At 37.1% G+C, this 243,793-nt stretch overlaps 8 protein-coding genes and 1 long non-coding RNA gene across 15 annotated transcripts in view; 6 read left to right on the plus strand and 3 right to left on the minus strand.

The window, feature by feature from the left end:
* LOC121317480 (solute carrier family 35 member F6-like) overlaps positions 1-14,885 on the plus strand; it is an 18,564-nt gene extending 3,679 nt beyond the window's left edge. Inside the window, exons 2-6 of the mRNA XM_041253466.1 lie at positions 9,333-9,405; positions 10,736-10,907; positions 12,356-12,571; positions 13,642-13,752; positions 14,262-14,885. Coding sequence (XP_041109400.1) covers positions 9,333-9,405; positions 10,736-10,907; positions 12,356-12,571; positions 13,642-13,752; positions 14,262-14,734 — 1,045 coding nt within the window. The 3' untranslated portion in view covers positions 14,735-14,885. The remainder of the gene's footprint in view (positions 1-9,332; positions 9,406-10,735; positions 10,908-12,355; positions 12,572-13,641; positions 13,753-14,261) is intronic.
* Positions 14,886-23,648: 8,763 nt separating this feature from the next.
* Positions 23,649-31,462, minus strand: LOC121317482 (clusterin-like). 2 transcript variants are annotated; one of them, XM_041253468.1, is made up of 10 exons: positions 31,354-31,456; positions 29,268-29,361; positions 28,884-29,011; positions 28,463-28,611; positions 27,835-28,005; positions 27,191-27,614; positions 26,668-26,808; positions 25,188-25,414; positions 24,365-24,540; positions 23,649-23,883 (listed from the first exon to the last, which is right to left on the minus strand). In XM_041253468.1, the coding sequence occupies exons 3-10, from the start codon at positions 28,969-28,971 to the stop codon at positions 23,871-23,873; spliced, it is 1,389 nt and encodes a 462-aa protein (XP_041109402.1). In that variant the 5' UTR covers positions 28,972-29,011; positions 29,268-29,361; positions 31,354-31,456; the 3' UTR covers positions 23,649-23,870. The 2 variants fall into 2 exon arrangements, with proteins under 2 accessions (XP_041109402.1, XP_041109401.1); XM_041253467.1 differs by lacking the exon at positions 29,268-29,361 and having other exon boundaries at positions 31,354-31,462.
* Positions 31,463-48,119: 16,657 nt separating this feature from the next.
* LOC121317483 (scavenger receptor class A member 3-like) lies at positions 48,120-67,024 on the plus strand. 2 transcript variants are annotated; one of them, XM_041253469.1, is made up of 7 exons: positions 48,120-48,311; positions 48,454-48,577; positions 56,385-56,441; positions 61,317-61,436; positions 61,922-62,020; positions 62,915-63,958; positions 64,359-67,024. In XM_041253469.1, the coding sequence occupies exons 2-7, from the start codon at positions 48,571-48,573 to the stop codon at positions 64,778-64,780; spliced, it is 1,749 nt and encodes a 582-aa protein (XP_041109403.1). In that variant the 5' UTR covers positions 48,120-48,311; positions 48,454-48,570; the 3' UTR covers positions 64,781-67,024. The 2 variants fall into 2 exon arrangements, with proteins under 2 accessions (XP_041109403.1, XP_041109404.1); XM_041253470.1 differs by having other exon boundaries at positions 56,385-56,429.
* Positions 67,025-68,471: 1,447 nt separating this feature from the next.
* On the plus strand, positions 68,472-76,917 carry LOC121316613. Its single transcript, XR_005950429.1, has 3 exons — positions 68,472-68,622; positions 75,472-75,699; positions 76,767-76,917. It is a non-coding gene; the product is annotated as an uncharacterized LOC121316613 (long non-coding RNA).
* A 19,813-nt stretch (positions 76,918-96,730) lies between these two features.
* Positions 96,731-110,396, plus strand: LOC121317728 (cytosolic carboxypeptidase 3-like). Its single transcript, XM_041253875.1, has 15 exons — positions 96,731-96,894; positions 97,750-97,904; positions 98,106-98,263; positions 98,758-98,944; positions 99,082-99,215; positions 99,709-99,782; positions 103,350-103,464; positions 103,718-103,858; positions 104,250-104,395; positions 104,951-105,049; positions 105,218-105,360; positions 105,888-105,961; positions 106,731-106,870; positions 107,300-107,444; positions 108,279-110,396. The coding sequence occupies exons 1-15, from the start codon at positions 96,737-96,739 to the stop codon at positions 108,438-108,440; spliced, it is 2,031 nt and encodes a 676-aa protein (XP_041109809.1). The 5' UTR covers positions 96,731-96,736; the 3' UTR covers positions 108,441-110,396.
* A 4,012-nt stretch (positions 110,397-114,408) lies between these two features.
* LOC121317729 (coiled-coil domain-containing protein 25-like) lies at positions 114,409-122,108 on the minus strand. Its single transcript, XM_041253876.1, has 9 exons — positions 121,992-122,108; positions 121,074-121,121; positions 120,897-120,936; positions 119,240-119,249; positions 118,759-118,834; positions 118,494-118,597; positions 117,059-117,261; positions 116,924-116,969; positions 114,409-114,956 (listed from the first exon to the last, which is right to left on the minus strand). The coding sequence occupies exons 1-9, from the start codon at positions 122,014-122,016 to the stop codon at positions 114,927-114,929; spliced, it is 582 nt and encodes a 193-aa protein (XP_041109810.1). The 5' UTR covers positions 122,017-122,108; the 3' UTR covers positions 114,409-114,926.
* Positions 122,109-122,512: 404 nt separating this feature from the next.
* On the plus strand, positions 122,513-129,519 carry esco2 (establishment of sister chromatid cohesion N-acetyltransferase 2). The gene is made up of 11 exons (XM_041253472.1): positions 122,513-122,640; positions 123,356-123,415; positions 123,716-124,739; positions 125,135-125,216; positions 125,307-125,367; positions 125,686-125,836; positions 126,573-126,704; positions 127,151-127,240; positions 127,537-127,680; positions 128,743-128,927; positions 129,315-129,519. Exons 2-11 carry the CDS (start codon positions 123,375-123,377, stop codon positions 129,445-129,447), a joined length of 2,043 nt encoding a protein of 680 aa, XP_041109406.1. The 5' UTR covers positions 122,513-122,640; positions 123,356-123,374; the 3' UTR covers positions 129,448-129,519.
* A 12,527-nt stretch (positions 129,520-142,046) lies between these two features.
* Positions 142,047-209,250, minus strand: LOC121317485 (scavenger receptor class A member 5-like). Of its 2 annotated transcripts, none has more exons than XM_041253473.1 (9): positions 208,840-209,250; positions 206,093-206,223; positions 198,711-198,839; positions 172,479-173,153; positions 163,977-164,057; positions 162,627-162,725; positions 160,745-160,798; positions 149,802-149,993; positions 142,047-142,960 (listed from the first exon to the last, which is right to left on the minus strand). In XM_041253473.1, the coding sequence occupies exons 2-9, from the start codon at positions 206,211-206,213 to the stop codon at positions 142,827-142,829; spliced, it is 1,485 nt and encodes a 494-aa protein (XP_041109407.1). In that variant the 5' UTR covers positions 206,214-206,223; positions 208,840-209,250; the 3' UTR covers positions 142,047-142,826. The 2 variants fall into 2 exon arrangements, with proteins under 2 accessions (XP_041109407.1, XP_041109408.1); XM_041253474.1 differs by having other exon boundaries at positions 206,093-206,220; positions 208,840-208,892.
* Positions 209,251-212,787: 3,537 nt separating this feature from the next.
* On the plus strand, positions 212,788-224,139 carry LOC121317486 (sterile alpha motif domain-containing protein 12-like). 4 transcript variants are annotated; one of them, XM_041253478.1, is made up of 5 exons: positions 212,788-212,872; positions 216,792-216,859; positions 221,123-221,258; positions 221,451-221,591; positions 222,772-224,139. In XM_041253478.1, the coding sequence occupies exons 2-5, from the start codon at positions 216,830-216,832 to the stop codon at positions 222,789-222,791; spliced, it is 327 nt and encodes a 108-aa protein (XP_041109412.1). In that variant the 5' UTR covers positions 212,788-212,872; positions 216,792-216,829; the 3' UTR covers positions 222,792-224,139. The 4 variants fall into 4 exon arrangements, with proteins under 4 accessions (XP_041109412.1, XP_041109409.1, XP_041109411.1 ...); XM_041253475.1 differs by lacking the exon at positions 222,772-224,139 and having other exon boundaries at positions 221,451-222,741; XM_041253477.1 differs by lacking the exon at positions 222,772-224,139 and having other exon boundaries at positions 212,850-212,872; positions 216,795-216,859; positions 221,451-222,741.
* Positions 224,140-243,793: the final 19,654 nt, after the last annotated feature.

The following is a 243,793-nucleotide window of genomic DNA, read 5'->3' on the forward strand; positions in this document are numbered from 1 at the left end:
GGAGAAATGTTATTTTCTTTAGTGCTGTGAAACTAACTGAGTATTCTTACAACCATTGCTTTACATTAATTTGAAGGCCCATTAGCTCTGTGTAAAAAGTTTAAAATGGCAAGTGATGTGAGGTATTATTAACACAACATCAACAAAGCGATGCTTCAGATTTGGCAAGTGAGTCAGAATCCGGGGTAAAGTCGTCAGGTAAAGAAAAGCGATCTACTTTTGTACTGGTTTTGCCTGAAATAAACACATGAAAAAGTGTCTAATTTTAAGTTTTAACACCCTCTGCTTTGTAGTTAATAGAGTGGAACAAAATAAAGCCTTCACAAGCTATTCTGGAATATTACAATTTTACATCTAGTTTTAGCATAAATAGTATTGGAAATCGCTTTAATTTCATTAGCTTTTGCTGGGAATTGTGCAGCATGTAATTGGAACAGGACAGTGAAAGTATTTTTTTGTATTCATTTAATTGAAACATGTTAGGAATGTACTTTAGCATAGGTATTGTATTAAGTCATGTGATTGATTAACAACAACACTAAAACTGAACTAGGACAGCTGTTCTCAAACTGGGGTCAAAATACTTGTGTAATATATATATATATATATATATATATATATATATATATATATATATATATATGCTGCATGAGCTTTTTGCAAGCTCAGTGACTTAAGGCAACATTATGTTAATACAAGAACTAGCAGTACGTTGCTGGAAGCATGACAGGGCAAGGGATGACAGACGTGCAAATCTATTTTCCCTGTAGTTATTATGGGTGCATGTTCTGCACTAGGGCTGACCCAGCAGCAGCGCGGGAAAGGTGCGCACTGGACTCGGAATATAAATATTTAGTGAAATCTGTGCTCCACAAGCTACTTTGGAGATTGGCGGGAGTTTCTGTCCGATTTATTGTGTGTTTTGGTGCATACCTCCTTTTATTTTCTATCCCATCCTACCCAGTATCTGTCTGTTCCTTCTTTGCCAGCAATAACATTTCGCTACAGTATTTTAAAATGGACCGTTTTCTGAAGGGTGGCACTGCAAGCAAAATAATGACTGAAAACAAGGATCCAATCAGCAGCAAAAAACCAAGAACCCGAAAGTATGATAAAAAAATATTTGGAATATAGTTTTTCCTTGTTTTGGCTCCGAAGAGGAGCCATGGCTACATTGTGTGGTGTTTGGTGAAGGAGAGTTTAAAACCATCAAAAATGCTGTTACACCTACAGACAAAGTATGGTTCTGTTCAAGGGAAATCTATTGATTTCTTTCAGCGAAAGTTGACAGAGCTAAGGGGCCAGACAAAACCACTCATGTTGGCGACTACAACTAACGAAAAGGCTCTCTGTGCATATTTTACTATGTCACACTGGATAGCCCAAACTGGTAAACCCCACAATATTGGAGAAACTTTTTTTCTATCGTGCGGCAAGCAGGTGGTTTTGATTATGATGGGACAAAGTGCTGCCAGCCAGCTTGATTCGTTGCCCTTGTCTAATGACAGTGGTGCCTGGCGTACTCACAGTATGAATATTGACCTGTATGAGCAAGTGATTGTCAAGGTAAAGCAAAGTATTTTTCTTTGCTATTCAATTGGCTGAAACGATGTGTTGGGTGCTGCTCAGATGCTGACCTACATTAGATTTGAAGATGACGGGAACTCTGCTCTTTTGGATGGCTTTGTCTCTGATGTTGGCTTGGAATGACGATGCTTGTGCCATGACAGGAAAAAACAGCGGGTTAGTCACCAGAGTGCAGACTCTTGCACCACAAACCATTTGGACTCACTGCATGATGCAAAGACAAGCAGTTGTTGCAAAAAAACCCAAAACATCCATTCTGAAACAAGTTCTTGACGAAGCTGTTCGTATTGCCAACTTTATGAAGTCTTATCCAACAAATGCCATCCTGTTTAAATGTTTGTGTGATGAGTTGGGAGCAGAGCACTGTCAGCTACTTTACCACACAGAAGTTTGCTGGCTGTCGCAGGGCAAGGTGTGCAGTCGTTTGTTTGAGCTCAGAGAGGAAGTGAGAGTATTTCTTTCCGACAACGATTTTCTGCTGGCCGAAAAGCTTGTAGATGCTAATGGCTTGCTTTGCTAGCTTACCTGGTAGATTTTTTAGATTGCTTGAATATACTTAACGTGTCACTCCAAGGACGAGATACATCTGTCCTGATTCTCATTGAAAAAATCGAAAGCTGAATGAAAAAGCTGGCTTTGTGGTATGATCGCGTAAATTGTGGTAGTTTGGCAGCATTTTGTTTGTTAAATAACTTTTTTGATGAGCGCATGTGGCAGGCTGGTGAGTGGATAGAGGCCCAGAGACAGTCTGGAGTTCAAAAAAATAACTATTTTATTATAAACACAAAAATGAAAGGGCACAAGGGCCAAAACAAAGCAATTTAAACACAAAATAAACAAAATAAAGCAAAAATACTCTCACAAAAATAAAGGTTTCCAGGCTGGGCAATGCCTTCACTGGACTCAAAACATTCAAAAATCACAAACACCAAAACACCAACCTGCTTCCTCAGCTCCCTCCTCCTAAATGAAAAGCAGAGGCCTCCTTTTATGTCAGGTGGCTGGGCGCTGATTGATCGTTAAACTAATCTAATCAACCCCAGCCACCTGAACACAATGAACCAAGGCAGGTAGGGGAATTTAACCCCATCCCTGCCAATTTCTAAAGAGCAGAGCTGTGCTCTGCCACAGCGCACCTTTTCAAGAGTGACTTGCACAATCCATTATCACCAGCCACCTAGAAAACCTTCAGCTATAGTTTCGAGAGTACTTCCCTGAAAAGCATCAGAAAGCAGAGGGGTGGATTAGAAACCCGTTAATTGCTAATTTGTCACTTATAGCAGAAGAAGCACTGATGGACCTTTCTTGTGACAAGACACTGAAGGTCAGATTTTCTCGGCAACCTCTTGCTGACTTTAGGATTTCTGTGTGATAAGAATACCCAGAGCTATCATCTGCAGCTCTGAAAGCGCTCATGCCTTTCCCATCTACCTACCTTTGTGAATTAGGTTTTTACTAAAAACACAAGTACAGGACCCGGCTCACTGTTGATGATCTTCACCTTTACCTCAGCCACACGGAGCCCCGTTTAAAGCATTTTTGTTCATCCATGCAAGCTGACCCCTCCAATTAGGTAAGCAGTGTAATTAACAAAAAAAAAAAAGTATTATTTTTTATTCTTTTGTCTGTAAAAATAAACAGTGGCTATATTTTAGTTTTGTTGATATTGCCTTGTAATCCATGTTTTACTAACTGTTCTGCAGTAATACAGGGCAGTGAGGTCGCAAAGTAGTGTCAAAGTAGGTCGCAGTGCCACGAAGTTTGAGAACCTCTTGCAACATGTTTTCATGGATACTGGCACTTTATCTCTGAAGAATGAGAATATGTATACATTTTTTTATCTTACTGTGTGCGCAAAGTTATGTTATAATGTATTTTATTATCTATCTATTCGATGCGTGCCTGCCTTATTCAAGTACATAACAAATGTTAAATAAAACATATTTAGTAAGACCTTGGGGTGAATTCTGAGTTCTGTCGTTTAATTCTCTGTTTGTCTACTTGGTATATAGAAGAATGGACACTTATGAATGCATATCCCACTCGGATAGTGGATTTGATGTATCAGAAAACAATGATGTCTACACAGAACATGAGTAATCTGTTCCACTACCTCTCGTGACCTGACACACCACTGCTGTATCAGCAGTTTACACACAAGATAATGACAGACTGACTCAGTTTTAAAAGTATTGTAGATTTAGTATAAACCTATCTCTGTCAATGGCATGTGACTTGGCTGAGTTTCAAATGTACTGTGTGTTGCGGTTTTGTGATTATACTTTACCTAAGGTCTCAATTGTATGCTGTGTGTTTTTTGAGACTTGGTAGTTTCCTGCTCCAGTAAAAAGTAACACATACAGTTTTAGGAAAGGGAGATAAGTGTCTAACTAACCTGCTTAATTTTTTTGATGATGCAACATCGACAATGGATAATTGCAAAGCACATGACATGGTTTATTTAGAGTTTCAGAAAGATTTTGATAGTCTTGCATAAAAGATTAATTCTCAAACTGAATGCAGTAGGGATTCAAGGAAATGCATGCACATGGAATATGGAGTTGTTAACATGTAGAAAACAGAAAGTACTGATTAGAGGAGAAACCTAAAAATGGAACGAGGTATCCAGTAGAGTACCACAGCGATCAGTATTAGGTTCTCTGCTATTCCTAATCTACAGTAATGACATAGATTCTGGCAAACACTGTTGCAGCAACAAAGGTCATTCAAAATGATCTAGACAACATTCAAAACTGGGCAGACATATGGCTAATGACATTTAGAGAAAAGTGAAAGTTAATGCATGCATTATAAATACCACATGGGAGATACTGAAATTGAAGAAGGAAGCTATGAAAAAGATCAAGGAGTTTATGTTGACTCAGAAATGTCTTCATCTAGACAATGTGGGTTAGCTATAAAAAAGGCCTACAAATGCTTGGATATATACTGAAAAGTGCTGAATTTAAATCAAGTGAAATAATGTTAAAACTTTACAATGCATTAGTAAGACCTCATCTAGAGATTGTGTTCAGTTCTGGTCGCCTCGCTACAAAAAGGATATTGCTGCTCTAGAAAGCTTGCAACCAGTTTAAAAGGCACATCATATGCAAACAGGCTAAATAATAGAATCTGTTCAGTCTTGAACAAAGAAGACTATGCGTCGATCTGATTCAAGCATTCAAAAAGGGTTGACAATGTCGACCCAAGGGAGTTATTCGACCTGAAAAAAGAAACAAGGACCAGGGGTCAAAAATGGAGATTAGACAAAGGGGCATTCAGAACAGAAAATAGGAGGCACTTTTTTACACAGACAATTGTGGGAGTCTGGAATCAACTCCCCAGTAATGTTGTTTAAGCTGACACCCTGGGATCCTTCAAGAGGCTGCTTGACGAGATCATCAATAAGCTACTAACAACCAAACGAGCAAGATGGGCCGAATGACTTCCTCTCGTTTGTAAACTTTCATATGTTCTTATGTTCTTGCTGCAGTACAAAGACACTTGTAATGTATATCGTATGAGTTTGAAAAGGTGCAGATTAAGACACACCACATTCATGAAAATGTTTTATGAAAATTCAAATATATGAAAATAATCACTTAATTACAGGACTTTTTCTTTAAATTTTTTTTTCTGGATTAGGAGTACACTTCTCTCTAATATCCTGTATCTTAACAGCTGTGCATAACAAATTGGATTTCATGTACTGTACAAATGTACATGCGTGTACTCTTCACATTCATGTAGATTCAAAACGTGTTTGATTACTGGAGGCCTATTTACCATTACGCACATTTTTCAGTTCTACTGTCCTCCACCCCGCACAGTTTTAGCATGTAGTACAGTAGTCCTACTATGGAATATAGCAGTATATCCATGGGTGTAGTGGCTTTTGCTATGAAGTAGTCTGGACAGGCAAAGCGTTACTTTTATGCTACAGTAAACTCAAAGCTTCAATAAAGGCATCAGGTTTTGATATCTTGTTTCATGTCTATGGAAAGTAGCCATTCAGCTGACAAGCAGTTTAGCTACAAATAACAAATTTAACAGGCAAAAGTCTAAACAAGCTTGCATGGTTTCCCAAATTGTGGTATGATATTACAGCATATTTTATCTTTAGAGTACCTTTTGAAGAAGCATGGTCGATCTAGGTGACAGACGCAAGTACACAATGCGCATACACAATGCCCTGGAAGCAGCAACGTTCTCATGACCTCCCTTTCATCTGTTCAGGCTTTCAAGATGGCCTGGTTGTTACGGAAACTTCCATCCAAGCTTCTCTAGATTGAATCATTGGCCAAAGTGTTGATTAGTGCAAATGTTTCTTCATCGCGCAACGCAATCCCTGCAGCAATCTAGCTAATGGTGTGTCTCAATCAACAGAAATCTGGCTAAACAAAATAAAATGAAATGTCTCGCAAGTTCTTTGGGGAAGTGAAACCTTCACGCAGGTGTGGCTGTTTATTACTTGGTCCACTTACGAATGCCCATCATGCATATTGTCTCGCTCGACCCAGATCAAAGTGTGTCAATCCACATCCTGAGGTGGGTCGCTGCCGAACCGGGTCGAGCTAGGGCAGGGGTACAAAATTACATTCTCTGGCAGGCCAGATAAGGCAATGTCCAAACCTTGGGGGCCACAGGGTGCTCAAGATGTGAGTACTGGTGGGGGGTTGTTTAAATGGTCATGAAAAGCTGACTATCAAATCATACTTTACATACAGTAATAGAACTTTACAACACTACACTTGCACCAATCAACTAATGCATGTCAGAAATAACTGCAATGATACAATGTCAGATCACCATTTAATAATAAAAATTAAAAGCAAATGTATTTTTCCTGATATTTTTCTGACAGTATTCAAACGACATCTTGCAAACAAATAATTATACAAATCCCGCTGTAATGCTATTAAAGTTAACTAATGAAAACACGTCAATTAGTGATGGCTTTATTTATGTTATTATATTAAGCACCTGATTAAAAGTGTAGCACGGTGTCTAAATATGCATGTTCTTATTCCAATGTGTTTAAATGTAAATGAAAAGTTTCTAAATTAAATACATAGCATGACAGTAAACAGAGGGAAAATAAACTTAAGTTCGTATCCAACATGCCATCTTTGAGAGGCGTGCCGTAGGTGGATTTCTTACTGTTGCCAAACAGGTTTTTTTTTAAGTCCAAATAAAAGATCTTTGGCAGGCTCGGTTTCTTCTGCCAATTTCCTGTGCCTGAACACTTACTGGTGGCCACATTGTTATTTTTCCTAAAAATACTTATTATATGAAAAATACTTATTATATGAAAAATAAAGAAAATATAGACATATGCACTTATGGTTTTTCATCTATTTCTATAATAAACTGCTTTCACTTGCATGTTCAAATTATATGCTATTTCCAGCTAAAACTAGCGAAATTAAAGCGATTTCCAATATTATTTATCCTAAAACTATATGTAAAACTGATATTCCAGATTAGGTTGTGAAGGCTTTATTTTGCTCCACTGAATTAACTGTAAATCAGATTATGTTAAAACTTAAAATTATAGTTTCATGCATGTATTTCAGGCAGAACCAGTATAAAAGTAGACATCGCTTTTTTTTCTTTTTATCCCTGCCATTGTAGTTTCTTCACAGTGAACAAAGTGGCAAATGACACATTCACATAAAGTGTTAGAGTTTTTTTTTTTTTTTTTTTTGTTAAAGCTGTACACGTAAGTGAAAATTGTCAAATTTAACTTAAATAATCCCTTCAAGAAATAAATGTGGAAAAGGGGGCGTTGCACAAAGAAAAAACGCCATTTTGATTTTCGTTTATTACTCTCCTCTTAACAGAAAATAGGATCACAACAAAACAAAACGTTGATCACTACGTAACATTTCCCTTGCTAGTTTGGCCCGTGTCTGGAAAGTGTGAAGCATTTTCGAGTGATTGCATTACCTGCATCTGTTCCCCCCGATTCTGACTATCTTGCCAAATCTGAAGCATCACTTTGTTGATGTTGTGTTAATAATACCTCACATCACTTGCCATTTTAGACAGGGGACGTGGATTTCTGCCTTTGAATTAATGTGCAGTAGTGTTTGTAAGAATCCTCATATAGTTTATGCGCACCAAAGAAAATGATATTACTCCACATTTTCATATCGCACTAACACTAAGCTAAATGGGCGGAGATTTGTGACTCATGCCAAAATCAAATCTCATTGGAATGAAAGCTGGTCAATCAGCTGACTTGTTCCTTATTAGGTTGCCCAAAAAATAAACAAATAAACAAATAAATAAATAAATGCTTGTTAGGGGACACGAATACCCTGTAGATGGGGGCGGCATTACAATCTTGCATATCAGCAATTTCAGCTTTTGTAGTGAAGGACAGCTGTCACTCGACAGGCCAAAAGGAAGGCCCTGAGCTAGGGTTGACCCGGGTATGTGGTTTACCTCTACACAGGATTGTGACCCGGGTGCCAGAACCCTGGTCGGGACCTGGGTAAGAGGGCCAGTGTGAAAGGGGCTTAATATTTTGCTTGATGGAATAATTTCAGTTATCTTGGTTACTTAAAACAATGAATTTCTATGCCTCATACTAAATTGGTGACATTGCAGACAGATTCAGCATTTTGAAACTGGAATATCTTCCCTTTTGATTGTTTTGTATTCCTGACTATGTCCAGGTTTTAAATACAAAAAGCTAAACTAATCAGTCGTGCTCTACAGTATGCTTTTTTCCAATAAAGTGGTTATTCTTGTCTGCAAACTTTACATGTCTACTGCAGCAGCAATATAAAACATTATTTCATTTACAAAATCTGACGGGAATGGATTGATTTAACCTACATCTTTTAAAATATCAAATGTAATGTAGAACTGACATTTTTCAGTTTTTAACACAACTTTCACATTTATTACAGAAATTTTACAGAAAAATTAGAACTGGAGGGCAGTTTTGTGCAGCATATAGAACCTGACTTACCTTCCATGCAGAAAATCAATTTATAGACTTTATAGTTTTCTGATCAAACAACAGAAGACATGACGGCTGTTCTGTCAGCATATAGTTTGTACTTCAGGCAATTCTGTCAAAAGTGTTTTTTCTTTTTCTTTTTTTTTCCCACTGATATGAAAGATGTTGTTAAAGAGGTTTGTGTAAATTGTTTTGGTATGCAAAAAAGCTATTCAGTAGAAATGAGAACACAAAAATGTTGTTATACAGTAACACTGCAAGTTTAAGATCCAAAAGCAAAATGTTGATTTATTATGCACAGTACTGTGGTTGATTTTACATTTCAACACAGTTATATTGTTTTTTTTTTTATTTTTTATATGCTTTAACATTCAGTTATACAGGGAGACTGATTTAAATTATGTATCCATTGAAAATATGTTCCCACTGTCTCTAAAGATCTTCAATAAATGGTCTTAGAATTGTCCAAGCATGTTTGAACTACACCCACGGGTATTATTGTAGTAGAGAATGTGAGTCTGGCATGTTCAGTCTAGTTGTGTAGTGCAAAACATGGAGTTCATGTTCGCACCTGTGAGCTACAAGCTCTCTTTTGTGAAAATAAAGAGATGCTTGTTCTTGTTTTTAACAATTCAACTCAGTGATGTCAAGGTGGGACACTTATCAGTCATACAAATCAAGTTCTAATAGTTTCTTCAGACAACACTATTGATTTTTGTTTACCATATATTTGTATCAATTCCTTAAGTATTTTTTTTTTTTTTTTATCTAGGTGGGCAGATAACTTCTCTGCACCAGGATGCAAAGGATCTGCAGAACACTCCTTCTCGCACCCTTTCCTTCAGGTAAATACATGCTGTGCTAATGATGTCAACCTGACACTTGACTTATCTGGAAAAGTTAATCTTATGTTGGACTGAAGTAGTCCTTCAGTTTCTTACTGTATACAGTGTGGAAAGGTAAAAGTAGGAGGATACTGTGCATGCTGGGTAAAATTCTGCATCTATTTCTAAAATTGTAACATAGATGTGGTGACTATGACAATCGTGTTTATGTTTTAAAGTACCCAATATTATTTGGTTGAAAATGGCAATATCCATTCTATTTTATGTATCATTGTGTGAACCCTGCGGGCCCCCAGATCCCCCTTGTAAATGAGATGGTGCATCTCCAGGAGTTTCGTCCTGGACATATATATAAATTGAAGGCTGGTGTTCATCAAAAGACAGCACTGGATCTAAAATAAGAAATACAATTCTAGCATTAGAGGCAGAGCTAAGGAAGTTGCCATCAAAGGGAACTGAAAAAGAAAGAAGCAGTTTCAAAGAGAAGTGGTGGGGCAACAAGCAGGACCTGTTTTGCTTTAGTTTAATCAAGCAAGAGGATAAGGCACAGACTAAAAAAAACAACTTCCATTGCATTACTGTAGTTTTTATGTAGCAATCTACTGTAAATACTATTGTCATATCCCCTGAGCAATGTGGATACAATGATCATTTTAAAATGATTATTCATTAGAAAATGTATTAGAACATTCTTAGCAGCCCTACACTGGCTTCCTGTACAGTTCAGGGTTGATTTTAAGGCCCTGCTTATAACTTATTAAGCATTTAATGGTTTGTCTTATTTAAACAATCTTTTAACCCCATATGTTCCTAGATGGCCCCATATGTTCTTTAAGGGAAGCACCAGCTGTTGCAGCTTTTAAAAAAAATATTTTTATAATCTATCTTATTTCTCCTAAAGTGATTGTTTTTCTTTCTCTCGGCTTTGTTTCTTTTATTGCCTTATGTTTTGACTGTTTTATTGTATTCTCTGCTTTTTATTTCTTATTGTTACTCCTTTTATAGCTGGCAATATACTATCTTGTCCATGTAAAGCGCTTTGCGACAATTTATTGCGAAAGGTGCTATATTAAATAAAGATTGATTGATTGATAGAAAATAACTAAAACACATTCAGATATTACATAGGTATTCATATATTATTCAGATTTTGGTCCTTTGTGAAGTTCTGTATGGATTTGAAGACATTATTTAAATTGACACCTAATAAAAGAACTTTAAACTAACAACTTTCTGAGTAGACTTATCACCCCAAATGGTTTCCTGCGGTCTGTGTCATACGAATCATGCCCAGCCCTAGCGCCGCTGTCACCTGTCTTGTTTCCTACAGGCGGTGGGCATGTTTCTTGGGGAACTCAGCTGCCTGGTGCTGTTCCACATTCTCATCTGTCATGACAGAAGGAGCCCAGAACCAAAGATGAACCCAGGCCAGACCTTTAACCCACTCTTCTTCTTCCCGCCAGCCATGTGCGACATGACAGCCACCTCCATCATGTATGTTGGTATGTAGTTTTAATATTATTAATATTATTATTATTATTATTAGGGCTATCGTTGTTTAAGAGCACAAATAGAAAAGCACAACCATATTACTTGCTACATTTTTTTGAGTAAAATAATCCAGCAGTCACATGCAGACATCTAGTGTTGGTAAGTATTATTACAGGTTACATGATACTGTAAAACAGTCGTGTGACTGTGATTCACAACTGGCAATCACTGATTCAAAATGTGAGAAATGTCAATGCTACAGAAATCAAATTGTATTGTACTTTGTGTTGTGCCACTGCTCCAAAAAGTATAAGAAAGGTATGCTTTGTACAGACACTAGCCTTGACATTGAAAGAAAATCTAATAATGTGTGAAACCAGGTTAACAATGCAATCATTTAACATGATTACAAGGTAGAGGTAATTATATAATAATAATAATAAAATAATAATAATAATAATAATAATAATAATAATAATACTTTGATATAGCACCCTTTACACCAAGGTGTCTCAGGGTGCTGCACAATATGAAAAAACTAAATCAGGAACATAGTAATAACAATAATAATAAAACAAAACAAACAGTCAATTAAAAAAATACATTCAAAACAGGTAAAATACAAATACAAACCAATCCCTTAGATCATAAAAACAATAATTACAAAAACATTAAAAGTTTTAAGAACAAGTCCATAGGATCCCTGTAAAAAAGCTGCCGAGAACAAATGTGTCTAAAGAGTGGATTTAAAATTCAACACTGATGTGGAGTCTCAACTGCAGCCGGGCAGAGAGTTCCAGAGAGAAGGGGCAACGCAGCTAAAACTATGACCACCTAGAGTAACACATCTTGGAAACAAATGCTTTAAAAGTCCAGAGCTTGATGATCTAAGCTGTCTTCTAGTGATGTAAGGGCTGAGAGGGTCCACAATGTAGCTAGGACCCTGACCATGCAAAGTCTTGTATGTCAGCAACAGATTCTTGAAGGCAACACGAGAATGAACAGGAAGTCAGTTCAAACGAATAAGGACCGGGATGATGTGTTCTGTCCGTCTAGTACCTGTCAAGACCCTTCCCACTGCATTTTGCACCATCTGAAGATGATTCAGAGAACGCGTAGGAAGACCAGCAAAAAGAGCATTGCTGTAATCCAATCAAAAGGTTACAAAAGATCCCATTACCAACAGCTCAGTTTTGGTTGCATTTAATTTCAGGAAACTTATTAGACATCCAAGCTTGTACATCTGCCAGACAAGCAGATAAAACTGCTTCAGTGTTGGAATTCATTTAAAAATAAATCTTGAGTGTCATCTGCATAATAATGGGATGGGACTCATATAAACATTACAGGAAGTGATTAAACAGCAGTTTTGGTGTAGAATCTTATTGTTTGTTTGTGTGTTTGCTTGTTTGTTTGTTTATTGTAGATTGACAATAATCCAAAATATTATTTCTTTCAGCTCTCAACATGACCAGTGCCTCAAGTTTCCAGATGCTGCGGGGAGCAGTGATTGTCTTCACTGGGTTGTTATCCGTGGCATTCCTGGGGCGGAAGCTGATGGCCAGCCAATGGATCGGAATCTTTATCACCATCACTGGTCTGCTGGTGGTCGGCCTGGCAGACTTTGTAAGTGGAGAAAAAGATGAAAAACACAAGCTCAGTGAAGTCATTACAGGTACAGGTTTATGCAGTGTATTTTACAATTCCTTCGGTGCAGTGGGCCCAATACACAAAGCCTTAGCTATAGAGAGCCTTTTTTAAAGGTCTGTTTTGACTGATTAGTTTTGTATGCATGTAGCTTTTCTTTTCTAGATCTGTTAAAGAAACAAACATCAATTTCACGAATACCACATTTTATTTATGAAAACACACTCATTAACAGTTTTCTCTGTTCTTGGAAAGATAGGATAATGTTGGATTCCTTGCTGGAACTGGAAACAACAACCCTGACACACCTACTGGTGCTAATATATCGTAATCCAAGCTGGCATCCTCACTTTCTTTAGTGTTATATAAAACTCCTTGAGATACTGCCTTCATACTTTGTACACATATGTATTTAAGTCAAGTTCGATTGTAGCTCATCCACCACATTGTCAAGCCTCATACTCAGCAACCATTTGAGGTAGTGACAGAAACCATGCATGCTTCATTTGTTGGTGATCATAACATTGCCCTGTAATATGGCAGCCATATTGAATTAATCTGACCTTTTGAAGTTTCATTTCTATATTACTTCATGTTTACTAACCATTATGTCTGAAATAACCATTGGATTATGCTACCGGGGATACTGTTTTTATTCACAAAAACTCCCCTTTTTTAGTTATCATGATTTAACTCCTATTGAAATGAGAACATTAATTAGGTAATAGTGACAATTAATGAAGATTCTCAGTCTAAGTTGGTATTTGTCTTATTTGCATCCCAACCTTATAAACACACGTTATTAGGTTATAAACACTTTTGATAGCCATTTTTTCTAATAAATAAATAAATAAATAAAACTAATAAACTCCCGAAAATGTGTTAGTATCGAGAGTTTTAAAGGGAGCCAATTTGTCTTAATGTGGCATTAATGATATAATTAATTTTGTGAATAATGTGAATAAGAAATCAATGACGTGACACTTACTTAACACTAAGACAAACTGAAATATAAATTTTAAGAAGGAAAAACCTTTTTATATTATACCGGTATTGAAATCCTTCATGAGGTACATATGTTTCTCATTTGACATGCAGGTGACCTCCTTATTATAATGGCACAGATCATAGCTGCTGTCCAAATGGTCCTGGAGGAGAAATTTGTTTACAAGCATGACGTCCATCCTCTGCGGGCCGTGGGCACAGAAGGTACAGTGACAATGTTGTTTTAGACATTATACATGAACTTGGGTATTGCTGGGTTCAGTTCAAGTTATGGAACTTTTGGACAGTAAAAGTAAGAAGCATATTAGCTTGAACGAATAAGATTAGCCCAGCCTAATAGTTTTATTTTCAAGTAGGGTCAGAGTGGGGCAAACAACAGGTTAATGGTTACAATCTGATCTATCTCATGTCATTTTTAGACATGATTCTGAGGGCTCTATTAAGGCTACTAGGATTTATTATTATTATTATTATTATTATTATTATTATTATTATTATTATTATTATATTATTATTATTATTATTATTTTTGTTATTATTATTATTATTATTTTAAAGAGTTTTAAAACATTTTAGTGATGCTGTGCTAACATTAAAACTGTTGTATTGTGTTTGAGAGTTTGTGATTTACCAGATGCACTGTAATAAAATGAGCTAAACACAAAGTTATACTTCTAAAAGTGCTAATGATTTTCCTCTGTGTTGTCTCTCAGGTTTATTTGGCTTTGTCATCCTGTCGCTCCTGCTCATCCCCATGTACTACATTCCCGCGGGTCACTTCGGCAACAACCCCAGGCAGGTCCTGGAAGATTCCTTGGACGCTTTCTGCCAGATCGGCAACCAGCCCATGATCATCCTGGCTCTGCTGGGCAACATCATCAGCATTGCCTTCTTCAACTTTGCAGGGATCAGCGTCACCAAGGAGATGAGTGCCACCACGCGCATGGTGCTGGACAGCCTGCGCACTGTGGTCATCTGGGCAGTGAGCCTGGCTGTGGGCTGGGAGAGGTTTAATGGGCTGCAGGTCCTGGGCTTCATAATTCTGCTTTTAGGTGCCGCTCTGTACAATGGACTCCACAAGCCTGTGATGGAAAAGATCCCCTGCTGCGCTCGGTTCCTGGACCAGAGCTCAGAGGAAGAGGGGCTCCTGTCAGGAAGCACAGCTTCTGTTAATGAGGACAGCTAATTTTGTACTTACAGAAATATATTTTTAAAGGTGGTGAGGTGTTTTATGTCATTATTTCAACTGAAGTGTTTTATGGTTCATTTTATTACTAAATAGTTTTTTTTTTTGTTGAATAAAACGTCATATTACCCACTTACATATCAATTTAAAATTAACACTCCGGACACATTTTCTGTATAGAAATTAAATTATTACAAGAATTCTTACCCACAGACTTCCGTCATTATGCAATTTTGAATTTTTATGAAACTAAAAGGATTAGCTCCATCGCTAATAATTTTATTCTCAGAAATGAAACTGACACTTTCCAACAAAAACAAATGCAACATTTTCTAGCTTTGGTGATGGATTGAAATAAAACTCATGCTCAGTTGACGTTAAAAGAAGGAACCTGTAGAGTCAATGCATTTAAAATAATGTGGACTCATTAGTAATTAACATCGATGTAGCCTAGTTCTGTCTTCCAATTGAGTATCCTAATGCAAGTAAGAAGTGTATAGTCCCATGCAAAAAAAAAAGTGTCCTATTATTTTGTTGTTATTGAGTATTCACTACACCTTCATAAATACACCAGTGCAATAATATTTACGTATCTTTATATTTTGCTAACTACATGCTAGATAATGATGAAAAGTACCAGCATATCACAACATGACACTTTAGCTAACTCAGAGACCTTTAAGCTCAAGTGTTGTAATGCCTCTTGTGAGGTTAAAATAGTATTTATAGGGCACGTACATAGTCTAAATAGCATGCAATGTATACAAAGTTTTAAAAGTGACAGATTAACCTTTCCGCTCTGGGTTTGAGATCTGACTGACATAACTTGACTTTCGGCTTGTGTATCAGGACAAATATCCTCCAAAAGTATACTGTATTATCCCTTTCTAAACAGCTGGGAGTGAAAGGTCGGTAAGCATTCTTGGCTATGTAATCTATGTAGTGCTTTCCGATAATGCTGTACTTTAAATCATGAAATATACAGTAATCGAAACCGAAACCTAAGATACTGAACTGCTGCACCTCATAATAAAAGGTATCTGTATTGGCCTTGGCTTTAGTGAAATGCCTTTTGATTGGAGAGTCATCTGTGATGTTATCCAATTAATATTTCACTGTAGTTAATATTTTGTTAGTTTATTTTGGGTTTATAAACATTTTGGACGATTTAGTATGATTTCTGGTAGGCTTGTACTTGTGATCGCCAAATCTCCTGTCTAGCTTTCTGTCTATCTAACTTTCATTTTGAAAGTATATAAAACCATCCCTGATTGGTTGTTGGAGCCTTTGAAGATTTCAGTCATTTGGTAGGCATCTAATGGCTTAAAATGGGCATATATGAACAATTTCTAGCACCACCATAGCGGAAGGCTATCATCTTTTTTCTAAGATGGAGAGCATAAAGATGAGCATACATATCAATATTTTAGATTAAAGTAATTGATAAACAGAAAATCCACTTTTTATTTGACAACTGTATAACTGTTACTGTTTTAGTATACTGTTTTAGTATGCTGCAATTCACATTGTTTTGCGACACTGACCCAGTTAGCTATTTAGACCTCCAGGGTTGATGACAAGGCTGCGCTTTTTACTTCATCTTAGTGGCTTGCTAGTTTTGTTATTGACAAAGCTCTAAATAGCCTGATACCTGCTATACTGTATCTGCGTCATGTGCTGTCTGTTTAAAAGTGCTACACTACAATACAATACAGTGTAGTTTGGCTCAAGTTGGCTTTGGGAAACGGGGGTAACTGGCAGACTAGATTATTGAGAGTTGCAGAAGAGCTGTGGGAGTGGTAGGGATGGTGTATCGGCTCTATAATGATTGATTTAGCCCTACACATTTTCTTTTTTTTAGCCCTATGCAGTCAATTTCCTATTTTTGAATGAGTGTCTGTGTGTATAATACACAATTTTCTAGCACTGTATTTGATTACTACATTATTTAAAGTACCCAGATTAGTACCTCCTACAGTACATTATTGCAAAAATAATGAACCGATAAACTTGAACTCACTGACTCTTAATCATACGGCATACAGGTAATCCACAACCACCTGGGAACAAGTGGATGAATTGCATCTTGTAACTTTTTTACACAGTTTTGTTTAACTTGTGTCCACATCTGTAATATAATGATAATAATCTGTGATCATGAATGTTCTTATCAAGATTCATCATCTTTGGATAAGCAGGTCTGTATATCAGGTAAAAATATGACGGGCATATGCCCAAACAGGCCTATGTGTTGATTGTTCATTATTTACAGTTGGTAGTGTGAGTAGGGTATTGTTTTCTGATCAGGTGTAGAAGAAAATACCAATAAAATATAAACACCTGTAACAACTTTGTAAACCTATAAATCAAATTGATGCATTCACAAAAAAAGTAATAGAATACCCACGTACACCCCAAGTACATGTACAGGAACTTTTGTCAAAAGGTTCTATTGATGGTTACATTGAAATAAGGCTGATGAGGTTTTACAAGTTGTTATGATTTTTTTTTTTTTATTATTTACATTATATTTTTATATTTTATATATTGTTCTCTATTTTAACTGTATTATAAAGTACATGTCATAAGTCAGAGCCCATCACCAAATTTTCGAATTGTAAAACACAAATTAGTACTGTCTTGAATGAAATCTTTTTTTTCATTAATTCTACGCTAATTCTGACAGTCATTCTGCGTTCATTGAGAGTGGAATACTGTAGCTACCAGTCTCTGCTCTAACCGAGGAGTTTAAATGTGCCAAGGTCCGACTGGAAATAACATTAGTAGATTCACGCGACAAATGCATAAGGGAGGCAGCACCTGTGTTGAAAACTGGAAGAAAGTGGGTGGCAAAGAAAGCCGAGGAAGATGCTAAGGCTTCCCTTAGAATCGGTGATATTATGGGGTAAGTTCAGAATGGAAGAGGGGGTCTCGGTCTCAGTTCAGTTCCTCCGATATGGCACAAGGCAACCCCAGCTCAATGGAGGAAGCTGGTAGTCAGCGAGGTGCAAAAGCAGGAGGAGAGGATGAGGCGTGTAAAGGCCGTTTCTCAGGCCAAGCAGGGAGAATGGATGAGATGGGAGAGTGTGGAACAACGCAAGATCGGCTGACAAGACCTATGGACAATGGAACAGCAGGATCAGTTTCCTCATCAGATCAACGTATGATGTTCTCCCATCACCACAGAACCTAAATCTTTGGGTGGGAGTGGATCACTCATGTCCTTTGTGTTCATCACCTGCAACATTAAGGCACATTTTGACAGGATGTAAGGTGGGTCTTAGCCAAGAGCGGTTTACTTGACACAATGACCAGGTGCTGCCATATTTGGCCTTAGCATTGGAAGACAAGCATAACCTTACCAATAAGCTGCCACTAGTTCCATCAATGCTTTACACACAAAAGACAATATTCCTCCACCCAGGAGAACAACCACCAAGAAAAGGTGTTAAAACCAAGCCTTGTCCAGGACAACTAGAAGCTGCTAGAGACTGAAAAATGCTTGCAGATGTTGGTGAACGGCTTATTTTTCCACCTGAGATTGCCACCACTAACCTTCGACCAGATATTGTCTTGTGGTCTGGATCAGCACGCCTTGTTCATCTGGTAGAGTTAACAGTGTCATGGGGGATGCTGTGGATGAGACGTATGAGAGGAAGAAACTTCGGTATGCTCAACTAGCTGCTGAAGCTGAACAGTGAGGATGGAGAGTCAGAGTTTACCCAGTGGAGGCGGGTTGTCGAGGATTTGTGGCACACTCTACAACCCGGTTTCTTAGAGATGTTGGGTTCAGTGGCCAAGAGTTGCGTTGCACAATAAAGAACTTATCTGAAGCAGCACAAAGGAGCAGCAACTTGCTGGGGTTGAGATGAAGAGATTCTGGATGGGGATCTCAAGCACAATAGAAAAGAAAGCAACGCTGATGTACAGGTAAGTAAGCTGGGCTGAGCTGAGTGGGGGATTGAGGAGAGTGATGCTGGGACACCAGAATCACTGTTGAGCCCTCTTGAGGTGTCGCGGGCTTGTCAACGAAACACTGAGGATGGAAGGTGCCCACTTGAAGACCCCAGAGATGTACCTTGCTTAGCTCAATCCAGACCGTTGTCATGCTGATGCGCTGGGGAGACCGCACTGGGTTGATCCCCGGAGCCAGCATCACAGCCGTTGTGTGTGCTGATGCGCTGTGGAGGCAAAATAAGCTGATCCCTAGAGCCAGACAGAAGGATATCTACATCATCAGATGGAAAGCAACGCAAATGGATAGAGATGCAGATGGATCACATTAGTTTACAGTAAAGCTACGTCTTAGTTGGTGCTTATCTTGGAGAGAGCCGAGTTCAAATCGGCATGAAGTTTAACATCTAATCACATATAATGGAAATCAAATCAAAGCTGTTTTCAAAATGGCCACTCTAGTGCACTGAGGTATAAGGATTGTTGCGCACATTGTCAAAGAGGTAACATGGCAATAACGATCCATGAATGATGTGGTACAGAACAGAAAAGTCAGAGCAGATCTCAAACTCCAGTGCGCTGGAGCAGACATTTTGAAACAGACTTTAAAGTTACAAGTGTAAAATGTTGACAGAATGTTAACAATGAAAAGAAAAAATGACAGCTACGATATTTAAACAGTTGTAGCAACACGTGGGCAATGCTAAATTTTTCGGAACCCCGCTACTTATTCTTAAGGAATTGTTGTAAACTGTTTTATTCTATTTTGTAGACACAAATAAAACTGGTGAAAAACTCTTTCTTTTTCGTGAACCAAATTTCTAGTTAGTTATAAATCACTATGATACCCAATGTGTTTGGACTGGTTATTAGAGTGCTGTGCTGTTATACATTTATATTATATTTCTTGATTAAACAGTTAGTTGTACTTCAACTATGTTTCTGTTGGCTTGGGTTTAATCAAAGGGTGTTATACTGAAGACAGTCTGCTCTGTGTATTTAAATGTAAACATTATTAATCAACATGATAGGTGCAAACACTGATGAAGCCCAGTTTCTTACTTTAACAAGAGAAGATGTGAATGAGTTGATGCCAGGACTGCCTAGTTTTCAAGCAAGGAAAAAAAAAAAAAGAATCTCTTGAAAAAGAATGTTAAGGTTGGTATGTACCTTGAGTCTATTTCATGTATAACAGTTGTTTGATTCAATGCAGTATGTGTTACCTTGTGATTAGAGATATAGGCAGGTATCTTTAACCTTCTGTACCGTTTGCTTCCAAGATCTAGATCACGTAGTTTAGTCAGTCATTTCCCTGACTGGCCTGCATTTTGTTAGCAGGTGGTATTTCTATACAGTACTTGTCGGTTGCTTAAAAATCTGTTGTTACAGTTACATGACTATCATGTCATCAAAATTCTATCCAAATACAATTATTGATAATAATTAAGCCTGTGTAGGTAGGTACGATTTCTTTATTATCCATGGGTGTACAATGGTTAAGAGCTGACTTTAAATAACTTGCAACATTATTGAATGGATGAATATAAAAATAATACAGTGAGTGGGTACTATTTGTGTGAAATAGGAAAGATATTTAAGAGTTTAGTTTTAGGCTTAATAGCAGAGTGAATCTTTTCACTGAGAGGCTTCTATAAATGGAGGGGATAAATAAATAAAAAGTAAAAGTCCCAAGACCACACCCAGTGCCTGGCTTTATGGTGTGAAAAGGTTTGATAAACAAATCCTGTTTTACAGAGTTCAGGAAGCAATATTTGTGTACATTCTGGAAAAGTACAACAACTGCTCCATGGAAATGAAGATTTGAGGAAAGGTAAAAGCAATTATAAATTAAAGTGATCATATTAACCGCTTGACTGGCACTGAATGCATCACATTAATCCTCCTTGAAGAATTCCAAAGATAGGACGTTCTGCTCTCCTTTAAATGTAATTGTGCAAGGGTTACATTTGAGGTCGTTCTCTCCTGTCACTTCAGCTCTAGCAGGGATGTTGAAAGTAAACAAACTTTTCTGATCGTTGAAAAACATCAAGCAGCCTGAACTTACAGGAGATAATGACGATGATCACTGTCACACAATGGTGCACACAGGGGAATCACTTTGACCATTAGAGTCACTGTATATATTATTAATCCAGCATAAACCAGTGAAAAATAAATCACTTTTAGCTCTTAAAGGAAAAAACAATATAACAGGTGGCGTTTCAGGGGTTAAAGTGTTTAAGCTGATAAAGTCACACAAATGGTGGAATATATTTACACAGATAGTTTAACCATGCATTACAATTGTCCTCTACATTTATCACTGTTGCCTGTGTGATACCAATTCACAGTGTTGCAGCTAGATCGATTGACTGCAGTTGTGTCACTAATTGAAATGCAGGTTATTTATTTATTTTTTTTTTAATAGATCCTCTTGCTTCTGGGAGTGCTGTGAAAAATGTTTATCAGATTCTCACAGACATGGAAGTAGATTTTCAGAAATGTTTAGGTGCACTTCAGCAGCAGATTCAAGTTGTTGCTACATTTTATTATCAAAGGAAGAGGGGAGATAATACTGATTTAAAACAAGATAAAGGCAGTCAAACTGATCTCCCTACCAATATCCCAGATGAATACAAGAAGCATGAAGAGTTTCCTGCACAGCCTAATCACCCTCTCATGCAAGGTATTTTTTCTAGAAGACATTGGTGCCATGGTTTGATTCAAGGAAGTCCATGGGCCAAAGTAATGATTTAGGTTGCATAATAAGTACTGGTGGTGCATAAAAAGCACAGTAAAGATGCTCTACAAGGAATTCTGGTTTATTTTAATTTTTTTAAAGCTATGCAGCACTTGAATTTGTGTAGATTCCCGTGAGGCACCTTTTTTGAAAGCGCCTTTTGTAAAAGTGCTAATACCTCTTGGGGACTTTGACCTGTGACCTGAAGTGCCATATTGTGGTCATATGACTTTTTGGTCTTGGGATGATAAAAAAATAAAAATAAAATTGAGATACTGGCTACATACTTGGTACACAGGTGTTTACTTTGATTGATTCATGGGTATCAAATAATAGACAAATAAACCCTTTCGGTGCAGTATCTTGGAAAGCGGCCACTACAGTGTTAAAGCCTGATCCTGTATCTCAGAAACAGTTGGATAGTTTTAAAGGTTCATGCTAAATGTGTTGGTGACCATGACATTGACCTAAGTGGCTGTCACATTAGGGTCATCTGATGTTTTATAAAGTTTCTGCTGCATAGCGACACTACACTGTTTCACTGCCAATTGTTTTAAAATATGATCTCTCATCAATAATACAGATCATACACTGAGATCTTTTTTTTTTAATTTTGTTATTTTTTCATTTCCAGTTCTTAAACTTGAAACCCTTGGGGCAGAGATTACATTTCTGGACAAACTCTCAGAATCTCAGGAGCATGGGAGTAGCCCTTCAGAAGCAAGCCTGTGATTATAATTCTGATAAGGTGCTTTTACTCTTTTGCCCTATTATTTCTCAGATTGACACTGATATTGATGCAGTTATCCAGAACATTTCACGTAAGTAAAACTCCTTGTTTAGAATTTAATAATATGATATATTTATATAGCACCTTTCATGGTGGACCACCATCATAAAGCATTTTACAGATGTAGGCTGTGAACTGTACATTATATGCAGAGTCACTTACAATAGGATATTGATTTAACATCTAATCCGATGGCGCACAGGGAGGTTAAGTGACTTACTCAGGGTCACACAATGAGTCAGTCAGTGGCAGAGGTGGGATTAGTTACAAGCCCTGGACTTTAGCCAATGGACCACTATAATCTTTGATGTATACAAGTGGATCATTTGTGTAGGACATGTATATCATTTTTACTTGTTAGTGTTTGCTATAGTATTTGCTAAGTGATGTAACTGGTTTGTTTTTACATTGAAATGTATATTGTTTTTAAGTAATATTTAACATCATAGAGCCTTATTGAGTTTATTTCCCCCTCCAATAGCTTATAAAAAGGTAATCCTGGTAGTCATGCACCACACTCGCAAAAAAGTATAATCTGAGAGCAGCAGACTGGTCAACAAGAGCAACGTGCTTGAAACAGCGGACTGCCTCTGTGAAACTGATAGATTCTATCATTGTGATGCAAATGCAAAGGCAGACGCATCTGTCATCTCTGCTTTACTCAGGTACCAGAAGACTAAGTAGGATCTACATACAAATCATCTGAATTGCAGTACATCTGAAATGAAAGCGTGGTCCAGTGCTGATTACTATTTTCCTTGAGCAAGTTAGAATGCAGTTTGGTGACAGTTGTCAGTAACAGCAATAGCTGAATGTTGACAAAATAATTTTTTGGGGTGTGGTTTTCTTCTTTAGATTTGCCATAGAAATCATAATTGTGACTGTACTCAAAGTATCACAACACTGGATATAATGTAATTCCACGATTAGTATGCAAGTACACATATCATAAAGCCTATGCGATACATTTATAGTCTAATGATTTTGTAAACATGATTCATAAGTATGCTCTGAAGCCAGTATCGAATGTCAAGTTTCTTGAGAGAACAGAAATACAATGGAATACAAAATCAAATTAAGATTAACTGTGTGATAAAAACTGTATGCCCCAATCCTTCTTTTAAGAATGAGGTCGCCAGAAGGCCATATTATTCTGTATTTAGGCAAAATGTTTTTTATGTACTAACCTTGTGATATGACAAGTGTTCATGCAACTTTTTTTCTTCTGTCCTGGAAGTATACAGAAATATATAAGTTGATCGTAGTTCTGTGAGTAAACATCATGCAGTCCTTTACTTTTGAGCTGAGAGTGTGAGATTCCCCCAATGTGTAAACAAGTTGGTAAACGTGCTGCACATATGAAGGATGTCCTGAAAACATGAAGTTTAGGTTGTGAGACACGTAAGTGCCAAAAAATAAGGAAACAGAGAGAGGCTTATGTTATGTTTTATTGCCATGAAAGCATTTATAATTTTGTTTGCTGTGCAATCCATTACTATGTTAGTGTGGAAGAGGATTTATTGTCTACATGTACAGTGCAATAGTTCTAGTCCCACAGCAGTAGTTCAGCAGCAATGCAATGTACACTTTTTCTTGTAGTTGCAAGTATAGTTATATGGCTTTTAAGGTAGTCCCACATAACAAGCACTCTGTTACTTAACCAATCTGAAAGAAAACAAAAACAATAAAACCATCAGGGGCAATGCTGTAAAACCACCTTTAAATAATTTGCCCTTGCTAGCTGTTAAAAATGTAGCTTTGTCCCAGGGTCCTATTACAGCTGCATGTGATTGATTTATTTGTTTTTACCTTTTAAAGATACAGTATCATAATATTAAAAAGTTTTTGTGCTGTCTTTTGCTATTCTCTCATTTTCCCATTTCTGAGAGATCCGTCTCCTGCTGGGTTACCTTCGTGAATCTTTTGTGTATTTTTAATTTAGGCCTTTATATGTATTCATCCTTCTAATGAGAAATTGAAATTGGGAACCATGACTAAACTACATAACCACTTTTGCATTGTAGGAGAGAACACTGTTTTAACTTCACAGGTTGTAGCCTTGTATGGAGAACGTCCAGGTCTGTGGAATGACTGGATGATTCAGTCGCTGCATACAGAAACAGCTGTGGGCCCCTCATACACTCACATAGTATTCTGTTTGTAGCGCTCCAGAGCCTCCTCTGCCACTACCTCTGAGAATTTGGTATCGTCCCAAGGGATATCACCAGGTACTGTGAAGGTCATTGGAGGGGAGTCAAACAGCTGAACTGAAACAGTGGTGTCTCCAGGGTTATCTGGGTTCTGGCTACCTCTTGAGATCACCTACAGAAATTAGTGAAAAGTTTTAAGTTAGGAGTTAAAGAAAAAAAAAAAACTTATTGCCAATTATTGTTATTGTTATTATTATTATTATTATTATTATTATTATTATTATTATTATTATTATTATTATTATTATGTGGTGAACTTTTAATTTCCCTGTAACTTCACCAGTTACTTCAAAATACTATATCATCTTTTCAAAGCAAATTCAATTTCTGATTCACAACATTAAAAGTTCCTACCAATATTCAAATTTAAAGTTTTAACTGAGGAAGACAGAGAGATTTGTCGCAAATATAAATAACTATACTGTAGTAAGATACCCTTAAAAATAAATAACAAGCTACATTCATTTACTGTAAAATTACTTCTAAGAAGTCTGTGAAAGATAAGAAATTCATGCATTTCTATTTCATTTTTCTATTTAATTTCATTATGCTATTATAGCACCTAAAGGTATCTAAATATAAGTCACGTACCCACTGTAATAAAACAATACTGCCCAAAGCCTAAATTACAGTAACTTGCGTTTGCTTCCATCCTTTAACTGTACCAAATATTTAACCCTATTCTTAAAAATAATTTTAATTTCAAAATTTGGTAAATCAATGTGTTTTTAATACATTATCTCAGAATTAATTGCTCACAGTTTTAATCTGGAAGAATCCATCTGGCCTCTTGGTGGCATTAATGAGTGTAGACACCCATCCAAACTGTTTGTTGAGGGTGTCCATCAAGCTGGATGTATTCAACATTTCCTGCTGGAATTTCTTCAGCAGCTCGTCATATTCTTTTGTGAACCTCTCAGACATGGCCAGGGCTTTCTCAAACTCTTCCTTGAGGGGGCCTTCTAGTGGCCTTTTCCCAGAGCAATCTGAAAGAAAGATGTGTGCAACAGTTTAGAGGTGAAGGCTAAAAGAATGATATACCATATATGATGTATGAACTCTATAATCACTTGACTATACCTCCATGTGACATTCTGATGATGCAAGCTCTGTTATCTATGTAAATTAGTAGCATTTATAATAATCAAATGAGCTGGAGACACATGCATAATTCATATCAAAATTGGCACTGGCCCTGACTATTCATAATCGAGTGGTAACCTATCTGTGTAGTGGGTAACTTCTGAGAGGAAAGATAGTGCCAGAAAGGAGTGTGATTTCTTTGAAAAGTAGCCTACTTTTAGAAAAACACACAAATGTAATATATGAAGAAGAGAAAGTCCTTGATTTTCTACGCATTATATAGCCTTAACTATCTACTGTGGTATTGCAGTTGTATTGCTAATTATCTGTTGTTCAAATGGATTTTCACGGTACTTTTAGCCTGTGTTAATCAGTTTGTAAACACTGTGTGTTGTCTGTACAGAACTACAGATAATGTGCTTGTCAGCTATTATATGGCAAGTATGTAATTTACCTGTGGCTTCACTGTGTGTGTAGAACTGGCAAGCTAATTTCCCATTCATGGAATGAACAGTAGCTTAAATATGGTATAGCTTTCCACACATCTTCCTACTCATTTTATGTTTTATATTTGGGATATTCTGCTTGGTAAAATTGTTAAACGCTGGTGCAGTGAATATTTTCTTAATTTGCAGGTTGCTGCTTTCACTTGCGGTACTGAATGTTAATAATAGATTTATTGAGCTTTTGTTACAAGCATTATAATGTACTGTATGTACTGTAGACACATGTGAGTGGCATGAAGGATATTGAATTGAATTATAACTGCATTAATTTGCTCTTTTTTAGGTACTGTGCTACCAAATAAAAAAGTGGACCAAACTTTGCACTTGAGAAAACGCATTAAAAAAATCGGTCCATTGTCTCCAGCTATATTGTAAACCAGGACAGCATGGCCTGCCTAGCAAGTTTCTGATGATAAAAGACACCTGTTTTAATACTCTACTATACCATGTGAATCAGATATATGTTGCCACTATTGGAGGTATCAAAAAGGCAACAATGTGGAAAGGTCTAAAGACCTTTTCTGTGATCTTATATATTTAAATTGTGCGTCCATCAAATGATATTCTCAAAAACACTTTTAGTTTTTTGTTTTATTATTATTAGTACTCTGTATTGCTATACTTCTTGCTGGGTCCTAAAAGTACATTACCAATGAGCAATATCTCTTTGCATTTTTCACACTCTTCCTTGAGTTTGAGACACCCTGCGGAATTGCGTCGAATTTCACGGCATTTCATGCGGTCTCCTCTATTTTGTCCGGATGCAATGACATCTTCATTGACATTTCCATCTAGACAAAAGGAAGTAAAATAAAATAAAAGATAGAGTCCAAAAACATTTTTAGATCTCAGGTTGAGAACCACTGCTTTTTTTCACTCACTCGGGGTTGTGTTTGAGAGTGAAACGTGCACCTATATATACACAGTTGTGCCGGGATTCAATTACTAATTCATTATTTATTTGAATCCCATCATGTGAACTAATTTGTGCACTCCCCATGCTCACATACTAATACACATTTTATCTGCAGGTGAAGTGATTGTGCAATTCTCATGCCTAAATGCATATTATAACACTCATGCTACATAGCCCAATTTATGACATTAAACACAAAATACGCATAGGGCCAGGGGCACCCCGCCACAGTTGGGTAAGAAAAAACTAAGAGTTACCTGTTGGAGAAGATGGCATTGCGTCATATTGACCCTCTCTTTCCATGTATTGGTTGGCCGAGTCAAACATTCTCTGGGCCATGTGAAACATTGGCTGAAACAAGCCATGAAAACCATGCTGGAATGTGGGAAACCTGGAGTTGGGGAGATTCATTCTGATAGGTGGGCGGTCCTCCTCATTGAGAAAAGATGGCATCTGGGGAAAGTCGCTGAAGAATGGGCGGTGAAAGGAGGAGTGCATCTGATCAAAGACCTTCATACTGTCTTGAAAGATCGCGTCCACCCCGTCAGCAACTTCAGAGTAGTGTTCTTCAAGGTCTTCAAATCTCCTGTCTTGTTCTTTGTCTTCCTCCAGGAGGGAGTCCATCCTTTCACCATTGATCCAAATAGACATAGGGGAGGTCCTATTGAGCAATTCTTCAAGCTAAGGAATACAAAATAGAAAGATTTTGTTTTGCTGATGTTAGGTATGTGCTAAACTATCTGCAGTATATTTAGGATGCTACCCTATAGGTTTGTGGATAGCGTGGATAATGTCCTGTACTATTTGTGGCCATTGAGACATTCTAGGAAATCAAAACTTAATAAGATTGCAAGTGATAAACCTCCTACAGTTAAAATAAATAAAAATACAATACACTTACTTGTCTCCCCACCATGCCGGAGCCACTGCTGCAGGTCCTCGAATAAAACTTGATGCATGTGTTTTTCAGGCATGGTTTACACTCCTCCCACAAGGCCTGCATTGTTTCGTTGCACATTTCCTGTTCAGCATTTAGTTTTGACTCCATTTCCTGGGCATTCTTTAGAGCGTCCTAGGAGCAAAACAGAATAGGTCACAAAGGACTTTGCAACTGAATGCAGGCTAGAGCTAAATCGCCAAGTATTCTTTTTGTGGATTCTAAAACACTTGGGGGGCTAGATGGCACAGCTGACTAATTCAGCAGTGTCTAGTGTCTTTTACATATTGGTTTTAATCCTACTCAGTTCACATCTTAAGTTTCCCCCAATGGATATTAATCCACATCAAACCACCGCACAGTTCAGAACAATTCAAGAGAATTGACAGTCTCTGCTGTAATTGGTTACAGCAAATAAAATAATGTTTATTATTGTCGTTCATTCCCATCTACAATACAGCTCTCAAAAAACATCTGTTGTCACGGTGCCATTGCCTCTCACTTTATATCCTCAAGCTAACAATTACTAAGCAATAAGCATCAATAAAAAGGGAGTTTTATGTAAATCTCAAATCAGCTGGTAGTTACAAACCTCCTTCATCTTTTTGGTTTTCTCTAATATATTTAAATACTCCTTGTGCTCTTCTCCAGACTTTTCCATCAGGTTCTTCATCTGCTTGACTCCATTGATGGCGTTTTCAATGTGTTTGTCTAAATACTTCTCTCCCATCAGGGATATTTCTGTAAAATTGAATTTATTATGTAGTTGCTTCACAGGTAAAATTAATAAGTAACATTTAAAATAATTTGTTCCACTGTTATGTTCAGATCTTACCAGCACCATCTTACTATCTGGGATCTTATTATGCAAACACATAACCATGAGCTGTATTACTGATGACTGTTAAGAAAAGTAATTTTTTTCAATCCTGTAGAAAATATTTAATATAGTACAGATTTATAACTGATAATTTACTGAACAGCCTACCAGCAAAACCATATTTGGTACTTACGTTTAAGATCCTCTGGCGAAAGTCTATTCTGACATTCACTCAAAGAATAGAGCAGGCACACAACCAGGAACGACACGGCTACCCTCATCTTCCTAGCCGTTTAAAGAAACACAACAACTGGAATTGGTCTGAAAGACAATGTTAATTTTCAAAAACGTAAGTTAAAAAAGATCTGTATTAATAACTGTGAACCATTTCCAGTTAATGTTAAATATAGTATAAACACATTGTATTGCATATCAGAGTTAATGACTGTACATGGAGCAGGGTCAAGAAAAGGGCAAGAGAAGATAATAATAGCATTGAAAATGCTGATTAATAGGAATTAGGAATTAGGAACCCAAACACATTACCATGTGGCAGCTTGCCAGCACTGTGTTGTACCTGAGTAAGGATTCAAACGGGCCAATGTGCATTTCTCGGAAATCTCGACCTTCAGATATTACACCATGCTAGACCATTGCTCTCATTCTACCTTCTGCAATACAATAGATGCAGTTTGTTTGAAATTAAGTTGCATAGTTACTTCAATTATTTTACAAATATTTTTCACTTATTTTGTTCCCAGTTACAAATCTGCAGTGTTTTTTTTCCTCTGCTACGCTGTATTGTTGATTTTCAGAAAAACAAGTAGGAAAAGCACTGTACATTTGATTATTTAAAAAAAAAAAAAAAAAAAAAATGTATTCTACTAATAAGGCTGAAAAAACGAGCTCCCAAAAGTTGCATGTGAGTTGTCTATGGCCATCCTCAGGAGCTTGTGAAGCATTCTTTATATAACCAAAACAATATATGGAAAATAAAGTATATTTAACCTAAACTGAACATCTGCATTCTGAGCATTACTTTCCTTAGCTTTTCGTGTGCTCAAAGCATTGTTTGGAACAATGCAATTTGCCCAGTCATCCTGTCCCTGGATTCAAATGAATGCAAACTGCATTCCAAAATGGTTCACACTGTAGCATATGAAAAAAACTGTATTCATTGTTTGAACTCTCAAAAATTGTGGTATAAACAGCTGGTTTGCTGTTCACATTCATCATCTCAGTAAAACCCATATCAAAATATCTGAGCTTACAAAGCTTCTAATTCTGTCCAGCTTGAAAAGCTCAAAACATATCAAGACTAATATTGAAAGCTAATATGTTTACAGTGCTTTTTTTTGGAATACATCTGTATTTGGTTTTAAGTCTGACAGACAGGCAAGGTCAGAATATTATAAGTGGGTTAACAGTTGTGCTACTTGTGCTACATTGTATATATTATATATATATATATATATAATCTATATATATATATATATATATATATATATATATATATATATATATCTAACATTGCACGAAACATTAGATACATTTCCAAACCTCCGTCGTAAAGAGTAGTTTATTGGACACAGTTCTGAAAGGTCTTCGTTAAACTGTGAACATACTCCAGAAAGCAGAGGCTGTCAGCATGAACTTTCACATAACTTGCACAATATGCTCAGGGCACTGAAATTCATCACGTAACCAGAACTCTGAGCCATCATGTGTTCGCAATGCAGAACTAGCAATGTGGCAGTTATTGATTGTCTTCTTGTTTTCTTTTCTTTCCTTTTTTTCTGCATAGCTATTTAAATCCTGAAGGTACTAAATATCCTATTACCAGTACAGCAAATGCAGTAACACAAAGTGAGCACTAGAGAGTCAGGATGAGTATACACATTATTTTGCTTAAACAAGATAAAACGACATTATATTGGCAGTTAGCTATGAAAAAATGTAAATCTTTAAACTTTATTTTATGTGCCACATTTTAAAAATAGTTAACGTTAATAGTTGATGTGCCACTCCTATGCGGGGCTTGTTTTTATTAAAAAAAAACAAAAAAAACCCAACAGAATAATTGCTCAGATATGGCCACTGCTGTGTAATCTTTGATCTAAATATTAAATAAGGGTGCCTCAGAACCATTGCTTATCTCACAACCTGTATTTCTAACAGTGTAACAGCAGATATGCAGTATATTTTAACACAATGTACAGAAAGGTAATTGGTTTTTCTTTAGTTACATTTGATGTGCAATAAGTTTAACTAGAACAAGTAAGCCAGCGGTGGCTTTAGATGACTGTAATAACTGGTTATATAGTATAATCATTTTCACATTTAAAATGCAGCAATCAAACAAGCCTTCTGTTATACAAGTATGACAATACTGCAGCACTGCAATATTAAGAATGATGAAATCAGCAATAGAATTCTACAAAGTAGTACTGATTAAAAAGGATACAGTATAATTAAATTACAGGCTATTTAGGGTTATATTTGATTGTGTGTCTGTAATTTTACAGATAAAAGCATCAACATTGCTAATTTAACATCAACATTATTATTATTTTATTTTATTTTTTTAAATGTTACTTTCAGGATATTTAAACCCATAATTAATATTAATAAATATGAATGAAGAAGATATTTGGTCTACTCACCCTCTTAATTGGTTGCTTCTCCCAGTGGAAGCACTGAATAGAGGATGTGCTATTGCACGTATTTATACCTAACAGTGAGGCTTGATGCTGGAGAGAGTCGCCCCTGGAGAATGCTCTTTGTGCTTTTGGATTTTTCTAGAAGTTGTGTCGTTGTCTGTGATGACTCTGTGCTACTCTTAATTCTCCCCAGTAGTGGGCAATGTTATACCGCAAATATCAGGTAAAATATACCACTACAATAGCGACAGAAGGAGGAAGAAAACAAAGGACAGCTCATTTATTTTAGCCCTCATTACTGTAGATGCTGTCAGGAGATATTTTCAGTTAAGGTTTAAAGACAGTTTCACAGTTTACTCATATTACATTTTTATCTTTAACCTGTTGAATGCAGTATATGTTGCTCAAGCTTCAATGCCATTTGTAATGTTTAACCCTTCCATTCCGGGTTTTCATTTCATCAAGCTGCACCCGAACATTTTTTGCTGCATAGGGCACCTTTCTTGGGCAGTTGAATCAAGCAAAACAAATCCAGACATTGAGAAACTGCATGAAATTAGGATTCATATTTTAATATTTTAATGGATTTAATGACCTTTCTTCTATTATAGAATGTAATACTATTCATATATACTATGGTAAAGTCATGGTACACTTATATTTACAATGTATAGTTACTGTATATTAGGGTACATTTTGTACTTAGACATTTTTGTACTGTCTTGGATGACAGTGCATTAAAAAAAAAAACTCCCTGAAGGGCGCAATGCCACAGCAGCTCTCTGCAGCAAATCATTCCGCAGTGCCAAGGTCAAAATGCCACTTGGAAGGAGACTTTGAAATATATCTGCTTTATCATAGTCATTCAAGGTTTATTGCACACAGCACATCCTGATGTATTCTCTCTAAGTTGTGTTTTCATTTGTAGTATGTGTGTACAGATGTGATCAATGTTTTTAAATGTACTCTTTAGTACAAGCTGACATTTCAAGGGAGGCTCTCACTCTATGGCACTCCCCCTACTATTACAGTATTTACCACAATTCTGATTCTTGATTCCAATTCCAGTGTGGTTGATTCTGGTACCGAAATATACAGATATTACTATATGCTGTTAAATGTAATATAGTCGAATAGCACTGTATGCAGTAATATATTTCTCTAAACTATTTAAAAAAAAGTTAATTATCTGCTTCAAACTATAAGATCTTATAACTCAGGCTATGAAGCTAAACAAAAGAGGTGAGTTTTCAAGGGCTGCAGTATGACAATAATAATAAAGAACAGCAGATGGCAGTGTTTCATATCATTGCAATGTTTTCTGTTATATAGTAATACACTTCCCATCCCACTGTCTAACATCTGATCACAACACAATACTTTTTGCGCTAAATACGTTTTTCCAGCTGGGCCAACATTTTCTTCTTTAGACTATGGACAATAGATTTATTTTTTCAAAACATGATTAACATGATTACTGAGCTAATCAAACTCTGTGTTGGCCCTATGCGCCTGTGACTGACGTCCTCATAGAGAAATAATGGGGTTTTCAATCTTGTTCCTATTATTATTATTATTATTATTATTATTATTATTATTATTATTATTATTATAATAATAATAATAATAATAATAATAATAATAATAATAACACCGTGTAACAATTTATTTATTTATTTTTTTGGTTCCTGGGTTGTAAGGTTATTTCCTAATTGCTTATGCCTACTTTGCTTTTGTGACCAGGATAGTGACATTTTGAAATTTACCTATTTTCTAGAACAATCCAGATAGATTCAGTGCTGAGTAAACTTGGAGTAACTTCTAGAACTTTCTAGAACTTTCCAGTAATATAAATAGTAGTATAAATACAGGGGCCTTAAGCCCACCAGTTCAGTTTAGTTCCAGCTGCCTAAGTGGATACATATCAGCATTTTTCTGAGATGGCATCAAGAGGCTGCAATGGTAGCATTCCTGATAGGTCTCCAAGGCGGTTTTACCAAGTTTCCCTGCTATCTTTGCCTTTGGACAGCAGGGACACCAAGGCGCACTACCACAGGCGGGACTGGCCACAGCGGACCGAGTTCTCTGTGGGGAGGAACAACGTCAAGTGGGAGCCACTGGTGGACCCCCGGAAGGTGCTGATGCCACCACTGCACATCAAATTGGGCCTTATGAAACAATTTGTCAGAGCTCTAGATAAGGAGTCAGCAGCCTTCAAGTACCTTCAAGACTTCTTCCCTAAGCTGTCTGAAGCAAAGGTCAAAGCCGTTGTCTTCGTCGGACCACAGATAAAGAAGATCCTGGAGTGCAATGAATTCCCGAAGAAGCTCACTAGTAAGGAGAAAGCGGCTTGGAACAGCTTTGTCGCAGTGGTTCGGGGCTTCCTGGGCAATCACAAGGCCGAAAACTATGTGGAGCTGGTTGAGACTCTGGTGAAGAACTACGGCACAATGGGCTGAAGGATGTCCCTCAAAGTCCATATCCTTGATGCTCATCTTGATAAATTCAAGGAGAACATGGGATCGTACTCGGAGCTTCCACCAGGATATACTGGACTTTGAACGCTGCTACCAAGGACAGTATAACGAGAACATGATGGGAGACTACATTTGGGGGCTGATTCGTGAAAGTGGTTTACAGTATAATCGTAAATCCCGAAAAACTACTCACTTCTAAATCTTTTGTAGCCATTTTTGTATTACTTTAGTATAAATACATGTTAATTTGGATTCCTATGTTGTTTTGTTCTGGCTTTAGTGAACGAAAAGACCGTTTTCTCATTGGAAATAAGTACATTTCAAAATATCATTGTCCTGATCACAAAAGCAAAGTTTGTGGGGAATAATAGCCATTTTCTATACTTTTGAAGCATAAGGAATTAGTTAATAACACTTACTACCCAGGAACAAAAATTGTGTTACATAATGTAATTAGTCATTTAGCAACTTTTCTCCAAAACAACTCACAGAGACTAGGGGGTGCAATATGCATCAACAATTACAATTATAGTCACTTAAAATAGGACCTCGATTTTACATCTCATCCAAATATACATTTAAACATGTTTTAAAAGAAATGTTTTACAAACACTGTATTTACAATGACAAGCGCCTGTGGTTCTTAGAGCCCTGCCTTGAATGAACTCCAATACTGTCTCCTGCTCCTCAGCTGAACTGTACTTATTTCTACTTGTCCTTAGCTTTTGTTTCTTGTTTCATTTTAACTAAATCATATGAGTTCTATATCCCATTTCAGATGCCCACACATGGCAGATAAGCTGTTAAACATGAAGATATTATACTTAAACCTGCAATTGCATTATCTGATGAGGGAAAAAGGTCACAAATTGAAAACCAATGCACACTGATCACGTTCACAAACTCTAAATTCATCCCAAGTAGTAGATGATGTAAGAATCATAAACAAGTTGCTGTGGATGATTTATGATTAAAGTAATCTCAAATTTCTCAATTTCAATTGCAAGTACTGTTTTCATTTCCTGATTCTTTTTCTTTCTTTTTCGAACATCATTATGCACGGTACTCTCACAAGCCTCATTCAGACTTCATCCCCCTGGTCTTATGAGTATGAATCAGCACGATGAGTATAATAAAAAAAAATCAAAACCCATTACCTTTACAATGCAAGAAATACAGATGTGGGTTCATGTCAAATATTTTATGACCAACACACATAGAAAAACCAAGAATGTATTTATATTTTGTCTTCAAGAATCCATTTCCTTCCCATCACAAACTGATATTTGGTAGTTGGTGTTTCGCACATCAATGGTCATGCATTGCTATCTGATTTTTCTTTGATTACAAGCTAGGAATGTTGTTTCTGTAAAACATTTAATATGCTTTCTCAGGGTAATGAGGACTTCCATTCTTCTAAATAAGAAGCAAGAAGTTAGTGGTGGGGGTTAATCGCCTTAAATGTTCTGTGCCATATTTTGATTGTCTGTCTGATGTTGGGGGTAGTAATAATGACAGCATCAAAAACAATAATACAGTCCATTAAAAAATGAGAAAATCACAAGATGCTGCAACCAATACAGCTCATAATGTATATTCTCTCACGTTCTCTCAACTGTGGCACCACCATTATAGCAAGACCATTCACCTCTGTGACCAGAAACATCTGTCATGAAAAGTGTAAATTAGTTGTCTTTGTTATGAAATCTTGACTGAGCCTCTACATCGTCTATGCAAGTCTTAACATTGATCTACAGCACTCCCTATTCATCTGTGGCCCAATTGTTTTTCTTTTTTTTTTAGAAACTTTTACATTTTTGTTGGGGGGGATGGGGTGCACTACACTTCATTTAATGAAAACAATAAAACATTACACAAGGTTTGGCACCTGAACAGAGATGCACTAGTGAAAAAAAGTTCCCTGTGATGTGGCATACTGACCCAACATATTTCCCAGAGAACCAAGCAGAAACTAATTCCTGTAACAGAAGTCTGTTTAAATAACATACCTGTAAATTTTATTTTCATTGTTTCCTGACAGCTTTTTACACTTGTAACTTTAAAGTCCATTTCAACCCCCTCTTTTCAAAATGTCTGCTCTGGTGCACTGATATTGTTAGGATTATTGCCCACTGTGGCAGGGCAGAAGCCCTGCTGCTATAAATAGTATGTGTGTGAATGTAAGGTTGGCAGGGATGGGGTTAAATCTGTCCCTGACAGCAGTCACAGGCCTTTCCTGTAAACTGTAATTGGTGCTAACTGGGGAGTGGTCACTTGTATAAAGGAACCAGGAACAAAAGGAGCTTGGGGTGAGTGTTTCAGTGCTCTGAGTCTCTTGGGGTACAGCCCACTTCTAACTCCACATGTGACAGGATAGCATTACGGCCCAAGCTGTTACCGGCAGGAAAATGACCCAGAGACAGAAAGCTGCAGTTTAACCTCTGGTGCACATGTTTATTAAACAAAAAACAAACACAGAGTAAACTGGCACAAGGGCCAAAACAAAGATTCAAACAAAACAAAACTACAGGCTGGGCATTCACCTTCACTATAAAGTTTGCACAACATTACAAAAATCACAGCACAAACTCCTCTAACAAACAAACAAATGATTTCTGGTCCCTTTATACACGTGGCCACTCCCCATTTAGCACCAATTACTTAATTGGGGAATGGCCACACCTGTGATTGCTGTCAGGGACAGATTTAACCCCATCCCTGCCAACCTTACCCCCCCCCCCCCCACACACACACACACACTACTTACAGCAGCAAGGCTTCTTACCCTGCCACACTCACATTGTCAAAGAGGTTACACAACAATAAAAATCCATGATGTAGTACGGAACAGATTTATAAGACAGATCTCAAACCCCAGTGCACTAGAGTCGACATTTGAAATGATTTTTAAAATAGACTTTAAAGTTGAAAGTGCAAAGCGTTGTCAGTATGTAAACAATGAAAATATTAGTTGGTTTGTCTTAGATTTAAAATAAAATGTGTTTATTGAAAGATCAAGCATTAATAAATAATGGCAGCTGTAGTAAGAACATATTTATTTTACTTAGTTAATAGCAAAAGTGGTTGCCAAGGCAATGAATCCCTTTACTGTGGAAAGCCAGCAGGCACAAATTTCACCAAAATGGAGCCAAACCTAAGATGTTGTCTGTCTTCCTGCATGAGTCTCTTGAGCAAATTTTCTGAACGGAATGGTTTTTCATACCTCACCATAATTCATTTTTATATCTTCCTTCATAGGAACATCTACAGTCATAAAATATGTCAAGATCTAAGCTACTAGTATAAGGGTTCAAGTTTCTTTGAACATATAATTTACCTTAATATTATTTTCTATATAGGTTACCCGTATCTTTGTATTTTTGAGAGATATGTCAATATACATTGAAACATGATGTACATTTTTTATACATATATCATGTTTTTAGGTATTGTAACATTTTTATACTGGGATTGGTCACATCTTTTCGTATTGCTTATTTTCTGAATATTAAAAATGAATGAAAATAATTCAAACATAAAGAAAGAGTTAACATTTTGTGATTTGAGTCCATAGGCATCCAAAGGTAAACTAGTAAAGGGTCAATAAAGGCGAAATAAATGTCCTTGTGTGTGTTTTTGTGTCATATATACTTTAATAAGGGGGGGTTAACATCTGCAACAGATTTGTGACACATTGCAGTGCTGAGAGAGAGTGAGGGAAGCATTTCCACAGGGGATTTTGACCACATTGAAATCTGAATACTTCACAAGGTTATAAATCCTCCTGTTCAAATCACTGCTAAAAGTTCAGGTTTTTATTGCATTATAGGATTTGCCAATGAGGATCCATGAAGAAACTTTCAAGAATGTCCCATATGGGGAATATGATGGTCCAGGACCCTATCTTAGATACTCTTCTGTTTGAATGTGGTGGTCCAGGACCTTATCATAGATACTCTTCTGTTTGAATGTGGTGGTCCAGGACCCTACCTTAGATACTCTTCTATTTGAATGTGGTGGTCCAGGACCTTATCTTAGATACTCTTCTGTTTGAATGTGGTGGTCCAGGACCCTATCTTAGATACTCTTCTGTTTGAATGTGGTGGTCCAGGACCCTATCTTAGATAGACCTATAAAATAATTTGATCTATTACACTTACAGAATGTCTAGCACCAGCAGCACCAACATTAAGCAATATCTTGCCTAATAAGGGTCTGCGAAATCAAATGTTAGCCATCTGCATTTCAAAAGGGAAAATGCTAAGAGCTGCATGTTGTAAATCTAGTAAAAACACTGTTTCTTCTGTGCAAAGGTACTTTATTGCAACTGTTATGACTTAACATGTAACTGTTATGCAACTGTTGTGACTTAACATGTACATTCACAAAAGTTGTCTCTGCTTTACAGCCAGCTTCGTTCAGCTACTCACCTTGTGTGCTCACAACAAGATTTTATATAACCTCGGTTAAGTACATGTGCCAGTCACTCAATAACTAACATAAATGCAATTAGTAGAAGATCCCACACTGTACAAGTGCGCAGCGATCCCTGCTTTTCTGTTTTTGTGCCTAGCTAGGCTACAATACAACACTGCAAAACCTGGGTTTATAATAGAGGGAAACAGAAAATTGAAGGTGAGACATTACATTGTAATGTACAGTATGCAATAACGTGTTAAATGGTGTTATATGGTGTTAAAGGTGCATGTTTCATAATGATTTCAAGTTTTTAAAACGTTGCTGCCTTTTAAGCCCATTTAGAAAATGTTCTGCTTTAGTATTAAAACAAAAACATCATGCGGCTCTCTTTAAATTACTCTTTTTCTATTCCTGTAATACAGCATACATAACCTCTTTCTGTGCAGGTAGCAGTAGTAGCAGTAGTTTGGCACACAGTGATAAACTGTAAAGTTAAGCAGGTTTCAAGGGGGAGATGGGGGGGAGTTGTCTCCCTATCTAACAGCTACATCGCATTTAAAGTCAGCATGTTTACTTTCTGATAAAGTACAGTGCATGAAAGGATAAACAATTCAAATAATGCAGTAAGCAGACACCTATCAATTATATTGTATAAACTTGAGTGTGGATGTGAGACCTTGCATCTTTAAATCAGAGCCCAGGGTACAGTAGGTTCTTGTTATTATGTTTGTTTATTTTGTCAAATTGGCTACCAGAAAGTGCATGATATCATAAAGTTCTGATTCTGAGTATGTGGGCAGATCATATTAATTCTGGCATTTTTAAATACTCCAGAGAGAGAGAGAGGGATTTACATGGCATACTAGACAACTAATGTGCTTTCAGTACAGAAAATCTGCCTATCGACCTTGCTTTATAGGAAAATTCACTGGAGTGGAGCAAGCACTCTGTGGAGATGGAACCTTGGGAACTGAGAATAGAAGTGAGAAGTGCTTTGTGACTTAAGAAGGAGTACATGATTTTCCACTTGGCTCGCAGAGGTGAGACTGAACTTATCAGCCTCCAATCATTACTTCCTCCAAGAGAACCTAGAGGGGAGAGAACAGAAAAATGTAAGGCAGAGTTATGATAGATTTGGCCAGGGAATAATTTACAATTATCATGCCAACTGCCAAAACAATTAACCAATAATACAATTAAATAAACGTGCAATTAAATAAAATAAATTTCCTGTACCATTAAAGGAAAAACAGCCCCACAGAAGGATATTACCACCTCCATGCTTGAGAGTAGGTATGATGTTCTTTTCTTTGTACACCTCATCAGACTTTCTCCAAACTTAATGACTATCAGCTGAAAATAGACCAAAATGGACCAAACAGCTCATCACTCCACAAAACCTTTTGCCAGAACTCATATCCATCATTCAATTCAGCTTCATGAAAATAAATAATTTTCTGCCTAAAGTCTTCAGATATATCTTTACTTTTTTCCCATATTGACTTATTGTTAATGACAGCATTACATGGGGTATGTAAACTTTTGACTACAACTGTACACACACACACACACACACACACACACACACACACACACACACATATATATATATATATATATATATATATATATATATATATATATATATATATATATATGGGCTAACCACTTGATGATTAACATTTTTGATTGGTTAATTTATGGGCATTAGTTGATTAACCAGTAGATGAATTGATAGATTCATCTGTGTACATTTTTAATAAAGGTAACAATCTTATAGAGGTTGTGATGCATACTAGTGATACTTACAAAATCAATTGACTCTAAAAAAAAAAATAAGCCCAATGGGATTTTGGTCTTTTTAAAACCATTTTTTAAAAATTTTAGTAAATATTACCTTACAAAAAATACTTTTCCGTCCTATGACCCTAATAAAACTGATTTATGGACCTGATAACTCAGTCACACAAGCCCCAAGGGCTAGAGCAGCACAGTTATGCATACTGTTTAACCACTCTGGGGTAACCCCTTGTGAGGCGAGAGTGTATTAAATGGAATGTCCAGACAGTAATTTATGTGTACAGAAATAAAATAATTTATTTTTATTTTCTATACACAACAAAAGGATTAAATAACAAACGAAAAACAAAATGGTGTGAGGGAAGGAGTGCAGGGGTGGAATCCCAAAACAAACTGTGATGACTCGTCTTTAATTTGTCTTCGTGGTGACCATACATAAACAAAAAAAAGACAAAAGAAATGTTAGTATTTCAAAAAATCCCGCTGCACAAAACCAGTCTCTCCCTTCACCCGTTACTCCTCCTATTTTACTTTCGGACCAACCCCGAACACAGTAGTACGTTCCCTTTAGTATGTAATGTCCCGCCTCTGTAGTCAGTGGAACACCAATCCCCAACCGACACGTGTCCTTCTCCTTCACTTGACTCCAGTGGCTGGAATTTACATACTCGTACTTCCGCCCCTCACCAAGGTGCCGCCCCTCAAAAAGATGACTTTTGCCATGGTCACGAGATCTTGGTAAGGGAAGTCCCGAGTTGGTTTGATGCCATCTACTGTCGGGAGGCTGAATCACAGACCGAAACCCCTTTGACTCATCACATATCCCACCCCTCAGAGTGGAGCCGAAGGAACACTCGGAAACCTCTAACCCTTCCCTTTTACCTCCCTCCCGGGAAAAAAAATCAGCATTTTGATGTAACTTACCCGCACGATACCTTATTTGAAAGGCGAAGGGTTGGAGCGCCAGGTACCACCGCGTAATCCTAGCGTTTGAATCCTTCATCGTGTCTAACCACTTTAAAGAAGCGTGATCTGTGATGAGTACAAAGGGTCGTCCCAGAAGATAGTATTTTAAAGATTCCACTGCCCATTTCACTGCCAGGCATTCTTTCTCCACTACCGAATACCTCTGTTCTCTGGGCAGTAACTTCCGACTGATGTATAGTATCGGGTGTTCTACACCATCTCTCTCCTGGGACAGAACCGCCCCCAGACCAGTCTGCGATGCATCTGTCTGCAGGACGAACTCTCGGCTGAAATCCGGGCTTATTAATGCTGGGGCCTGACTCAAATTAGTTTTAATAGATTCAAAGGCTGTCTGACACTCTGCACTCCACTTAATTTTATTTGGAGCGTTCTTTTTAGTGAGATCAGTGAGAGGGGCGGCTATAGTGGAAAAGTGTGGAATAAAGCGGCGGTAATAACCAGCCAACCCTAACAGTGATCTCACCTGGGTTTTCGTGGTAGGTACCGGTGAATCCAACAAAGCCTGGACTTTTGAAACCAACGGTTTCACTCTACCCTTACCCATTATGAAACCTAAATATTTAGTTTCTTCTTTTCCAATAGCGCACTTTGCCATGTTCGCTGTGAGCCCCGCCCTCCTCAGAGACTGTAAGACGGCTTCTAATCTAGTCAAATGTTCTCTCCAGGAAGAACTATAAATGACTACATCATCGATATACGCAGCTGCATACTCTCGATGAGGTTGTAAAACCCTGTCCATTAGTCTCTGAAAAGTAGCAGGCGCTCCATGAAGTCCGAACGGCATAGTACAAAATTGAAAAAGACCCTCTGGGGTTGAAAATGCCGTTTTCTCACGAGAGGCTTTCGTTAATGGAATTTGCCAATATCCTTTCGTCAGATCCAGAGTTGAAATAAACCGAGCTTGCCCCAGTTTGTCTAAGAGTTCATCTACTCGAGGCATGGGATATGCATCAAACTTGGAGATAGCATTCACCCTCCTAAAATCGATACATAATCGTAGTGACCCATCTGGCTTGTCTATTGGTACTATTGGGCTACACCACTCACTTCGGGAAGGTTCAATTACCCCAAGTTTCAACATACACTCCACCTCCCTTCGAACAGAATCTCTCCGACTCTCTGGAATGCGATACGGTCTCTGTCTAACTCTTAGACCTGGCGGAGTGATAATAGCATGTTCGATCAAATGCGTTCTTCCAGGCACGTTAGAAAACACATCACTGAACATTTTAATTAGATTGCTTACCTCTTCACGCTGATCAGGAGTTAATTGTTCCCCCATCGGGACCTCAATTGCTGACTCTGACTCAATTGAGGGTCCAAAATCCTCTCCCTCCTGTACAGGAGATATAAAATGGACTTCCCGTTCTTTCCACGGTTTCAGGAGATTAACATGATAAATTTGACTTTCTTTCCGACGCCCAGGCTGTCGGATCTCATAATTGACTTTACCAATTGCTCGAATAACCTGAAAGGGACCCTGCCATTTAGCAAACAACTTAGATTCCGATGAGGGCAACAATAACAACACTTTATCTCCAGGTCGAAAGTTCCGAATTCTTGCATTTTTATTGTAGCTTTGTTGCTGCTTCTGCTGTGCCGCTTTGAGATTGTCATGTGCCAATCGACCGACTAATTCTAAGCGATCGCGTAACTGCAACACGTATTTTACTACATTTTTAGACTCCTTTGACTGTTCTTCCCAGCCTTCTCTTATGAGATCCAAGATACCCCGCGGCTGCCGACCGTACAAGAGCTCAAACGGGGAAAACCCCGTTGAGGATTGTGGTACCTCGCGAACTGCAAAGAGCAAGTAGGGAAGCAGTTTAGCCCAATTGCGTTTTTCTTGATCTACAAAGCGGCGCAACATATTTTTCAAAGTCTGATTAAATCGTTCAACAAGCCCATCCGTTTGTGGATGAAAAACTGAGGTTCTAATTGAACGAATTTTCAATAATTTATATAGTTGCTGAATACAGTCTGACATAAAATTAGTGCCCTGATCAGTGAGAATTTCTTTCGGGATTCCCACCCTAGAGAATATTTTTACCAATTCATTCGCTACAGCTACTGCATTCATAGAGCGTAAGGGAACAGCTTCTGGATATCTCGTTGCGTAGTCCACTACTACTAAAATATACCGATATCCTGACTCTGTTCCCTCCAGAGGGCCTACTAAATCTACACCAATCCTTTCAAACGGTACCCCAATAATTGGAAGTGGAACCAGAGGTGCGGGGCGAACTGACTTAGGGGCAGCTAATTGACATTCAGGACACTCCGATACATACTTCCGCACAAGACCATAAACCCCAGGCCAAAAAAACCGGGCCAGAATTCGTTCCTGAGTCTTTTCAGTTCCCAAATGACCTGAAAATGGAATGTCATGCGCCAATCTCATGACTTCTGACTGAAAAGGCCTAGGAACCAATAACTGTTTTACGAGCTGTCCCGTCCCGGGAGCCCGGGTTATTCTATATAATAAGTGCCCAGATACAGAAAAATGCGGAAATACCACCGGTTGTCCTTCCTGCATATCCTTCCCCTCGATATATCTAACCCGTTTCCAAGCATACTGTAACGTGGGATCATTTTGTTGTTCATATCCCAAGTCAATATCTCGGTCCCAATGGTTAGGTACACAGAGAGGAGTGTCTTTTATTACATGACCTTCCACCTCAGTAACCTCGCAGCCCCGGTTACACTGAATACCTACTCCCTTTCCTTGCCGTTTCAGCGATTGGTTTACTTTTGTGTCAGACCCCTCCCCTTGTCGTCTCAGAGTTCCCTCATATTTTTCCACCCGACGCTCTCTTTTTGTTTTTCTTGGGCGGATTTTAGGGTTAAACAGGTCGGATTGCAACGGAAAAATCTCGCCAATTGTTTTCTCCTGTTGCTTTAATTGTCCCCTGGTAGAAACTAAGACCATTTCCCGACCTAAAATACGATCAAAAAACGGCCAGTCTCTTCCCAGGAGAACAGGGTATGGTAAACATTGCGCTACAGCCACTTTAACGCAAGCTGAATAATCACCTACAATAAGTCTAACTTTAGTGGTGGGATAAACCCGAGTTTCTCCATGAATACAGGAGATAGCCACTTTACCCTGTGGCTCCCAGGCTACCCCATCCAAGAGAGCTTGCCGAATCAATGTTTGTGCACACCCAGAGTCCGCAAATGCGTAAGTACTCTTTCCCCCGACCTGTACTCTTAACTGATAAGGGCCCTCCCGACATTCCCCAGTGTTCCTACCTGTTACTGCTGACCAGGATCTTGTCGCCAGGTCCACCTTTATTACTGGACAATTCCTGGCAATGTGTCCAGGCTCATTACATTGGTAGCACACTTGGTTAGGAGGCATCAACGGAGTTAATCTGTCCTGCGAGTCCGCGACCGGCAGGTTAGGGGGATTCTCTCTCGCCCAGGATGGGGCTAACCTCGACCTCCATGGTCTGAAGGTCCGGTTACCCCCTCTGGGCTTCATTGGTTGGTTGGTCCGAGTTAGTTTAGGGGCAGGAGTGGGGTCTGACCCGGCACCTTCGTTTGCGTCTTCGTAGGCCTCCGCCAGGAGGAGGGCATCCTCGAGAGTGGTAGGTCTATTCCTCTTAATCCACTCTCGATTCCCTGGCGGTAGTATAGACGCAAACTGTTCTATAACTATTTTCTGCACCAGTTCTTGGGGTGTATGTTCTTCTGGCCGCAGCCACCGGGTGCACTGATCTAAAAGATATTGTCCCGCAACCCGGGGCCGCATCCCCTTGGACAGCTGGTATTCCCGAAAACGGCGCCGGTATGTTTCCTCCGTGATCCCGAGGCGTGAGAGAATGGCTTCTTTAACTTTAACATAGTCCCCTGCATTCGTGGCCGTCAGGGCTCGATACGCTGCCTGAGCTTCCCCTGTCAGGCAGGGTGCCAATTTCATGGCCCAGTGTTCCCTAGGCCACTCTGCAGCCTCTGCCACTCTCTCAAAAGTAATCAAGAAAGCCTCGGGATCATCTTCCGAGGTCATCTTCTGAAGATTAGGCTGAGCTGCAAACATCCGGGCAACCGCTCTCTCTGATGTTGATATTGATAGTTTTTCTACCAGCTGTCCCAAGAACTGGGCGAGCTGTTCCAGGTGCCGTGTCTCTCTCTCCTCTCGCTTCTCCTCCTGCTCCCTAAACATTGTCAAAACTGTAGCTGGATCCATCCCACTTCTGACACCACGTGTGAGGCGAGAGTGTATTAAATGGAATGTCCAGACAGTAATTTATGTGTACAGAAATAAAATAATTTATTTTTATTTTCTATACACAACAAAAGGATTAAATAACAAACGAAAAACAAAATGGTGTGAGGGAAGGAGTGCAGGGGTGGAATCCCAAAACAAACTGTGATGACTCGTCTTTAATTTGTCTTCGTGGTGACCATACATAAACAAAAAAAAGACAAAAGAAATGTTAGTATTTCAAAAAATACCCGCTGCACAAAACCAGTCTCTCCCTTCACCCGTTACTCCTCCTACTTTACTTTCGGACCAACCCCGAACACAGTAGTACGTTCCCTTTAGTATGTAATGTCCCGCCTCTGTAGTCAGTGGAACACCAATCCCCAACCGACACGTGTCCTTCTCCTTCACTTGACTCCAGTGGCTGGAATTTACATACTCGTACTTCCGCCCCTCACCAAGGTGCCGCCCCTCAAAAGATGACTTTTGCCATGGTCACGAGATCTTGGTAAGGGAAGTCCCGAGTTGGTTTGATGCCATCTACTGTCGGGAGGCTGAATCACAGACCGAAACCCCTTTGACTCATTACACCCCTAAACAGCAAAATTATTAGCAATGCACAAACAGGGAAACAAAAAACACTCAGAGGGTCGGCATCATATCAAGTGGTGACTGAGATTAAAAAAACAGACAAGTTGCCGACCCCTGCTCAGAGGTTTATAACTAAATCAGCAGTGTATTATGTTGGCCAGGATAAATGCGTCACGCTGGTGAATTTTACCACAGCGTTCACCACAGCACTGTTTACAGTGCATGCAACTCATTTTGCAGACACACTGTGGCAGAGCAAAGCTCTGCCCTTTATAAATTGGCAGGGATGGGGTTAAATTCCCCTACCTGCCTGGGTTTATTATGTTCAGGTGGCTGGGGTTGATAAGTTGATTAGCATAATTAACAATCAGTCAGCGCCCAGCCACTGATAAAAGGAGGCCTCTGCTTCCTATTGAGAGGAGGGAGCTGAGGAAGCAAGTTGGTGTTTGTGATTGCTGGTTTTTGGTTTTGTGAATTTTCTTTTCCAGTGAAGGCATTGCCCAGCCTGGAAATCCTTGTTTTTGTAAATTTTGTTATTTGTTTAAATATCTTTATTGCTCTTGTGCCCTTTTATTTTGAGTTTGTTTATAAATTAAAGTATTATTTTTTTGAACTGCAGTCTGTCTCTGGGCCTCTATCCACTTGTCAGCCTGTCACACACGTGTTTAAATCAACGTAGATAAACATTACAGTTCCAGATATGTATATACATCCATAGCACACTATCAGCAATCCTTGTACAAAACAAGAACAACAATTATGATTTTTACACAACTTTAACCCCTTTTTTTATGAGCTTAAACCCAGTGTCCTAACACTTTGAGAAGCAAGAGCACACACTTTTTCTTCTTCTTCTTCTTGGTTGTTGGTGCATGCCATCTAAACAGAGATGATGAGCACCCTCTACCTTTATATATGTATATATTTATTTTTTCCCTTGTATTCTCCCATGTCCATATAGTTTTTATAAATTTGACTATACATTTCTCTTTCCATTAGTTTTTCTCTCCCTTCTACCTTAAAAATATTATTTACTGTTGTTGCTTTAATTTATATTTCCCTTAATTTTCTGTTTAGTATGTTTCTTTGCTGAATATATGTTCCATTGTTTATTGTCCTCCACAATTGCTTCTCATGACTCCCAATCCTGTATAAATGATAATTTAATGTTGTATGTGCTAACCTTAGTCTATTAGTATTAGTTTCTTCATCCCTGTTTTTCCCTTTCCCAATATGTTTGTATTCCCCTACTTTTGAGTAATTTTTGCACATTTCAAATCAGCACTTCCTCAAATAACAGCACACATTTCTCTCTCTACCCAGAATGCACAAATACATTGTAAAAAAATCCAAATAAACAAACAATTAAACTGTGATCAACTCTTTAATTGATTAATCGGTCCAATATATATTTCAGGATATCATGATTTCCAATTCTTTATTTTTTCCATGTCCTCAATGAGCACTGTTTATTTGTGTTGATATCTTATGCCATTAAAATTATCATTGAACATTGTAGTAAACACTGTACATGGCATTTTCCCAATATTGTTCCATTATTATTATGGTAAGACCACCCTTATAAAAGTTTCCCATAGTAAAAGCATAGCAAAGTGTAATAAGAGTTAAAGCACGGTAAAGCATAAGCATTGTAAATTATAGCATAAATTAAAACATATAACAAAAAACAAACAAACAAAAAAACAAAAAAAACTTTGGTAAATGCATAGTACAACAAAGTGAAAAAGCATAGGAAAACTGCAAAAATATTGTACTAAACTTTTATAAGGGCAAATACAAAGCAATTTTGTCAAGGAAAATATTAACACAATGGTGTTATTAATTACAGTGTAATATATAAATAACTTCTGTTATATGCTCCCTGGTTTTGAAAGTGATTTTCGTGGCTCTAGACAAGTATGCAGAGCATGTTAGAGTTGTGTCTAAGTTGAAGTACTTCTGTCAGGTTCTGGTATGGAAAGAGTTAAAGCTGAACCTGGAAAACTAAAAAGACACAATGACAGGACAGTGGTCAGAAATCCCACACTGGGACAGGGTGACATTCATGTATCAGGGGTGCCCCAATCCTTGTGATCTTTTTATGTGAGGTAAATTTTATATTTTATTTCCCCCCTTTGGACCTGAGCATTTGTTAACAATTACTCATCCAAACTGCTGAGTTGCTGCTGCACATACGTTTTGGGTCATGTTTCTCTTAGCTAGCGATACGCTCCAACTAAGGTTTTTTTTTTTTTTTCTTTAGCAGTCTTGTGAGCATGTCTGGTTTGAACAACACTGTAGAATATATGAGTAACATGTAGCCTGCTGAAATCTTTCTTAGTGGTTTCATAGAGGAAGTTTAAATAGGCTACAGATCAAGCAGAGAGTTAGTGGTGAAAGCTGCCTTGAGATTCAGTGGGGATGCCTTTACTGCAGTTGTTACTAGGGGTACAGATATCTCTACCAGAGAAATCAGTTGGGTAAGGTTTTCTGCTTGCCTTACAACTCCCTGGACTTGTTCTACAAGCCATTCCTTAAGGGATAGCTTAGAAAAGTACACTTTATGGCTCATAGCTTTGGGACATAGTCACTTAACTGCTCTGCATATGCCTTCTGTTGCAGGAAACTATTTGGCACTAAAACAGACCCTTTAAAGAAGGGGGATTTGTTCTGAGAAGCACTTGAGGAGCGAAGCGTTACTTGACAACCTGCTCACTAAAAGTGGTAATCAGCACAATCATGAAAGGTAAGTGATTTGTCTTTTTCTGGTCTTTTTTCAGTGTGGGTAATTGTTTTTGATTTCCACAGAGTGAAATAACTGAGTTTAAAACCTTTAAATACACAGACACACACAGACAACTTCCTGAAGAAATAAAGGGTACCAGGTCCAGGAAAAACTTCAGCTCAGTTTTCTTTGGATTTCTGAAATCCTTTTCCTGCTTTGATTTAAAGTAACGTATTTCTTGACTTCACGATTACACCAAACAGACTTTTGTTTTGCTTTTCTTAAGAGGGCTAATGCAACCCAGATTCTGATACTAAAGGAAAATATTGAGACTGCTTTAAGTCCAGCATAGGGGCTAAAAATAAGACTGCACTTAAAGTATTATAGAAAACATTGTGCCATTTAGAGCATTTGAGCGACAGTAATAAGCAAGGTGGATTTTGGAGACATGCCATTCATATCACAAGATGATGAGGATATGTAATCCCAAAACTCCTTTTATGTTATTGTTATATTAAGACAATATTAACATACTGAATAGTTGACTTTTGTTTCAGTGTTTGCTTGTAAAATATACTCTACCTTAATTTCATTAACTATGGGTAAAGCAGATTTTTTTTTTCTACCAATAGGATAGCATTATGTGGTGATTTATATTATGATAAAGACTAATATACAAGCAATAGCAGGATGGTAAAATTATAAAACCTGCTGGTCAACAGGTGTGTGTGTCATTCCAGCTGAAACAAAGCCAGTTTCCTACAGAATGGGGGTATTTTTTTCTGAAAGCCACTGAGATTTGGTTGCCTGGACAAACATTACTTTTTGTCGACTCAAGTATTTTTCTGTAGCAGTTAGCTCATATGTCAGTTTTAAACATCAGTTATGAAGTGTGTGCGTGGATACTTTATGTGACTCACCCGTGACAGTTTACTTAGATTATATATTAGGGAAGCAATGTTTGTTAAGAGTATCAAAGAAAGCAAGTATATTCCATTAGTGGCAGCAGCTTTAAATACTGCTGTTATTTTTTAATTAAACAGCACTGTATTAAGATCCAGTGTCATTTCCAGAGTGGCTCACTTGGTGAAAGCAAAGCCTTGTGGTGTGCAGGGTGTCATGCAGTCAGGTGAGAGCAGATTTGGTTCCTGGCTGTGCAAAGTCGGCGGACTTCGCTGGTGATTCCGGTGGGAGAGTCGCATTGCCTTCTGCTCCTGGCGAAGGCAGAACTGGCAGGGATTGTTTCTCCTCATAGCGCTACGGCAGACCCTACTGGCTAGGTGCCTGTTGAGCTAAGGAGGTCATCTGCAGCACTGGCTTTTATTCTCCAGAGGCCGGTAGCTCGCTGACATCCACTCTAGACTTTCTGGGTGTAGAAGAGGAAGCTGGCTTGGTCATGGGACTAAAATTCACAAATAGTTGAACAAACTACTCCTAACCAGTTCTGTAGTTATTTTTATATTAAATATTTAGGATCATATCCAAACAGGCAACTTTTATTAGCATAGTCTGATAGTTGGGGCTGATAGTTCACGGCCAGCTCCCACTAGTGCATCAGACTCCTAAGCCTCAACCACATGAACAATCATACTCAGTTATAGTATATTGCAAAGAGAGTTCAGGGTAGTTCAGGGTAACTAAACAATTGCTCATGAATCCCTTTGAACTTGCTTACTGTTGCCATTATTCCTCATGATTTTCTGTGTCTGAAAGTGCATTATTGAGAGAAGTAAGACTGCATTATTAGGGACTTCTTCAACACCAATGATCTATGAATACCTGCATCTTATGAGCTTTAAGCTTTTCAACACTAGTGTGTAGGTAAGAACAATGTTTATACACCTCATCTGACTTATAAAAGCTGTACCATAAACAAGGCACATACTGATTTATTTTTCCAATTTGTCAATGCAATACAGCACATTTAGGACATAAAAACACATATTTCTGATGTTCAGGTACCACAGGAGGTGTTGATGACATCCCCACAGTGTTTAAATAGTAAAGATGCATGTCAGCATGTTCCGTCACTGTGATGGCCCTTTAATTAATAAATGAAGTGCATATTCTTCCTGTGCACTGCTTTTGGGTTTCTTTATCATGATGATTGTTGTTGTTTTGGAAATGAACAGCTGTGCTTTGGCTGCAAATAAAAAAAATAGTAGGTTTTTAAATAGTTAGTGTCTGTTTTTATATGAACATTAAAGCAGGGAAATGATGCAACACTTTAACAGTGTAAAACTAAAACTGATGTGTTTGTTTTATAATGTAACTGGAGTAAGGGGAGCAAAATATTACCTGCTCTGCCGATTTAGCACAATTGGGATAAAATAGCATTATCTCTGTGTCTCTATTATTACTATAGCATGTTCTTTATACAAGCTGCCCACATAACTTTGGCTCATTGTCAAGGTGGTCCTATTTCATTGAGTTGGATCATTTCTATATATCCCCGAAAGGTTGCATGATTTACTCTCTCTTATTTTTACAGCTTAATTAAAATACAAAGAGTCTTTTTAGACTGATGTTCCAACTCAGTGGGGAACCATGTGGTTAACTCTACATTATAGTTCTCTCAGTGTGCATTCCGAGATCAAGTTATTTAAATGACACAACATTTTTGATGAGGATACAATACATGCAGCACAGTACATGCCAGATCTGAAATGTAAACCATAATGAAGATTTTGTGCTGACCCTCACATTGCATTTCCTTTGAAAATAACCACTTTTAGTTAAAAAATATAGAGTAAAAAAAAATACAATGAACAAAACAATGGAGGAGGATCCACAAGGAATAACAAGTATCAGGACTTTGTTTTTACTGGAAAATGTAATGGTTCAACTGCATGAGAGACACGTGAATAAACATAAGAGTTCCTGGGATTGCTAGTTGATGGAACTGCGGCTGAGGTCATCTTAGTGTTGTCCTGGTGAGCAGTTTGTGTGTGTCTATGAAAACAGTCATGCCCTGTTTCTCTTTACAGTTTGCTAAACTGATAATTATAGTGTTTAAGAGCCAATTGAACAGTAACCTTTTCCATAAAAAATACATGTTTTTTTGCTACTAAACAACAATATGCAACATTTTTGTGTAGCATATTTTTTGGGTGCCTAGGAATATTGCTATTCACATTTTATAAAATAGGTTACGCAAAAAAAAGACCAATGTAGAGAGAAAGTTTTGCTTTTATTAACTGTATGAGTAAGGTATAAAAATGAATGTGAAGTCACAGCAAGACCACACACACAGGCTTGATTTGTATGATTTGATACCACCAAATTAATATAAAATAACTAAACAAAATAAATGTTGTTAATCCAAGGAAAACAGCAGAGTTATTCACATGGTTTGATGTGACTTCTCTAACCAAGGCACAGTTATGAACTGAAAGAAATTGAAAGATTAGGAGCTCAGTGGAATATCTATCGCTGAATTTCTGTAGATTTAAGCCTGAAATCTTGTTTGATAAAGTAATGTGAAAAATAAATCTGATAACAAATCTGATGGCCATTAGCCAATGTGAACCCTCAGAGAGGATTAGGTCTTGACTGTTAAATCATGTCTGAAGATGATCTAATTAATCTAATTAATCATGTAGTTGTTTATTCATACATTGTGTCATGATTTAAAATATTGTACAGCAGAAACTAACATTGCATGTTTTAACAATGAATAGCAGCAGTGTTAATATTTAATAGATAAACCACATTTATTTTGTAGAGCTAGCAGAGCTGTTATTAGTTCACTGCATTACATATGCAAGATGTTATTTCCTTTTCCTGTTTCCAAGTCAAATACCTAATCAACAGTCTCAAATATGAATTATCCACTGGTCTCTGCCACCCGTCTTCATTATCATTCATCTGTAACAACCTTCGCACAGCTACCACCGAGCCCCAGATCGTCTCCTCCCTTAAGGAGGTTTCGACAAGGGTTTCTTGGTAGGGTCATTTCCTGCCCAACCCCCCTCCTCAATATCAGATTAACTCAATAGGAGTTGCTACCCGCAACATCTCTTGGAAAAAATGACTAATTATAGATCTGTCTACCCCAAAAGGCTGTTCCATCAGCAGCGTTAATGCAATGATCCAGCAAGACAAGTTCTCACTTCATTATATCACTCATTCAGACACCATTAAATCCATCAAGCAGGCAGGTCAAGGAGCATGGCTAGCCAAAGCAGATATTTCGGGTTCAGGGTGATGCCCATGCACCCCTCCCTCCCTCTGTCACTTATTCGGTGTCTACTGGAACAGAGGATTCTATTTCGCCACCCAGCTCACCTTTGGTTGCCACAGCAGTCCGAAGATCTTCAATACCCTCACCGAAGTGCTATGTTGGATCCTGCTAAACTCCTATCACGTTTCTTTTCTCCTCTACCTTCTCGACGACTTCCTTCTCATCAACCTTCCTTTGTATCCCCCACGCCCAAGCCATAAAAGCACTCCACTCGCTCTTCTCTTCATTCGGCGTCCCACTCTCCACTGAAAAAACCATCTGCCCAGTCACATCTCTAGAGTTCGAAGCACGCCTCCCACCTTCAAAACTGGATTGCATCCGCTCCCTCATCAATGCCTTTTGGTCGTCACGGTCCATCTCAAAGCGGAACCTGCTCTCTATGCTAGGCCACTGCAATTATGCCCTCTGCATTATCTCTCAAGGCACAACATAGGATATAAAAATGTGATCCACTCTGCAGCGACATCTGCTGCAAGAGCCGGACTCAGCCAACATGCCATCAAAGTCCTCGGTTGCTGAGCATCATCAGCAGTTGACCTCTACGTCAGAATCTCCCCAGCAGACATTGTAATTGCCCAACAGTCCCTAGCTAGCTTGCCCAGAATGGGTGTGACCTCTCTGCCTGGTCCACCAGAGGTTTCCTTCTAAAAAAAGGGGTTTTCCCTCTCCATAGTGCGGACGGCTTTCCTTTAGGTCATCACTACTAACCTCTCTTTGTATTGTTTGTTTTTCCCCACTTAAGTCTATGTTGTGCAGTGGCTGCAGTCTTTTCGATCCTCATAGCTGGAGGTTCTGCATCGGGCCAGTGGGGACCCCCGGCCACACTCTATCCTGTCGCAGCTTACGTGCTTTCCCTACTCTAATTTCTAGAGACTCCCTTTCCTTCTCAGCTGTCGATGCGAAGTCTGTATCACAGTCCTTTAATCTCTTACTAATCTCTCTACTTCTTTCTTTCTAGCTCCAGGACTCCTGTAAGCTCCATTCCACGATCCTGAGTCCCTCTAACTTTTTTCTTTCAAGGCTATCCTTCGGAGGCCCGTTCGGTCCTGGTGGGTAGCTCTGTGCCCAAGTCGCTCAGCTGCAGTGGCTCTCTGAGTGTCGGGTCCTCTTTCCCTTCAATTCCTTATGGGTAGCTCCGTTCCCAAGCTGCCATGTAAGCGGCTCTTCGCAGAGTAGGGGATTCTATCTGTGTTTTCGGGTCTTGGACCATCCTTCGGCTATAAGGTTCTCCATCGCCGAGAGCAAGACTCCTGTTCTATCCCTTTATCTCCCTTCAAGTATCTTGGCGCTCCCCGAGCTGTCATGAAGAATTGCATTTGCTACTCACCATTGCCCTGTGAAATGCTTTTAAAATATATAGTAAATATATTGAGAAATATATAATTCATATGAAAAAAATATGTGATGTATACATTTGAAATATGAAATGTAATATATGTACTCATGTATGGCACGTAATAAGAACCATACTGTAGCTAAGCAGGACACTTAAAATCACCTTTAACTCTTTTTTATAACGCCAGAGGTGTTATTTGGCAAAGATTGCCAACAGCATTGACTCACCGCTCACTAACACAAGCACACACACAGGCAACTCCCCAGGCTTTCAGACGCACACACCTGTCAGGGTGATTTTCGCTGATTAATAACAAATTACAGAAATACACCCAAATGAACAATACACATGTAAAAATAACTTATGTGTATACTGTTATTTGAATCTGTCATTTAAATGGTCTGACTATTGCAGTTGTATGTGTGACATGCTATATAAATGCATTGTGCTTTGTTCTTTTTTTCTGCTATGTACTGTACAATGCTTTGCGATACTCTTGTATAAAAAGCGCTATATAAATGCAATAAATAAATACAATAAATATCTCAGAGACTGTTTATGACTGAGTGATCTATTAAGGCATGCACCCAATGATGGTGCCGTCACTTATTAAGATTACACGCTGCTCAAGTTGTACCATTTCTCTGGACAACCACCAGCGCCTTCAACATCCACAAGCTGCATGTTCATCAAAGGAGAGTATACAGCTGTAGAACTTGTCTGGGTTCACCCAGTTTAAGATTGGAATGGCATTTGTTTTTTAACTTACCTAAGGAGGCACTCATTTGGATGTAGTTAGTCATCTGGTTTATTTTTGAGTTAGCATGAAATACCACCTCAGACTCTAATGTGCCTATTAACAAATCTCTGAGCTTGTTTTCATAGGTGGACAAATATTGCAAAACAGATGTGAAATGAGAACAGAACTTTTTTTTTTTTTAAGCAGATAATCTTGAAACCCTGAAGGCTTTGAAAATATAACGTCTTTTATCACTATAATAGGTTCCACCCCTAGTTACATACATTGTGGAAGGGCAGAGGGTCTGCATAGTTAGAAATATGTGTTTTTGTGGCTGTCTGCCATCCTGGCTCAGGAGTGCAGGGACAGATTGTAGCCAAGATGGTGTGGAATGTGGCCAGGCGTTAATTGATTTACTGATTGTCAATTTACCCCTGGCCACAAACTCTATAAAGAACAAAGAAATGTTTGTTTGTGCTGTGGCAGCAGAGAAGGGAGATAGTTAAGAAGAGATCGTTCAGTTAAGGCGTTGCCAGGCTTGAACAGTGTTTAGTGTAGAGAGAAGACTGGGAGCAGCAGGCGGTGCTCCCGATTTATGCACTGAGATAGCTATAGCTTGGGTGCTCTTTTAAAGTATTTTTGTTTGGATTTGTTTGTTTAAAACTTTTATTTACTCCTGCTGTTAAATAAGTGTGCCAAAGTGCTGAAGAGCAGTCTGATGCCTCTGCGTCCGCTATTCTTGCTGCTGACCAGCCTTGACTGTAACACTACGCCATTGTGATATATATATATATATATATATATATATATATATATATATATATATGTTTGCTTGCAAACGAACGTTTCACAAAGGTTCACCCTAACTACGGCTATGGATATGGGATATCGATTTATTTCGTTTTTTGTGGATCATGTCACAAAACATTCCAAAGTCGTGCCACTCTGTACAGTAACTGCACAGTCAGTTTCCAGTGAAGTCATTAAACTTTTTTCTGCATAGGCATTCCAAAGGAGATTCTCACTGATCAGGTAACGTCATTCATGGCTAAATATTTGCGGGTTACTTAAAGTTCACTCTATCAGAACATCAGAGCCAAGACAGGGAACTATCGATTCGGCTGGAACTCACAGACTCACCAAAACCCAGGATTATTATAATGGGACTTTATTATTTTGTTTTGTAATTATGACTTTGTGGAAATCTATTTTTGTTGGTGTTAACCGCAACAGTGTACCCAAATAAAACGCTGTTGAACTTGAATTCTATTGGACTGGTGTCTCCTTTTCTATACACACTTTTTACCACACCCTTGGACCTCCCACACCTGAGAAATGAAAACATCTTCATATGTTTTCTTGGAAATCATCTAATACAATGAACCAGTTTTGTCATACCGCAGAAATTCACCTGCAAAGAAATAAAAGGTTATTTTTATTAGCATTATGGAGTACAATCTGTCCTTGAGGAATAGAAGAATTAATTGTGGATCAATTCCTTATCTTTCAGAGGAAGATCCGACTGGAGAAGAGGAAGAGATGCATTCCTTTAATTGTGAGCAAACTGGTTTGTAACAATCATATTTTTTTCTAAAGCAATTTGAATGCTATATTTAGAGAGCAGATGCATGTTTCTAGTCATATCTATCACACCAGTAGGTAATCCCAGTGGAATTTATGGTAATATCCTTTTTTTATGTTTACAAGAAACACTTCTTTTACAATTAGAAACCAGTCCTTGAGGGGTCCCAGTGGCTCAGTGCAGGGTGCTGGGTGAGTTATGTGATCAGTAGCTTTTAGGTTCAAATCATAGTCATGCTGAGTTGTCATTGTTGGCTTGGGGGCCCACAGGGAGCACTGCATTGGCAAGGTTGGGAAATCAATTAGACTAGCTAGTCAAATGGTGCTAGAACATCTATATTCAAGTACAGGCCAGAGTTATATTTCAAAGAGGATGTTAGAACTGTATATTTATCCGTGCTGCACACACCTACTGTAGAAACACAGGCCTGGGATTTTCCAGTCAGCCAACATAACAGCAGCTCTAGCTAGCCCGGACCAATTTTAACATTTCTCAAACTCTGACAGGTCTGTTACCCATGGCCACTACTCAATACAGAACAGGATACAATGGTTTGCAGAAGTATTTACCCCCTACCAATAATGTCGCATTTTGTTGAATTACGACTAATTCATGCAGTTTTTCAAACAAACTTTTTTTTATTCAAAGCTATACTTGTTAAACTGAACACTGTTATATGAGGAGGAGGTTAAATGTCAACAAAACTTGCAAAGAAAATGTACAAAATGAGATTTACTGGTTGCATAAGTATTCAGCCCCTTAAGTCAGTACTTGATAGAAGCACCTTTTGCAGCAATTACTGCTATGAGTCTTTTTGGATAGATCTCTACTAGCTTTGTACAGTAGGGTGGTGAAATTTTTGCACATTCTTCAGGGGAAAATTGCTCCAGTTCTGATAAGTTTGTTGGGGATCGTCGATGAACTGCAATCTTCAAGTATCGCTATACATTTTTTATTGGATTCAAGTCAGGACTTTGACTGGGCCACTCAAGAACATTAATTCTCTTCTTGTTCAACCACTCCGGTGTAGCTTTGGCTTTGTACTTCAGGTCACTGTTCTGCTGAAATATGAATTTCCTCCCCAGTTTCAGAGTCTTGGCTGACTCAAACAGGTTTTCCTCAAGGATTCATCTGTACTTTGCACCATCCATTCTCCCCTCTATCCTGACAAACTTCCCAGTCGCTGGTGAAGAGAAGCATCCCCATAACATGATGCTGCCACCATCATGCTTGACAGTTGGGATGGTGTTGACTGGCTGATGTGGAGTGTTGGGTTTGCGCCAGATGTAACGCTTGGAAATTAGACCGAAAAGTTTAATTTTTGTCTCGTCTGACCACAAAAACTTTTTCCACATGTCTGCAGTATCATCTACTTTTTTTTGCTTTTTCGCAAAATCCATACGTGCTTTAAGATGAGGCTTTTTGAGTAATGGCTTCTTTCTTGCCACCCGATCATACAGGCCATCTTTATGTAGGGACCAGCTTATTGTTGATGTGTGAACACTGACTCCCATCTCAGACACAGAACTTTACAGATCTATCAAGGTCATTGTTGGCTGGGTAGGGTCTGGGTGGTATGATGCATCTTCCACTTCTTAATGATGGACTTCACTGTGCTGAGAGGGATAATCAGCGCCTTTGACATTTTCTTGTAACCTTCTCCTGCTCTGTGCCTCTCTACCACTTTATCCCTGACTTGTTTCGAAAGCGCCTTGGTCTTCATGGTTGCTTTGTTGGATCACTATGTGAGTTGCAGCTTGAAAGTCTTTATATACCTGAGGGAAATGATCTACAAATTAAACCACTTTGAGTACACACAGGCTGAAACCATTTCACTAATTTTGTGACCTTTCAAACAAATCATTTGCACCTGAGCTGATTTAGGGCCGCAGTAACAAAGGGGTTGAATACTTATGCAACTGAGAATAATCTGTTCTTCTCTGTAAATCTTAGTTATTTATATTCTATATTATCAATGTGGAGTAGTTTGTGTAGATTCTATATGTAAAGTCTAATTTGAAAGCATCGTGGAGTACGCTCAGGTGCCAACAAAATGTGAAAACTTTGCAGGGGGGTGAATATTTCTGCAAACCACTGTATGTTATAAGAGCACACTTGCACCCTTTCCACAGGAAACAGTGTAACCTACATCACTGACTGTTACATATATGCAAATGGGAATGTGTGGGTCACTTGTGTGCTTGTTATGTTTGAGTTTTTTTGATGTAGAAAAGATTTCATTAGTAAAGGCCGTGTGACAGGATGGCTTGGTGGGGTGACGTCACCAGACCAGGAAAAAGACTTGCGAAGTACTGCAGGGTGAGACGCAAATTGGCTCGTTTTTATAAAATTAAACACTAAACACAAAACAAAAGGCACATTGGCCAAAACAAATAATAAACATAGACAAATAAAACAAGTATGGGCCGGAATACAACCAGCCGGATAGCAATTGTTTTACCTTATTGATCTCTCTCTCTCTCTCTCTCTCTCTCTCTCTCTCTCTCTCTCTCTCTCTCTCTCTCTCTCTCTCTCTCTTGTTCCTCCTAACTGGAACAACCCCCTTCCAGCTCATAGCTGCTGTTTATATTGCCATATATGTTGAAATACACTAAGAGAAGACACCCATAATTTCCACATGTTTATGAATGTGTATCAGTCTTGATCATAGTTTTGTCAACAGCAATTTAAATAGTTTGATAGATCTGGCAATTTTGAAGTCTGTTGCATTGCGTCTGTGTCGCTTCAGCTTGTGTATGGTCATGTCACTGGGAAGGTATCTGGTATGTAACGGCCTTAAGTGTGGAACTTCATTTGCCCTTTAGAGGTATTCAAGTAAGCATGGGAACCGGGAAAGCATGTGTAATTCTAGAGCCACTGTTTTACCAGATCTTGGGGAGTAATCATAAAATGTAGGAGAGAAAGAGGTGGCCAGTGCTTAACTGATCCAAAAGAAAATAGAGAAAGACTTACATTCAAGCACAACACTTACATTTGTTTTAAAATATACTGTAATTGGTTTATTTTTGCTTTATATTATGTTTAATTCAAGTAAATGTGAAAGCTGAAAAAAAATAGAGTACTTGTTTAAAGGTAAGGCAGATCATAAACACTGAACTGTAATAGTGTTGGCTGCTCTACAAGAAGTTAGGTAAGACACTCCAACTACGTGTGTGTGAACGGGAGAGAATGAATTCAAACTACAAATCTACCTCCCCACCTGGAAGGCTGATAGTTCACCGTCACAGGGATGGGCAGGGTCGATGGTAGGATGGAACCAGAAGTCAGCCATTTATGGTAAAAGGGCATAGCTGTAAGACTGCTGAAAAACTAAATTGTGATCAGCTGTGGGGCTCATGGCGAGTGGCACTGTACTGCTCACGAGGAGGAGTTTAGTAGTACAAAGGGGAGCAGCTACGTGAGTACAGCCCCTTACGCTGACACGCTAGCAGACCAGAGCGCTGTTGTTGTTTTTGCGTGAGCAGATGAAGACGAATGCGGGCGCTGAGCTGTGGAGCCAGCACTACCACCCAGAGCACCAGCACTGTCACTACAAACTGTTAACATCGGGTACTAGCACCCTGTTTATTTTTTTATTATTGTTTTGGACTGCAAGACCATTGTTTGATCTCTGATACCATTGCTGGTAGAGGGGATAGTTCTTTAATAAATTAGATAATTATTGTAAATACACTCTCTTCGTGGACATTGCTATCCTTACCACATAACTCACATCCTGACACCAAGCTAAACTCTGAGAGGCATATTTTCCATTCTGTTAGAGTGACATTCGGTTTACAGCAAATACCATAATTAACAGTGAAATTCAGCCTAGTCAAATGTTACATTTTACAGTAAATGAGACATAACCTTGTCAGTTCTGCTGGTATTTACTGTAGCATAACTACCTAACATGGTGAGCTGAGAGCCAACACAACCAGGTCTACCAGCTTTCAATCAAGTTTCAAACAAAAGGAAGCACTGATGGGAGCTTGTGGCAGAGTGGTTTGTTGTATACAGGTACAGGAGTGATACAGTGCGTGAAAGAAGCAGACAGAGATAATTGTAATCCAGTTTTAGAAATGATTTATTTTGTATTTCCAGGTCTGGAGACCAAACAATAGTTCCCCGGCAGTACGCACCAATTGTACAGCACAGGGTATATAACAAGAACAGACAGTCCCAAATAATAAACAAATATCCATCCCACAATAATACAAACACAGTCACCAGTCCTGGGTGCGTGCAGTAGTGCTCGTGGCGGGTGATACAGGTTTATATTTGTGACAAAGGTGCAGTGTTGTCCGGTTTCATGCTGGCCCCTGGTGACAGCTCCGGAACTGTGTGGTAACACACAAGACAAGATGAGACAATTACAAACAAACAAAACACAACACTCATGATTTCAGTTTTTGATACAGTTTTACTGTCCTTCTGGTTCTTACTCACTACAAACCAATGCGAAGGAGCAGATTATGATTCTCAGTCCCTCTTTTATGCTGTCACACATGACCCCTTGGTAAATGAGTGCAGCTGCTTTTACAATCAGAGGCTGCTATGTCGTTTCCCTTCCGGGTCAATACGTTCTTGCAATGGAGTCTCGCCTTCTTTCAGACTGACCGACTTCCTGACGTGGGGAAAGAACTATCAGACCAGCCCATCCAAAGAACTCTGTTTCAGCTGCTTAGCACCTCACAGGTCGGGAGAGAGATTTACAACCAAGATTCATTGTATTTCTGTCAAAGCGCCTCATTCAAAAACCAAAAAAATAATTACAAATTAAAATAACAGCACCTAAAACCTCAATGCATTATGTTTGAAAAGGACATGTAATAAGACAATTCTCTATTGCGTTCATAGGGAGGACAAGAGGTGGCTGCATACAATGCCAGCATATCCAGTCTCTCCAGCTGGCTGTTAAGGTGTTATATGGCTTCTTTGCTTTTCTTATTATTGCTGTTGCAGTTCTTGCATCTTTAGGTAAGTCATTTCTGCAACAATCCGTTCATTTGAAATGCTAAAATATAGATCTGGTTGATTTGGATCTATGTTTCTGTCAAATCAAAAAAATGCTGTTTATTTGATACCATTGATAGTGAAACATTCAGCTCTAGTTTGCATCTTTACATCTTTTTTGCAAATCTTATCAAGTATGTTATGCTTCAAAAAGCTATCTCTACAACCTAAATCCCAGTACACTATACTGTAGCAAAGGCATATTAAATCAAAATAACAGTTTTATGGACAAATTGTAATAATTGTATGTAAATGAAACCAAAATAAATGTAAAAAAAGTGATATGGTGTTAATCATTCTTGCCAGAAGAGATTGATTTGTATTTAGGATCAATAGGAATTCTGAATTAAGATGCCATTGCTTATGTTGTATCAGATGTTCATTAGAAAACATTACATTTTTAAAATAATGCTGTGATTATAAACCTTTTCTCATTTCTGTTTTACAAGTATTCAGGAAAGTCGACTCTTTATCAGAAGACCTCAACACAACCGAATCTCTTTATGACAAAAAAATCACTACAGTTCAGGAAAGCATTAAAGGACTGGGTAGGGTCTTACTTTTCATTATTTAATTTTTTTTGCGTCAGTAATTCTTGTGTTAATGTGCAAAAACCTTCCCTAGTCTGCTTTTAGTTTAAATTAGAATTGCATGCAAAAGCATTTTTTAACTTTTTTTTTTTTTTTTACAAGACAAGAAAGCTGCATGTTTAAGTGTTATCGTGCACGTTTAATAAACAAAACAAACATTAAACTGCTCTTATCTGTAATGTGATACTATGTACTGTAATATTTTATAATATAATATTTTGTAACAACTGTAAGTCACCCTGGATAAGGGCATCTGCTAATAAATAAAAAAATAAATACTACTACTAATAATAATAATAATAATAATAATAATAATAATAATAATAATAATAATAATAAAAACACACATTAACAAAACAAAACAGCACAAGGGCCAAAACAAAACATTTATACAAAACTCACGGACACACACAGTAACATACACAGTAACACAGTAACACGACACATGGACCGCCACCTTTTATCACCAACAATAACGCCAAAACTCATACCTGTGATCACCCTTTGTAAACAACTGTGGCTGGAGCCTAATTAATCATTTATTCAATTTTCGGCTCCAGCCATATTCCCACGTGTTTTTGCAGAGACGAATTGAACCCCCTCCCTGCCACCCAATATTCCTACACCTGTGCACCAGCAGGGTTTTCACCCTGCCACACCATTTCAAATACTATACTGGTAAGCTCTCTGTATAAGATGTAAATGAAAGTTTTCAGATTTTAAACACTCTTTAATCGTACTTATCCCAGATGACTTGTGATGAAATGTAAATGAAAGCATTAGTTGTAGAAAGAAAAAAACAGCACTAAAACTTAAAATAAATAAAAAAAAACTGTTTATCCTTCTGTTTAGATCACAAATCTTCCAGTAACTGCACAGACTGTCATGACGTCACCCAGTTTGGACAGGAGATTAAAAAGCTACAAGGAGAGTTCGAAGAGATTCAAAAAATGATTTTGGTTCAAGAACAGTCCCTGGACCAAGCAGCCAAGACTCAGCAAAGTCTCACTTATTCAAACAACAAATTTGCTCGTGACATCCAAAATTATTCATTATCTATTAAGCTGATCAACCAATCTTTGGAAAGATACTTGGAGCAAGTTCATGGTTGGCAGATCGTTATAACTGAAACTGATGAATCAATGAAGTCATTGGTCCAGGACCAATATGATTTACGAGCCGCAGTTCAACAAATCAATTCTACAGTTGGGCTGAGCTCTTCATGGATCAATGGCATTCAGAGGAAGACAGATGAAGAAACGTTGGTTTTACAAAAAATCGTGACAGAATGGCAGAATTACAGCAAAATACTGGGCGCTATAAGGTACTCCTCTGGCAAGACAAATGATATGGTAAGAAGTATTCAGAATGGCATTTCAACCACACTGCAAAGCATCAGTCTCAACTCTGACACCATGCATGACCTTGTTTTGCAAGTGATGAACTTGCAGATGCAGCTTGATAACATCTCTTCCTTTTTGGACGAGCACGAGGAAAACATGCAAGACTTCCATTACCATTCCAAATACTATGTAAACAGAACTAGCGAGAGGTTTGAAACACTTGAGGGCAGAATGACCTCCCATGAAATGGAAATAAGCACCATATTCGCCAATATCAATGCCACGGATAACCATGTGCACAGAATGCTGAAGTACATTGATGATGTGAGAGTGTCCTGTGCTGCTGGGCTGAGCACCCATGGACAGGAACTACAGTATCTAAATAATACAATCCATCTGATGATCTACACAGCAGATTTGTTGAGACAAAGGTACAGCCTGTTGAACGTAAGACTAGATTTTGAGATAAAGAATCTATCAATGGTTATGGAAGAAATGAAACTGGTGGACATAAAGCATGGACAGATAATCAAGAACTTCACCATTTTAAAAGGTGAGACACGTAAGGATTATGTTACAGGCATAACTTCACAATAGCTAGCTACACGCACTATAAATATAATAGATGTTTTAAAAAGACAACATAAGCATTCACACTGGTTATGGATTTTGACATTTTCGAAGTATAGTAAATGTAACGAATTGCAGGTGACCTGTGTAGTTTAATACCTTCTTAAGTATCCCATGAAACCAACCTCAAAGAGCAAATTCTCAGTAAATTTAATGACGGGTCTCATTACATTACGACATCCCTGCAAATGTGTGTGTTATTTATAAAAAATAAAATGATAAAAACCTCTTGAAAATAGAAATATTGGTGCAGTTATTTGTTTTTGTTTTCATTTTGTTGCACTTTTTTAAAGAATTGTATCATTCATATTATTCATTTGCAGGTTTGCCAGGGCCACCAGGTCCAAAAGGAAATAAAGGAGAAGCTGGACCCAAGGGGCCTGTTGGATTTACAGGACGTAAAGGGGATGTGGGGCCTTCAGGACCCCGTGGGCCACAGGGCCAAAGAGGCTACCTTGGTCCACCAGGTCCCCCAGGAGAAGCTGGTCCTCCAGGGATTAAAGGCAGTCCAGGCATCAAAGGAGTAAAAGGATCTTTAGGACAACCAGGTGCAACAGGAGAAAGCGGACAAAAGGGTGACATGGGACCACCAGGTCATGATGGACTGCCTGGTTCAAGAGGACCACCAGGGATACAGGGACAGACAGGACTGCCAGGAATTCATGGACTTCCAGGTCCCAAAGGACAGCAAGGTCCCCCTGGACCACCCGGGCCTCCCGGGCCCCCAGGAACCCCTGCTCAATGAACAATAAAACATGGAATTAAAACTTACAACAATGGAGGACACCTTCCATTATGTTAATATGAGAAGGGAAACAAGAAATACTGAAAGCCATCTGTCAAATAAAACTATAATATAACTACTAACCATGGAACACTGAATTTTAGAATTACAAAGTGGGAGAAAGAAACTAAGGAATAACCCATTATGACATATTGTTTTGATAAAGAAAAAGGTAATAATAGCTTGTTTATCTTAAACCTGTATTGACTAAATCAGGTCATGTTACTTATATACAGTATCGTTACACAAAAAATTAAAAAAAAAAAAATCCCCCAAATAAATCAGTACTAGTATTGGATTTTAGGTCTAGAACTGTACATTTTACTGTAACATTTGTTTTAAAAAGCTGTCATGCCTCATGTCTTTTATCCGTAGAAAAATGACACTGTTTTTTCATAAGAATGGCAAGACTAACAATATTTTAGCTTAAATATTTGTAAGTCTCGCGCAAACTGCTAGTAATATCAAAAGATACACCACAACATGTTTAACATACCGTAGTAAGCACATCATAGGAACGTTCGACATAAAAAGTTAATCTACAAAAAGTTTGATCTCATCATAACTTTAATTTCTGCAATTTCTGCCTACTTTTAAGATGGTAATGTAAGAGTTTTATGTCTAACTTTGAAAGACCACTTAAACACTTTATAGTTGTTTGCTTCTCATTTTGTACCAAAAACATTGAAAGTAGAAGGTAATTAGAGACAGTAAAATGCCCCATGAAGTCAAGAGAGAATGCATTGACTATCACATGATTAAAATACTTAGTGGACATACTGTATGAGATCTGTGAACCACAATAGATTTTGGAAAAAAAAGTATCCTTCATATAGAGATACCAATACATTACTCTGAGCTCCCCAGTAAAGTAAAACAAATGCAAAATCTAATCATCTAGTTTCTAGGTGGTTACGTACGCTTGTTTAACATTGCTAACATCCTTTTACGAATGTAAAAGTCCAGCATTAAGGGATTGCTGATTAACTATTATTCTCATCTTCTAACAGCATACAAAGTATACAGTGAGTGAGCTAAATACTCAGAGCAGGTACTCTGAATAAATGTAGTTATCGAGGAAGTTACCTTTATATTGCTTGACCAAAGATGCCATTTTATAATCAAGTAACAAACACATTTCAACCACCTTTAAAATTAATTGAATTACATAAACAAAAAGGTAGAGAATTATTTCAAGAGTCTATGTAAAAATCTCAGGTACCATACTTGGAACGCCTCTTGAATCCGAGTATGAAGGGCAGTGATTAGGGTCGTGTCAGAAAGTGGGCGTGCTTGGGTGCACAGGCTCTTTTTAGAAATAATGTTTTTGAGATAGTAAAACATCTCTGCATCATGCTTGACTGCTCCAGCAACACAATTCCCCTATCTTTAGTATAAGTATAAAGCTTTTACATTTCAACATTTAATATTAAGCTCTGGGTATATTCTGAAAATGCTAAGAGGAAAAGGGAGAACATTCACAAATCCAGTGAAAGGCTGGGCTGAGCTACCTAAATCAGACCAGTACTTTCACAGACTTGGTCCACTAGTCACAGCCCTGTACAATAAGTCATCCTTTGTTCTGGATAATGCTCATCAATATTCAATTGACTATGTTAATCTTTTACCTTGAAGGTAGCTCTCACTATACAAGTGAATTGCTTGTTAAACCTACCCATTAGGTAATGTAATGCTTTTTGCACTTATTGCGTTCTTTCTTCCTGAGACACATTTTGTTTTGTAAGATTTTTATTCTTCCATTTTTTACAACTATTGTGCAAAGTATCATAGGTAAATTGAACTTTTTTTTTTTTATTAAACTAAAAAAAAAACATACTACTGCAGAATATTGTAAGAATATACTGTATGCTGTCCCTGTATCTATGCAACTGGCTTGCATAACTTAGTAATAAAGGCATTTAAACCTAAAAATGTTTATTTTTCTGATTGTGGTATTGTATTATTTTCACTGGCTTTATTGCAGTGTATTCCAAATGCATGAACAATATAACAAAAAATCATGACCCATTAGAGATATCTTGAATGTGTCAATTACAAGCTCTACATAGAGCTTTTACATTGAAGCCCATTTTGCATTGCCACTGTGAAATGCAACACACAGGCCATATTGTGATTTATAACAGTCACCATTGTTTTCCGTTGCCAAAACCTAACGTGGTGATTGGCTTTTATTGTTCTAAACTAAAATGCCAATAATAAATAAAAATAAATAAAACAAGACCACTGAAGCAGTTTTTCTTGCATGCTCTTTAGATTAGTTAATTGACATTGTATTTGCCAATAGAAAGAACAGAATGCGCGGTTTGTTAATTTTACTACTTTATTTAGTCAGAGGACCAAAAAAATTCAAAACCTTCACAGCGGCTGGCAAGTCAGTGAAACACAGTAAAGGTATCTGATACCTAACATTAAACAAAGTTTTTGAAAACATTGTGAAATGCAAGAATTCACTTCTTCTCACCTTTTACCCTTTACAGGCGGAAGAAAGGAGACAGTTAGTCACAGGCAGTTAATAAATCTCATGCGAGCGGGAAGGTTGGTTTTGAGCATATGGATACATTTTGCCAGCTATAAAGGACTTAAATAGCTTAAAGAAGGTTCTGTAGCACAATCTGGAATGCAACCTGACAGCATCTTTGTTGATACTCTAGGTAAAGAATTGTTGTTTTCCCATGATACTTTTGGAAAATTCCTGATCATTTTTAAGAAAAAAATTCTATGTTGTTTTTCAATAAAAATGGTCACTTAAGTCACTCTGCTTGATTATATAACTTTAGACTTTTCTTGATTTTCCTCCACGGCCATTTCCTGATAGCTTTACTTACAGAACAGTCCGACATGTTTACAAGAATCCATATACCGAATGCAGATCATGCTCCCTCCAACAATGCTGCTCGTTTTCTGTTCCTGTAATAGACACTCATTTTAATCAGAGCACCAGGACAGTTGCTTGCAGTTAAACACAAGAATAAGCACCAAAGCCCCTTCAGCAATAGTTGTGATTTATGAATACTAATACCCTGGGATGCAATTTTAATTAGAGCACCGCTTTTAAAAAACAACATGGGACAAAAGTGATGATTCATTGTGTGTGACGATTTATAGGGATAAGGAAGGACAGTGTGTCATAATTCAAATGCAATCCTAAGGGTAAACCTTATTTACTAATACAATCTTGTATTACAGATTAGCCATGGTCATTGCTTTTAACATAGTGAAATATCTCTGACCAGCCCTAATGGTCAGCTTACAATGCAAACTCCCAGACTTATCTTGTACCCTTTGGGAAATTTGCATCCACTTTAATCGGCATTGCTGTAACAAGAAGCCACTGTCTGTTACTTTATCTGTACAGAACACAGACACTGAGTGTTTTATCTCACACAAGTTATGTTCAACAAAGTGTCGCTATGGCAACTTGTGCCAGGTCTCTTATTTTACCCTCCCGAACACTGCCGCATTCTTCCTCTTCTGATGAGCCAAGAAGTTTCTTTTTAGTTTTTTTTTTTTTTTTTTTTTAAGTTTGCTGTTGCCTCATTATGGAAAAGAATGTTATGCAGGCTTGCCAACAAATCAGTTTTAATACACTGAACATCTTGTAGCAGTCAAGCAGTTAATGAATAAACTTCAGAGATACTCTGGCAGGTTAAAATGCTCTGATGTTCCACATGATAAGAACATCTACCACCAAAGGAGTTGGTGAAAATCAATCAGTGATGGATGAAACTAGAGTCTCATGGGGAGTCAAGACTATCTTAGTTGATCAAGCAGAAGAGTACTAGGTAAGATGTATGTATTGCTTTTGATCTTTAGTTTCTTTTTTTAGACTGTTAATGCAAGTTGCCAGATACTGTTAACTGCTAAAAATGTTGGTGGAATTTTAAATACAAAGCATTACTTTATATTGATTTTTTCACAGGGTTGATTGAGATTACGAATAACAGTAATTGCAGTACAATATACTCTTTTGATTAGCAGTGTGCCATTGTGTTGCATTTTGGTCTGGTGGAAACAGCAAATAACTGTCTGTGATTCGGCTTTCAACACATTAATACCACCAACAACAACAACAATAAACAAAAAAACTATAGTGGACTTCTCTTCTTCAGCATATAGTATTTCTAGTATAGTGAATGTATTGCTTTCTTAATCAGAACATGTCCTTGATGCATATTCATTAAATTATTAGATCGGTTTAAATGCTTTTGAGTTTTAAGTACACAGTTTATAAGGCCTCCCGGCACAGTTCATTTACTTTAGCAAGGTTGGATGTAAATGTTAAAACTCGTATTACAATGTAAAAAAGGGATCAGTGAACTGGCTTCCGGAGGTCAAATAACTATTTTCACTGGCTGTTCCAGATTCTGTAAGAAATAAAGAAAGAAATGTTTTCTACATGTGAACACGGGAGCAGGGCATTTACTGCTGTGCACATAGCAAAAGAAACTAAAGGTGTAAAAAGAAAATTCACTACCAGCATGATTAACAATAAAATACCATATTCCTGAATTTAAATAACACCCATCTTGTCAAATACATACTGTAGGGAAATGTTGTCTAAATTAAGGTCAAGTTGGGGTCCCCAAGTGGCTCACTTGGTAACAGCAAGGCTGTGTGTTGTGCAGGGTGTCATACAATCAGAGGAGTGCAGGTTGGCTGTGCGAAGTCACTGGTATTCAATGGGGATTATACATGGAGCATCGCATTAATTCTAGCATTCCTGTGTGTTAGGCACTGTCATTTACAGTTTTTAAAATTAAATGCATTTATGTTTTTCTTACTAAGTTTGTGAAAAAAAGCAACTATTTATCTACAAAATTGGTATGGCCCAGACAACTTTCACATATGGTATACATTATTTTTGAGTACTAAACACAGCCAAAAATAGCTAAAATCTAAATTGGACAATAAAAGATTGTCCAATTCAGGTCTTGTTGGTTGGCTTTGATTATTGTTTGAATGGTAGACTTCCAGGGAACAATTGGTTCTCCTGTAAAAGCACTATTCATTTCAGAAAATGCACAAGCAAGTTGTTAGAGCACACCATGTAGTTACGAGATACTAAATCCAGATCCTGTCAGATTGGAGGGTAATGTAAAAAATAGACCCTGAAGCAGATGTATTTTAAAAATCCAGTTGGCATTGCTTCTATTAAGGTTTTCCTTCATTATTCTCGGTTTTCGTTTCAACCGACGGTGGTGGTCTGTGGTTCCTGACCAGTAATTAATACAATTACAGACACATTTCCTCATGGCTTGGAGGAGATATTGTTTCTTGAGAACTTTGCTTCTGTGGTTGTTTTTATGTTTTTTGGGGATATGTTATTTTCATATTAATTCAAAACAGACTAAAACTTCTAAGATTTAAGCTATGTCTACCAACATTTTCTTTTGGCTTAGAATGCCACATGCCTGGGGCAAGGATATGAAATAGAGAGATGGAGTTGAATGTTTCAAATAGAGAGGTGTAGGATAAATGGAGGAAGATAAATAGCAGACTTGGCGGGCAGGATTCAGAGACAGTTTGTATAGTTTCAAATATATTCTGGACAAAGAAAATCTCAATTTGTGTCACATGAAGAAAAAAAACAATGTTAGGTCCATTACTTCAACCAGTGATAACTTGGATCACAGGATTAGAGGATGTTGGCTGATTTTGACCACAGAACTCATCTGTAAATGAAGTCTGTGATATTAAAAGGGTCCACAAATAAGTCAGATTTCAAATTGGTCTTATTAGACCGCAAAGAAAAAGTCAAAAAGCAGCTGATAGGAAAAAGCATTATGGCAGCAGTCATAACATATTTCTTATGAGAGTGCAGGCTTGTGATGGGGTTACAAGCCTGCCCTTGTGCATGCTAATGTATGTTTTACATTATTTTGTATTTGTAGTATTATTATTTAAAGGTACTGTCTTTGTTTGAACCTTGTTTTGTTCTTAATTATTTTACAGCATGGATGGGGTTAAAATCTGCAGAATGTGGTCACGGGATAAACTAGGGAATTGTTAGCCAGTTAATCCCTCGGCCACAATTTAAAAACAAGCAGCTTTGGCTGAACGGGGTTAGTGTGTCAGAGGCTGAATGGAGTTGTGAGTAGGAGAGAAAACCTAAGAGAATTAACAATTGCTATGAGTGCTGGGTATATACCAGCACAATACTTTTCTGTTGTGTTCCATCTCTGTTTTGTCTGTTTATTTTGGCCACTGTGCCATTTTGTGAAGTGTTTCTGCTTTGTTTAAACCCTTTATTTATAATCAAAATGTGCACATCAGCACTTACATACCCCAGTACTGTGTCTGTAACCTCCCTGGTCTGATGTCACCTGCAAGTCACCTTGCCACAAGGCTCCTAAATTTCCTGATCAGCCCAAGAACAGAGGAAGTGTTAGGAAGAAGGAAGAGTATTTAGGGTCCTCATTACCCTTTCTGATCTTCCTGAGAATGAAATTATAGCTTGATATCGGTTATTTCATTATGTACAATTGTTTGTATTTGTTGTTGTAACAGGGAGAGATCTGTGCTGACTCTGCTGGCGTGTTCACGGGCTGCAGGAAGAGGGCGGCAGTCGCCCAACAGCCGCCTGTGAGTCATGGCAATGACACGGGGAGGTGGGAAAGGGTGTGTGTGGACTTTCCCCCTCTCTGAATGGCTGGGAGGCGGGTCTTGGGTGATTGTTGGTCCTATAAAATAACGCTCTGTTGTTTCCTCAGGTCTGCCCACTTAGACGCACCAAGAGTGCGGAAGCTTTGGTTCAGGACCGGGAATCAGCCGGGAGAAAATAAATTCACAGCGAGAAAGAGAGAGAGCGGGGAACCCTTGGGCAGACCCCGGCGTATTGTAAAAGAGCAGGCTAGATAGCCGACAGAGTAGGACGGTGATCCGGGTTGTGCGGGTAGCGGCGACCAGGATAACGCTGCCGAGTGCAGCACCTTTTATTTGTAGTTTTATTACTGTTTTATTTTCCCTTGTTCTTTTCGCCTTCTGTTTTCATTATTATTTCTTTGAGCACCTGCGAGTGCATTTGCCGTTCGTGTACCAGCTGTGGTATATCCGTGGTGCTGTCTATCATCGTTGATAGGCAGCCCACGGTCAACAGTGCCCTCTGCCGGAGAGAAATAAGAACCGGTCTAAAATAAAACTGGGCACCTGTGTGGTGTTTCCAAATACACCTGTCTGTCTCCTGGTCAGTGAATTACCCACACCCCTTCCACAGTTGTATAATAAACTTGTTTCATTAAGTTATCCTTTCCATTATGTATATTTGATTTTACCTATCTATAATAATAATATAATGTAAAGTCAAGACACTTAGTCAACACAGGTTATAGCCTCTCCAGGTGAACTACCTGGGCTTTAGTTGGTTAAAACCTGTACATTTGATTTAAAGCACAGGTTAGTCCATTTTGAACTATCATTTCTGCCTCTCCAAATGACCTTCCTATTGTTCAATTGAGGCAGTCAATTTGGAAGGGAGATTAATCTGTTAATCTGTGCTACCGATAGTCCATTTTGAGCACTGATGCAGCACATTTAAGCATTTAAATGTGGCAGCTTACGGTGTGCCTCATTAATTTTGGGCCAGTTAATACATTCGGGACGGGGTAAAATACGTGCCGTGGCACAGAACTGCTTTACACTTCACCAAATTTAGCGCTGCATCTGTCAATCTTGATACATGTTCCCCTCTGTCTCCCGGCCCCCAAACTCTAAACAACACACACTACAGCACTACTTCACAATCCAGAAATTCAGAAACTCATTTTTTAGTTCATTATTTGCCTCATGCCTTCCTCTACATGCTATGAAAATAGTTTTTGTTCTTTTTACTGACCTATATACATGCAATTAAAAATTGTAGAGCTATTAAAAAGAAATTTAAATCTTCTGTTAAATCTGAGAAACATCTCAGCTCCCCACAAGCAAACAGGAATTCCTTTCATGATTGGATGCAAACATAAGAAAGTGAACCACACTTTCATACCAGGGTCAAAAACCATAGCTCATAAAATGTTATTGTACCAAAATTGTCTCCTTCAGATCCCATGGCTTTTAATGACCCATGTGGTAAACTACATAGCTAACAGATTTTGTAATACTTTCTATCCTTATAGTTTTTCGAACTGAAATTCTTTTTTTTTTTTTTTTTTTTTTTTTTTAACAACTGCCATATGTATATTTATAAATTGTTGGCACACATCATTACAGTGAAACATTGCAATTGTGTTTTTTATGCGTCAGTGTTTGCAGATTCAAATCAGACATGACATGGTGAAATTAATAAGGTTTAATACACTACACCTAGACTAAGGAATAACCTACAGATCACTGCCAAAATAAATGTATAAGCACTGTTCCTATTACAAATCACTGTGTCACATTCCCTTTTCCACCAAGGTACAATTATTTTTCTCTTCACCATTCCAATCATTGGAATAGATTTAACAGCTACTTCCACCAGTATCTCTATTACCTTTTCATTAAATTGATCTATATCATTATCAATGCATCCATTATTAATTTGCACTTTACACTTTAAATCTCTCCCAATCTGCTTTTTAATTTATTTTTTCCCCTACTAACTTCATTAAACTGAATACTTCTATTAATAGTAATAAAAAATGGGAAATGGTCACTCCCCAACAGGCACTCATCATGTACCGCCCATTCACAATTTAATGCTAAACTATTGGATAACAAAGGCCTTGGCTTTGCAGGGTTAACTGATTATCAATTGTTCAATTGACACCTGGCCACCTGCTGCACATTCCATTTCAATTAGGCAGTGAGGAAAGCCTAACCTCCCAGCCCTGCCATATCTATCACACTTTTAAATGATATAAACTAAACACATTTTCTTTACAAACCACCACCAAATATTATTTACAGGGCCAGGCCTTAGCCCTGCCACAGGGCCAGGCCTTAGCCCTGCCACAGGGCCAGTTAACAACGAGATAGCATGCTGCGCTTTGTCAACATTGTTCATATTCTTAAAATAAATTATACAAAATGCGCAATGCAAGTATATTTAAAGCATGGCACTGGTTTATAACAAACTTGAAAATGTCATTCCACTTTGTCTCATTTTATAATAACAAAGCGTGTAACTTTTTGGCTGTCATTTTCACTGAAACTCCAAGTAATAAAAAAATTAGCAATAAATGACTTGGAATCAGTAATTGGCCTGATTTTGTTTTGTTCCATGAGGATTAATACCATATTCAAAAGAAGTAGAAAATCCATATGCTTGTACTTCTTGTACAATATCTCAGAAAGTCGTTGTGTCACGTTGCCCTGTTTAAGGGAACAGTGGCGGAGGAGGAGAAAGATGGCCCGCGGTGCAGGACCTTACTGGGGGACCTTATGTTATCATACTATATATATAGAACATGCCAAGTCAAGTGTTGAGTATTTAACAATATTTTATCCTTAGAATGTTAGCATGTATGAAACAGTATATGACTACATATACAGGATGAATCGTATAACTGCAAAAGACTGCTCAGCAGTACCCCAAAACCTTCCATGAAGTGGGAATCTGTTTTCCCATATTGAGAGACCACTAGACTAAAGTACAAGTGGTCGCGGAGTTTGAAAAAGAGATGTCAACGAAACATAAAACACTGGTTCATACTGGCCCCCATGCAATATGGAAGAGCCCTAGCGCCATTAAAAAAAAAACAAAATAAAAAAAAAAACCTTGCCTTTCAAAACACAAAACGTCAAAACAATCTTATTTTCTTAAAATTTCCAATGAATCTCCAGGAATGTTAAAAATGATAGGGTTATTGTAGTTTGCTGGCTTTTTCTGCTGAGTCTTTCTCTTCCACAGTAATTCTTGTTTCTGTTCCATTATTGTTCCATTCTTTTCACCCAAAGTATGTAAAGGGGCCATTCAAATTTGCTGCATAATGCAAAATAACTTTCCAACATGCATAAAAAAGCACATGCAAGCGTGTGTGAAAAAAAAAAAACGTACTATGATTCTGTGTTTAATGCATTAAATGTTGATAGCAAAACATACACAAAACTACCATGCCTGTGTGCAATATTAGGATAGATTTTATGCTTCTAATATTGCATAGCAATCTAAAAGTATGCTCCATAGAATTTGGGCTGATGCAGAGGAAGGAACCTTTGGAGTTCATTCTATGAATTCCATTATGAAACCAGGTCAAGTTGCTGGCTGGCAGTATCCAGGAATTAATATAGCTTAATCTAAAAATGAATTATTAGTTCCCCTGCAATGCACATACTGCAGTTAAATAAAATAATTTCCATTGAGTTGTTTAATCTGTATTATTGTTTAAATTACTTTATTGTTTAGATTGTTTCAAATCTGTAGGTATAATTATTGTATCAACCAAATGAAGAAACAACAGAACACACACACACGCACATGCAAACACACACGCACACGCAAACACACATGCACATGCAAACACACACACACACACACAAACAGTTCAGTGATGGTACAGGAGTAGCTAAACACCAGAATTAGCCAGAGACATGAAGCTCCTACTTTAGAAACTTTAACGATGGCAGTCTTACAACGTTCATGCAATTTTGACATTTCAAAAAAATGAACCACCACAAGAAATGTTTTTCATCTTGCTCTTTTTCTTCTTTAGATTTTCTCGATTTTTCTGCAGAATATTTTTCCACCAGAGACTAAACAATGAATACTGTTTGGCCGAAACCTTTGAACACTAATGAAGGCCACCTCCAACTTATCCTAACATCATACACTCATATAGGAGACCCTGAATCTGTGTTTATACCAACAAACATCCCCAGGGTTGAAGATGGATTATCCGACAGTGAGGAGGAGCAGTTCCAAAGAAAAACACTATTTAAAGGTAAGGAATGAATGAATGTTGTAACACTGTGGTACAGAGCTCCTCGGTTGTGTGTTTGATCCAGACAATATCAAGTAGACACTTGGGGAGCATTCAAAGCCAAAACCTGCACCCCACCAATACCAAATTCAAGACTGACATGGAACATGAATAGTTTTGATATTGGAAATTAACCCTGAAAATAAATCAGGCAGAAGTCTGAATACTGGACTGTATGCTCACTCCTCACACCTATTAAGATACTCAACTGCATATCAATCAACTCACTAAGCTTGACTTCTGATGCCTTACAATTGATAGGCAACATTTGTTAGAGGTTTCAGCCTCTAATGGAGGAATGGGTTATTATTACCTGGGTGTGATATACTTATATCACAGATATATTCTGCAAGGTTGTCCAGCTGGCAACAGAAAAAAGATGGAACTAAATAGAAAAACATCTAAAATTTCTGCTAATAAAAAGCATGTTTCCAAATGGTGATTGACTCCCTTATTCATGTTTATTCAACTTCATTTTTATGTTATTTTTAAGTTGTTCCACTATTTGCATTAGGACAGGACTGGGCAGGAGTTTTAGATAGTTTTTTTTTGTATATTTAACTAAACAGCTAAATAAACATCTCTGGAAAATAAGTGTCTAAAAACATTTAACTGTTGGAGCTCTGGTTTTCAACAATATTCCTACTTAACAGGGCAGAACAAACACACAATTGAGTCATACAGTAACTCTTGGTCATTGTCTAACAAATAGAACTTGTGGACTCCTACTGAATTCGTTGCATTTGGCTAATTTACACCAATGGTTTGTCCTCATATTTTTGTCCTTAAGTGTACCAAAACAGTTGCAAGCCCCGTTGAAAATAATAGAATCAGCCTTCTCTGTTTAAAAGAACTAAAAGTATGGTAGGTGGGTAAGTGATTTAATGTTAAAAGTAGAAAGATCTGGACTTCATCATAATACCTGTACTTCATTACGCGGTCTGCCCTGGCTGTAAAAAACAGACATATGGCACATTTTAGAACTGTATGAGCTAATGGCTGTTTCTTTTCTTTCTGTCTCTTTGCAGATGCAACTACAGTAAGGAAAACAGTTTCAGCTGGCAGTCATGCCTCAGAGGCCAGGCCTTGTATGATGTTGTGGTCTCAGCACCATGCACCCCACCCTAAGCTGGCACATCAGGGTGAACTTTGCTCGGAGGCCAAGACAAACACACTCATCTTAAAAGCAGGTGAATTCCCTTTAGCAGTTGCACAGAGCTGTTAATTGAGCAGTGACTGACTCAGCCTAATAGTGGAGTAGAATGCATTGGAGGTGGGGCTAAACAAGATGAGTATACAGTTGTTTAATTTGATAATTAACACCTATAACTTTGAAGTTGTAAAGAACAGTAAGTTATGCTGATGAATCTCAAATAATACTTTCAATAACTGATGAATTAGATGAAAAGTACCATCCTATGCATTTATTCTTTAATACACACTGAACTAGCACTTGTGTCTGTTGCAAACATAAGTAAGAAAAAAGTAACTGATTACAGCAACTACAAAAAAAAAATACCAAAACTTGTCATATTATTCTTGCTGGTGAAGGAGATACTTGTGTTCCCACAGCTTTGCCTATATGTGCTGGGTCAATCAGCCCTGGATAGTTATACAGTATATGGTTCCCATCCCCTTAAAGGAGTATCAGTATAAACCCTGAACTAATTAGGATCAGATTTGTCCAAAAGCAGGTTGCTAGGAGGTTCCCCAGTTAATCGCAGTTTAAATGTGCCGAAGATATCACATCCATCAATTACACAATCACTGGGTATAAAATCTCCTTAGTGTCTCCTAAATAATAGATTATTTGAGAAGTTCTTCCTGGTTTTATTCTACACCTTATCTGGGTCTGGCATCAGTGTTTTTAGTGAAGGTGATGACCTTTATGTGAACTGTGTTACTTTTCAGTAAATTAAAAAACATTGAACCATCTAACATTCATTTTAAATATGCATATGCTGCACATATGAAGAGCAAACACATGTAGCTATGCTGACATATTATTGACTTCAACAAAAATGTACTCTGGTATTGAAAGCTCCATTGTAGTGTTTAAAGATGTGCCTCTGAAAAATGAGTTGACGTTTTTTATGTTCTCAAGGAGTTTGAAAAGTCGCTCAGATAAGATGTTTTTAATCAATATTAATTGAACTCTATGAGGATCTCTTAATAAACAACTATGGAAGCGATGTTCTTGAAAATATCCTTGCCACCTTAAGGTGCTGACATTTCAGTTTTCAACCTGAGACTTAAAAATAAGAGAGGGCAGTGTGCTTACACTCTCCTGAAAAACACAATGTTCGCCAAAATACATTATACCAGATGTTCAGCAGCTGGCAAGTGCCAGATTCTACTTCTCCAGGAGGGATACATTTCATGCATGTATTTTCTCACTCTTATAAAACATTTGTTCTAACTAAAGATTATAAAACCTTTATGTTATTGATTATATACATTTGCAACGAAGGCATTATATACTTATCTTGGTTTTATATTACCTATTAAATTGAGTTTTAAAGCTAGTGAAACTTTTCTCCACAATAAATAGGCTACTTATCCATGCATAAACTATTTCTTTATGGGTCAGATACAAAGTCTAAATATGCATTATGATTGATAAACCACAAGAGAATTAATCACATATACCCTAACAGTCTATAAAATTATTATGCTTTAGCATAATTTTGTATTTGAAGTTACTGTGATTCTATATGTTGGGTGCAAGTGTGTGCTCTAAGTTGGATTCAGACTGCTTTTGTTATAATGTGTTAAACTGTGATTCAAAAAATAATACCATACTATTCTTTCTTGAAGGGATTTTGACCAACTCACTTGAGTCAGTGCTTTGACTATTTAAGCACTTGAACCTAGCAACAACAACTACAAAAAAAACCCCAAAAAAACATCCAGAAGTCTAGATTGGGTAATTGTGGTGTATATATATATATATATATATATATATATATTATATATATATATTATATATATATATATATATATATATATATACTTCACTCTGTTTCCGCTATCCGGTCAGTGCTTTCAAGGTTTAACGAGATAAAAAAACAAACAAAAAATTTCCTTCAAGTTGCCACTTGTGAAGGAAAATTTAAGGTCGAACCCGTCCTAAATCCTCTACGTTCATACTCTGATTGGTCATTTGCACCACAAAAACTGCCATTAAGGTGAACAACAGACCATAGTTAGTAAATTTCGTAGTCAAGAACATCTACTTTCGACAAAATTAATTATCGTGACAAAAAATTTTCGGTAGACTGGTAAAGTATCTATACGGGCTGGGAAAGGTTTGTGCCACAAAGCAATCAACTAATGCCTCGACTCCATTTACCTGCTCAAAACAGTTTGGGTTAAAAAATTATTTGTTTCTTAATAGTCCGCTTAAGTTATAAGTGTCTGAAGCAAGCACTTGAATCTGGTGAGGGATCATTTTGTTTATTTACATCATATTTTATATACATATATACACACACAGTGTATGTATATGTATGCAGTAAGGCCTGGCTGCGTCCGTATACATTGAATATACGGACTCCTCGGGGCGTTGTGAGAAGTCTGTATATTCAATGTATATGGACGCCCTAAAGGGCCTTATTGCATTTATAATCCAGGTAAAACAGTGGATTTAAAAAAAAAAAGCATAAATCATGATTAAGGCAATAATTATTAGTGTTTCTTATTAAATATCCTTACGCCAAATAAAGTAGTCCCTTATATAACTTTGAACTACACACTAAGTAAAATTAATTCAACTAAAACGTGTAAAAGAAAGTAATTCATTTTTTTGATAGTGTGCACATTGCTATTGAAAAAATACACCAGGGGGTGGAGTTGAGACCGCACTGAGTTTTTTTTTCTTCCTGTCAGGGCAGACATTGATCAGAACAGACGTCAGAAATAAAAATAAATTTAACAACGTCTCGGGTTTCAGTCATTGGTTCAAGGTCTGTATCAGAGAGGGGTGCACAATGTGCACAAGTGTCTTTTTGTGTTTTTCTTTAGCATTTACAAACTGCTAAAAAGACATTATTTGAAGTGACAAAGTCGGGGTGAATGACAAAAAGACACCACCCTTTTTTTGTATTTTTTCTGTTTTGCTATCTTCCAGTTCATTTAATTGTTCTTCATCCAAATCAGCATGTCTACTTACTACTTTGGGATTTTCTGCAGGTAATTGGTTACTCAGTTTCATAGTTACAGCTGGACAAGTGTAAGTGAGTGTAAGCAAGATGGCTACCGATACATAGTTTAAATTCTGTGAGGAAGCACAGTGATATAAAATATGTAACAAGGCTCCCACTGTCTGTATCCATCCAATATATGGACAGATGGAACCTTTCTCGACCAATCACATTGCTTGTTTCACGTTCCACTATGAGTCCTGGATTATAACTAGGGCTTCTGTTTTTTGGGTTTTATTACTTGCATTTTTCGGTGCTTATTTTTAGCTATTTTCGAGTTTTATGTAAATCGTTTTTTTTTTCGGGGCTTTCGTTTTTGATATGCTGTATGAAAGAGTGTTTTCGGTTACTTTCCAAAATGCTTGAATGTTTTTTTTTTCTGTCAACGAAATTCCTATGGTCACGGACATATTCTTCAGGGGTTTGTGTGTAGGCATTTTTGTACCTTTCGCCACAATTCTGTTTTAAATCCTCCGTATCTTAACTGTAATACAGCTTTAAATCCTGCTAACGAGCCATTATCCTGATTATTGTTTCTCTTCAATAGAAATATAGGAATCTGTCACTCAATAGTTGGGGTGGGTTTAAAGTATTCGGAACGAATCAATGATAGATCCAAGTCAGGAAGGTGGAGCATTGCCCAGCAGCACTGGGAAATGTATTTTTTTTTGTGTTAAATTTTAATTTTTAATGAGAAAATCATAAAGTCAAACGTGAACTGATTAACAATTTCCACAGTTTTTCTGTTTTTTTGGCTGTCCACCGATTTCATTTTTTTTGTATCGGGGGTATTTTATCGGGTTTTATCGGTTAAAAACGAAAATCAGAAGCCCTAATTATAACGAACTTCTCAGGGGGTGGAGGCCCTCGAATTTGTCTCGTGACGCACAACGCCTCGAGGCATCTGTATATTTGATGTATACAGACACCCTGCCGGGTCTTATCGCATACATATATATATATATATATATAGTGATCCACTAGTGAGCGATCGCTATAGCGATTGACTAAAATTATTTTATTGAAAAGAGATCCCTCTCAATAATGCAATTTCCATGAATTAACTGTGGATAAAGCACCATGTAATCAATGCTATATTTTTTACAGAAAAAATCCCCAAAAAAACAAGGTAACATTCCAACTTGTGGATCATTTTAATTAGCAGTTTTTAAATTATAAAGCCTAGCTAAATGACGGTCGGGATTTCAGTTCAAAGTGACAGATAAGCAAACCAAATGCGAGAAGGAGAGCAGGTCAGGTGAGGGGGAGAGGGAAAGGGCTACATTAGGAAATATAACCACATAATAGGCCTAATATTTATAGTTATAAAATGAATTCTGAATAAGATGTCTGTGTGATAAAGTGTCAGTGCAGCTTTTCTTCAGTTCAGACATTGTATCAAAGGGAGAGACAGAAACGAATTTAGACTAAGTTGTTTACAGTTTGAACAACACCGGTACTGAATTTATACTGTAGAAATATTGCATGAATCACTAGTATAGGGAATTGGGGTCATGCTGTAGGAGCTGTATATCTGAGGCACGTTATAATCGAGAGCCTTATAGCGAGGGAGCACTATATATAGCTTTGATTTTTAAAGCACTTTCGCGCACTTTTATTCCAACAAATAAATCAAACAAACAAACACCTAGCTCCCATTGAGCACTAACTAAACATATGCAGGTCCCTGACTAACACGCAGGACAGCTAAGCTGTTTACCTGACATATAATTCAACAACAAAACACTACTACAAATTTATATAAAACCAAATGTAGGTTTTACACAGACCTTACAACTTCCAGTCAGGCTCTTTACTCCACAACCTCAACAGCACTGAACAAACTGGCTGCTTTCCTTAAATACCCTGCACCTGGCTCCAATTTACAATGATAGCCAGGCGCATGGGATAATTAACAATAAAACAATTAACACAATTAATACAGTTAAACAAACAAATTAAACAAAAGCAATTAAATCAAACAAAACGTGCATTTTCACATGTTTTTAGGCAGGAAGGAATCTGACCCTTCCCCTGCCACCTTACAATATATATATATATATATATATATATATATATATATATATATATATATATATATATATATATATTAGCTCAAAGAGCCAGCTGCCCTTATATATACATATCCCATTAATTAAAATTCACAGCACCTAAACTTAACGCCCATTATATTTGTTCTTACTCATTCTGTATTTATTCTAACACCAGCTTCAATTAAGTAGATGATTAAGACTGTGGTTCCACTTGCATCAGAGGGCCGACTTGCAGTTGAGTTTCTGTATTCCTGGTCAGCCAACCCAGTAAATCTTGTTGTAAATCTGACCGGCCAAATCAGTTAATTTATTTATTCGTTCAATATTTGTTGACCTTTCTTCTTTCTTTGGTTGATCACAATTTAAATCAAATTCTGGGGTGCTGTGGTTGAATATCCTTGGGATCTCTCCACTCTTCTGACTTTGCTTCTTAGATGTTGATAGCACCGTCCTTTTTTCTGGAACAAAGACCAGCTTCTCACTTAATTAGAATAATTATCTTGCCAACATCAGATCTTGAGAACCAGGTGCATCCATACTTACTGTTACTTCTCTGTTACTTATTCAGTGGCCTATTCCAGGCTCAGGAATTCAGGAGGGCCTGTCTTCTCCCACTACTTATCACATGTTACTATGGAGACCAAGGGCTTATATCTTTCCAAGCGACACGGTTACAAACTCTTCAAATGTATTTCTGGTGCTAGATCATTACAGCAAAGTTTAACCCTTTAAATAATCTTATGTTCCTACATTAAGGTACATAGAATCACTCTATCTGTTTGTCACACTAATGGTTCTACATAGCTAGAGAACCATTTATCCAGTTACAGTGTGACGTAGTGAACTGTATGATGAAAACTAAATGTTTTAGCAAGTTATTAAAAGAAAGCAAATCTCAAGGCTTGTATGTAGGAGCCCTATCCTTCTGTTTGTTACACTTAAGTCACACATCTGTATTTGTGTGCTGCCTTTTGTCCCTGGAGTTCTGGAAATTAGACCAGAATTTTGCCCGTGGAGTTTTGGAAATTAGACCAGAATTTTGCTTGGAAAGCAAATTTTGGATGCATTTAACTGCCAAATTACCAAGATGGATTCTAATGTAGAGTGTTTTAAGAGATTTTTGTTATTAATCATGTTTAAAAGCTGAAATGTAAAAATACAATAACAAATAAAATACAAATGACAATAAAAAATATGAATATAGAGCATTGTATCTCATCTGCAAATCCATCGTTGTTTTATGATTATGGTTTTGTGGACTCTGAATTGTTTATTGTAGAATAGTATACTAAATCATAGCATTGAACAACTGAGTTTAGTATTACTCATTATACCACACAATATTTCATTTGCCAATTAAATATATGTATGCTAACAACCTAGGGTACCGATATCATAATTATGGTCTACCGTACTTTTAATAAATTATAAGTCAGCAGTGCAAATTAAACAACCAGAACCTGTCTGCCAGAATTTGTATCTATACTGTAGTTGTTTTTCTTTTCTGCATGCAAACAACATACTTCAGTTCCTATCTTCAGTGTTCAAGCATTCAAAACTATTGATGATTCACAAAGGCCCCAATTTACAAAATCTGTATTCCATTTTCAAGAAGGGAAAACACATCAGTAAGAAACTATTTACATAGCCTTTAGCAATTTTCTTTTTCTTTAAATGGCACATATTTTATGTTGTCCAATTGCTGTCAGCAGTCAGCTTCACTGTCAGATGTCTGTTTATTCATGAGCTGGCTTTTTAGTCTGCATAGCAACTGCAGCTTTTTGTGCTGCTTAGTGACAGGCTGCTAAGCAACACAGAGTTACACATTACATTTTTCCTGTAACTACAAGGACAGCTTTTTGTACCAGAAAGGTGTGTTAGTGAATTAAAACTTACCCACCCCAATCCAAATGAACAGAAATGTTTGTTAATTAAGGTTGTAAGTTAAAAAGGCACACTACAGTACAGGCACATTTTCAGTAATAATTTGTACATAGCACCTCTTGGCCATTTAAATATTTTAAAAGACTTTGAATAAAGAATGATGAAATAAATAAGAGAATAGCAGCCTTCATGCAGCAATGAAAAACATCCCATCCCTAAAAGCTTAATGTTATTGAGCTGAGTCACATGTGGTCTGCTGTGCAAGGAAACCAGAGTTAAGGGAGATGGGACATGGGGGGTGAATAAAGACCAGATGTGAATTAGGGAAAGGGGAAGGGGTATGAAATGTTAAGACAGCTGCTGTGGGTTTTGAGGATTGAAATGTCAGATAGTTTTTTTTTTTTTTTATTTTATTTTTATTGAAAATGCAAACAGAAAATAAAACGTGTTTTCTTTTCACTGGAGTGTCTTAGCTATGCTTGCTTTCAAACAAGTCTCTCTGACACACAACCATTATTTAACAATACAGTATTTCATGAAAACAAATACATGCATCTTAATATATGTCATTAAAAACACTTGGCCTGGTGAAATCCTTCTGCTGGCTGTTTTTGATTAAAGTTTTGAGTAAAGCCCAACAAACAGCGCCTGCACGCTTTGGTACAGTAATGCTTTAGTTTAGGTGGCACAACTAGTTTACTGTTAATACATTCTCTTTGGGGTTTGTTAATGGTTAGTCACATATTGTAGCCTACTTGTAAACTGCAGTACAGTTGAACACCATTTCAGTGATGACAACTTGGATGAGATGGAGTCGGCAATCCCTAACTAATGACTTTATTTTAATTGTTTATAAATATATTACTGTTAACAAAATGCAAACAAAAATGATTTGGCAGAGGAGCATCATATATAAGCCCCCCCCCGACACCAAACCAAACCTAAAAAAGGAAAAAATCTCCAGGAGCTCTAGACTTTCAGTTGCTTCCCCTCCAGGCCTAAAACAACAAAAAATTATACATATTAGGGCATCATATAGCAAAATGCAGTTTGTTTTGTTTTTCTTTCAATATATACAAAGGCTGTGGTAGGGTTGGATGCTGGAATAAAGAGCTTCTTTAGGATGTTGGTTCCAGATGTTGTTGGACAAAGAGAATGTCATTAACAGCAGAAGAGCCGTGGTTATACTCATACCTAAAACCGGCACCGGCAATCAGTATGAGGGTTTGTGGCAGGATAGCATAGGTGCAGAGGCTTTTACCAATGGACACTCAGAAGCAGAGGTGGAAGGTTTAAGCTAATGTGCATATTTATTATAATCAAAGAGCACAAAATAAAACAAAGCACCTAGCTCTTTCATGACCACTAACTAACACTTGGCACATAAAGGTTCTTAACTATAACACAGGCAGATAAGCTGCTTACTGTTACCACAAAACACATTTATTCCACAAAATATATTTTCATATCATCTAAAAAAACAGTAGCCAGGTCTCTACACACATACAGACCCAGGCCCAGGCCCAGACCCGAGCCCGAGCCCGAGCCCAGAACAAAGAAAAACCTTTGCAGTGCCCTTAAATACCTGGCCTGATAAGAATCAGGTGAACTAACCCAGCCAATTGCTGACCAGCTAGGGAGTGTAGCCTGCTGGGAAATGTAGTTTTTGTCCTGTGCAGCCATCTTAGCTCCCAGGACTACATTTATTTAAAAGGCGGAGCTCCTGCTCTGCCACACAGTTACATTTTAAATATCAATATTAAAATGAAAGACAAACTATCTAATACAAAATGCAAAAGTTTTATTCAAGCACATCATATCAAATATCTGCACAACCAAAAAGCTGTATTTAAATGAACAATTAAACATAAAGGGGTTTATTTTCTAACTTACCACATATAAAGCACTACTTCAAAAAATGAAAAACTATAATAAAATTATCATTTCAAGTCAAGAAACTAGTATGTAAACGGGGAAATATGTACATACAGAACTGTAAAAATTCTCTTGCATGTGTGTCACTCGGTGCAGCACAGAATCCAGGTTGAGCTGCTGCAGCCTGCTGCCTTGCAGTTTTCTGGTCAAAATGTTTCTGTTGAAGCGCTGTGGCTAGCTTCAAGATGAAATCTCTCCTATCAACTTCAAAACAAATAATGTAATGGTGATGCCATTTTTATTAAAACATTTTAAATTTCATTTTTATTTTTATTTCATGTTACTTCATTTTATTTAGCTTTTAACTGCATTGGAATATTATATAGCACACATCCCATGGGGCATGATTCATTTTGTCTAACATTTACCCTGCCTTATGCAGTCATAAGTAGTGGAACATTGCCCACATACTTGCACTGACTAAAACCATTTACAGGTTTTAAAAAATGGTACAGTATTTTAAACATTAATGCAGCTATGAGTACATTTCTGTTTCAAATCTGCCACATGCTGTCAGCTTTTGTGTTTTTGTCCGAAGTTTACAACAGTCAGTGCCGGGAGGCCAGCTCTGGGGCTTGTTTTCATCCAGAGACACTAGGAGAGTTTCCAAATCTGACATGTGCACGGATGTTGTTGTCTGCGCTGGAGAGGTGTGGCTGAAGTCAAAGCCAGCAAAATGTGAGCTGTTTTATCAGGTGCTCCCTGCTGCTCCTGCAATGAACTGTAAAATACTTTATAAAAGTCCTTGCCTTTTACTTTTTAATCCAATGTCTTTTCAGTCTGGTTAAGCATTTGCCAAATTTAGTTTGTTGAACAGTTTCCTTTTCCTGATTTCTTTTAATTGTAACAGTATATGATAAAGCCTAGACTGAGCATCTTCTAAATAGAAAACTGGGTATGTTAGTATAGCAGAATATGAGAAGCCATAACATATTGGATGCTGATGTTGTCAGGCCTTAGACGCAAGAGGATCAGAGCGTTGTCATCTTTCTGTTTCAGTATCTGAGAAGCGTAGGTTGCAGTGCTAGTGTTTTATAATCCAATTGATTTATTCCCAGGAGTGACCTAGACATCTTCTATGTAAGGGTCAGCTTCAGAGCATTTACCATTTTCATTTGTAAATGAGCCCTGTTCAAGCGGTAAATTCACATAAACATTTTTTATATTCAAACTTTATAACAAAATAACACCACTCAATATCTATTGTATTCGACAATTCCACTGGGCAGACAACAAATATAACTGAACTACCAAGAATATGTCATTCTGAAGAGAGAAGCTGTGTGCTTCAGTGCAGAAAGGCCCTGGGTGCTCTGGGAAAAGGCCCCTGCCGGGTTTTACTATGCAATCTTGCTCATTTCCAAGGTGTACTTTTTGTTATCTTACCAAACACTCTAATATTTTTTTTTTTGTGTGTGCAAATGCAACTTGAAAGTGATCTTTGCTCCCTCATTAGAGATATTATGTGTTCACATAAACAAATATGCATAGAACTACCTATGCTGTAAAGTGTTACCATATTTTTTTTGTAATTACAACGTGCACCCTTTTACAAATTAATTGTGCTTAATGTGCTTATCATATACAGGGCATGTGTTCGATATTGTATACTAGAGGTATGCTTTATGAGGTACAGCTGGGTCTTAACAGTTATGCTTGTTGTATACTACATGCACATTATACACAGGGTCATGTTATATTTTAGACAAAGTGACAGTTTTCAAAGTTTAAAATATTGTTCATTGCAAGGAGTATGTAAGGTATCTCTTTACTTGTGTTCCTTGTGCTGTCTATTTTGATGTTCTACTTGCATGTTTTGGTCTCATAGCAACAGCCACACAGATGCTGATTTTGCTGTTGATTTATGGTGGCTGAGGCTCCTCAGTGTAAGTTTTCTAAATTATTGTTCACTTTTCTATTGCACTTATGCAGGTAAATGGTGTTAAAATATCTAGATGTTAATTCATACAATAATGAGACACATTTTGAGACAAAATAAAGATTTGGTGTAGCCTTCAAAGACATGTTATAATAACTTTGTTACTGGTCTTTGTCTAATTAGTAGATTTGAAAGCCATTATTTTGCTGTTTGTAAGAACTGATATGGTCAATTTGGCAAGAAAAGTAAATATGGGTACAGCGACCTCTGGTGGTGGAAATTTGTGCCCCAAAGCAACCCACAAAAATGATTTCCATTAAATGCAGTGACAAGGCAGTTATTTAAAATGTGGAGACTTTGGTCACTCAAAGGCTTGAATCCCATCTGGCACTGCTGTAGGAAACGTCATTAATGGTTTGATTGTTGGTGTCCAGCAATGGTTGGAAATGCACTAGTTTTGTAATAGTTACATCTTGTTTTTAAAAAATCGAGTTCAAGGCACAGACATAATTGAAATAAAAATGCATTCAGTATATAGAGCAGAGAATAGAAGCTGACAATGGTTAAAAACCACAGGGTTTTCTTATTTTAGTGTGCATTTAATACACATTTTTACCATAGTAACCCTTTTAAATTAAGTGTTAAGATCTATATCTTATTAGACACAGGGTTAGGGTTGTATGAGGAAACAAAATGCAAGCAGCACGAACTGTGGTGAATGAAAATGCATTTGAGAAACGTTGCGCTAGTGGACTGTGTGAGTGGATGGAATGCATCCACGTTGCATGAAAAGTAGATTAAATAAATCCCAGTACCCAGTACCAGTATCAAAATGAGTCTTGGTACAGAGTATCAGTGAGTACCGGCAGAATTTCATCACTGCTTGTAATTCTTCTAAACAGTAAACTTCATGTTTTTTAAACATCCGAACAAGTACATTGAGCACTCAATGTTATAAATAACACAACACGATTGTTCTATTTTACTAATAGCTTAACCACTATGATGTTTTGTTTTTTGTTTGATTGTTTTTTAACTCTACTAGATTGCAGCATTTAAATGTCAGTTTCATGTATTAAAAATGCTGTACCACTTATTTGCTAATTTACAAAAAATGTAAATAACACCTTAAATTTAAAATAGTAGTGTGTGTTGCCAGAGGCTCTCTTGGCAGCCATTTCTTGCTTTCTTTGTAACCAATAGAAGATCAGCTTCTTCCACAGCTAGCCAATCAGAAGTGATAGGGGTGGGATGTACCACTTTTGTTGGTGTAGGTGCTAGACCGCCGTAATTCAGTTTTCAGAAACTTGCATGGCTCTCTACAAATATACCCAGAGTGTCTTTCTAGCAACAGAACGAACACAGGACAAGTGCATGCATAAAAACTGCTTATACGACAGACAAGGTATAATGGCAAAACTTGTCCGTCACACAAATCTTGTTGCCTTGGGCATCGAGGCCGATACAAATTACACACCCTTGCTGCTGATACTGTACTTGTCTTACTATTACGCCTGTAGTGTATAGTAAAATGCAAAGGATTTATGTGTTTAGATGATTTTGTTTAGAATGCGTTTATCTTTATGTGGACAGGTTGGCTTGGTGGTGATGTCAGACCAGGAAGAGATACACCCAAGTACTGCAGAATGAAGCTCTGTGTGCATATTTATTAAATAAAACAAATTAATTCATTGCACAAACAAAACACCAAACACTACAAAAACAAAATGGCATGGTGGCCAGAATAAACAGACAAACACTTCTTAACAAATATCGTGCTGGTGTAAATATTTCTTTATATTTTCAGTTCTTGTTCTTGTTCCTCCTCTGAACAACCCAACTCCGGTCAACAAAAGCTGCTTGTTTTTATATCATGGTTGAGGGATTAATTGGCCATCAATTACCTAGTTTATTTTTTGACCACATTCTGCATGGGTTTCTCATATGCGTGGTCCATAGCCAATCTGTCAATAAATCACTAGCTGCTGACCATGCATTCTCACGAGATGAGACAAGAAACAAACATCATCTTTGCCAAACTACATTGAATTATAAAAAAAAAAAAAAAAAAAAAAAAACAAACCATTGCATTTAAATACTACTACTACTACTACTACTACTACATAATAATAATAATAATAATAATAATAATAAACACAGGGGCAGGGGTACCCCGTCACATTTTAATTTTAGTCTCGAAATACATATTTGAAAATGACATCAGTTGTCTGAGGCTACAGTGGCTTACAAAAGTTACAACCTGGAATCAAAATGGATTTTCTGGGGGTTTGTATCATTTGATTTACACAACATGCCTACCACTTTGAAGATGCAAAATATTTTTTATTGTGAAACAAACAAGAAATAAGACAAAAAAACAGAAAACTTGAGCGTGCATAAGTATTCCCCCCCCCCCCCAAAGTCAATACTTTGTAGAGCCACCTTTTGCAGCAATTACAGCTGCAAGTCTCTTGGGGTATGTATCTATAAGCTTGGCACATCTAGCCACTGGGATGTTTGTCCATTCTTCAAGGCAAAACTGCTCCAGCTACTTCAAGTTGGATGGGTTCTGCTGGTGTACAGCAATCTTTAAGTCATACCACAGATTCTCAATTGGATTGAGGTCTGGGCTTTGACTAGGCCATTCCAAGACATTTAAATGTTTCCCCTTAAACCACTCGAGTGTTGCTTTAGCAGTATGCTTAGGGTCATTGTCCTGCTGGAAGGTGAACCTCCATCCCAGTCTCAAATCTCTGGAAGACTGAAACAGATTTCCCTCAAGAATTTCCCTGTATTTAGCGCCATCCATCATTCCTTCAATTCTGACCAGTTTCCCAGTCCCTGCTGATTAAAAACATCCCCACAGCATGATGAGAGGTGTTGGGTTTGCGCCAGACATAACGTTTTCCTTGATGGCCAAAAAGCTCAATTTTAGTCTCATCTGACCAGAGTACCTTCTTCCATATGTTTGGGGAGTCCCACATGCCTTTTGGCAAACACCAAACATGTTTGCTTATTTTTTTCTTTAAGCAATGGCTTTTTTCTGGCCACTCTTCTGTAAAGCCCAGCTCTGTGGAGTGTACGGCTTAAAGTGGTCCTATGGACAGATACTCCAATCTCCGCTGTGGAGCTTTGCAGCTCCTTCAGGGTTATCTTTGGTCTCTTTGTTGCCTCTCTGATTAATGCCCTCCTTGCCTGGTCTGTGAGTTTTGGTGGGCGGCCCTCTCTTGCCAGGTTTGTTGTGGTGCCATATTCTTTCCATTTTTTAATAATGGCTTTAATGGTGTTCTGTGGGATGTTCAAAGTTTCGGATATTTTTTTATAACCCAACCCTGATCTGTACTTCTCCACAACTTTGCCCCTGACCTGTTTGGAGAGCTCCTTGGTCTTCATGGTGCCGCTTGCTTGGTGGTGACCCTTGCTTAGTGGTGTTGCAGACTCTGGAGCTTTTCAGAACAGGTGTATATATACTGAGATCATGTGACAGATCATGTGACACTTAGATTGCACACAGGTGGACTTTATTTAACTAAATATGTGATTTCTGAAGGTAATTGGTTGCACCAGATCTTATTTAGAGGCTTAATAGCAAAGGGGGTGAATACATATGCACGCACCACTTTTCCGTTATTTATTTTTTAGAATTTTTTGAAACAAGTAATTTTTTTCATTTCACTTCACCAATATGGACTATTTTGTGTATGTCTATTACATAAAATCCAAATAAAAATCAATTTTAATTCCCGGTTGTAAGGCAACAAAATAGGAAAAATGCCAAGTGGGGTCAATACTTTCGCAAGCCACTGTAGATATAATGTATATTTCAAACAATATTTCAATGAAAAGTAGGTCTAATAGCAGAACTGAAAGTAGTATTGCCCCCCCCCCCCCCAATGCTTTTTGGAAAGAATGGCAAGTGTGACCAGAAATGGGGCATGGCTAGGGTTTCGCTTCTTTTGAGCTTGATTTGAATAACATGGTCTCTATTTTTCTTTAAGAAATCTGACAACCCTGTCCTACCACATCATGGATTGTGGGCAATAATCCTTACCCTATCAGTGCATAGAGCGACCATTTTGTAAAGGGCTTTGAAGTGTAAAAACTTGTCAGGATGTTAACAATGAAAAGAAAAAATACAGGTAGGTTATTTAAACAATTGCAGCAACATGTGGGGACGTGTAATGCTGTATTTTTCAGAACCCAGCTACTTACTCTTTAAAGATGATTAATATCATTTTTTTTTTCTTGAACAATGCAAAGCAACATTGAACAGGCTGGCTGGTGGTTACATCAGGCCAGGAATTGCAAGACACAGACAGGACTGGTGAATGCGTCCGCTGTTGTGCCGGCTTATTATAATTAAAAGGTTTAAATAAAACAAAACACTTATACATAAAACAAATGGCACATTGTCCAAAATAAATAGACAGACAAAACAGTGGTCTAACCTCAAACAATTATCGTGCTGAACTGTTTCAGCACGAGTAGCAATTGTTGTCGTTGTTGTTGTTCTTCTTTCTCCTCCTCTCTCCTGTTCTCCACTGTGAACACCCAACCCACGATCACTCTATCTATACACCTGTGCCTTAAATAATCATTTAATCATATATTCAATTCACGGCTCCAGCCACATTCCCATGTGTTTTTGCAGGGAGGATTAAACTCCCTGTGACTGGTCCACACACATCCTTGTGCTCATATAAAAATACACACTTTAAATCACCCATGCTGCATGACCCATACTCTGTGCACCCATACACACCACATAAATCACAAAAATACACACAGTGGTGTGGCACCCTGCCACATCCTGTTACAAAACACTGTTGTATCATTGGTATGAGACCTCTTTTGCAGGAAGAGGTCCATTGAGCTCATGTGCAAGCCATATTAGTTATATCAGATCAAAACCTTTCCAAAGATAGCATACTTGGTTCTGTTTGCTTTTGTTGGACAGCCCAGCTGGACAGTCACTGCTGGAAGGTCTCTGCCAGAACATCCTCCTTGTTAATATGAAGACCTCTGTTACTATTCATGTCTGCTGCACAGTTTACATCATGCTAGCTGTGTGTGTGTGTGTGTGTGTGTGGTCCTGTTAGACCTGCCAAACCAATTTATATGTTACTGCTATGGAAAACCACCATGGGCATTCAAGCCACATCTGTGGGCTGTTGACAACATGGCAAAGTTTGGATTTGCTCAAACAATTCTCCAAATTACAAACTGTAATGTCAAGGTTGGCAGTTATGGGAAAAAATATGTTGTGGAGACCAACTCCGCCTCCCAACAAACATTTGAGATGATAAATTTCCACAGTGCTATTTACTGTGCTTTACTATTCCTGCACTGTGATTTCAGCTGTCTTTACTAAACTTTGCTAGGCTTTTACCATGGTGTACAGCAGTAAACTTTTATACATTTTCTGAATGTTTAACTCTTTGTTTCTTTACCTTTTCTTTTCTTTGTATATATTATAAGCTTTATAGATGTTTTTACATCACAAAAAGCTCTGGAACACATGTTATCTTACCTAATTAAGACAATAATTAAGTAGCTGAGAGTTCAGTTGAAACCAAAACCAGAAGACCCTGTAGCGAGTATGTAGAGCAGTAGGCAATGAAACCCTCCAGGAATCCTGGTGTCTAGTCCTCATTAGGAGTCTCCTCACTCGCTATTACTGGTGTTTAATTTCATCAAAAAAAGGCAGTCCATGGCAGGAATCCTTGAAGTCTGAACTAGAGATGGAACTGGAGGAAAAAAAACAGGCTGCCCTCCACAAACCACCAAGAAGAAAACACAAGAGAGTCAAGAAGCCAGCTGACAAACAAGTGCCCAAAGGACAGCTCAAGGCTTTGCAGGAAACACAGACAACTGATGACCTGAGCGCCAGCTTCCTACCTCTAATGTCAAGGAGCACTTGGAGACGTAATGCAGCGAATGAATTTCAATTGTACTACCAGGTTAACAAAGAGCGAAGATCCGGTCTGCAGGAACTAGACTGCTGCTCCAGTAAATTATCAGGTACACTGACGTATAGATATGTGGTAGAATCTGTCAGTCTACATTACAGAGGTGTATTCTAGCAACAACAACATTAACGGATTGTATTGCATAGCTTTTATTTAAAATATTCAGGTAGTGAAGGTGATATTGAGCTAAATATAACTACTTCAAGGAGAGGGGCAGGGTTTAATATCTGGAATGCGATATGTGTAAAATTGGTGAATAACACATACAATACACCCAGATTAATTAAAAACAACCAAAATCTTCAAAATGTTCATGCTTTCAGTGGCACATCAAGAAATACAACAAATGTATGCATCTATGTATCAAGGTGTACTGTTTCAATTGTAGGAGGCGACCGCCTGGATACAAGTGCTTCTGAAGGTATGGAGCCTAAAAGGTCATTGACATCCACTGAGCCGTCTGCAAAAGCCAGAAAGAAGCTAAAGCACTTGAAGTAAGAAATGAAACATTAATTATTAGCAAGCCTAACCTTATATATGTTGTTCTTTTTAACATATCCCAGGATTTGTGTACATTGTTATTGTCTACAACTTCCCCAAGAGTGTATAGATTTTCTTCCCAAGTAAGTAGCTTTGAATGGCATTTTAATATATTTTTTATATTTACCTCAGAAGTCAGTTATCATTAACATTTTCTTTAAAATTTACCTAGCTTTAAGCTTGTTTTGAGCTTTTCTTGAAAATTCTACATGTCGGGTCAAACTTTTTAGTTACAAATAAACCATTGACAATGTGACCTTTCAGCACAGCCAGTCCTAATTAAACTGTCTATACAAATATAGGGCAGGTGACTTTTTAAATTACATTTGAAGCTACTTTTTCATTAAACATGTTTTAATTCTATTTCAAAAGCATTCCTTTACTTCTGGTATTAGTTACTGTTTGCTAGAAACAAAACCGTTCTAAAATTTGCCTATATAAAGCTACATTAAATTAGGGTCCTGGGCTGTGTACAAAACTAACATTTTAAAAAAATGTAAATTATTACGTCAGTGTTTTCCCTAGTGAAGGATGATGCCATCTAGTGGTTGATCTTTATACAAATTGAAACAGGAATTGTTGCAGTGTTATTTATATATTTTTAACTATTACTTGATCTATATTAGTCTGTTATGTATCTCATTATTAAAAGCAATCAAACAGATGTCCTCATTCTTGTAAAATGGATATCCTGCCAGTAAAGGGTCTGTCCCTGACAACACTGGTGTGCTGCAAATTAAATCCTGTATGTGTTCTGATGTAATATGTAAAAATGCATTTCACTGGTGCATGTTAGTTTTAGCCACGATGCACAAGAAAGAAGACTTGACACACTTGTATAAAGTTAATGATTAAGCAATGATGATCATTTTGTACTATTTAATTTTAATAGCCTATCTCTAGCACCAACCCTGACCTTAACTTAATCATTATTAACAGTTATTACTGTGTAACAGATTCAGTTGGAGGTGACTACTAATGCAATTATTGCCCTGTTAATAAGAAATATGACCAGCATATCCATTATAGGCTGTATTGGAGAGAAATGTAAACTTTTATTTTCAGAAAATACTCCAAAGAAGCTGGTTTCACAGAATGTGTTTGTGAGAAAGGAAAAAGAAAACTAAAAGACCTGGGAAATGGATTCTTTCGCTACAAAAATAGGATTGCTGTAAGCAGGTATATGTGGTGGAAATATTTCCTTTATTTTGTATACATCCCATTTCCAAAACAATCCCTCTGTTCTCTTTTATGTGGATCCGCATGGATATCCTGCTTTATTAATTCTTCTACATTATAGAAATTACAAGAAATGTATTTATTTTAACAATCTTTTTGGAAACTATGTGCAATTGAAATAAGAATAAGCTGTGTATTAAGTCCTTTATAAGGGCATTCATATTTAACATCATGATTAAATTAAAAAAAAAAATAAGAAAATTGTCTCTAGCCTGTACTCCATTTTAACATTTTTACTCCAGCTGCCAAAAGTACTATATTATGCTGGCATACCTTGAAAGCAGCTTTAATGTTCCCTTCCAAATAAATCTATTAGTGAGTCTTTTTTTTAATGACAACTTTCCTCTGTGCCAAGGTAGATTAAGCAGGGAGAAAAGACAGAACTGCGCATGTCTTTCTGGGCCTTGCAGTAGTTAAGTGCTTCATCTTGAATGGCTTCTTCATTAAATCTCTTAGGGTTTTAATTGGTTTGAAGGGGCGATGTTTCTTTGTGACTCATTTTGTTATAACCCACATTCTAATACTCCATGTCAACTGCTGGCCCACACTGGCTGGCTCTTATGCAAGACATTGACTAAAAGTCAGCCAATGGGTGCTCCATGTTGTGTTCATCTCGTTATAGACGTGGACCATTTTGGCCAGTAGGATTCAGACAACTTTGTCCAACACCAGTTCATATAATAATTTGCCCAGATGCTGAAGCATTGTGGTCAAAAGACACACAAGGTAATACAATGGAAATGCTTCCGTTTTTATTTATTGTGCTTTGCATAGTCGTTACATATATTTGTGCTTGCTCTTTTTTGCAATAGAATTGCTATTAAATACTGCATGTATTATTTTACAGCTGGTGTGTATTACACATGGTCCTTGTTTGCCCTTTGGAGTTAATAGATCTTCTATGAATCTTAATATTCTTCGTCACACTGTTCTCAGCCTAACTCAGCTTGTCAAAGGTGTTTCTTGAGAGGTTTTAGAAAAATATCCAATTTAAATAGCATTTAAATCTATAACACTATTTGCTTAGTCGTATTGTTTTATTCTGTGATACAGTTTGTGATTTTTTTCAGACTACAGTCTTACTATTAAAATCTGTGGGACCCTATTTTGAAGTGCAAGGCAAATAAAAATTTCTCAGAGGCATTAAATAATTTTAACTAGCAAGAAACTGTGCAAAACAATAATTTATGTATTTTCACTGCTGATCAGAAGTTTTTAAGTTTACATACATAATTTGTAAGGAAAATATTCCGTACTGTATAATGCAAACCTCTTTGTACAGGTCTTGACTGTAAGATGGGGATTATGAGTCACCCATGGAGACGAAAAGTTTTGGTGTTTGATTCAGAGAAATATACAAAGAATCCACTTTGTCAAATGCCAGAAGCCTCTGCTCCTAGCCTGCAGTTTGAGTCGAGGTTTGAATCTGGGAATTTGCGACAGGCTAAGAGAACGTATGTACAGTATTATGACATTTGAAATCTTTGAAAATGTTCTCTCTCTCTCTCTCTCTCTCTCTCTCTCTCTCTCTCTCTCTCTCTCTCTCTCTCTCTCTCTCTCTCTCATTGAGTAGCACATAAATAACATAATTCAGACTTTCATTTCAAAGTAAAAAATGCAGTATGCTACCCCATCAGATATAACTTTGTTCTAGTACATGTAGTGACATGCAATGTAAATAGGAGATGACAGGGTATGAAAAGTATAATGATAAGGGGTTAATCTAGTATGTTAATATCGTGACTGAAGTAAAAGTATACAGAGTTGATTCGTTTAAAATACATGTAAGAGTATGTTTTATGATCTAAACTGTGGAAGATCATAATAATGGCTATTTTATTGTACAGTATGTACTGTATTTGTAATCTGGATAAATGTAATTCCAACAGTGACATTTTCTCAAAAAACTGATCCAGATAAAAGTAATCTTGATCACAAAATCCAGATCACTTTGATCCAGAGTACAAGTTTTGAAAAACCAGCCATAGAAGGTTCCCCGTTCAATCTCAGCTCAGCCACTGACACTGTGTATGACTCTAAGCAAGTCACTTAACCTTCATGTGCGCTGTCCTTCGGAGATGTAAAAACCAAGGTCCTATTGTAAGTTCACCTCCTAGTCTCTTTAAGTCACTTTGGATAAAGTGTCTGCTAAATGACTCATTATTATTATTATAATAATAATAATAATAATAATAATATAATAATAATAATAATAATAATAATAATAATAATAATAATAATGTGTGTCAGTACTACCCAAAACAGGATATAGGTTTTACACTTCCCTTTCTTTCTCTCCCTCTCCCCAGTGGTGAATTTGAATATGAACTTCTGCTCAAAACAGACCTGTTTACCAACAAGCACACTCAGTGGTATTACTTCCAGGTAAAAAATGCTGTCCCTGAGGTCACCTATAAATTCAGGATTATCAACTTGCTGAAAAGAGACAGCCTATACAACCATGGTGAGGACCTTCATGTAGCCTTGTGCCATGCATCTTTACATGGCTAACTTTTAAAACAGTTACCCAAATAAAATTTGAAACTGAGCAAAATTGGCCAGGTTTACTCAGGTTCTACCTGTGAGAGATGTTTTCTGGAAATTCACAGCTTGTTGCCAGTATCAAATTCTTTCATATACACACATCTTTTTCTCTGTGTTAAAGGAATGAAGCCCCTGGTGTATTCAGAAAGGGGTGCCAAGGAAGGGCAGGTTGGCTGGTTTCGATCAGGGCACCATATTGTCTACAAACCATGGAACAACCCATCACACAACATCCTCCTCCTCCCCTTTGTTCAATACTACTGTCTAGAGTTTCTTATTGTAAGTATTACCAGAAATAATAAAACATGACAGCTGCCGAAACCGATAACTCAATCATTATGATTCAGCTCTCTACAGCAAGTAAGCCATGATCCATGATATTAATGGGGCTAATTTGCCATTTGGAGAGACAGCTGCTTGAATTTCTGTTGATTGCTGCTCTCCATGAAGACTAAGAAAAGCTAACAGCGTTGTGCAGAGCAGAACACATGCAAGCAGCCTTTCTAAGTGTGGATGTTCCCACAGCATTTAGCATGGTGATTTGACAACCTGCCCTACATGTTCCCATATCTCATTTACATTCTTGAGAACTCGCAAACCACTTTTTAAAAAAGACACCTGCTGAATGAAGATAGAAACAGTCTGACAAACCCATCCACACCTTCTGTCGTTTCTGGTCAACTTCAGGGAACATGTGAGCTCCCAGAGCGCTGAGGAAGATGTGCCTTTTTTGAAGGACAGTAAACTGTATAGATTCCTGTTTCCATTTCCAGGAATTTAGCCATGCTGAGGATACATATTACCTGGCTCACAGTTATCCGTATCACTTTTCCACTCTTCTCTCACACTTGAATGGAATCATAGAGGACCCACGGCGCTCTGCATATGTAAAGAAGGAGGCTCTGTGCAAGACCCTCGCTAGAAATACTTGTTTTCTACTGACAGTCACAGATTTTGAAGGTCAGTTGTAGAAGCCTTTCCATTTTTGTGCTGTTGCGAAGTTCAGTTTGCACCGTTTGTTTGTGAAAGGAAAATTAAACTTCTCATGTTATAAAATACAGACAAATGTAATCTGTATGAACACTTTGTGTGTCCAGTGAATACGGTGGAGAGCTGTTCCAATAAGCTTGGGGTGGTGCTGACAGCGAGAGTCCACCCAGGAGAGACCCCGTCCAGCTGGGTAATGAAAGGAGTCTTGGATTTCCTGACATCCGAGGAACCCCTCGCCCAGGTGCCAAATTAACATTGTCATTCCGAAATAATTGTGACTGTTTGTGAAAATCAATGTCAAATTGGAAACAACTTGTGAATAAAAGTAAAATATAAATATGACTCCAAATATAAATCAAGTCTACTTTTTGGTTGAAAATGTGTAAGAATGGAGCAGTTTGCCATTACATTTTACTCATGCCAAATGCAGCACTTTATTAACCGGTTTAGAATTACATCGTTTTTTTATTTTCTACTTCACACTCTGTCAGTTCTGTTTGAAGTCAATCTATATATATAAACATTAATTAGACTGAACATAGATTAAACAGCATGTGGGACAGCCCAAACAGTGTTCCTTGAGGGCAAGCCCCAAATACCATAGTTCCACTGATCTGATGTAGCAGGAAAAAAATTATATCAACCCTAAACACATTATACTGACCCAAGGTATGGAACATCTTATGGTCATTTTTTTCATGTGACAAAATAATAATAATACTTTGCTTTGCCAGGAACTAAGAAGGAGATTTGTTTTCAAACTGGTTCCCATGCTGAATCCAGATGGTGTAATAGTGGGAAACTACAGGTAAACACTATAGATGGTTCATACTGTATAGGAAAATAACTTGCTAGTGTTTTTGATTTTAAAAGCAGTGACTTTTGGCAGTCTATGTATCCACATATATCTAGACTGCCAAAAGTACAGTGCCTTGAAAAAGTATTCAGCCCCCATTCCTTTTTTCACATTTAAGAGTCTCACAGCCTGGGATTTTGATGCATTAGATTGGGAATTTTTATTTGTGAGTCACACATTGATCTTCACTCCCACCCCCCCCCCAAAAAAAGAAAAGAAAATAGTAAACAATAAAATAATAAAAATTAAAAAAATGAAATGTCATCGTTTTTTAAGTATTCATCCCCCTGGGTCAATACTTGGTTGAACCACCTCTGGCAGCTATTACAGCCAGTAGTCTTTTCGGAGAAGTCTCTGTTAACTTTGCACACCGTGATGGAGCAATATTTGTCCATTCTTCCTTGTAAAATTGCTCAAGCTGTGTCAAGTTAGTTGGGGAAAGGTGATGGACAGCAATTTTGAGGTCTTGCCACAGATTTTCGATGGGATTAGGTCAGGACTTTGACTGGGCCACTCAAGGACATCTGTTTTCTTCATTTTAAGCCACTCCAGTGTTGCTCTGGCAGTGTGCTTTGGATCGTTCTCCTGTTTAGACAAACTTCTTCTGCAGTTTGAGTTTTTTGGCAGAGGGGCACAGGTTTTTTATCCAGGATTTCTCTGTATTGTGTGCCATTCATCCTCCCATCAATCCTGACAATATTGCCTGAAAAAAATCCCCATAACATGATGCTACCACCGCCATGCCTTATGGTGGGGATGGTGTTACATGGCTGGTGTGCAGTGTTTGATTTGAGCCACGCATACCGCTTAGCGTTCAGGCCAAAAAGTTCCACTTTAGTCTCATCAGACCACAAAACGTTCTTCCACGTAACTGCAGTATCTTCTAGGTGACGTTTTGCGAACTCTTTGCGAGCAAGGATATGGGTTTTTTTTCAGCCAGGGCTTCTTCCTTGTCACTTTCCCATAAAGGCCCTTTTAGTGGAATGCTTGGAGGTTGTTGATACCTGAACATCGTCGTCCATCGCAGCCACTGACTTCTGTAACTCATTCAGAGTCACAGTTTGCCTCACAGTAGCTTCCCTAAGCTACTTGTCCGGCAACTAAGTTTATAGGGGCGGCGTGATCTAGGCAATGTGGTGGTAGTTTTGTATTTTTCCCACTTCTGTACAATGGACTGCACTGAGCTCCGAGGGATGTTCAATGCCTTTCAAATGGTTTTGTACTCTTCCCCAGATTTGTGCTTCTCTATAATTGCATCCCTGACTTGCTTAGAATGCTCTTTCGTCTTAATTTTGATTCTTTCTTTTGAAAATCTCTACCATACTGTGGGACCATACAAAGAGAATGGAATTTATCCTCGCAGATTAATTTGAAGCAGATGATCCACTAATTTCGTACACAGGTGGAGTCCATCAACAAATTGTGTGACTTGTATATATAATATATTCCACCTGAGCAAATTTAGGCTTGCAATTACAAAAGGTATGAATACTTTTTTAATCTGATAATTTCCATTTTTCATTTTTACTAAATTGTTGAAAGCTTTTGGAATTTTTCTTTTGATTTGACATAGTGCTCAAGGCTTTGTAGATCAATGGGAAAAAATCCTAATTTAATCTATTTCAAATTCTGAATCTGAGACTCTTAAATGTGAAAAATGGGATGGGGGCTGAATACTTTTTCAAGGCACTGTATATATATATATATATATATATATATATATATATATATATATATATATATATATATATATAAAATACATGTAGCAATTGATGTCAGAAAGCTTTCTCAACCATAAAGTATTGGATTGTCAAATAATTCTTTTTCAGCACCGTCCCTTTAGCTGTTCTATTAAATTACAGAATTTAGAAAGTAAAGTGATTACTGCAGTTCTATTGCCACATTAAAAGCCAAAGAGTCCAAATTGGTGAAGTGAAATGAAAAAAAATAACTTGTTTCAAAAAATTCTAAAAAATAAATAACGGAAAAGTGGTGCGTGCATATGTATTCACCCCCTTTGCTATTAAGCCTCTAAATAAGATCTGGTGCAACCAATTACCTTCAGAAGTCACATAATTAGTTAAATAAAGTCCACCTGTGTGCAATCTAAGTGTCACATGATCTGTCACATGATCTCAGTATATATACACCTGTTCTGAAAGGCCCCAGAGTCTGCAACATCACTAAGCAAGGGGCACCAACAAGCAAGCGGCACCATGAAGACCAAGGAGCTCTCCAAACAGGTCAGGGACAAAGTTGTGGAGATGTACAGATCAGGGTTGAAACTTTGAACCTCCCACAGAGCACCATTAAAGCCATTATTAAAAAATGGAAAGAATATGGCACCACAACAAACCTGGCAAGAGAGGGCCGCCCACCAAAACTCATAGACCAGGCAAGGAGGGCATTAATCAGAGAGGCAACAAAGAGACCAAAGATAACCTTGAAGGAGCTGCAAAGCTCCACAGCGGAGATTGGAGTATCTGTCCATAGGACCACTTTAAGCCGTACACTCCACAGAGCTGGGCTTTACAGAAGAGTGGCCAGAAAACAGCCATTGCTTAAAGAAAAAAATAAACAAACACGTTTGGTGTTTGCCAAAAGGTGTGTGGGAGACTCCCCAAACATATGGAAGAAGGTACTCTGGTCAGATGAGACTAAAATTGAGCTTTTTGGCCATCAAGGAAAACGTTATGTCTGGCGCAAACCCAACACCTCTCATCATGCTGTGGGGATGTTTTAAATCAGCAGGGACTGGGAAACTGGTCAGAATTGAAGGAATGATGGATGGCGCTAAATACAGGGAAATTCTTGAGGGAAATCTGTTTCAGTCTTCCAGAGATTTGAGACTGGGATGGAGGTTCACCTTCCAGCAGGACAATGACCCTAAGCATACTGCTAAAGCAACACTCGAGTGGTTTAAGGGGAAACATTTAAATGTCTTGGAATGGCCTAGTCAAAGCCCAGACCTCAATCCAATTGAGAATCTGTGGTATGACTTAAAGATTGTTGTACACCAGCGGAACCCATCCAACTTGAAGTAGCTGGAGCAGTTTTGCCTTGAAGAATGGGCAAAAATCCCAGTGGCTAGATGTGCCAAGCTTATAGATACATACCCCAAGAGACTTGCAGCTGTAATTGCTGCAAAAGGTGGCTCTACAAAGTATTGACTTTGGAGGGGTGAATACTTATGCACACTCAAGTTTTCTGTTTTTTTGTCTTATTTCTTGTTTGTTTCACAATAAAAAAATATTTTGCATCTTCAAAGTGGTAGGCATGTTGTATAAATGAAATGATACAAACCCCCAAAAAATCCATTTTAATTCCAGGTTGTAAGGCAACAAAATAGGAAAAATGCCAAGGGGGGTCTTTCACAAGCCACTGTGGTTCACAGCCTACCTCTGTAAAGTGCTTTGTGATGGTGGTCAACTATGAAAGGCGTTGTATAAAAATAAAGATGTTATTTTAATTGTATTATTATTGTCACATAGTGAATAACATTTTCTTGTGAATTTGTAGGTGTTCCCTGGCTGCCCAAGACTTAAATAGAAACTACCATCACCCCGAAAGAAAAGTGGCCCCCACTGTCTGGCACACAATAAAAATGATAGAGGAGTTTCAGAAAGACCACAGTGTGAGTACTTCAAGTGTATATGTGATTCTTTCCCATTGCTACTTTCACCCATACTACATGTTTTAACATATAATAACATCAATAATAAGGATATTTAAATATTTTCTGAAACTGTGACACCAGTATATTTGCATGCATATTGTATATTATACATCACTGGGTTTTAGCTTTTAAAGATGTTCAAATGTGTCAGCTCTTGAAAATATTGCATCAACATGTACCAGTCTATTGACCTAGCATGCCTTCTTTGTAGATACTCTTGTATTGTGACTTACATGGCCACAGTCGGAAGCCTCATGTCTTCATGTATGGATGTAACCAGGCGTCTACAGAGTCCTCCTCAGTTTCCTCTTATCTCTGGGAAAGGATTTTCCCATTTCTGGTATCCCAGAAGGTAAAACATGTCAAACTTTTCAAATAATTATTAATTGTAATGCATTGCCCAATTACTGCATAGGCCTCAAAACTTTCCCTTCCAATGCGTTCTGGAATGAGCCCGGATAGGCAGTCGCTAGCATTATGTCAGTAATTATGGGAAACAGATTGTGCACAAAGCACGCAAGAGATAATCCTCCCCTTCTTCTTATGATGCCTGCAGTCATTCTGAACATTTCTAAGTTCTGTTACTCCTCTATCAAGACTGTTCTCAACCTGCTTTCTTGACACTGTCACAGAACAATGATTTGAACAGTCTAACCTGGAACATTTCGGAATGATTGCAAACATTAAAAAGGTAGGATGATGAGCAACGACCAACCGGCATCCCTGTTTTGTCCTGCTTTGAGGATCCCCATTGCTTTGACTGGAAAAGCTGCAGGTTCCACGTCAAGAGGAGCAAGGAATCGACAGGCCGTGTTGTGATGTACAGACGACTGGGTATCCACAACTCCTTCACAATGGAAGTTTCTTTCTCTGGGACATTCAAAACAGAGTAAGAGTAGCTACAATAAACACCTCTTCAGGGAACTCTTTCAACACACTAATACAAACCGTGAAATATAGGTTTGTGATAAACCATACCACAAAATTATTTTAGGAACTGAGAAAGAGCAACATGAAAGCATTATGAACTATCTGAACTCAAATTAAACCAAAGCCAGTGTTGGGGTTAGGGGGTAAAATTAATCTGTTTTTACTAAAGACAATATACCGAATTACTTTGAATTAACACTGTAGTTTTTATTTTAAATTGCTAAAAACTCAAGAGCAGCTGTGATTCAAAGTAATATGGGAAGTGAATTACACTTATATTGAATTTTCGCCTGTAGGTGCCAATGAATGCAAAAACTTAACTCATTAACTTTTACTTTGTAATACATTTAAAGTATGAACTATAGGATTTAATACAAAAATGTTGGAGTTTGAACCGTTTACCATACATAAAGCAACGTTGGATTTCCTATGATTTTTTTTTTTTTTTCAATGAAACTGTACAACGTGATGATAATTAAACGATGCCCCCTCTACCATGTTTTGATTTGCACAGCTCTGGCCCCCGCCACTTCAACATTAGAGACTACTTACTGATGGGAAGGCATCTATGTGAAAGCATCCTGGATTATGCCAATCTAAAGGGTGATCCCATGTAAGTGTGGTTATTCACAATTGTGTTAAAAACATTCATAGATGGCCTTGAAGCGCTACATTATTATTATTATTATTATTTATTATTATTATTATTATTATTATTATTATTATTATTATGAAGTGATGATACATCAGTAAAACATTTTTGTGATTTTTTTCCTCCCAGAAAGCTAAATGAACTGATCCTACAGATGTCTCATTCAGTAGCACAGCAAATTTCAAGCAACAGAAAAAGAAGCTCACACTCAACAGCTTCAACATCCACAAGAATGACCGTTGAAGATCCTGGATACACTGAAAACACTGAAGGTGCAGTTAGTCGCTGAAGCTGATAGGATACCAATGATATGACTGAAGGTTTTTGTAAAAATACCTTTGGTATACCACTATAATGCCAGTGTATTTCTCTGAAGTCAGTACTGGTATTATTTGTAGAAAACAGTGTTACAGCAATGGCAACAGAATGGGTTTGGAACAGTGACCAAGGTACAGTACTTTAATGGATTGGTTCATTATATTGTGATACCATTTGCACGTCATATTATGAACATGTTAACACTGTGGAACCATTCTACCAACAGTATGCTTCAGCTGACCCTTAGTATAAAACTCCTGCTTTGCTACTGAAGATCATTTGGTAAGGGGATTGCAGCCAATAATATTAGCATACAACTGTGTAGGGATGAGCATAGAACTAACCATGAATGTGCCCTTTTATAGCATACATGATATATATTTTTTATATTGTCATGTAGTCAGTAACAAGAACAGTTTATTTTAAATGTATTCAATTTCTAATTATAAAAACCTAAAATGCAAGTTATTTTTTGGGGTAGGATGTACTGATACAGATGACACATCTGAGGACTTGAGTACCTTGGTTAACAAAGACAAAGTTTTTGTCCCAAAGGTAAATCTTCTTTGTTTCTCACAAAATGGTGGTTGCAATACGTGTGACATTTCTGTTGGTTAGATCAGTCCATTGATATGTGTCACATGGTAACATCTCATTAGTGTTACTTAATGGACTTGGGCATTTAATGTTAATGTTCATGGAAAAGATCAGACTTTGGTAACAGAATGATACACTTAGTCTATAGTTTAATACTCAAATGAATTGAAATTACTGGATGGATTCTATAGTAGGAAGTGGTCTTGCAGGTTAGTTTCCTGAATTCAACAGGGCATTTTAATTAACTTTTTTTTCACAAATCTGACACTGTAGTTACCTTAAGACTTTCTTAGTCTGCCACATTTGTCACTTTTGACTCCTAAAAACATACATGATTGATATTTAGGTTATCCCTTTTACTGTCAACTGAATTCAGTGGATTGATTTTCACCAGCACTTCATTACTGATGTAGTTGAACCCTAACTGCAGGGAGACTTCTTATGGGGGGTGGATTATCTGCATGCCTTCACATCCTTCAGTTGATCTAAATAGTGGTGGATGTGCTGTTTTAAAGACAGAAATACACTAGAGACTAAGATGCCTTGTTCGATGTTTGATTTTCATAGCTTAAACAAAGGGCCATGTTACAATGCAATGGTGTAATCAGAAGCAGTGTTTACATCAAAAATATAATAGTTTAGTAATACAAGTTTAGACCTAAGAGGATGACCTTATGGGGGAAAAAGCTAACTAACTGAATTAAGCATGCTAACCATTTTTCAACAGGATTCAGAAACATTCCCAGTGCTTCAAAATCCAGATGTTGACTTCATAGCTCTTGAAGAACAGGTTCCACCAGAGTCACTGCAGAGATGTTTAGAACATCTGAAACAACTGACAATTGTTGAGGCCGCACAGGAGTCTTAGTATGTCATTCTTTTTCATTCTATACGTTGGTGCGTTTGAGTTGAGTTGCGGGGTCAGCCCTTTGTTTTCACACTTTGCCTTCACCCTTGTTACACACCACATTCCAAATGATATAAAGGTAATGAGATATTTCCTTGTCATGTTTTAAAATAAACACACACACACATTATGGTAAATGTTTCTGCATTTAACTTTCACCTTCAAAAGATCTCTATCAGACATCAGCTGCATTTTCAGTGTGCTACAATTGAGCCTCAAACTGATGAAGAGATCTCTCAGTGGCTGGCTTCTAATCATGGCAGGCAATATTAACCTAATGACAATTTGGAGTAAAGAGCTATCTGAAAATGTGCTCTTATTCTTTGGCATAAAAACTAGTGTCAGAAATAATGAAATGTGACTTTATCGTTATGCTTTTCTTTTTAAAGCTCAAGTGAGGATAGTGACAGCGAGTCGGAACCAGCAACCAAATGTTATCCACCAAATGAAAAGACAGTAATGAGGCAAACAACTGTTTGTGCTGATCTTCCAATATTCACATTTTCAAAAGTACAATGCTCTCACAATAAACGGGTAAGTACTGCAGTTTCAGCTCATGCTGGCTTAAATATAAAGTACTACAATTTAATGCATGATATACTTGAATTCAGCTGTTGCAACTTAATGCATGATGTACTTGAAGTCAGCTGTTAAGAGTGAGGGTTTCAAGATTCTAGAGTTGCAAGGGCATCCACTGTAGGGTATTAAACCAGCAATCTAACTAGTGAGCAACAATCCATGTGAGGTGCGCAATCTGGGCATCAATATATCTCAGTATGAGGCCCTGCCTTGTGTTATGCCGTGTGGTATTGCTTACATGACCACTGTGCATGAACCTGATTGGCTGGGATGAATGCTGGGGCTTATAATGGATAGCTATAATATAGTATTTAACAAGTGCAACCAAATGGCACACCTGAATGCTTTTAAAGCCTCTAGTATTGAAGATGCTTAATGTAATTATACTGCTAAAAAGCACAACACTATTTTGAAATAAAATAAAAACAGGAGCACCATCGTGGACTTGACACCGGGTGGTAGTATGGCATGATGTATTCAGAAGCAGTGTGCCAAAACAGTTGTATGGTTGGTTCACAAACCATATGGGAGTTTATAATCATGAGACAGTTTTACGTAGTGGTTATTATAGAATCGTAACAATTGGTTACCAAAAAGTTATATTGCATTTATTAATATAAAAACAACTACATTACAATCCATTAATATGTTTGGGTACAAAATAGTATATCAAACCCTACAACAGTGTTGTGGCATTGGCGGGGGGCGTTATCAGGCTTACATGGAAGTTTGTTTAACTCTATCTGTGTTAAATGCTTTGATTTTACAACTTTTTTGTCTGGTTACTAGAATACCAAGAGAGCTGCACAGGTATACCCACTGTTTGTGAACCGTTATGCCAATCGCAGCAATGGAGGAATCCCTATCTACTCACAGGAACGTCTACTGGAAAGAGCTAAGGCAAGCGTACAGATACTGTGCTGTTCAAATCAACAGTGTATGCATGTGTAACAGGGTGGAGGCTGGAAGCAACACTGCAAACAAGTGTCCTAACTCCCTATGCAAGAGCCAGACCCATCTGTATTCATGGTTATAGAGATTTTAACATCCTCTCCTCTCACAGATAGCAGACAGAATCCATAATGTATTACAAAACAATTCTTCAAATAATGATGCAGATGCTGGAATCTGCACTACTATGCACCATCACTGTTACCAGGGTGGCATGACTCGATGTGGTATTGCTTCTTCAGCTGGGCCATGGTTACACCAGCAGTTGGTAACACAGTAACTTACACAAAAAACAATTACAAAAAAGAAAAAAGCGAGAAAACAAAATTGTGATCGTGTTTGGTCCTGTGCACTTTCTCTATATAAAAAGGTCCTGTGCCCGAAACTGACTGACTACATTTTACTTTTGCGAGTTCAACAGTCCTGCAAATGTGTTATTTCTTTTCTTTACTGTGATGTCTGTCCAGGTAAAGTGCCCTCTAATAAACCTACTTGCCCTGGCTGGAGAGCAAATGAGCTGGCTCTCAGCTTCTCTTATATAGATCTGTCCAGGCTCAAATTGGCAATAAATCAACCAGAAACCCAGTGGCAGGACACAGTCCCTGCAAAGAACCCAACAGCCTGGACAAAATACATGTGTTCTTTTTTACTTAATTTTACCTTTCACTCAACAGAAGAAGGAAGAAATTAAAACCAAGCAACAAGAACAACATACCTCTAACGTTGAGGTATGTGTCTGCATAGCTATTGGACTACTATTGAGCTGCACTGAATTGGGATATTCTGAAGTTTTAAAATACAATATTCTTTACAAATAGAGTAACATAAGATTAATATACAGAAAGGCTGAACTGTGTTAACTAGGCTGACTGCTTATCTTCAAATCAACTACAGAACTTAGAAGCCAGTGAAATGAAAAATTAAGATTTGGAGTTGTTTTCACAGATGTAAACTTACATTTTAGTACGGACATCTCTCCTGCAGGTACGTGGTTACTCATACTTTTTATTTGTAATCACATAGCACTAGGTATCCAGCAGTTTATCCAAAGTGGAAATGAACATTACTCTAAGTTTCCTGGGGTTAAGTATGCAAAAGTAATCAAAATAAATTGCTGATGTTTCGCACAAGGACAACATAACTTGACATTTGTGCTATGGCATGAATACCATAGCCTGCTGGTGAATCTTAGTAAATTATTAGTGAATATAACAACACTCCAGCACTCCAGTTCTGCACCCTTGTTACAGTTATTGTATTTTCTTTGTAATTTAGTGAAATCAGTGTTAAACTATTTGTTTTTTTTTTTCAATTACAGTTGCAAAATGGCCCTCTGAGGCACCTGTCAATGGAAAGCTGGACTCTCCCAGACATATACTCCGTAACTAATAAATGTACAGGGGACAATAGGAAATGTCTGCCATCACTTTCCCTACACCAGGACAACCATACAAATACCTGTAAGAAGTCTCCACCAAACAATACTGTTTTTTTTTAAATGCACAAAATCGGATACAAAACATTGGAGGTATTTACACGTTCCCTTTCTAGTGGAATGACACCCATTCGGTAATGTTTTTTGACAGCATGACAACTACTTGTTATTGTTTATATTCAAATCCATCATTTATTCTTACACCATGTTATGGTGTTCTATATATTGTGACTTTTTTTCTTCTATCTTTAAATCTGTATTAATTCTAATTAACATTAGTAACCAGCAATGCTGGCTCTGAGGATCAGCTTTGATTTGGCCTCCCAAACGCATAAGCATGCATAACTTTTGAATTAATTTGATTTGTTTATTTAAATGTTATATATTTATTGGAGTTAATTAGTTCATTCTTTTCTGTTGTGTCCCGCTAGCATAATTGTTTTCAGACTATTTATCCATTTACTTTTCTTATTACTCTATGTCCCATTGTCTAATTTTAGCTGTTCTAATATTACAAACTTTACATCATTGATGTCATGTCCTAGATGGTGAAGTGCTGTACTATTGGTTCATTATTTTATTTTTCTAATTAATGAAAGGTGGTTCTGAATTATTTTATATAAAGTTGTTCCAGTCTCTCTAACATTTTATTTCATCCCATTTTTCACAGGCTATTCCATAATTGCTATTTTTACAGTAGGTATTAGTTTTTAGTGGATATGTGTTGTTCTTATGTTTAATTATGTTTTTACTGTTGTCCATGTATTTGTAGAACCTATTATGTCAATTATTCTTATGTTTACTGTGCACTAAAATATCACCTAAATTAGCTTCTCTTTTGAATGCTACAACTGGGGCCTTAAGAAAAACAATTTTTCTGAATGATGTAGAATCTGCAAGTGTTTCCAAACTATCTTAGAAATTAGGCAAAAGTTTAGACTAGGTCATTGCTAATTGGACTCTTTTTGACCTTTTCATCTTTATTTTTTATAATCTAGTAGACCATCTCTTTTTAGTTTATCCACTTAACTCTGTCTAGTTTTTAATACATTTCTTTGTTTTACATAGTCACTTTCTTTTCAGCATATTCTTTGAGCAGAGGACATGTGTGCATGTCAGTAGGTTTACAGAAGAGGTCAGTCTCAATTGAACCTTCAAGTTATTACATATTATTGAGTTTGGCTGTTCCTCACCCAGTTTATAAAAATTATATTATTTTCTTGTCCATCGAAGGTCCACCTTAATATTACTGTGTATTTCATTTGCCATTTTATTAAACTGGAAAAGATATTATTCTCCATGTGCTCAAACCCCAAAAATACAATCTACAAACCGAATGTATCCTAAAGGTTCTCTTTCCGATTTTCTAAGTAATTGTTCTTCCCATTTCCCCATCTACGTACTAGCAAAATGCATTCCTAATTTAGATCATATTGCTGTAACATCGTTTTGTTTGGAATTCTTATCAACAAATGTAAAACTACTGTTTTCTAAAAGTATGTTGATCATGTTCAACACTTCGGCTGTTGGTATTGATTTATCTAGTGCTTTTTGACAGGCTTCTGAAGTTTCTTTACAAGGGACACTTGGGTACAACAATTGTACACCCTTGCAAAATAAAACTGTTTTCTCAGGAAGGTTGTGCATTAGTGATTAAAAAAAATATATAAAAAAAATAAAATAAAAAAGTGTTGTATCCTTAACATAGCTTGGCAATTTCTCAACATGTGACCCATGTTGTTTTTCTGCCATTTCAGCTATTTATGTGTGTTGGATTATCAATCATGCTGACTATCATTCACACAGGGGGATTTTATATACAATTTTTTTTTTTTTTTTTATTAAGAAATTAAATTTTAACTTTCTGGTTTTCAGCATTTGTCTTAAATTGACTTATCTGCCTTTATTTCTTTTTTTTTTTTAAAGGACACAAAAAGGGTGTGTGTATGTATATGTGTGTGTGTGTGTGTATATATATATATATATATACAGTGCCTTGCAAAAGTATTCAGACCCTTGACCAATTCTCTCATATTACTGAATTACAAATGGTACATTGAAATTTCGTTCTGTTTGATGTTTTATTTTAAAACACTTAAACTCAAATTCAGTTATTGTAAAGTGACATTGGTTTTACGTTGGGAAATATTTTTAAGCAAAATAAAAAAAATATCTTGCTTGCATAAGTATTCAACCCCCACACATTAACATTTGTTAGAGCCACCTTTCACTGCAATAACAGCTTTAAGTCTTTTGGGGTAAGTATGTACCAGCTTTGCACACAGTGTCAGAGTGATTTTGGCAGATTTGCTCCAGGTTGTTCAGGTTGGTTGGACGATGCTTGTGGACTGCAATTTTCAAATAGTGCCACAGATTCTCAATGGGATTGAGATCAGGACTTTGACTGGACCACTGTAGGACATTCACCTTTTTGTTCTTCAGCCACTCCAATGTTGCTTTGGCCTTGTGCTTGGGATCATTGTCCTGCTGAAAGGTAAATTTCCTCCCAAGCTTCAGTTTTTTAGCGTCCTGAAGCAGATTCTCGAAGTATTTTCCTGTATTTTGCTCCATCCATTCTTCCTTCAATTGTAACAAGATGCCTCTGCTGATGAGAAGCATCCCCACAGCATGATGCTGCCACCACATACTTCACTGTACGGGATGGTGTGTCTTGAGGCACGGGCAGTGTTAGGTTTGCGCCACACATAACGCTTTGAGTTTTGGCTAAAAAGCTCTATCTTGGTCTCATCTGACTACAAAACCTTTTCCCACATCGCAGCTGGGTCACTCTCATGCTTTCTGGCAAACTCCAGACGTGCTTTCAGATGGTACTTTTTGAGTAACGGCTTCTTTCTTGCCACCCTCCCATACAGGCCAGTGTTATGCAGACCTCTTGATATGGTTGACTGGTGCACCATTACTCCACTCCCAGCCACTGAACTCTGTATCTCCTTCAAAGTGATTGTTGGCCTCTCTGTGGCTTCTCTCACAAGTCTCTTTCTTGTTTCAGCGCGGAGTTTTGAAGGGAGGCCTTTTCTTGACAGTGCCTGGGTGGTGTGATGCAGCTTCCACTTCCTGATTATTGATCCAACTGTGCTCACTGGGATACCCAAACACTTAGATATTATTTTGTACCCTTTCCCTAATCTATGCATTTGTACTACTTTATCTCTAACTTCTGTAGAATGCTCTTTGGTCTTCATTTTCCTTCAGATTCACAGCCTTACCAATGATCCTTCAACAGTGGGGTTTTTATCCAGAAAATGTGACAGGAACTTTAATGGTTCACAGGTGGAGGCCAATGGTAAGGTAATTGTGTCCTTGTTAGGGCAATTTCTTTCATCGGTGCAAACTGGGACCTTCCACAGCACAGGGGTTGAATACTTATGCAAGCAAGATATTTCAGTTTTTTATTTTTCTTAAAAATATTTCCCAACATAAAACCAATGTCACCTTACAATAATTGAGTTTAAGTGTTTTAAAATAAAATATCAAACAGAACGAAATTTCAATGTACCATTTGTAATTCAGTAATATGAGAATTGGTCAGGGGTCTGAATACTTTTGCAAGGCACTATATATATATATATATATATATATATATATATATATATATATATATATATATATACATACACACACACACACACACACACACACACACATTATATACCTTATTACTTCAACTTGGCGCCGCTGCGTTTATTTTAAATTGATCAAAATGACTGCGGTTCCTAAATGAGGGCGTCGATTATACGAGGGCAGCCTTTATTAATAATACGATTTTTTATTACATGATTTATGACATTTTAAAATATCGTGGTTGCTTATTTTCTGAAATACGGTAGCATACCTGTATGTAACAGCGTGTTTAGCTAACCTACTTTGACTACAGTACATTTATCGGTGACAGTTACCAAGAGCATATTAGGTGGGAGTTGGAAGGTAAAGGAAGTACTGTACCAGCGAATCAGTTGTGTGTATTTGTTGTTAAGTGGCGGGACAATTTGGCAGTTAAGTCCTAAGTCCGAGAGTGAGACGTAGATATTTTTTCTACACTAAAAATTAGCTCATAATATCAACTTGATTTCTGTAAAAGCTATAGCATACTCTTTTTTTTTCTCACTGTAACTTGCTTGTTTGTAATTTCTCTGCTAGAGAAACCAAAAATAAATCTTCATAGATATTAATCACATTGTTTTTATTTGCACGAGATTGAGTACGGGAATTACATGAACTAAAAACAAAACAGCAAAACCACCTATAAGAACTACAGAAGGACTGCTGTTCTGTAAGTAGCGTATCTTGCATTTACTTACTATGTGTGTGTGTGTTAGTTTGTAATTTATGTGCTAGATTGAGTCACCCGTCTCTTCGGGGGCATTACATGTACATAGCCAGTGTTGCACGTGTATTTGTTTACAGTGTGTGTGTTTTTTTTAATAGGCAGAGAAAAAAATACCTTAATGTTTCTTTACTGATAGCGGTGTTTATTCGAGGGCGGCCTCTATTATAAAGCTGATATATGACTGCGGCGTCAAATTGAAGTAATATGGTGTCTGTCTGTCTATCTATCTATCTATCTATCTATCTATATGAATGAACAGTTCCATCATAACTGGGTCCACTGTTTCTGCACTTTACATCAACACAACACAGGATGGCCCGATGTTTACTTATACAATATTGAACATCTAATGAGATTTCACTATTCAGTCCCTTATCAATTAAACAAAGTAGCCAACTCATATTACAAACATGTTTCTCTTTAAATAAAAATTACACTGCTGTTTTGGCTTGCTCTAGATACAGCTGTGCAACAGAACTGCTTTCATGCAACTGTTCTTGAAGCAATGAGTAAATGTGTCATCAAAAGGCCAGACTTCACCCTCAAATGTGCGTAAAGAATCTTCAGCAAGTCATTGGAAGTAATTTCTAAGCTTAATATGGCCAAGAAAAAAGTGGTCTTTTATAAAGAATAGTTTTTGGCATCCAATCCAATGAGTCTTTCAAATCCAAATGCTTATATTCAACAGATAACGCTTCCTTTTTTACATGAAGTCATCCGAGTCATTTCCGTCCTGTTAACAGATAAAAAACAGAGATGAAACAAATACATGTAGAGATTCACAAAGCACTTTATTAAAACAGTTTTTACTCATGATTGTCAAACTAAGATGCAGCAGCATGTTTCCATCGGGAGTTACAAATGTGAACAAGAATGCAAATCCAATCATGACTTTTTAGGACCAGTTAACCTGCTGCAATGAGGGCAAAGTAAACCTGTAGTTCAATTAAATGTGTTCAAGCTCCCAGTTCATATCTGGAACTGCCAAATTGGCTAACATATGACATTTGTAATCAGTTATACACAATGAGATGCATAGCATGAGACAGGAGATAACAAAAGTGGCTTTAAGAACACTGTGGGGTAGATGTACCAAGATGGGCCAAGTTGCATTTTCGTTACGACAATTCACAAAGTGCACTTTTGTCGTATGTACTAAGAAAAAAATGTTTATGAAGAGAGCCACAATATACTAATTTAAATATTATTTGCGTCATCTTAGCGAGATCTCTAGCAAGAGTTTTTCAAATAAAACAGTGGCAATTGAGTTGTGGTTTGCTGCAGCAGAGAATGCCCGAAGGATAACGTCTATACATGCAAGGGTGCAATAATTATAATAACATTGTTTTTGTTAAATGTAAATGTCATCTGTACAGAGCATTCTGTTCCGTTTTTATTGTACCTATTTTAATACTGTTATATATGTAAAAAATGAAAGGCAGTTTAATCCCATCAGATTCTATAGAGGGGCCCCAACCTTCACCCCCAAAAAGCTTAACGCTAAACTGGACGGTGTATTTTAAATATAAATCATTGCGCTGAAATAACATTAATGTGTTTTGGGTACAAATATAAATCTGTACAGTAGGAAAATCAAATGAATACCTAGCACACTTTTTTTATACTTTAGCCTGCTAGTAACACAAAATAAATCATGCTTCTGTACTATACACATTGGTGTACAATGCAAATAAAAGATTATTTTAAATTGAAACTTAATGATTTTAGGGTTTTTAATTGTATTATTATTATTATTATTTGTATCTTGGTCTACTTAGTAATCTTGACAATTAACAACAATTGATCATGGTCTTATACAGATGGCACATGTGTGCAGTCTATTGCTCCCAACACGTTTGGAAAAATAGAAATGTCATAGAAATTTGTTTAAGGCTTGTAAGTACACCCTGACTTTAGTGAAAATTGGTTACTTGGGTGTCTGTCTCAAATGCATTGAGCACAACTGGCAACACATGGGAAAAACGGACTAGGAAGTGCCAGCAACAACTGCGACTGAATCAAAGAATGTCTAGTCCATGATACACTAGTCAAAGACACATTTATGTTGTACTAATGATTATTTATTTATTTATTTTTTAAAGTAAAAAATCCATCTATATTTCTTTTCTAATTACCAACCTTTATTTAGTCCATTGTTAATTTAATTGAAAAGTAAAAAGTTGATGAAGAGAATACCGTTAAGTGGCTAAGGTATGTGGAAGTGTTCGGTTATATTTTTAATCAGGTAACGTCCCTTTAAACAAATTGAGATGATTCTGTTTTCATAACTAAAACTCAGAAAAAGCAGCTGTTAATTAAAACAATCTTTGTTTCTACCTTCATATCTTGCCTGAGCCTAATTCTAGTGCCCTTAAATTTATTTCAAACAGGAATGACAAATTACATGAATTCTACATCCCCGATCTTACTTTTAACTCGCATTTCAATTTTTGCAGTCTATAATTTATTGTTGCTTTTGTTATTTTCCCTAACTACTGCAACAGAGAAATGCCAGACATATTTTTTTTAAGCATAAAAACGAATACATAGTGCAGAGTGTACACTGACAGCAGCGTAAGGAACATCCGCTAGAAAGTGTCCTGAGGGAATCAGATGATTCTAGGGCATTTGCCAAGCACTCCTACCACTGCCAAACATACTACTAAAGCATTTAAGTTTAAAATGAAATGTGTTACATACCTCATTGGTGGTCATGTTGTCTGATTTCATAAGTGATGAATAACTCCTGGAGAAGGAAACAAATACGTTTCAATTAAACAACCCCACAGCTGTACCATTCTTAGAAATTGTTGAAAAATGTTATTCCTTGCTTACTTCAGCTCATCCAACTCTTTTTTCTTCTTCATTTCTTCTCTTTCATTTCGTTTCATTTCCTGGATTTGTGTTTTTTTCTCAGTCCTCTCTTCTCTGTCTCTGGATTCTTTTTCCGCTGCCAGGTCAGGGAAGCGCTCTTCTTTTGTTTTTTCCAACCTATTTACAATTTCATTAATTTTCTTTTCTACTGCAACAAGCCTTACCTGAAAAAGAAAAAAAAAAGTTTATTATTAAATAAATGATTTACAGTGACAATGGTCCTGTGTTTATCAGTCTAAAGCACAAAGACATTTCATTCTTTAAAATACCCATTCACATGGCATGAAAATGCTCAACTTATGCCGGTATAATACTGTCATAACCCTTTCACGCAGCCAAAGGGATCATGAGACTAAAACTTTTAAACCTGTCAGTCATTTTCATGGCAACGGTGATTCACCCATAAATTATAGCATCACGCACCGTCCTTTCTATTGTTGAACTCACCTTCTCGTCCAATAACCACCAGAAAAACATTGGAAATGATTACTCAGTTCATGTTGACTTGACCCCTTTCCCAGTGAAAATAACAAATAAATTATCCCAGTGCAGATGGGCAATGTCCCTCCTTCTTGACTTGTATCTCGCATGGATTAGTTCTAAATACTTTAAACCCAACCCAAATAATGAGTGGCAGCAAATTCCTATGTTTCTATTGGACTGAAACACGTTTGAGAGATTTAAAACAAGATGTTCTTGCTTGTGAGATTTAAAGATATATTACAGTACTATAGGTATTATTTACACATTTGTTTAATTTAAAACAGAATTGCAAATTGTGGGAAATGTAAAAAAAAATGCCTAAACACACAAAAACCCCACAAGAATATGCCCGTGACCATAATGATTTCATTGTGGATGACAGAAAAGAAGGTACAATTGAAGTGTGCAAGTACTGTCCAGTTACTATATATATATATCTATATATCTATATCTATATATCTATATCTATATCTATATCTATATCTATATATATATATATAGTAACAAGAATATTATAGTTTTACGAAAGCAACCGAAAATAATTTCATACAGCATAAAAAAAGCAAAAGCCCTGAAAAAAATCCAAACTATTTCCATATAACTCAAAAATAGCTAAAAATAAGCACCGAAAAAAGAAATTAATAAAAACCAAAAAACAGAAGCCTTAATTATAATGTATTCAAGTAAAAGGCTTGAACTAGACAAGTTTGACTGAATGCAATATTTTACGTACTGGTATACAGAATATACTGAATATTATGCTGTAATATATTATTCTTGAACTTTTCTAAGAATAACGAAAATACACATTAGTCAAGAAGTCATTTTCTATGTAACCAAGCAGCCCTGTCAGCGTAGGTAGAGATTTGAGTACCTTGTTTCAATTTGGATAAGAAATATTTGTGAAGCTCACCTCTTTCTGCCGATGGAATCCTATCTGCCCTACATCCATGCCCCCAGTTTTCTTTAGGTTGGTCCATGGTGTATATACGACACTGATGTTGTTCATTTTGCAGCCTGACAAAAAAAGTTTGTTGAGACTTTTTAAATTTTTTTTTACCGAAACGATAGTTTCAGAGTAGCTGTTAAGGCATCATCTTAAACCAATTTCGTGTAAATAAATAAAAATACATATAGTACAAAAGTTTATGCTGAAATGTTTTGCTTGTAATAGATACCTTGAATACTATTGTTTTTCACTAGCTGTGCACAGTCAATCAGCACTTCTTTTGGGATACCATCTATTGTCAGCCCCTGAAATAAAATGATTTAAAATCTGAATGCATTCACAGCAGCAAAGTAAATAAATCACCACAAAACCATGGACTCCAAATCTTGACTGAAGCCAAGTGGCAAGCGCTAACATTATATTTATTTTTTCATTTCTTCAACCTAACATGTACAAACCAACATTTTTGTAAATTAAAAAAATTAGCAAAAGACACATTGGGCATAATACAGATTAAGAAAAATGTTAATGCTGAACTTTTCAGATTTTTTTTTTTTAATATATAATAATATAAAATAAAATTGTGTGGTATGTGTGTGTGTATATATATATATATATATATATATATATATATATATATATATATATATCTATATAATAGTATATTTCCTCAGGTAGTCTGAATACATCCACTGAGTCTATATGTGTACCCGGAAGCTCCTGTCAATAGGTGTACTTTGGACCTTCATACTTTTATTTAGACATGGTCCTGAAGAAGCTTATAAAGCATTAGTGTCCACCCAACCTTAAACATGCAAGTCACGGACATTCATTCCCTGCCACACCTATACATTGGAACTTAAGGTATTTTCACGATGAGCGCGTCGCGTCAAATCGTCAGTCCAGGCTAAACTTCACTTTTTAACATTTATACATACTATGGTGCATTCACACTGCGTCAAATCGTCAGTCCAGCGTAAACTTCACTTTTTAACATTATACATACTATGGCGGCATTCACACTGAATGCGTCGCGTAAAACCGACGGCGTCAAAAATAGACCTTGTCCCATTTGTCTGTGCGCGTTGTGCGTAAATTGCATCCCCTCGTCGACATAACAAAAAAAACATCAACAGATAGCCTCTGTATTTCATCAACACAAAGACCGGCCCAATGAAATGTGCGATTTAAAACAGATAATGGAAACAAATATAGCTACAGAAAACATGAAAACTCTGTCAGTATTTTTAACAGCAACACAAAAGACCCGACGTGCTAAAAAAACAAAGCAAAAAAAAAAAACCTTCATCTGAATTAAATGAATACATGTATAAATATAATGTATATAATCTTTATGTTTATTTTACATTATTTTTTTAGGACAGACAATAAATACATAAATATGTGCAGTCATTAATGGTTCTGGTCTTGTGGAAGTGCTAGCGAACAAGAAGTAAACTACTATACTGTTGCTTGTTTTACGTCTTGTAACGCAGATGCAGTTAAAAAAAAGTGCGCAGGCAGTAAGAAATATAAAACTATGGAAATGCAAGCTGCAAATGCAGTTTTTGGAACATTTGGAAATGAGAAAGTAGCGAAACATAAGCAGTCAGCAGTGGGGTAATTATTATTATTAGTAGTAGTATTTATTTTTCTTACTTCTTATTTGCGCTGTGTTCTATTTATTTGTTTTAAGGCTTTTATTTTAAGGAACAGTGCTCCATCATACCCATGAACGTGAATTCGTAAGTACATTATTTAACAATAATACATCACGACTTCTTGTGCATCACAGGTTCGTCGTTTCTTGCTTTCTAATTATTTGAACGCCTTTGGTGTGAAAACAAAACAACTCGACGTTTTGACGCAACGCGCTCAGTGTGAAAGACCTACAGCCATCAGTAACATGAGAACGGAGCTCACAATGACTTGGTTCCACTGTAAACACATAGAAATGTAAGTTTGAAATATAGGCAGTGGCTTTCATGTAACCTCATATTCAGTTTGTTCTAAAGTTATGTCTAGATAAAACATACAAAAAGTGAGTGAGCCAGACGGTATCTTTTCAATATCTTTCTTCATTATCAGGATCTTTCTCCGAGCTTGTGATAAAGAAGGTCATTAGCCACTATTGCTGAAGATAATTAGCAGGTTTTAGGATTTTTTGCCAATACAGTATTTGGAGGTCAAACATACAAGTCAATTTGTATCTCATAATTTGTTTTCACATTTGATATCTTGATGTGGACTTCCCTTTAAAGTGAGGTAACAGCTGTCAATGGACAGCCCCAATTAAAGTAATTTTTGGATCATTAGTTCTGCTAATGCTGCATGAAACCTTTAGCAAATAAAAGCAAGGCTGCTCACCAGATATCTTCTGGCCACCCATACTTTATAAGGTCTTCATCTGCAGGTTTAATGTCAAAAGCACAATTAGTGATGCAAACATATTTGAAGTGAACAAAGGCACTAATTTCAACTGATGGGTACTGTCAAACTTGATTTAATATATTTATTTTTCTAAACCTTCATCATAATACTTACTTTCATATTTGTCCTTTCCCATATAGATGGTATAAGGCGGGGACACAACTAAAAGTCAAAAAATAGAACAGGATTATTATTTACAAGAGTACACAAATGGGCGACTTTAAAAATCACATAAATGTTTGCTGAGCTAAAAGATCAGAAAGAAAAAAAAAACATTAGGCTAGGACCTAAATACTGCCGCCATTTAGAACGCTAAATGTACTACAGTTCTAAATTACAACTTCCGAATTACCTTTTATTATTATTATTTTACATTTTGCATATCCTGCTGCTTTTTAATCCAACATCTGCTATAATAAAATAAATAAATAAATAAAACGCAAATTAGACAGTGGTTTAATTAGTCTTCTTTTTTTTCCTAGCAGTAGCCAGACTACTCGGTTGCTAGTGTGTTATGCTATTTTACTAGGTATCACGAAAACAATAAAATATTGCTTAAGTCTTACAGATGGCAGGTTTAAATAACAAAGCAACAAACACACATCCCCACATTATTTAGTCTGTGGAGTGGTGTGCAGACAATTAATTAACTTTTGTAGCACCTGCAAAACTACACGCATCATGCAGTCGTTTACCACGCCGCAACTCAAGATCAAAATCTCACTTGTGTAAACTGGCAGCATTTAAAAAACTAAAACACTTCAATAAGGGCAAATATTAATGTCTGTTTTGCAGCAACTCCAGGGGAGGATAACAGTATAACCACCAGATAAAACCAGGTTTGTTTGGGTATTTACATATCTATACGCCTGAAAATTATTTTAGAAACCGTGTGTTTTGTTCACAAACGAGGCCTACACTATATCTCAACGAACACTTTATCATAGACCCGGAGTCAGTGGCTGTTTATCTTCGAGTTGAAAATAGCTTAGATATCAGTACCAACCAAGTTAACACAACACAAAAGCTCACCTTCGCTAGTAAAATAGAAAACCATTGTTAATAAACGTTTCCTAAAATACAACGAAAAACACAGACTAACAACCAAGCTAGATCCACGGTGAACTCGTAAATGTCACACCGGAAGTGGTTTCTGAGTGGAAGCAGATCAGCAGAGGATTTTGGGAGTTGTATTTTTTTTTTTTTTTACTTTATTTATTTAATGTTCATTACGTCATTTACAATTACAAACCACAGACATAAACAATCTAAAATGTAGGTAAAGTCAGATGACAGGTCATCAAAGACCCATAATAACCATCCCAGAGTATAATTGCGCCAAAACCCTAATTTAAAACTGAAATTACCCGCCACACTGTGTAAAACCCCTCTGCTTGTAATGTTTTTGTGGGCGGGAACAACAAAAGTGCACTCGTTGAAGTAACCAATGCTATTTTAAAGACAGAAAACCCGCCGATCTTGCAGTCTGTTTGAGAGATCGCCACGGGTTCAGTAAAACGGAGGCGGGAGTTATATGATGAAGGGACGGGTTTTTATAAAGTTTGGTTGATATGTGGTGGCGCGCTATTTGAAAAATAAGTTTACAAAAAAGCCGGGAGCTGCACAACTCGATCATATGAAAATAAAACCGTCACATAATTAGACAATACGGATACAAGTGGTAAGCATACAGATGGGATTTTTTTAATTCAGATTTACACTAACTAAATCGATATGTTTTCACTATGTTTATATTTTCAGATAACTAGTAAGGCACTGACATTTGTCTTTACTGCTTGGATGACAAACATGTTTGTGATGGAAATGCGTGTTCTGAAATTCATGTGGCATACGATTTTCTGAGTCCAATTGAGTCCAATTATAATGTGTGTGTGTGTGTGTGTGTGTGTGTGTGTGTGTATATATATATATATATATATGTGTGTGTGTGTGTGTGTGTGTGTGTATGTGTGTGTATATATATATATATATATATGTGTATGTGTGTGTGTGTGTGTGTGTGTGTGTGTATATATATATATATATATATATATATATATATATATATATATATGTGTTAACATCGTTTATTTTTATTTTTGGTTCACGCTGTCATGCTAAAAAAATAAATAAATACTGGTATTAAAATTGAGTATTTTTGTTTTCTGTTTTAAACAGCCACTGACAAAGATACCTTTGAAACAAGGTTACATAGCCAAATCTTATCTGAATAATCTTAAGTTCAAAATTGTCCGGAATCAAAAAAGCTCTCTATACTCTTGTAAGCATGGCCTAACAGACCCTGTTTGCATCACAGTGTTATATTATAAGTGGTAACGAAGCCCATCTTAGGAATTTTAACTTGTTTTAACAAAGCAGTTGTTTTGTGTCCGTAGGTACAATTTGATTGGGAAAATGTTGACTAAGGGTACTCCAAAAAAAAGGAAACATGACGGGTAAGTTAGAGATGGACGCTTTGTTTTGTCTGCGTGAAATCGAATTAACTGTGAATTCATGGTTGATGGCATAGGTGGCTTTTTAAGGTGTCTCCTCTCATATTAATTTGAATTAAAAAATATAAAATAAATAATGTATTAGGTTTGAGACACTTTTTAGTGACCTGTTGCAAAAATAAGACTTGAGGGTTATTGTTTTATTTTTTGTTCAAATGTACCATAAACAAGCTTTACTTATAAATGTGTGAAGTAGTTCTTCTACAGTGATAATGCATGTTCATGTTTTGCTCTCAATTGCAGCCCTCTTTCTGCTTCTGGATCTCCAGCTAACAACCTCCTTAAAGACTTTGGCTCTCCCCCAAGAAGGAAATCTCCAAGGTTACCCAGCTTTCCTCTTGGAAAAACAGCCTTAAAATCCACTGATAATGAAAAGGAAAATTGTTCATCCCCTTTCAAATCACTGTCACCAACAGGACTTTCCCAATTCAGTTGGTCTCCAAAGCCTGCTTCTCCCTTCAAACCATATGTGAAAACTGGATCTTTCTATGGGAAAGGGAAAATGATTTATCTCACACCCCTGGAGAGAAAAGTCGTGAATGACCGCAAACCCACAGTAATCAATGAAGGAAAGAGGGATCAGGTCACCCTGCCTAAGTCTGTTAAATTGGCAAAGAGGAATAAAACTGCACCAAAGCCAAACTTGGGGGTCTCCCGTTCTTCCAGAACCCGCATTACGGATTTCATGAAGCCAAAACCAGCCACTGAGGCACAAAGTCAGTCGATACAGAGTGATCCCAAGGAAGGGGGACTAAAGACATTTTCCTCATTGCGCTTCAGTGGTCTGACAGCCAAACCCAAGCCCAAGCTCCTGGTTGGTGCTGCATTCTTTGCTACTGGGACAAAAGGTCGCTCCATGTATAAAAAACAGACACAAAAAAAAAGCAAGCCAGCTCCATACAAACCCAAACCTAGACCACCTGAAATGGATGTGAACAAGCAAGATCCGGACCAACCCATCAAAAAAGTGGATGCGGTCGTGCTAAAACAGGGCATGGCTTCACCTGAATCGCATGAAGCTTTTAAGCAGAAGCAGAAAGCAAACCCAGGAGTTGCAGCAGAAAGCCACGTTCTGAGGAACAAACTCACACCCAATACAAAGGTGTCAGACAACCAGACGCAGGGGAATGAGCGCTCACCTGAGACAAAGACAAACCAGCGTCTGCAAAACCACCTCATCACCAAGCAGGTGAAGGTTGTTCTGAGGAGAATCGATGGAATGCAGGCCAGCTCGGGGAGCTCCATGGGTGAGCTGAGCAATGTGGAGGTAAGCTTTGAAGATCATTTAATGCTTGCTTTTTTAATACAAAAAAAGCAACAGCCAGGTTGATTAACAGACAAAAACAAGGAGACAGGTTTATAGCTGATAACCGGTGTTTTTGTAAAAAATGTTAATACAACTTAATGGATAGCAGAAACATTATACGGACGAGCAAGTTTTACCTGACAAACCTGATGTAATTTAACCTTTTGTGGAAATGTCAGTAAGGAGACATTTCCTGTTTTGACAGGTTGAGATTGTTCTAATAAAACATCTGTATTCTGGTACGTACCATGGTAATATATAATATATATATGGTATATATATATATTATATTATATATATATATATATATATATATATATATATATATATATATTTTTTTTTTTTTTTTATTGCAGGACTGCTGTACAACAGAGATAGCACTGGACACAGTGTTTGACTTCAATAACACATCTTTACATCTCAAACGGACTAGGAAAAGTACTGCTTTGTTTACTATTTATTTTGTCTTTGCTTGTGCTGGTGGTTTATGTGCATTATAAAATCCATGTTTTATTCTTACTTTTGCAGCGTCTCCACCAGCTGCATCAGTCTATCCTATCTTCAGTACTCCCAGCTCTACAACGAAAGGGTAAAATAACCTTCTAGAATTTTCCCTATGTGCTCCCAGAGCTTATGGTCTTGCATTGTATATGATGTACCTGCAAAAAACAGTTCCTCATATATAGCAGTATGTCTCTTAGATGAAATTGAACACCACTCCTCAGATTCCCTTTTTCCTTACTACTGAATATGTTGTCTTCACATTAATCCATTATTTTGCATAACTACAGACGTTTTCTATTTCTACTATCTGTGCTACAGCCACAGTGGGGAATAGCATGTGTGCACAGGGAAAGCCGTCCATCGGCTTTTTACTTTTTATTTTCCCTCCTCCTGACCTCCTTAGGCACCGTCCTGCAAGAGCTGAACTGGCGTCCCCTGTGGCATGCCAGAGCCCTTTGTTGTCTGCAGCTGCTCTACCCAAACCAGCTAAGCTGCAGAGGAACATCAAGAGAAAAAAAGATTCTGACAAGCAAGCCACAGATCAGCTCATCATTGTACGTAACCCTGCTTTTTAGATTATCCCAGACATTCTTTACATAATGGCTGTAATGGGGACATCCTTTTAAATGTGAATAATGTAAGGAAGTATTGTCATTTTAGTGTCGTTTTTAATTCATATTTCACAAATAAGTCATTAAAACATGTGTGTCTGAGTCTTACCTTTCGTCTTTATTCATAGTATAGTTTCACACACATATTTCACACAATGATGTGAACAGAAACCTAATGGAAGTTACATATGGACAGGGTATGGTTTACACTGTTACAATAGAATGTTTTGTAAGCCCTCACATTCTTCTAATGATTCTAATGATGAGATGACAAATGAGCGCTATTTTTAACAATTCCTAGAAAGCCTTAAATAAAAATGCTGAGCCTGTTTATTTGGTAGTGTGCAAGGATACTGGCACTGGTGAAGGGTTAAATAAAACGAATTGTGAATTTGTTTAAGTATAAAGTTATACGTGTATTTTTTGTTTTTTTACCAAACGTTTTTCTGCTGTAATGTTTTGATTCCGCAACATGGTGTTTAATTCTCTGATTGTTTTCAGTGTAGTGTGTTTGGCACGGTGATGTATTCGTCTCACACTGATTTGTCTCCTTAAACTTGTCAGTTTTCAGCTTTTACTGTTAGTTCTGGTTGCAAGTTTGTATCTATTGCCTGTAGAATTGTTTTATCGTGAAGTCTACGGCTTTGTTTTTGTAACTTTCCAAATCTTTGATTTTAAGGATGCTGGTCAGAAGCATTTTGGTGCCATTGCATGCAAATCGTGTGGCATGATATACACAGCAAGCAGCCCTGAGGATGAATTTCAGCACACACAGTACCATCAGAGCCTCCTGGATAAAATTAAGTTTGTGGTAAGTTTTTTATTTTGGTTTTATTCATGAGTTTCTGTATGAATCAAAATGACCTTGAGTCTGTTTTACATCTCATAACTGACAAGAAGTTCACACTGCTTGGATTTCTTCAGCATCAACAAAAATAAATTTTTCTTCTGGAAAGTGACATTTTATGATCCCAATCAATCATGTTTGTGAACTTACCGCACATTTAGATGGTTCCGAAACTCGGTTTTGCACAATTACTGTAGCAGTGCATAATTTCACAATAGCACCCAGTTTGATATTTCTTATTGCTTCAATAGCATCAGTCTTCCACCGCGAACAACTTGAAAAGCTGTGATCTCAAGTCAGTCAAATGCTATGTACACTGTCTCAGAAGCTCCATGTTTCTTTTTTGTCACTTCTCTGAGGTTATTATTGTCTTGGGTATTAATTTTGTTTGTTTTCTATTTTCTTTTTAGGGGTGGAAGAAAGAGCGGGTAGTTGCCGAATACTGGGATGGAAAGATTATACTTGTCCTGCCAGATGATCCAAAATATGCAGTTAAAAAGGTAACTTTAACAACCTTTCATTTTATGCAGAGAAATCCAAATATTATAAAACTCATTAGGACAGTATGTTACTGACCTACTAATTTCTTACTTTTTAAAACTAAAGCATGAAAGTACAGTGTGGTTGTTGCTAAATTCAGATAGTTGATCTGAAGTTTTGTTTCAATATTAGTCTCGTCTACTTTTGGCCAGAAGGATACATTTTAAGTTCTGTCTGTACTTTGCATGCTGCCTTTCAGTTTAGACTTCAAGCTGAGTTCCATGCCTAAAACTTGAGTTTTGAAAATGTTTTGCAGGCTGATGAAGTACGTCAACTTGCTGACAACGAATTGGGATTTAAACAAGTCTCACTGAGTTGTCCCAGCAGAAGTAAAACATACCTGTTTGTGAACAGTGAGAAGATGATTGTTGGGTGTCTTGTAGCAGAACAGATCAAACTGGTAAGTATTTTCTAGTCACACTAAACTTACGCTTAGCCAAGAACAGCTTTGGGGCTGATGACTGAAGATTCTCAATCTCCACTAAGCTGCCTTTACATTGTTGTCTCTGTAAAATAAGGTTGGCTTTTATACTGCTGAAGACCAAAGACAGCTGAAGATTGTCCTTAAAAAGCCTATGCCTTGTTTCCACTGCTGGCCACAACAGCCCTGGTCGGCCGTGGACGGTGTTTCTGGCCTGCTTTGCTTTATCATACTCGATGTGGCCAGACTGCTGACACAGAAACTATGTCATCGCTTGGCAGGGAGGTGTGTGCTTGTATTGGAAGCGGAACAGAAAAACATTTAACTCTTTACAGTGGCTGACGTCTAACACAATTGTGGTAGCGTGTTACACATTTATCAGCACAGGTGATGGCATTTGTTAACACTGCATTGTTTTATGTTTAACAACGTTAAATTTAAGTTTTAAATGTTAAAGCGAATACACAAACAAAGTAAAAGTAATAGTCTTGCCAGACAGGCTTTGTGTCGGCGAATGAAATCACCATCACTGTCTTCCAGTGCAGAGCTATCCGATTCACTTTCAATCCGTCTGCTTTTGGAAAATTGGGTCTTGAGAATGCTGTCTACAGTTGTGCGTAGGGCGGAAATGAAAATAGCGACGAAACATTTCAATTGCAGCATCCATGGCTGGGGCAGTTGTTTTTTTTTCTCCCCCCACATTCCCCCAGTGACCTGATGATGCGAGACAAGAACGTCTGAATTTGGCCATGTTAGGGGTTAAAACACAAACACATTTCTATTGGCCTGGTCCGGCCAGCTGTGGAAACAAGGCATTAGAGGGTTGACGTGGCTATAGCTAACAAAATAATAACTTGTAACTGCTGCGTACTTCCATGTGTTAGGAGGAACCCATATTTGCACTTTGTTTTTTTTTTATTAAAAGAAAAAAAAAAAAAAAGGTCAGCTTATTGAAACCTTACTAACCCTTGTCTTATTTAAATTGTGTTGATTTACTTACTGTTAAAGTGTACTTGAGTGTAATTTAACATAATTATGTAGGCATTCAGAGTGTTGAATGAGCCAGTGGAACAGAAGGAGTTGAAAAAGCATGAACTGCTGGAGCATCACAGAGCTTGGTGTTGCTCCACAAAGCCGGAAAATGCCATCTGTGGGATCAGCAGGATCTGGGTGTTCAGCCTGATGCGGAGAAAGGGCATTGGCAGGCGCATGGTGGACACAGTCAGGTAGGAGTGTAGAGAGACACCAGGTATTGAAATTGTGCTTCAAGAGCAGAACACCTTGAAGTACTGCACTTGCCTTTTAGAATCAGTATATACTTGATATGTTTCTGACATTTTATTACAATATTAACTTTTTATTGTTGGCAGGGATTCATGTTTTGAACTGATTTCAGACTTCTTGTTGAAGTTTCTGTTTTCATCTAAACTACTGCAACACAAGACTGAATTCTCAGCAATTTTCTGTACCCCCACACTCCCCAAGTGAGCGTCTTAACTGCTATGCAAAAGAGGCCAGCAAGGAGACGGAAAGCTTAGGACACAAATTGACTTGAATCTGTAAAATTAAGCAAAAGTACACTGCATAATACTTGTCCCTTCTCTTTGTTTTAGAAACTCGTTTATGTATGGATGCCACCTAAGTAAAGAGGAAATAGCGTTTTCAGATCCAACTCCAGATGGCAAGCTGTTTGCTACAAACTACTGCGAAACTCCATCTTTCTTGGTGTATAACTTCATTAGTTAAGAAACATGTTTTTTTTGTATTAATAGTGTTTTTTTATGCCATGCAAACAATTTTATGGCTTTTTTTTTTTTTTTTTTTTTTGAACAAGTACCAAGTAGCTAAACATTTAATGAGAAATTAGTTTTGGTGACTTCATAATAAAAACATCTGCTTCTAAATGAAATGTTTAGATTACATTTTTTAATTCTGTTTTTTGTGTTACAGTATGTCTAATTTGTAAATAGTTTAAAAAAGTTAAATTTTATGTTTTTATTTGAAAAGTGAATTGGTTTTAAATAATTAAAACAATGCTGATATGTTACCAGCATGCCATTTAGTTAGTTTGATGGGTTAGTTACTTACTTGGCTGTAAAAAGGTGGGCCCTTGTATGAAAATTATGGGTCATTGTTTAATGTTTTAATAGTTAACATGTTGTAGTACTTTTAATAAAATGGTTTTGCAAAGTTATATGAAATAATTGTCCCTGTTTTGCACACAAGAGTAAGCATGGATCATCTTTCTCTGCAAATTTCTGCTTGTTTTTCATCAAGTGACATCAGGTTAAGAAAATTCAAACAATTCAATTAAATTTGCTTTATTGGACTATGGTACTTCCTTACACACTGCACTGACTGCCTGAACACTGTGTAACACCACATAGCTAGGTGCATTGCAAGTGGAAACAAGTGACTTGTCCTGCGTTGAAGGTGAATTGGACCACTTTTGACTTTGCCTCTGAACCTGCTGTCTAATGCATGCAAATTGTACATTTGCACATTCCTCTTAATATGATCGTTGACATCCTTCACATTTTACCACTTGGGGGTGAAGTTCAATCATCCAGTGATATTTATAAGTATGAATCAAAACTCATTTTAACACTGAAAGACAAAAAAGGCTTCTGATTGGAAGAGTCATTGAATTTAGTCTGGATATTTTAGTATTTAGGGTTGTTTTAAATTTTTATTTTAGCTATGGATGAATTGAACAGCTGTAGCACTGAAGTTGCTTGTAACAAAGACTCATTTGTAGCTAGCCACTGCAGTGAAGCACAAATCATTGTGGACACCCACTACCCTTTTTGAACTATGACATTTTTTTGGTGTTTGCATCGAAGTATCACTAAGCTCTTATAAGGGCTGCATAACAAATACACAATTTATCTTGGCTGTTATCTATAAGGTTTGCATCTACATAATTGGGTGGATAATTTTAATTCTGGTGCCACTATGCTTAAAATATAAATAGGATACTACTTTTGTTTTTATGTACTTAATAGAGCATTCTGTAATGTGCAGTTCAAATATTGTATGCAGTAAGTAAAGCCATGTCAGTGTTACTTTAACTTGTGGGTTCTGTGCCTTGGCTACAAAAAGGGTACCATGTCATTTACTTTATAGAATAAGAACTAGATTAGCCTGCAGCAATTGCATGCCAAATTGTTGCCACAAAAGTTGCAGTACTAAATGTTTCTTTGATTTAATATGGCAGTGATATTGCTGTTGTGTTTGGCTTGTCTGTGGTGTGGACTGTGCATGTCAGTACACCGACCTGTGTGTCTGTAGTGTGTAATGTGCATGACTGTACAGCGACTGGCATGTCTGTAATGTGGAATGTGTGTATGTATCTCTCTAGGAGGACTGTCTCTATGCCTTTTAGTGATTGTTGTTTTAGGCAGACACCCGAGCACTACGCTTCCATTGTCTCTATGGGCTTTGCCTGTTATTTTACATGGGCGCACCTCAGGATGGAACAGAATTCCTTGGAAACCATATTACATATCTTTACAGATGAGTAATTATTTTGGAAATAAACCTTGGCAGAAGATGGACACAGTATCATTGTATTACTGTCTTGCAATATTGACAGTCTATATATAATCATGTCACTCATCAGATTTTTCACTTAAGGGGCTTTATAGTTGACCTAATAAACCAATGCCCTTGAAGCATAAGTCACAGCTCTATATTTCCTAAAAGCATTTTACAGCACTGGAGCAGCAACCTGGATTGCTTCTTAAAAACATGCATTTAACAAAAATAAATATAATGCTATATATATATATATATATATATATATATATATATATATATATATATATATATATATATATAAACACTATGTAACACAATTTTTGTTCCTGGGTAGTAAGTGTTATTTCCTAATTGCTTATGCCTTAAAAGTATAGAAAATGGCTATTATTCCCCACAAACTTTGTTTTTGTGACCAGGGCAGTGATATTTCAAAATATCACTATTTCCAATGGGAAAACAGGCAAATGTGTGTCTTTTTGTTTTTAATTTTTAATAGGAACATTTGCAAAAGATATTCTATTAGAAGATGGTTTTAAAATTAGACATCATGTTGTGGCTCTAGCTTAATGTGACAGACCATCAAAGTAAAAACTACTGTGTTAATTAGTTAAAGGCAACCCTTCTAAAACAGCTTAAACTCTAGTACAGTACTAGTAAAACAAATGTGATTCTATTTGCTTGGCTCTTGCATGGCTGCCTCTAACACTTCAACTATCTGAGCAGCAGAGGGCCTCGTTTCGAGATCTTCGTTAGTGCAGACTGAAAAAACCTCTATGGCTTGTTGGCATGATTCATCCAGCTCCCTCCTGTTGATAGCAGGTCGAGTCCCCAAAGCTTCATAATAAGCTTCCTCGTCAAAGTTAGCTTCATCAAAGGAATCATCTGGAGTAAAAACAATACAACAATAAATAAACATTGTATAAGACATACGGTACCTAAAAAGTTAATACACTTTGGTATGTGATACTGTATCTTTTCTATTTATTTGTGACATACAAACAAATACAATGTGGAGAACAGTCAAAGCTGCAACTTATACATGGACTTCACGTTAATTGTACATTAATTGTACATAGAGAATAAAAAAAAATCATCTAGCATTCATTTTATATATATATATATATATATATATATATATATATATATATATATATATATATATATGTGGTGTGTGTGTGTGTGTGTGTGTGTGTGAGAATGCTAGGTGATTTTGAGACACCTTTAGCAATAATAACCACTTTTAAATGATTAGGATATTTGTCAATGAACTTTTGGCATGATTCTTCAATGATTTTCTGACCATTCTTCAATGCAAAATTGCTCCAGTTCATTCATATTCCAAGGACTTCTCTTCTGCACAGGCTTCTTCATCTCATACCGAAAGTTCTCAATCGGATTTAGATCGGGACTTTGACTAGGCCAATCCAGAACCTTGATTTTATTCTTCTTTAACCATTCTGAAGTAGATTTTGATGTGTGCTTTGGATCGTTGTTGTGTTGGAATGTCAAGTTGCGCTTTATACCAAGTTTTGTATCGTAGGGTTTCAGATGATTTGCCAATATCTTTTGGTATGCTATGGAATCCATTTGACCATGTATTGGAACTTAATTTCCTGTGCCATAGATGAAAAACAGCCCCATAGAAGGATATTACCACCTTCATGCATCATAGTAAGCAATTGTCCTTGTGACGTTTTCCTAAGTCTTTTTTCTTGGCCTGCGACCATTAAGACCTTCCCCATGCAATACTCAACCTGTGGTTGAAATGGAAACCCCACTCACACTTACAGCCAATTCACTTGGAATATCTTTGGCTGTCAATCTCAGATTGTTATTAACCTTCCTCACAATTCTTCTATTTGTTCCTGGTGAAAGAACCTTCTTTCTTCCAGACTGAGGGATCGCAGTGACAGTACCATGAGTCTTGTACTTGTTGATAATAGAAACAATAGTTGAAATTGGGATAATCATGCTTGGAAATCTTCTTTTATTTTTCTCCAGCTTTATGACAATAAATAATTTTATGCCTAAGGTCTTCAAATAGCTCTTTACTTATTCCCATATTGACTTATAGGTAATGACAACAATCATCCTATGCCTAACCCTTTTCTACTCTCTAAGAATGGTCACCTACAATCCAGCATTTTTAGACTTTTCTAGAATTAGGTTCGGCATTCTCATATTGAAATTTCTAGTACCTTGTAAACAATACTATCATAGCATCAAAGGGTATGAATAATTTTGAATTAGCATTTTTGGAGTTTTGCAAAAAACATTGCTGAAATAAATAATTGTAGACATCTATTTCTTGTAACTTTTTTTCTCATCCACAAAGCAAAACTTTTGTTATAAAAGATGGTTCCTAAAATTCCTTGTTTTTGAGAAATTATACATTTCCATTGGGGTATGTCATTTATATTTATTTTTTAAATTTAGAATCTCCAATTATTTTACCACCGATTGTTTTCCAATTTGCAATGCCCAATTATTATTATTTTTATTCCTCCTTTAGTACGGCGATTTCTCCATCAATACGGCAATTCCCCACACAGCTCAGGACAATGACGGGACCAGCCCCCAAGCTCACTCGGCAACTGGCCTGTAGAGGTCACCGCAGAGCGGTGAAGAGAAGCAGTCTAAGCTGGATCCCACCTCCCTAACCCCGAGAACGCCAAAGCAAAGACCGGCTACATCCCACAACTAGGATTCAACATTGCGATCTCTGGTTGCATGATTACATAATTGGTTGATAATCCTGTACTAGTTTTATATTATATTTGTACTTGCATTAATACAAGTCTATAATTAGGTGTTCTTGTAGGCTACATTTTCACTAGAGGATGCTGCAAGCTCAGTATTCCTCAGGTATTACAGCTGGATGGCAAAAACTTTCTGGCAACAAATGAATAAACTAGAAAAAATAACTCAGTCATTTTTGGAAAAAAATGGCTTCAACTTAATATTGATGGACACCAATAAGCTAATCTAAATCCTCCCCTGCTGAAATGAGTACTTATTTGCTGTTTGATCATACTTATACAGAATTTGCATTAAAAATCAAATGTTTCAGCACAGGGAACCCAATCTCATGAACAAATCAAATACCAGCTTCTTCATTGTTACACTCCAGCTGGTCAAGATGAGGTACACACAGAGTCATCATTTCCCACAGCGTCAGCCCATAGGCAAAGATATGCCATTTGTCAGTAATTACACCCTCCTCTAAAGCTTCCTTAGGTTTCCAGGGTTCTGTAACAATGTAGAATGCATTAAGGTTACTCACTGGATCTCTCTGTGATGCTCACTTCCATTTATAACTTGCAGCAGCAGGTGGTTATAAAGTACACCTTCAGCTCTGTTAAAGCTCATGAACCAAAATAGAAACTAAAAAGATTGTTTTTAAATTAAAATGTTGCTATAGCTGTAAAATACTGATGATGTCTAATATTTAGCTTAATGCTTAATGTTCACAAATCATTATTGGAATCATCATTGGAAACTAAATGTTTCCACCTGGAAAAACACACAAGATCTGCCACAGGCTTTAAATGATATGTTTGTTTTTGCCAAACACCTTTAGAGTATATGCTCCCACTAATTTGAGATTTGTGCTTTACAAATTAAAAGCTAGTGGGGAGAAATAGACGCTAAATGCAGTGACTGGACAATATACAATCACTGGATTTGTTAGATGGCTGTTCGTGTGGCTGATGTTATGTATTTGTTATGCACACGTCATCATTGGCAAACATTTAAAAACTGAACACTATAAAAAAATGACAAAAAATGAAAAGCATAAACGGAGACAGATGTTATTGTAATAACTAAATATTTGAAAACATCTGTAGAGTTTTTCCTCAAGTCTTTTAAATGACATAATGTCGACAAAATTATATTTGGCTTTAACAATGTTTTTTTTTTTTTATTTGCAAGAGACTTTCTTTATCCTTTGGGTAATCTAGCTGGCAAAGTGCTCCACTTTAATACCGAGGAAAAGTTTAAATGTCTTTATATCGATAGCAGGCAACACTTGAATCCTTTCCAAAAGGATCTAGTTAACAGACTTATCTCCCACTGGACATCTAGCACAGGACTGACTTACCTCCTCTACTCCAGAGAACTGACACCAGGAGTAACTATTGTATCAATCATGCTATTCACAAATTCAAGTCTACCTATGAGGGAAACAGCTTCTTGAATTATTGAATCATTTACTATTCAATGATTCTGCTTCACCAATTGCAACCAGGGTGTAATTTGTCATCAAAAGCAACCCAGATATTATTGCTTCGATTGTATGGTTTGTTGCATCCACTACATTATTGTTAGACAAACTACAATGTCAGAAAATCTCAGACTGTGGTAGCTCTGTGGTTTATCCTTTCCACCCAAAGAAAAAAGACACAAAAGAAAGTCTGTGTAGAATTTGGATCTTAAAATAAGGTGGGTGCACAAAAGCTGGAATGTCCTTTTAAAGGGTCTGCCAGCCTTATTTCCGAAAAGTTCAGATTCCCTTAACATCTGATATTCTGCTGTAACTGTTTTGAAAGGAACTGCTAGTGAAATTTGAATGTGCATGCTGCTATTTTTACATGGTTAGTATTTCTTTGTATGAATCACGAGTATGAATTTAAGCTATGTTTCCACCAATAAGACGAACAAATGGGGACTCCCAACTGGCAAATCCATCCAGTAAAGGCACTCCTCTGTAGTGCAGGATGCGCCCTGCAAACTTACAAAAATATTTGTCCGTACCAGCACAGAATTGAACCCATCTGCTCACTAACAGCGGTGTTATCGCTACAGCAGGTTACAATTTACCCCTCCACAAACTGGGTAGATAAGTAATGCTTCCTAATAGAGTTCCCGTCAGGTTAATATTAATTGTGAGGGGACAATTTCAGACGATCTATAATTCTGTGTATGAAAATATTGCAGAAAACTATTCTTTTCAGCTTTCCTGAAACAGTGCACTGTGAGCACTGTGCTGGAAATTGGACAATGTAGTAAAATAATTATGTTTCATTACCGTCAACGTCAAAGGATTTCTAAAAGGAACACTCATAGGTCACGTGTAATGGTTCAACTGAACCAAATGAACTTTTGCTTCATGACACTGTTTGCCTCACTTGGGTGCTGTAGAGTCAAACCAGCTGAAGCTTCAGTCCCATGTGAGAATTTGGAGCAGCTGGGAATAAACTCAAATATTTAATTGAGTATGCACAGTGACAGATTACCAGATGTAATATGCAATCGTGTATTATAGATCATTTCAAAATTAACAGTCCACCTTGGATAACATTTTTAATACACTTGCAGAAGGTTCTTGCCAAACAGTTGTATTTACTATAAGAGCTGGACAATAATGAAACTAATTAATCAAATCTTTGTCATGACGCCTGCATACAGTATACAATATGTGTGCTTGCCTGCCATATATTCTATTACCAACAGTACAGGACTCCATTGTATTTTCTATGTTGTGCTAAAGTGTGGTCCCTCAGATCTATTTAATTGCCATATAACATTGTAGAGAAAAGAGTTAAAAGAGCCTTCACCTATGTTCATTTTTACTGGGACAAACTTTTAATACAATTGCATTTTTTTTTTTCTGAATGTTATTTAGGTTGATGTAATTTGTAAATCGGAGCTTAATCGCAACCTGTTATTCATTTTTTTGATGGGTTCTGAATTTTGGTCAGAGTGGATTGTCAGCTTTGAAGACTGAACTCTTCTCAGTTTTCTTTACAGAAAAGTATGGAGCAGTTAAATCTGCATGGCCCAGAGTCAACAGTGGTAGTTTAGTAATCTGAGCCACTGAATCTAAATTGATACGACCAAAGCACTTGTGAAATCCATAGTGCATAAAATAACCACCTGAACTAAAGTCCCCTAGTCCACCGAGCTCAGTTTTATAGAAAATGTGCAACTGCTAAACTAGTCCATACACAATAAACACTGTATTGATGGCTGCCTTTGAAGAATAATCCTCATAAAACCAATGCCATTCATCCCAAATTCATATACAGCTTTCTTTTATTTAAAGAGTGTTGTCATGACATTTTCACAGCATCTTGTAATTCTTTCACATAACAAGTACATTAGCTTGCCTTTGACCTTGGATATGTCCTTGACCTGGAAATTACCAAGCATCTGTTCCTTGTTAAAACTCCTTGGATAGCCTTCTATAGGCTATACAATCAAATACAATCAGTTGTCATCAAAAGTTTACATACCCATATGGAAATTTATAATTTCTACAGATCTCTCTCAAACAAATAATTATAAGAACAATCTTTTGTAGCAAAAGTTTTGCTTTTGTGGATGAGGAAAAGAAGTTACAAGAAAATAGATGTCTACAATTATTCATTTCAGCAATTTTATTTTTGCAAAGCTCCAAAAATGCTAATTCAAAAGTATTCATACTCTGACAAGGAAAATTAAACAAATAGCTAGTTGAGACACCTTTAGCATAATAACCTCTTTTAAACAATCTGGATATTTGTCAATGAGCTTTTGACATGATTCTTTAGTGATATTTTACCATTCTTCAACGCAAAATTGTTCCTGTTCATTCAGATTCTGAAGACTTCTCTTGTGCACAGCCCTCTTCAACTCATGCCAAAGATTTGCAATCAGATTTATAGCAGGACTTTGACTAGGCCATTCCAGAACCTTGATTTTATTCTTCTTTAACCATTCTGAAGTAGATTTTGATGTGTGCTTTAGATCGTTGTTGTGTTGGAATGTCTAGTTGCGTTTAAACCAAGTTTTGTAGCGGAGGGTTTCAGATGATTGGCCAATATCTTTTGGTATGCTACGGAATCCATTTTACCATGTATTGGAACTAAATTGCCTGTGCCATTAGAGGAAAAGCAGTCCCATAGAAGGACATTACCACCTCCATGCTTGACAGTAGGTATGCTGTTCTTAGTAAGAACATAAGAACATAAGAAAGTTTACAAACGAGAGGAAGCCATTCAGCCCATCTTGCTCGTTTGGTTGTTAGTAGCTTATTGATCCCAGAATCTCATCAAGCAGCTTCTTGAAGGATCCCAGGGTGTCAGCTTCAACAACATTACCAGGGAGTTGATTCCAGACCCTCACAATTCTCTGTGTAAACAAGTGCCCCCTATTTTCTGTACTTTCTCCAAATGTAACAACAATCAGCATGACCAGATAGCTCAATTTTTGTTTTATCACTCCACAATACCTTTGACCAGAACTCACCTAAATGCCATTTTGCAAACTTTAAGCGATTGTCCTGTGACATTTTCCTAAGAGTGTTTTTTTGTCCTTGGCATATGACCATTTAAACCTTTACCATGTAATACTTCAACCTCTGGTTAAAATGAAAACCCCACTCCCACTTACAGCCAGTTCACTTTGAATATCTTTGGCAGTCAATCTCAGATTGTTATTAACCTTCCTCACAATTCTGCAACTTAGTAAAAGAACCTTCTTTCTTCCAGACTGAGGGCATGTTGTGACAGTACCACAAGTCTTGTACTTCTTGATAATAGAATCAATAGTTGAAAGTGGGATACTCAAACGCTTGGAAATCTTCTTGTATCCTTCTCCAGCTTTATGACAATAAATTATTTTCTGATTAAGGTCTTCAAATACTCTTTACTTTTTCCAATATTGACTTATTGGTAATGACAGCAGTCATCCTATACCTAACCCTTGTGTACTCTCTAAGAATGTTCACCTACCACCCTGCATTTTCTAGACTTTTCTAGAATTAGGTTCTGCATTGTCATAGTGAAATTTCTAGCACATTGTAGACAATGCTATCATAGCAACAAAGGGTATGAATACTTTTGAATTAGCATTTTTGGACATCTATGTCTTGTAACTTTTTTTTCCTCATCCACAAAAGCAAAACTTCTGCTACAAAAGATTTTTCCTAAAATTGTTTGTTTTCGAGAAATTTGTAGAAATTATTAATTTCCATTGGGGTATGTAAACTTTTGACTACAACTGTATATATATATATATATGTGTGTATATGTACAAAACATGATCACACCTACATCATAGAACTTGCATGAACTACTTTCAGATGCTCAAAAGGTTTGGCAGTAGATTACGGTTAATAGTTCCACCCATTACATTGACCAAGACCAAATGTTACTAGTGGGTAATTTATACTACCCTGTAAGCACTTATCTTTAAGTCAAACTCCCAAGTGTTTTCATATCTCAAAAAGCTACAGTATTTCTACAAGCTAAAAGACTGCTGGGTCAGAACTGGTACCTGCAATGTATTAATTATTCAGTATTTACTCAAAGCAGTATGTGAGTCTCTACCTCTTCCACTGGATATTGGACAGCAGCTGGAAATCTTTTGGACAGTTAGACAGCCAATACTAATATGGCTAGAATGGCTCACTGGGAGTTGAACCTAACTAGCCCTAATGCAAGACTGAGTTTACAAATACCATTTAATAACAAAAGCCACAAATTGAAAGACACTTGTACTTGCTGTAGCAGCTCAAAGGATAACCCCCTGCCACTGCACTCTTTCTCCGACAGGGGTTGAGTGCTGGCCTCACATGCAGGCACCGTGAAGCATGGGAACTCCAAATCAGAAGTTGAAGAAGAACTGCCATTACCTTTGTCACAAGTGACCCTCAAACCCCTTCTCTCCTGTATAAGGTGATAGATCCTTTTGAATTCATTTCATTATTATCAGTAGTAAGGAAAAATGTGTATATATTAAAACACACGAGACAGAATACATGTTCTAATATAACTATGATTCAAACACATCAGATTTACAAGATTTTCACATTTTTCTAGCTGTAAAAAAGATTCTTATGTCATGTTTTGTTTCTCTGTGCTGCTAAAAAGGTCTCCACCCTTTAAAAATGAAATGCCCTTCTCTGTGGCGTCACACGGAAAAAGAAACAAGGAGCCAGTGTAATGAAATTCCTCTCCTATCCCATGGCCCATAACAAAGTGTGTTTTGTGTCGTGTTTATCTGTTCACGGGTGCAGAATGATGCTTCAACCAGGAACCCTGGTTAACCCAGGTGTGACTCAGGTACTTGTTTCTATGCAGGATTGTGACCAGGGTAGCCAGAACCCAGGTCCGGACCTTGGAAGAAGTGCCAGTGTGAAAGGGGCTTTACTTTCTTCATATTATTTGACAAATTACACTAAATAAATAAATTACGCCTGTACCAATTAACAAATTAATCAGACTGATTAGTCAATTAAAGAGTTGATCGCAGAGTATTATTTTTTTTTTACAATTTAATCTTGCAGAATTTTTTTTTTTTCTGGCCATTATAGGGTTAAAATCCAAAGTAGCTAACAGTATCACGTGGAGATAGTCGGAGAGAACAGAAAATAGAGTGTTACGAACCATTAAAGGGAAAACTCTTATCTAATTTTGGGTATTAATTAGAAATATCATTGGAAACGAAAGGGTGTTCTGTTTCATTTGCAAGCAAAGTTTTTCATACAAGGAGAGCGTCAGTAGTTTGCAGTTTAGTTTGCAACCATCCCATGTTACTTTAATCATTTAAATTGGTCATCCTTACTACAAAGTTACTACAAGTAGGGGGTAGAGGAGGGGTGGTTTGTGGTGCTGAATTAAGATACTGTATATACAAACCTATATTTATTTTTTTACGTTTTTTTTTTTTTTTTTTTTACTGTTTGTAGAGTGAGTGACCAAGCTAGCGGGCAGGGGGTTGGCATTAGTTAGAGAAAATATACTGCATTACAATTGGCAATCTAAATTATCAGGAGTTTTTTTTTTTAATCTCATTGGCAGACGGGAGATTCAAACTCTGCTGGAGTCTCCTGACGAAATAGGGAGGCTTGGCAGGTATGCATATGTAAGTTTATTATTTATCTATCTATTTATTTATTTATTTATTATTGGGTTTGTTTTGTTCTTTGCATAAAATGTGCATTATATTTTGCTATTAAACTCTTCGTGTAATTATTATTTTTTTGATTCTATAGAATTTTTAAGTATTACTATACAAAACAGCTAATGCCCATAAACTAACCAATCAAAAATGTTACTTAGTGACACACCTAAAATAAACACATAAATAAATAAAAACAATAAATCAACTGTTCTGATTGTTTCTACTGTGATATGATTAACAGGGTTTTATACCTATGAGAAAATGTACATTTCCCTTTGCTTCTTGCTTCAAAATAGGGATACAGTATTTTTAATGATGTGAAATTTTACCCAGGATTTGAATATTAAAATTCTACCGAGGTCAAACTTAGGTTTCAAGCTATAGGTGGTAGTATTTATATGACTGCTTGGTATTTACTATTCAGCTTCCAAATCTAAGTTACACAGCAAACCAACACAAATTAAGGAGTCTTTTGTACTTTACCAGAATTTGTACTTGAGCATCAGCATTGATGATGCAAAAAAACAATGAGGACACAAGCTCGGTGTCCTCAAAGCTAGTTACGGCCAAACTTCCACGTGTCTGATTTCTCTTTACTCTGTAGCAGACTCACATCACACAGTACCTTTTGGTCATCATGAACTACCTTGGTTATATACTGTATGTATATAGCTTGTGCATCAGTTTAAATCAATTTCTGTATTACCTGTTCTGTATTGTGATTGGAGTTTGCCTTTTTTTTTTATAACTTAAACCCGTTTTACGAATTTGCACTTGTGTCAGCTGTGATGTTCATAGCCTCTCTAGAGCCAGTAGATTTGAGTGATCTTGTTCATTATCTGCTCAGTATTAATAGTTTTGAATTACTCACATTAAACAATGCATATATATAAACATAGATATATTTTATTTGTCATTAAAAAAATTACATATAAAAGTTACATGTGAATTAAATCATCTGCATTATGCATCCGCATTATTCTCACATTGTCAAAATAACATATACAAAACTCTCACAGAAATATAAAAAACACAAATCAATTACTCTGCAAAGATTAATCTGATATTTGATATAGAAATAAAAGTTATTTTGACTCTACTTTTAAGGTCTCTGGAGTGAAGTACAGCATATTAGACCTCATTATGATTCCTCCCAAGTCAGAACAATTAATGTATATGATGTTTTTGGTCAGTGTGGGGTAAAACATATTTAATATATGCTAATTTAATCTCATTCAAAGGAGAAAGAAAAACAGCTGTTGCACATTACTAGTTAGTGTAAATGCATGGTTTAATCTGGGTGGTACATGTTTGTGGAAGCAAATAGATTACATTATACTACCTACATTAAATAGATATAAACCTATTATCAGAATTCGTTTTTATGCACAATAATACTATTACCTATTTTGATGGTTTCGATTTTGCTGCAGTGTCCAGTACTTTGGCTTGTGTTGTCATGCCAGGAACCCCTTAGTATGAAAAGAGCTCACACTTAATGGGATTCTTTTCCTGGTTAAATGAATATATGCATAACATTGTTTGTGGACCATCCAAAGTCACCATTTTGGATGTTTATGGATATATAAAAATAATAAAACAATTAGTCTTGCTGAAGTTGATTCCTAATTCGCTGTATCCATATATTTTTTGTTTTGGAGTTTGCGTCCTCTTTCCTCTCTTGTACAAAACTCCTGCTATGGGTTGCAGGTAACGCCAGCATCCTCCACATGTCCACAGTTAGTCTTTCCCCAGCCTGCAAATCTGCACTGAAGGATTGTTTCCTCTGTCCCTGTGCAGGCAACGTCATCCATCCAAATGAATCCAGAGCCTGAAACAACAAATAATAGTATTATGTACTATTGTTGATTTTGAAAAAAAAAGCAACACAAAAATACATATTTTTGATGATGAGTCTTTCTCTAAACTTTATTTTTCTTCTAACATCCTGTTTATATATATATATATATATATATATATATATATATATATATATATATATATATATATATATATATATATATATATATATATATACAGTGCCTATAGAAAGTCTACACCCCCTTGAACTTTTTTTCACATTTTGTTGTGTCAGTGCCTCAGAGTTTCATAAATTATCGACATACAATTATCTACACACCATACTCCACACTGTTAAGGGGAAAAAAGTTTTTATTAAGAAAAAAAATTAGATTATATATTAAAAATACAAAACTGAAAGGTCATAATTGGATAAGTCTCCACTTGGAGGAAGGACCTTTGGCAGCAACTACAGCTGTTAGTCTGTTGGGATAGGTCTCTACCAACTTTGCACACCTAGATTTGGCAATACTTGACTATTCTTCTTTACAAAACTGTTAAAGCTCTGTCAAGTTCCTTGGGGACCGTTGATGGACAGCAATCTTCAAGTCGTGCCACAAAATTTAGATTGGATTTAGGTCAGGGTTCTGACTGGACCACTCAAGGACATTTACCTTTTTCTTCCTTAGCCACTCAAGTGTAGCTTGGGCTGTATGCTTTGGGTCGTTGTCATACTGAAAGGTGAACTTCCATCCCAGTTTCAGCTTTCTTGTAGAGGGCAGTAGGTTTTCCTCAATGACTTCTGTGTACTTTGCTCCATTCATTTTCCATTCTATCCTGAAAAATGCCCCAGTCCCTGCCGATGAGAAACATCCCCACAACATGATGTTGCCACTACCATGCTTCACAGTAGGGATGGTGTTTTTTGGGTGATGCACTGTGTTGGGTTTGTGCCAAACATAACGTTTTGCATTTAGGCCAATTTTAGTTTTGCCTCATGGCTACAGAATCTCCTGAGTGTTTTTTTTTTGCATACTTCAAATAGGATTCAAGGTGGACTTTCTTAAGAAATGCCTTCCTTCTTGCCACCTTACCATACAGGCCAGATTTGTGGAGTGCTTGGGATGTTGTTGTCACATGCACACTTTGACCAGTCTTGGCCATAAAAGCCTGTAGCTCTTGGAAAGTTGCCATTGGCCTCTTGGTAGCCTCTCTGATCAGTCTCCTTCTTGCTTGGTCATCCAGTTTGGAGAGACGGCCTGATCTAGGCAGGGTCTTGGTGGTGCCATTTACCTTCCACTTCTTAATAATCGACTTGACTGTGCTCCAAGGGATAGTCAAGGCCTTTGATATTTTTTTATACCCATCCCCTGATCTGTGCCTTTCAACAACTTTGTCCCGGAGTTCTTTTGAAAGCACCTTGGTGCTCATGGTTGAGACTTTGCTTTGAAATGCACTACCCAGCAGAGGAAACCTACAAGAACTGCTGAATTTATCCTGAAATCATGTGAATCACTACAATTAAACACAGGCGATTGGTTATACCTGAGCTTATTTAGAATTGCTATGACACTGGATAAAACGGTCCAATATCCGGTTCAGCCCTGTACTGCGAAACGTACCGTACCGCATTTGGCGAGTCAAAAAAATCAGATTGGACTTCAACATCAGCGGTCCATACTGGTTTTTCTCTACTGAAGTGGTCAGCTCGGCCGCAAATCCCATATCAGGCTCCTAAAGTTTGATTTGTGGCTCAGAACTGTTTATAAGTCTAACAAGATGTTTCAGGTGTCTGTTTCATGGTAATCTGTCACATGACTTTAGTGTGTTTATCTCTCTGTGTAACACCACAGTAAAGTTTCATTATAACTTTTCACAATGGCAGAAAATGTTCTTGTGAGACAGTGTCACAGTCACCAAGGAGCAAAGGTCACTAACGCAAATGTTTCCAGTAGAATACAGTGCTCCTATTTATGATTTTTAGTTCGTTTGCTCAGACCAAGAGAAAGGCATTTTCCAATTCCTTGTTTGTCACTGTTAAGTTATAGGAGTCAGAGGTTTGATGAATTTAAGAAAACATGTCTAACGGCACCATTGGAAGGAGTATAAAATTCTACAAGAAAAGGAAAATGTATGTACTGTTTTTTTCTTGTGACCGAATATTCTGTAGTACCCAGAATATTCAGCTCCGGTTTAGTGCTTTTATAAAAGAATGACAGTGTGATGAGTGACCTGAATTTCTCTGGTGTGATAACTCATTGTTAGTCACTTTGCTTTCTATTGAGATACCCCCCATCTTCCTCCATTCTTGTTTACTTTGAAGCAGTCTTTGTTGGCTAAAAAGAACAGAAAATGTACAGCTTTATGACCTACTGTCTGATAAACTCTTTTGTTTATAATCTGACAGCTACCTAGCTGCATAAAGGTTGCCCAGGGATTCCCTAGTACATTTTGGAAACTTATTTTGTAATATACATATAACATATTTAATATACTTTTAAATGTTGTGGTAAGAAACAGGCTTGGGGACTCTCACTGTAGTACAGATATATGATTGTCCTTTTTTCAGTTTTCAGTTGGGGGTACCCTATTCAAACTTATTTACATTGTATTATTTTTGTTGTAAAGCTATTCTATCGGTCCAGTGTATATGTAATTACTTTGTAAAGTGCCTAAGAATGTTTTATTATATAACAAGGTGCTATATAAACAGTATTATATTGTACAAGATTATGATCAGAATACTTCATTACAGAATACTGCTAATTCTGTCATTTTACCTGTTGAGTCAAGCTTGTTAGGAGAATGTTACATTTTTTTCTAGTCCAGTGACAGTCAAATCTGGCCATCAAGATCTGTTCCAGTCCAGGATTTCACCCCAAGCAAGTCATATAATAGTTAACTGAACCTGTTAAAAGGCAATTAACTAATTTAGGACATGCTTTTCTATGTGAAAAAGAGAAATTACCAACCTCTCAGGGTTTCTGTTTATTTTGAATGTTATTCTATCCTGTTCATTTTCTTGATAGAGAACAACTTATTAAAATATTGTATCATTTAAAAAGATAGTTGTTTGAGGTTAATATGACATGTTCACAGACTCAGGTTATTACATGACATATATAATATGTCATGTAATATATAATATATTTATAACATATAAAATCCACATAAAAATAAAAAAGCCTAGTGATGATCTTGTCTGGAAAGCCACAATTTCCAAAAAAACACATTTCCTCACTTTTGTCGAAGAAATTTTGATCTTCGCTGCAAATACGTCTGAGCTAATACCTCATCTGCTCCCTTTACTATTTTCATGCATCCTGATATTTTTCATTAATACATACAAACTAAATCAACCTGGACGACCCCTTCAGTTGAATTTCAAGCACTAGATTTTTTCATCAACAAATGTGAAAGAGAAATTCAACAAATAAATTTTAACCAACCTATGAAACAGCATAACTTATCTAAAGAGGAACCCGTTGCACTGCGGAACATACAAAACCGAGATGACATTGCAATAAAACCTGCTGAGAAACGAGGAGCAGTAGTTGTCTGGAGTAAAGACCTATATACAAAAGAAGCCCAACAACAACTTTACGACACTAATTTCTACACTAAGAACTGCAAAGATCTCACTCATTCTTTACAGGCCACTATCTTTTCCACTTCTAATGATGCTATCTCAAACAATTTGTTACCCACATCTTCACGTAATCTAATAGCAGGAAACCCCTCTTGCAGTACCTGCCTACTTTAACTGTCCTTTACGTGGTAACTGATTTCACAATAACTTTACACCTCACAATAACTTCACAATAACTTTACACCTCACAATAACTTCACAATAACTTTACACCTCACAATAACTTCAGAATAACTTTACACCTCACAATAACTTCAGAATAACTTTACACCTCACAATAACTTCACAATAACTTTACACCTCACAATAACTTCACAATAACTTTACACCTCACAATAACTTCACAATAACTTTACACCTCACAATAACTTCACAATAACTTTACACCTCACAATAACGTCACAATAACTTTACACCTCACAATAACGTCACAATAACTTTACACCTCACAATAACTTCACAATAACTTTACACCTCACAATAACTTCACAATAACTTTATACCTCACAATAACTTCAGAATAACTTTACACCTCACAATAACTTCACAATAAAGGGTTTTATTTATTTATTTATTTATTTTAAGAACCAAAAGATTTCCAGCACAAGAAAGTTGTTTTTATTCATGAAAGGCAAGTTTCTTGAAGCCAACACACACTGCTGGGCACTGTTTTTTGCACTTTATTACAACTTGCAAAAACAAATTCATATAAATCCAAACCATGACAATAGCAATGAAATGTGCTTTTACCAACACTCTGTGCCACCACAAAATCACCGGTCGCATTTCAGAAAAACTGGCCTAGAATAGTTAAATATATAGTATAAATATCACATTACTTTTTATTGAGGGAGACTGTATATATTGCTGTAGTAGACTATTGCATTTTCTGCTATCACAACACTAGTACAGCAGTATTTAACCAATCTGTTCTGCCCGAGGTAGAACTGAACCATTATTACGCAACCCATCCAATGGCCACAGTGGGATAAAGGGTTTCCACCTTTGCGGTCCTATGTCGGACCAGGTCCGACTTTGCAATTTTCCCTTTCCAGTCCGATGTCGGACCCTGTCCGACATCATCAAAAAGACGTAAAGCACAGGTCTCTAGTCATTTTTTTTCTCTGGAAAAAGCCAAGAAAACCTTTCACTGGCCGGGTGTGACCGATAGGAACCGAACGAAGCTGAAAAAAAGGCCATATCTGATAGCCCCATGCACCACAGAGATAACATGGACACAAACAAAGGAGACAGCTGATTCTGCATCCAGCGCTCAAAGAATATCACAGACATTTGCAGAGCTTTTTGAGATGATATAGTAATAAAATAATAACTTACATCGTATTATTGAGGAGTTTGGTGATAAAACGAATGATCAGGAGAGGATGTGTATAAAGAGGTATGTAAACAAGGCGAACAAGGGGTGGGGCTTGGCTGAAGATGCAGGACTTGGTGTCCTTTTTCAATTCAGTTCCTTTTAAAACAAAACATTACAAACAACCTGTGTAAAATAAACAGCGCGTGTGAAAATAAATTGGACCTGGCACGTCTGAAAAGCGCTGAATAAATGTAGCGTTAAGGGTTAAATAACCCAGAACAGCAGTGGAGAGACTTTCGGCATTGCTGGTGGGTTTGATTCATGCTGTCTGTATTCTCCATGCATCGTGTAAGAATACTCAGAAGTAGTTTGCGTTTTGTTTTGTTTTGAATGTTTTTATTTGTAGCATATTATTTGTATTTGGCATTAATTATATTTATATGGGCGTTTGTTCCAAGAGTCAGATGGCTCAGAACACGGAAAGGTTATCCAAAAATGATAATTTCTATTTAACTTACTTACTGCATTTGTTAACTGTTTTTTGGCAGGAAGTACAATGTTTAAATTGTTTTAAATAGTTTTTAACATGTAAACATAAACAAAACAAAACAAAAAAACATTTGGCTCAAAGGCTATCTTAGGCTGAAGTTCAAATTTCTCAAATGCTACCACTGAGGAGTTTAGCCTTATTTCTAGTATTGTTTTGTGTCACCTGAAATGTGTATTGTTTCCATAAAACAGGGGTGAGTGAAAATAATTTCACCTCAGGTTTTAATTCTTACAGTGAAATTAGTTTTATGGTCTTAAATAAATCCTCAGTGGACTGTACCGCACACATCACAAAATAACCACACTATTTGGTACGCATGGTGTCCATGGAGACTGAACTACTCTCCCACCCCAAGATGGAGGTCTCTCCTCAGCTCTGATGATTTAATTAAGTTTTGGAGGCCTTTTATCTCCAATGCGTTCTGCAGGTTTGTGACGGGGTACTGCAACCCCTGTGCTTATTTGTATTATTTGGTATTACTATTATTATAATGTACTGGTTTGTGTTTCTTTAAATCAATGTTTTGGTATTGTTGTTTTACAGCATGAATGGGGTTTTAATTCCCCATCCAGCTAATCTCGTGAGAATGTGTGGTGGGCAGCTAACAAATTATTGAAAAATTGTCTGTCGACCAAGCATCTCCGAAATCCTGTGCAGAATGTGGTCGAGGGATAAACTAGGTTTCGTTAGCCAGTTAATCCCTCGACCACGATATAAAAACAAGCAGCTTTTGCTGACCGGGGATGGGGGTTGTTCAGAGGTGGAACTGAAAAGTAAGAACTGAAAATATAATAACAATTGCTACTTGTACGAGCTTTACATCCGCACAACACTTGTTTGCTTCAGTGGTTGGTGTCTGTCTGTCTGTTTATTTGTTTTGGCCAACATGCCTTATGTTTTGCATACAGTATCAGTGTTTTGTTTGGTGTAAACCTTTTACTTGTATTTAATAAATATACTGGTATCTAGTGAGCTAGTATCTAATCGAAACCTCATTGTTTTGTACAGCATTTATTTATTTTTTTAACTATGAACTGTTTTTAGTTTTGTTTTGTTTTGTGCCTCCATATTGGAGGGACATGCTTCCTGCAAGGCTATCTGAGCTATGATTTTGTACATTTTCCTATTTCAAAGAAGATTTGACACACATTATGTCTGGAAATAGGACTTCTGGTAAAATTGGCAATGTTCTGGTGGCTTAGATCCCCACAGATGTCTTTAGTTGCAAACTAGCTGTGAAAACTGGCCTGCGGCTGCAAACCAAAGAGATAATGCAGGAATCAAGATTCGCCTGCTGATCTTGCTACCTGGTCATTGGAGGAGAACGACACTTGAGTCAGCTATTTCCAACCTACCTTGTCCAAATCTTGCGGTTTTATGAACCTCCCTGGCTCCTTTGAATCCCAGCATCCTGCAAACCACGTCCCCATCCTTTTTGTCCCAGCCGTCATCGCACACTGTACCCCAGCGCTTGTCGTAGTGCACCTCCACTCGGCCCTCAGAGGGTGAAGATCCGTTCACCAGCCGAACTATGGTTTCATCTGCTCCTATGCAAACCACAGACAGGTGTTAATAAATGACAGCTTAGGGTGTTAATAACTGATGGTATCAGCCTGTCTAATGATAAAGGACATAAAATCATGGAATATTGTTTTTGCAATCCTTTTAGTGGCATATTTTCTTCCCATTAAAACTGGGGATTAAAACTGGAATTACTGAAAAGCAAACAAGAAGAAAGAAAAAAACAGAATTCAATAAAACCAAAAGACACACATGGGAATGGAACACCGCAGAAGCAATGCCATCCGTGGGGGTCATGAAAATAAATCCAGCTTCTTAGTGGTTTGCACTCCACTTAAGGGGTCACCTCTTGCTCTTTTGAATTTCTGCCTGAAGCCCAACTTCAGCTGGTCTATATATATAGACATTTTTTCACATACCAGGAAAAGAAATACCAGACTCACGTACAATTTTGGTAAAATGACAAATTAAATAGGCAGAGGCTCATATCATGGCAGGTCCTAGACAATATTTTGGTTATTGCAGGCCTTGACAAGATTTAAACCAAGAAGCCATAGATGGCTGGATAGCTGGATAACAGATGCCACTGAGCCATGCACCCTCTGGGCATCCTGTTATGACTGTGACAGTGCTGGGCTTCAAAATATGAATGCCTGTTAGATACAAACACTTGGAGAAGGAATGTCTCCTCATTCGGGTTTTGCTTATGGAAGTGGAAAGATCCCCTGAGTGCTTCTTATCAGTACAAGATTGGACACGGAGCTTTTGAAAATATAAAATTATGAAAGTGTTTACATAGGAGCGAATTACAACAAATGTGGTACCAATTATGCCTTTCAAACGAGAAATATCCCTTAGAATGGGCACATGTTTTTACCAAAACTAGCCATAATTGTTCTGTTGGGAGATGCTGTATACAATTAGGGATTGTAAGATGAAAAGCTTGTCTGCTCTGTACAATCAAATAAAATGTCATGCCATTTTAGACAGGGTTGGTTTTTTTTGCCCAAGTTGATTATACATCTGTTTTATGGATTTGGTTCATGGTATACTCACAAGTAAAACAATCTCAGCAATATTACATTTTAATCAGGTTTATATATAGTTGACTGAAAATTGCCTTGTTTTTAAAGTTGCAATGTTCAATCCCTTGCGTGCTGATCGTCAGATTGTCACTGATTTGGCAAGCCCATAGCACAATAACAAAGAAGAAAACAGGAAAAAGGAAGCAATACAGAATACAGAATATTGGATTTTAGTTTAAATACTTTTTTTGAAATGGAGGTTTTGAAAGTGGGTAAAGTACTGAAAATGCACTTATCAAGTTTTGAAAACTAGACACTACCTTGGAAAAACTACAGTATGTTAATTTTGAAACTGAACTTGGTTTAGTAGATTTTCTTTTTTTATTATTATTACAGCTGTTAGTGAGCCAGTGGGGCCTGGAGGACAAAGGCCAGGCCTCATGTGTCTGCCTCAGTGTATGCCTGGCCAATCAGGCCTGCTGTAGCATGGTGAGAATAAACAGTCCCTTCCTGTCTTACCTCCTTAACCCACGAGGTTACCAGAGCCAACGTTGCACTACTCGCAGACCCGCGCTCCTCTAACTGTATAACTCACCTTGTACAAGTCCGTCCCTTTATCAGGTGAGCCACTCTGGGGCCCTAGATTTCCAGATTATTGTACTTCATTTTACTAAGAAAATTGACTCGTGCTTGGAACTGGACCACAGAAAAAAAAAAAAAAACTTAATTAGCTTTTTTTCTGTACATTACACCTTAACAAAGATATTAGCAAGTCCTATTATGGTGTATGGTTTATTGACAAATAAAATACAAATAAATACTGTCAGGTAATACACATGTTCTTATGTTGGGAGTGTTTTTTTTTCTTCTTCTTTTGACCTCATGGTGTATTCTTTTGAAGCAAGGGGAATTGCAGGAAGGACGAGTCAAATATTTACCCTCATTAGCTTCTTAGTAGTTTTATACTGTTAACATTATTGTATCATTTGCCTTTGCACATTCTTTGAAATGGGCTGTAGAGGTTTAACCCATTAAAAGTTTCAGGTGAAAATAATTAGCTGGAAAGCAAGATGTTGGTGGAAGTGGGATTTTTTGTTTTGTTTTGTTTTACAACACACACCAACATCCTAGTGACTCCTGACTACACAGCTCTATAGTTTAGATAGAACAAGGTGAAACCTCACCTGCTTTCTGACTTTGATTAAAGACTGGTCATTTCTGGCGACCGACTGCTTTTTGTGTGAATTGGATATATTCCAAGTATACTGTTCTCAATGTTCTCAAACTTTGTAACTGCAGGTAAAAATTACCCCTGTAATTTTCTATGCAGTGTCAGATGGTTTTAAATATTCAGAAACAGAGATACGGAAAGTTAGATGAATAAACACAATAAACACGCCAGATCTGTTCTCTGGTCGGGTAAATATCAAGCACATAAAACACAATAAACACGCCGGATCTGTTCTCTGGTCTGGTAAATATCAAGCACAAAAAACACAAACACATGAAGTCTCCCCCGCTACAACTCTCCTGAACGTTCTGGAAGACAATTGCTAATACTAATTCAAAGAGTACACTAAGAAAACGGGTAGTCCCTGCTGAACACTGATGGGGAGCTGAGAATTGAAATACTATTTATGTGCCTCTTACTGGGCTCCAAGAAGGTATATAATATACCAGACAAGAAAATAGGGTATTTAATAAGAGTAACACACAGTTCACTCTTCAGTAAAGAGATCTGTAAGGTTTCCAATTTTTTTTTGAACCAGCTTAACCAACTTCTCAACCAGCACCAAGGGCCTCATTTATGAAAAGGTACAAAAAAAAAAATGGTGCCCGATAATTGCACTTACTGTGCACGTTAATGATTTCTGTATTTACTGTTGTAATTTTATTCATTATCACATGAAATCGTGGTCATATTATGGTTAAGATGACCATGTGGCTGTGCTCAGCGGGACAGTTTGGGATAGTTCAGGCTTTGCAACCCAATACAATCTGGTATGTTTTACCTGTCTCAGGTACCAATCTTTCCTTTAAGAGAAGCAGGATTATTCTTACCAGACTGCATTGGGTTGTGAGTTGAAAAGTCTGAACTATCCCAAACTGTCCCGCTGAACACAAAGCCATAGGGTCAATCTTAACTATGGGGCACACTAATTTTACTGTGTGATACTATGGTAATCAGACTGAATATGTGATTTGTACCTATCCCTCTCTCTGGCCGTTTTTTTTGGCCACAAATGTGATTTACCCGAGTAATTCTCCCACATGTGCATCAGCATTTCACGTGAAAACTGACCCACGTAGAAACCCATTGAATGTGTAGTGGTGTTCCATAAGCACAACTATCCTCAATTTATCCAGCTGTGTGTATTTTATTGTTTACCCTAACAGCCAATAAGAGTGCACGGTTTCACTCCATTGTGACTGAATACACATCACAGTGCAAAAGTCACATCACTGCTTGCTGACGGTACCACACCATTAGAATATAATGCACCCCAGAGTCTGCCTGAAATATTACATATTACATTCCCGGGAACGAGACTAGAGTAGCGGCTCCCGACTTTAATAAAGTGGGCAGCTAAAGAACAAAACTGGCTTTATATATATATATATATATATATATATATATATATATATATATATATATATATATATATATATATATATATATATATATATAAAAGGTACTTTGTAATTTAAGAGTAAGATTGTATACGCAGCATGTTTCAAAAGGTACTTTGTAATTTAAGAGTAAGATTGTATACGCAGCACATAAGGCAAGCAACTGATTATAACAACAACATTGAGGACTTGATTGATGAATCTTGAGTGATGTAATTCATAGAAAAAAATATTTTTACAGCCCGTGGAAGATTTTTTCAATGGGAAGATGAAGAGCCGGTTTGAAAAAACAAACTGCGAACACTCACAGTCAACCATTTAGTTTTTCTGTACCATGAGCAATTAAAAAGGCGGCAAGAAATTACATCGCAAAAAAAGAGACAAATCATTCAAACGGGACACAAACAGTTAAAACAATCATACAAATAATTATACAAAATTAAAGAATAAAAAAGTTAAACAATTCTAATTTACATGGTTTACAAACCTGATCAGATTTAGTGAGTGATTTTAAAAGGTATTGTGAAGAGGCCGTTTTTATGTTTGATGGCAATAAATTCCAAAGATGAGATGCCTGATGTACAAAGGCAAGTTGGCCCATATTAGACCTCCTGCTTACAAGCCCCTTTCTTTAACCACTGGACCACATAGCCTCCTTTGCTTTACCATACATTCCCTATGCTTTACTACAGTTTGCAATGCTTTTCTACTGTTTACAACAGTACATCTTCATAAGAGATAATCTGTAACACTGAACCTCCATCATGCAATTCAGATTCAGTCATGATTTAAGCACTGCATAGATTACTTTGTATCAAAAGAAAGTGATATGAAGGCAATTCTAGAGAACAGACCTTACTACAGATTTCCAACCACAACTTATCACTGAGGAATTCTCACACCATGCAGATACCCTGGGCAGTGCTGTGTGATGCATGTCATCACTTATACTGCTGTGTAATTCTGGTAAAAAAAAAAAAAAGTATCCCTTCTCCACAGGCACATCTGACCCGTGAGGGCTCAGAACGGTATATATACAGGTGGATATTTACTTGCAATTTGTCGAGCCGAGCAAGAACAAAAATGTGAAACTCTGGCCTCACCAGACATCTGAATCCGGCTGTGAGCCAAGCCGAGCCAGGGGCAGGGTTAAGGATTTTCGTCATTATGTTACTTCAGTCAGTACCCTCCAGAAAGGAAAACAACAAACATGGCGGGTAGTGAGTGTGATGAGAGAAAAGTACAGTCTTGGGCCGCCGAGGAAGTGTAGGCTCTAGTTTCTCTGTGGGCAGATAGAAGTATTCAGGAAGTATTCTGGAGTCGCGTGTCATCATAACACACCTCTCATGGCTTGTTTGATCCTGTATTTGCTTGAGGATAGGTCTTCATAGCTCAAAATACTGAACGACTTTCAAGCGTGTTGAAGCCTGCTGCTTGTAGAGAGGCTTGTAGGACCTAGGTTTGGATGATTGTCAAACCAAAATACACAGATTACTCACCAACCATTATTGCAAAATAAATTTTGACTTATTGAAACTATTTTTCTTATTGTTAAACTAATAAAGGAATGTTTCTAATAAAATACGAACCTGAAGGCAGCATCAGAAGAAGAAAACAATGACATCTCCCCAAATGTGATACAGATGTACAAGCTGAAAATACAGTATGCAGCCAATTTGATTTGATTCAAAACACATGTCTCTTTTGGAAGTGTAGCAAGAGCTCTCTCGTTTTCTTATTAAAGATTGTTTCTGTAACAACTCAGGACACAACAATACCTACAACTTTATGTCCCATAAGTAAAACAGCCAGGTAATGTCTGTTTATTCAAATGTATTTTTACTTTATCAAACTTTCTCGTTTACCCTGTGAGCATACTCTAGTCCAAGAGTATCAGCATCTTAATAAACCAAAATATGCAAGAGGCACAGCACATGCACCTCTTGTTTATTGTGTTGGATTACTCTGGTGATTTGTTACTCTGAAACAGCTGTCCTCGTTGGCAAAGTGTATTGCTCAAGTTTATCTTACAAAGATCTGGGCCTGGGATGTCTTGTCAATTGTTTACAAAATAACATGAAAACTATCTACTTGGGCCCAAGGGGATGTAGTTTAACGGATATCTTAAACCCTCAATTAAAGACACTTACACTAGCCACAGAAATATACATTTAATACTTACACACCTAGGGAAGTCAGAGAAGCACTGTACATGGCATTTGAAGTATTTAACTTAAAAGTACCTGTAAGGTTAGCCAGGTCAGAGGTAGATGTTGGGGTAACTCAGGCAAGAAGAAATCAGCAGACTGTGTTGCTTTAATAAAGCACATTTATTTTATTTTATTTTCCTGGTGCCCACAAATTCAAAAGGTAACTATTTACTGCTGCATACATCCAAATCAGAGAATAGGTAGACAAGACTAGATATACTAGAACAAAACAACAAAACTATTAATAACTATTATCCCAGCTAGGCTCTGTATATTATGGCTGTACTATGAATTACACAGCTCCCCTGTCACTGTCCTTAACTAGACAGTCGTTGCTTCCAGCGAACGATGTCCCCATCAACTCTGTCTTAGAACGTCCGGTCGTACTGGAGTCACTGTCGATAACGTGTCTACCAGTGCCAAGCAGGGCACCCCTTCAAGCCAGACCGGGACATAACAGAGGTCTCCCACTGAGGCTCTCCCAGCCACCTTCACTGGATGTCCAATTTTTCTGCAACAGGGGTAGGTGACGGGGTCCAGTTTCCCGCTCTTAAGCAGCCCCCTTTTCATTTTCTGGCATCGGCCAATGAATCAGCGCTTTCCCAATGCAACGCTTTTCTGGGCGCTGTGCTCCACGATGACCAGGCTGTCCGTACCCCCAACACCGGTGAGTTTGCCGCCGGCTGGCTTCGAGGTCATGGGTCACGACTGCCCTGATAAGAGTGACGACCTCTGGAAGCCATGCCATTGACGCCGTACTGAGGCCAGACTCACCTGGATCGATCTGCGCCTCCCGGACCAGGGGTTGGCTGCTCCCCATGGGGCCCTGACGGTCAGATGCCCAGACTGTCTCCCTCTCGTGGGCCACCTCTAGCATCTCCTGGAGACTCTGGGGGTGGAGCAGGCACACTTCACCCCGCAGCTGTTCAGGCCCCAGTGCCTCCATGAATTGGTCCCGAGCCAGCTCCTCCTGCATGAACACCCGGCAAGTCAGACTGTCAAATCGCCGCGATGAGTTTGCAGAGGGGTTCCTACAGCCAATCCGGAGCTAGATACCTCACCTGGCTGGAAAGTCCAAGGCCAGAAAGTCCCAGGCTGGCAGCTGTGAGGAAATTCTTCAGCCCAGGGATCCATAGAACCTTCTAAAAGGCAGGGGTGGGGCTCCCGAGTGGCGCATCTAGTAAAGGTGCTCCACGTGGCGTGCAGGATGTGCCCTATAATCTGGGGATCGCAGGTATGAATTCCTAGGGGGTGGCGCAATTGGCGCAATTGGTGCTGCCCAGGTAGGGAGGGCTTCGGTCGACACGGGAATCCCCTGTGGCCGATAGGGCGCTTGTGGTTCTGCAGTGGAACCGGCAGATCTGTGTTGTCCTCCGGCACTATAAGTCTGGTGGCCTCACTGTGGGTCTGCAGTGCGAAAAATGACGGACTGGCAGGAGCATGTATCGGAGGACACGTGCTCCAACCTCCATTCCCCGAGTCAGCGATGGGGTTGCGAGCGGTGAGTCGAGGATACAGATAAAAATTGTGCACACTAAATTGGGGAGAAAACAGGGGTAAAAAATCGGAGATGACTAAATTTTAAAAAAAGATAAAAAGAAAAGGCAGGGGTCACTCCAGTGTGCTGATCACGCCCTGTTCCAAGGGGCGCCCGCTTCCTGGTTGGTGATGATCAGTCTGCGCGCTGGCCCCGCCCCTCTCTCCAGCCTGCCTCGGGACCCGTCGTTACAATTGATTAAAACAAGTTTCAGATGTTTGGAATTGTCACATTCATACAGTATATGATTCCAAATCCCCTTCTTACAAACATGTCTACGATAACTATAAAGAAAGGAAAAAGCAAGCTGGGTTGTTTTTATTCATGGCCTGAAAAAGGAATTTGCATTTTTTTATATTTACTATTATTTTCCTAGGCAAGAAATTCCTGATGTGCAACATCCCGTTTCCAAAGAAGGAGGCAGACGATATTCACCCAACATTAACTCATGTTTTAATTAAATGCACAGACACTGCTAGTTCACACGCAATCTGAGCTTTCATTGCTTAAGAGCGTCATTGAAAATCATCATGTAAATATTTTCCTATTGTTTGAAAAATAAACTGCCGATCCCCAGGGACCGGTTTTTCAAAAGTGTGAATCTGGATAACAGTGATCCGGATTTTGTAATCCTACATTCTGTGATCGAGATTACTTTTACTTGGATCATTTTGATCTGATTTTTCAGAAAATGTCACTGCTGGACTACACTTATCCAGAAAACAAATGATCACGATTACGAAATCCAGTTTTTTGAAGTAGCCTAAGCTCAGAGGTGAATGTAAGCTGGTACGTACTGGTACTGGGTACCGGTAAAACATTTGCTGCCGTACAAAACTGCACCGGTGTGCTCAGCAAGGTAATACTAGCAGAACAGGTCAATGTATTGGGATTTTAATCATTCTGATTGTGTGTTTATCACATTTAAATGGTAATATTAACAGCTGATCGCTTTTTAAAATCTAGCTTTTTGGACATTTAACATTTTTTGAGATGACAATATAAAGAATATAATGAGTTATCATGTTCAATAAATACACCCAATGTTTTAAACTATTACTGTGTTACTATACGCTGTTATTTTAACAGTGTCAGAGTTGGTACGGTGAATAGGTAGAGCACTCAAATTAATGCCTACAGTAGAACAGTGCAGTGCTGCGTAACTGAATACTGCACTATTCTCCTACTGCAAGTCATTCAACACATGTATTACTTAAATTAGCATTTTTAAACATCTTCGTCGTCTTCCTCGTCGGTCGGGAGTCCAGCATCTCAGACAAGCTTTAATTAAGGAGGCGTATGTGAAGGCGTATGCATATGCTTTTTTTATTTTATTAAAGCTAAGCCAGTAAATATGTGTTTTCCTTTGCTTGCATGGATACAAAACCTATAACTATATGGCACCAAGTTGTACCAGTACTTAAATCAGCCCTTACATGCATTGAGCTGCTCCATACCTTGCCGTATTCTAATACTGCTCTTAACTATAACTATTTCCTGTATCTCGTGTTTGATTTGACTTTTACAGGTATCTGTATTCACATTTTTTTTTTTCTATAATTGCTCTTATTTGAAATCATTCTCACCATTTATCATACTTACTATGTGCTCTTACTGGACTTTACCCGTATAAGCAAATATTTCTACCGTAAGTTAACTGCTCTTAGTCGAACTCACTCTTAAATGTATTTATTTACTGTATTCTTTATGTTGCTCTTATTTGAAATTTGATCTTATTTGCTACTGATTTTATTGTACTTTATAACTGCTCTTATCTGTAATATGATATTTTAGTGTGATACTTTGTACTGTGATATTTTGTAACAATTTTAAGTCGCCCTGGATAAGGGCATCTGCTAAGAAATAATAATAATAATAATAATAATAATAATAATAATAATAATAATAATAATAATAATAATATACAGGTGGCCACTCCCCAATTGGCATTCAATTGCTGAAACAGTTTATGAGATACAAGCAGATATAGGAGTGGCAGTAGATTTGCAAATTCATACAAGCCCCCCTCATAGGGATTCTTAAATAAAAATAAATAAAAGGAAAGCTGGAAAAGCAGAACACAAGTTATGATATGATCATATAATCCCTGGTAAGACTACAACAATAACATTGTCACTAAATTGAAGGAGGTACAGAGAAGGAGTACATCATGGGCTATGAAGACTGTTTCATAAACCTCAATCTGCACATTCTACAAGAACAGATAAGGATGGATTTAATTATACAATGTCAATCCTAGTTATTTCTCTAAACTCACCACAAAGTACAGGCTAAGGCTTTGATTAAAAAACTGAATTAAAACCAGAAGTTGGCACATTCTTTTATTTTAGTCATTAGAGACAAAAACAATGGGACTGCATTAAAGCCAGTCAGATACAACACTTTGGGAAAGGGCTGAAAGCAGCATTGACAGTATCCAGTGTCCAGGGTCAATGAGGGTGGGTCATGGTGGTCAACAGCACAATTGCTTTAGTTTGGTTAGGAGAGCTAATCATCCTGTTTCCAAATGCTTGTTTGAGAGGAATGTACAATACCACTTGTTCTTTAATTTACTTGTATTAAGCACAATAAAAAATCAAAAAGGCAGATTTTGTTTTTCAAGAGAAGTCCACTGAGTCCTAACATGAGCTAAATAATGCACATTTTTGTCTAATTCTATGAAAATATTTTTGTATCGATTACGAGACGTTAAAGTGTTTGTAGTTAACAAAATAATTTCATAAAACCTGCCTATCGTGCACTTCCCTTCACTTTATAGGTCTCAAATGTACAGTTTCAAAAGTGAATCTGACATCCCAAACATGTACTTTTTATTTTTAAACATCACATCTACATGTTAATATACTAGGTAAAAGAAAGGTCTCAGTTTGCTTGCCTTGTTTTCCAGGAAATCTGTTGCACTTTTTGGGTTATTTCATCTCAGCAGTGTCTTTGGGGTCAAAGCATCTTACTGGCTGCAAAGCACGTCAGTCACTGGGGGAGGCAGTTACTTGGTTAAGGGACAGGAAAGAAGTCCCTGAAGGGGAGAGGACAATGTCGCTGTCCAGGTGAAATGACCATGGAAGTGTAAACTCAATCTGAAAGCAAGACTTGCGAACAGGTATTTATTTAGCCTAGTGTTAACCCACTTATGTTTTAGAACAAAAAAATACATATGCAAAAACACAGATTATTTTCCAAACTACATATGTGAGACCTAATTAATGAAGGGATACGCATGGTGTGAAAATTGTCTGGAATTATTTTAACATAGAAATATACAGATTTTTTTTTTGGATTGTTCAGCCAATAAGATGATACACTGAAATAGCCTGGGAAGCAATATAACCAATGTATTAATTTTAATATCTTACCTGTGTCTCCCTTCTCGCCTCTGTCACCCTTTTCTCCCTTTTCACCTCTTTCACCTTAGAAAGAAAATATATTTAAAAAAAAATGAAGAACCTTGTACAAGTTGCAGAATAGACTTTACTTTGCGCTGTGTGAATAAAATAATTCACAGCAGTTGCTAGGACCCAGTTACATAGTTTACCTACAGTAACTCAGTGCATCCATTACACCCATTAAATAGATTCTGCATGTGTCAGCCAGCACTGCTTTTTGCATTCACACCATGTGGAATAACTTCTTGCAGCAAATGCCCATGCAAAGTTTAATTCAGGTAGTGATTGTGCAAATCTAGCATTCATTAGCTCTTAAGGTCAGAGGCTGGCACTTTAATAGGTCTCTGTGATTCAACCCTCAAGACTGTGCTAATGCTGAGTCGTACAGAACCAAGTTCCAAATGAAATGGGTGAGCTGAAGAACATTATAGAGGTATAGAGGCTGAACCAATTTCAATGAAATCCCCTCAATAAGCCCCTGTTAAATTCGCTCAGTCGTTATGACAGTTTATTTTCACTGACAGAAAAATGTCAAAATGTTGAAGAAAGACAGAGATGATGTCAAGATCTAGACAGAACGGACAGGATAGACCAATGAAATTAGAGATATTTTCAAATGTCAGACTCTCAGTACACAGTACATATGTACAGGTGTCTCCACTATACAGTATTTCTGTTCCTATAGAAATGTAAAAACCTATAAAAACCAGCATTACAGGAAGTTGTCTGTGGTGTTCCACAGGGCTCCATTCTAGGTCCCTTGCTGTTTTCATTATATATGCTACTGTTAGGTGATTTTCATTATATATGCTATTGTTAGGTGACACTAACCATAGTTATCCCAGACACTTCCATTGCTATGCTGATGATCCCCAGATATATTTTTCCCTAAAGCCAAGAATTTCTTCTGCCTGGGTGTTATTAGCTACTTGCCTTACAGACATCAAGCATTGGATGTCACAGAATTTTCTAATGTTGAATTCAGATAAAACAGAGGTTATGCTAACGGGATCACAAAACCAACTAAAAGGAAATGTGGGATTACATGAGCTCGACCCTTGCAGTCTCTCGTCAAAACATAAACTAGAAATTAATAGTTTGGGGGTCTTCTTTGATCCTGAGCTCTCATTTGATAGTCATATTATGGGAGTTACTAAAGTATCCTTTTACCATTTGAGAAATATAGCCAAACTTAGACCATTTATTTTCTTATCTGATGCTGAGAGACTAATGCATACCTGTGTTTCATCTAGAATTGATAATTGTAATGCACTTTTTTCTAGTGTGCCAAAACATCCCGCTTGCAGCTTGCTCAGAATAACGATGCTAGAATTCTGACTACAACCAGGAAATGTGAACACATTACCCCTGTTTTGGCATCTTTACACTGGCTCCCTGTGCAGTATAGAATTTATTTTATAATTTTGCTGTTAACTTACATGGCCCTGAATGAATTAGCATGTAGTTATTTGCAGTTACTGACCCTGTATCTTCCAAACCGCACTCTGAGATCACATGATGCGTGGCTGCTTGTTATTCCTAGGGTCAACAAAAGCAACACGGGAGGTAGGGCTTTCTCTTGTAGAGCTCCTAAATTATGGAATGCTCTGCCTTCATTTGTCAGGGAAGCTGGGACCGTTACAGTTTTCAAGTCAAGACTAAAAACACACTTTTATAAAATGGCTTTTTTACCTTAGTGGGTTTTAATGTAACTTTAAAATTGCTGCTGTTGTATTACTGTTATTTAAATGGTCTTAAGTGGATATCTGAAAGATTGAAAGGCAATGGTCTGTCTGGCTGTGTGTTCATTAAATAATAATACATTTGGCAGTAATGGCAGATACAGACATACCTTTAGATCCTTTAGTTCCAACAAGACCTGGCAGGCCATCTTGCCCTGGGTCTCCCTTCAGGCCTTGCCCACCTGGCAATCCATTTTCTCCAGGCATTCCTGATCATAACAAATACACACAATTGTATTCTGAAGACCTTTTTAGCAGTGAGGTTTATTGTTTTCTAGAAAGGTATTTTCAGGAATGCATTCAAAAAAATCTTGTGGGATGATTGACATGAAACGAGTGCTACAGATAACACTATGTAACACAATTTTTGTTCCTGTGTAGTAAGTGTTATTTCCTAATTGCTTATGCCTCAAAAGTATAGAAAATGGCTATTACTCCCCACAAACTTTGCTTTTGAGAGCAGGACAGTGATATTTCAAGATATCACTATTTCCAATGGGAAAACGGGCAAATGTGTGTCTTTTCGTTCACATAAAGTCAGAAAAAAACAACATATGAATCCAAATTAACATGTATTTATACTAAAGTAATACAAAAATGACTACAAAAGATTTAGAAGAGAGCAGTTTTTCGAGATTTACGATTATACTGTATTTACAGTATAATTGTAAATCTCGAAAAACTACTCACTTCTAAATAAAGCTCCATCAACAAAGCTGCATCAAATAAAGCTCCATATTTTGGATAACTAAAATAGGACAGGCTAAATCTAACATGTTAGTTTTATAATTCGGTTGACATTGTGAATGTATATCAAAGGGTTTGAATCCACTGAGGCTGAACTATAATGAAGAAACTGAATGGAAATCTGCCATCCTTTATCTGCAACATAACATCATTGGACATGTCCTCTCTAGTGATTTGTAAGCACCCACTCAGATCTAATACTTGATATACAGCAGTGTAAAAGAGTAGCTGTTTACTGTTCCCTTACTCTTTTATGATGTTTGCAATCATTCTGAGTAGTTCTATTGTATATTACAAGAATATTGTGTTTTATTTGTTTTTTTAAATAGTCTGTGATAAGGTGACTAGGTTTAGAAGTTGTTCAGTTGTAGACATGTTTAACACAGGCTGCATCAACTGAAGTGTCTTTTTATGTGTCAGTGTAATCTAGTGAACCTCTATAACACTGAGGATCACATTTTCTTTTGTACTGCTGGCAATACAAAGTAGGTGTTTATTAAATGGTGCTATAAAGACACTTTGCTAGCCTGTATTACACATGTCTACTGCTGTCAACTAGAGCTGAAGACCATAACCTAAAATACAATTTAAATAAAACAGTATTTTCTATAAGATCCATTCAGAATCATTGTAAATATCATAAAAAAGGTAAGGGATAGAAAACAAAAATACAAATGTGAGTTTGAAGGTACTCTTTAATACAGAAAAGTTACCTCTCAATCCTGGTAAACCTGGCATACCAGCAATCCCGGGGGGTCCGCCATTCCCTCTGTCCCCCTTTGGTCCTGGGGGCCCTGGAAGAAAAAATTAAATAATTTTTGCTCCCACAGAACGTGACACTGTGTCACTCAGGTATGCAGTGCACTGGAGTAAGCTTTATGGAAAAGGTTATTATCATAACCCTGGTACTCTGAAATAGAAATGTAACCATTAGTGCATGGGTACTTACCTCCTAAAGACCCGAATCCTGAATATGATATACTAAGGCTGCTCTCTGAGCCAGTGATGCCGTCATGGCCTGCCCCCGATGACATTAAAAGTCTGCGCACACAGATCTCATTGTTATTTTTCCCACAAGCCTTTGCAATCATCGTCTCAGTGACCGTGAAAGTTAATGGTTACATTTCTATTTCAGGGATCCAGGGTTGTGATAATAACCTAACGTTCCCTTTCAAGTACAAAATGTAACCATTACCATATGGATGAGCGTACCAAAGCCACACAAGGGACTACTGGGACAGCTGCTGCTTAGACAGGGCTTGACCACAGGACTTCGCCCCATAGCAGAAAAAAAATCTGTTCAGACTGCCTCCAACTTTTCGTCCTGTCAACGTAGTATGCCAGGGCCCGAACTGGGCAGAGCGTATGGAGCTGTCACTCTCTGTCAGACTGGAAAGGAGGTGGATGGAAAGCCTCCAATTCCACAGACTGGTTGACATGAAATGCTGAGATAGTCTTCGGCAAAAAGGCAGGATTGGTACAGAGCGTAACCTTTGTCCTGGCCTCTGTAAAAATTAAGCAGGCTTTCGCAATAGAAAATGCCTGCATCTCACTCACCCGCTTTGTGGAGGTGATAGCAAGCAAGAAAGCCACTTTAAATGATAAAAATTTCAGCTCAGCTGAATGCAAGGGCTCAAATGGAGGCTTCATGAGTGCATTAAGCACCACGTTTAGCCTCCATTGATACAAAGTGGGGAACCTTGTCAAAAGGGTTGTGTGTGTTCGCAACACACACAACAGAGTTTTTTCCTTTTTGTCTAAAAAAAAAGTTGAAAAACGTTTTTTTTTTCAAAATAGACTCTGCGTTAAGTTTTATAGGCTTGCAAGTTTTTTTCTTTTTCAAATTTGGGGGAGGCTTCAAAAAGTTAAAACCCCTCCGAAGTACTTATTAGTTTACAAACGAGAGGAGGCCATTTGGGTATCTTGTTCGTTGGTTGTTTGTATCTCATGAACCCAGAATCTTGGGTCAAGTAGTTCGTGAAGGAACCTTGGGTGTCAGCTCAAGTTGTTGTACATAAATGGGACCAAGGTTCCAGACTCTCAGGACCTTCACCAGTGGTTGTGCTTGAAAAGTTAATTTTCGCAAATTAAAATGTTGCGTTTAATGTTACAGACGTACCACTCCTCTGAATTATTTTGTAGAATTAATAAAACATCCTTTCTAAAGTCCTAGTTAGAGACAAAGATGGCTTTTCTCACTTGTACTACAGCTATATTTGCAAATGCAGCAGAGCAACAGAAAAAGAGGAAATATTGTGCGGGCAGAATATACAGACAACGTATAACATTCCTTGACTTGTCTACTGAAGAAGTCCTTAGTTTGAAGCAAGCGACTGTGGGAGCTGCACGCACTAAAGCTGGGAGAGAGTTCCAGAGAGTCGGGGCCATGAAGCTAAAAGAGCGCTCTCCGAGTGTGGTGCACTTTTGCTTTGGTATAATAAGCAAGCCAGAGTCAGAGGACCTCAGCTTGCGTGCAGGAACATAGCGGGTCAGCAGGTTGGAGAGATACTCTGGACCTGTGTGATGAATGACCTTGTAAGCAAGCATGAGAATTTTGAAAGTAATCATGAACTTTACAGGTAGCCAGTGCAGCTGGGCAAGGGGGTAATGTGAACACTGCAGCAAGCTGAGAGACATGCCCCAAACAACACACTTGATAATCACTGACCAGTTTACACACTATCTAATTTCACTTCAATCTACCACAGCTCTGAACACTAATTAAATTAATTACTTCATCCAGCTGATGTAGTTACATCGGCAAACAATCACGTGTTGATTTGTTTAATTTAATTTACTTTCTATGATATACTTTTGCTTTAGGTGAAATTCTATAAGGTAGTTTCCCTCACCACAGTCTGCATTCTGTGTTTATTAGAAGGGGGAGCTCTAGGCTCATGCACAGGTGAAGTGGCAATGCTTGAGGGTGCAGCCTATGTTGTTACAGTGGCAGTTTGGGGTAGAAACAAATCTAGCTGCATTTCTATTTTCATTTAGTACAGTTAGTGATAAAACTACACTACCATCTGCAAATAAAAACAAACAAACAAACAATGATGTTATGTTAAATTTATTACGTAATGGTTAATTGCATAATGTAATGTTTTGTAAAATATATTAGCATACATACCTGTGTTTCCATTCATTCCTTCAGATCCAGCAGCAGAAGAGATTGTACAAAAAGGTTCACTCTGGATGTCCACTTCATCACCTGTATCTGATACTGACTGGCTTGCAGCCACACCAATATCATGTCCTCTAAAACCTGTAACAGCCTCAGTTGGAATAGTTTGTGATAACCTTTCTTCTGCCTCTGTTAGACTAATATTTATGGCTGCTCCCCCATCACTAGACTTTGCTGCAATACGAATCTTTCCAAGTTTGTCTTTCGCTCAGGATTTTTTTTAATATCCTTTATAGCTTGTGTAATGTTGGATACAACATTAACTTTGTCCACAATAGCCTGGCAAATTAGATTTTTCTGACCATTGGATTGTTATTTTTTCTTCCCAAATAATGCGTCTTCATGTTGCAAAATGTGATTTTTTCCTCAGTAAAATTTGCTTTTCTGCACCTTGATAGAGAAGCCATTTTGTAAAAACACAAATTCTCAATCACACCTGAACAAGTTGTGATGGTTTTATACCTCTAGAGCTGCGATTCAATTATTCTGTTACTTGCTAATTTATTAATTTCCGCAGCGCTGCAATAATTGCAGTTTCTCCGCAACTCTTTTAGATTTCACTCACTTGCGATTTTATGCAAAACATTCGCAACGCAAGCAGAGTTACGAGAACAATGAGAAAATTCATCAATCTTTGAATATCTGTCCCGATGTCCTTCATAGGGTGTCAATAACCTGTTGGAAAGTCCTAGATGGCTCAAAGGCAGCCATTCAGCAGCCACCAAGCTGCAGTCTCCTGGATCACTAAGGGGCTACTAGGAGTCCTGCTTGATTTTCTCCAGACACAGCGGGAGCAGGGCATGCTGTGGGAATGTGTATAACAGAAGCCTCGGCCACTGGTGTGCCAAGGCATCTATTGCCAGCGGGTCCCCGTCTCCTATTATGCAGAACCCGAGGGGACAGTGGATTGATTCCTGGGAGGCATCTATGCGCTCCCGAACCTCTCCAAGATGTGGCTCACAATCTCGGATGAAGCCTCCACGCCAAGCAATTTTGGACTCCCCTTGAGAGGAGGTCCAGTGCCCAGTTTGTCACCCCAGGTAGATGTACTGCCCGCAGTGAGAGGAGGTTTTCGTGTGCCCAAAGCAAAAGCTTGGGCTACACGATGGAGACTCAGGCCAGTGGTTGATGTAAGTGGAATGCAAGGCCAGGCAAAGTGCCTGCGTCCTCCAACTGGAGGGGGTCTATCATGTGAACAGCCTGTTTTTCTGTTGGTACCTGGGCGATACTGGGTTTGTTTGACACTGGTTCTGTGACTTTTGCACAGGGTCAGAACCGGGTCGGTTCGGTACAGGTGTGGTCCGGAGTGGTACCAGGACAGCGCCGGGACTGGTGTGGTTACCTCAGTCCCAGTTCGGTACCGAGTGGGTCAGTGACCTTGGTACCGGTTCAGTACGGGTCCAGCAGCAAAACCACTTAGTCAGTACCACACTCTCGACTGAGGGAAGCCTGCTGGAATAACAGCCTACACAATGGTGATGCTAAAAAGCTGTCACCAGAACGGCATCAAGATACTGTGGTTGAAATTGCTTAAAGCAACAACAGCCGAAGCGAGTATCTCGGTCCTACACAGTGCTGCTGAGCCCAGCAGCTGCTCTTGCTGCATGTGTGCTTGTGAACCACATTACAGTCAGGCCTACATGTAGAATCTGTAAAAGACCAGAAAACACACAAAGAGAAAATACTCCTCAATAAGGAGTAAAAAAAAAGCAAAAATGAGAATTAAAATAAGCTCCAGCAGGAGCTATGCAGCCTGGGGGGAGAGCACAAGTTCAGCTGACTTATATTACTGGATCCCTGGGAAGGAGTGACTCAAGCCACTGGCTTTACATAAAGCAACAGGCTGTAGCGTACACAATATGCATAATTAGTAAAAACTATTACAGCGATTAGTTTAAATATCACATATAATTTGTGTAAAAATACAATAAATGTGAAATATACAGACAGAAGCAACACATACTTATCTGAACAAGGCTCTCTGTCAGGTCAGTTTTGAAAGGAATCATAGCTATGAGATCTGTGAGTGCAGTCTTTTTCTGCCCTCGGGGGCAGGCCATGACTGTATCGCTGGTTCAGAGAGCAGCTTTGGCATATCACATTCAGGATTTGGGTCTTTGGAGGTAAATACCCACACAGTAATGGTTATAGTTTGTACTTGAAAGGGAACAAACAAAGAGCTCCAATGATGCACAAAAATCTTACTGGACAAGAGGTAACAGGAATGAGGCCTAACATATATTAGTAGGTTAAGCCAATTCAAGCACCTCTACATTATGGTTTGAAGACCTTTACAGTCACATAGAAATAAACTCAATCACCATCAGAAACGCAGTCCCCAGTGACTCTCAACAGTGAAGTCTCTTTACTCACAGGACCCTCACTCCTTTTAGACTCTCACTCCATCTCGCTGGCTGTGAGCACCTCACACCCAGTACTGAAGACTGTGACGGAGCTTTGCTTGTGGGTTTCTTCAGGTCATGGAGTGTTCCTGTGGTATTTTATATGTGCGGGTACCATGTGTTAAAGTTTTGATTCTAAGTTACTGTGTTTCAGCATGTTGGATTACTGAGGTAAAAAAGGGTCTTGACTTTCAAAAAGGTCTTAGGTCCTAGTTAAGAGTACTTGTCTTGGTGACGACTACACCTTTACCGTTCTTGGTTCCAAGCCCTTCTAGTATTTTGATCAACACCTGCATTTTGTTACAAGAATCTTTTGTGGCTTTGATGTCACCCTGCTTCATCCTCTGGGTGTGTGCAGAGAATAACTTTCATAATGGAAAGACTCATACATTTTTAAAACTTGCTTTATAATGTCCTTTAGGTTGCATGAAATTGCCCATACAAGATTAACAATATACAATGGAAAATGTGCCTTCAATAACCAAAACACTATTACCATATTATTTAGTAATGTTGTGGAACACCAGAAACGTTCATGTCTTACCCATTACAAATGTTTGATGTGTAGTGGTTTTACTTTATAAATGGCCTTCACTGGTATTCAGAATATTGTTGTTAGAGTCTGGCAGTCTAATGACATTGTTTACCACGATTAGCACTAGCAACCAAGACTCAAATTTCTTAAACGTTTTAGCTTTAAATTTGGTATCTGTTTCACAGGCACATAGTGTTTACAAGCAGTAACGTGACCTTTTGACACTGCGCTGAACAAGAGCCTAGGTGACGCAAACACAAGGGCTTGCATGGATTTTGAAACCGATGAAAGCAAGGCATTTCTTCTGGTGACCAGGAATGGTCTACAAAACAAACAAGTAATGGTAGTTCAACAGCCCCTTTCTGATTAACAATAATTACAACCAGAAGGCACACTGGAGGTATTTTTCCCCAAAACGGCATTTACTAAAAATTATACCAGTATTTCCTTTTGATGTGTATTTTTTTCATTAATACAGACTTTTGATTCAAATTATAATTTTTTTGTGTTGATAAACTAATGCCAGTTCTGACTAAATTGGCAAGAGGATACTCATAATAAAACATCCTTAAACATCCTCGTGATTTAAAATCCCACCAGACAAAATCCACAACATGATTTGTGTTTTGGCTGAACAAGAATTCAATGGCACAGATGCTTTGAAGCGTTTCAGAGCTTAGAGGATGGATATGGTTTTAAAGCAAATGAGCTGCTAAATATGTTCACGGACATTAAGCTAGGAATATCCTTGGTAATTAAATGTTTCCATCCCATGAATCAAGGCTAAGTGACCAGCCACATTAAGGAGATAGGGTGGTATATTTATACAACAATACAATTGAGCAATTAGCATTTTAGTGTACATATACACATAATGTAGAAAGCAATAACAAACGGTGGGGTGTTCAGGTTTGGTACAATTTCTGATCACCTTGGGGTGTTGTTCTGTACGAGATGTATCCACAGCCTAGACATACAGATTCTGGACTATATTTGAACGCCCTGTTGAGTCTTATTGCACTTATAAAATGGCACCCCCTACCCTATCCTACCCGATCCCTCCCAAAATTAATTGATGGTTCAAGTGAATCAGGAAAAAGGTTCTAAAAGTTCCAATCTGTGCTGGCATCATGACATATCTACACAGTTGGAACACTTGTTAGCCACTGAGATTGCTCTCTCTATTCTTGGCATTTAATAAACTGCAGTCATCTATAATTCATGCAAATTGTAACTTTTTGACAATTGTTTTTCACATTCTCTAAGGTTAGAAGTTTCCAGCTAGTGTGAACTAATTATTTGCAGACAGGTAATCACCCATGAGATACATAGTAAGTAAAAATGCTTTTTAAATAGGTTTTACATAGGAAAGGGTTAAATAACAAGCAAGCCAGCTGGCTGGGAAGTGTGAGCAAGATAACTATGAGCTCCATTAAAATCCCAGTTGCCAGTGACAAGGTTATTAAGCAGTAAAGGCAATGTTCTTTTCCACCTGCAATAATTTGCTCATAAGTTAATGCCGAACAAATTTAATTCCAGATTAGAGGGTTCAGGGCCCAATTATAAAACACAAATAACGAAGACACCACAGATGACTACCGGCTGAATAACTCCATACATTTTGAAAAGAAATAACAGCCAGTTTACTCTAAATGCAGTAAATTGCATAGGACTTATGAACATATAAAATATTGTATTTTATTAGAATTTGTAATTGTGTGTTTCTAACTTCCAGGGGCCATGAAGAAAGAAGACTGTGCTCTTGCTTTTGTTTAGAGTCACTTCTAACTGCTTAGATTTGAAAGCGCTTACCCATTTGTTATTCCTCTGTTAACAGCACCATTTGTACAGAATACTTCTTAAAAATACACATGCTCTGCTCTGTGGCTGCATGTATACGCTTCTTTCACAGCCTCATCATTCCTGAACATGACCACAAAGGTGTTCTATAAGTGGACCAAATGACTAGCAGCCACTCAAGGCAAGGTCTGGACTTCAAGATATGAAGGATAAACATTGCAGATGTACACAATTTTGTTGATCAATATTGTAACAGCCATGCTCAATTTTACTATGAGTTTTTTTGGTCCACTGAACATTGATCGTGAAAAGTTCAAAGCTTGTGAGGTGATCTAGCTGTGAGGTGCATTCAAACACTTCCATGCACCAGGCATCTATAGAGTATGCTTACCAAAGGATAAATAAAAAAAAATAGTAATCCTTTTGCATGCATTGTACTATGTAGTGTTTATGATACTGTGGGAGACAGTGAGGTCCAGTGGTTAAAGTTCAGAGCCTGTAACCAGAAGGTCACCTGTTCATATCCCACCTCTGCCACTGACTCAAGCAAGTCACTTAACCTTCTTGTACGCCATCCTGCAGATGAGATGTTAAATCACTGTCCTATTGTAAATTACTCTACATATAATGCAGAGTTCACAGCCAACCTCTGTAAAGCGCTTTGTGATTGTGGTCCACTATGAAAGATGCTGTATAAAGATATTATTATTACAATTCAGTAAATGTTTCACTTGAATGTACTGTACCTTATAGCTTAAAACATACATTTACTTAAAATAAAAAGAAAGCGCTACTGGCTAAACTTATTTAAAGTGGTTTCACTCACCAAAATAATACCATCTGTCACGTTCTTCAATTCACTGTGGAATACAGGCTCCAAATGTGCAGTTTTAAAATAAACATGTTACTGCAAGCACGTACTTTCATTTCAAAACACGGTATGTGGTACTTCACAGCTGGATGTTAAAGACGTTTTGCAGTTTCCTTTCCTAACTGTCAGGAAGTCTGTTACCATTTAACTTCCTGGGTCATATCACCACAACAGTGTCTTCAGGGTCAAAGCATGTTACTGGCTGCAGAGCAACAGAGGGCAGCAGTTGGTTGGTTTGTTTGGTTTTGACATATCCAGAAATTTAAGTCTTCTACCATGTGTTATAATAAAAATGCATGCTTGCTTCAAAATTTTTTTGAAAACTACAAATTAGAGAACTATATTGCGAATGGAGGTACTTTACGGGTAAGATTTATGGAATTATTTTGTTACAACCACTTTAAAGCTTAAAGCATCACTTACCCTCCATTAATGTCAGATTCTTGAGCGCCACAGACTGCTCCCAATCCTTCAGCCTCAGGTCTTCCATGACGGAATTAATGATGGTTACCTCATTCCTCAGCTGCTCCTCCATGCTAATCTGTGTCACTTTTATTGTTCTGGCATCCTCAGTGATATTGGTGATCTGTATCTGAAGGTCCTGGATTTTCAAGTGATGGACACCGACGTCCTGGGTGAATGTCCTATTCACAGCATTCATGGTTCCGAACACCTCGTCCAACTTATCCTTCAGTCCACCCACCAGACCAGCAGTCTCCTTCAGCAATGTGTCTTGCTTATGCAAAGATATCTTGGTTCTGTCCAACTCAGCACTGAGTTGGCTGGTGTCTCTATTGCTGCTGTCAGTCAGTCCCTTAAAGACGTCTCCCAACTCTGTCACGGATGTAGTTATCTCGTCGGACTGTGTCTGCAGGCCCTGGACACTGTGATCCAGCCTTTGGACAGCAAGGCTTAGCAGCAGCAATGTGTCCGAGTGGTTCTGGTAAAGGTTTTCCAGCTTCCAAATGTTCTCCATAACGTCCCTCTTGAAAGAGAGCTGAGACAAGGAGAGTTGCAAGTCTCTGAAGTTGCCGTTCAACTGTGTTACATTTTCTGCTAATGTTTCCAAGCTCTCTGTCGACCTCTGAGATCTTGAAACTAGAAGGAAAAGAGGATACTTCATTCCATTATTATTATTATTATTATTATTATTATTATTATTATTATTATTATTATTATTGATTTTTCATAAAATCAATCATTACTTGGCAAACACAAGTACCATTACTGGGGGTCACTAAAAGAGGCCAAGGACTGGTTGGGCATGGAGATATACTGGATTTGTGCCGTACGTTTTTAGTCCCAGTGGCACCAATCTAGCACCTTCCACAAGCACTAAAAAATGAGTTCAGAGCATCATCTACTTTTTATTAGAGTTATTAACAGCATGTGTTTGCATTGTACTTATGATTTGACACTTTGTTTTTCATAGATTAGAAACAGAAGTGTGACCCACTGTGGAATCCTGGAAAACTCAAAGCACAAACTGTTGGACTAAAGCACATTGCTTTTTTAAAAATCAAAAACAGTGTATTGTAATCATGGAAAATTGGTCATTTCCTAAAATTTGTCCATAAGGACTTGGAGGTTGACCATGGCTTGTTTAATCAAAAACATGGGGCCCTCATCAAATTCTTGTAATCTGCTTTTCTAACATGACCAGCTTGCTCTGTTCAATACAGTGAATGGCTAAACTGATTCATGTGTAGGATCCCACAGTGTCCATCTTGTCTGCAAGTTGCCGAAGATCATATCCCTCCATAGCTTTTTACAGATTGCCCGACATCTGAGAATCTCTAAAATGTCTATACAAATGTACCACTCTATATACAGTGCATACTATTAGTAGAGAATGGATTTTAAAACTACAAGACACTGTCTGGCCTTGAACACCTTTTTACTGGTCCTCATGTAGCTGCTCAGAGCCCGACTGTACTTTGACATCTTAGGATGCTGCTCTCCCTGCAGTCCCCAGGTTTTGTCAAACTGGAACCAGTGCTTTTTGTTGTAATGTTCCCTTCCTTTAGAGACACAGACTCAAATAATGTTTTTAAATCTAGGATATATATATATATATATATATATATATATATATATATATATATATATATATATCACACACACACACACACACACACACACACATATATATATATATCCATATCCATTTCCATCAGACTTTTATTCATTCAACTTCGATTTGGAATTACTTGGTGTTCCATTGGTTACTCTGGAAGGCAAAACAAAGGCTGTTGTTGACTTAGTCCACCCAACAATGTTGTAAATGTACCATGATGTTGAAGGCTACTTTCAAGACAATAATGTCCCAAAGACAGAATTGCGTGGCAGGGGTTTGAGAAGCATGGCAGCGACTTCGGGGAATCTTCCATGGTCACCACAAACACTGGATCTCAAACCAATTCAGCATGTTTGGGATAAACATCACCACAATCCTCTCTTTTGCCTCTGAAGTGATGGCATAATATATTAATGACTGAATGATGATACCATCCAGCATCTGGTGGAGTCTATGACACTTTGTATCAAGGCTGTGATCAGCGAAAATAGTGACCCAGCCTGTTATTAAATATAGTTATTAAAAAGTAGACCAGACAGTGTATATCTTTTCATGTAAAGCTCTGTGATGCCTATATGTCAGTTTGTGATGTTCTGCATTATATTGTAGTATTATTAAACCCTACATTGAAATGGCAAAATATTAAAAAATATATAATATATAACATCATTTATCTACTCATCTCCGCTTCATTATTTGTTATAGCAGTTAACCCGAAATACTCTATTCAACAGGGCTGTACATTGTTTGAATCTGCACATCTAGGCCTTAAATAACATGAAAGTTTGTTTCCAGTGTGGCTGATCAAATTGTAACGAGTGCTTGGTCTGTTTCCCAAGTTAGCTGTGCCAGACCAAAACCACATATGGGAGTATCCCAAACTAAACCCACAAAACCTACATTATTAAATAGAAATACTGTATTTATGGGTGCCTCAAGCCACTACAACAAACTTTTAAGTAACATAAAACACAGATTAATAGGTTGCACGTGTGGCATTCTTAAAGCAAAATGTGAAACCATGACAGTGTACTCATCCCATTAAAAAAAAAGGATATCCCTGTAGCCAATCATGCTAGATTCTTTAAAAGCTGATCTAATCTTTACATTGCATGGCACAGTAAAGTATTGTGCTAATTTTGTTTTCATTCCTTGTCTGCACTTTTATTTATGGTCTGTAAGATAATGCGTAACCAGAGGGTAGTTGTTGAGGTCACCAGGCAAAGAGTGGACTGGAAACAGTACGTTGATGAATGAACAAATAGTTTATTTTTGGCAGCCAAAAATAGATGATTAAACTATATATATATATATATATATTTGATAATAACAAATATAGATTAATAGATATATATGATATATATATATAATATATATATATATTATATATATATATTAGGAACAACCCATTTTGTTTTGGTTTGTTTTGAGCTATTGTGATTATTATTGTAAAGACCTCGATCTTGACACAAGCCAGCCCACAATGACCTCCCAAGAGGTTTTATACCCCCACCTGGCTATGGCTCCTGCCCGCTGAGTAAAATATAAACTAAAAATAATTATATTTAACTTAATGACATTTTTCTTAATGTGATTCAGTGACTGCCAACCCTAGCACCAATGATTACAAATCACGCCACTGAACAGATAAAAATGAAATCATCATCTACCTTTAAAGTATTCAGGCGATGCGATTACTCTTGCACCAGCAGAATGATATTAAAATCTAACTCCACTGACAGATAAAAAATGAACATCCTACCTTTTAAAGTATGACTGTTACCTCAAAACATCTCCATGCTGTGATTACCCCCTCCATACAATAACATTGGGTTCGCTCACTTCTATTTCAGCTTTACTCATTATCTATACGGTAAGTAATACTTTTTAACAATAAAACCCTTTTTTTTATCTTTTACAGGTATATTTGCTTAAAGTTGATCTCATTCGCTATTACTCTCAAAATAATGTGCACCTTATTATTCCAAACATAACTTGGGTTTTAACATAAGCAAGTAACCTCTTTTTTCCCCTTTTTACAGGTCACCACCCCAGCCCCAGGACAAAACCTGACACAACAGCCAGAACAGGTAAGCAAATTAATAACATTCTATTACAAAACAACCGTACCAGATATGATTTTAATAGGAACAGCTTAATGCTACAATAATGTTTATTTGTATGCTGTCTGTGAGGGTTATTATAAACAGTAATGGAGAAACAAAAATCTGTGGTTATTTTTATTATGTTGTGATGAAGTTCGGGAGCAGCTTCCTCACAGGGTTACACAGAAAAATAAATACCGTGTAATGAGAATGACATTGAAACACAACTTTTTTTCTGAAGACGCCTGCTATTTGCAAAAATGTTAAGTGGTTCTTACTACTATAATGATACTTTGGCATATCTAGCCTGTGTTACTTATCACAATGGTAAACAACTGGAACAAAAGAGTGTCTACTAAGCATTCATACAAAAACACCGCTTTTGAGTAACTGTAATGCATACCACTCAATCTTTCATAATTGATTTACTCTGCAGTACAGAAAATGTGTAACATTCTGAATAAGGTAACCAGTACCTGTTAAGTCTTTGAAAAGAAACTGACAAAGATAATGAAATCTGATGCAAGTTACTTTTACACAAAGATGGAATTCAGTCATAGTTATTTGTCTCAATAACAGTTGGTGGTATGTCAATGGGTAAAATAGGTTGACAATGAAACAAATCCCTTTATACTGTATTTTGTAAATTAAAGCGATTGAGTTTATCTTCCTGGTGTCGTTGACGCTGTTGGGTAATGTTCCGCGGAAATGAAAATCCCCTCTGTGACAGCGTATTGCAGTTCTGAATTAACTCTGATCACTATTATCTTTTCAATGCCCAGGGGCTTTGTCCTGATGATGATTTAATACCAGCTAGAATCCACGATGAAACCACAAAGGTAAAACTGCATCTTTTTCATAGAGGCAATTAAATTCCCCACTGGACCATGGAACATAGAAAAACAGGGTATAGTATGCTCAGTAATTCACACATTTGTGGAGAATTACAACTAATACAAACAGTTAAAATGGTTCCAAAGTTTGATGAATAAACAATTTAGTAAGATATAACTTCAAACTTTAATTGTAGGGGTTACCTTGGTCACATGAAACTTTATAATCCCACAGCTGTGTCCTCGCTGACACAAACATATTGGTTCGATTACAGAAGTTAATTTCTTTGACATTAAGATTACAAACATTTTTAGGATGTTGGTTCTGGTAAGATTCAAATGTCATCGTGTTTTTATTTTACTGGACCTTGTGAAATGTTCCTGTAATAGCACTTGGTACTGCCAGGCTTGATGAGATGGGGGTTCTGATTAAGCTTTCCCACAATGCAGTGCACACCTGTAGGTTGGACTGACTTCTAAGGGTACATGTTTTGTTCATCTCTTTGGATAATGCTTGCCAAATCTTGAGGTACTGTTAGCTTCTCACCTTAAGCCCCTATTTAGTAAACATTTGTAGAGTCTGCACCTCTTGATGAGTTCAAAATACATGTAACAAAACTTGCAAAACACAATTTAGTAAAGCAAATTATTAACGTAAGAACTCCTTCATAGATCTAAGTTGAAGATATTCCAGAAAGTCCAAGTTTGAGATATTGGTTTCAAGGAGATGAGACCAGAGCAGGGCAGGGCGGGTGGGGGTGCAGTACCTGTGGGCAGTCTAAGAAAATGCTTCAATTTGCGAGCTCCAAGGATAAATTGCTAGAGAGTTGGCAAGTATGCAGTTTTAGAAAGATATTTGCCTAAAATTAGTAGAAACAAATAACAGTGCAATTAAGTTGCAAATTCAGGCAGTTTAAAAAGGACTCTATATTACAATTATGTCAGCTTGAAGGAATATAATTATCAGGTGTACTGGACTGTTACTTCTACATACCTCTTGCAGTCATTGTCATGAGTGATGAAATGGAAAATCGGCATTGCAGACAGCATACCTTGCATAACAAGGCTTGTGTCAGAGCAATTATACAGGGGTATGTTTGAATAATATATAGATTTAAATATAGATTTTTAAAACTGTAGTTATTACAACTTTTCAAGGGCGTACAGTGCCACATACAACTTTTCAAATGATGTTAAAGTGAGGTTTCATTCTCTAACCAGTTACCACAACGTTGCAGCTAAACAGTGGGTGGTAATACTGTATTAGTTGGAACACACATCCTGTCCAGTAACACTACATGTTATTTCTGATAACAGCAAACCACTACAAAGAGCACCTGCATACCCTCAAGCTGCCCTCTAATTGGTTGAGTGTCCATGCACAACACAGATTAATAGGTTGCACGTGTGGCATGTGGATGAAGAATAGCAGCCTGCTGTGCCTCATTGGTTACAACAGCAGTGATGAATCCCCCTGGAGGAGTCAGTCCTCTGTGTCGACAGATAAAGAAGTGTTCTGAGAACACTGAGCCACCGAAACTTGGATATCAGGATATCATGAATAAAAGTTGTTAACAAGTTGCGCCTGAAATACATTATAAAATGGTGTTGAAAACTTATCGTAAATAAAGATTTGTTTGAATGGTCACAAAATTAGTGAAATGATTTCAGCCTGTGTGTACTCAAAGTGGTTTAACATGTAGATAATTTCCCTCAGGTATATAAAGACTTTCAATCTGCAACTCACATAGTGATCCAATAAAGCAACTAAGAAGACCAAGGAGCTTTCGAAACTAGTCAGGGATAAAGTGGTAGAGAAGCACAGAGCAGGAGAAGGGTACAAGAAAATTTCTAAGGCGCTGATTAACCCTCTCAGCACAGTGAAGTCCATCATTAAGAAGTGGAAGATGCATCAACCACTCCCTAATTTGGGGTTTTAACCACCAGAATTAATTTTTGTGCGGGAACCCCCTTTGTCAAAAGCTTACTTGGAAAATACTAAATAAACCATGTTCATATGCTTTGCAAATTATCCCTAATCGATGTGCATCATCAAAAAAATAATAGCAAGGTGTTGAGGCACGATCTCCCTTCCTAAAACCATGTTGACTGTCTCCTAGGATACTTGCCATATAGGTAATTTTCCAGACAGTGTACCCAGATCAGGTCACTGAAACTGGGGAGGAAATTCACATTTCAGCAGGACAATGACCCAAAACATGACTTATAGGCTTTTACAGTGCTCTGAAATATTGTCTACTTAGGTTTATTTAATGTTTAAACAGGTCTGCGAAATGTCAGCAAAACCCTAATTTTATTCCATAACCTACCTGCAAAAAATATGAAAATTTACCGTGATTTAAGTAGACCCCTATATACAGTTGTATTCAAAAGTTTAATACTCCAACGGAAATTTCAAATTTCTAGAAATTTCTTGAAAACAAATAATTATAGGAAAATTCTTTTGTAGCAAGTTTAGTTTTTGTGGATGAGGACAAAAGGTTACAAGAAACAGATGTCTAAAATTATTTATTTCAGCATTTTTTTTTTAAAACTACAAAAATGCTAATTCAAAAGTATTCATATCCTGATGAGGAAAATGCAGTTACTAGCTAGTTGAGGCACCTTTAGCAATAATAACCTCTTTTAAATGATTAGGATATTTATCAATGAGTTTTTGGCATGATTCTTTAGTGATTTTTGACCATTGTTCAACACAAAATTGTTCCAGTTCATTCAAACTCCGAGAACTTCTCTTGTGCACAGCCTTCTTCAACTCATACCAAAGATTCTCAATCGGATTTAGATCGGGACTTGACTAGGCCATTAGTGAACCTTGATTTTATTCTCCTTTAGCCATGCTGAAGTAGATTTTGATATGTGCTTTGGATTGTTGTTGTGTTGGAACGTCCAATTGCGCTTTAAACCAAGTTTTGTAGCAGAGGGTTTCAGATGCTTGGCCAATATCTTTTGGTATGCTATGGAATCCATTTTACCATGTATTGGAACTAAATTTCCTGTGCCATTAGAGGAAATACAGCCCCATAGGATATTACCACCTCCATGCTTGACAGTAGGTATGGTGTTCTTTTCTTTGTACACCTCACCAGACTTACTCAAGACTATCAGCATGACCAAATAGCTCAATTTTTGTTTAATTACTGCACAAGACCTTTGATCAGAACTCATATTCATCATTCAAATGCTGTTTTGCATACTTTAAACGATTGTCCTTGTGACGTTTTCCTAAGAGTGGCTTTTCCTTGGCCTGCGACCATTGAGACCTTCATCATCCCCACTCCCACTTACAGCCAATTCACTTGGAATATCTTTGGCAGTCAATCTCGGATTGTTATTAACCTTCCTCACAATTCTTCTACTTGTTTTTCATGAAATAACCTTCTTTCTTCCAGACCAAGGGATTCTTGTGACAGTACCATGTGTCTTGTACTTCTTGATAACAGAAACAATAGTTGAAATTGGGATACTCAAATGCTTGGCAATCTTCTTGTACCCTTCTCCAGCTTTTATGATAATATATAATTTTCTGCCTAAGGTCCTCAGATATTCAAATAGCTTTTTTCCATATTGACTTATTGGCAATGACAGCAATCATTCTATGCCTAACCCTTTTATACTCTCTAAGAATGTTTACCTAAAATCCCGCATTTTCTGGACTTTTCTAGAATTAAGTTTTGCATTATCATATTGAAATTTCTAGATATTATACAATTCCATTGGAATATGTATGTGTGTGTATTTAAAAAAAGGATTATGAACATACTTTAATTATTCTTAATTAATTTCAATGCTTGCACTGATAGTGCTAACATTCTATTTTTCCCCTTTATGAATTAACTACTGTGCTAATAATTGTGGGTTGTCCCAACTGCAGATTCCCACCCTGATGTGGACAGATAATTTCCATAAACTGCAGATATTAAAATGCAAACTGGCAGGACCCATAGAAACACATACAGCTGAGACCGGAACCAAACCTGTTACTGGAATTCACACACCACCGCTACACCACTGAAACCACTGAAGAGTTTAAATAGAGCAAAAGAAGGAAATAATAAAAATGGTAAGCCTTCATCGCAGCGTCAAAAATATAATTATGACTCCATACATTCCACAGAATTCAGCAGGCAGGCACACCGTTCTATTTTAGAACACTCGTTGTAATTACCAGGTTCAAAGAATAAGCTCATAGTTGACCTAGATATGTCTTTCAAAGGCCCTGTACACATTCTTTCACTGTGGTTGTACCAAAATGTAATCATGTCACCCTATGGGCTATGGAACCATACACGTACAGTATGAACCGTTTACATCGGCCTCTTAGGCTAGGAATGTTGTCAGTGATTAATTAAAATTAATGAGAGCAAAGACTGGAATTAAATGGTACATTTGGCATTTAGGCAATGCATAGTACAGTGTTAAATTAGAAGAACACAGCATGGATTTGGTAACCTAACAATTGTGGGATTTCACTTTGAAAAATGTTACATACCCAACAAATTGCTCCAGTAATCTTTTATTTCTTTAAGTTACTTTAAATGCCTGGTGTAGATTTCACCTGATTGTCTCTTAAGCCTCTTTCACACTAGCGCTCCTACCCAGGTCCTGACTCAGATTCTGGCTACCTGGATCTCAATCCCGCTTAGCGTGAAACCATGTACGCTTTAACCTGGGTCGAGCGAAACAAAATTCATGATGTGCACTTGTAATAGGAGGAAGTAACAAAACAGCCACACCTGCGTGAAGGTTTCATTTCTGCAAGGATCCTGTGAGCCGTTTCTGTTTATTCATGGTTTGTTGATGGAGATTAAAGATTCAATCCAGAGAAGTTTGGATGGAAGCGTCCGTAACAAGCACGTCTTCCAAACAGTTTGCGAGAGGCTGGCTGTAGCTGGGTTTCACAGGACGACAGTCCAGTGCAGAGAGATTAAAAACAGATGAAAGTGTGCTCATGTGAACGTTGCTGCTTCCAGGGCATTGCACACTTGCTTCTGTCTCCCAGGTCAACCATGCTTCTTCAGAAAGCAGTGTGAAAATGCAAAGCCAACCCGCATGACACCAAGTCGCCACCCGGGTAGAGCATGCCAGTGTGAAAGGGGCTTTTGATATCCTTATAATAATAAACAGGGTTTGTGCTAAATTTTGTACAACACAGATTATGAAATGCATATCTTAAATTGTGTCCTGGTATTCAAACTGTATAAACAAAGCCTTACTGGGCTAACCTTTAACCATCCTCCTAAAAGCTAATTGTGAACAAATTCATGAATTATATCTGTATATGTGCAGAAACCATATGTACCAAATTCACTGAAGAATACAGAATAGAATACAGAGGCTGCAGTATTATAAACGCAACATATTGGAGGAGGTATTGGGATGTTTAAACAGAATTTTATTCTATTGAAAAAGCCCAAACAACAAAGCGTCAAGTTACACCATGGTGTTTACAATAAACCCATTAGTTGAGATAGTGTGTTTCACTTTAAATTAACAAAGCATTTCATTTTTAAATACTGTATTAATATCCTAATAAGTGTAATGTATTAGCAAAATAGAGAGATTGCAGTCTCAAGGAGTAGTTATCCAGGTTAAGTATGATTGAAATAATTAAAAAAATAAAACTGATTACTGCACTAAGTCAGGAACACACCTGTTTTTCATGAATTCACTTGTGTTCATGTTACAAGTTCAACTCTTATTATTTGAGTTGTAAAGTGCATCTACTTGCCATACTGCTCTGCGCAACTTCTGTTGGGACTGAAAATGCTTTCCGTGTTTTTGCATTCTGTATTGTTTTGAAAAACATTTCATTCTACAAACAGATGTACAGATTGTGCGATGCAAAAAAGGATATGTTTACAATTACTAGCACAACACAGCCCTGCAGGTATTAAAACTTGCTTTCATTTTTCAATGTTTGTGGTTATGTTTGTTGTTAGTACATTACCTTACATAGCTTACATAGCTTAATGTGTATTTTCAAGTTCAGCTAGTGACACCTTCTCCATGCAAGAATATCTATTTTTCTAAATCAAATGTGCAAATGGGCTTCTGCCACATTTTATTGCAACCATTTTGGATGTACATTGTGAACTACACAACCACACATGGGTTGTAAAAAAAAAAGAAAACAAAAATGCAACCAGCTTGTCTCTCAACACAGAGGCTGCACTGACCAACATGTCATCAAGGGCATGGAGAAGGTCTCCTGGTGTGCCTGTAATGGTAATGTTTGCAGAATACCAATATCACAAGTCTATAAGATCGGTTGTATTGCCTGTCTTGTCTGAAACTGACTTCAACAGGGATATGTAGCTTTTACACATTCCATTCCATTTGCAAATTAACACAAGTGCGGGACAGCCTAGTTACACAAACCCTCTGTTCTGCAGCTTATTCTTAAAACGACCGCAATTATTCTTAAGAATGTTTGACTTTTTATTACTCGTTTAAGTAATTCTTGCTTCTGTCATGGTGTTTACCAAACCCTGCCATGGGTACATTTAAAAACCTAGAACCACAAGATATCAGGAGTACCTTGGACTAAACCATTCTACTGCACACAAAAATATGATTGTTGTACAGGAAACCAAAAGTAATGGCTAATCACCACGGTATACAAACACATCAGCTTAGAACACTGATCTGCTGAAGCCACATTGTTCCATATGTTCCACTTCATCAAACTAGACAACCACCAGGCGAGATAGGCATCTGGAGCACAGTTGATTTCAAAGCTTTCCATAACAATTAAATCGGATCACTTTTATTATGCTTAAGCTTTTACTAACCGCAAAGTTAATTCCACCAAAAGATACACCACTGCTTTATAAGCAGCATTACTTCTCATGCTGTAGGTCTTTTTAGGTAAATGTCAAGACCTACTGTAGGATGCTACACCTCAAACTTAAACTCCTGTGGTAGCTGTATTTATGTTTCTTACAAATGAGAAAGGGGATAGGATTTCTAGGCCACCAAGCCTTCCAAAGCATTTTCTTTACAGATTACAAAAGAAAGATAAACCCAACTGTATTTAGCACAAAAAGCAAAAGCAATTAGCCTCATAAGTTGTCAAAAGAGATGAAAGAATCCCGCTTGTGAGGCTTACTCACACCTTTATTGACATCATTAAATACATGAAAAACACATCCATTGTCCAGCAGGTTTAGGAGTTTAAGATAAGCTGTGGTTTAAACCAATAAAATGGAACCCGTTATCTAGAGCGGATGCATTTAAAAAAAAAAATTATAACCACTAAGATAAAGTAAGATTAGTCTTTCTAAAGTACAACTGTCCTTTTAGTTGAGTTGCTGGCATGTTAATTAGGTGAATTCACCTGGGCAGGGCTTGGTGGTACCAGTCCTGGTTCTGTTCCTTATACATATCATGGACAATATTGTCTTATGGCTTCATCATTAAATTATCAATCTCTTTACTGACACAAACAAGGGCAGCATTATGAGAACTACTCAGTGATAGAAATTATATTGAGTGCCATATGGAGCCATATTTCTTGGGAAATATGACAAGGTTTAGTTTTCTGGCATTCATTCTGGTAAGAGCTTACAAACTTATTTCTGGTCTCCCTGGACCTGTTTCTAAATTGTCCAATGGGATGAGCCCTTAAAAAATACTTTTTGCTGTCTGATAAAAAATATTACAAAACAAATTAATACAATGCAACATTTAATAAATAAAAAAGCAGAAGATGACTATATTCCTAATGTGGACTAATTTTGATTTAAAAACGACCATTTAGGCCCAGATCAAGCCCAACACCAATAAGCCTATTTTACCTTACAAACGTTTTTATCTGTACGAATATGTCCAAGTCCAAGTCCCAATTGATAATTTTCCAGTTTCATTGTTACTATCTGAATTTGTGGGGTACCAATTACTTGGGTGGATTGGTTGACTTTTTCAGGCTATTTATAAATGTAAAACAAGCAATATAATTTAAAATGTAAAAAGCCTTCAACAAAATTACAATCACAACCATTAAACACAAGAGTTTTTTTCTGTAATGTGTCAGCGCCAGTTATATTTCTCTTTCTGAGTCAGAAGCAAATAAAGCAGAACATAAAAATGTACTCCAGTACCAATTAATAAAACAAATGGTGAATATGCCAGAATTTGAACAGTGCATGTTAGCCAACCCACCTTGATCACTATATGTGGTTGATTCTTATATCAGTAATTCTTCTAATTATTGATATAAGAATATATATATATAATATATATATATATATATATATATATATATATATATATATATATATATATATATATATACATAATTTAGATATTTTATTTAACATCATGTAAATCAAAGAAACTACAAAATTATATTGTAAAAAAGTCTACCAGAAACCACAATAGTATTTCAGTATTTCATGTTACACCTCAAAATGTCACATTTATATATGGAAAACTACAAAGCAGTATGTAATTCAGTATGTTAAGGTCATATTATTCAGCAGGTGTCATTCGACTTTATGCAGCAAGCCAAATTCTGTGTAACTCAAATTAATGAAGTCTTAGCTTTCGGTCCTTAAGATCATAGCATTGAATCAGGATTTTGGAAAGTATTTTAATACAAAGGTGCTTTTCTTATTATAAGTCATAGTAGTTACAACCTTTCTTTGATCATTAAATTTGTTTGAAGTTAAGAATCGTATATCTTTTACCAGACACATTTTGCTTTAACTTGATATTCACATTAAAGTGTAGCTATTTATAATGATGTTGCATTGCTGAGTGAGGAGTGTGTAGCTGCATAATACGCACATTGGCACAACTTTAGCATAACACATTAATAAATCTCTTTTGTGCTACAGGGGAATCTTAAGGGAAACATTTAACAAACAATTACAATTAATCATCTTCAGAGACAGAAACAAACAAGTATAAGAAGCTGAATGCTCCAGTTACATCCAGTTACAAACCTGGATAGTCATGATTAGGTCAGTTAAAGTGGAACGTTTCCCTAATATCATTCTAAAAGATGTCGATACCCCTTGTAATGCAAAGCATGTTTAATTCAGTATGGTACAGACCTTAGCTTTAGGTTTTTTTCTCATTTTCTTTATAATAAATGGGAAGCCATAAGCACATTAGTTATAGGGAGTACAGAGATCCCCACTTCAATATTGTGATTGCTATGTTGGTCACATAATACCCTCATTCATGCTTAAATGGCTCTTTGGCCTATTAAGATGAGGCTTCACCCAATCAAAATAGTGAATTTCCATTTAAAAAAAAAAAGATTTTCTCTGTCTATTTCCATTTCACTCCGTCGGTTATGACTGTGCTGCTTTTCCATTGGGTAATCCTGCTGACACCAACCCTTTCCTCTGCGGTTCACGATTAAGCAGCAGATCACACCTTACACACAGTGCAGTGTGTTAGTATGCATTACTAGATAAATATCGTTCTTGCTCCCCTAAATGTTTTTGTTTCCTCTTTTACTGGATTCTAATTATATTTAATAGTTAAAGAGAATAAGTCTTTCTGAAGGGCCTAAGGGGATAGAAGAGTGCAGGGATGCCAAAACATTTCAAGTTTATTTGCACATTAAATCCATATGGAAAAGAGAATACTCTTACTTCATGATCTCACTCTTGTCTATTTTCAGCGGACAGCAATCAGTTACTCCACGCAGGATGTATAGATAGCAATTTGAAATGTGTGATCTCCCAAACAAAGGGAGGCAGTAAACTGCAAAAAGTGGACTTTACAGATCTGATTATAAGTGTTGCTAACGACTCATTTACATTATCAATTAAATATGAATTATTAAGGAATGTATCTTTTATTGGTTGATAGTATACATGGGAAATGAGAGGGCACCATAACCCCTTTAAAACTCTGCCATAGTAAAAGCATAGTAAAGTGTAATAAAGCATAGTGAAAGCCTGGTAAACGTAGGTAATCACTTTAAAGAATAGCTGGGCATGGAAAGCGCATTAATAAACATGGCAAACCAAAGTAAATGATGGTACATGCATAGTCTATCCATGGTAAACTTTTACAGGGGAACAGACTGATTCTCTTTACATATTAATTAATTTATTAAGAACATAATACATAGTTTTGCGCTGTTATGCACCGCTTTACAATTTGTAGTCTACAGTGCACAAAACACTCATGGCAAAATAAGATGATTGAGTTATTTTTAGTGTTGGGGTAACTTGCTACTTCACGAGGTAATATAACGACTTCGGATTTTAATGGGAGTAATAACATTGCAGTTACTTAGGCAAAACAATCTCCTTAACTTTTCTCTGTTGTACACCTACATTGGTGGCCTTTACTTTTTTAAAGCTAAACTACATTTCAGCTCAGTTGTAATGCTAACGTGCACTGCTCTATTTACAGATGCAACCTCAGTCACTGTTTGTAAACTGTGCTGTCTCAGTCAGCAGCAGCAGCAGTACGCCGTCAAACCAGAAGAACTAACAACTTGCTTACAGCACAGCCTTGATTATCACAACAGAACTGAAGTTAAAAACGTAACTGGTATTTACTCTGAACATAGCAGCTTTCAAACAAGCTTTATCGGCATAAGGTCTTCATCAGCATCTGGCTAATTGTATGAACCTGCACAATCGGGTTAACTGGCTTGAGTACAGAGCTTGATAAAAGCACAGCGGTCCCGACAGGTACATTACCATGAGATGCAAGGGCTATTTAAATTTATAAACAAAACGTTTCAAATAGTTTCATTGAATGTATGCTTTAAAGAACTCAAATGGCATGCCTACGAAAAATAATAATTTTAATTGATAAACTTAATTGATGCATAGACACATACTATGTACCTCCAAAATTCATGTGTGTGTCTATTACGTTAAGTGATTAACTAACACAATGTTTTATATACATTGTCAGTTTTTTCCAACTAATGTTCGCTATTCTCTTATAAAAAGACATTTATGTAACTGCAGTTGCTTTGTTTTATTTTATTGTCTTTAAAAAGACACATTTAATAAATTAACTGGACGTATAGTTAAAAAGTAAAGAATAGTTACATCATCTGTTTCACAGGACAAAACAAGAGAAAGACGTATAACGAGTAATATGAAATGAGCAGAGGCGTGCCGTTAGGGCCTTCAAGGTATTCTCTGCTGACTAGACAGCACCAACTAAACCGTCAACAGCAGTCAATTTACAGTGCTTGCGTATATGTTGCTAAAAATATTCTTAATGTTTTCCTGAAGGGCCTGCGATGCGATCAACCAATAGAAGATCTGCATTTTCTCGGCGGCAGTCCAATCATAAGTGAGCAGAGGTGAGACAGTAGAAGATATTCTCTGCCTCGGCTGAAGGCTTGAATAAGTAACCACGTAATCTACGCCTTGTTATGCAGGTGTCCAATCATGAGTGAGCAGAGGCAGGGCATAAACTGTTGAAAATATTCTCAGTTTCAGTTGAAGGTCTTGAGAGTTTAACCAATAGGAAATTCAAAGATCTGCCCTGGTTTTGCAGCTGTCCAATCATTAGTGAGAAGAGGCAGGACATAAATATGATAGGGTAAGCAGTGTAAGCATAGCTGAAATTTGCGCGACGTTGCTTATTATAGACTGTTATTGGGAATGTCAAAGTAATATTTCAAATAGCTTTTTACACATTTTGTCATCAGGCAATGGAAACATTGTAGTCAATTTGGTTATGATTCAATTTTCAATAAGAACTTTCTCCGAAAAATTGGAGATTGTTAAAAAAGGGAGGTATAAACCACAAATACCCGAACTGACACAGAAAGGAAAGGGATATACTTGCCCCAACAATCAGATTATTAAAACGATGGCTTACCGGTAGCTGTCAATTTAAAAAAAAAGGTGATATGGAACAGCACTGGGTACAGCAATCTAGGATGTCTAACGACGTCACCACAAAAACACTTGCAAGCCACTGTAACACTGAAAACCTCTGGACAAATCTGGATTGATGTTCAATTGGATGAGCAGAAACGTAGGGATACAATACATCACTACCAGCAAGTAAGAAAAAAATATGAGGTTCTTAAACATGTGCTTGATTTTGTTGTTTACCTTGGCAAACAAGAACAGGCATTCAGAGGGCACGACGAAGGCACCAATTCCTCAAATAGAGGTGGGAAGTGTGGAATCACATTCTCTGAAGTTACCTTTTTTCGTGATGTGCCCAACACTGGTTATTTTACCCCGTTTTGATTTCACATTGTGTCCATTGTACTAATCCCACATGATCGAATCTCAGTAGTAAATTTCCATCTGGTGCTGGTGCATATACTTAGGGTTAGTTCTGAGTGTAACTCTCTACACTTCCAATTCGTTTGGAAATCCTGAGGGAGCTTTTAATTCTACATAGCAACCAAATCTTTCCTTTAAAACCAGACTAAATAACAAAAAGGAAAGAGATGCTCACTAAGTGAGTGAAAACTTGAAAGGAAATTCCTGCTGCATGCCGTATTTGAATTTCTAGCAGACACAAGGAAGCAATCAATGACAGAAAAAGACCTTTCTAAATAAATACCAAATTCCTGTTAGCATGGGAATACATTTAGAGAGCTAACACAATAACAGAAAAGCACAAGGCTAATATTATTTTCAGTATAAAAAAAGCTGACCCTCAATAAAACATTTATGAATGCTTTTATAAAGGTGAAGAATTACTTAAGTATTTTGTCTGCATCAGTAATTTTAACTGGCAGGGCTTTCCTATGTACTGCACGTGACTAGCGTTGGTAAGAGAGTGCTAATGATTTGATTGTGCAGCTTCCCCCTCTCATTGAATAAGGTTTGTTAGGTGGTACTGTCTGGGAGATGTGTGCTGATCTACCAAATCGATAACTAAAAAAAGAAAGGCAGTGTGCTTGTGCTTTTGATGATATATAAAAGTTAGTTTCTGTGTTTACGAATTGGTCACATTTTTTAAGATGCTGTATATTCTTTAGTGCATTGCAAGCTATTTTGCTGTTTAGAGACATCTTTCTAGAGAATTGCTTATACGGATTCTAGTGCCTATATAACATCCCTGCTGTGACTTTAGAATGAACCTAATAACCACATTTTTACAAACAGAACTAACACTTCATCCCCCAAGTAATGAGCAATGCACAAAAGAGGCTCAGTGTAGTATGCAAGTAATTAAGAGAGCTTTTCTGGGTAAAGAATAATAAACAAATGAGGCATGCTAAACGAGTCTCTGAGTGATTAAAGATGTGCCTAAACAAAGCTGTCTTTGCTTGCTTGATTATAAATTATACTGGTAAGATGTGAAAATGATCACAACAGGTTTTAACGTGACAAATGAGGGGTCCCGGAGTAGCTCACTTGGTAAAAGCACAGCTGTGTGGCATGCAGGGTGAGTCAAGCAGTGCAGGTTCGTGTTCTTGGCTGTGCGGAGTTGACGGTCTTCACTGGGGATTCATAAGGAAGCGCCACATTGGCTTTGACGATCCCATGGGTTGGTGAGGCAAAACCGGCAGGGACTGCTTCTTCTCATCGCTACAGAGAACCCTGCTGGCCAGGCGCCCAGTGAGCTCAGACAGGACAACTGTAGGGCTGGCTGTCCACCAGCTCACTGACATCTTAGACGTAAAAGAGGAAGCTGGCTTGGCCATGGCATCAGAGGACATCCACTGAACCTTCGCATCTCCTGAGCTGTGTGGGGAATTGCTGCGGTGAGGAGAAAAATGTACTGGGCATTTAAATTTGAGAGAAAATCATGGTAAAGTAATTGGGCACACTAAATAAAAAAATAAAAAGATACGAAGAGCAGGAAGCACACAAGGCTGCATTACAGTACAGTAAAATGTTCCAGTAAATTAATATAGATGTTCATTACTTTGACAATCAAGAATCAGTATCTTGGAAAAGACCAGCAAGGAAAAAATGTGACCTGCATTCCTGTAGGATAACTTCATGTGTTAATGCAAAGTTTCATCAGATTCGGGTGAGTGGTTCTAAATACCCTTTACTAACCCAACCAATCAGCGCTCATAGAAAAGGAAGACAATATATGACCTGCTCCCACAAAATCAAGCACATGTCGCCAACATTCCTGTTGCTACAGAGGCGAATATAGAAAAAATGGCATTCCTGAACAATTTTTGGTTTTCTTGTTATTTTGATAGTTTGAAATCTAAACTATAACTTGGTAATAGCTATTTATGTTAAACAGCTTTAAACTTTTTATTTTTAAGCGTTTTTATAACACATACACATTTCAGTTGATTGCTTTTCGTGTGAGAACTCTTTTAATTATGCCTAATTTAAAGTGAAGCATGAGTTCGTTCAAAGCCACATACCATCTCAAGTTATACATCCCCTGAAAGCTGAAAGTCTGCTCTTTCAACACAACGCCATCTGCAGGTCCGATTTCACATTACAGCCAACCCGATGACGTTTTTTAATAGCTCGTTGCGAAGGCAACTTGAAGCTTGTTGCTACCATGTGACCAAACGGCGGCCTCTGATTGGTTAAGCACACCCTTCTGACGTTCGCACTTTCATCCTTCCGACAGACACTGAGGTTTGAAGTTGAAAAACATTGAGGAATTCTATTTGCGGTAGTTTCTATACTTTCTATTTTGTATTATTATTAATAATCATTTACAGAGATTAAGCTACGTTAAATGAGGATATTCTTGCAATCACAGTCGCTAGTTTTTATATTTTTTATGTATTCTTATTATCATACCATTGCTTAGCTATGTAGCTATAGTTATTTTTATTTCATCTCTGACATCCTTACCCAGGGCAGCTTACACAGTTGTTGTTTAATGTGAAGTATTCATTTTCATTTTGTTAAAATAATCACATTAGTTCACATTGTGTGAGACTGTCAAATCAGGAGAGTGAAGTTGCTAGCAATGCGCTTAAATCTTGGGAAGTTACATTTATCTGAAGCTGCAAGAAGTGAAGTGTGGCATTCTCTGAATCCGATTGAGGATTATTTTGTGTCCAACACTGTGATTCGGGGGACACCGTTACTGATTCATCTGGGGTTACACGAGTCTGATTCAACAGAGGAAGAAAACATGATGAAGGGAGTGAAACCGAGGGAGAAGTTGTAAACACAGATGAAGTGAGGGAATCTCTCCGGTCATTCTTAATTTAGATAAAAAACTTTTTTTTTTTTTTTAAAAGTAGGCTTCTGGAATACATTGTGTAGGCTTATTATATTATTCATTAAGATTTTTTTTAAAAGTAACTTCTTGTTTTATTATTTACAAAATCCCATAAAATCCAATTGAATCATATTCTCAACTTTTTGTTTTTTAAAGGGTCTGTCGATTGCAAGGTAATAAAATAAAAAAAAGACATAAGTGTTTCACTCTCCAAATTAAAGTATTACACTAGTCTAGACCAATCTCTTTAAGCCTGCAAAAAATGTGTGTGTCTAGCATAAACCTGAATATGCATTGCTAAGGACATAGCAAATGTACATAGTTAAACATTGTTGCTTTACTTTATTCATAAATTTCTCAGAATTAGGATTTATCTTATGTGAGACTTTAAAATGTTGTAACTTTGTCAGTTTTAAAGATAACTGAATAAATCTGTCATTTGAAAGAGCTGAATCTGTACTATATAACTCATTTTTCTTGTGACTGATTTTGTGGGAGCAGGTCACATATAGATTCCAGTGGTTTCAGGAATGAATGTTCATACTAAGTTCTATGAAAAATAGCTGAGTTGGAACATGGCTACCTACAAGCCTCCATTACTGTATACTCCTGTTGACAGAGAGGAGCGCACCTTACTATAAAGGATATTTTATTCTCTAAAAAGAAAAAAAACTCCATTCTGCCAAAACAAGCCTATTTTACAGAGAGCATGCATCCCCAAGAGGAGGAAAGAAAAGTAAATTTTCTTCTGGAAATCGATCCAGTGCACCTGAGCGGGATCAACTTAGATAATTGCAAAGGGTTTGTTATGTCCCCAAAGCAGACAAGGCCATGGGCTTTGGATTTCTTCTGAAGCCCAGTGTTCCCAGCAGCAGTGTTTTGCACACCTGCACACTTAAACATGTGTGCTTATAGAGGCTGTGGCAACTTTATTAGGAATGGAGAGTACCTAAGATGTTACCATGAACTTTGCACTTCATGAAAATGTAGCCTGTTTGATACAGTACACTCACTATCAGCATTCAGGAGTAATGTGCTTTTGAACTGACACCTTATATACTGTGTCACAAGCCAATCATCATCCTTTCCTATTTGTCATTTGCATAACCTTTCTTATAGGTGCCATGTGTTTAACAATAATTCAAATCATCCATAATTCAATAACACATGTTTGAATCTTACTGGGATGCCCTGAGATGACCTGAACATTTGACTCTCTTGCCCTTGGTCGAGTATTCCACTGGGGACAGCTGGGCTTGTTCAGATAGAAAATGCACCATCTAACTGGAAACCTGGCACAGTACTAGCAAGCTGTACTTTAAAAAGGTTAATCAATTCATCAAGTACAATCTTGAATGATGTAGCTGCTCAAATAAGGATAAGTGAGACTGTCTGGAGTCAGTTCTGCTTTGCTTCATAATCTGAGTGTAGACACAGCTGGCTGAACAAAGACAACGATAAAACCAAATACATGCTGGAAAGACCAAATACATGCTGGTTTAAAAGTGATTATTATTATTATTATTATTATTATTATTATTATTATTATTATTATTATTATTATTAATATTTTATTTTTTTAAACTATTTTAAAACATGTGTTCAATTGTGTGTAGCAGCAGGTAATATTACACGACAAATTACTGGCACACAATGAATCAGCCTGCACGAAACAGAATCTATTAGTCACCAAAAAAATAGAACACAGAAAGCCAACCGCCTCTTTCTTTTCTTTGGATATTTTTCTAAAATAAAAAGAAAACAACAACAGCACATTTACTATTATGCCTCCCTGTGTCAGTAAAGAGGTTGTCCATAAGTAAAAGTGACTGTAGAAAGTCTTAGTTCCCCCAAAGTACACATCAAAGGAGAAACAGGCGGAGGGCAGCCAGTAAACTGCCAAGGTACAGAACTGTTTGAAGTTTCACACGTTTAAAAGTCATTTTAAGCTAATTGTGCTCTCGTTTCATATTTAATGAAAGTCAATCCAGCTGGCTAAGCTCCAGGCAGTGATTTGGTTCATATATTTAATACAAAGCAGGCAGGTCTGATACAGAGAAAGGTATAAAGTTAACGTCTATTTGCCTCTCTTCTGAACTCTTCAGAAAGTAACTAAATTAACTATGCTCTTTTGTAGTACAGTACACCCTCGCTATAACGAACCCGTTGGGGTCCAAGCCTTTTGTTTGTTATATCAACGGGTTTGTTCCAGCAAAAGGACAATCAAAATGAAGGATAAACTGTTGGAGTAAGTTAATGAGATGAGATTGTGAAGACAGGCAGACTTACATGCACCTGTTCGTCTCATGTATACATTATTCTGCCTTTGCTTTATCCAATTGTGGTGGAGTGTCCCGCCCCGTTGGTTATTATTATTATTATATTATTATTATTATTATTATTATTATTATTATTATGCATTGTTTGGCCGGACGGGCGAGACGCCATCCGCCAAGGTATTGTTTTTATTTTTAAACACCTTGTAAGAATGCATGACTGTCAGCTACTGATTGTTTAACTAGCTGACAGTCACGCAGACTTGGTAAACTCGTGCAGACTATGGCCAGAATATAAAAGCCTGCAGCTGTCTGCAATCACAGAAGACTGTGTCAGAGGAGAGACGTAAGCCTGTAGAAAAGAGTAGCAATTGTTCTACGTGCTGCCTGAAAACCAGCACGATACTTGTTTATTACTTGTTTATTTATTTGTTTGGCCAACGTGCCTTTTTGTTTTGTGAGTGTTTTGTTTTGTTTAAACTCTTTTGTTTTTGATTATCATTTAATAAAACACTGAGCGCCACTGCGATTCAGTTTCACCCGCCAGTCACTGTTTGGAAGCTGGGTTTCTGGTCCGACGAGGTTACGATTCCATATACACACACTCACATCGCTCGTTCGTAAAACCTTTCGGATTTTTTCAGCACCAAATTTTGTATCATATAAATACAAAAGGTGAATCTCACCTAGTTTTCACACGTCAGGCCTGATTTTCAGAAGGGGCAAAATAAGAACTAGTTTTCAAAATTATTTTTAATACCTGATTTATGTAACTAAATCAATTTATATTTTAAGGGTTCAACAGGTGGATACATAACACCGCCCTTCCAAACCTTTGAAAGCCATACTGTTTGTTTAGTGACCCAAAACCAAATCCTGCTAATCTACCAGCTAAACATTAACATCCATGTACTTAAGTTTGAGTATATCTGTGGACCAATAACCACTAAATACTCACAAGTTGTTTTTTGATATCATACTAAATTCTTCATCAAATAAAGAGCACATTATTTTTTTAATATACATTTAATCTGTGCACAGAAGGGAAAACCATGAAAGGATGCAACATAGACACCACAAATTACGTGTTCAGGTTTAAATAATGGCACAGATTAAATATATATTAAAAAATAATGTGCTCTTTATTTGATGAAGAATGCCCGAGGCAACTATCTATTTAGGGGTGTTTTACATCTTTAGTCCAGTTTTGACAGTAAAAACCATTTTGTAAGATTTTGATAATGTCATCACAGCCTTGACCCCAACTGGAAAATAACAATCACATTTAATTTGTCCTGAGGCTGCTGCTCACAGTTTCAAATGTCACGTTAATGACCTTATGAATATTCTAACAAAGATCAACTTAAACATTACCACATCTTCCAAACAGACAAGCTGTGCACATGTCCCAGCAAACATGGTACACATATAAACAGCAGGTTGAACAGATAATTTCATTTTATAAATAAAAGCAGGACATACTGGGAAACCTACGGCCCATATAAATAAAAAGTCGGGGTTTTACTGGCATTGCCCTAAATCCGAGGTATATCTTCGTTTTCAAGTGATGGGGACAGCACTGGTTGGAAGAATATGTTGAGCATGCACAGTATGCAGTGGTCACACATGAAGTACCAGTATCCACAGGACTCCAGGTTTAATAGAAATGCTGCTTTGACATAGAACCATGTCAACAGGAGGCACTTGATTAATGTGTTTCTCATTTCAACATACAATGAGGATTGTGAATATTAAGGCAAAACATTGTATTAAACAGCCAGTATCATGTCCATGTAAGTTATAACAATACCGGTAAGATGTATCGAACCTTGCTGTGCTGTTTCCTATCTATCCAGATCACTTGAAATAACTATCAGTACTTTTTCAGGAAAAACTATTAGGAAATGCTTCAGGGCAACTCCGATCCATCCCAAAGCTTGGTAGTATGCTTACAATTTCGGCTACAGTCCCAGAATTAGCATCATCATTCTTCACGGCACCGTGCACATCGATAAAATTCAGTTGATGGATCTATGATTCTCACTCGAGAGTTCCCCCAAGCTAACTTTCACAGATAGTAGCTTCTCAAGTTGCTAGGATACAGTTTGTCTGGCATCACATACCTTAGTGTTCTCTGGGATGAATGAACTCAATGGCCTATGGATGTTTTATTTTAAGATACCATTAAAATGTATTTTTTAAATTTTCATAAAATGTCTACTTAACGAAAATTGTATACATTAAATTAAATACCAAGACCGCTCTGGTTGTGAGCTGAGGTTACAACAAGGGTTCACTTGTAATCTTGTGTCCTTTTCCTAACCAGAAGCCTGGTCATTCCAAACTGTCATTCTGAAATTCTTTGCAGGTTATTTATTAATTTATTTATTATTTATGTTTTGGTGACGTTATTTTAATAATATATATATTAAAAAAAAAACACTTAGAAACATACGTTTTAACTGTTAAAATATATTTTTGTATAAATGTGTATTGTTATGATTATAAATAGGGCTACAACACTGTCACCTTGATTGGTGCATGTGTAGACTATATTTAATTTTGTTGATTTTTATCCTTTTATTCTTAACTGTGGTCAGGACCACAGGTCTAGGAAAAGCTTCTTTTCATCAACAAAATTGAACATGTTTCAAACAAACACAATTCTAAGAGCCTATATCGTTACTAGTCATTTTAGTGTTGTTTTCCTCCACTCACACAGTGGCAGTATTTGAATAACAGGGTACTTCTGTTGCGATGAGCAGGTAATTTCTGATGTCTGTATTTATTGATACTGGAATTTTATTTCCGGGATGTAAATCAAAAATAAAATTGCGTGAAAGATTCGCTCAGGTAACCCAGCAGGAGGCAAGTCTCTCAGAAATGCGAAAATGAGAGAGCAGCAAGATGCAGCAGGAAAACTGTTTCAGGTAAAATTATTTATAACTGAAAAAGAACACATCATGAAGGTTAAATTATGACACTGGATCTTTATAGGCACATAATACTACTTCTAAACATAGTTTGAAAGTAAAACCATTATTAACATTTAAAAAAAAAAAAACAAAACAAAAAAAAAACATGATACTGTTGTCTACGACCCAGTGCTGTACAATGACTCATTTACAAGCATTGGCGAAGCTGGTTGAGTTGAAGTAATTTGCTTTCAGCTAGTACTCCTAAATAATAAAAAAAATATGCACAAAATAGGTTCAGCTCACATTATGGAGAACCTCAGATTATATTTCAAAACAAGAAAAGGCTTTCCGGTGTGACAGTTTATCATACCCTGCCAGCACATTCCAAGGCATCTTATTTTACAGTAACTGGCAAGGTGTCTGTCCTCTTAGAGGGGCCTGTGCTGAAGTCTATGATATTTACATTGTGTTATGTAACAACTTCCATAGAATCATCTGCAGTTTGTTAGAAAGACCACAGGATATTTAGCTGGGAATTAAGGCTGACATAGTTAACTAAAAATGTGCCTACAATCTGGTCTTGAGTTTCAGGTTCTGTTATTTTTGTGTTAGTTCAGTGTAAATGGAAACTTGGATGTGAATGTGGTTTGAATTAAGTTCACACCAAACTGCAGATCTTGACTGGGGACAACTGCTGGTCTTTGGATCCCTGCAGTATTAGGGCTGAAAATCCCACTGCCTCATTGCACATCAGCCACCCCCTACTGGTCAGGGTCCCTTTGTCACAGACTTCCCCGGCGAGTTCCATTAGTTAACTAATATCCATTGCTTTTGTTTGGTGGATGCAAAGAATTGACTGATTTGATGCCTAATGATTTTTCCTCCAAGTTCACTTACAAGCCAGCCACCTTATTACACCCAGGTGCTCGACAGGTATAGCACGGTAAGCCTCTGAAGAGTTTCTCTGTCCAACCCGCAGAAATGCCTGGGCCAGTCAAATGCCTCTTGTGGGATCCTCAGCCAAGTTGGAAACTCTAAATCTTCAGGGGTTCAGGTAACCAATATCTCGAAGCGTCAGGTCTTTACCATCCATAAAAACTAAAAGTCAAAAGACCCTAATGTCACACTTATTTTTGAATCCAGGGCCTCTTATTCTTTTTATCCAGGATGACAAGAACTAGAAATTCCATTATTTTAACTGCCTACTTCACCAGTTCAGTTTATTTCAAATTTGTGTTAACCTGACTGGTTACTGGTAGTGTTGTGTAAAAAAATGCTTGCATAGCACCAAAAAAATCACGGACTTACCTGCTATGAAGAGACCAACAATACTGAGGAACACAAGTACATACAGAAGCACTATTGCGTACTTGATTGATGATAATGAATTAAGATGAGCACAGCAGTTATCTGTCTTTCTCCTCCTGTTGGCAGGACCTGCAGAAGATACAAAAAAAAAAAAAATTACATTTAAGCTGTGACATTTTTATCTGGATTCGATTCCATTGTATATTTGGATTCTGCATGGGCTTCACAGTACTGTGGTATTCATTACTTACTTGTAAGCATCAGACAAATAGCAAGAAGTCAAAGACCAGTAGATATAAAATGTAGCACACAGAAATATAGCATTGGTGTTAAGAGTTTAATCCATAAGGGGGATCACGTGACCTTTGTGAATGATGGCTGCGTAGAAAATCTTCTCGCCCCCCTCTTGTTTATTTTGCTATTATAAAATATTAAAACTCAGTTTTCTACTTTCACCCATCTGACATAACCAGGACGTTGAACTCGTTGAAAAAGAGACCTACATCGTACCCTTCTTCTCCAACCAAGGGGGAAAAGAGCAGAGTCGATTCGGATCCAACCTCCATCGTCTAGGCGTGCATGTCTCAGACTCGTCAGTATTTCAATCATATATTGTCCCGTATTGAAAACATGGACCTCGAGACTTCCAGGATTACCACTGTGCGAGTTTTTGTCCTTTATCCAATAATTCAAGACTCTTAAGACGGATCTGACTGTGCTCCCAACATCTGTGATCGGTAACAAGAGAGCTATTACAGCATGTGAGGCCAGGATGGACCAGATAGAGGCTAAGATGGCAGACCTGGAGGACAAAAAGGGAGATGAGGTATCTAACCCCATTGATTTTCTACCTAAAACTCTCCCACTGTGGTTCCCGACCTTGACTGGTTGGGAACCATAGTCAGAGAGTTTTAGACAGAAAATCATTGAGATTATGCGTGCTGACCGTGCATACTCCGACCAGTCCAAATCAAGGGACAGGCCTCGCACTCTTATTTTCAAACTGTTGAGGTACTCGGATCATCAGGCAGTGTTTTAGGCAGCCAGTGTTGATGCCTAATGATTTTTCCTCCAAGTTCACTTACAAGCCAGCCACCTTATTACACCCAGGTGCTCAACAGTTATAGCACGGTAAGCCTCTGAAGAGTTTCTCTGTCCAACCCGCAGAAATACCTGGGCCAGTCAAATGCTTCCTGTGGGATCCTCAGCCAAGTTGGAAACTCTAAATCTTCAGGGGTTCAGGTAACCAACCAATAACCAATCATCAGGCAGTGTTGTAGGCAGCCAGAATGCCTTTCAGTCTATTAGGGTTTACCCAGACTACAGTAACATCATGGCTCAGCGCCGCAGGGCCTTCTCCCACCCCATCGCCTTCGCTCGTTCCACAGTTCCTCCTTTATCCAGCGACTCTTAAGATTCATCATGGCTCTATGGATCACCTCTTCTAGTCTCCTGATGATGCCCAGGCCTTTCTGGACTCCCTTGGCCCTGCTGGCCTACCCCAGGAACAGTCCTTCTCCCATGTCCCTGATGATGAGACTCACACGGATGAAGAGATGATGAGTGTCTCTACTGCACGTCGCCTAGATCTTGGCTGATTACTACACCAGTATGGGAGTTTCTCTTTTTGGCTGCTGCCTGCTTGCAACAATGTGGATTATCTGCAGTGACTGTGGGACTTTTTTTGTTAATTTCATGCTGTGTTTTCCCTGTTCACCAGTGTCACGAGCATTTAGGATCTTGCATGACATTGTTTTTTTTTTTTCTCTGACCTGTATATTTATTTTGTACTTTCTTGCAAATCGATCTCTGATCTCTGATTTTGTTTTTGATATTACTGATATAAAGGAGTTGTCTTGTAATGTGCAGAGGCTTAACTCTCCCAACAAAGGGGTTTGCTGTCTTGATCTTTTGCATAGAATAAAAATAGATATTGCTATGGTGCAAGAGTCTCACTTTAAACATTTTATTAGCTGATTTTATTGCGCTGTAGTTTTCTCGATTTTAATTCTGATTCAGTGAATGACCCTCGTATCTTATGGGGGACAATAAAGGGCTTTATTAGAGACTCTGTTCCACTGTTTGCCAGTAATCTCAATAAACAATTTTTGAGCAAAATTGAAGAGCTGGAAGCCAAATTAGCTATTTTAGAACATACTCTACAGGGGTCTTTTTCTGAAAGCATTGCACTCAAATTGGATATTACTAGGAAAGAGCTCAATCTGTTACTCAGGCGACATGCTGAGTTTCTCATTCACAGGGCTAGGCAGAATTATTTTTTTCATGGTAGCAGAGAGTCACCTTCTAGCTTTAAGGCTTTGTAATAACAAATGTCTCGCAGACATTTCAGTTATCAAAACCACGTAAGGTAATATCGTATTTGATTCACTCTTGATAAAAACTGAGTTCCGCTCCTTTTATTCTAAATTATATAGTTCTGATATTACATATGATAGTGACAAATGTGATCAGTTTCTTCAAAGCCTTCAATTGCCGCACATCTTGGATGACGAATCAGCTGCATTGGGAGCTCCAATATCTTTGGAGGAGATGAGAGAGGTGGTGTAAGATATGAAAAAGAGCAAATCTGCAAGTTTTGATGGCATACAGCATGAAATTTTTCTTACTTTCTGGAACCAATTGGGACCTTTGTTGCTGTAGACGATGCAGGCTGCTATATAGAGAGGTTCTTTTCACAGAGATTTAATAAATCTATTATATCTGTATTACTGAAGAAAGAGAAGGACCTCTCTCTTTGTGTTAGCTATCGCACTTTATTGTTCATAAACACGGACGTTAAATTACACGCCAAGTTGCTCTCTTGTAGACTTGAATCAAATGAATCCATCATGATCAAACAGGATTTATTAAGACTCGATTGGCGACAGATAACATTCGCTGCCTCCTTCATGTTACACATAACGCTATGGACATCGAAGCCTTGTGTGCGGTCCTTTCACTAGACGCTGAGAAAGCTTTTGGCTGTCTGGAACGGATCTCTGGTCTGTCCTAGAATACATGGAATTGGGGGCATAGTTTATCAAAATGATACAAATTTTATATGTGGATCCCTTGGTGATGGTGCTCACAGGCACAAAATGCTCTCAGGGCTGCCCTCTCTCCCTGTTGTTGTTCTCTTTCCCTTGAGCCACAACAAAGGGGTTGGTCTCCACACTTTATACTTACCTATTAAGAGTCTCTTATATACCATTGGCGACTGATGCTATTTGGAATAGGGACATAACTTCTGCAAATGTAGACATTTGCTGGGATAATGTTTGGGATAATCTATGCTGTGCTTCCAAAAACCCTAATCACCAGCTGATTCATTTAAATTTTATTCACAGAATAAATCTAACCCCGCGGAGACGATTCCAGATGAAACTCACTGATACCCCGATGTGTGCGCTTTGTCCTCGGGTCGCCATGGTAGTTTTTTTCATATGATTTGGGAATGTCCGAATGTAGCTATATTCTGGGATAGAGTTCATTCAACTTTATCCACTATACTTGAGGAAATCTATTCTTGTTCTCCTTTCGTCCTTTTGTTGAATGATGAACAATAAAGTTTAAACATCAGGCAAATTCAAGTCAAAAAGCCTTACCAGGCCCCTTACAAAAGGTCATTGTCAGTCACACATATAAAAGCATACACATCATTATACTAACAACACTTACATGGCAGTAAAAATAATCAGACCGCTTAGGTCATAATTGGATAACATTGGTCACATACTAAGCTGTTTTATGGTCTGTACATTCCATTAGTGTACATGACCACAAAAAAGTAAAGAACCAAAATATTCTCAGCACAATTAAAGGGAGACCATTCATTTTTAACAAAGCTAATATAACAGACGATGACCTTAATGTTTACAATTAGAATAATCATAATACATTATACAATACCAGGTAACCCTGAAACACAAGTTTCTAAAAGTCCTAATGAAGTTTGACTATAATACTGGCATATCAGTGAGGGGGGACATTTCAACCTGACATCCTGTAATTTAAACCCAAAATGATAAGAGAGGAACGTTCACTATTTTATATAGTTTTTAAACTACAGTCCAAATAGCATACCTGTAAAAGTTCTAAACATATAAAAGAAACAGATTTCTGTCTTTATTTTGTTTCAGTTCATTTAACAGCTCTGGTCCTTCCAAACCCTCTGTAACGGAATGTTAATATAGACCTAATGATTTTGTTTTCTTTTTAATATAGTCATACATTATGAAGTACAAGTTAAACAGCATCGGTAATGAATAGCAGTCCACCAGGCTGTTCAATATGGTTTTAACTATTTGGTGCATGGTTTTCATTTCTTTTGATGGATGATGTAATGTCAGTGCAGAGGGGAGTCAGATTTTTGTAGCACATATACTGTAGTTGGAAGAAAGCACTGACATTACCCGTTACAAAGGCCATAACCAGACAAATGCTCCATTCTAATAAAAAAAAAGAAAGAAAAACACAGCTGCTTTGTACCAAAAAAAAAAAAAAAAAAAGCAATATTTCACTGCTGGCTAAGCAGTGTCAAGTTAGTCTGTGCTTACAAGAAACAAAACATTGTCCTTCGCAGTTAGAGTTAGTAATGTTATTGCGACACAGAGCTGCAGCCTATGGTTCTGGGTTGAGATCTTTGGCAGATTAATTTGTGTTGTGAATACATTTAACTTTTTCCTTCACTGAAAACCTGTTGCTGAAGATAACCTCGTCAGATTAAATAGTAGCCTGCCTGGTGCAGACGTGCTATAGTGAGTTAAAATCTGCAGAGCATACTGTCTGAAGCTGAAGGTTTCCTGGCATTGTAAACCTCGCTGAAAAAACATTTATGTGAAGCATAAAGATGTTTGTTTACTTTATTTCATGCAGCACTCAACTTTTCAGTTGTTTAAACAGTTATGAGACCAATGGGAAAATCTACTCTCCCTAATTACTTTGTAAGGCTTTTCGAACTAAAGGAGAGACCGCTGTTTGTTAATGGAAACTTTTACAATGAGAAAAAAAAAATCTTGGAGATCTATAAATCTGTTAAGATATGTACCCAGGAATATGTAAAAAAAATATTTTTTTTTAGTGAATTAATGTTGATGCTTTGAATTAAGTTAACCAGCAGCTACATCACAGGCTGCTGTGTTTGTTTGTGTGTGAGTTATATGTTTTTAAGACGTGTAGACTTGTTGTATCCTGTACTACTTTTTGATCGGTTTGTTCCTGAATACAGCTATTTTGATTAAACTTACCCGAAGAAGACTATCTGATCATTATTAAGAAGAAAACAAACATTACATTTAGCAAGCCCAGCCAGGAGGCAGAACGTGTTCTATATTAGTACTCTGTTTGTACCTGAATAAAAGTCTTTTGATTAAACTTGTCCGAAGAACTTACCTGCAGAAGACTATGATTATTATTAAGAAGAAAATTAACCTTACAACTTCATTTTAAATGCGTAACCAGACATTCATTAACGAAAGAAAGAAACTCTAAAGTTGGTCCTAATGCATGTTATTGTTTCCTGATGAGGAGACTGATTTTTTTTTTAAAGTTAAAGCAACACATTTGCCACACTTTCCTCCTCTTTGAGGTCAGATGAAACGAAATTTCCACTGAATTTGTTTTTCGACAATTTCACCTCATTATCAATTATTTAGCTTTTGAAGTATATCAAAGCCAATGAAAATAGTTACAATGAAGGTACAGAACAGCAAGCCAAATATCACTAGTAGTGCAGATGTTGTTAGTGGACAACTGCGATCCAAGAGGTCAATCGAAGACCTGTCTACTACCCAGCATTCCGAATTTAAAGATCCAGTAGACATCTTTCAAAGAAGAGCAGGTGTGTAAACCAACAAGATACAGTTCAAACCCTAATTAACATATTTAAATGAAAAAAAAAACTGAGATCTAGACCTTTTAAGAGTCCAGCCATGCTGAAAGTGTTAAATACTTTATTTTAATATAAACGTAGATATATTGATTGGACGCCACCTGTGTAAGGAGATTGTGTCTGTAATGTAAAAGCTTGTCACAACAATACAACCTAGACCCATTTGATTCCTTACCCTACCCCACTTTACTTTGATGTCTCCAGGAAGCAACAGACAAAAACACTTTTAAACAAACTAGTTTGAGCTCTATACATTTGGCTCCTGATAGCTCTTAAGCAGCCCACAAAGACAATTTTGAAATCTCATTGTTATCACTGCATTTGGGAAAAGTCACATGTAGCTTCATCAGAGAGGAAAAGGGATATTAGCCTCCAAAACAAGGTTATTTTTTATTTTCTTGTCTTGTATCCCTTGTATGTCTTGTTTTGGTTTCTTTCCTATGCATGATCTGCAGTACAACAAATAAAATATAGTAACACTCTCTTACTTGTTATGTCAAAAATGATACTATCCAAATTCCAAAGATACACTATACATATAGATGTAATTTTAGACATTGTATATTTTATTATATAGTGGTGTGGTAGTGTCCCTATAGTTAGGGTTTCACAGTGGATTCTATGTTAAACTCACATTTTTGCCCTTTAATAACTTTTGACGGATTTGCCTGAAGATCAGTATGCACTGTCCTCTGGGGTAGATGTGGAAAGCAGCGCTGCAGCCGCTTGTGTGGGTTTTGAGATAGTGAAAAAATGCAAAAAAAGGTAGAGAGCGGTAGAACACGCTAGTGTGACTTAGTATACCTGTGTTTGTTTCGGGTAAAAATATGAATCCATTCAAAAGTTAGTCACATTTTCATCCCCCATTGTTTTCAATGGGATTTCCACTTTTTCCACAACACAATCTGACATTCTCTATACCTTAAACTGAATAACGGTAATACCAGGTTTCATAACAATTGGATAAACAGTTCTGGACATGAAAAGTGACATATGCATGTACATATGACCACCTCTACTACGACATCCCCTCCGCAAGGGGTTAACAAGGTTTTGTAAAACAAACTGAAGTATGTGGAATGATGCTGTGATGCTATAACAACATTGCATTCGACCTGCACTAAGATCCAGCTGTTAAAAACAATCCGTTGGCATACTGTGGCGTGCACAGATCTGTGCATAGCCTAGAAAATATTTGTCAAAATACCTGCAATGTTCTCATCTTCCATGGCATTTACAATGTGATGAAAACTAAAGCACTTTCAATTGTGGTTTGCGTTACATTTCCCCAGTTGAAAAACCACTGCAGTACAACAAGACCGAAACTAAATTAGGTAGAAAGTTATATTGTCTTGCCAGTAAGTAACCTAAAGTGTCCTAGAAACTGAAGTTTTGTGTGGCAAATGATCTCTTCCAAGTAGCATTCAAGCAAGTAGTTGCACTCATGGCTTCAGTTAATAAAAAAAGACAATTACTACTGTAGATTACTTACTTTCGTCACAGAGATTCAGCTTGGACAGGCTTCTACTGTTGATGCCATCAAAACCTTCTTCGTTAAAAGATACATTTTCCCGCTCTTCACAAGAGCTCAGGTACATAGCCTTAGTCTCCATTTAGCATCTACTAAAAAAAATAAAAAAATAATAAACCAATAAAGAAATATAGTTGTCAACACATTTCTGAAAGTCTGTTAGGCCTCTGTGACGTACATACCAGATGTTAAATGCTAAACAACTAAACACTCTACAGTGTGCACACTGTCGAACAGTAATGAACCCCATACTGTACTGATTGTCCCGGGACTACCATGTTCATCATCTATCTAATATTCTAAATACCTCATGGTCACAACTTTTGGAAAATCATCTAAAAATGCCCACAAGTCCATCAAATTTGGACAAGCTGTTTCCAAGACACAGTCTCCAAAAGCTTATAGTAGGTGTCACCACAACCTAGATTCGCACTGTGTTGTATAACCTCTTGTAACAAATGCCCAGGCAAAGTATAATAAAATTGTGGTTAGCAGTTCTGAAGACCAGAACCCATGAACAAGTAGGCCATGATAACCTATATTATGGTACCCTCAAGAACTTGTGCTGAACAGTCATGTCCATACCAAGTTTCATCATAACTGGGTGAGCTGATATCTCTGAAAGCAGGTCAGTACCATAGGTTTTTAAACAGATCTAGACCTGCTGTACTGCCATCTAGTGCCTTACACAGAAAGCCTCAGTGCTGAGCTGACACCCACAAAATCCGTTCCAAATCCTAAATTCCAAATACAGCGAATCAAAATCAAAATTATCAAGAACAATAAGATGCCTCGCAAAAATACATTTGTAATTAGCCATCAATGCAGTAAGAAAGCAGGCTCCTTTTTTTGTATAATGGATAACAAGAGATATTTTGCATCTGTACTGTTTAGAACATACAATAAAGCTGCTGTGTATGAACATTTTGCTCTTTCCAAATGTAGTACATACAATTACATGTGTGCAAATGTTTGAGTACATACTCTCCTGAGGATATTGATAACCAGAATTAAAAGAGTAAGTAGTGGGGGTCCGAGAAATATAACGTTAAACCCCTCAAGTGTTGCTACAGCTGTTTAAATAACGTACCTGTAATTTTTTTTTTCATTGTTAACATCCTGACAACTGTTTACAATTATATCTTTAAAGTCTGCATCAAAGCTCTTTTTGAAATGACCGCTCTAGTGCACTGGGGTTTGAGATCTGTCCTCAATCACTGCAGGAAGAGCGATAAAACAAAATGTAAAAAAAAAAAAACAAAACAACAAGTCCTCTGGCCAATAATCCTTACACCATTACTTTATTAGACCAGATATTTTGAAAAGAGTTTTGAAACAGACTTTAAAGTTATGTGGAAAAACTTCTCAAGATGTATAATGCTATATTTTGTAGCTATATATTTTTTGGAATCCAGCTACTTACTCTTTAAGACTAGTTAAGCAAGGGTTTGATCATAATCAAGAAGCAACTCCTATGCTTAGATGTCTCATATTACATACATTTAAGAAACCAGTATCATTCTAATAGACGTTTCATTGTTCCCATGTCTTTGAAAGCAAGTTATTTGTTTGTTTTTTTTGTTTGTTTTTTTTCCCCATGGTTTCCCACAAATACAATCAGCGTACCAGTGTTATGTACCGATACTATAACAACAGCCACTGCTTAACCTGTGAATCTCTGTGCCACTGTAGGGGGTTGGGTTTGTTACACAGATACATGTCTACTTTGGAATCGAGATGCAAATTCAGGTCTATATTATTCAAACTCAAGCCCTTATAAAGGCCAGTCTTTATTCTGAAAAACTTTTGCGTGGTTTTCTCAGGCATAGCTTTGGTCAGCCTAAACTGAACTTGACTCATCAGTACTTGGAGTGCATCTCTTGTACCAGCACATCTAATATGAGAATCAGGCCAATATAAACAAAACACTGCATTACAGTGCCAATACCAGTGTCGTGTTATTTTAAGGTATGCGGATAAAAGGTGGTACGCAGCTCGCACGTGCCTAAACAACTTCGGCTTAAAAAGCATGGGAGTGCCGAATTCAAATCGGGTACATTTTGCTGTTTTGGGGTTTTTTTTCTCATCTTTTTAAATTTAATTTCTCATATTTTTCCACCATTAAGAAATAGTATGCAAATATTAATCATATTCAATAAATGTACCTGTTTGACAATAGGAAAACACATCACATCGCAATTGATTGCACCTGTAGCACAATCTCACAGCATACCACTTGCAATGTGACAGTGTACCACTGTCTAACATTACACCGGTCATGTTTTGGTATGCGTACCACATTGTGACGACGTACCACTTTATAACACTACACAAGCACTGTCCTTAGACATTCATTGTTCGGTTTATCAACCACAACGCTGTAAGGATCCCTGATACTGCTTCATTTTTTTAAAAATTATCCTCCAATATGTCCAAAATTACTGTATCAGTTTTGATCAGTCAATATAATAAAATTCACTATTACTAAAATAACTGCATCACACAAAGTAACTTAAATGAAACGCATCTAAGTGGTTGAAACAAGTGTCTCAATTCTACCTATGCGTCCTGATCTCAGACCGCAGTTCGAAGCTAACGTCAATCGCCATATAAAATGAAAATCAAAAGCAACATTTATCACAGTACGTTATTAATAGTGACCTAATCCAAGATTTGGAAAACGCGATTTTTAATTTTTTGACACTTACCTTTTCAAATCAAAATGTGGTATTCTTTCTTTCTTTCTTTCTTTCTTTCTTTCTTTCTTTCTTTAAGTTCTTTCTTTCATTAACGCTGCATTTTAAAGTTTTTACGGGGGTATACAGCTTGCCTTGCCTTAAAGCTAAGACAAATGCTTTTTTTGAGTTATTCCCTTTGAGCGAATAACAAGAACAATATATGCATGGGCAAATTTCAGATTAGTTGAGAGACAGCCGTGAATACAAGCGTAGGCAACTTTGTGTTAGGTCCAGTTATTCTTGGAAACCCGCAAATGATTAGGTTGAGGCAAGCCAGTCACCCTGGGTCTGTTTTCCTCGCCTCGCAAGAAGCAGTTTATCTTCAGGATTGTAATTTAAAAAGTCGTAAGTACTGTATTTCTGAAGCAACTCTCCCCAGCCCTTTTTTTGGCATTAGTATACAGTAGTTAGGTGGGTGTTTTACTATATTTGTTTTTTGCGATAGCGCCCTCTTATGTTTGTGTTGTGGAGATGCTTTTTAGCATATTCTGTAACATTCTGCACGACAGTGTGTAAAATCAATGTTATGATTGTAAAAACAGTAGAATTTAATACAATATGTAAAACTGTTAATAATAATAATAATAATAATAATAATAATAATAATAATAATAATAATAATAATAATAATAATAATAAAGATCCATCAGCAAACACACTGCATTTCATGAGAAGGCTGTTATAGTCAGTTTTTGTTGGTAGTTTTCAAAGACTATTGGTGGTATTTTAAGGATTCAGCTGCTTATCTATAACATACATATACTATAGCCATAAGGTGTGTGCACTGCAATTATATTGCAAACAGGAAGTTCCCTTTACCTGGCAGATTGATATGTGTTTAGGATGCCAAGTGTAAGATGCTAGGTGAAAATACTCACACACAGCATTAACCTCCTTGTTATTTGAAGTGCTGGTTTTTATTTCATGTATTTATTTATTTGTTTTTAATGCTTGAACCTGCACCCTAGAAAATCTTGACATGTCACTTGCTGTTGTGCGACATGGTATTTTCTAAATGAGCTCTAGTTATTGCAGCTAGAATGAGTTACATGTATTGTTCTTCAACCCAGACAGTTTGCAAAGCTGTGTTAAAAAAAAAAAAAAAAAAAAAAAACAAAATTGTTGTAAAGTGTGAATTGTTAGAAGGTGTGTCAGTACAGACCAAGAGGTAGATTCAGTGCAAAAATAGTGCTGCTTAATGACCCACTTTATTCATTGTCCGTTTTCATGATGCTAATAAATCAAACACCCACTGAATACAGCACTCAATAATAAACATGTTTAAATAAATAAACAAAAACTAACATTCCCCTTAACTGAAAACACAAATACAGAGCCTCTGGAATTGCTGAATTAATTTGTCAAAGAACAAGTGTAAGGCTTGTATAAGAAAATTAATAATAGTTATTACACAATAAGCATGGGGAGGTGTACAGAGCAAAAGGGGATAGTGCAGCTGTTCAAGTCTCACTTCCTGTGTTCCCTGTATCAACCCCAATCAATATAAGGGAACCTAACAGTCCAAATGCAAACATGCACTCATTAAAACTTGTAACCAAATGTTCTCTGATTTCCACAATCACTTATGTTGAATACTATATATACTGTATACACAATCACTCATGCTGAATACTATATATACTGTATACACAATCTTGATCCTAAATAACAGTCCTTCTGAAACTCTTATCTGACATCCCTGCTGCAGAGATACCTCAGCAGCAGATCAACCAGACCCAAGTAACCCAATTCAGACAGGATTAATCAGGGTGTATAGTCTTTATAATAATGAACAGGGTCATATCAATAGCGCTGAAGTGGAAATGCACAAATACAATAAAGGACAGGAGGAGCGATGCCTACACTGTCTGACATTAAATAATCCAATTTACAGAGGTAGGCTGTGAACTGTGCATTATATGCAGAGTCACTTACTGTAGGACAATTATTTAACATCTCATCTGCAGGATGGAGCACAAGGAGGTTAAGTGACTTACTCAGGGTCACACAGTGAGCCAGTTAGTGCCAGAGGTGGGATTTGAACCGGTGACCTTCTGGTTTCAAGCCCTGGACTCTTTTTTAAAAAAATGTAGTCGTTGCCAATTATTTTTTTTATTTTCTCCCAATTTGAAATGGCCAATTATTATTTAGGCTCAGCTCACCGCTAGCACCCCTGCGCTGACTCGGGAGTGGCGAAGACGGACACACACTGTCCTCCGAAACGTGTGCCGTCAGCCAACCGCTTCGTTACACACTGCGGATTCACCATGCGCCACCCAGGAGCTACAGCGTGGGAGGATAATGAGGCTCCCCGGCAGTTAACAGGCAAGCCTGCAGACCCCCGCCAGACTACAGGGGTTGCAGGTGTGCGGTGAGCCAAGGACACCCTGGCCGACCTACAAAGGCTAGAGTGTGTGCGCTATGCATTAGCTGCAGAGTCACTTACAGCAACGTCTCACCCGAAAGACAGAGCACAAGGAGGTTAAGTGACTTCAGGGTCACACAGTGAGTCAGTGGCTGAGCTGGGATTTGAACTTCTGGTTACAAGCCCTTTTCTTTAACCTTCAAGTTGGTTACAGACTTCTATAACTTACAAAAAGCTACCAAGTTAATGGCAAATACTCCAAGTATGTCAAAATTAAGGATTCATTAGAAAATGGATTGGAGATTTTCTTTAACTTGTTTTTTTTTTTTTTATAACATATCCATTTTGGAATAGCAATAGAACCTGGTATAAGGCCGACCTGACCAGACAGGAGAGCCCTCTTCTGTAGGTTTTATTGCTCAACTAATCTATCTGTGTCTCTCTGTGTATCTTCTGGAGAGCAGCAAGATGGAAAAGAAACATGAAGGATATGCAGGCAAAATGAAAAGTGATGGCAAAAAGATAAACTGGAAAGAATGCGTTTATAGTAGCAAATATGAATGCATCGGAAGACCTTTGATTTGATCTTAGGTCACTTTCTTCTCTTCCAAGAGACTACATCTAACCACAAATTTAGCAGTATCCTGCTGATTTATTGAACTCTATAGAGTTTGCACCTTCCCCCAAATCCTGCTTCAAAGCTACATTTCAGTATTTAAAAAAAGAGTGCCCTTTATGCCAGAAACAATGTCAGAAGAGTATTAGTTTCACTGGCATTATTACTGTAAAAATATCAATTAAATTTGTTTTACAATCCACCTTTATGACAAGCTGTTTAAAAAAAAAAAAAAAAAAACTCTACTATTGTTGTTTTTGGTCCATTTTGATTCAAAACAATGTTCCAGTGATGAATAAATTATTATAAACATCTCCAAAGATAGAGGTTGTAGTAGTCACGTAATAAATCCTGTGCAATTTTGTCATCACAATCATTCATGGGATTAATCAAATAAATAACAAGTTGTTGGTTTAAAAAAAAAAAAATGCTGTAAATGTGTTTTTATCAAGAACGTATTTTTTTTTTTATTGCATACAAGTGACCACTTGTGGTCAGTCATCATTTTATCAACTGGCAATGGAGCACATACATACTCCTGTTTGCAACTGTTAAACCAGTGACTCACCCCGAAGCACACACATCTGCATTTTGTGAAAATATTTGCTTGAAATTACAGCAAAATCCAGTGCTGACCAGAACTGGTTGTGCAGTTTTACCTGTAAAATAACTGGTTGTGCTGCTTCCATCCACTTCACTGCACAGTCTCTACTATACTGTCCTTCAAGGAATTATTTGTTAACTAAATCTAGACTTTGTAAACCTGCGTTGGGGATTTAATCACATGACGTTATTATGGCAGCAGCATATCTAATCGCTCGTGTTCTGTTTTTAAATTAATATGAGCACTTGGTAAAACACAAAACAGCCTGAACGCCAAAGAAACAATAATTCCAGCAGAGGGCGCTCTACTTCATCATCACCACTAAGGTTTCCAGGTGTGTGTGTGTGTGTGTGTGTGTGTGAAGAAAGCAGCAGTACGCTTGCGCATGGCAGACGAATAAAACATTACGGAAACGCAGGTAAGCTCAAAATGTTATTTTACAGTGACGAGTAAATTGTTTAACAGCGATGACTGGTATGTATCGAATAGACTTAAAAAGTCACATGTTGAAGAAACGCAACAAATGTAGGAATCTAAAACTTTAGCGTGGGTTGCAATATTATAGGTGATGGTCTGATGTAATAACTTTTGGTATAAGCGCAGCACAGCGTCTGGACCTGGCGTACCAGTCCATTCAAATGACCACATTATAATTATTTTAGAAAACGGTTATAATATTTTAACAACATCTTTAAAAGTTCTGATTAATGATGTTACTGTACATATTACAGATTGTGAATATGCGCTTCATTTATGCGGTAGAACGCTATATTAAAGTAGTCTTCCAAAACAAATGTGCAAGTTGTATCCTGTTTGCGTAACACTGGGTTCTCCTGTTTGTAAGGTTGTGTAATTGTAAAAACAGTTGTTCATATTTCAAGAGCCAGGTACACATTCTTAAAAAGACGGCACCTATACTATGTGGCGGTGCTGGTTTCAGAAGCGTAAGATGATTAGGCACCAGTTGCAGAACACTTCTGGGGCAATTGTTTAGAAAGGATCACTCTGGACGATAATTATAATATTAATCAGGAAGATGAGTTGTATTTTTCTCCCACAGCGAAACGACAGAACACCACTTGAATGTGAAAAATGAGAGACCAGTGTTTATTATTATTGGTGTTATTAGTCATCCTAGTAGTACGACTACAAATAATAATAATAATAATAATAATAATAATAATAATAATAATAATAATAATAATACATAAATACATACGTACATCAACTATTATTCGATTGTTCCTCAATACAAAACAGTCCAACAATTGTACAATTTTGTATTTAATTTTTGAAAAAAACAAAACAAAACAAACAAAACTAGCAAGTTCTGCAGTAAAATATTAACAAATGTGCAAGTGTCGTTGTATATTTCACCGTGAAGCGGTGCAATTGTGTTATAATTATGTTGGTTTTAAATGGAAGAAACCCTTCTAAGTTATCATTTTAAATGGAAAAAAAATTCACCTTCTTTGGGAAATAATATATATTTTTTATTATATTGATATATATATATATATATATATATATATATATATATATATATATATATATATATACATATATATATATATATATATATATATATATATACACACACACACACACACATATATATATATATATATATATATATATATATATATATATATATATATATATATATATATATATATATATATATTGCACTATATATGCAATCCCAAAAACATTGCAATCCCAAAAACATTGATAAAACATATTTTCGGTTAATAATGAAACTCTTGCTTTTAAAGATGAGCAATTAGGGAGCACCCCTGTTGTGTCTGCACTGGGCTGCAGCTGTGAGGAGATCTCAGTGCTGACAGTGAACAGCAATCATTTTGAAACATCTGTCTCTGTACTGTGCCACTACATACTAACGGTTATGAGCACTGAATAAAGGATTTGAGGCTCATGTGCTATCAAGCAGCAATCTTTACAAGCAATTCTTTCTTTTTTTTGGTAAGAACTTGTCTTCAGGGTGTTCAAGAATAATTTTAGAAAGTCTTTAGAAGGCAGCAGTAAAGAGAATCACCTTGAATGTGAACATCTAGAGAAGCCGCTGTTGCTTTAACAAACCCAGCTTTATGATTTGTGTCGATTTTTATTTATCACCAAGAAACAAGGTGGTAAGCAGCAGGTGAGGAGGGGAAAGCATGAATTATATAAGGTAGACCCAGATTTTCAAGATGTTCATTTGGACTAACAGACAGGAACTACAATTAGATAATGAAATCTGACATTCTAGAAAATGGTAAGCACATGCCTGGCTGTAGCAGCTGTTTATTGTTACAGTCTGTTGTTACATATGAAAGAGAAACCTTTTTGTTTTGGGAGTGCACTATCATATGGCACTGGTAGTAAATCCTGGCCCACCAAATATATTCCAGTCCAGGTCTTTATTCCAGCATGTCCCCAATTAGTTAATTGCCTCACTAGCAGGTTTAATCTCAGCAAGAACTGTTTTAGAACCTGCTTGAGTACAAACCTGGACTGGACTTGACTGGACTGGACTGAATCTCAAGGGCCAGAATTAATATTTGTATTTATTTATTTATACAGAAGATTTACCCATTGAGACTAAGGCCTCATTTACTCCTGTGAGACAATAAACTAATACATGCAACACAATATGTGCGGCTCAAACTTAGTCAGCAGCCTACAAAAAAGAACAATAAAAAACATTTATGTGTTACTGTGGACTAAAGGAAAAACAATGGCAAGAGGCTCTAAGCAATTCTAAAATATCATCTTTATAGCTAGAATAGGGGAGACTGTCAAATAACATCTTCACATCAGGAGTCAAAGAGTTCCACATTTTTGGGAGCTGAGAGGTTAATGATAGTTCCCCAAGCATGTGTGAACCGTTGGAATCCTGAGAACGTAAACTATAGCCAGTGTGAATCCTCTCCACCAGAGCATTCAGATAAGAAGGTACAAAACCTTTAAGAACCATAAAAACAAAATCGTACCAATGAAAAATCCTACGATTTGTTAATGAGAGGCAGCCAAGTTTTATATACATATGGCAGTGGTGTGTCAAAGAATTGAGTACCACTAATATATATGTGAATGTCAGTTTTATATCATGCAGACAAGATAGAAAGACACATATTTACTTTTTAGCCCTTAATATTTCTGTGCATTTTGCTTCACCAAACATTCAAACCTTTTTTAACTGAGTGTGCAACACAGCAGTGAATGCTTCACTCAGGAAGTCACACATCAGTAACCCTGCTGTACACCACCACTCTATGCGAATTCCAGCAAAGGTGTACAGCTTTGTTTCCAAACCACAATTTGCAAACCAAAAATACAGAATGTGATTATTTCACCCCATTTAATTACACCGCCTGTGATTTTTTGTACCGGGTCATGTGATTTATTAATTTTTTTCTAAGTTTAAAACTAGTATTAAAAAAAAACACAAAAGCAAGATGCTGCGTATATACTCGCAAGGCAAGTCAAAGCAAACTGTTTATCTGAGAATGGTTTAAACAGACTTGTGTTGGAAGTTTGCTGAGGGATTATTGTGTTTACTGTAGTAATCAAGTTGTTTTTTAAAAGTGTTCAAATAGTTTTGTCATTTAACCTTTTTTAGTACTGTATTCATGTTTTTACAGTAACTCTAATCCGGCACACTGTCTCATCCAGCACAGTTTCCCGATGTCGCATTGTGCAAATCTTACTGTACTGTGCACGCCTTGTCACGCTATTTTTTTAAAATAAATGTATTGTTTATACAGGTGGGACCTTCGTACCAGCATACTTAAGGAACTACATTTTAATATGTGCGTTGTACAGATGGTTTACTTATTGCTTTCTAATCCCAGTGAATCCATCTTTTAAGGTCCTAGTTGAAATTTTGTATCAGTGAATTTCTTGCCCACGTGAAAAACATGTTAATCCGCACACCTAGGGATATTGTTGGGTATGTTTTGTGTTGTGCCATTAAACAGTCTAGTCCTGCAGATTTTGGACCACATTTTAACACCCTGGAGTTTGTTATTGTGCTTATAAAGTGACCCCCCGGAAGTGTGTTGGTTGTTGAGTGAATCGGGCAGAGTGCTTCTAAGCTGTACTTGTGACATATTTTCACGGGTTGGAACACTTGTTAGCCTGTGAGATTGTACTCTCTAGTCTTAGCATTTTACAAATCATGTTATACAATATTGAATGCTGTTACCCTAGTATTCTGCCCAACCTGTACATACAATGCAGAGATTAGCAGTGTAAAAGATGCAGTTACAGTAAATATGACCTTAGAAAATCCTTAAATTATTTACTGACTACTTTCAATTATTTTTTTTTTTCAGTAGGATTCAGAGAAGCTGTAGTCCGTGATTCTTAACGGATGCAGCACACAAGTGAGCACATGTCACAGGTCAGTAAACATCACTACTAAAATAGAAACCAAGAACGTCAAATAATTAGTCATATCCCTGTTGAGTGTATATTTTCAAGAGAAGCGGAAAACAATAGAGTCTGTAAAAGTATGTGTCTCTGCAGTGAGGTTAGAATAGAAATCCTTAGTATCTGACCAAGCAACTGTGTCTGATGCCTTCTGTAAAATTGTTAGTGTCTAAATTGTTAACACGAATGCGAAGAAAGCTGTAAGAGAACTGATTTGACCCCAACGTAGAACGTGTTCGCAGCACTCAAAAAGTAAAAATTTCTCAAGTTTGACTTTTAGAAGGCATGCTAGCTCTGGAGTTAACAAAAGTTAACAGAAGTAAAATGCTGACATAAAATCTGATCACATTGCAAAGCAGCCCTCAGAGTCTTCATTTTGCATTTGTCTCCTGTGTGTGTGTATGTGTGTGTGCATATAGTAGGGGTTTTAATCTTGACATTTACTATTGATGGATTAATCATCCCATTGATTAATCACATCTGTTTTCTAGTGATATGACATTTTCTTTTGAGCTGTACTGCAGTTTGCATTTCCTTCAGCCGAAATGCCATGTCTGAAAGAAAAAGATGAATAAATACATCAAGAGCATATATATATTGCTGTAAATTACCAGTTGCACTACGACCATGAATACTGTATTTAACAGGTCTGTTTTAGTTATACCGTAAGCTTACAAGTTTCAGACTAACAGGTAAATTACTGAGTGCTGTTTTATTTAGGTTAGCTGAAGAGAAATGTAGTTTATTACCTGCAATTTTATTTTAGTTAGCTGAAGAAAAAGTAAGATGTAGCTGTTCATTTTCTGATACAGTTTGAAAGAAATACATTGAATAAAAAGAAAAATGAGTTTACTTGCAACTAAGATGAAATGCAAATACTGTGTTCTACAGATCTTGTGAATATTGGGTTTACCTTCCAGTTGAACTTTTGCCAAGTGCCTTCTGCCAGTATTCAAGATTTAGTTTTCGTTTTTTTGATACCGCACTCAAGTAGACAAGATTAATCAATCAGTGATGTTTTAAGCACTCGAAGTCCACGGGATTAAAGCCCTGTATGTGCATATTTTTCCATGTATAAATCATTTAGAGTCTAAAACTAAAAGAAACTCAAAATAAGCCTTTTGATGTAGTCTGCACTGCCAGGCGGTAACGCGTGAGCTGGTTTTCGTTGTCACAGACAAAACCTTGCATACAGTAGATATGATTGGTCGATTATCACCCATTAAAACATTTTTGTGATGGCACTCTTTGATCTTTTAATAGAAGAATTCTCTGCATTTACATTTCTAAAGTGGCAGGGGTGGATTTGAAAATAAGGGGCATGAGCATCAGATTAACTTGTTGATTAACGAATCCACACTTTAGGCTTTGAATCCAAAATAAAATAAAATCAGCCCTCTTCAATTGACCAAATATGCTTTCATTTATAACTCGAACACAGTTTTATTTTATCGAATATGAAATTAATTGAATTTAATTGGGATATTTTATTTACAGCTCAAACAGTTTCAGTTTGTAAAAAAAAAATATATATATATATATATATATATATATATATATATATATATATATATATATATATATATATATATATATATAACACACAGAACTGGTGCAATGAAAATGTTTGAAGTTTTGCCCATTTCAATAATTGCAAATGATTTGAAAAACACACAAATGCATATATAATATAAACAGCTGGATATAAAATTACAGTGCCAAATAATTAAAAGGAAAGGTTTAAAAAATACCTCTAGTCAACTTACGAAAGACCCATGTATTTCTTGTACAGTTTTACCACACATCTCTCAGGCTTGTCATTGTTTTCATAGACAACGCATTGCTTACAGTTCATTTTTTTTATGGTGCAAAGCACCTCAGTTTACTCTACAAACCGCAAATGAATCTTGTCCTTCCTCAGACGGACTTCTTACACCAGCTTGTAAATTACGGTGCTCTTCTCTGGCCCTCAAAGCACAATGTAGCCCAATCAGGTAAATAAAGGGTATCCACCAGTTTATGAAGGATGATCGAATCAAGAATTCCTATTGTCCACAAAACCTCTTCCTGTTATTATGACACAACCACATTTTTCCAGTATTAGTATTATTTTAATCTTCAGAACCAGTAACATTTTTAAAACCATAATTCCCCTATTCGTTGCTTCTACCACCACTGCAATCGCTGCTTTCTGCATTAAATTGTTTTTCAAATTCAGAGGGGGACGAACACATACCACCAACTTCTCTAGCTTTGTTTTGCTACACTAAATCATGCTACTTAACCAATATAAACTAGAAACACGTGCAAATAATCAATTGTCCAATATGATGCGAATAAACAACTCAGTGTTCAATCTGCAGCGAATCCACAATTCTTGTGCCCGACAGCACTCGAAGCTGTGAATTTGTTTGCTAATGGAGTTGTTTATCCCTTACGTATTGTACTGTTAGTCAAAAAAGAAGAGGAGAAAAAAATTGAATTTAATAAAGGTAGAAATAAAAATAAATGTCAGTCAGTGAAATTATTAAATCGTGGGAATTGTATTTGTAAGAGAAACATATAATCAGATAAAGTTTGAAGATAAGTTAACTGAGTAGGACTACGTTGAGGAGAGGTGTGTGTTACCGCCACCACATTCACAGCAGTCAGTCTATGGGTCTAAATGAATGTGTCTCACACATAATTGCACATATAGCAGTTATCTTTAGGGTCCACCCAATGTTAAATAGCCTGCCTGGCGACCTGGCCGTTAACTCTTTTTACTCAGGCACTGTCAGAGACAGCCCTGATACTTCATTGGAAAGAGGAGATTCAGAGCTATTTACAGCAGATGACCATATTAGGAGACAGCCTTGAAGTGTTTTGCAGTGTTACTTCTGCGCTGTAAGACAGACCTACTCGGTGCAGTAAACAAACATTTTCCGATACGTGTTTGTGGATCAGATGCACGAGACCAGAGCTGTGTAGGGTTATGTTGCCATGGTCACCACCGTACTGGCCATTCATGCCGCAGTGAACAGCCCCATCTTGTGACACGTGATCAGGTTGCCTGGATTGAATAATTTGAATGTGTTTTTTTTCACATTTTCAATTAATAATTTTGTTTTGGTTGATTTTGGTCCTGTTTGCATATATAGCCATAATTCCTTTATTATCCAGTTTGTTCCAAAAAAACATATTCCATGTTCCCTACATGTTGAAGTTTCATTGTACACCATCAGATTTGAGCTGGCCATGCTAAAATATTTTTTACAAACAGTAAATAATGTTTTGTTTTGTTTTTTCTAAAAAGCGTCTCACTTTTTCTGTGTTTTTTGCTATCTGTATTGAACAGGGTGAGTTTCAGACTATTTCATTTTTTTATGAAAGCCTATTCTGTGCACATTAATTTAATGTTTGACATGTAACTGTAACCTTTGTAGTTAAAGAGTTACAGCCACAAATCTAACAACAGTAAAAAAATAAAAAAATAAAAAAAAAAATAGATCAAAATAGATAAAAACATATTATTCATTGCCAAGGTTAGGGAGGGAATGATTAAAAAAAACAAAAACAAAAGAAAACAGTTGTCATATTAATGTCAAAATTTAGAACCATACATTATTTAAGTTTTGAAATGTTAAAATGTAAACCCTTAGGTTAGTGTTTATGATAGACTTTAGACTTGTGTTATCCAGCAATTATTAAATATTTCACTGCATTCTATCAGGAGTCATTTTCACTAGCTCCCAATAAGTGAGAATTAACCCAGGTGCTAAGATTCTTGAGATGGAACCCAGGTCCTAAGATTCTGAAAATTCTTAGACACCTGCTAATATTTTCAGATTTTAATTACAATGTATGTTCAATGATAAAAAAAAACAAGTGGAGAAATGCCAGTGAACACTGAAACTAGGTTTACGTAAAATTACGTAAAATTAATCCCCCTTTTTTTATTGCTGTTTTTTACTTGTATCCTTTACCTCTCCATATATTCACCTACCACAATATAGCTGGATACCTTTCTTTGACAGGTATGGGTAAACTATCGAATACACTGGAAGTTTGTATTTCTCTTCAGCCTCAGTTTCAAAACAATAAAACTCAGGACATTTGCAACACAAGTTGTCCTTTTTAGAGGTATATTTATTTACTCTAAAAATTTCAAAACCTCCAAATCGGATATGTGTTTGTGTACAATGGAGAATGTGTTTATTTAAAAAGCTAATGCAAGTATCCTTCTTACATGAAGGACACAGTAACCAGTGTGGACTGCAAAAAGAGAGTCTTCCTCTGGACAGTGCAAGAGGTGCACGGTTGGGTGAAGCTGCAGTTCCCTTCTTGTGAGACTTCCTTTCTGCTTGCATTTGTAAATCATGCTATATCAGGTAATCGCTCTGTCTGGTTCAATGTTTATTTTATTTTTGTGTGTGTGTGTGTTTTGAAAAATGATTATAGTTATTATTTGAATGTTGTTTTTACCAGGCCTTCCAATGTGTCAGCTTTAGTTGGTGTTGGTAAAGAAGCATCACAACATGTTGAGGGAACGAATTAACGTTTGAAAACCATACAATTCACAGGCCGTGCACTTCTGAGACTGACAGACAGCAAGCTGGAAAGAATGGGGATTGTGCAGGAGCAGCAGCGGCATGACATTCTACAAGAGTTGCTTCCACTGCGAGTCGAGGAAGAGCTGGATAATCTGAATGAAATAGTCTCCAGTAAGAAGAGAGTTACAGAAGCAATTGGGGCACTCCTTCTGGCCTTTGTTCATACCTTAAGCCTTATAACTGCATGAAATGATTGTATAGTTTAGATAAAAAGAGCAAATTGAATAAGATGGAGGGAGAGAGAGGGACGAAGGGGTATTAGCTGTGAAGACCCGTTAGAAACTGTGCATTGAAGGATAATGTGCGACAACATCTCAACAGTTTCATAGTATCATGTATGTTTTAAAGCATTAAAAATGTTGTTTTTTTTTTTAATTGAAAAAAAAAAAAACGTTCCAGTGATGACAATATAGAACTGTTATAGACTTCTTTATAGGGTGCAGGAAAAAATATGTATAGCTGAAACATATATAGTGAGTGACATACACATTTGTTAGGGACAATATTAAAAGCATACAAAATGGCCGTTTGTTTCAGTATGTAAACTTGTGTTGCCGCTGTGCGTGTTGGCTTGTGTATCATAGTTACGTCTGCTCACATATTGTAGTAAAAGCCTTCTTAATAAAATAGTTTGTATCAGTTAATATTAATAATGAATTATACATAAAACCTACCTAAATTATGAATGAAGCCATGTTTACCTTTCTTCACCAAGTGCCATTCTCATTCTTTCTTTGTCACAAACACACCATTCCAAACCAAATGTCCCTTATACAAGCTACGTGAATGGCTGATCTGAAACATAAGCACATGCTTAAAACAAGCTGAACACAGGACTGGTGACAGAAAACAAAGACAATGCTGCGCTGGGTAACTGGTGCTGAACTGGAAAACTGCAGCCCCAAGATACAGGGGATGGAACTTGCATTAGCAGCTATACTGATGAACCTGTCTGAATTGTTTTCTGTACAGTAGGCATAGCATTTTATATATTGATGTGCTTTTGGGGACATTTAGAAATTCCATATTTATACTGCTTTAGGGTCCGCAGATGTGAGTGTGTTCTTGGCATTGCCTTCTCCATTCGGCAGTGTTAGCAGTCCTTTGTTTCAATCCTGCCCAAAACATTTAAAGATTGTGTCATAGGAGAATGTTTGTTAGTGTCAGAACTGTATCAGTGTATTGATAGCTACTGCTCAACCTCCCTCTGCATTTTGATGTTGCAGTTTGATTATAAAAGAAATATGTTTGTTATAATTCACTTCATTTTTCATGTGTCTTTTTCTTTCAGAGTGTTTCTTTACACTGTGACGCTATATGTGACCCGAGTGAAGATGGAGACTTTGTCCAAGAGCTGAAAATGTTAAACCTTTGAATCACAGCCCTGGAATTCTACATGCTTAACAACTGTCTCCATGCTTCAGTAGCACAGTTTTCAGCTTTCAGCTACTGGGATTTGCATAGTGTTTATTGATACATTGTTTTGAGGCTGGTTTATGTAATTGCTACACCAATACTAACATATGGAGTAAAATCCCACATAACGGAATGAAATGCATCCTGCGGCTGGAATTAATGCCAGTATCACAGATAATGATGTGGGATGGGTAATGGCTAGGTCCCTGGTGGTTACCGTACTTTTATCTGGCAAAGAATATGAGTGGACCAAATGAAAAAGCTTGTGTGTGTGTGTACAAGTGGGAGTGATGGCTATGAAATATAATTAAAATAAATAAATAGTTATAAATAGCTATATAATTACATTGCCTTCAGTGCAGTTATTCAGAGTGCAGTTTTTTTTTGCACATTTGGCTTATATGCACACTTCTCCTTATTTTGGTTTCTTTGACTCTTGCCTACCAACTCTGGAGACAGCTTTTGACTGTCGACAATGTAGAGAGAAGCCCAGCATTCGGAGAGAGCAGCTGCTGGTATTTATACTCCTACACCCCCCCTTTCATCTAAGCAATCTGAGAGACCGACTTGTGCTTCGAACTGTCTCGTTCCATCACTAAGAACAAACAGCACAACCTGCAATTTTCTTTTTACAGACTCATTTATTTGTTTGTTTTGGAGCTTATCATTCAACTGGTTATGAAAGACGGGGCTGGAGAACGATACTGATATCTCCACTAAACTCTGCAAGTGCACCTGAATCATGACCTGAATGGCCATTTCGCCTGGTGGGGTGATTGCACCGAATTAAAGAGTGTGATTAATATCCTGTTTCAGAGATGCAAGGCACTCGATTTCCTCCTTTTCAGGGCACCGGTGCATCAAGAAACCGCTGACTCAGATTAAATGTAAATATACCTCGGGGAGAGACACTTAATCATAGCTGACAGCAAGAGGGCCGCTGAATACTCAGAAGATGAGGAAATCTGGCTTTTATTATGGAATTGTGCTCCAATGTAAGCTGAAATTCAAACATCGAAGAAAATAAAATGTTCTTTTTTTATTTTATTTTTAATAACACAAAAATGTACTGGCATTTCAAAAATTACATGAGCTGCTTGCACCAAGTCAACAAAAGGTTGTTAATGGGTGACATAACTAATTTTTGGATCAATGGAAATTGCTACACACTGTAAATATAGTCTACCATATATATATATATATATATTGCATTATTAAATGTACCCCCATTCCCATCATCCTTCTTTTATAAAGCATGTAATGGCAGCTTCACTACTATACAATTGTGTGGTTATGGTGTGTGCTTACCATTAAATATATGAATCTATTTTACACTTTTTTTTTTTTTTCTGCTCAATAGTTTTACAATTATTGTTGTGCATTAAACAATACCATTTCACTTTGAGGTGAAGGAACTAAAGACATACATTATTTTCAGTCCGATTCATTGCTGTAATGTCATAGTTTATATTGGAGGCATGTAAGTATGCTCATTCGCTTTGATGCCAGCGTGATCGGTTAACATTCAAGAGAGGAAAGACAAAGCCTCCTAAACAGGTTAGTAGGGAAAATTAAACCTCTGGGAATCGATAGCTAGACAGAGCACCCTTCCTCCAGGCAGCTAGCAAATGATCCTATATTATGTATTGAAAAGCTCAATTCAGACGGATTCTCAGGATTAGCTTGGCCAAGTCAAGTAAATACAGTATAATCGTAAATCTCGAAAAACTACTCACTTCTAAATCTTTTGTAGTCATTTTTGTATTACTTTAGTATAAATACATGTTAATTTGGATTCATATGTTGTTTTTTTCTGACTTTATGTGAACGAAAAGACACACATTTGCCCGTTCTGCCATTGGAAATAGTGATATTTTGAAATATCACTGTCCTGATCACAAAAGCAAAGTTTGTGGGAAATAATAGCCATTTTCTATACTTTTGAAGCATAAGCAATTAGGAAATAACACTTACTACCCAGGAACAAAAAAAAAAAAAAATTGTTACACGGTGGAATCAGTCAAAGTAGATTCCATTGCATTTTACATTTGTAAACTGCCATACAAAATCACATTTTAAACTAGCAATTTGACCTTTTAAACATAATTTAATTCAGCACATTCTTGTGACATAAATGTGTTAATTAGCAGGAAAATTGAGTTGCTATACTAATTATTTTAATTATAGCTAGGAATAAACAATGTCTGTTGAACTGTTTTATATGCAACATTTAATTAATGTATGTATCTTTAAAAATAAAAGAAATCTGCAGTGAAAATTATTTTCTACACCCTTTATTTTTACCCTTTATTATATTTAAACACCCTCATGTAAAAATCCCAATTAAATAGAGAACTGCATTTAATTGTTCAGTAAATATTCTACATTAAGTTTATGGTATTTATATTGCAATTGAGATTTATGTAGTGAATATATACTGTTATATATATATAAATACTATATATATATATAGATATATATATATATCTATATATTATATAATATATATATATATATATATGTGTGTGGTGTGTAACACATACATGTGTAATATATAACTATATATAATATATATATAATATATATATATATATATATATATTATATATATGATATATATATATTATATCTATATTATAATTTTATACCACACATATATAATTTTTACATTTTTTTTTACACACTGTTGTATATAACAAGTACCTTAGGCAACCATTTGAAGTCTCCCAGGACACACTATTGGAATACAATACATGTTCAACTTGTTAAGAAATTAGTAAAATTGGTTTTAGAGCATCAGCCGATGTCAGAGAAGTGGGTTAAATTTAATCTGTCCACAAAGACTTGTTTCACTGTTCACAGAAGCAGTGATCTTGAGAACAAATACTATATATTTGCTATTTTTATCAGAAATTGTATTAAGCCATGAATATGGTTCTATGACCCCGCTCACACTATTGTGTTAGCCCAGGGCCACTGCATATTTAGGTCTGCAACCCCATTCACATTTGCTGTTAAGGCACCTTATGTGACAAAAATGACCTAAATTGCTTTTTAATAAAAAAAAAATTATGGAACGAGTTGGAAGAGCTACCGGGATATACAGTAATCCTTGAGATTTATAGCAGATGTTTCTTATTAATATATCTTTTTTCAATGCAGCACAGTAGCAATTGTGTGGTATATATTTAAAAAAAACAAAAAAAAACAACCTACCTCACATTAATCTCTCAAGAACGCGGAGGTATTTGGAATGCAACTTGCTATTGTTCACAGGTAGAAATATTTATTTTCGTAACAGATCATTCACGCAGATTGCAAATACCTAACAAGTTGTTCACACAATGACTGACATTCACAATACAAGCATAAGACTGACCACCTAAGGAAAGGCACGGCATTAAATATTAATGAATTTATTATTCAATAAACAAGGGTTAGTCAGCAGGTGCCAGATCAGAGGTTTTACCTCCAAATTTCTGCTCAGGGCATCTGGAGGTAAGAAATTTTAGGGGATTTTCTGAATCAAAATTGAACTAAAACACCGTGTAATTGCTTTATTTTATTTTTTTAATTCCCAACTAAATTGCTTTGCAAAGTCCGTAATAGATGGCACACTCCATTTTAAGAGGGAAAAAAATAGTGGAAAGCAAAATTACTTGAGTGACCATTAATATTACTCTCTAATGGTGTTAATTACTTTAGGTCATATGAAATGGCAACTCAAATAACTAGATTTGTGAATTGTTGAGTGTAATAATACAAGCAATTACTGCATGGGATTTCAGACCCTGTATGACTTTACAGACAATCGGGAAGTGTGTATCACATGCTGTACTTTTATCACACAGCTTTATGATTCCGTAATTTAACTGACAAACTGAAATAAAAGTAAAAAATAAACATTTTAAAAATGAATGAGAAGAAAGCATTTACTAGTCACATCGGAAGGTGATGTGTTTGGTTTAAACACTACTGTTAGTTTACTGTTAGAACTAAGATTCTATTAGCATCAATAAATGTATTAATAATAATTACACAAAATAGTTAAAATATAAAATGAAGATTCTGCTCACTTTGCTCCTTATAAATATATAACATTTACACAGGCTTCACAGTGCATTCTGGTAGCAATGTTGTAGACTAATCCATTGACTTGACATTTACTGTACATATTTTCCAACTGCTACAGTAACATAATACTATACACTAGAAAAAATAGTGTACAGGCTACAGGACACTGAAACAAGTCGTAACTGGCAAGCCTATAATGTCAGTCTAACTAGACTTCACTAGACTTCACAAAATAAGGCAGAAACGTAAAAAATAACTGGCTAAACTATAGAGAAGATGAAGGCATCATGGCAACAAAAGGGAGCTGGGCCAAGCTTTAAAGGGCCATACATTATTAAGACTGATTTGTTATGCTTCTCTAACACTGTGATGAATTTACTATAAATATATTAAATCATTTAAACAAATCAATATAAAAGAAAAAAAATTGAAAATGAGTACAACAGCACTGCCAAGCTTAGGGAGGGTCTGTGCATACTGTACTGTATACACAGACAGTTCCCATCTCATCATTGCATCTTTTCTTGCTGTGCAATGATGTTTACCCATCAACGCAAGGCAAGCTTTTCCTTCTGGGGTCAAAGATTTAACAGGTGAAAGTACTAATTACCACTGAAGTCGGACACAGTGTAAAACAAGTTATTCTTCAATTAGAAAAAAAAATCTTTCAAAATTTCAACCCCCTCATATGAAAATAAGTGTTGTACTCTGGTTATTGTGTAATGATGTATGATTTTAAATATATGATTTATTACCCGCCTTATTCTTAGTAATTCTGTTAAGTTTTCACTATGATGAACTCAAGGCACCTCATTAATAGAATGTCTGAAGTTGCTCTAATATTTTTTATTATCCTTTTCTGTCCTTTTGTAAGTCTTGAAGTGTTTGCTGGGGGTGGAAATATCCTAAAGGGTGTACGTGTAACCTTTAATCATCAGACTGCAGCTAGGACTATAAGGTTTGTCTAGGTCTTTTAAATAGTCTAATGCTTGGCCATGTTGAGCTTTATAAGTAAGCAGGCAGTACTGTACACTGACAAGGGTTAATGGACTAGGGCAGCAAAAGTGTCAATGAGGTTTTGTGGTGAATGGTTTCACAAGCAGTAGTAATGTCAATTAGAAACTTTTTTGTAGGTGATCCAGTCATAAGTGATGCTCAGATGTTTTCCTTTGTTTACCCCTGTGGCAAAGTGGTAATTAGTGCGCAGGTGAAGTGCAGGTGCAGTAATACAATGATACAAACAGACAACACAGTACAGGTGAAATGGTTTGTTTATTTATAATCCAGTGATCTGATGATCACACAGTAAAGAATAAAGAGCTTGCAATCCACAGCAATGTGTATTGCAGAGTAATGATAAACACAGTACTGAACACAATTAGACACAAACACAGTCACAAGTCCAAAGTGAGTGCTCTAGAGCTTTTGATAAAGTAAAATTTATTACGTGCAACAATGGTGAAAAAGTAGAGCAGTGTTGTTCGGGTCTAGTGCTGGCCGTGGACGACAGCTCCGGATCATGTTAGCGGTCTAGTCTAGTGAACAATGAACAATAACAAAGTTTTAGACAGACAGACAAAACAAACAAAACACTCATGGTTCTCTATAACAATACACAGGTGCTTCTGGTTTCAGCATAACCATAAAGGTACAGATCTCATCACTATGTCCCCTTTATATTCCTTGGTTAACGAGTGCGACCGCTCCTCCTGTTTCCCTTCCGGGTCATTGATTTAGTGTACCATAGCTCCGCTCCCGACTGCCGACCAACTGACTTCCGCCAAACCCTGGGAATGAATTGTCTGGTCATCCAGTCCAGGGTACTGTTTTCCCTTTACACAGTACCCTCACAGGTCTGAAAAGAGATCTAACACCAAGAATCATTCAATTTCTGTCACAACCCCATATTGAAAAAGCTAGTTACCAGTAAATTATAGAAATATAAGAAACATCACTGCTTGCCTGCTTCCTAGTGACTGATTGATCTCAAATCCTTTCCAAGTTTGGTCTTATAGAATCCCAATGATTTAGTATCAACAACATGGCTAGGAAACCAATTCCATACACTAACCAATTTCTGAAGCCAGCTTAAGTCAATCTCCACTTAGTCTCCAATAATGTAATCCTGGTTATATAAATCTGCATTTTATTGTAAAAACAGGAAATAAAATGTATAATAAAAAAGAGACACATTGACAGGAGCTTCAAAACGCAACATGTGATTTCTATAAAAACCCTTCATCTGCAATGTACTGCAGCTATAATAAGTTCTGGTTGTAATGTTTCACTGATCACCACTTTGAGAGTCTGTGGGTTAGGATGTGATTGAATACTTTAACCAGGGCTGGTTCAGTTCTCTGGAGGTCTGACGTGAGATTGGAAGTGATTTTAAATTGGTGAGAAAAATGAAATCTAAGTGGAGTTGTTTAGCTTCCTGCACTCAGTTAAAATGTACGCTAACACTGTCACAGATCCTCTCACAGGAACTCTACAGAAACTCTGCTTAGTGATCAAATTAACGGGGCAAGCAAACTTTAATATTTCTCAGGACATTTAATACATCAACCCATTGGGCTCATGCTGCCTGTGATTAATGTGGTCTAATTGGCAAGTCATCCATGCATGTAGTTAAACTTTCACTTCAGGTAAGAGAAAAAAAAGATTAATGATGGAAGGAAGCAATCAACAAGATGCTACCACTTTTATTAGCATAGAGAGAACCAAGGCCTGGTCTGTGCAATATCTCCAGGTTGAAGAGCATGTCTGTGTTAGTGAACAATCCCATTTGTCAAGACAAATTAGATACACAGGTCTGGCTGATGGGCAAGCTGCCAGTGAGGCTAAAATACTATGTAGTTTATTACCAGGGTGAAGAAAATTAGTTTTCTCCAAAAAAGATGGCACAGGCAATTTATTTTACTGACATCAATGAACCTTTGGCAGTTGATTCATCTTTGGTGTACAAGAAGGGATTGCACAGAAACATCTGCAGATTATCGCAAAGGGTTCTGGCAGAAACAGTTTAAGGGCAGTGTTGCCGTGATTCGTTTGGTTTGTATAATTTATGTCCTGTCTCTTAAAATTTTGCATGACAAAAATAATAATTTTTTGTTTTTCTGTTTGTTTTTAATAAGGTTTGCATTTGCTAGTTCATGAATGTATGTTGTGTTTGGATTTAGAAAAGACACACTGTGATTTAATTAAAAAAAAAAAAAAAACATGAAGTACTACTGAAGTGTGTTTGCAGGCACAGTGTATGTTGCATGGTAAATTGCAAGCCAATTATTAATGTAAATCAAGTTAATGTAATCATGTTTGGATACCTTCATTTAAATCACATTAAGCTGTTGATTCAATAAAGCAGATGTTGTATTGGATGAATGCAAAGGGAATGTAATTGTGATTACAATTTGAGACAATTTTAATTAACCAGTGATTGCATTAAGCCTTTTGACCTTCAACAAGGTTCTGGGGGACCTTCAGAAGTTCAGAAATCTTTTAATTGAATGTAGCAGCGATTTGAGATAATTAGGTGTTTGCCATTAGCATGAAGAAAAGTGACATTTTTCAAGCTGGAGTTTTACTGTACTGCATTCTGTCAGTGATTGTTTATTTGTTAAGTAAAAACACAACCATATAAATAGGTACCAGAATTTGAACTCAATTCAACTGTTTGACACAATGTTACAATATTCATCAAGATTAATTGTTACAGCATAACCTCCCAACTTTGTTAAAGCCAGACAGAGCGTACAGAAAAATGGACATTGTAACTGCGTTTAGTTAGAATTTCCGTAACTATGTTTAATTACAACTGGTGATGAATCTTGTAACATTGTATCAAACATTGCATTTTTTTGGCCAATAAAGGTATTTAAAGACCATTTGGGTAGATTTTGTTTTCAGTAGTATTGCTATACTCACTTAGTTTTATTAGGTGCATCATTTTCATCCCAAATGGAGCTGAGTGTTCCGGGCGGTTTTATGAATAAAGGCAGGTATTTATCGTAAGGTATGTGAAATAAAGGTTGGTTCTATTTATAATGAATAGAATGATGTATTTATTTAGGTGATGCTTTTTTCAAAGCGAGCTACAATTAGTTATTTTACATACAAATTCTGGTACCCTGGTAAACATTTTGTACTAAGAAAAATCAGCCAGATTTTCAGATTTGCCACCTTATATGTCTCAGTTTTCAACAGGGGCAAGTTAAATTCTCCTACTCACAACGCCCTTTGAGATTCCTGCTTATGACTGATTTACATTAAACAACAATTGATTTTCATGTTCATTAACAAGCCAATTAGTCACATTTCAAGCCTGGACTTCCATTTAACTAGAAAACAAGGCAATAGCGCACATGTAGTCGCAACATTTGGAAATGAAAAATACATTCTTAGCCACCGAAGTTGAGCGTCTGCTCAATGATATTTTAACACATGAAACTGTTATTTTTGGCAGAAGGTCCGGACCCACTGCTAAATTTAAAATACGGAAGGATATAACCTAAAAAAATTAATGCAACCTCTTTCATAACATTAATATGGGTTTGTTACATATTTTTTCAAATGGTCATATGTTAGTTATGTTTTTAATGTATTATGCTCCCTTATGCAAATAGATTACCAGGCTTCAGACATTTCGTGGGACTCAGCCACACACCAGGCTCAATGGGCACAGACAGACAAACAACAACCAATGAGGACGCATAGAATAACAACCAATGAGAGCAGACCAGGGCAGGCAAACAAGGAGCAGGTCACATGGTACGGGAATACACAAACAAAGGTAAACAAGCAATGGCAGAATACAATGGAGAGGGAATAACACACAGCATGCAAACACAAACAGACAGCAGGTCAATACAGTACATAAACACAAATGCACAGATTGCTACAATATGAATATATTTCTTTACGGTGTTGCCCACCAAGTGAACAGTGTTAATTAACTTAATGTCCCCTGCTGCCAGACTTTACTATTCAAACAAAATTTCATAACCAAGTAATTCAGCAAGATGTATTTATTTCACATTAGTGAATCAAACGAACACATCTGTTGAATTGATTCACTAAACTGAATGAATCAAACAAATCGAGTCAGTAAAAAGAATCGAACTGCACATCACTGGTTTTCAGGCCAGAAAAACAGATTTAAATAGTGTGTCTATCAGTGGTTAAAGCCTGATGTTCAAACAAACTAACATCCACAGTAATTTCAATTGTCATGCACCATGAAGTTTAGCACTGCTGTAACCTTTACAGGTATAGCGTGACTGCGGGCTGTTTGTGATTCTAAATCAAACTTAAGCAGATCACACAGCTCTTTTATAGTGCCTATAGCCAATCTGCATCTACGCTTAACTTGCTTTATAGTTAGATCTAGAAATGTCTGAAGGAGATGAAATATTCAGGGTTTAGTGCAGGGTCCCTTCCCTCTTATGCTGCAGTTGAAGAATTGGAAGCGGTTCGATATCCTCCATTGTAGATTACAGGTCAGTAGCCCTGTCAGCAGTCGCAGTTTATTAAATAAGACACAAGAGAGGGGCATGTCTTAATTAGCAAGTGTATTTTGGTGTTTTGCACCTTTTGAAAATAAGGCGTTATTTGCAAAATAGAACAAATTATACATTTCCATTGCTTAACAAACCGTAATGCGAGTGTATTTTCCAAAAAGTACAAAGCTTAAAATTCTGTTGCGTCACTGACTTATGACTTTTAAAAATACATTTTGCAACTTATTTGGAGTCGCAAAGGTATTTTGCAGCCTGTTTTTCCCTCTGCCTCTTTTGAAAATCAGGCTGAAAAGAGAGGCAATATACTCATTTAAATATTTGTTGTGTCTTCTTAGCGAGATCTCTATTGCGAGAATCGTGCGACATTGTTCAAGTGAATAGGCAGCTGAGTTGTGGTTTGCTGCAGCAGAGGCTGCCCGAAGGATAATGTTATTATCTATACATGCAAGGGTGCAAGAATCAAAATAACATTGTTTTTGTTAAATGTAAAAGTCATCTGTACAGTGCATTGCATTCTGCTCTGCCTTCATTTTACCTAGTTTAATACTGTTTTATGTAGAATAATATATAGAATAAGTTTATACATTACTCGACCTTCGGTCTCATAATTATGACTTCACAGAAACCCTAGATGGAATAATTTTCCTGTAACACACTGAAGCCCATCTATTCTTTTTTTTTTTTTTTTTTATAATACATGGATACCCCCGTGATGCTAATATTAAAGAAGATGAGGTTCAGCAGTACAGTTTTTTTTTTTTTTTAATTAATGAATTATTACATGAATTAACAAATACATTTATCAATTACTGTATGAACTGACAAATTTATAGACAAATTGTTGGAGAAATTGACCAATTCAAAAATTGACAAACAAATTGACAAACTCACGAATTAACAATTAACAAACTAACTGACAAACAAATTGACAAACTAACAGCCGGATAGTTTTGGCACAAAGGGCGCTCCATACGTTTCATCCAAGACTTCTGACTCATTTGCATCTGGTTTGCGACTATTGCAACAGATGCAACACTGTAATAAACCTACCTCACTGTGTTCTAATATTTGTGGCATGTGAGAATGGAATATAATCTCATTGCATTATCGCTGAAGAGACTGGAGAGAAATATATAACTTCCTGACTATTCTTGTGGAATAATAGAAACAAAAATGTGAACAATAGGAGTTTCCTTCCGTTCATTCATTGAGTTGTCTAAATAATTCATGCATCAGTTGCAATTCATATGATGATGCGACAAAAGTTATAGTAACTCCAGTTCACAGTAACATGGTTCTTACGGTTCCATATTCCACATTAAAATGAATCTGTTTCTCTATTGACTCTTTCAGAGCCTATACAGGCTGATGTGTCAGGCTACTATAAATCAGCATTTCTGGGTTTGTACTATTCAATGCCACTTTTTAGCTATGCTTTGCTAAGTTGAATATTATAGTAACTTCAATTTGTGGGCCACCCCAACCGCCTGCAACTGAGAAATATTAAACCTTAACACCTCACAGAAGCCATTTAGAGCAAGAAACTTATTTTTTTCTTTTTATCAGAATTCTGCCCAACGAGGGACAGTTTAGCAAAGTGATCAATACTGTAGTACCCTGATGGCATCTCAACCTTTTCACAGCTACTATTTCAGGTGGATCTATATCCGTGTCCCACTGAGACTGCTAAAACAACACCTCATTAATGATGTATGCCACTAAATCATGTTGTAAAATGCCCTGCTTTTAAGATCAATCAACAATTATTGGTTGATTTTGTAGTATAAAGTCTTGGATCTTGATAAGAAGATTTCACTGAAATATGCAACGTAATATGAAATATGTCATCCAGTCAGTATGTAAAATATTGTCAGGGCCCTTTTTTATTTTATTATTAAACAACAATTTAAGGCATTTATCTGTACTATACTATTAAACAGACAGCAAAGTCATTATTTACATAATTGTATCTATCAAATGCAAAATCATGTATTTATTTATATATTGTCATCTACCCCTTTAAATGCAGAGACAACATCCCCCAGTGTGGATCTGCATAGTGCCCAGGTGGAGCGAGTACTCCTTGATTAGGCCACTTGTATAAAAAGCCTTTAGATTAACTGATAAGAGAGAGAGAGAGAACTCTAAGGAGAGCTAATGACAGGGAGACAAGCTGTGTCTGTAAACTGAGTGCATGGGATGAGGAGAATCGCCATTAGCTTGTGGTAAGACAGACTTTTGTTTGTTTTGGCTTAGTATACTTACTGAGTGCTGGGTTGGTGGGTTAATGTGACAAGGCTAAGAGTAACTATTCCAACGAAACAGCCCCTGCTTGTAATTAAGTGGATTGACAATAGTATCCCCGTGCTCCCGATGTAAAACAGCTGTGTAGTTTCTCCTTATTGCAACAAGGGGTTATTGTGAACTGTATATTACAGACCTGTTTGGAGTAGTGTTAGAGTGACATTACAAAAGGAAATTGGTTTACAGGTATTGTTAAAATTAGGGATCAAGTCGCTGTCTAGCTCCACCTCCTCCTCTGACAGTTCAAACAATTGGGATCAGGGGTACATATTTGGAGTTAGATTCTCTGTGAAATGTAGTTTGTGTAGATGAGTACTGGTCCACTTGTGGTTTAAGTAAACTAACTATATGAAGGTGCACTGCTGACTATTTAAGTATTTCTAGTTATTAATCTCTGTATATCCAATAATTCATTGCTAAAACATCTAAGCTATGTTTTTAAATAAAACATTTAGCTTTATTTGGGTTGTTGACTTGTCTCCTTGCCCCCACACATATGATTTCCTCCTTGATCTTAACAAATCTGTATTGAATCTGTTCAGGGTTAACATACCGAATTAGCATGGCTGCTTGAACCCGTCTAATTGAACCCGTGCATCTACAGAAGGGCCAAATTAAGTGTGAAAATAAAAATAAACTACCTTTGAATATTGTTTATTTACAGTATCTAATTTTATTCCTGCCCAGTTTAGAATGTCAAGCTACCGGCCCCTAGAGGACAGAACCAGCCCTGCATGTGTTCCCTCACCATGGGAGTGTCACGACCCTTCGTTGGATCACCAGCCAAGACCGACAATTTGAGACAACCAGAACACAAAGCTGCACTTCTCTGTCTGACTTGCCATGCACAAGATGCAGATATTAGTTTATTGAGCAATATTTTTGGTGCATGATATCTAGATTAAAAATCTCTATTTTTTTTTTTATTGCATTCTGAACAATATTTCGAATGCATTTTTTATGTTATGCTAATAGTGTTTGTTCAGGGTTGTGGGTTTTTTTTTTTTTTTTTTTTTTTTTTTGCTATTGTCTCAAAGTGCTGTATAAATTCATCTGAGTATGTTATAGCATATGGGGTGCCATGTGTTTTTAAAAAAAAAAAAAAAAAGTTTATTATTTTTTTTTTTTTTTTTTTCCCCAGATTTAGCTTAAATCATGTATTTTTCCCCTCAGATGTTGTGAATTTTTTTTTTTTTTTAAATGTGTACATTGTTATAATTTATAAATCTAGTTACAAGATTTAACATTTAGCTAAATATTTAACTGGCCAACTAAATGTGGAGTTTGTATGCAAATGAGCTCCACCTGCTTTGTGCATTCATATGATTTGAGGGGCTCTTGTAATGCTAATTGGGAATGTGGACAGCCAATCAAATGGCATGAAAGCATAAAGTGGGCGGCACTCATTTGCATACAAACTCCAGATTTAGCTGGCTACTTATATATTTAAATAAATGTTAAATCTTGGTGTGCCAATGCCTCCACAGTGCACCATTATTACACTGTCTTACATTGTTTTACTGTGTTACAATTAGTGTTGGGACAAATATCTGAATATTCAAACAAATGTTTTATGAAAAATCAGATGTTCATATACAATACAAATACCTTGCCTTGTTTACTGTCTCACCAGTTTCAAAAAATGACAAATGAAAGTGCTATGTGTGATATGTGAGATATATATATATATATATATATATATATATATATATATATATATATATATATATATATATATATATAATAAAAACAAACACAGGATCAAGACAGCAGCTGTGAGCCTCTATTAAAAAAAAATATTATAGCAAAAAGTAAACAAACTAGATTCTGTGCATGCATTCATTGGGATCTGTATGGAAAGCCATCTGGGACAAAAATGCTTTGTGCTGCTTTAGAACAAGCCAGAATCTCATGGGACAGAAAAAAGTCAAGCATGTCATTCTGCCTCACTTAAACAGTACCCAACTTCCTGAAAATGTTGTGTGTTGATTTTTATATAGACTGTATATATTATGTATATTTTTTGCGACTTTCTGTTATGGGGAATATAATAAACGAGAACCAAAATGGTGTGTTTTTTCCCCCTTAACTTTACAACGCCATTTCCATGTTTGTTTTATTTAAAGTGTCTAAAGTTAAATTTCAGTTTTTGGTTGCTTATTCAGCTACAAAAAGGCACAAGTAAACTGCATGTTATTACTTTATGAAAACGTGTCTATGGCCACTGTTTACTGTGAAGAAACAGCAATGCAAAGGAATGAAAAAAATAAATAAATACGTTGTCAACTTTATGTACACACAGGGGCCATGGCCGTGCCCTCTGACCTTGCTGCTATGCTGTCTCTGCCTACTTTCAGAGCAATATAATGGCTTTTATTACTTTTTGAAAAACTAACGAATATACAAACAAGTATTTAAATTGAGCTAATATCCAAACAGGAAAATTCCCTGTTCGTCCCAGCACTAGTTACGATCATATATCTTAAATGCATAGATTCACCAGTTAGAACTATAGTTAGAGGGATGGATTTTGGAATATACAATAAGCTATGTTGACTTGTCTTTTCAGTCTTGGTAGAAATGATTTTGCCATTGTTATTTTTGGTTAAAAATAAATTACAGTAAGCAAAAGGGCGAAGAATATATGAAATGTCCAGATTAGGGTTTCCTCTTAAGATGCTTACAGCAGATATCCAAACACAGAAATCAAGAAGTCTTTTGGATTTATTGATTTAATCATATAGGCTGTGGAAGCAGGACCCTCTAAAATCCATTGGTGTTGCCTCTTAGTTACATTAGTTATCAAGAACGATTGCTCAAAATATCCACCTTGATACAATGATGATTAAATCATTCATTCTGGGGTTAAAAGTGGCTGTAATTCTAAAAATGTGTATAATTTATGCTTATACTGCAATTTGCATATAAAGCAGAAAGAACGTTGACTCAGGCTTATAAAGAATGTGAGTGTTCTGTTACTCAAATTACCTGTTTTATGTCTTAATAGGTGAAGAAAAAAAGATGAGTAACTTCAAATTTTCCAGAGCTCTTTTTAAAGAACAGACTCATGTGTCAAAATGCTGGCATGTAATCAGTTATTTTTCCAAATTTCATATAATAGAGTGGCTAAGAAGCCTGCATTAATAAGAAAATGCAGCACAAGTCAGGGGAAATGTCTGACAAACTGTTGTTAGTTGTTATGAAATCAAAGGACCAGTTATTTGACTTTGAAAGTGATTGTTTAAGGAGCTCCAGGCCAACTTTGTATACTTTTTAAAAGGTTACAAATAATAAATAAAAAGCTCTCTTTGCCAGGTGATTATGTTTGTGTTTTATTTACCAGTGTTAACGCCAATTAAGACAAAAGAGATCAAATAGGTTTGTATAGGTCTGTATTGATAACTTTTGTATTGATTTTAATAATTGACATTGTCATAAAACCAACCCATGCACACTCGATGTGGTGGCCCGCTCAGCCAGACAGCAGAGCATACTTTGAAATACGAATCAACAATAAAAAAATTGCAGGATCTGACACTGGCTGAACCTGCAAGCTGTACCAACTGGTTGAAGTAATATATTCCCGCTAGATGGCACTGCAGCTTCAATCAGCACCTCTCTGAAGAAGTCTACAATATAGGAAGTATAAATACACTAAAACAGCACTTCTTTACTCACTTTTTTAATAAACTTTTCCATAGGTAATTGACAATTACTCGATTTTTCATATTTTAGACCAAGAACAGACTGATATTAATACATGCCAAATATGTTAAACAACAGAATACTGATTGATTTAAAAAGGAGCTGTGCGGTTGAATGGTCGATTTATGGAAAAAGTAAGTTTCATAAGGATGGGTTGATATGATCAGTAAAAACTAATCTCATACACTTTTTTTTCGAACATGTTGCATCAGCAGTGTCTCCTCATTCCGCCGACCTATAAGCAGTGTTGATGAGGTCATGGTGGCGTACAAAGGAACCAGGGCTGGCAATCTCCAGCAATACAGCCAAAAAGCCAGACAAATGGGGGCACAAGCTGTTCTGCTGGGCCAGTTCCTGTGCTATAATTCATTACTTTTTGCTGTGTCAAGGAAGAGGCCACCTTTTTTAACGTTGCACTGAGAGTAGTGACCACCCTTTGCAAGACAATTGCACATCCAGAGTCTACTGTTATCTACTGTGACAATTATTTTACCAGCTTTAACCTGATCCAGACACTGCATGCTGACCTGAGCATCGGGTGCATTGGTACTGTGAGATCAAACCATACTGGTGCAGCCAACTTGATGGACAACAAGGATTTGACATGGCAAAAGCATGTAGCATACAACTACTGCTCTTCCAAAGGATTGATTGATTTATACAGATAACCTATTCCGGTCTTGCATGTCAATTCGCTCAGCAATGCCTGTGGTATTGAGCATCTTGGTTCTGTCTCCTGATGTGCGGTACAATAATTATGCTCACTGGACAGTCTTTAGTCACCAGTGTGGTTTGCAACCTGTTCCCAAAGTATGTGTCGCAATGGGGGTGCTCTAAGTGCGGCGATGGTCAGCTGTGTTTGAACGATAAGCAACAGTGCTTTGTGGAGTACCACCAGAAGAAATAGCTTATTACATGTGATCCTTCCATGTTGTATAGTCTAAATTGCAGAATTTCCAATTGTATCTAAAGAGCTAATAGCTAAATCTGTTAGTTTAATAACTTAGCCAGTTCATTTTCAATTTTTATTAGCCTCAGTGTAAGCGTTGTACAATCATACAAAAATGGTCCTATGTGCATTTACAATGTTTTATGCTTACTTGTTAAGAAAGGTTGTTAAAATCTTTACAATTAAAAGGCAGATCAAAGGCTGATTGATGTTTATAATTCCTAAATTAAAGGTCCAGTGAAAGAAGAAAAAGAAAGAAAAAAAATCATCAAACGTTGTTCCCTTTTACCAGCAATCAGACTCTATAGTGAAAAAGTTTCTATGAGTGACAGTTAAAGTGTTAATTGCTTACATTATTCCTGCTAAGTTTTATGCTGTACAGTAGTTTAGACTCCCGCTCACTTCCATACTCAACCCTTATACATGCAACCCATTTCCTATTTGTGTTTATTGTATATACTTGTTTTTATAAATGACAGTATTTCACTTTGCTTTTTATTATCTTATTATTTGACGGTTTCCAGAGTTGAGAACAGTAAATCAACAGTTATCTTATGGACCCCAAACTCAAAAGAGACTGCTTAACTGAATAGCAACAAGAGGTTTATATCTTCAAAATATATTTAACATTATCGGTGCCCTGTGGTGAAAGTGTTTATATAGCCTATTTTGATGTATCTCTGGCTTGACTGCATTACTTCCCCAGGCTTGACACGATAATGCATTCTTGGACACCTTTCCCATGTAGCTGTTTTAAGTGATCAGACCAACAACCTGTACAAATATGTTTAGGGATTGGACCAAAAAAAAAAGGTAAGGGAACCACCATGGCTGAACAGAATGTATAGCATGTCTGGAGAGTTACATTCCCATCCCTATTAACAGTGGTGGCCAGACAGCAAAAAGATGATTATTGGGGACTCTATATTGAGAAACACAGCAAGTTCAGTTCGCAGTTTGGACCCCCTTACTACAACAGTGTGCTGCCTTCCAGGAGCCTCTGTCACCCACATCACCGAGAACGTGGATAGGCTCCTAGAACGAACAGGAGATGACCCGGTAGTAGTCGTCCACATCAGTACAAACAACATTGGAAGAGACAGACCAAAAACCCTGCAAAACAAATTCAGAGAGCTAGGAAGGTAATTAAAAGACAAGACCAAAACTGTGGTATTTTCTGGGATACTGCCAACACCTTGCAAAGGACCATATGGACAGCTGGAAATTAATCTAAACGCATGGCTGAAGACGTGGTGCATTCAGGTAGGCTTCACTTATCTTGATCATTGGACCACATTCTACAACAAGGACTGTATAGACGGGACAGACTGCACTTAAATAAAAAGGGAACCAATCTACTTGGAGAAAAGATCCTCGAATCAGAAGCATTTAAACTAGAAAGGAAGGGGGGAGAAATCAGCAAAAAAACAGAAGGGAGACCGCATCAAAACAAGGACAACAACTCAGGTAAGACAACCATTAAATGTATTTATCTAAATGCTAGAAGTATCAGAAACAAAATTTTAGAACTTGAACCTACTGCACTAACAAGTAACTATGATATGATAGGTGTTACAGAAACTTGGTTGTCTGAGAGTGATGGGGATGAATATAATATTTGTGGGTGTACACAGTGTAGGAAAGACAGGCAGGACAGAAGAGGTGGAGGGGTAGCGCTATGCATAAGAAAAATAAAGCCGAATCAATATGGGTCAGAATAATGGACACAAATTCAAGGGCATAATAATAGGAGCATGCTATAGACCACCAGATTCTGATGGCAAGCAAAATAATCTGTTAGACAATGACATTAGAAATGCATGTAGCAAAGGAGAAGCAATCCTAATGGGGGATTTCAACTTCCGCCATATCAAATGGGAAAACCTGGTGGGGATCACGACAGATGAAATTGAAATGGTGAAAATGACAAATGACTGCTTCTTAACACAATTTGTCAAGGCACCGATTAGAGGGGAGGCATGCCTTGATTTAGTCTTTTCAAATAACAAAGACAGAATAGCTAAAACAGAGGTCAGAGAACCACTGGCAAACTCAGACTACAACATGGTCTCATTTGAAGTGCTTTTTAAAACCCCAAAAGTAATGACTAAAGCTAAGGTTTACAATTTTAGAAAAGCAAACTTGAAGGTATGAAACAGAATGTAACAGAAGTAGATTGGAGTAAAATAGAGAAAACATCCACAGGAAAAGGATGGCTGTTCTTCAAAAATGTAGTATTAGAGGCGCATAACAATTACATCCGTAAAGTAAACAAATGTAAATGTAAAACTAAATTGCCAAAATGGTTTAATTGATCAATTAAAAAAAATATTCAGCGAAAAAAGACACTTTACAGAGCGTTTAAAATGAACCAAAAACAAAGTACACAGAAAGAGTACACGGAACTGCAAGTCAAAAAGGAAGTTAGAAAGGCCAAGAGAGAAATAGAAATGAACATTGCTAAGGGGGCTAAAACCAATTCCAAAATGTTTTTCCATATTACAACAGCAAGTTAACATTCAAAGAGGAGGTTAAATGTCTAAGAGATACAAATGGCAAAATCATAAAAAAATAGCACATATATTAAATGATTACTTTTCACAAGTTTTTACAAAGGAGGATACGGACAACATGCCCCACATGTCAACCTGTTCCTATCCAGTTTTAAATAACTTTAGCATAATCGAGGCAGAAGTGTTAAAGGGACTAGGAGCTCTTAAAATAAACAAATCCCCTGGGCCGGATGAGATCCTCCCAATAGTACTCAAAGAAATGAAAGAAGTTATTTACAAACCTCTAACCAAGATCATGCAACAGTCTCTTGACACAGGGTTGTACCACAGACTGGAAAATTGCAAACGTAATACCGATCCACAAAAAGAGAAACAAAACTGAACTGGATAACTACAGACCAATAAGCCTGGGCCCTCATCCTGGATTGTAGGCCCTGGGACACATCAAACCAGCGGCCTAAATCTAGGCTGGCCCTGGGCTGCTTTTTTGGAGTGTTCACATATGAGAAAAGGTAGCCCTGTATGCATAAGCAGTGCAATTCAAACCTTAATGGCTCTGATTAGACTGGGAGAAAATGGGCATTTCTGTGATTACATATAGCTGTATAACAGAAAGTAATTACTGTAAAAGGGCTCCCATGAGGACCTTTAATTCAAGACTAATGCTGTAATTTTCATGCTGTGGAAGCATGAGGTTCTGATACATTATGGGCTAAAGATATATTAAGTTACTACTGCAGTATAAGGTATAAAATAAAAAATACTGATGCACAATGAAAGTTATACTGATGCACAATGAAAACACAACAGTCTCATTTTTACATCAATAGCTCATTGAGTACAATCATAATGTTATTTGCATTTTAAATAGTGAGCAGATAAGTCCAAGGCAGAAAATGATTTAAGGCAGAGGCTGGATGTGCACCAACGACAATGCAAACACTGCATGCCAGCATCGTAAGCACTGGGCTCTTCTGTGTTTGTGGTAGAGCCTCCAACCCCATGCCATCTTACCACCAGGGGGCAGAATCTGCATCGCAGTGCATCACACAACACCGCCAGTCACAAATGCCAAGGATGAGTGAAGTCCCTTTTGGGCAGGCTTGAGGCATGTTCACAGCTATCCCATGTTATATCTGCTCTTTGGATAAAAAAGGTCTTTATTTTCCAAGCCTTATCAATCCTCTTTCTCAAACATCAATAATTCACCATAAAAAATAAAACGGAGAAGAGCTGAAGATTTAAAAGTTACCATGATCACTTGTCTGTCAGACATGAATTTATGATAAATAATGTAACTTTATTTTTTATGTCTTAATTTATAAAATGGCTAATACACAGTAACTCAAGAAGGACATTTTATGAGTTGTCAAAAGTGATCTTTCTCTCTACAACACCAGCTGGTTTTAAATCGGCTATCATGGAGTTTACATTACTAAGTAGTGAGTAAATTGCCATTGGAAGTAATTACAGAAATGAAATGCACATGAGGAGCCCAAAGTGAAATCTCCAGAATTGCATCTCAGTTTTGTCATGATGATTCCTTAAAGTGATAATTGGGTGATGTTATTACTTGTACTTAAAGTGTGTATTAAAAGTGAAGCCTGTGGTAGGATTTGAGTGGGGTTTACAACTGGAATCTGTTTCAAAGCGGAAATAAAACTGTGTATAGTGTATCATTATTTTCCTGCTTTAATTAATTATTCCAAATGTTATCTACGATATTCTCATTAAATGTTTTGTTTACCCAGACCGCATATTTACTTGTTGAAGTGATGCTGGGCTAACGTGTGTTCAGTATTTCATTTGGATTATTGACACATATTGACACATTAT

This window comes from Polyodon spathula, chromosome 6, assembly GCF_017654505.1.
Source record: "Polyodon spathula isolate WHYD16114869_AA chromosome 6, ASM1765450v1, whole genome shotgun sequence".
In the NCBI taxonomy this organism is placed as follows: domain Eukaryota; kingdom Metazoa; phylum Chordata; class Actinopteri; order Acipenseriformes; family Polyodontidae; genus Polyodon; species Polyodon spathula.

Bases quoted from the DNA above. Each gene is read 5' to 3' on its own strand.
- LOC121317729 (XM_041253876.1), bottom strand. From the start codon at position 122,016: ATGGTTTTCTATTTTACTAGCGAAG. The intron at 121,122-121,991 runs GTGAGCTTTTGT...TTTGACTTTTAG, and splicing joins TTTCTATTTTACTAGCGAAG to TTGTGTCCCCGCCTTATACC. The intron at 120,937-121,073 runs GTAAGTATTATG...TTAAACCTGCAG, and splicing joins GGGAAAGGACAAATATGAAA to ATGAAGACCTTATAAAGTAT.
- LOC121317483 (XM_041253469.1), top strand. The intron at 56,442-61,316 runs GTTTGTAACAAT...TTGCGTTCATAG, and splicing joins CTTTAATTGTGAGCAAACTG to GGAGGACAAGAGGTGGCTGC. The intron at 63,959-64,358 runs GTGAGACACGTA...ATTCATTTGCAG, and splicing joins GAACTTCACCATTTTAAAAG to GTTTGCCAGGGCCACCAGGT.
- esco2 (XM_041253472.1), top strand. From the start codon at position 123,375: ATGTTGACTAAGGGTACTCCAAAAAAAAGGAAACATGACGG. The intron at 123,416-123,715 runs GTAAGTTAGAGA...TCTCAATTGCAG, and splicing joins AAAAAAAGGAAACATGACGG to CCCTCTTTCTGCTTCTGGAT. The intron at 125,837-126,572 runs GTACGTAACCCT...TTTGATTTTAAG, and splicing joins CCACAGATCAGCTCATCATT to GATGCTGGTCAGAAGCATTT.
- LOC121317486 (XM_041253475.1), top strand. From the start codon at position 216,830: ATGCAGCACACAAGTGAGCACATGTCACAG. The intron at 216,860-221,122 runs GTCAGTAAACAT...TCTTACATGAAG, and splicing joins CAAGTGAGCACATGTCACAG to GACACAGTAACCAGTGTGGA. The intron at 221,259-221,450 runs GTAATCGCTCTG...TACAATTCACAG, and splicing joins TGTAAATCATGCTATATCAG to GCCGTGCACTTCTGAGACTG.
- LOC121317485 (XM_041253473.1), bottom strand. From the start codon at position 206,213: ATGGAGACTAAGGCTATGTACCTGAGCTCTTGTGAAGAGCGGGAAAAT. The intron at 198,840-206,092 runs GTAAGTAATCTA...TATCTTCTGCAG, and splicing joins GCTGAATCTCTGTGACGAAA to GTCCTGCCAACAGGAGGAGA. The intron at 142,961-149,801 runs GTAGGTTGGAAA...TTGTTGTTTCAG, and splicing joins AACCGCAAGATTTGGACAAG to GCTCTGGATTCATTTGGATG.
- LOC121317728 (XM_041253875.1), top strand. From the start codon at position 96,737: ATGGGGATTATGAGTCACCCATGGAGACGAAAAGTTTTGGTGTTTGAT. The intron at 98,264-98,757 runs GTAAGTATTACC...TTCCATTTCCAG, and splicing joins ACTGTCTAGAGTTTCTTATT to GAATTTAGCCATGCTGAGGA. The intron at 104,396-104,950 runs GTAAGAGTAGCT...TGATTTGCACAG, and splicing joins TCTGGGACATTCAAAACAGA to CTCTGGCCCCCGCCACTTCA.
- LOC121317482 (XM_041253467.1), bottom strand. From the start codon at position 28,971: ATGAGGGTAGCCGTGTCGTTCCTGGTTGTGTGCCTGCTCTATTCTTTG. The intron at 28,612-28,883 runs GTAAGTACCAAA...TCAATTTTACAG, and splicing joins TTCGCCAGAGGATCTTAAAC to AAATATCCCTGATGGGAGAG. The intron at 28,006-28,462 runs GTTTGTAACTAC...TTTTGCTCCTAG, and splicing joins AAACCAAAAAGATGAAGGAG to GACGCTCTAAAGAATGCCCA.